Source organism: Drosophila serrata, unplaced genomic scaffold, assembly GCF_035046125.1.
Source record: "Drosophila serrata isolate PLE 108 unplaced genomic scaffold, ASM3504612v1 contig_272, whole genome shotgun sequence".
Taxonomy (NCBI): domain Eukaryota; kingdom Metazoa; phylum Arthropoda; class Insecta; order Diptera; family Drosophilidae; genus Drosophila; species Drosophila serrata.
The window spans coordinates 6,778,730-7,046,848 of record NW_028257170.1 but is presented as its reverse complement, the minus strand read 5'-3'; the positions used below and the strand labels follow the sequence as shown (position 1 = coordinate 7,046,848).

The window sequence follows — 268,119 nt, the reverse complement described above, 5'->3', positions numbered from 1 at the left end:
TGCCAAAATCTGTTCCCAGGGGTATTCCTTTGTCCTTCCTTCGACAATATTCGTCATTTCCTCATACATAGCCTTTGGAGCTGAACCAGTGACACAGCGGATCCTTTGAAGCACCTGTTGCTCCGTAAGGTTTTCCATTTTATCCGCAACTATCCAAAAATTGTTAAGAACATGAAATATGTTTATAAAAAAAGTACATTTCTCACCTGGAAGCGGAATGAATCCAGCCAACTCGCAAAATCCCACGTTGAATTCTGCCAAATCCTTGCTTACGCAGTATTTGGAACGAGCGAAAATAAAGACCTTCACGTCTCCGTACCCTTTCGAACTTCTATCCTGTGTGATGAACAAATTATGTGGCATATTGTTTTTGCACATCCACATGGCCAGCTTATAAATCTGATCAACCTTCTCTGCCACGTCATCTTCGGTGTCCTTTCCTTGGAATACCACACATATCGCTTCTGTGGGCGCTCGCCGGCTCAAGCGATAAATAGAATCTCCGGCTAGCTTTTCCAATGGGACTTTATCAATATACAGATCCTGGGCGAATAGCAGTAGATGGAAGTGGAGGTGATTGACAGAAGCCAAGGCTCCTGGACTGTTGTAGCCCATGCGTATGTTCTTGTCATCTATGCTGCGCATGAAAGTGATGCAGAAGGCCAGGACATCACGAGTTATACGCTGAACATGGTTCTTGTTCACTTCGGGACAGATCAGAGTGTGGTACTGGGTAAGCGGGCTCTTGTTAATGATCATCTGAACTTCCGGACTGCCGTGGCAGTCGTTGATGGTCATAAGCACCTCCGCAGCATTGATTTTGTTGAAGTTAAAATTCGTGGGTTTAAAGGCAGGGTTTAAACTCTCGATGGTCTGTGGGCCGCGGCGTTTTAAAGACCGATCTGCATTGAGCTGGAAGACCGAGAATGATTGAAGCAGCTGAAAATGCAAGAGTATAACCAATTCACCTCAGTGTAGAAGCCATGGGAGCCTGGTATCTTTCGTCTGTGTGGCGTCTTTTTTAGCTGATATGCAAACATGCCGGGAGTCCGATGCAACTGGTCCCAACTCTCCTTCAAGGCGTTGAGATAGCGCTGTGCCTTGCCCTGCAGGCTCGTTTCATACATGACCTTGCTCATCGTTCGCTTGCGGCACGGCCTCTTCGGCTCCTGGACATCTTTCTTGCAGTAAGCAGAGCGGATGATGACCAGCGGCAGCAGGGTAGCCACCGCTGTGAGGGAACACCTGTCGCTGAAACTAGATTCAGCAATGAATCTCCGGACGTGGAAGCTGAAAACTCGCCAGCTCTGACGATGACTTCTGAAGAATGGTTTAAAATACCGCGAAAACATCTTCGGTAAGCTCTAAGGAATGAGAAAGTCCGAAACAAGAAAGAATGAATTTGAATTTTTTGGGCTATTTGACAACCCTAGCTTAGTCAGCTGAGTCGTGTTTTCCATTGTCGTAGCAAAGGGGGTTACTACAAATATTTACATAAACAATGCTGAAAAAGGAACAGGCCTTTTTTTATTTATTAAAATTTAGAGAATAACTTAATTTGTATAGTTTCTCACCATTAAATTAATAGATTCTAATCTCCAGGAAGGAATATCCATTCTGTCATTGAATTTACGGATTTCTGCAGCCCTGGTTTGTTTGCGCGGCTCAAATCTTTAGATATTTATCAACAAATGGCTCAAGTTAGAGGCTCCTGTCAAAGTTTCTGTCCCGATGGAGAGTCGAAAATGTAAGCACCATCGTTGAATAACATTTTAAAGAATTATGTAAAATTCCTTAATCCATTCAGGCGTATTCGCGAGAAGCTCTTGCACTATTTCGAGCTGAAGAATGGGCAGAAGAATACTCCCGGTATCCTGGTCAAAGAGTTCACGCGTTCCGCCGCCGACGCAAAGATGCCCCAAGCGAAGGACATGCGTACGGAGCAATCGCTGATCAAAACAGTGGAGTATCTGCTCAAGGAGTAAGCATTCTTGAGGTAGAACCCCAGTTCCAGCTTTCACTTGCACCGCTTATTTCTCTGCAGTATAATCCTGGATAATCGGAAGCCTTACAATGTGGTCTACGACTTTATCTTCGACCGCCTGCGAGCTGTGCGCCGGGAGATTGTAATCCAAATGTTTGATGCCCGCCGGACAATTCGGCTGCTGGAGCCCATTGTCATGTTCCTGGCTTTTAGCCTCTATAAGCTAAGCATCGAGCCCATAGATAAGTTCGACCCAAAGATATGTAACCAGCACCTGCAGGAATGCCTTACCGGTGTGCTCTGCTGCTACGAGGATCTAGATAGGCAATCGTCGACGACCACTGAAGAACCAACGCTGCGGGAACTGGAACGGCGCTGCTTCATCGAAAGCCTGTACCAAATGTTCAATCTGGGTTCCCCGCAGTCGTTTATACGGGCTCTGACCTTGCCGGAACACGTGCGACAGGACGCCACCTTTCGCCTTTGTTTCGAATTGTGCTTGTCCTATCAACAAGGGAATCTCTACAGGGTGGTCATGGGCTTGCCCCAGCTGCCGCACATTCTGTGTGCCGTGGCCTCCATCAAGTTGCAGGCAATAAGGAGGTACCACCTAGTGCTGCTTCTTTCCCTTTCTATTGTTTTATATTGATTTTGATCCAATCCACCGTATTTTTTTTCAGGAGTTTGCTGCAAATTTTCACGCATGCCTACAACAACAAACAGCTCACGGTGCCGGCTCCGTACTTGTTGCGTTTGCTGCTAATCGATTCGCCGGCGGGACTCCAGGAGCAGTGCCGGCAATATAATATTGCCCTAGCACCGGATCGAAAGAGTGTCCTCTTTAATAAGACTGATTTTAGGCAATCCGCAATGACATTGGGTTGTCGGCACGAGAGCTTCGTGGAGTCCAAGTTGGCCCGTGTCTATTTGCCCGAAGTGCTGTTGATGAAGAAGCTCTAACTGGGAAATATTTCAATTCTTAAACAAATAATGTAAATATCGTGAAGATGAAAAACAAATAATTGTTAAAAATTCATTCTTTGTTATTGCGCATACATACATATGGACATATGTATGTGTGTACGCGTATAAGCAGGCTGTCAAGGCAACCCTGGCGGCAGAACAACAAGTCTATCGCTTATCGATAGTCAGAACGCCGCTAATTAAAAGCAGAAAACAGTGTCATTTACGCAATTGCAGTACAACTGGTTTAGCAATATTTTTAATAAAGCTAATTTGTGAGGCAACTGGACCTTTTACCGAGGGTTAACAGCGGCTTAGAGCCACTCAAACAATTCGCGCCCGCCGAACATATACACAAAGCGCGCACAGGGTTGCATCTGGCGCCGTCGTCACACACCAACATTAACATACACAAGTACACAAATACGCAAGAGAAAGTACTGAGCCATTTTGGAAAATACAATTCCGCCATATTTACCGGCAAAATTCAAAATATTTACACTGCCGGTGGTCACCAGAGTGGCGTCCACCGTAAAGTGCATCAATCAGGTGCCGGGCCAGCAGCGTGGCGGGGCGGAGCGAACGGAGCGCATCAGCCAGTCGCCGTCTGCCGCCACAAAGCAGCACAATAAGCGATAGGCGGAGGAGAAGAGGCAAGCAAGCTGTGAGTTGTTAGCGAAGGTGGGACAGGACAGGAAAGGCCAAAAGCGAGCACGCAGTTGCGCGGGTGAGTCTCCGCCGGACAGCCCGGACGCAGCCAGGTACTAATTTCGATACTATTTCGCTATTCCCAGCGGTGGCTACCACTCGTACACTCACACAGACACGCGCATACACCAAGCAGCGCGCCGCACACATACGCACAAGGAAAAAACACACACAGACAGGCGGATAGAAGGGAACGCGCAGAGCAGCAACAGCCAGAATCCATAACCGCGATGACAAGTCATCACCACGGCGTCGGCAGCTTCCAGCCGCAGCTGCAACACCACCAGCACCATCAGCATCAGCACCAGCTACGCGCCCCGGTTGTTAAGAACCTCTCGCTGGCTGCAGCCGCCGAGCCATTGCATTTGGGCTCTGCCTCCGCTTATTTCACGCATGTGCTGCCGCCACCAACGGCGCCCACCATTGGGACGGAGCAGGACCCGTACACTAGTGTCTTAGAGGGATCCGATCACATGGGTGCGGAGAACGAGAGCTTCTTGATCGAGGAGATAATCGATGATTATGACGACGAGGCGAACATTGTGGTAGACACCGGTGAGTTCTTTATCGCTGGTGATGTCTACGAGTACTACCCGGTGGATCGGCTGGACAGGCTCACCTCGGTGGCCACGGCGGATGCACTGCCACCGCCCATCATTATGCAGCAGACAAGCGACGACGAAGAATTTATTGAGGAGGACGGCATGCAGATGTCCTCCTCCTGTGACGGCGAAGGCGATATAGAGGATGAGGAGCCCGATACTGATGCCGTGCCAGCGATGACGAATGCGTTTGAGATCGCATCCGAGATGCTAACCACCATCGAGGCAACGAACATCAAGGAGGAACAGCTGGAGAACGAGTTCTACATGAAGGCCGGCGAGGATTCGAATAGCTCTAATAACCAGCTACAGGACTTTAAGCTGTTCGGCACCAGTCGCGTGGAATCGCGGCAAATGGGCGTCAATTCGGCCACTAAGCGATGGAAGCAAACAAAAGTTCCCATACGGATTACCCAGGACGAGTTTAATGTCACATTGTGGTCCTCTTTAAACTCTGAAGACGAAGACGAGGAGGAGGAACTGGATGAGCCCCCCGGTTCCACTGTGGGTACACGAACAACCTCTGCATCTGCATCCAACGTCGCGCGGAACGACGAAAACGGTTCCCCCGGCATGCCAAAGCTGATCATCGATGAACATATGATCAACCACGATGTGCTGAGCGACGGGATTGGTAACGAGTACGTCATCCTGCCTGATCCCTTTAGCACCTCTTCGGTAACAGACGTTGAAGAGGTGGTCAATGCATTTATGGACGATGTCAAGGGCGAGGAGGACAGCCAGCCTCTAAGCGAGCAGTTCATTTATGCGGACAACGATCTGGACGAGGTGTACGGCAACATTGAGCTCATCGAGAATATGCCGAACAACGTGGAGTTAATGCAGACACCGTCAGGTCCAGCAGCGGCTTCGGGCCACCTGTCTGCTTCCGGCGTGACCAAAATCAATGGATGTGTGGCGACTCCCCAGGCATCTCTACCAAAATTGGTGCTCCAGAACAGCAGCACCAATGTCCGACTGAAAAGCGCCGGCAGTCAGTCAAAGGTGACCAAGAGGCAACTCAGTACAGCGTTGCCGGTGCCTACGCCAACGCCACCGCCTCCCCTTGTAGCGGCCAGCATTCTAACCCGGCCGAGACCTACTAATGTGACCAAAACACCAGCAGCACAAGGAGTAACGGGGACAGCAAACCAGACAACTGCGGGAGCAGCCGGTGCCGCCGGCGAGGAGGATGAGGAGCCCAAGTTCCGTTGCTCGCATCGGGGATGCAACAAAGAGTTCCGCAACCATTCGGCCATGCGCAAGCACATGCATACGCACGGCCCTCGCGGCCATGTGTGCAACGTGTGCGGCAAAAGCTTCGTGGAGAGCTCGAAGCTGAAGCGCCACCAGCTGGTGCACACTGGCGAGAAGCCCTTCGAGTGCACTTTCGAGGGCTGTGGCAAGCGGTTCTCCCTGGACTTCAATCTGCGCACCCACGTTCGGATACACACCGGTGATCGGCCCTACCACTGTCCCATTGACGGCTGCTCCAAATGCTTTGCCCAGTCGACGAACCTTAAGTCGCACATGCTGACGCACACGAAGCCGAAACGGAAGTGGCCGAGGACGCCACAGGTCAGCAACAACAACAATAACAACAGCAACAATAAGGCACCCCTGGTGGCCAGGTATGGTCGCCTAGAATTTGGAGAGGATCCTCGCCTGGTATACGTCGATCAGAACGGGGTGATGCTTCTGGACGAGGCGTCACCCACATCCTAACTAGCAGTGCGCATCAATGTCTTGCTGGCCCTGGTCCTGGCCTGAGAGGACACTGAGATGCAGCGAGTTTCAAAGCTGATTGCGAGAAATTGTACAGTTAGTTGTAGCCAGTTTTAATCTCTATCTGTAAACCTATCGAGCGGATGATCTGCAGCGCGCGCGCATTTCTCACCTGGTGAAGACATCCGCCGCCTGTCGCCGCCACCCTCTTAAGTAACTAGTACTAAGCTCCTCTTCTCTAACAAATCGGCTTGCAGTGCAACGGAACCTAGATTATAGCCATCATAATATATGTATCCTTCGTGGATGGATAGTGGTCAACGAAAGGATAAACACCTTAGTATGTAGTGTAGGCTTAAGTAAACCTCACCCCCCCCCCATTTTAATCCCGAATCGATCAGCGTACCCGAAGAACCCAGCCAGACTGCCCCATAAAAACAATAATAACCAATAACCACAATCCAATCTGAACCGTGTGCGGTCTTCGCTCGAATAACAAAACGCGCGCACGCTCTTTTCTACGAGAAAGCAACAAACAACAAATAAGAAACTAGATTCTAACAATATTCAGTAACACACACCATAGGCTATCTATATATATATTTTTGTAATGAATTGTAACACTTAGAGAGCATTGAAGTAAAGAGTTTAAGTACGGATTTACCATAGAAGAAACATGAGCAAACAATTCACAAATGGAAGGAAGCACTTCAGTTATGTCGGAATTAAACAAGGGAATACCTCTTCAAAATTAAACGAAAATAAAACAAGGAAAAACAATGCAACTATTTGCCTTTCTAATGGAAATCTCGGCTTGTTCTGTATTGGGGACTCCCTCTCAAGTGACTTATTTTGGCCCTATTTGCGTGACTTGTGTAAGAGTTAGATTTATTTACGGACATTAACTTGTAACTACGGCTAGAGATAACTACGTTAAACAGTGCGGCAGGGCGTCGCTAGCTAGTGATGGACAGTTCCCGGCTGTTGTCCACTTCAGATTCGGATCATTCGACGATTAGATCGATCGTCTTTGAACATGTGTTGTTCGTTGCCAGTACCAGGTGCCACCTCCACCTCCCAGACCATTCATTGATTGCTTGTGTAAACGCGTGCGGATGTGGATTAGATAAAGCTTTGCCGAGAGGCGGCGTGCCAGTGCTCGGATATTTTTTTTGGATACTGGCGACCACAGCGCTTAGGTGACCTTGAGACCCGAAGCCACAGACATCTCGGGCATAATGTCCACCATGGTCGCACTGGGGGAGATCAGACCGGCCAGGGAGAGCAGGACGGAGTAGTTGAAGTACCAGAACACGCAAAACAGCACCATGAAAATGACGTCTGCGAAAGACGAGAGCAATAATAATAATAATCGAGATAAGCGTGAAAATTCGCGCAAAATGGTATGACGAATCCAGGAAAAGCCCAGGTGTTGCCTTTGGATCAAGGGAACAGCACTTACGTATTGTTACGCGCTCCCACTTCTCCACCATGTACAGCTCGGTGACCTGAGGAAGTTTAATTTATTAATTAACTCTACGAGCTGAGCTTCTAGGCCATACGCTGGTTTTTATAGATTTTATTACGTACCATGAGGTATCGGAACCACCAGTAGCTGGCGATTTCCACGAGGTTGTCGAGCATTGCTGCTAACGAACTGCTTAAAACAGTAAAATAGGGAAACAAATAGGGGCCGGGGCGGAGCGCGTTTAATTTGTAATTAATCCCACTTAGGTTTGTGCTAACTTAATGTTGACTTAGTGTGACCAGAGCTTGGTAATACTATTGTGTAGCAGGGCTACCTGTCCAATAAAATATTTATATAAGTTTAAGTAAAAAACTATAGATTGCAATTACAACAAATATGAATAATTAAAAGCGAAGTAATTTATAATTTAGTAAAAATTATGGCATAAGAAAAGTGCTGGTTTAAATATTTTTAAAAGTGAGCAGTGTTGGGTAAAAGAATAAGAAATAGGGTTACCTGCAGTATATTAATATAACGGCTATTTAGCAACACTGACAACAATCAGCCGCTATATTTATTTACAAATTGTTGTGAAACTTTATTTACTTAAATATAAAATAATTAATATACAAATATGTCCACCCATGTGGTTAAGCTTATCCAACGCACCCATCTTTCGCACAGCCAGTTAGACGTCAAGCCCTTCATATACGTTCGAAGCCACTGGCTGGAAAACGAGGCGGAGTTCGACTTCCTTTCCACAGTGGACAATAGGAGCTACCGCGGCAGCCTCAAATACGAGGAGCTGCGGAGTGCAAGCAGTGAACTGGACCAGCCCTTTGAAACCTTCTTCGAAGAGTGCAAGGGGGCGATGACCACACACATGGGACAGCAGGGATTCGACTACGAACTGTGTCTGGATAAACCCGAGCAACCTGTCTTTAAGATGTACAAGTGCATGGGCTACGAAACGTTATACTTTGAGATTACCTTGCGAACGGTGTCAAACTGCTACCAGTTGCTGGATGCAGCCATCAAAGCGGGCCAGCAAAAGCCACCTGCTCCTGCTCCAGTAACCGCTGAATCCCAGATCCAGGAAACCACATCGCTGGCTGAGTATGAGCAGTATGTAAAGGATTCCAAGCTGAAGGAAGCGGAACTCCTCAAGAAGTTCCTTGTGCTAATAAACAGCAAGAAGGCGCACATCAGAGATTTGGAGAACCAGCTAGAGGAGGAGCGCTCAAAAAAGTCCCCCAAGAGCCCCAAGATCTCCACTGATGAGGAGGAAGATGAAGCGTATGGAGCGGCCACACAGGCTATGAACGTGGAAGACGAAGACTCGTAGTAAAACATTCCCTCTTCGGTATGTGCTTCAAATGTATTTCCATTTTGTTTTATATATTTTTTTTAGTTTTAGTTTTCTCTCTTCGATCGTTTGATTTTGTAAAATAAATTAGATTTATAATGTATGTATATGTATATATGTATAAATAAACAACAAATAGACGTATGTAACGTAAATACATTAAAAATTACCATTAATATGTGTCGAGATGTGGCTTACAATTAGACCAACAAAAGATCGCTTTTTTGTTTTGTTTCGTTTTGGAATATATAGATAGAATCAATAGTTATCGTTGCAGTTATGTAAAAATTAAAAGCGTTTTACATTAAAAAAAAGGGTTAATATGTAGCCGCTATCATATAGACGTCGTTATGCATAAGTATTTTTGGGGTGTGTGTAACATTTTGAAAGAGTAAACAATTGGAGCTGATATTGCCGGAGGAGCTATAGTTGGTGGAGATCACTCAGAGGGCAAGCAGGTCCTCCTCGGCGGCCGGTTTCTTTGGTGTTTTTCGTAAGCTTTCGCTAGCTCCCCCTGCACCTGTCGCGGCACTACTGGCGGAGTTCGATGCATGGATAGTTGGAAGATTTTCAGCAGCGGCAGCACGCTCCTCAAGGAATTTGTCAAACTCCGAGCTGGTGAGCTCCTCAATGCCATCGATGTTGTGCTGTGTGGCGGAAAAAAGCTTCAGTCAGTTGCCATACATTAATATCCAATAGTAGTTATCAAAAGCAAAGGAAGAGTATGTAAATCGATTAACTAAAGCTGACTTTGAGTGTGCAATGGTTAGATGCGCTTTAAAAAAAGCAAAGGGAGTGTGCTACTCGCATGGCTACTTACTGAGTTGCCCAACCACGCCTCCATCTCGTCAATCTCATTCTCTTTCGTCGACTGTGTGGGCGCCACAGAAGAAACCAAATCGAACCAAAGCCAAAAACGAAACGAACGAAACCCAAAACGCAATTTGCATAGAACAAAAATAAAAGAAAAGCCAAAACGATATTCAATTTAAATTCAAAATGGTTAAATCAATGGCCGAAAACAAGGTCAAACAGTAAGGGAACGGAACGAAACAGATTCGAACGCCATTAGTTAGACCGGCTGTCTGGCGGCTAGCTACTCACTTTACTTACCACCGGCGGATCGCCGGTTGCGCGATGTGCCTGCTGCTGTGACTGTTGGTGCTGTTTGTAAGGCGAGGCGATGGCAGCGGCGGCGGAGGCCGGAACACTACCTGCGGCAGCGTCCACGGAGGGTATATCCCGCAGCATATCAGATTTACTGAATGAAAATATTTAAGTTGAGAAGGTTTTGATTTGGTTTAGGGCTTGGTTAATGTACGCACTGGTTGCCATCCGTTCGCGACTGTGCCAGCATATCGAACTCATCGGCAGCACCTCCTCTCTGTGGTGCCGCTGCGGCTGCTCCTCCGCCCAGACTGAGCTGGCCCATTCCCTGTGGGAGCTGTTGCGCCTCCTCGCTGCTCTCGATCAAATCAATTAGCAGCTGGTCACTTTGCGGCGTATTGCTCACGGCAGTCGTTGTGGTCGCAGGCGGTGGGACCACACCCATTGCAGCGCCCAGCACTTGCGATGGCGAGGTGACAGTGGTTCCCAGACCCTGTGAGCGATTCTTCTCGTAACGCTGGTGGCGCAAAAAGAGATTGTTCAGCTCGTCATTGATGCGCAGGAACTCGGCAGTCAGCTCGTCGTCCTGAACGCGTCCGATCAGATCCACGATGCGAGACTGCATCTCCTTGCAGGTGGAGGTCAGCTCATTGAGCAGGGCATAGTCATCGGGTGACTCCTGGCCGGGCTTGAGCACGCTCAACATTTCACTCAGAATGGACATATTGTTGCTAACGATCTCCAGCTCTGAGCGCAGCTTGGCAGCTTGATCAGGAGTCAAATGCAAGGGTCCAGCGTTCGGTGGAGCAGCAGCAGCAGCAGCCGCTGCAGCGGCGGCGGCCATGTGTTGGGGCGAGATTGTGTGCTGCTGCTGGGCGGCCACCAGCTGTGAATGCACTTCGGGAACGCTCTAAATGGAATAGTAAGTAAGATATTACAACAAGGACATAACATTTAAGGGAACTAACTCACTCTCTGTGGCGTATAGATGGGGGCCATGGCATCCAGATCATTGGCCGGAAACTCTATGCCCTTGTTTTTCAGTTCCATGTACATTTGCGTGACCCCATTGAGGTCCGGCTGGTTCTTAAACGCATCGGCCCAGATCTGGATGAGGCTCAAAACCTTCTCCTGCATGGCAGCTGGCGGATCGTTCTTGGGTCCAATTAGCTTGACCAGCTCGTTGATGAAGTCCTTTGAGGCCACCAAAACGTGGAACGCTTTACCACAGTTCTTCACGCATGTCTCCAGGACGGTCAGCGTGTACATCACCACCTGGTTGTTCTTGCCAGCGTTCTGCGTCAAACGCTTCCTAATGGCACGCATGGCATCACGGGCGGTGTCCGAGGATTCGTTGATCATGTCGCAGATCTCCATGTTGGCGGCCCAGTTCTCCGAGGCCAGATTGGCATCGGTGGCGGCCTCTAAATATGGGGGAAAGAAAATGAAAAGGTGATAAGTTAAGGTGCAGGATAAATACAGGAACAATCTAAGTAAATACTATGTTTTGGATTTGAATGATTAAACATCTTTCAATATTTAGAAATGATTTTCAAGATTTAGAGTATTTTATAGATCAGTTTACTTAAATAAACTTCTTGAAAGCATTACTTAGTTATATTTTAATATTATTCTTATTTAATCTTTGAAATTCAAATTATTTAATTGTTTATTATTTAGATCGATCATCGCTTCAATCAACACCTTGTTAGCTTGTTGTAAAAACTGACGTTAATTAGTAAATGTTGTTTGTTTTGTTTGTATTTTGATTACAAACTGAAAATGCGAATTTTTTCGAGCAGGTGGCCGAGTTATTAACCTTTACCGCTGCCCCCCTTACATACCTTTGTACATATTTAATTTTGTAGCCCAACTAAGTGCAATGACTTGCTTTAATTAAAACGCACATATGTACAAAAGGAGACAAGCAAACAACAGTGTATACTGAAAACGAAAAACAAAACAATAAAAGCAAATACAAGCGAATAGGAAAATGCATCTCTGGGATATCAAATAACGGTCGCCCAAAGCGAACAACAAAAAAATATGAGCGGACAAAAATATGAAGCAACAAATTAGTAAGGCGCACCAACACCAATGCAGGTGAATGCGCCGGTGTGCGTGTGTAGCGGCGGCAAATGGAAATGACTGCGAAAATGCGACGCAAAGGGTAACATGAAATAAATTAACACATTTTTTTTATGTAACCTAAGGCAACGATGATGACTAATTGCCATTACTTCCAGGCGATGCGAGCGTTGGAGCAGGGGGGGGCAGGGTGGCAATAAGCAATCAAACACACAACAAGAGCGCATCAATAACAATACCCCGAAATGCTTGAGTGTGTGCGTGTGTATCTGTGGTTGAGGTGAGCAATAGGCAATATCTTGTAGGGTTGAGTGGGCTGTTGTCACACCTGCCAGCATAGGGGTTAATCTTATCAGAGTTCGCCATTCGAAATCCAATCGGGTTGATGATAAGTGCACTGAGAGTGTGTTGGTGTGCGTACGAGCCGCCAGTAGGTGACGAAAACACACAAGAAGAAAGTGGTGAAAATTCAATTTTCCAGTGGCCCAGCTCGGCTCAAGGGGTTCTCCCAATCGGAAAACTTAATGGAACTTAGCCGAAAAAACACGCATATGCGTTGTGTGCATAGAAAATGGTACAATTTAATCATATACACACACCCCCACATCCGGTGGGAGCGGGGGCGGGGGTATCGGAGGGGTTATACTACTCTACACTACATTCTACAGACTCACCTATGCGCTGGCCAACGGCCGTGGAGAAAACATTGCCCAGGGCGCCAACGTTGAAGAATGAAGCCATTGTGAAGCGGTTTCTCTGTGTGTGGTGTTTTGGTGTCCGTTTCCTCTGTTCGTTTGCGATTAATTTTTCCTTTATTTACCTTCGTCACCTGGAGCACTTTTTTGTATGTTTATGCTGGCCAGTGTGACCGATCCCGACCTTATAAAAGAAACCAGCCGTTCCAGGAATATACCAGCAAGCAGTGTTGGAATGCGTAATAATATTTTATGACACTTGTTTCAATTTCCCTAAATATATTTTTGTTTACTTTTATAATTCTTATAATAAAGACAAAAGCCAATTTATCCTAAATTCTTAATTTAAGTAAATAAAAAAGTTTAAAGATTTGAAAATTTACTAAACAACCGAATAATATACCATCTACACATATTTTGGTATTATGTGAAATCGGCAAGTTACTGCTGGCCACACTGCAATCAGCCGAATTTTTGACAACCCTGTAACATCGTAAAAGATTTCGCTTTGGCTATATTTTTAATTGGACAATTCGCAACGCAAACAGCCGAAAAATGTCGCGACAAGCCGCCAGATTGGACGCCAAAAAAGTGGTGAGTTGAGCGAGACGGGGGGCAGCAGTGCAGTGGGTCCGCCATCAGGGAATCCGCCGCCTAGTTGTAAGGTTAGTTTTTGCCTAGAGCCCTAAGAACGAATCTTTGACGTGCCACCCACCCTCAAAATCGGCTTCACTTCATTCGCTTTTCCAGTAAGTGGTGTGGTGAGGGCACACGCGGGAATCAATCGCACAAATCGCGAGTGCCGCCAGCTGCGTGCGGGCTATGGAAACCCATTTCACCGCCAGCTCCCGTCCCACAACAGCCACGCCTAGAATGAGCGCCGCCTCCTCCGCTACCGCCGCAGGCAACAATAGCAACACCAGCAACAACGCCGGCAGCAACACCTTGAATGTAAACACGTCAGCGGGCACCACCAATGCCGCCGCTGCCGCCGCCCAACCAATCCAGGTAATACCTATGCCGCTGCTGAACACAGGAGGAGCCCAGATCATAATCGGACAGCAGCCTCAGGGCCAGGCGACTGGCCTACAGCCACAGCTCATACCGCTGCAGGCCAATCAGATCATGCTACAGGCGGCGGCGCAGCAGCAACCCCAGATGCAAGTGATGCAGCTGCCCGACGGCCAGACTATTTTCTACCAGACGCCCACTATTGCCCAGCTGGATCCAAATGCAGCGGCCGCCGCAGCTGCTGCCGCCGTTGCTGCCCAACCGACGCCCCACTACCTCAATATTAATGGCCAGCTGGTGCAGATAACGCCGGCGGCAAATGCAAACCAAGCGGCCACTGCCGGTGGCCAGCAGATCATCATGGTGCCGCAGACGGCAATGGCGGCGGTGAATGCAGCAGCGGCCAATGCAGGAGCCGCAGGAGTGGGTACGGTGGTCGCCCAACAACAACAACAACAGCAGCAGGTTCAATCCCAGACCCAGCAGCAGCAGCAACAACAGAGCGCAGCTGTAGCTGCTGCTGCAGCGGCCAGCGCTGCCGCGAATAATGTAAGCGCCGCAGATGTCAGCACAAGCACCACAGGGACAAATACGAACAGCGAGGATGAGAGCTCCAAGGGCGAGGCGGACGAGGAGCCTCTCTATGTCAATGCCAAGCAGTACAAACGCATCCTGATCCGGCGGCAGGCTAGGGCTAAACTGGAGTCTCGCATACCCAAGGAACGGTGCAAATATCTGCATGAATCTCGCCATCGGCACGCGATGAATAGGGCGCGAGGCGAGGGCGGGCGCTTCCATTCGGCGCAAGAAAAAGGCGATCAGTCCGGACCGGATGGCGGCGGCGGCATGCCTATGGCTCCCAGTAGCATGACCCTCAGTCGGGGAACGGCGCGGGCACCACCGAAGCTGATAGCGCCACACCAAACACCTAGCATAACCATAACGGCGATCAAGTCGGAGTAACGTAACAGCCGCTCCGCGGCGGCTTAGCTGTAGATACAAGATTAGATCATAGTTCAATAGTCCTAAGGTAGCCACCTCACCCACCCCGTTCGGACTAAAATTGTATTTATTCTCAATTAATTTTGCTTGGTTCCCAATTCCGTTTCCCCATGGGTGTTGTTAGTATCCGAATTCTTTTTTAGGTAACATCAGTGGTTATTTTTTTCAATTTCAAGCTTTTGAAATCTTTATTATTATATTTGGTTTGAATATTCATTACAAAATGTGTTTAAAAGTAAGCTAGTCCTAGTATTTATGGTGCAAATATTTTATTGCTTACTTTCTGACACATTTTTAATAGAATTTAATACCATAGCGAAATCTGTGACATCCCTGATAAAGTATAAATTAATTTTTGAACTATATTGTCTTGAAGTGCAGATAAAAATTGTGCAATTTATTAAATAGCAAGCAATTATTAAATTTTTAGATCGCCAAACTTTATACAAAATGGAATTGGGAACACAGCCCGAGTCACAACTCAAATAATATCGATTAGTAGACCAAATCAGTTCCCAAAAAGCCGCAAAATAAATTTAAAGAAAATGTTTACAAACTTTAAAAACTATTCTAGATTTGTTTAACTGGGAAGAAAACAATTTAATAATACGTTTTGATTCTGGTTCTGGATTTGATTTTTTATTAGCTACTTTGCTTTCCCCTTCTCTCTTTTTCTTTTGACCAAAAACCAACCGAAAAACACAGAACTCGGAGTTCCTGACACTCACCTACGGGGCACTGGTCACCCAGATGCTGCGCGACTTCGAGAACGTCGAGGATGTGAACAAGCAGCTGGAGAGGATCGGCTACAACATGGGCATGCGTCTGATCGAGGACTTTCTCGCCCGTACCTCGGCGCCCCGATGCCTGGAGATGCGCGAGACGGCCGATCGAGTCCAGCAGGCCTTCCGCATCTACCTGAACATCCAGCCAACCATCTCGAACTGGTCGGCGGCCTCCGATGAGTTCTCGCTGTTGTTTGACAGCAATCCGTTGACGGAGTTCGTCGAGCTGCCGCCGGACCTGACAAATCTGCGCTACAGCGCCATACTCAGCGGATGCATACGCGGAGCCCTGGAGATGGTACAGCTGGAGGTGCAGTGCTGGTTCGTGCAGGCAAGTCTTGTTGTGGAATTACTCTCACTCTGGCTTTTTTGTCTTGGCTAATTGTGTCTGGTTTGTGTGTGCTCTGCGCGTGCGTGTTTGTGTTTGCTTTTGGGTGTCCCTTTTGCAGGATCAACTGAAGGGCGACAATGTGACGGAGCTGCGCGTTAAGTTCGTGCGGCGTCTAGAGGAGGTCATACCAGCTGGCGAGGATTAAAAAACAAGTGTGGATCAGTGGATCGGAGCGCATACTATGGCTTTTATTTCTTTGGGGGTGTCAATAAAAGCACATTCTGTAGAATTTAGAATTTAAGAGTCTAGTATTCGGGTTCAAATAAACTGCGGCAGTCCCAGACACATTCCGGAGCAAAAGCGGCGGCAAAAGGAAGCAGCAGCAAGAGCAGGATCTACAGCAAACAAGTAGTAGCAGGAGCAAGAGCAGCAGCAATAAGAATCGTATCAAACACATTTTATTTTTACGTTTTATTCGACCTTTATACAAATGATTTCGTTTCTTTCGATATTATATAAGAAAAAATATATAGAAAATATGTACATCTGTTCATATTTGGCATGATTATTATAAAGCGTCATCATAAACTGTTATATATTTTATACAATTTAACAATTTGAAGAACCCCTCTCATACACATTACCTTCCTAAAGGCTTGGATGAATAATAATTGTTAGTTTAAAATAAACGCAAGTATATTTAACATGTTAAATATTAAAAAATGTAAAGTACAAAAAAAGGGAAAGCTTTCCATTGACACATTTTTTCACAGATTCCCCTGGAAATGCACAATTTGCTTTTAGTTGTTACCAAGTTAAGCAAAGTAACTGCGAAGAAAATCTCCTTTCGCACATATTTAAACTGATTTTAAGGATACATTTTTTTGTAGTATTTTAATATAAAACAATGGCTCTTCTTACATATTTTAAAAGGCTTGGTACAAATAATGTTAGAGAATGCTTACATTCAGCGGAACGTGCAAAAATGTGTCAGTGAAGTTAGACTCTAAGATTATAGGGAACTGCTGGCCCTTTATCAACTGCTTCGTTGTACATTGTGTGTGAGAATTGGTTATATGTATATACATATGCCCTGATAAGGCATGCATATCTGTCTATATGGGAATAATGGCGATGTTTCGTCTGGCACCCAACAGTTGCCTGCTCAACGGAAGCGCTCTTTGGGTTCTAATTACTTTGGGGTACATATATGTACATATGTCGTGGCATATAGTAGTTGTAGGATATAGCTTTTTTTTGTATGTTGTAGCGCGGCCAGCCTCCGCTGGGATCACATTTCGGTTGCGATGATGATGCATCATTTTACTTTTTAAATGCACTCAATTTTGATCGCTATATATTTCTGGTTCTTAATGGGGGAAATACTTTTTACAGGCACAATACTTGATTGATTGTTTGGATTACATGATTACAGGATATTCTGGCCTACATTTTGGACTTGGTCTTTGGAGGAATTTGGTTCGGTTCGGCGCGGGGCTGCTTGGGATTAGTGTACATACAGTAGTTCTTAGTTTAGTTCTGCTGTGGACAAAGCATTAGGTTCAGATTCCGGCGCGTCAGAACTTTGCGGAGCGCTTGCAGCGTTTTAATGCAGATCACCACGCAGCAGCCGTTGGCGACGCCTTCAGCCGGACTCTTGCAGGTACAGGAGTTGCCTTTGACGGCAGCAGCGGCGGCGGGTACTGCCGGAGCAGCACTCGTGCTGATGACGGGCAGCTCCTGGGCTTTGGCCTGCCCAGAGCAGCAGCCGCCTGAGACCACAGCAGGCGGAGGAGGTGGTGCTGGTTTGCAGCACCCACCTGTGGGCGGAGGAGGCGTGGCAACAGCACCACCTCCACCGCAGCAACCGCCGGCGGAGGAAGCTGGGGCCTGGGCACAGCCGCAACCGCCGGCGGAGGAAGCTGGGGCCTGGGCACAGCCGCAACCGCTCTTCACGGGCTCGGGAGCTTTTGCCCCACCGCAGCAGCCACTAGTGGAAGGCGCTGGCTTGGCGGCAGCACCACCTCCACAGCAACCGCCGCCGCCGGGAGAGCTGCCGGTGCTCATGGAAGCCAGGTTTTGCAGCAGTAAAGCAACATCCTCGATGTTCTGGTTCATTTCCGCCTGGCGTTTACTCACTTTTTTTGTGGCCGTAGCCACGCTGCCACCGTAAATACGTTTGCCTCCGCTGGAATTTTGGATGGTTGTAGTGGTGGTGTTTGCCTTGGTGGACTTTTGGGAGGCAGCCGCCGCCGATGCACCACAATCGCCGCCGTGACAGCTCTTGGTCTGATCGCACTTGCAGTTGGTGCAATTGCAGATGCCCGCATCTGCTGTGATCTGCTTCAGCGTAGGCTTGTTATCCCTGATGTCCAACTCCACCAATCCAGAGGCGTCGCTGGGCACCTGGGAGGCCTGTTGGAGGGTGGCCTCTAGCAGAGCGGTGTTGTCGATGGCATTGAGAATGTCGTTCAGCAGGGACTCCGTCTCCATGTCCTCTTCGTTTTCAAAGCTGTCCTGCTTGAGCAACTCCTCGATATTTTCCTGGTTTAGCTCCAGAGTGGGTGTAGGCAATGAAGGTGGTGGCACCGTGGAGTCCACATCCATAGTCTCCATTTGGTTATCACCCATGTTACCGCTCACCGCATTGCCGTAGGTGGGCTTCAAGTCCACGAAACTGGGCATCTCGGTGGGTAGGGCCACGCAGGCATTAGTTAACGGAGCCATGGAAATGAGGGGCTTGGAGACCAGGACCCCAGTATCGATCCAGGGACTAGGTATCTCCTCTTCGGCGGCATACGAGAGCTGGTAGGCTTGAGAGGTCTCCGGTAGGATCAGTGGCTCATCGTGATGGACAAATACATTGGACAACTGATGATCCTGCGGCGTCAGCGGGTGCAGCACAACTCCACTGTCCGTACTAGTTGTCTCCGAGCAGTGACTGCCTGGATTTAGCACCAACATCTCTGATTGCTCGTCCTTCTCAGGTTGCTGATCGTGGTGATTATCCTGTTCGTGATCCTTCTGCTGTTTGCTCTGTTGCGACTTTAGTGGCCGCTTCTTTCGCCCCTTGTTAAGCAACTGGCGCTGGTGTGTCTTCTTGTGCGACTTGAGGCTATGCGATGTACTGAACGACTTCTGGCAACTGTCCTCCTGGCAAGGATACGGCTTCTCCCCGGTGTGCGTCCGCCGGTGAGTCTTCAGATGATGCGAGGCAGTAAAGGCTTTGCCGCAGTCGTCTTCCGGACACTTGTAGGGCCGCTCCTGGGTATGGGTGCGCGTATGCTTTTTTAGATCACTCAACGTGGTGAAGCACTTCTGACACAGCTCGCAGTTGAATGTTTCGCCATTGTGGAGGCGCAGGTGAGCATGCAATCTGTTGGATCGGGCGATGAAGATAACCGATTAATACAGCCCTCCACATAGCCATTTGTTTATCAACCTATCAGTTGTCTGGAGTGGGTTTGATTGCTCACCTGTAGCGTGTGTTGAAGGCCTTATCGCAGCCGGTCACTTCGCATTCGTACGGCTTCACCTTTGTGTGGACGCGGACGTGGATCTTTAGGCTGTAGGATGTGAGGAAGGCCTTGTTACAGCCGTCTTCCGGGCATTTGAAGCTGTAGTCGCCTGGAAATTGAACAAGCGGAGTTTAAGTTACAAATGTAAACATTAGCACAGGTTGTAGAGCTGGCAATGCCTTCCAAATGGGCGTAGACTAAAAGAATTTAAGAAGGGGTCAATTTGTCAAAATAGCAGGATTTCCCATAAGTATTAACTACTTTGTAGAGCCTATAAAAAACATACATGAATCCAATTCTGTATATATTTTTATTTTTACAATATTATATTTTCTATGAAAATTACTGTATTCTTTTTGAGGCTTTCTTGCCCTAACCCCATTCACTACGCCCCTAGGAACAAAAATACAGTGTTGAAAAACACAAGCACAATCAGCTGTTAGTCAACGCGTTTTTTTCTTCCGTCGCTGCGCACAAACGCATAGTTTGACGCAAATTTTAAGCGTTTTTTAAATATTGATAATAAAATAATTATGATGACACACGATATAGATTCAATGTTAATACACAGCGTTAGTCGCCACCCGCGTTTATACGACAAATCATTTGGTTCTAACAGCATGATCAGTAGACGCGAGGCCTGGAGTGATGTGGCTGCAGAATGCAAAGTGCCGAGTAATTGCAATTTATGTCTTGAAAAATGTTTGTTTTTAATAATTTGTTGAACATCTCTTGCAGTGGATCTGTGCCAATCTCGGTGGAGAGCCTTACGCGATCGCTACGTCAGGGAAATAAACAAACCCAATCCAAAGGGCTTTCCTTTATTTGAGAAGCTCAACTTTCTCAGGGAACACGTACATTTAAAAAGGTATCATAAACTTACACATACTGGTAATCAGTCATTTTGTAGCCATTAATATAGTAAATATTTCAATATTATAGGAAATGTCCCTCAAGTACGTCGGATCAGCAAACTACATCCTATACATACTATATCGACGAAATGACTCAGGATGAAGCTCCAAGCTCAATGATCACGGAATGTCCCTTGGAACAAAACCAGGAACAAATACAGGAACAGGAACATATACAAAACCAAGGACATAACCAGCAACAGGAACAAGAGTACCTAAGCGATAATGCTGATACCTCCAGTGTGGAGTTCGTTGCGGAACAGACGGTCATTGACAATGAATCCACAGACCAAACACAGCCACTTCCACTGCCTGCTAATAACCAGACTCCTGCAATGGAGCACTTGTCATCTTTTGCTAAGGTAATTAATATGCTTGAGCAAGCTCTGAAGGAGAAATCGAAGCCAATAGAACCCCAAGATCCCTTTTACAAATATCTAGAGAGTATTTTGAGTCGCGTAGACGAAAGAACGCGTTGCGATATTCAACTCCGCTTGCTTAACTTAGCTCACGAAGAGATCAACAGGGCAGGGATAATTTAAGTAAGCTAACTATAAGAATTCCCTGTCCCTGATTGCCTGATTCTTTCAAAAATACCCATAGGTTCTGTACAAAAATTTTAGCTTCTAAAGCTACAACTATTACGAAGTCATTGGTATTATTACTTACCCGTATGGGTCTTTAAATGCGTTCGCAGATTTCCGATTGTGCTATAGCTCCGATAACAGTTCTCGTAGTTGCATCTGTAGCGACTGAGAGCCTCGTCCGAACTCTAAGATATAGAATTCCATTAGAAACATAAACAAAGAATCTCCGTGGGCTGCAGTCAATGGAATGAGATGCCATGCAGGATTATTCGGGCATGAATGAGGTCGTTGGTGAAAGAAAGAGCGGGGCCACTACGCACCGCGAGAGCTGGTTAGCAAAACTGGGTTACAACACACGCCTACAGCGGAATCGCAGGAGTCTGAATCGGAATCTCCACTAAACACTAGGATTAGGAGACGCTACAAAAAGCGTTAGGCAACAACGTTAGGCACATTAGACAACTTGGCTGCTAGCGGATGATGATGGATAGTGTGTACCTCGTAGGCCATCGCCATTAACTGATCGTTCTCGTCCTGCCTGCCGGCCTCCTCCTCATCATCCTCATCGTCCTCGTCAACATCTCGATGGAGAACGCCCGGCTGAATGCAGTGGGTCAGCTGCTCGTCCTCGTCCAGCTCATTCGGATCGTACTCATCCACATAGCTAGAAGATCGATGGCATCGAGTGAGTATAAATGGGGCGAAGACCAAAGATCCACAGTTGAAAACAACCCGAATATCGCATCGGGCGGGGCATTTAATTCCCCTCGCCCGATTTCTGTGTCAGTGGGATCTTTGTGTATATAATAAACGCAACAAGTGTATATACTATGTCTATACAAAACTGCACAGAGATTGCGATTAGTGGTGGTGTTAGAGCGTCAGCAAAAAAAAAAAAAACAAGAAAAACAATTCAAAAAACATCAACAGCAGAGCATCATCAACATGAAAAGCAAAAGGGGGGAAATACCGAACAACAGATAAAACAAAGCTCTTTGGAGGCTTTTTCGGTCCTTATTATTAATCAGATTAATTAATATTTAATGTTGTCATGGTCAAAACACACAACAAAATGCCAAAACCAAAATATAGCAGACGGCAACAGAAACTATAAGGAAAAGCCAACAGCGACTAGCAAGTGCGTGGGAGCTGCTGGCTGGGTGACTGTGATGACTGACGGGCAGCGTGCCCGGACTGCCCCCAAGTCCCTTTCCTTGGCTGCACCCTCCCTTTCCCGATCACAACCCCCCTCTGAGTGCTGAAAAATGAGAAATATGATTGAGGGAACACTACTCATGGCGATAAAAATAGCGCAAATAGGCGTCGTCGCCGAATGGTCAGCGGAAAGAGGAGGACGGAAGGAAGGCGCGGAGCAAAACACACACCAGGCACGGATGAAAAATTGAAAAATTATTGTACCGCAAAATAATGAAACAAAAGCAACCAACAGGAGCCACACAAACAAAAAGAACACAAAAAACAAAGCAGAGGGAGACTGAGTGGACGACGGACTAACCCCATCACAACACATCATTTGGACTTAGGAGACGGAGGGTAAAATTAATTTATGTCCGGTTTAATACCTTTTGAGTGGCAATAATTAATTAAGTGTTTCAATACTTTGATGAGAACAAAATTCACTAAACATATGGATAAGCAAGCCAAGTGCCCCTTATAAAGCTGCTTAAAAACATCGAATAAGACGAAATGGAACGCCTCAAGTGCCTTAGTATATACCCTTGACTTCTAATCAGTTGCTATGTTGTATTATATCTCTTGAAATTCAATAAAACATGGCATGAAAACCATTATCAAACAATCAATTTGTCAGTTTCCGTTGAACAGATTTATTATTTCCATCAAACTAAGCGTAGGTATAAGCTAGATGATCAGTTAAATAAGTTATTTAAGTTCAATATAACCCTGGTGACACACCCAGTCGAACTTTAACCTTTTGTGGGCATACGTGAAATAAATAGAAAGAGAAGAACAGACTTTTCTATAAGTGCCAAATCGAACTATTCTTGGGGGAGAATTTCACAATAGGGCAGTCAGCGGAATATATCGCCCGAATCTAGGCTCTTTTACACGAAGTGTGAATGAGTTTTTGGGAAAAATCCCCACCAGTCTACAAATATACATCTATTGTATGCATATATCCATTCTATACACTCGGGACGACGTTGCTGCGCGGGAGGAGTAGGTGGCAGCGATCTAAATGCGTTCATCGGCGCAACTATTTTTGGACCAAACAAACGATTTCGATACACAATCATCAGCATCATCATCGTCGTCGTCCGAAGAGGAGGCATCATGCAACCATTGCCGCACGGGATTATGGGGAAAGGCTGCAGCTAGCTGATGCTGCTGCTGCTGCAGGCCGAGAACACAAATCAGGCAATTAGCAACAAACATGCAAGCGATGCGGACACCGCCTTGTAATGAGTGGACATTGGAATTGGTCGAAGATTTGCCAAAAATGCTGGCAAGAAAATATGAAAATTTGATTTCTCTTTTTTGAAACAAACAAAAAAATAAAACCAAGCGGGACACGTCACGGCAGACGGACAGAGACAGAGACGCTAGGGAAATATATTTTTCTGTATTTATGTGTGGGCAGAGTGGAAAATTAGCAACAAAAGGGGCAGGCAGGCATTTTTTGGGGAACTGTCCCTGGGCGGGGGTCAGCATCCACCACTCGGAGGGCACACCTGACGGCCCACTATAATTGGCCAAAAAAAAGCTCGACAAAAACTCAACTCTAGCCGATACATGGCACTAAAAATGTGCACTAATTATAGCGGGCAACACATTCTGGCTTTCAACATATTTTCCTATATTTTTATTTGCGATTGCAGCAAATCAAAATGAAATTAAGTGATTTTCATACTAGTTCGTATCGAGTTGAAGGTCGGCTGGCGGAATATTAAATGTTTTATGGGGCGAAAAATTTGTCTTAAATATATTTCCTTAAGATTCATAGGCTCATAACTCAGTTTGTTCTCGACCAATTAAATTGTGGCCTGTATTCCTGTGCCGCGTATGTGTCGTGGTTATTATAATACAAATATTTCATATTTCCTATTTATTTTTATGATCGGAATATTTCTCACACACATATTTGAATGAATTTCTATTTCAAATCGATTTTTAAAAAACGAAAGCTTGCTTCGAAATAATGTGTAATCTCCTGGGGCAAACTTTTGGGAAGAGATCTAAACAATAAATATGTGTGTTTAATATACATATATAAGATTCTTTGTATCTATTATTAATAAAATTAGAAAGGGGAAGAGCCTTTTATGGTGAAAACTAAGAGCAGGAAAGTTCCAGAAATATAGTAGTCTAGGGATAAAATATGATCTTCTTTTCAAGCAAATTATGAAATTTAGAGCCCCAGTGATGCATTTATATTCCGCATATTAAACATTAGAAATTCGTTTTTAAAGGAATAACAAAAAAACTGACTGGACTTAAACTCTGCTTCTTGTTAAGTATTATATCAAATCAATCACAAAAAAAAATATCAAGAAATCCAAACAAAAATTACCCAATTAAAATCAATCGAAAGGCGTAATGAACAGAAATTGCAAGCAAAAATATAAATTAAAGCTCATGCAGCGCAAGGACAAGAAGGAGGGATTCGTTCGTTCCTCATGCAAAGTGGCTAATACCTCGTCTCTATAGTGAAATATGCCGGAGAAGTGACCACCGCACTGGTGCCCATCATGCTGAGCGACACCACGGTTGGCGGCTGCACCTGGACAAGCTTCTGGTTTTCGAACTGATACTCCAGTGTGAAGCAAATGTCATCCAAATTGTACACCTGGCCGTCGCTGGCGCCGGAGCCAACGCTGGCCTCACTCAAGGTGGCAATTAGAGGCACCTGGCCAATGCTGGTGCTGATGAGGGTTTCGGCAGCGCTGCTGGCGGTGTGATGATGGTATGTGATGGGTATGACTGTGATGGGCAGGGGGGTCGGATTGGCGGGCGGCAGGATGAAGATGTCATCTGTCGCCTCCGACGCCACCGCAGGCGTTACTATTGGTGGATGTGTGTGAGCAGGTGGCGATCCTGCTTCCTGCGTGAACAGGGCATTATAGGTGGTCGCCAGATTCTCCAGATTCAGCACCTGTTGCTCCGCCCCGCTGGTGGAGTTCCCATACAGGCTGTAGTTGTCGCCGTGGATGATGGCATTGTCCGATTCCAACTTAGGTGTGAGCAGCTGGGCCAGCGGCCTGCCGCCAACGAAGCCGCCCTCAAAGCCAAGCGAAACAGATGACGCGCCCGACGACGACGAGGAGGAGGCGGCACCGGCGGGCGGGGAGCCGGAGAGCGAGGTGCGCGACGAGTTCGTATCGTAATCCCGGCTGTCTGATAATGAATTTCCATGACTGTTGACCACCGCTGCCGACGTCTTCCAGCCGCCCTGGTTGTAGTAGTGTTGCTGTTGATCGTTCATTCCGCTTTAATATTTATTCGCTCGCGCCCACGCACACTAACACACACGCACACACTAGAAGAGCACGCACGAAGAACGGGCAACAATAAATAATCGAAAATTGCATATGCAGTTGCTTTCTTTTCCTTTCTTGCCGCCACCGCTTTGTCACTTTCTCACTGTGCGCCGTGCAATATATATGTTTTTATGTATGTATCGAAGTATATATGTTGCAAAAGAAATTAGAAAATTTCCAATTGGAACCGCGAGATCTCGCACACATCCGCGATCGACAAAACAACAACAAGATAAGAACTAGAGTGACCGCAGCCGGGTTATAGAAAAATATCGTCGCGTTCCTTATAAGATACTAAAAAAAGCATTAAACTAAATACCAACTACGTATACGTAATTTTTTTTACTGTCACATCCCAAAATTACTCATACGACGCTTATGACAGTCTAAATGTATACAACATTTTTCGCCTAAACTTTTAAAAAAAGAACCATTCATTGTAAACCTTTTTAAAATTTCTTACATAAATATGTTTTCAAATTTAAATTTAGAGAAGAACCTCTATGAGATTTGATTTGATGGTAATTTGAACGGAATAAGAATATAAATATATATAAATATAGTCTAAAACAGCATGTCTGGCTTGGAAATAGTCAACAATGTTTCATAGGTTCTTTAAGTACATATTTGGCCAAAGTTTTGTCCGCCAAAACCATTGTTTGCTTTTTGCTGATGTGCATAATTAATCTAAGCTGCCAAATAAACGCAATAACTTGTTATGAGAGTGTTATTATTAAACTGTTATTTTTTTCCGCCTAAAACTGTGCGAAAAGTGAAATAGATTCGAACTCTTCGCCAACTGGGCGCACGGGAATGCACAGTCTGGCAACGCTTCTGACTTTAAGTCTCGAGGTAGCCTTGCCAGACATTTGTGTGTGGAGCTCTTCGTGTTGCCAGACTTTTATCGAAGTTTCGCCAACTTGGGGGCCGCAAGCGAGTTGGCATCCCCAGCTGTGCATATATACAAAATTCATTGATTTTGTCAACGTAAAACACACAGCGGATAGCAGGGCAGCGAAGCAAAAACAGCGACCATAAGGCCAGAGTGAAGTTAACTGAATTAGAAACGCTGGAGCTGCAAGTGCACGGCTGCAATGCTAACCGATTGAGTCCAAGCGTAGGCAAGTGGCCGCCAATCAGAACGCTGCTCCCAATCAGAAGTGGCAGAAGAGGGGGGCCCAGAGCGAGCGAAAAATACGGATACACGGGGAAAGGAAAGGCGAACGCGAGGCGAAAAGAAAATAGGAGAGAAAAACGAAAAAGCGGCGGCGGGGGCAGGAGAGCGACCGGACGATGCAATAGGAGTGGTGCGCGGGGGAAAATGACCACCAGCTCTGTGCCAGCGACGACGGACTAACGGAGACGACCGCAACGGCCGTAAAATGCCCCGGAATGCCACTTGCAGGACAAGTGGAGGTTGCGTAGCGAACGGCAACGGTAATCAGGATGAGGAGGGAGAAGCAAACAATAACAACAGCAGCAGCGGTGATGCAGGAGGAGGCGGCGGCGAGGGCATCGTCAAGCAGGAACTGGAAGCGGCACCGCCGGTATGCCACCGCAAGTCGGAGCGGCGGAGAGTGGCGCGGGATATCTTTCTGGTCTTCGAGGAGCAGTCGACGCGGCGACGCGGCAAAGGAGCGCGCGGCAAGAACACGCGGGCCAAGCAAAAGTTCGGACATCTCAAGGTGGCCAATACGCCGCGGATCAGCAAGAGTGTGTTGCGCGAGATCAAGACGGAACCAAAGTGTAGCGCGGGCCCGGAGCTGCCGCCCCCTGAGCCACCAGCAGCAGTTGCTCTTCCTGCCGCACCAACTGTCACTCCCGCTCCCATTACCGCTTCCAGTCCCGCTCCTGTGAATCCCATAATGCCGCCAGTGCCGCGTACGGCTGCCGTAAAACTCGAAACCAAAACAGCCGCGACGACGGTCACTGCATCCAATGTGGTGGCGCCCCGGAGAGTCAGTCCAAAGCCCAAGGCTCCACGCGCAGTGGAGGAGGAAGAGGAGGAGAAGCAGGTGCCAGCAGCTACTGCCCCGCGGCCACTCACCACACCCATACCTACTGAAACTCCCACTAATCCCAGTTCCAAGCCCTCTCCCAGTAGTAATGGCTCTGCAGTTGCAACGCCCAGCGTCAATCCCATCTTCCTCTGGGTCAAGCAGGACGACACCCGCATCGTGGAGGTGCGCTGCGAGGACTACGACAAGCGGAACCGCATTCGTCTGACCAAGACCACAAATGGCTGGCGTTCCATGCCGCGAACCGATGCTTCCTCCACGCGGATAGTTAAATTCTTCCACGGCTCCGCCGCACCCTTGATGAAGGTCAAGCGCGAGCAACACCAGCACCAGCGCCACGGGGACGACGAACAAGAGGAGGAGGCACAGCACCTGGAGGAGGCACAGCACCTGGAGCTGGTGACCCAACAGGAGCACGAACACGAGGTGGAGCAGGAACCTGAGCACCAGCCACAGTTGCCTGTCATTGCTCAGAATCTGCTGCAGGACTGGGAGGACAGCGTCACCCAGCTGCCGGACGAGATCGAAGACGAGGAGCCGGAAGAGGAGGAGGCTGAGGAGCTGCAGCTGGATGCGGACCATGCGGATCAGGTGAATGGTCACCTGATCGAGAATGTGGTAGTGCTGCCATCTGGCCAGCAGGCCTGTCCATCAGGGACGCCCTGCTTTGACGGACTTTTGGACAGCGAGGAGACTAATGCCTCGACCAAGGCCACAAAGACCAACACGCCCACATATCAAAGCTCCACGCCCTCGCCGCTGGAACTGCAGCTATGCCCCAAGACCGGTCTGTTCCTACCCAAGGGTGATATTGCCCTGATCCAGGTCCCTGACGACGACGCCATTCCGGCTGAGCACGGGGAGGAGGAGGATAAACCGCTGCCCATAGCGATCCATGATTCCGCGGAGAGTCTCGATGCGAATACCAAGAATCTAAAGGATCTACTGGACGATGCCGATGATCTTCTGCAGAACTGCAGCAGTGATCACGGGAGCAGTGGGGCGGATTTGCTGGACTCCCTGGTGAAGCGCAGCTGCGAGGATAACCTCGTCCAGGAGACCAGCAGCGGCGGGTGCAATAATCCGCAGAACACCTCCACCTCCTCCACCGGCGACGAACTGAGCTCCTTCTGCGTGCCCGATCTCGGCAAGGATCTACCCAGCATCCTCAACATGGACAATGACGACGACGCGCCCAAGTGCCTGTCATTTAATGAGGCTGGCGAAATCGAGGGCCTGAACGGAGAGCTCTTCCTAGGAATCGAGGCATTCGAGAAACAGCAGGAGGCGGTGGCCGCCGAGCCAGAACCACAGCCACCCACTCCAGCCACTGTTGAGATGACGCAAACCCCAACGCCCATGACTCCCACGCCAGAAAAGGAAAAGGACAAAGCCAGTGGAGTGGACGAGACGCCGAAGGACCTGAGTTACAAGAAGCGCGAAGAGGTGTGTCCGCCCTCCGAGTCGCGCAGCCAGTGTGCAGTGACCTCCAGCTCGGATATACTCAAGTCCCCGGAACGGGACCTGCAGCTGCAGGCCAACTCCATCCCGGCCGAGGTGGAGACCACCTCGGAAACTATTAAAAATCTCATCCTGGAGCAGTTCCTCAAGCTGAACAATAGCAATAACAACCCGCAGCAGGCGGAGCCCATGGATCTCGGCAAAGCAGGACGCGAAGGCAAACTGGAGACAGTAGTGATTGACGACGAGGAGGAGGAAGAAGAGTCGAGTCAGCCGCTCAAGAAGCGTCCGAAAGCCAGCATCAAGATGGACAAGGATCCGGATGCCCTTACCCAACTGAAGATGCTGATTAGTAACCCGCAGTGGAAGGTCCCAGACCCGATACTCGTGCCAAAGGATCGCCTCGGTGCCGTGCTGGCCTCTCCAGCCCGTGAGATTCCCCTGCTGCTGACCACCAGGCCGGAGTTGCGTCTTCCGGAGGCCTTTGCCTATCCGGAGATCATTCAGAATCCCAACATTCTCGTGGTGACCATGGAGCAGCTAGAGGCCATACTCAAAACGGAGGCGGAGCAAGCGGCAAAGGTGACAAAGGAGCCAGATCCAGTGATTGTGGTGCCTTGCAGCAAGGCGAGGAGTCCCAGCCCGAAGCAATCTCAGGCCAAACCCGTGCCGGCTCAACCCAAGCCCACAGCAGTGGCTCCTGTGGTCCCCACTCCGCCCTCGCCAGCGGCGGATTCCAGTCTTTCCACGGATCTGAATGCCACTACGCTGGCGCTACTCCAGCAGATGCTGTGGCTGCCATACTTTGGCCAACTGTCGCAGGAGTTCTTCAAAAACATCAAGGATCCACTGGGGCTGCAAAGGAAGTTCATGAGCAATCTGCTGCCGCTGTACAACAGCCAGTTCGGATTGCAGCATCTGGACGAACTGTACAAGCAGTGCATGAAACAGAAGCCGCCAGAGGAGCAGCAGCCCAAGGTGCCCACTCCCGCTCCTCCAGCGGCGGCAGCTCATGCTCCACCTCCTTCAAGTGCAGCCAGTGGCGCCACCACTGCCTTCAACGGGTTCACCAATCCTGTGGAGCTGGCTCTCATGCAGAAGCTGTTGCAGCCGCAGTTGCCGCAGTTCCTTAATTGGGAGGCTTCCAAGGAGGCATCATCCTCATCTTCCGCTGCATCCTCGCATCATCATCAAGAGCACAAGCGTCCCAGGAGGGAGCCGGAAACGGAAACCATTAGCAACTTCACCAAATCAAAGGTGGCGTCAGGTGACACGAGTGTAGCTGCTGCTGCCGCTCCTGCGCCCGCCGCCGTGCCTGCTCCAGCACCCGCTGCCGCTCCACCGCCAGCTCCGGCAGAGCACAAACCCAGACTGACCATTAAATCCCTCTCGAATCTGCTGGAACCGGAAGCGAATGTGGTGTCCCTGCTCAACGTGCCCTTTGACGGTATGCGAGGGCGTTCCTCGATGCACAAAACGGCTCCGGATCAGGGCAAGGAAACGGTAACCGGCGGACGCACACTTCGGTCCAGCAAGGCATGCGTTACCTACAATCCCCTAGAGCAGGCCAAGCAGTTGCAGCAGCACTCGTCCGTCGGCTCCCAGCAGCAGCGAAAGCGTGGCAATATGCTCGCCCAGGATCACCAGCAGCAGCAGCAACAGCAGCATCTCGCCGAAGCGGCGGCCGCCGGTGCAGCCGGATTGGATGCCAACTCGGCGCTGTGGCATCCTCTCTTTGGAAGGTGAGTAGTTATCTCGTTTCGTGGTTGCTTTACCTGTTTTTAACACCTCTTCAAACCTTTCCAGCAATCCCAAACAGGGCTACAATAGCCCCTGGCAGTGGACCACAGTGACGGCCACTGGCGAATGACAGTCAAGCCGGGCTCATAAGGAGCCACCATCACCTGCAGCGGGATCAAGGACAACGGCCAGCTACGAGGAGCAGCAACAGCAGCAGCAGCAGCACCATGAGTATAGCAACTACCATGCCGTGGCCAAGCAGCAACAACATCAGCAACAGCAATCACAACTTCCAGCAGCCAACAATCAAAATCACAGCAACAATAGTAGCAACAAGTTTTGTTATCCCACGGCGGCGGCCATGGAGAATATGTTCCAGAGCAATCAGATGGCGGCCGCCGCCGCCGCACGCGAATCGCTTCTCAATTCGTATTTGTATCAGAAGGAGAGCGATGCCAGCAACAACTACATGTCGGCGGAGCAGGGCTACTGGCAGCAACATCAACAGCAGCACCAGCAGCAGCAACAGCAGCAGCAACAGCAGCAACATCACCATCAACAGCAGCAACAGCAGCAACAACACCAACAGCAGCAGCAGCAACAGCATAAGCAACTCCAGCAACAGCAGCAGTGGAGCGGCAGCAGCACCAACCAAAGGAGCAACAACAACTATGCCAACAATTATGCGGCGGCAGCAGCTGCCTCTATGTACATGCAACACTTCAATCCCTACATGCAACAGAAGGCGGCCCTGCTGGCAGAAAAGGCCGCCCAGGCGGCGGCAGCCGCTGCAGCGGTGCAGAACAGCAACGGGAGCAACAGTAATAAGCACGGACGCTTCGGTGGCGACTATGGCTAGGCAAGAGAAAGGATCACAGAGAGGATCGCATCCCCATCAGCAACACTTGCATATTAAACATAAACACACATATAGGCATACATATATAACACTTATGTGTAATATTAATAACTATATATATTTAGAGGCGTCGTATATAGGCCGTTTTTACCGCCAGGAATTGGTAAAGGATAAACCATGAATTTTCCTTTAATTTAATATATACACAGGAACAGCAACAGCAACAAGGTAACCCCGAAAGCAACAACAATAATTTATAAACAAAACAAAAGCGAGAAAACCGAATGAAAGAAACAAAAACTTAAATTGAATTAGTAAAAATTTGTTATTGGTAGTTTGTTAACAAAAAACAAAACAAAAAAAAGAAGAAAAACAAATAAGAAAATGAGACAAAAAAAAACTAAACAAAAAATATTGTAGAAGAGTGAATGGCAAAAAAGAAGTGGAAAAACCTAATTATTGTATTATTGTTAACCAAAATCTATTATTATTATTATCTCAAGCTGCGTTATATTATTATTATTATTAACTCGTGCGTGTCTGTATATAGCGTTTTTATCTAGATGTATTACCACTTAGTGATCCCCTTCCCCTCCCCCAGATCCATCTATCCCAAATCCCCAATCATCTCGCCAGGACAATCCTCGATCCTTGGGCCCTTACCAAAAAAGAAAACGAAAACCGCAGCGCTAAAAGGCAACAACAACCAATTTTGTATTCATTCCGAAATGTGTTTTTCTTTTTTGTTTTTACTATGTAGTTATATTACGCTGATTATATTATTTATGAACACGATGCAAGGATAACCCCTTAACATGTGCAATCTAACATTTATGTTCTCTAGATACAAAAAAAAAAAACAAAAACAAAAACAAAACCAAAACACAACAAGAATCACAAAACTTATTAACGCGAAAATGGCAAAAAGCATGAACATGAAAATGGACAAAATAAAGAGCAACCCTTTTAGAGAATTTCGCTGATAAAGGCAACAGAATAGCAAAAAGATCACGACTTTTTCTCCAGCACGGGCGGATTAGATGATTAAGGGTGAATGTTGTGCTGGATGGGCAGCACCTTTTTCGTCACTCATCTGTTAGAGCTTATTTCTATTTCAGAGGAGCTGAGCATCTTCTAAGGCGAAAAAATAACGCTCTTAATATCATATCGAAAATCGTAAGCTTTGAGATATCGAATTTGCAGATATCAAAAAACAGATCAATTAACGTAAAAATGTTGATATTATCGAAAAATATCGTAAATATGATTGACAAACACTAATAGGAAATATTTTTAGTACTTGAAACAATGCTTTCATTTCATAAATATATATAATCATATATTGGCTTTTCAATTTCCAGTGTATATGTATAATAGGCATATATAAAAGTTAATTTCTGTATAAATACGCAACTTTTGTTTCTTAACAGTTATGTTTACACATTTTGCTTAGCATTTAGTTATATCCACGCTTAAAGTAGGAGCTCCCATCTAAAGCATTTGAAATGCACGCGTGCGAATGTTTGTATCTGTGGAAGTGGTTGTGTGTGTGTGTGTGGTTCCTTTGTTGCTTTGTGCTCTCGGCTGGCTCCCGTTCCGATCCAGTAATGAGATCTACTCGATCTGACGGCTGGCCTCTTGCAGACGCGCCACCACGCCCTGATAGAACTTGATCTGCTCGGCAATGAAGTTCTTCAGCGTATGCTTCAGATGTGTATCCCGCTCGCTCTTGAAGTGACTCAGCTCTGCCAGCACCGTGTAGGAGACAATGTCGGTGCGCCGATTCACGTCCTGCATCTGGGCGTTGTTCATCTTGCCCTCAGCAGTTGATCGTTCGCAGTCCTTGCGCTTCTGAATTGCGCCCTTGTGGGTGGAGAAGATGTCCGGAAAGCAGCTGAGAACCCCCCTTTTTTATATAAAGAAAATAAAGAATTAGGTTAAGGATTGCCTTGTACATTAAGAGATCTAAATCTTACCTGTAGATATGCAGTCGATCGGAAAGTGGAATCCAATCGAACTTTGGCTGGTCACCAAAGGCTTGGCCAATACCTATGAAAATTCCACCGATGCGGCCTACGCTCTCCGACAGCGGAACAGCGTTCCTGGTGGGTGCTCGCCTCTCGTCAATGGCCAGAGCCTTGGCCAGATCGGAGAGTCCATCGCCGATGCGCTGGAATTCCTTTTTACTCTGCGTCATCGAGCGCTTGGCCATGTCGTTGGAAATGTTATTTAAATTGCGAACGGCCACGTCCATGCTGTGAATGAACTGCACACCGCTCTCCAGCTGGGCGTCCACCTTGGAGTGCAGTAGATTCTTGTCCGGAGGCGAGATGGCCAAGCAGTAGTTGACACCCATGTAGGGATCACGCTCCGCCTTGCGCTTGCCCGACTTCCAGATCTTTTCATCGCGGCAGGTGAGGAAATGATACCAGACCTCGCACTTGGAGATAACCGGATGGCGGCACACCCAGTCAACGAACTCCTGCAGCTGGACGCGCCGATGCTCCACAAATTGCTCTTCATAGCGCCCAGAGATCTGCTTATCCGGTAGCGGTGGCACTGGAATCAAACAGAACTTGTCCACCAGTCGCTCGTGCAGCCAGTCAAAGTGCTTGTAGCGACGCGACACCTAAAAACGAAAGCGAAAACCGAGATTAGATATAACCAATTAATTTTGAAATGTGACACGAAATGTGGGACGCAGCGGAGACGGGGGTTTGTTGCTGAATCATCATACCCAGCGGTGGTGGCAGAAACAGAAGCAATCATCGCACATTGGTGGCCAGAGAATAGCCCCAACAAAGAAGTCTTTAAATTATATGAGACCGATTACGAAATACTCTTTAATTGTCGTTGAACTTTTCTTTATAATCTCACATTCTGTACTTTCTAACCTCTCCTCTTTCTCTATGCAACTTCAAGTTATGTAAACTGCCACTGCATCTTCGTTAATTGCTCTTCGACTTAAGGAAAGGTCACCCATTGGGGTCTCGGACTGCAATTAAGTGCGAAAACAAAGGATTGGTCGGCGTGCCAGTTACTCAACCCAAAGTCACCCTTGGGCAGACGAAAAGGAACACCGACTGAATGACTGACTGACACACACAGAGATTTACTGAGGCGGGGGGAATTTATCGCATTGCGTTGTTAATCACGGCGGGGCGAGATAGCAAACTTACGGATATGTTGTTGAAACTAGGCGTCAGCTGGTAGGCTATGAACGTCTTCATCCCCTTGAACTTGGACTCCTTCTTGGGACTGGCAACCACAACTGAATAGGGCGAGTGGTTCTGTGTCCACTGGTAGATCGGTAGATCCTCCACCTGAGTAATGTAGGCGAGCTCACACTCGGGTATCTTCTCCTTGGTGCTGGACAGACCGAGGATATAAGAGTCGGAGCTCTTGGCGAACATGCCCTTTTTGACGGTGCCTGATGCTCCGGCTCCAGAGACGGAGGCCAGTGATTGGGCGTCGTCATTGTTGGGCGCGATAGGTAGATGCTTGTTGTCATAGTCACTAGTAGAGTGGGACATGCCACTGGCTCGTGCTGTTTGACCCGCGTTCTTTTGTCCTGGACCGATTTCCGAGTATGTTTCGTTGTCATCGCTCCAGTCGTCCTCATCGTCCCAGTTGCTACCATCATCGTCTGCGGTCTGATCGTAGCGAGGCAGTGGCGGTGAGGCAAACGGATCAGGCACTTGGGGAACCGCAGCGGCGCCACTGGCGTTCAGCTTTTGGGCCTCCGCCGCAGACATTACCTCCACGTAGGCGGCGGGGAAGAGCCCAATCTGGCCACGGGCGTTCTTTCCCTCCCACCAGCCCTCGCCCACATCGCTGCGCGTTACCGAGAGCACATCACCAGCAGCGATCGACAGCTCCGAGGAGCCCGGCTCGCCGCTGAAGTCGTACATGGCGCGCACGTACGAGGTCATCTTCCAGTTGGACTTTTTTATGCGAATTCCACGAGTTCCGTATGCACAAGGCCCATAAACAGAGGAAAAATAATGTTGCTTATTCTTTGGATCTGAATCACCAACCACCAGTGTGGGATAACGACAAAAATACTAGTACCAGTGTGAGCAGTTTCAAATTATGTAAAATGCACGGTCACACTTAACAAAAATTTCACTAAAATACTGGTTTCCTTACTTTGCTTTGTTATATTTATTATTTATTTTATTTATGACATTATTATTATCATATTATCATTTCCCTTTTTTGGTTGTTCAAAGCTAATTTTACGAGCTATGTACAATAAACAGTTAAGTTTCAATAACAAAGTTTTTTATTTTATTGATTTATCAAAGTTTTATTCGTCGTTTTTCAGAAATGCACTCTTGGTTCCCTCTCTATACCTTACTTAAATATATAAATTAAATGTTAATGGTATATTTCGGTATTTTTTAAACAAACTTGGTAGAATGTATTTTTGTCAGCCGGACGGTATAATTAATGTAAAATTCCGCGGTCACACTAAGCTCTACGTGTTATTCATTTCTTAATTGCGCGTTGCTTTAATTTGTGGTGAGCAAAACAGGAACTGTGCGACGTCGGCAGTTGTGCAATAATTGTTAATAACCGTCTGCGTGAATCTCGTTCCATCTGGCAAATCACTTTTTGCAGGCTGCCGCGGCCATAGCAGATACTCCTCTTCTTGTAGCCGTGCCCGTGCCCTTCTCCAAAATGAATCGACAGGCAAAATTGCTGGTCTTCTGCCTGTTTGTGGGCCTTTTTTCCTTGAACTTGTGCGATGATGGTAAGTAAATATTTTTCAAAATCAAAATCGTAGTCGAGCCCTCAATATGTACAAATTGTAGAAGAACAAGAAGAAATTGTTAGGTACATACGCACACATGTGCAGCCTGGCAGGCACTTGCATGTGTGTGCGAGTGTGGGGTTTTTTTATGTCAAAGAAGAATCCGATATTGAATATCAATTCCCGGCCATTTTCTCTTTTTCTCCGGCTGGGGGTAAGGTTCAAATTAACGTATGCACATTTTACAAGTTCCGGTAATAATTTGTCGGAACCCGCTTGTAATTTTCCATTACACTTGTCCATGTTTTGGTATTTGCTATTTGGTTACAAACACCACAAATTTCTCCCAATCCCCATCTTTGTTACGTGCATTTTTCCAATTTAAATGTACGATGGACACAGTGTAATTACCCATTGAAATAATGACTCATGCTCCAAGCTCCACGTACATGCATACATACATACAGACGACTTCTTTCCCCCTGATAAAGTTGTTATTAATAAATCAAATAAATGCTAATCGGTCGTGCATTTTTGTTTCCTTCGGGATCCATATTTCCTGCAAACTTCGAATGATAAGGGCTTTTTCCAAAGAATAAAATAAAATATTTCTTTGAATTTTTTAAGCATTTTTTATATACTTTATATATAAATGTGCAGCTTTTAGCTAAGGTTATTATTTCCTTTAACATTTACCAATGTATGTCGATATAATGTAAAATAAATGTAATCATCCAGAATTAAAACAAATTAGGCTTTACTCATTTTATCCGAAGTAATGATAACTCGATTTTATGATTATTCTATATTTTAGTAACCACTACAACTGTCGTACCCAAACCGACTTCCTCAGAGGCAACTACTGTTCCAGTTCCGGCTCCGGACAACACCACTACTCCATCGGTCCCAACAACCACCTCAACTAAGGCACCAGACACGACTACTCTTCCACCGACCACAACAACCACAACGGAGAAGACGACAACGGTGCCCACCACCCCATCTACGACTACTCCGACTCCTCCAGACACTACAACAACCACAAGCAGCACGACCCCAGCTACTACTACCACTACTACATCGACCACACCCACGCCGCCTTCAAACTCAACGACCACGACCCAGCCGCCCCATACATCGACAACTCCGGCTCCAAAGCCGCCGTGCGGCCGCTTTGATGGATCCTCATTCATTGGAGGCATTGTGCTCACCCTGGGCCTACTTGCCATCGGACTGGTGGCCTACAAGTTCTACAAGGCCCGCAACGAGCGTAACTACCATACCCTTTGAGCCGCCACCGCCTTCACGTCGGCCTTCAATGCGGCAGCCGGAGCGGCGGCGGCCAGCAGCAACGCCGCAGCCACAGATGCGGAGCGTGTGCGGTTTGTCCAGCCATCCATACCGCTGCGATCGCCGCCGGCGCAACCGCCTCCGCCGCCACCCAACTCAGGTGGTGGCAGCGGAGGCGGAGCGGCGGCAGCTCCGCAGAATTGCTCGCCGTCTGCCCGGGACCGGCTGCTGCACACGTAATTTAGAAGCGGGGAATACTACTACTACACATTACTACAATATTACTGCTATCCAAAGAGCCAAGCACCCAAACCAATCCAATTCAACACAACAGTAGAGTCAGGTTTTAAATTTCATGATAACCCCCAGAGCGGATTCAATGCGAGACAGATAGGAGGAATGAGGTGGCTCCTGATTCTTGATAACTTTCTTATCGGCCGACACACACAATATTTGTCCACATCCATATATGCGAGAGGTACTTTTCTTTTTGCAAAACCACCAGTTTATCAGCAACTTGAGCGGATGTTCAGGGGAGCCCGAGATCCAAGGGCGAGCGTAAAGTGAACAGATAAATGAATAAATAAAACGAAGTCATGTGAAAAAGGAGGATAAGGAGCAGGAGGAAAGAGACTTGAGGAGAGGAGAATGAACAAATAACAGCAAATATGTGAGACTGCTTGAGATAGCGAGAACAGTGGACATAACATAGAAATCCGTAGGAATGCGGCTGGCTGGCGACGGCTTTGTTTCTGGGATTCAATACATATAGAGCTACGAAGGGAATATATAAATTTTGATTATATTTACACGGATTTTGAAAAACTCGAAAAATCAATTCATTATATAGGAACTAAGAATATTTACTACCTTAACGAGCTATACAAAAAACGAAACAAACAAAAAAAGCTTAAAAAAAGAAAAAACGAGAATCGCGTTTCTAATTCCTCCCTTAATGTGCATTTTTTTTTTGTTCCCCCCTCTTTTTGCCTCGTAAAATAACGTTCTTTTCGCCCACTTATCGATTCTTCTGCTAGGGTAGGGAGGTGGCATTGCAAAAATCAATAAAGCGACCCGCCGCGATGCACAGCAACAGGATACATGGCGGGACATGCGTTTATATGCAATATATAAATACATAAGGTCGAAGGAGGAGCAAGGATACACAGAGTAGAGAACAGAAGCCCCAATGTTAATGCATATACGCAATGTTGAATATTTTGTACTAGGATTGAATCTATACATATGAATTACCATTACCTTTGCCCGCTGCTTACTGTTGGCTAAATAATACAAATATTACACCTTTGAAGCTACAAAAATCGAACACAAGAACCCGTCAATGAACTCTGTGCACATGAAAAATCTCATAAGTATATAAGCTAAAATAACCCAATCAATGAATGTATATCCAGTAAATCACTCAGCCGGCTTACTAATATATATATATATATATATATACATATATAAATATATCTATGTCTGTATATCGTGTACAATAATAAATATTTTAAACATTTAAATCGGTCTTTATTAGCCTTCATCATGCCATCAGGTTGTTATTTGGAAAAGCCGTATCTTTGATGGAATAAATTCTATTTGAGCCCAGAGTTTCAAGGTCGGAAGCTATCGTGACGATCAGTTCTGTACGTGTAAACACCAATTAATCGCTTATCCTGCCATTAAGACCCTGTCTATGTTGATTTTAAAAATTAATGTTTTTTTTTTATTAAAATTAGGGAACATTTTAACAACTACAATATATTTTATGCGCTAAGTTTCTTCAACTTTTTCGGGGTCTTCAGTTTAAGGGATTCCCCACCGCTAGGAGGTGCCTTTCTCTTTAGATTTTCTTTCGGTTTCTGCTGGGTGGCCTTCTGGATTGGTTTGTTGATTTTGGGGGCTTCCCCTTTTTCTACTTTAGGCTTCTGCTGCTTATCTTGCTGTTTGGGCATTATCGGAATCTTCTTCTCTCCTTGGTTCTTATTCTTTTCAGGAGTGGATTTGCCATTCTTGGCCTTGGGCTTGGTCTTTCGCTTCGTCTGGGTGTTGAAGCGCAGTATCAGTTCCGTGCCGGCCAGACTCAGCTTTTGTTTGATGGCCTTGCGTGCATCGTGGGTCGATGGCAGGGTTACGGTCGCCGCACTCGCGTCACGGAACTTACCCTTACCCGGCTTAATTTGAATGTCAACTGCTTCGGCGAATAGCTGGCGCACCTGAGCCACCGAGGCGGTCTTGGGCAAATTGGTGATGACCACGGACGAGGTAAAGTTGCGCTTGCCCTGCAGCGCCTTCTTGCTGGCGCGCTTCATCAGGCGCTTGGTTCGCCTGTTCTCCACAGAGGTTTGCTTGCGGGTGACGAGCTCGTTGATGAACTCCGCGGAGTCGGTCTTGGGCAAAGAGATGTAGAATCCCTTGTATTCGTCATCGGTCTTAATAGAGGTCTTGAGGTCCTCGTGAGCCTGATCGCGTTCTTTCTGGGATTTGAACTCCACCAGGCAAAAGCGAGCATGCTTCTGTCGAGGCTTCAGTGCCTTCACCACCAGCGGATGCAGCGCCTTCACCTTGGCATTAAACTCATCCACATCCAGGGGCAGTTTCTTGGGAAAGCGGACGTAAAGCCGGGTGCCCCTCAGCTGCTCGTACTTGCTGTGGATCTGCTCGTCTATGACCTCCGCCCGACTCTTGGGTGTAGGTTTTGAATTCTCCTCCTCGTCGTCATCATCATCGGATTCTGTTGAACTGGCGGCCAGGTCTAGTTCGCTGTTTTCCTCCACGCCGGATGCCTCAGAGTCGTCCTCATCACCGGATGCCTCAGAGCCTTCTGCTGACAGTTCTTCGTCATCGGATACCTCCGAGTCTTCCGCCAGTACTTCCTCCTCCTCCGATGCGCTTTCCACCTGTTTTTTCTTCATGTTTTTCCAAATAAACGTGCTTAAGTTATTAAATCGTGCAATTCGTTCGCACGTGTAGAACTAGTATGACCCTGTCACCCTGTGACTAAAATACCATCACCATACTTCATTATAACAGCTGGCAGTGCCGTTAAGTTGGCAGTCCTCTTTATTTATTTACAAATTTTTGTCTGCAGCATGGCCTCCTCGGGAAATCCTTGTTTTTGGAACGAATTTGAATTAAAAAAGCCACCGTTGGTGACACTGCAAGTGGAGAACACAGGATTCGGTGGGTAGCCAACACCAGATAGCAAGATTTTTCACTTACACTTCCTACACTCCACAGCCAAGCATGTCTATGTGGATATCAACAGGTTCCTCTTGCAACAGTGCGGAGAGCAGGAGACGAAGGAGTTCGACGAAACGGCGGCGTTAATTGGACGACTAATGGCCCGCCGGAAAAACTCGTTTCGAAATGTTCCGGGCTTCCGTACTGTCTGCAAACTAAACGCGGCTCTGTGTCGGTTGTTACGTTTGGATTTGGCCAGGGATCTGGAACAGTTCCGAGGCACTCTGCCGGATGTATGTGATGGAGATTCTGACGGGGTCTTGCCCACGCGCAGCAGCTTCCAGTTCATTCTGGTGCGGCTTCTCAGCTTCTATCATCTCCACGAACGAATCCGGGAATGCTGCATCAGCGCAGCCACGTATTTCACCCAGCTCCTGCGGAATAACTTCTTTATGGATTTTGTCACCCTGTTGCTGGCAGCCATTGCCAAGATCAATAAGCTGAGCACCCTTCAGGCGAGCCACAGTGCCGATCTCTACAACAGATTATGGCCACAAGTCCACAATTTTCCGCAAGTGGAAAAGCACCGATTTCTAATGGATAATCAGGATTTACCTGCAAAATTGAGCTCACCTGTGAGTACCAAGGAGGTAACATCACCCACCCCTGCTCCTGTTCTAATGAAACCAAAAGAAGTCGTGACCAGAGTGGAAAGAGCCAAGTCCGATGTGGGTACAGTGATAGCCCGGAAGGAACCAAGTAATACTTTAAGATCTGCGAAGCCTAAATTCAATGCAGCTGAAGTCCTGGCCACTGTTGAGGATGCCCAGCGCTTTATTGCCCGGGAAACCAAGGCCAGGAATCAGAATCCTCCGCCAGAGAACTACCTGACAATGAGGATCTCCAAGCATGAGTGGCTTGCGGCCCAGACCCTTTTTCAGCGTAAATTAGGCAAAGATCCAGCCAAGGCTTTAAGTATATTTCGCAAGTTTATTATAAGCAAAATAAAGTAGAGGCTCAAAAGTTTATGCTTACGTACAGGTCACCATGCCATCTACCAGCTGTAAACGCTTAAGACTCACAACGCGACGCTGTGGATTCGGATTGGTCGTCTGTGGAGAAATTGAAAGCCAAGTTCAAATCAACATCAAATTGAAAAACAAACACTTTACCTTGACAAACTTTTTAAAGTTTTTGCGGCCACCGTAGTTGTTGCTTGCCGATCCATTCAGAGAAGCCGCATCTACTGCGTCAGTGTTGCGAGTGGTGGTGATGTTCAGGTTGCACATGCGCACCTGAATGCCATCGTTCATGGCGGCCAGCCATTTTAAATGCTTCTTCGAGTCCTCCTCCTCTGGATCCGGATCTTCTTTAAGAGATTTTTCCAGCTTGGCTCCAGCAAGCGATGACATTTCCACGCTCACATTCGCCTCCGATTTGATGTCACTGTCGTGCAGCCTGCTGCACGATAGCCAACCACTTACATCCACTTTTCGGGGCTGCTCCTTGCGCTGTGGTACTATATACTTGGATTTTGCCTTTTCTATTTCCGTTTCCGGACAGAATGGCTCGGTCTGCACAAAGTCCTGGTTGACAGAACCGCTTTGCCGCTCTTCCGAGTTGTTAAAGTTGAAGAAGCCGTCGTTGGAGTCGTCGTTTGTCAGTTCCGTCTTTTTCTGCTTCTTTTTATTGCTATCCGCGAAGTTGAATAAATCTTCGCCGTCATCGCTATCACTTTCGTTTAGTAGCTCCAATCGGGGCCGCTTACGGGACTCGGTTTGGGACTGGGAAGGATGCTGTGATTCCGGGGAGGACTCCTGCGGCTGAGACTTCTGCAGGAAATTGATCACATTTATTCTGCCGGGAGGATTGTTGGCCTTAGCCGCTGACTTTCTCTCCACTGGCTTTTGTGGTGTTTTGGAGAATTGGAAAAGCTCTGCTGCATCGTTGTCGTCCTCAGGATCAAAAGCAACGGGTAGAACGGGACGCTTAGTTTGACCTATGGGCTTCTCTGCCTGCTTATTTGTTATATTTTTGGCCTCCGTGTTGGCTTTTAGGCGTGGTGATGTCCTGGTTACTGCCGATGGCATTGGCTTCTTTGTGGCCAACTGGGCGTTGTCTATGAGTTCCGAATCTGCCTTGTTCCTGGTTTCTGGAATGTTGACCCCACGAGCTGACGATTCTTTTGGCTTCTCGGCATCATTGTTGTTCTCCTCATCCGAGGAATCAATACAAAATACAGGAGTGACTTTCTGTTTCAAATGTTTTTTTTGCGGCACTGGTGCGGGAGGTTCATCCTCATCGGAAGAATTTACTTCTATGGCATTATTCTTTTCAATTCTCATTGGTTTTTCCTTGAGCATAGGTTTGGCTCGCTTTGAAGCGGCTTTTTCCTGCTCCTCATCCGAAGACTCCAGTATTACGGCATCAAAATGGCGCTTTTGGGCCGTACGCTTGGAGGTCACGGGCTGCTGTGGGACCTCCGATTCGGGCACAGTCAACTCTGAAATGATCTCCGCACAGGATCGACCTACACTCCGTTCGGTGTTGGGCGCCAGGATCGAGGAGTTGAAGTCCATCGAGGAGGTCACAGATTCTGTGGTAGGCAGCGAATCGTTAATGAACTTGTGCCCTGGATTGCAGAACTCCTTGATGGAGCAGTGTAGCAGCGCCATGCCAATCTCGTACTCCTGGATAACCCGCAGACCGGCCTGTTCCAGGATCTCTACAGAGGAAATGACAGATATTACTCGGCTACATGAACTTCACGCGCTTACCTTGAATACTATTCAAACTTTCAGTGGCCTGGGACTGTGTTGATGGCACGTATTGTATTACTATAACATCCTTCTTGGTCAGAAAGTTTTTGCGCACCCCGGATTTGAGATCTTTGCAGGCAGCGCCAGCTTTCTGGACAACTGCCCCGTAGATCTCCAAGTGTTTTCGATTCATGAAGACGAACGTCTTGCCGGCAAATAGGGTGGTGCGTTCCGGTCGCCATTTAACATCCATGTTAGTGGGCTGGTAATCCTTGGGCTGTGGCCAGCCCTCCTTCACGTGGGTTCGCTGTGCTACCTGCAGCAACTTTCGCCAGAAGGCGAAGGTAACAATAGGCTTGTTCTCCAGCAGAGCGTGTAGTAACTTCACCGTGACCGAGGCTTCGTTCATGGTGAGATGCGAACACTCCTCAGTCCAATTTAGGCTAACGACTCCGCCCAGGGGCTTCAGCAACTCCTCCAGTTCCTGGACCTGAGGTCGCGTCAAAGCCGAGGCCGTGGTCACCAGCTTTAGCTGTGACACCTGCCATACGCTAGTGTTTCCCCCGAAACGCAAACTAATACCCGCAGTTAGCGGGGTGCGTATCCTTGTTGCGATCTTCTTAGCATCCTTGCCATTCCGTTGGTAAATGAAGGTGCCATACCTGGAGTCCAGGTCCTCCACATGGAGGGTTTCATCATCGTTTCCGGATAAATACAATTTGACATGGGTGCGACTTACACTGAGGTCCTCCTGAATTATTAGGTCCGTGGAGAGACGACCGACGGTATATACAGACTTACAGGGCAACAAAACGAACTTTTCCTCATCTGTGGGGAAGGTAAAGATTTCAATTAAACAATGTAACGCTTATGACCTTTTTAACGTGCCTTTGGATAAAACAAACATAATACAAAAATCACGAAATTGCGATGGAAGAAAACACAACTTTATTTTGTTTTGCCTTGGTGTGACCGTGCCAAGAGCGCTTAAATATACCGCCAAGTTCAGCAGGATTCCTTCGGACTGAGTTGGCAGCACTGTTCAGAAGAAGAAAATTTTTCAGCCGGTTTGTTATTGTCGGTTAGTGGCCTTAAAAAATTAAAGAAAATCAAGTTTTTCGGAAATAAATGTAAGTGAATCCACCTGCAACCATGGCTCACCTGACCGGCACCCGTGTCAGCACCTTCAATGAGAGCTTCCTGAACGAGAATGAGCACGACTCGAATGCCGTGCTCATGGAGCTGGACAAGGGTCTGCGTAGCGCCAAGCAGGGAATCCAGTGCGAGGCGATTGTCCGCTTCCCGCGTCTTTTCGAGAAGTACCCATTCCCCATCCTGATCAACTCTTCGTTCATCAAACTGGCCGAGTTCTTCGTCAGCGGATCGAATCTCCTGCGCTTCTGGGTGCTGCGAGTCTGCCAGCAGAGCGAGAACCACCTGGACAAGATCTTAAACATTGACAACTTTGTGCGTCGCATCTTCATGGTGATGCACTCCAATGATCCGGTGGCGCGTGCCCTGCTTCTGCGCACCCTCGGCGCAGTTTCCCGTGTTATTCCCGAGAAGCAGCAGGTTCATCATGCCATCCGCAGGGCCTTGGACAGTCACGACACCGTCGAGGTGGAGGCGGCCATTTATGCCAGCAGCTGCTTTGCCGCGCAGTCTAGTTCGTTTGCCATCAGCATGTGCGCCAAGATTTCAGACATGATCGAGTCGCTGCAGGTGCCGGTACCTATGAAGCTGCTCCTAATTCCCGTGCTGCGGCACATGCATCATGACGCCACCACAGCATCCCTTGTCAGTAGGTTGTGCATGGATCTGCTGCCAAAGTATCCCGCCCAGAGCTTCGTTGTGGCCATTATAGACACGCTTACCCAGTTATCCTCACGCACACTAGTTGGTGTGCCCGGCCAGCTGGAGGTTCTGTTGGACTTCATGCAAGATCTTCGCACACCCGTACGCGTCCAGGTGCTGCGCTCATTCAACGAGCTGGCGGGTAGACAGAGCGTGGATGCCTGGCCCAAGCCAGCGATTGAAGCATTAATTGGCAGATTCGAGCTGTGTACTAATTCCCAGGAACAGTTCCTTTTCCTCTCGATTCTGCTGAAGCTCAGCGAGTGCCCGCTCACTTGCCAGCAGCTTCTAAGGGAGCACCGTGGGGCGTTGCTTCAACTTTGCATCCAGTGCATCAGCAAGCTGGACGACTTAACCACAGCAACCCAGGCCATGGCCGTGCTTGCGGTCCTCGGGGCCTTTGGACTCAAGAAGAAGCAGGAGAGCGGCGTGCAGCAGGTGGAAGATATTTTGCACATGGTTAACCTGCACATGGAGGGATTGCTCCTCTGCACGGCGAGGAGGGCGGAGTGCACCAGGGATCTTCGGCGGGTGCTGACCTACGGCATAAGGATCACGCAAGCGAATGCTGAATTCGGGACTTCATTCATCGAAATTGTGACCAACACACTGGGTGACAAGGTAACCTATCCGCCGGCCAACGCGGAGCTTATGTGTGAAGCTTTGGTTGGACTCTGTGAGCACTTTCAGCTGCGCAAGTATGCCTTCTCCACAGCGGAGGGATTGGTTGGTGAGGACGACAGCAATGCCATGGATACCGATGAGCCGCCGCCGTCAAAAGTGAACCCCATGCTGTCCCGCCTGCCGCTAATCCTGCACAAGTTAAACAGCATCATTGAGAGTCCGCAGAACTGCGAGCAGCAGGTTAAAACCGTAGAGATCCTCAGTGCTCTGGTACTGCTGACAACAATGGGATGTTATTTGCCGCAAAAGGTGACCAACATTTTCGAGAAGTGCTTGTCCAAGCTGAATTGCTGGACGCTGTACAGGATTGCACGCACTGCCAGTCGTTATGGCCATCACTATGTGGTTGCGCACATATACACGAAGATTTCTCAGATGGTGATCATCGATCACATGCACTACTTCCTCGTGGCGCTCTCGCAAATCTCGCAGGCCGAGTGCATTCTCAACTATGGACTGGATTACGCCGTCATGCGGGATAACAACGCACTGCAGGCACCACCAGAAAGTTTGATGCCGCTGATGAAGCGTTTGGAGAATGCCAGCAATCTTTACCAGCAGGCTCTGGCTAGCCTACGAGCTTGCTCCTCGCCTCAGCATCCGTGCACCTTTCAGCTGGAGTATCTAAAGATACGGGCACAGTTTCTGCAGACCTTGCTTCTCGCGGTGACTGTGAAGAATGCCCAAGTGATTGTGCCGCCGCCTGCCATCGCCGGAAGTCTGGCTCAAAACTCAAGGGACTACCTGCAGAAGTTCGGCCATGTTACAAATCAGCTGCGTAAGCTGGTCAAGGCTCTAAAGGCCTGCGAGGAATCGTATGCTAGGCTCTACAAATCCTCTTTCGATGCCGACCATGTGACACTAGAGTTTCTGCAGGTAGCTGAGTTCCAGTGTGCTCTCTTCGCCCACATCATCGAGTCTATCTGCTATGCCACACCACCGGAACCACCCGTCTTTCTTACCACTGGGGATCACCCGGAGACGCGGTACTTTGCGGCCAGTTGCCAGCGTATGGCGCAGATGCAGAAGAACCTGCCACTGGAGCCAGCAAATGCAAAGACCATCAGCAATCGCCATTTGGACGTCATTATAGCCCAAATCGAAATCATCACCAAGACGCCACTCTGCCTGCCGCGTTACTTCTTCCAGATCCTACAGTCCACACAGATCAAGCTGTCGGTAAGTCCGCAGCCTAGGAGCGCAACTGAGCCGGTGAATGTCCAGTCGGGCAGTAACCTTGTCATCAAAGTGGAGGGTGTACTGCAGCATTTTAGCAAACAGCAGAAGCACTTCCGACGGGTTGAGTCCGTCCAGTTAAGCCTCACATCTCAGCTAATTACCCCTCCGCCGAGATCGATGCAGGACCAGCTATCTAAGCCGGGAGCCAACGACACCGTAACCCTCAATCAGATTGTGAAGCCCCAGCGCGATTTTCTCTCCGGGAGCTTTTTGCTGCCCATCTCTAGTGGTGGTCACTTTCAGGTGACACTTGAGACGTTTGTTGTGGACGAGAACGGGATCACCTGGTGCACAGGTCCCAAGTCCTCGATGGTGGTCCGGGTGCTGGAGGATCCCAGCAAACCATCGGCGCCAGCGCCAAGCACCTCCCAAGCCGTGGGACAGACGAGAAGGTTTTAAAAGCTCTTAGGCTTAATTTTTAAAATTGAATATTTTTGTAATAATAATATTAAATGTTAAGTAATTATTGTACGATACAGATTTAAATTTGAACCGAAGGTTTTATTTTATCGTATTAAATTGTATACGAAAATACCTTAAGCAGAAATTAATCTTCTTTCGTCAGTCCCTTTCATATCGTATTTAATTAGATTAGATTGTATCAAATAAAATTAATTAAATTTGAATTAAAAATTATTCTCCATAGTATTTCTTTTTTGTAGAGATAAGCTTTTTTAGTGCCTTCCGCTTCCGGTGGCATTTTGGGCTCTGCGCAGCCACGGTCACACTGCGCTGATTTGTTTTCATTAATTCTTTTTGGCGAACAAAAAAATTGGAAAATGAGACAGCATTTGGGGCACTGCAACTTGTAAGCAACGGGCAGCACAGCATCGGCATGCCACACCAGCGGAGCAGCACCACCTGGCTAGCGTTGTAGCGGACTCACCGTACAGACGCCTCGCCGAGATTCATTCACACTGTGCTTACCGAACCCACCTCCGCCCGACAGCAAGTGGTTCCGATCCAATCCCGATCCGATCTCCGCCTGTCGCCCATTTCGCCCCGCGGGCGACGAATGTAAATTTTAATTGAAGCCAATTGAGTGCGCACACCCGAAAACACGCACTGCATCGCATCAATCCAAAGCCAAAAGCCTCACCGTAGGGCTCTTCCTTTGACACAAGATTCCGCGCTTAACCCTGTTCAGCGGCGGTGGCGGCGGCAATAAATGGACATAATTGCTCTAATTGGACAGAGCAGCAGCAGTGGGATCGGCAGTGGCAGCAGCAGCAGTGGAGGAGCACCGGCACAAGCAGCACCCCCCCGGACAATAGGATGGCGCAATTCACACTGTGAGTATATGGTTATCAGTGGGCACCCACGGACTCCCCCGGCAACCGCTGGCTGTCAGTAGTGAGTGGGGCTGAGCTTCTGCTTTGTTTATCTATTGACGGTGCCGCCGACGCCGCGTCGCCGTGTATTATGCAAGTGGAAACCGAAATCTAAAACCCAAACAAGACAAAACTAATACGTAGATCATGAACCATTACCATTTGCGGCTCTCCAACTCAATTATGTAGGTACAACAAACATAGCGCGCCGCCGGGCAGTGGCGATAGTACGCGCGTCGACTGCGATCACGTACCGCTGTGCTCTATTAACGATGTCCAGCTCCGGTTCCTGGTGCCCGACGACCTGACAGAGGTGAGTGGTGGTGGAATGATTCCATCTCCCTGTGATCCGGTATCCCTTGTTTTCTTCCTCCCCCTTTCTCTCTCCTTACACACAGGTGCGCCAGCTGTGCCAAGAATGGTTTCCAATCGACTATCCACTCTCATGGTATGAGGATATTACCTCAAGCACGCGCTTCTTTGCGCTGGCGGCTGTATATAATCTGGCCATAATTGGTTTAATCGTTGCCGAAATCAAACCCTATCGAAATGTCAACAAGGAGGTAATAGCCAATAAGAGTGATAGTGATGAATTGTACACCAGGCTGAGCGGTTTTCCCATGCAGGACAAGGGCATTCTGCCGGACTCGATGGGTCGCACCGCCGACGTTGGCTACATACTGTCGCTGGGCGTTCATCGCTCCCACCGCCGCAACGGGATCGGATCGCTGCTGCTGGACGCCCTCATGAACCACTTGACGACAGCCGAACGGTATTCGGTGAAGGCGATCTTCCTGCACACGCTGACCACGAATCAACCTGCCATATTTTTCTACGAGAAGAGAAGGTATTCGTATTCGTAGTCGTAGTTGTCCGGTTGTGTGCGTGTCATGGGTCTATTAACCCCGTTTTTCTGTTCCAGATTCACGCTACACTCGTTCCTGCCCTACTACTACAACATCAGAGGCAAGGGCAAGGATGGCTTCACCTATGTGAACTACATCAACGGCGGCCATCCGCCCTGGACATTATTATATCCTTTTACCAAATACCACAACTGGCTAGCTTGTTTCGCTTTCGTTTTTATGATTTCCCTATACTTTTGGTTGCCCTCTTAACTCTCTCTGCACAGATCACATCAAGCACTATGCCTCCAAGGTGCGCCATACGAGCAGCCTGTGCGCCTGGGTGGCGGGTCGCGTTCAGCAGGTGGTGCGTTGGTTCTACCACAAGCTCCTCACGCGCTTCAACTTTATCGAGTGAACTGGGGACACGTTTGCCTTTGCATCCTTCCCAGTCACGGTGACATTATGTCATTCTGTTGAGCATAAACAAAAACAAAAACATTTATATGTACACTCACCACCCTACACACAGACACACCTTCATTATAAATGTTAGGCAACAATACACACCCGCAGAGAATCATTAAGTTTTTATACGAAAAGAGAAAGAGATCTAGCAAAGAACAACTCGAGGAAAGCATAAGTTGACAGTTGTAACATATAATTCGGATAAGTGTATTATTACGTTTTAATGAAGATACCTATTTCTGTTCGTTCACTGCTGTAAATAGTCGAACCATGTTTTTTTGTTTAAATTTCCCTATTCCTATTTTTGAATGTTTAGTTTTTTACGTTTTACGTCCTAAGTTTCACGCACAAGACAGTCATTTATTTAGTTTAGCCGAAAACAAAGATGCTCATGCTTTATATTGATTAATTTATGAAATTTGCACGTAAATATATAGCTTTTGAACTGAGAGAACGAATAAATTACGATTTAAACTACCCAAAACTACCACAAAGGAAGATAAACAATTTTAAAAACCAAACTCTGTTCGCTGTTTCTATATAGTATTTTGTAAAAGTATTTTAATGATTATATTGTTTTTTTCGCAGCTAATTCTGATTACGTTTAGGCACAATTTATCTAGCAAATTGTAATATTTTTTAAAATAAATATAAAAAACTTGTAAAGTTACAAATGACGGTGTTTTCTTTTAACTTATTAATTGAAATTTATAAGGTTAAATAATGGCCAAAATTGACATTTTTAAATATAATTTTGATCATACATTTGTGGGAAAATTAAGAATTATTTGCACAACCAATTAAAAACAAAGTTAAAAAGCGTCAATACACATAAGTTTTTAATTTCCACGAAAATTATTTGAATAATAATTTATATTTTAGTTTATCTTACAAAAATAAAAAGAATTATATATATAAATATTTAATTTCTAGACATAACAAAATAAGATATTATCTATTATCTATTTGTTATGTTTACATATTATAATTAAGTTTTTGTTGTCAAAAGTTAAAAAAGGTTAATTTTATTTGGCTAATAAAATGTTGATGTAAATTTAAAATTAATTTTAGTCAGCACATAAAAATTGAAGTAAAACTTAAATATGTATTAAAGCACCGCCCACCACCTAGTATTGTAAAACAACAACTTTCGATCGATCTGGCAACCCTCGGCCAGTCTGTCATTCGCTGATTACTATTGTGAACTGTGCGATTTTTGGGGCAATTTTTAGTAGCATAAATTCGTCGCAACTGCCTGGAAAAAATGTTCTCGAGAGCCGCTCTTCTAACAGGTAAATGGCAAAAACCATGGAGTACCTGTTAAAAACACTCGACGAGCTTAGATAAAGCCACAAGCCAGCGATATTCCGCCTCAAAGTGACCGTGAAAAATGTTACGGCATTGCAAAGTTGTCGTCCGGACATCGTGGTTTATGTAATCACCGACGGTGTCAAAAAAGCATAATAATTTTTGCTAATTCGCGAGGAAGGACCAGAAATGGACGTTACTCTAAATGCAATATACTAATCTAGATTTTTATTTGCAGCCCAGCGCCCTTTGACCGTGGCCGCCACCCGGTCGGCCGCCGCTGCTGCCGCTCAGCCAGCTGCAGCTGAGCGCCGTCAGCGCCCCGAGCATCCCGGCAAGGTGCGCTTGGGCTTCCTGCCCGAGGAGTGGTTCCAGTTCTTCTACAACAAGACTGGTGTCACCGGACCCTACACCTTCGGTGTTGGTCTGATCACCTACCTCTGCTCCAAGGAGATCTATGTCATGGAGCACGAGTACTACAGCGGTCTGTCCCTTGGCATCATGGCCGTCATTGCTGTGAAGAAGCTCGGACCTCTCATCTCCAAGTGGGCTGATGGCGAGATCGATGTAAGTCTTGAGCCATAATTAAAAAGTTTCCAAATAATAAGAAACTAATTTAAAATTCCATAGAAAATCGAGTCCGAGTGGAAGGAGGGCCGTGAGGCTGAGCTGAAGGTCCTCTCCGATGCCATCGAGGCTGAGAAGAAGGAGCAATGGCGCGCCGATGGTGCTCTGCTGCTGATGGAGGCCAAGAAGGAGAACATTGCCTTGCAGTTGGAGGCCGCTTTCCGTGAGCGTGCCATGAATGTGTACTCGGAGGTGAAGCGTCGTCTGGACTACCAGGTGGAGTGCCGTCACGTCGAGCGTCGCCTCAACCAGAAGCACATGGTCAACTGGATCACCTCGAATGTGCTGTCCAGCATCTCGCCCCAGCAGGAGAAGGAGACCCTCAACAAGTGCATTGCCGATCTGAGTGCTCTCGCCCTGCGCGTCAAGTCCGCTTAAACCGACTCGAGTTTTAGTTGATAATATTGTAAATTAAAGCCCATTCGAGACGCAGGAAACATGATTATAACGCCCGCAAGATGATAAATCGATCCAATATATCTTCAAAGTATCTGTGTCAGAAAACTTTTATTTTATGTTAAATTGTTTGTGTTCTGTTTAAAAATGTTTCCATTTTAAATTGAGACAATTTGTTGAAGTTTTATCAAGTATCTTTTGGGTTAAAGCATAACCTACGGCTATTGAAGAATATAATAAGATATTTGGGTATCTTTTAGGCTGTCTGGCGAAGCAGGGACTCAGAAGTCCAAATATATCGCTTTGAAGAAATACCCGTACCTACATAATGATTTAATGAAACTTTTAAAACAATTTATTGATAAATTATAATGGCAACACCTTTAAGTATCAGTCTTGGGCTGCACTAGCGTCTTCCTCGAAGACATCTGCCTGCACCTGCTCGCCCTGGAAATCCCCTAGAATATTAAGTCTCCGCACTGTCTGCAGATTCTGGATGCAGTAATCCACTGTGGTCACGATGCAGAGGGGTCGCTCTCCCTTATAGTAGCCCGTATTCTCACGCAAATAGACAACATTCCGGGTGGCCAGCCAAAGTTGGAGCTTCACGAAGCACGGGCACTGCCATGGATTGCCTTCGATTGCCACGCGCTTCAGGTTCGGGAAGCTCACGTTCACCTTGGCCAGAAAGGTCAGGCGGTTGTTATCCACCAGGACCTCGGTCACGCTGCTCAGGCTTTCGAGCACATCGAGACCGATCTCTTCCAGCAGATTGTGTCCCAGGTGGAGTTTCTGAAGATGACGCATCGGAGCAAACATGCGCACATCCAAGGACTTCAGTTCGTTGTGTCCCAGCGAGAGGTATTCCAGGAATGGCAGCGATGAGAAAGCCAGCGGATGCAGCCTCTTCAGGTGATTAGCATTGAGGTTAAGCTTGCGCATGCGCGACAAGGTGTTGCTTCCAAAGATCTGCTCCTCGAGGAACTCCAGGCTATTGAATGATAAATCCAGCGTATCCAGATTAACCAAAGCCGAAAATGTGTCTGGCTTGATCTCCAGAATGTCGTTGTTTTGCAAATACAGCTTACGAAGCGATCCGAGACCCACAAAGTGACCCGGACTTAGGCTGGCTATGCTGTTCCTGGACACATCCAGCACTTGTAGCCTGGCCAGAACCCGGAACTGGTTGTCGAACAGCAGGCGCATGCGATTACTGGACAGATCAAGCTCCTGCAAATGGAGGACAAAGTTCTGAACAGCACCAAACACATTGGGACGCAGTGCACCGATTGAGTTCCTTGAGAGATTAAGTATACGCAGCTGATTCAGTGGCTGAAAGGTTTCCTGACCGATGGAGGTCAACTTGTTGCCACTAAGCTCCAGCTGCAGCAGACCATGGAGACCGCGAAAAGCATTGACGTCCAACTGGGAAATATATAGAAAAGTTTAAAATAATATATTGACTAGGATTAATAAGTAACTATATGGTTAATTAGGAGAAAAATGTTTACTGTTGGGTAATAAAACTAAGCTGGCAAATATTTCGATCAGCTTTAAATTTAGAATCAGTTTTGCCATTGCCATAAAAAGTATTTTAATTGAAAAGTGTTGCTCCTTAAACAAATAAACAATATTTAACTATTATTTTAGCTGCCGCAAAGATCATCACGGTCAATTAAATATCCGAAATGTATATCCAGCTAAAGGCAAACATTAAGCGTCAGAGTTGGTTCCGGTCAACTGGCAAGATCAAAGCTAAAGCTATATTGTTTGATATTATAAAAAATGTTGAAAAATGGTAGTGATGACGGTAGTTTTCCCGGAAACTGGTAATAATTAATGCCTGAATGGTTATGTTTGGAGCTGAGGAATTGAAGTCCTGCAAAACACTGAATCTCAGCCTTATTACAGGTGTGTAGTAAAAGGATATCTACCCAAGACAACAATAATTTACTTTAAGATGTTAAAATATATTTAAAATATAGAAAACCCTATACTTACTATTTAAAAAATACTTTCTTAATGGCTACATTTTATCCCAATTCCCTGTTGACTCACCTGCTCCAGCTGGTTATCATTCAGGATCAGTTCCTGCAGCTGCGGACACACACCGAAGGTGGCATTGATCAATCGGTTGTGGCCCAGTTCCAGGCGATTGAGCAGTGGCATGTGAGGCAGATCGCATTTTGTCAGAGAATTGTGCGAGAAATTTGCATAAATTAACTTCCGCAGATTACCAAAAAAGTCCCGATCGAGAATCTCCATTTGATTGTAACTAAAATCCAGCCGCTGGAGGGATGACTCAGCAGCAAAGTGGTTTCCCTGAATGTTGGTGAGACCGCAACTGCTGAGGTTTAGATACCGCAAATTGGGCAAAATGGAGAAGCCACCGCTATGAATATTGATGGGAATAGCAGCACTCAAGTCCAGTTCCACCAGGTTGCCCAGGTGATTAGCTGTGTCGCCTGAAAGTTTGTTGATTCATTTTAATACATTTTTGAATAAACTTTTCCGTTTAGATTGGTAGATCTTACCTGAACCCACCTCCAGTTCTGTTTGCTCATTCCGAATGCTGAGTTGGTGCCAGTTCTCAGCCCCCAAACCCACTAGATCCTGCAGCGAAGAGAGCTCGTTGCACTGAAAGCTGCGCCATCCCACCGGCTGGCAGAGATCGGCGGCATCCAGGAAGGGAATCCCACAGAGAATGAGCGGCAGAAGCCAGAACCCGGCAGTTGGCAACATTCCTGCTCCAGAGTTAGGCCTCGACTGCGGTAACCGCCAACGAGCGCAGAATGCGAATGCGAATGGAAATGCAAATCCAGTTTGTAAACAGGTGACATGGTTGGGGTGATAGGTAGATGACCAAGCCGGTTTTCGAAGCGTCATAAGGGGGATCTTCACCAGGGGTTGGCCACTTAACAGCTGAGCTGCCTGCATCCATTGCCTCCAAATCAAACACACAGCCTCTTGTTTATCTTTCTCTATCGATAGGTACTTTCTATAACTCTTTAATAGTGGTTTACATACAGTATAAGTTATATAATATCGGTTAATTACTTGACGATTATTGTGCTCTTGGAGAAAAAAAATATAAAATATCTTGCGTTCATTATTGTTTCCTCTTCGCTGCTATTGGTTTAGAAATACATCATAGCTCATATATATAGTACAAATTACAGGAAAATTAAACAAGGAAAAACTCTCTAAACTTAGACTAAAACTTAGGTGAAACAATTTAACAATCAAAAGATTAAGTCGATTAATTCTATTTAAGATTACACATACGCATATATTATATATTTAATATTCCACTAATCGCACATTTATAAGATTTGTGCTTGGTTTTCCATTAAGTTGGAGGCTCAGATGGGCGATATTATATATCTGGCTAGCAAAATATTATGGGAGGCCAACAAACTTGGCCAAAAGAAGAGCTAATTGTAGTTTAGATGTATATTGAAGCAATACGGATATAAATTTATGGAGATATATTTTAAGTACAATTCTTACATGCAAATATTTTACTAAGAGCTCTCGGCTAAGATGCAAATATACTTCCGTTTTTAGCTTAGGCTAGTTAAGAACTTGTACTAGGTCTATTTCACAATTAATTATATGGATTCTTGTTTTTGTTTGTTGTTGTTCAGAGCTTTCCCAGAAGAAGACTTGCTTGCTTGGATGATGTTTAAAAACTGGAGGAGAGACTGGTATATATCCAAATCAGACTATAGTTACGGTTGGGCTTGTCATCTTGTTGCTGTTGTACAACGGCTGATAATGCGCACTTGGCTTGCTCTGGCACCCATTGGGGTACCTCATCTTGACCCCGTTCTGGGCCTGCGGCGACAGCGATGATGTGGAGGAGCAGGACAGCGAGGAGAGCGATCCGGTGGAGGACTTAATATTATGCTTTAGCGGCAACGGATCCCCAATCAGCGTTATCCTCACAGGCTTGTAGGAGGCTGACGGTGTGTTCGTGGTCGTAGTGGCCTCCCAGCCAATGGAGGAGCGCCTGGGTGGCGTGTCTGGGAAAGATGCTGCCGCCAGCTGCTGGTTGTAGTTGGTCAGCGTGGTGGAGATTATGGTATGCCGGCGGGTCTGGCTTAGGGCTGGGCAATTGGATTGGGACTTGTCGCGTTCCCGCTCCCCCTGGTGGCTACTGCTACTGCTCTGGTTGCTCTGGTGGTGCCGGATTATGGTGGTGGCTGCCAGCGTGGAGTCGTGCAAGTGGAGCGTCGGAAAGTGCGTGGTATAACTGGTATATTCGGGCTTACTTCTGCGAACAGAGAAATTGGAGTTAGTGGGGTTTTGACAAAGAATTTGTGTTTAATTTTATTTTATGAAAACCATTAGCCTTCCCCACATGCCATTTAAAATATCTACATAAGGCAGAGAAGATGGGAAAATAGTCGCAGTTGTCTTGGATTTAAAGTTGATATAAGCTTTGTTTAATTAAAGTTTGTTTAGTAAAAGTTTCTTATAATAAAATTTATATTTCCTATTAAAAAAAGAACAGGAAATAATATTTTATTAATGCCTTTAATACTTGCATCTTAACTTAGTTATAGAAGCATCAGCTTTAATATAAATTTTGATTATTCTTTATGAAGTTCAGCATCCTAAGTAATGACAAAAATGTCTTATGATTCATAAACTCAACTGAATCATCGGGGTTATGTACTGCATTCGACCCCCAATCCCATCTTCTTGCCATTTTCTGGGTTAGTTTTTAGTTTGCGTTACCTTGGGACTCTATTTAATTGCCGCATGCAATTAAAACGTTTCACAAACAGTGTTAAATTTTCAGTGACAAATTAATAACGTACTTAAAACATAGTTAGAGTTATGGTTATCTTATGGATATTAAAGCTTTGGTTGGTTTCAATTTGGGTCTGGGTTATATATATAGTTAGTAAATGCTTTAGTGGAACTTGATTAGTTAGTTTCTCAGGTGCACGAGTTGCAGTTATCCATACAGTTATAGCTTAGGTGTAGTATACATATAAGATTGATGGCACAGAGCACAATGATGGCTAGGATGAAATCACAAAATAGTACCTGTTGCTCCCCAAATTGTAGTCTAAATATGCCAGAGAGATGTGGTTAAGGATAAGAAAGCAGAGTGTAAATATTTTCCATGGAAGCATTATGGCAGAGAGTGTGTGTGTGTGTGGGAAAAGAGAGAAATCCAGATGGGTTAATCAAGGGAGAAAGATCGGGGAAACAAGTATCTATTGTTAGTTGGTTCGGTTGGTTTCCGCCTCCTGTTGCTGCAAGATTTGCTGCAGATTTCAGCTAACAGCTAGCAGCTCCCAACTCTGCAGCTACTGCAGAATCGGCCCTAATTAGACTGCTCCAATTGCAATTGGCCGCCATTAGCGTCAAGAGCCGGCAAAAAGTGGCCAACTGATTTGCATGCCAGCGGAGCGTGAAGCCAGCTGAAACCGATTCCAGCGGCAAATATCAGCAGCCGCTGGCAGGCAACAGTCACTTGCAACAGAGATTGCACCAAGAGAAATAGGGTTTTCCTATGGATTTATATTTTTAGAAAAACTGTTAATATTAAATATACGTTATACTTTCCTATTTCTTAAATTTTTTTAGTCAAAATTCAGTGCATTTTTATTAAAAAATTGATTAGTTGTATATAAATATATATCGAGGACGTTTTATTTTATAAATCAGAAATAAATTTAATGTATCTAATTTTCTATCATTGAAATATTAATTATAACTGGTCCTTTTAATTGTTATTATCATAATCAGACATTTTCTTTTGATATAATTTAAGTTTTCTTGTATTTCATAAATAATTTAAGGTTGATGAGCCAAATTATTGGTATAGTATAGTATTATAGAATAAACTTGTATGAATAAATAAATAACTATGACCTTGAATTATCCTTAAAGCAGAATATAAATTATTCTATATCTATGCCACAGAGAGCTTTAATATACTATCCACTTTAGCTGGTTTACATTAAATTGAAACAATAGAGCTTTAAATAAATAACTAATTAATTGATTTAATACAACATTATTGTGATGAACCATGTTTAAAATGTATTATGGTTTATTTTCATATGCGACTTTTATGAGGCTCCGTTCTATATCCTCCAACTATAGCTGAGTTCCATTTTGAATCCCTCCAATTTGTGTACTTAGAATATTGGTTAAAACTCCCCAATTTCACAGCTTAGTTTCAAACAAATGAATAACCCATATAACATACTTTTTCTCTGTGTAACAAGCATAAACTAGCAGCAACAGGCGGCGGCATCGTTTTGTATTAGTTTTGTTAGTTTGCGGCCGCGCAACTGCGGTTGATGAAAAGCCCCCAAAAATTACAAGTATTATTACACAAATTCAAAACCAAAGCAACAAAATGCAGTGAATAAAACAAAAAATCACAAAAAATAATGCATTAAACCGTATATGAGGTAGATGGCCGAAATCGAAATCGAAATAGAAACAACATGAAAGTCTGCCTACCTGGACAAACCCTCCGCACCAATGGCAAGTGGTCGTGTCTGTGAAAGTGGAATCGAAATCGGAATTGAAATAGTCGATAGCTTTTGTTTTTCTTTTCTTTTCGGTTAGTCAATGTTGTGCAAACACATATCATTAACGGGGAATTATCGGGATTGGATCGGTGGGATATATGTATGTATATGCAGTTGGCACTTACCCGCTCCGTCTGGGTGGCCATGCTGATGAGCTCCTTGCCGGGTGGCTCGCTGGCGGTGCCATTGGCCAGCGCCTTTTGCCGCTTCTCCGCCTCCAATTGCTCGATGAGATCGCGCTGCAGGCGGATGGTGCGATCACGATCGTCCACTTGACCCTGTCGGAGGAGTAGCGGGATTGGGGATTGGGATTGGAGAGCAGAGATCAGTAAATGTCAGTTCACTCTTGTGGAGCGAGGCATGAAAGGTCACTCTAGTGGTTAAATCTAAGCCAGAGAGTGTGAAAATCATATCTCTATGTATGTATCTATGTATCTATACAGTTAACGAGTATCTAGGCTAGGCTATCTTGGCTTAGTTTTGCATATTTATTTTTTAAACAGTCATGCTTTGATTAAGTCTGATTTTTATATGTACTTAATTTTGGCTCAAAATCAAAGCAACAGTTATATATATTTGTTTTTTTGGGCTATATATAGTGTAGAGAGTTTGGATTTGTGTAGAAAAGTGCAAAATCAACACTTTAAAACAAAATTAAGACTGATTATATGTATAAACAGTGTACATGTTGTTGTTTCCATTGGTAGAATTTTACAATAAGCATAGATATAGAATATAGTTTTCGCCTCGATTGGGTATTTGTCATGCTAAATGGACATGTTTATAGAATCCATAAATAACAAACAATTAGGGAACAACAGCGAGAATTAAAATGCAATAAGAAAATCTTTTCCTGCTTTGAATATATCGATTAGATCGATTTGTGACCCAATTAATCCCGGCTTAACGAGCAAACGAAATGCAAAAAACGTGCAAATACCTGAAGGTAAACCACCTGTCTACGTAGATCCGTTAGCTCCTGGAGCGGATCCTCCGTCGTGGACGAGGTCAGGCTGGCCAGATCGATGTCATTCAGCTGCTTGCTATCCAAACCGCAGGCGGCGAACAGCTGAACGTTGTCGTTCTCGAAAGGATTGAGCGTTTCCGTCTAAGAAGAAAATATAGTAAAAGCCAATGGGTTACTTTCCATCCATCAAAGTGGCACAAAAAAACAATGATGCCTTTGGGCAGGTGAAAATAAATGAAAAAACCAAAGGCGACGTACCCGTTTCAAATCAAAATCTGGCTCCTAAGAGTTGTGCAGGTGGTGAAGAGAGTGTGTGTAAGATGGGTGTGCCATGGAAATGCAAGCAAAGAAAAGTGCATTTTGAGAGGTAAAAATAATGAAAATACTAAATAATAATTACACTATTAAAACAAATAATCAAAACTAAAAGTAATCTCTTATTTTTAATGACTAAACTCACCTCCTGGAGTATGCGACGCAATCGCAGCAACTGCTTCTTGAACTGCAGCACATCCTGGAGCATGGCATTGCGGAAGGACTTGTCATACAACATCAGGTCGTCCGACGAGCTATGCAGCTCGCCACTGCACCTTTGGCTGGAAGCTCCCGAACCTGAACCGCCTGCTCCTCCTCCTCCTCCTCCGCCGGCTCCCGACTGTCCCAGGTGCTGCTGTTGCAGGTGACGCTGCCGGGGCAGACTGGCCGTGGACGAGGCAGTGGAGGCTCGTGAGTTGGCCGTGCTCCTCTTGCGGACAGCAGCGGATGCCGAAGCCCCGCCGCTGTGTGTGGATCTCAAACTGTTGTCCGAATCGTTGCCGGTGAGCTGTTGGTCCTGGAGGCGTGACCGGTTCAGCAATCTGGTGGCACGGGCGGGCAGTTGGGCGCTGAAAAGGGTTACAAAAGATTACTTTAATTAGTTAATTATATAAATAAATAAGATCCTTAAGCTTAGGTTGTGCCTGTGATATGTTTCCCTGGCCTGTGGAGCACTGCTGGCCAGGTAGTAGTGAAGATGCCGCTGCTTGATGGTCATCGGTGAGCTGGTCCGCTGGTGTCCACCAAAGCCAGCTCCCAGGAATCGATTCTCCGAGGTCTTTAGATCCGTTCGCACCCTTCGCACTCCGCTGGGCGGGGATTTGCTGACGGAACTCGCCTCCGACATCATCCAATCTTCTGACAAATCGAATTTCTTGGGTCGCCGCAGCAATAGCTAGTGCTCCATGTTGTTGCCTTGCCGAGAATGACACAATGACACAATCGGGACATGCGCAGACCACCAAACAGCTGAGTGTCGTGGAGAGTTTTGTAGACTAAACTAGGCAGAGTGCGACCCCATTACACTTGGCAAAATTTAAGATGAATCATTCAAGGAATATTTCACTTAACAGGAATAGTTTTAGAAGAAAAATCCTTACACTCCTTTCTAATATATAATATATTTTTACCTAACTTCCTGTGTATTCAGAACTTTGTGTTGTTTTAAAGCTCTTGTTTAAAAATGAATTCTTCTCATTAAAATATGACCTTATTTAAGAGATCATATATGGAATATAGAAAAACAAAGTTGGTTATTGATTTTAAGTACATTTTGGCATAAATGACTGTAATATTGACCTTAATATTCACTTTTGATATCCTCACTTTAACTTTGAGTTGTTATCAATCTGTGGAAACAGATAAATTGTATTTCAAAGGGAAACATTTCTTTATAGAACTTGTTTACAACTTGATCTTTTAAAAATTTTCTTAACAAAATTCTTTTAAATATATTTCCTTTAAATTTTGCCAAGTGCAGACCATTTATAGGGGTGAGTTTTGCAATTATTTAGCGAGCTTCAATTAACGCGGTCGCAATGAAAGCGAAATGCCATTGATTAGGGCCGAGCCAAGGTAAGAGACGGAGCTCCTCCAGCCGGCAGTTGTCAATGAGCAATTAAGATAGCACAGGTGAGAGATGGGGGATGGTTATTCAGGTGAGAGAGGAGAGGAAAGGATTGGAGACACGAAACGAGATGCGACGGGACAGGTGGCGACTCCAACCTGCACGACATGAATGCTGGGCATAAATCCAAGTGCCTCTCAGCTGGTGAAAGTCAACTGTTGCGCGTTGCGTGTTGCAGTCACCCAAAATGGGCGAAAAAGGGGGAAAACAGCGATGGGACGGGATGCAGGGGATGGCGCTTACACATGCGCACAATGTTCAACAAAAATTTTACGGCATAATTTAAACAAACTGTTGAAAAACGTATTAAAAGCAGACAACAAAAGGAGAGAGAAGCCAAATAGTCGGATTGTTGTTAGCGCATTCGATTATTCACGGTTGTAACCGAAACCGAAACCAAAATACCAAAGGTTAATGGCTAATGGATCTGGGCCTAATGTCTGCAATTATAACGATATTTCGGTTAGTGGAACCATTACGACAGACCCGAAACATCTCACGGAACAGACTTTCCTCATTGCCGAAAACCCAATTGGCCAAGTTCAGATGGCCAAGAAAGCAAGAGTAAGTAATTGCCCCCGGGAACTGGCACAGTCTCGATTTGAATATACTGAGTAGTATTTGAATCTGCGAACTCTGATTATGATCGCGAATCGCACGAAATGGACTGTGAAGAATGCGGAGCGTGAATAATTTTTAGCTCATCTGGAGCGGCGATGAAAGTACAACAAAATATATGTTGAATCTTTTATTGTTTCCACGGGGTTCCCTTCTATTTTCACAGTTAGCTGAATTTCTCTCTGCCTCTGTCGGTATCTGTGAAGGTTCTCAGCACTTTTTCATTTTAATTATAATTAAATTTCCTGCTGAGATGGTTTTAATTGCCTTTTTGGGGGGTAAATATCAGTGGAGATCTTTAATTTTATTTGTTTTCCGAGTGCTGTGAATAATTTCGGATGGCTTAAATCGAATTTATATTACCAATTGTGGCCTAAATTCATTTTTTTGTTATTATAATAATTATATTATTATAGTTATAGTCAGAAGCTTGTAACTCTGTATATATTCTTGATCAGCATCAACAGCCCAGTCGATCTAGCCATGTCTGGTAAAAAAATAAATTTTTTCAAAATTTTATAAGAGGTTACATCGTTAAAATTGCCTAAAAATTTTGTAATATTTTAAAATGTAAAATAAAGTATGCAGATTTATTAGCCTAATAAAATCTAACACAGGAAAGCTTTCTAAATTCAAATTAATGTTGTTTTGGATTAGATATGAGATTTTAAACTTTGATTTGCTGAATAGCCATACAAAAATATCGATACAAATTGTTTTAAAAAATCCGTCTTAAAGTTTTCCTTTGTTTTTTTAATTCGATTTATTCGAAGTCTTTCTAGATTTGATAGAATAATACAGATTTATAAAGAGTTATCTGAGTTTAACTATGAATTTAAGCTGTATTTCAAGTGAAAAATCTAATATATATTAATATTCATTAACTTAATTTCGTAAATAAATCTAAATGCTGATAAACAAATTGATTTTATCATACGAAAATGTAATAATAATTAAAAACTCATATCAATTAATTAATAAACCAGGTATCAAATTAATTATACACAAAAACGTGTTCAAAAAATTAATTTTGTAGTAGCTTAATTTCTGTTACAAACCAAAAGTTCAAGCGAAGTCAACTCGACTCGGTTTCCAAAGCAAAAAGCAATTAAGTCTTACACTATGTCCAAACAATAAAACACAAAAAATACACTTTCCCAAATTTAAAAATCCCACACACAACTGCATAAAAAGCGGCTAAATTCCGCATGTTGGTGAGTTTTTCGCACGCCAACTTTATGTGTGGTTTGTTCCATGAATATGAATGCAAAAATCAGACCCCAAAAAGAGATCCACCGATCCACCGAAATCAAAACAATGCGAGTACTTTGCACAACTCTATTCAGCGAAACTCAGCAGGCGGCTTTGCCGGATATTTCGTACTTCCAGCAGAAAAAAAATTAATGAAAAACTGAAATACAAATTGTCAGACGACAAAATGCCTGTGTCATTGCAACAATTGCAGCAAATGGAATTTACACACAATACATATGAACATTAAATGCAATATTAGCAGGGGCCTAGAGAATGGGGGGAAGTTATTACTGTCAACGGATCATAATTTTATGGGGATTTGGTAATATTTTGTAACCAGGAAATATTTGATTTAAAATATAAATATTTATTTATGAAGGTTTTCGAATAACATAAAGCTTGATACGAAGATCTTTCATAAAGTTACTCTTTGTGTAGTTACCGGTAATGCAGCAACTTTTAGTATCATAAGTCATAATGTAGAAAGATTAAGGATCATATATGGGCAAATTTTCATAAGGTACCTTATTATTATTATTATTAACTTTGTGATGTTGATGATTCTACACCTATAAATCCATTATAAATATATTTCCTGAGTATAGTGTAGTATCTACTATATAATCTTTAATTCATTCATAAGTTTGTTGATTACTTTTAATTATAGTCTTAGATTTGGGGTTTGTTATGACAATTTTATCTTAAATTATTTCTCCTATTCCCATCTAGTGACTTTTCTAACAAGATTAACTTAATTTGATATTTAAAATGAGTTATTTTATGATAGTTTAAAACTCTCTAAGGCACGAGAGGTAGACATATGAGATAGCTCGCCCCATTTACCACGAAATTTTGGAAATACGATCTAGATAATAAGCAAGTCAACACTTTTCGTGTTCATTACTTTACGTGATGACCTTTTTGAGCGCATAATTGTCTCGTGCTGTAATAAGGTTTTCCATTAAATGGGGCCGTCAAGTCTCCCCCTTGGGCTACGCACCTGTTTTTGGTAGCTGCATTTAGTTGGAAATGTGTCTCATTTGTGACTGCTGTTCACTCCCCACGCGCCACTGCCAACGGCAACTGTCGCTAACTTGGCTGCAACAGTTAGCCGGCAAACTGGTAACTGGTAACAGGTAACATTCAACATTCAACAACCAACAATGACTGGCAATCGCAGTGACAATCTCAATCAGAAATGTCGAGGCGTCGACATGCACTCGAACCTCACTTCCCCAAAACGGTACTTATCAATTTGTGCGGCAAAACGCCATTTGTCACAGAGTCCGGAGACCTTTTGGAGTTTGTTGAGGAGTACTATGTGGTATGTACATAGTACCTATTCGAAGATCCACACACATAGGAAGGGGAAGTGGAAATGGAAATGGAAATGGAAAGGCAGCTTCATTAAGGGGGCACCGGGAAGATAAAGGAAAGGCCCAAGTGCTGCAAGCCACGCAAGTAATGGTAATGACCATAAAAAATAAAGAAATAAGCAACATTCTCACACGGTTGTAGCATCTCTGATGAGAATCCGGTGTGTGTATCCCGCATGCCAAGAGTTTTCAGTTTTCCACAGAGAAAAAATGTATAACTAAATAGAAGATGGTAATTTTCTAGCTTCCTTTAACTCCTTAAGTAATTATTGGGAATAAGTTCTTGTTATTATAACTGTTTTTTCAAATTTTCTGAGTTTAATTTATTTTAGCTATAAAAAGTATGAATCTAACTATGTTAAGTATATGCATGTTTAATGCCTTAATAAAGCTAACAACATTGCATTACCAAAAATGGTCAAAATGTGTCACAAGATAAAGTTTAAACACTTAAAAAATAACTTGTAAGGAATAACTATTGCTAGACTTAATAATAAAAAAGGAGATATTGATAAAGAAGTAATGCTATAACCAAAATATATTTTCTTTAAATCACTGGTAATATCTTTATATATTTGTTGCAGAAGTCTTGCTTTATTTTAAGGTTTTTTAATAGAAACTCCCAAGAACCTCCCTCCATTTATTAATATTTCAAATATTTCCTTATTTGTTTACTATTTTTTTTATATAATTTATAATATTGTATCTTTCCTATATCATAGTTTCGAATTAAATGTAAAATTATAATGCCAAAAGATCGAGTATCTTTTGTGTTCAGTGTGTGTGCGCCGAGGAGGATGATGATCAGCGATGGTTAAGATGGGATATGACTCTACCGACTGGAGATGAGGCTGGTGGCTTTGGGGGGGCAAGTCAGAGAGTTGAGAAGCGTTTTCGAGGCAGACAGGTAGATAGGAAGGTTGGTAGTTGGAAGTTGCCTGTTATATAGTAGGTAGCAGGCAGTTATCTGTATCTGTATTTGCACTCGATGGTATGTCGGTCCGTAGTTTGTGTGGCAAACATTCTGTTGAATTATGCATGGCAATGGATTGGAGATGGGAGCCCGTACCCATGCCTCAAACTTCATACCCGTACCCGAACGCGTACTCTCGTATCCGTAACCAAAACCTGAACGCGCCACAAATGCAACTGAACTTGAAGTGGCTGACAAGCCATAAAAGGGGGCACCTCTCTCTCCCCTTTTGCCCCGAAATTATACCACACACACACACTCAAACACTCGGAGTGTGTTTTTTATGTGTGCCTGATATCTGTAATTGTTACGTTTATGGCATCAAATTCCAAAAGATTTTCCAAACGCTGCTTGCATTTGCATGTGACACACTTTCCGACCATTGTGCTCAGCCCCCTGGGCCCTTTTCCCTTCTACCTTTTTTTTGTCTTAACCCCGGTTGCATATCGAATTACGCAAAAGCCAGGAGCGGAAATCATCACCCACTTTGGACTACCACTTGGCTAAGGTTTCTGGCCCTGTTTGTAACTACTGTCTGCTTCTGACAACGTTAGCTCAAGCCGGTAAATGCTGAGAATGCTTTAAATACTCAACCGCAGGCTGACTTTTATGGCTTAAACGAATTACTTTAAAGGCTTAAATACTAAGGGGGGGACATATTCTTAGACTTTGATTTATGAATATATCATTTTAATTATTTATTTTTGGGTTAATCAAGTATAATTATAGCTCATCCGGTAGGAATACTCGCTTGTCTTTAACAATTACTGTTGCTTTAATAACAACATTTAAAGTTAAAAATTTAGAGTTATAAATGTATATAATATCGCAAGTTCGCTTAGCAAAAACCTTACCTATCTTCCTCCCTTGAGTCAACGGGTCTAGGCCAAATGCGAAGTGCCTCTTGGCCAAAACGCTCGTTTCATTGACACTTGTGCCCGCGGCGTGTCTTTTGTTATGAAAGCTCTGGCTCGTTCGATGGCGTCGGCGTTGGAGCGCGTATCTGTATCTGATGCGTACGCCTTTGTATCTGTATCTGTATCTGTATCCGAGCCCTGTATCTGAATCTGCGGCATGGAAGAGGCACCGGTGCGTATCACTGGAGGCGACGACTGCGGTCACTGGCTCTCGATTTTTTGGCTTATATTTCGGGTTATTAACAACGCAATTTAATTGGAATCTACGCAACAGCAGCTCCCACGCTCTTCTTGAACGGCAACAAACGTCTCTTGCACAATTAACCAATCAACAATTGCCTTTATTGGCAGCTCTACACAGACCGATATTGCAGATGGATTGATATTGCTTTATGAATATAATTTATTACTCGTATTTTGCAGGGAGGGGGTGATGCGTTAAGCATGAACTGAGCCATGAAACCGAACCGCGCGCTTTGAGATCGTGTTTAATACTGGAGTCGGAATCGAAGTTGGAGCCACCAAGCTCAAGTGGTAATGCAGTGGTATGGATTGGTAATGGAACATGGCTACAGTGGGCCGTAATTAATTGACTTGTTTAAACATTAAGATATATATTTTGACTTGGAAAATCTTTAAGGAAATCTTGATGATCAGCCTTGATCGATTTATGTACTATTTTGGATATTTAAAAGGGAGAACAAATGTTTGATCGTTTTAATCTGTTGAATATATTTATAATTTCAAAGAAAATTTTATATTCATTTATAATATTATATATTATTTGATATATTAATATGTATTGATATATTGAGATGTATTTATATAGATATTACGGATACTATCCAAATGCTATGGAACTCTGAGTTAGCAATTGCTTATGTCTCACAATTTAAACCTGCATATAAGGGAATATTTTTAAATATAAATATTCCAATCCGGAAATTGAATTAAATATTCTTCTATCTTATAAATAACCTTGTTTATTCCCTACTTCTTTTAAATCTATATATCCATTCCCAAATCAATCAACTTAAACCCACTGTGCTTGGTTGCTGTTGTTACCAATGTTTCTCTTGCCAAACGTTCCAAAACTCAAACAACAACATGAAAGAGGCTGGCTTGGGGTAAAGAATGTTGCTGGTGGGCCGAAAGAGTTAACCATGTGGGCTTTGGGCCGCTTTTGTGCTCAGTGTGCTCAGTGTTCTTGGTGTCTGTGAGGCAGAGCCGTTAGGAGATGCTGGCCAACAACTAAGGAGCCAAAGAATGAAAGAAAGAAAGCCGGGCCAAAATATTTGTATGCAGCCGGGAATGTCGAGAGAGAGATGGAGGAATCAGAAGGCGTCTCTCTGTTGCAGCCAAGCCAATAATGGTCAAGATTGAGTGGGCTTATTCAGCATTTATTTAGGTGAGAGGTGAGCGGTTGCCGGGGGAATATATCTTGCCCATGAAGTATGACTCATGCACTGGCCAGTGATTGTCTCAAGGTTAATCCACAAGTGCGGTTTTGCATGCGACTGGTGGAGTATCTGTATCCGAGAGATACTTGCCATGGCCCAGCTGTTGTTGGCCAAAAGGAAAGCCAATGTCCCGACGCAGGCGCATCTACCTAACGGCTTGCATCCATCCACTGACAGGTTAGCCATTTTGGCCAGCGGCATTTTGCTGCTATTTGGCTCGGTGGCCGCGAAACAGGTTCACATACTGGTATCTATGGGTATTTACGAGTATTTACCACCGCCTCTCTCAGACAATTGATTTTTCCTTGCAATAAAGTTTTTCCCAACTTTTGCTTACAGCCAGAAACGACTCCATCGAGGAGTCGGTGATGTTGATGTCGTGCCGTTGCCGGTTTTTGTTGTTGTTGTTGTTGCTGGTTGCTAAGTTGCAATGTTGATAGTTGTTGCTGTTGCCATGACAAAAGAATGCGGCACTCGCCATCAAGTCTCAGGCCAAAGTCAAAATGTTATCTTAACTGCGACCACGATTTGGCCAAAAAGCCAAGACCCAGTCTCTGGAGCTCCCATAGATAGAGACAGGAATGGCACACAGAGAACAAAAACTTGGTCTTAATTTATGCATTAAGAACTTTGAGTGGTAAATAATGGTGGGAAGAAATATTTGCTGTTGGTTAAAGATATCTGTTTTTAGGAAAAGAAAAGCTTGCACTCTGAACTTTTCAAAGTTGAGTGTAAGCTATTAACTATGCGAGTTAAGCTGGAACAACTCTATATCAATTAGAAATTGTTATAATTTATAATTTTCTATTAATTAACACAATTCTTTAAGCAGTTTTTCTCATCAAAGTGGTATTAAATTATTGAAAGCAAATACCAGAAAAAATTACAATAATAAAGATAACTTATTAGTCTGGAATCAAATCATTTAATAATAAAAAGGTCAAATATAGATTGAATACAAAGTTTAAAAACTTAAATTGAACAAGTTTTATTGGTTTTAAATAATTTTCTTATTTATATATACATTTATCTATAATAAAAACCTTGAAAGTCTAAGATTTGTTGTCCAAGGTCAGTGGCTTGTCATAAATTGATCATAATAAATAGGGAAATGCCATTTATAGTCCCAAATATGAATTTGCAAAACTGCTGACTGACTTGAAACTTTACAAAATAAAGAAAATGTATTACCAATTTAAGTTTATCCACTTTTTTAAGTGCTTTTAGCCAAAGAGAGACAATGGCGTAGACAATTGGAAATGCCAAGTGCCGTTGCCTTTGGTCGCGTCTTTGGCTTTGGCTTTGGCTTCACTTGGCCAGAATGTTTTGGGCCACGAATATCCCTGTCTCTATGGAGTGTCTCCCATCTCTTTCTCCACCAGTTAAACCCCTCTCTTTCTAGTAGCCGGCGCTAAAAACTAGCAAATGGGAGCGACAAACGGGAACTGCAGTGGGAATTCCGAGTGGAGTAACCTTTGGCAACTCTGCCAAACCCTAAAACAAAACACAAACAAAAAGCCAAAAAGCCGAAAAGCCATTGCAGCTTTTAGCTCCAACCTGTCCCAATGATGTCTGTCTAATTTTGGGCTAATTTCAATTTCCATTTCCATTCCCATTTGGCCATAAAAAACCAGAGAGAGACAGAGAGGAAAGGGGCAAGAGACAGGGCGTCATGCCATTCCAAAGCCCTGAGCTGGCTGAAGTAAATTGCATCTGATTAACCCCAGAGTGCCCTTTGGCAGGCGAAAAGCAAAATAAATAAATAAGAAGCAAAACAAACAGGCAAACACGTGAGATTCACTTGCTATTTGCTTTGCCGGCTAAATCGATTGATGAGATATTCCGGGATGTGCTATGTAAATTGACATTAACACTAGGTTGAGTTAGGGGACTTTTAGGGGAATAATATTTAAAGGTAGGAAAAGGAGCTCTTCTAATAAAATGAGAATTGATTCTATTAATTTGTAACTTTTTTGCAGAATGTAAATTAATAATACAAGGAGTACATTAATTATATTATTTTAAAGATATAACAAGACTATTTTAAGTAGAAGCACTTCAAGTCTTAAACAGTATTGTTTATGATTGCAAAATTAAATATCTTTAGTGATTGTTGATGTATTCATTTCCTTCTTTTTATACATCTTGCTACTACAATTTCCTCTCAAAATTTCCCTTAGTTTTTCTAGTTTCTTGAATTTCCATAAATTTCTTATAAAAACCCCAAAGCTATCCATAAATCTAAAATAAATATTTCCAAATATTGGCTTTCTAGGGCTAAATTGTGCAATATTTCACCGGCCGGCAGGGGCAGCCAAAAAAAAAGAGAATAAATAATAATAAAAGAAGAAAGACAGGCTGCGCTGAAAACAGGGAGAGGCTGCTGATTGATTTGCAGCACCTCAAGTGGAATTGGGTTGCAAAAGAAAAGTGCGGCGGGGGAAAACTCTAGAGGAAAATGCACTTAATAATATTCCGACATTGGTTGGCCAACTGCCAAGAGCAGAGTCTATAGACTCTATATAATAAAACCAAATCAAAGGCGATTCGCCAGAGTATTTTCTGACCTCACTGCCGTCAATTCAATTAGCTTCGGGAAAAGAGAGATATCGAAATTATGAGGAACATTTTTAGATCTCTAAGAGATAGATATGAATTTCAAGATATTATATATACACTTTTCAATTAACAAAATCAATATATCTTTATCAAAACTCACCTAATTCGCTCCCTTGGACCGCCTCGCTGCCTTCGTCCTCTTAGCAGCGTGTTCAGTTCCTTCATCACATCACTGCCCTTCCTCTCCAGCTCTGAGAGCAGCTCTGCTTCCGTTTCCGCCCGAGTGACATCCATATCGTGACCACCATGACCCAATCTGTGCAAATCTGAGCCACTGCGACTGCGGCCCGAGGCATTTGCCATATGATCAATGGAATCCAGACTGCTGTTCATGTCAAAGTCCATCATTAGATCATCGGAACAGATGGACTCGCAAGGCGATAGGGTATCCAGGGATTCAGCTCGATCCATTACCGCCTTTCGCACTGCCGCCGGAGTCCTGAGACTCAATTCAATGGCCTGCTGGAGAGCGGTGCGAGCCTTCGACTGACTCTTCAGGGACCTCAAAGATCCCGTCTGGGTGTGGGTCAGGGTTTCCATCAGAGTGGGCGTATCGGTGGCCGCTTCCTGGGCCTCACTGTTGCACAGCAGAGCCGGCTGATCGGCAATCTCGTCGTCAATGAGGTTTCCACAATCCGAACCCAAGGAAAGTGAGTGCGATGCATGAGTGGGTGTGCCGGGTGAGATGGGACTGCGACTTCCTGGAGGATCCAAATCCAGTTCTAATACTGGTGAGATCTCATCTATGTCAATCTCATCGATGTCCTTCTGCTGGCGCTCCTCGTTGAGCTTGTGCTTCTGCAGCTTGCCACCGGCCGCCTCCTCGGAATCCTCGGTGCTGCTCACCAAGCTATCTGTGGGAGAGGTCTCATCATCCAGGAGCAGGCAGCTACTACTGGCCAAGGCCAACTCTGCAAACTTAGACTCGTTTAGGGCATTGTTAAAGGACCTCGGACGGTCGCCGGAAGAGCAGGTGGCAACCACCTCGCGGTTATCCACCAGATGCATGTTGAGCAGCGTCTCCACCTGACCCACTTTAGGCGGAGTATCCGTCATTGAAGCTGGAAGGGGAAGGATTATACATAGAGTCAAAAACATATCCAAAATATAACTTACAGATTGTGCTAAACTGCATGTCCGTGTTGATTAAGCTAATCTCATCCAGGCCCAGGGACATGTCTTCCTCCTTGTCATTATTGTCCCTGGCATTATCCGGTGCCTGGGTGTCACTACTGATGCTCATGGACATGCTGCTGCAATCCTGGGCAGCCAGGGATTCACCTGCCTGCAGACGCCAAGTGGAGGCCACCGAAGACTGACTATGCTGCTGTTTGGCACTCTTCTCGGAGGTGGACGAGTCCAGGTAGAGTTTCTCCTCGTCCACGCTTTCGCTCTCATCGGAGCCACCATTGCCTTGGGTCTTGGGCTTCTCCTCACTGTGATCCTGCGATCCTGGAGATCCCTCAGCCTGACGGCGTTCGTAACTCTCCCGGCTGAGCACTGTATTGGATCTTACCAAGCCCAGCAGGGGCAGGGGAATACTCTGGCTGCCATCTGTGGGCAGTTTTGGAAGTGCCAGAGGTTCCACAAAGGAGTTGGATTCACTGGAGGGCGGATCATCTGCATCCCGCACCTCGAAAGTGTGCCTGCCACTCATCACCATCTTGAGGTTCCGGGGCCGACTGCGACTTCGCTTGGAGCCCACAGAGCTTCCGGAACTACTATCCAGAGCCATGTCCATGCTGGCTATCCCAGAATCAGCACTAATCTCCCGACTTCCAGAGAATCCTCGCCGTGTGGAATTATTGGTCAGCTGCTTGACACTCTTCTGGTCGAGATGTCGCTGCTGAGCCTGCGGATGGACATGCACGGAGGTCAACGGGTGCTGTCGTGAGCTGGAGCTGGTGGAGGTGTCCTTGGCCCGGGCACCCGTCGAATGAGCCGGCACTGGTGACTGTACACTGCTGCTGGGCGTGGTAGGTGTGGTGGCCGTCAGGCTGATGGCCACCGGATACTCCGGCCGGGGAAGGCTCACCGTTTGCAGGGTGAACTTGGCATAGCTAGCAGGCGTAGGACGCGGTGTGGGCCGAACTCTGAAATTAAGGATTTCCGATTGAGTATTGATTATCCTTCGAGCATAGGATCACTACTCACATGACATTGGCATGCATGCTGGCCAGGTTGTTGTAATTATATCGCGGTTGCATCCCTCTCGATCCCGTTCCCGATCCCATGCCGGATCCCGACGTGTCGTCCGCAATCTCCCCGAAGAACTGACGCCGCTGGTACTCAATGGTTGTGTTCTGGTTCAGATTGAACGTCAGCGTCTTGGGCTGGGCTATTTTGGGCTCACCACTGCCGGACGTGCCGCCGGCATGTGCGCTCTTGGAGCGCCTTTTCACTGCACGGAATTGGGAATATAAAGTATCAATATTGGAGTAGAAGTTCGTGTTTTATATTCGTATTTAAGTATTCAATGAAGTAGATTAATTTGATAAATATTTCAGAGCATGTATAATAGAAGATTTTACTGAATAGCCCAGTAAATATTCCCATAAGTACTCCAATGATTCTCGCAAGGAATATTTCAGTGAGCACACAAGTAAATACTCGAGTGAATATTTGATCAAAACCCTAATGAATATCTTTGTGAATATTCCAGGGAAAACACCAATGAATATTCCAACACAGATCCCAATGGATATTTCAAAGAATTTTCAAGTAAGTAAAGTAATTTAGTAAACCTAATAGTGAATTTTCCAGTGAGCATTGCAATAAATATCCTTATAAATAAAACAATGAAGATCAGGAAATATTCAAATAAATATATTACTAAATGTCTAACTGAATATCTCAATAAATAACTCCAATGAATATTTCTTCTCCCTATATTGATAATCGATTTTCATACGAATTTTTTTTCTATGTACCAATATAAAAGCTAAAGAAAGTTTCTTTCGATTCCCTGTGATACTTACAATTGCTCACCAGCACTGGACCGCTTCCCGCTCCTCGATTGTTATTATTGTTGTTATTCTGGGCATTGGCCGTGGTCTCGGATTCGGATTCCTCGCTGGGCGCAGTTATTCCCGTGGAAGCGGGGCGTGGCACCGCCCCACGATATCCAAAACGGGCACCGGCCGCACCTGCCGCCAATTGGGAGGCCGTCTTCTGGGCGGCGGCGCCTACTTTCTCAAAGTGAATGGGAGCAGCTGTAAGGAGGAAGGAGGAGGAGGAAGGAATTGGCATTGTTGGCATGTCAGGTCGTTGTTAAATTGGTCAAATTGTCGCCAAATTAAAAAGCCATAATACTTGTGCCGGTTATGGCCAATTTTAGAAGGGACACAAGCCGGTTTTTGTTAGGAAACCAAGGCTAAAACTTAAAAAACAATGAACCCAAACCAGAGAGGTATTGTTTAAAGCTTATATAGTTATTTATATTTGGAATTTTCAATGGTAGTTGCTAGGAACTTAAGTGGAAAATAATCGTAATAAACAATGGCTAGCTTTTAATATATATTTGTTAAGCAAAAGATACTTTCAAATTAAAGGATAACTAATCAAAGTTAATAGATTTTAATTATCTTTGTTGCAACTTCCTTTATGTTTTGGTTCAACTCTCACCTGCATTGCCATTGTCGTCCTTTGTGTCCGTTAGCGTTGCGTTTTTATCGCCTCCTTCCAGGAGTTTCTTGAACTTCTTGGGCGTCCCGTTGAGCTTTTTGCGGAAGCCAAAGGACATGGCAGTGCCTTTGGTGTGAACCGCCTGATCCTGTGCCTCCGTCGGATTGCCGTTGCCATTTCCATTTGCATTGTGGTGGTGCCGGCGACTTGACTTGCTGCCCTGCTTCTTGCTCTCCGCCTGGCCCTAAAATGGTAACAGAAGAGGAGAGCGGGTTAAAAGCGATTACCATGAAAGCGAAAACCATTTGCAAATCGGGTCAGCTAAAGATGAGAGGCGTACACACACATAGTAGAACACAAAGGAGCCTCGAGGACTTCCCCCGAACGGCAAAGCAAACAATAGACAATAGAAAATATATATACTAACTACATGAGTCACTCGGCTCCTACTAAACAATAACTATCTACGAGATACTTTTTATGAAATCGTGATAAATACCAATGAGGGAATATATCTAATAGATACGCTTTTATGTGGAGGTGGTTCTGTCAAAGATATGTATCGATGATGTGAGTTTGTTGTAGCATAGATTGAAATTTTATATATATTTTATTTGATTAAGTTAAGCACAAATATGTGTCTCTTTAGAGCAGAAATTTTAGGTTTATTCCAAGGATGTATATCCTTAACACACGTATCTAACTTTTCACCACCAAACCATACATTTTATATGAGATGGAAACTACTGAATGGATTTAGGATAGTCACAACTTTATACTATTTATAAAGACTTTCAGAAGAAGTCAGTAGGGACTAAAAAACTTGACAAGCTGGCTAAAAGTATTATCATATTAAGACTTTTCACAACTACTTTTACACCCAATTTGCAACTAATTTAAAATCTCTATATATTTATTTTCTTAAAGAATCTTGTTAAATGCGGTACCATGATGACTGCCTCGACTTCCGCGTCAACGGCTGCGTCCTCCTCGACTGTTGCTGCTGCTGAGCTATCGTCTATCGATGTTTGGAGGTCCTCTGTGTCTAGGACTCCCCCGTTATCATCGGTCTTCGGCTCTTTGTCACAAATATCCTCGCTCGTTTCGGCGAAATCCTCGTGCGGCTTCGATGCGGATAAGATTATTGCGGAAGCGGATGCGGATGCGGATGCGAATTTCTCTAGTGTGACGACGACGGGATTGTCGCATTCATCCATGTTGCAGGTCGTCGGCAGGGGCACTCGCTCTTCCGGCGAGCCTCCTCCTCCTCCTCCTTGTTGCGCTGGGGATACGTCCTGATCCCGTTTCTGGTGATCCCGTTGATGTCCGCAAGGTCAGTTTTGGGATGCAAGGCGGCTATGTTCATGACACGGCCGACGCGCACGAAATTACGCCATTTATAATTGCACTTGAGGTACACACAACGCACACACGTACAGAGCTGGGGAGGACCTGCGAGTACATGCACACACACACGTACACCCACACACAGGAGGTCCTTGAAAATCCCTTCTGCTGCTTGCTGGAAAAATCTTTCGCAGATTGCTCACACTTTCCACCTGCGCCTCAAGTTATGCAAACGCTTCGTTCGATTGTATCTATTTTGGGTTTTTCACTCTTCCTGCTTGTGTTTTCTTTTCGATTTAGTTTGTCACTTGTATTTTTTATAGTTTTTGCTGAGTTTTTTCCTGCTGCTGCCAAGTGGCGACGATTTTTCACTTGTGAAAGCACGGCACACGGAAAATTGAATGGCGAGCTGAAAACTCTCACGGAGAATGGGTTTCTTTCCCTATGCCTTATAGTCTCTGGTCTCTAAATGTTCTCTCTCGCTTGACCACAAGCGGGGAGAATGTGAAGGAAAAGCGGAGAGAAACTGCCCAATTTCCCAGTGTTCGCTCATGCGCAGAGCAATGAAAACAAGTGTCTGCCTGTGGAAAGTGGCCTTAAAAATGGGGGTGGTTATCGGTGGTGCCATCTATCGGGCAACGCTTGCTCTGGCTCTTAGCCGGGAAATTAACCTGTTCGAAAATGTTGTGGAAAATTGGTGGAAAATGTTGGTGTAAAATGTGGGAAAATGTTGTGGAAATGTATGTATTTTACACACCTCAAGGAAATTAAGGTTAATTAAGAAAATTTTGCTTAAAAATGTTTCGTTTTCAGTTTTTAGTTTAGGTTTTACGTTTGTTTTTTTAATGCATATGCATAATAAATTTAAATTTATCTTTAATTATTAATTAGTATCAGTACCATCAATATATGTAAGATTGAAGATCGATATGGGAACAAATATACAACAAAATATATATATAGTTAAAGATTAATATTAGAAGTGAATTCAAAAATAAAGAAACTATTTTTTTTAGTATGTCTGTATATTATATTTATAATTGATCTTTAATATATTAAAGAAATAAAAAGAATATAAATAGTTTTCTTTTTTAAAATGGATATAGTATCCAGTATTCACATATGAATCCCTCAATTTATGGCAAAAACCACAAGGACCTTTAAATAAGCAGCATAAATGGATGAACCGAAAATTAACACTATCTATTGTTTCAAATTTGGCTTGAAATAAGTTAAGTTAATAAAGTTAATAAAGTTAGTAAATAAATTCCTAATAACTACAACTATACTACTTAATAATAATCCTTACACTATTCTTGACCATATAACATTATTTTTTGAGCTTAGAATAATCATCTCAAATAACAATCTTTCCTTTAGAAACTTAAATTTTAAAGTTTCAAATTTAAATATGGCAATGTATCCTTGAATACCTTAACGTCCCTACAATTACTTTGTAAAACCAAAACACACTGTATAAAATCAAGAATGCACAAAAATGAAATGAAGTGTGGGTTGTTATTTTTTGCATTTTTTATATATTTTTCTTGCTGGTTTTATCCTCATGATTCATGTAAAATTTAGATGTAATAAGAGCCCGTCGAGACCAAAAATCCAAGATAAAATAAAATTTGGTTAAGGTCAATTGCCGGGGGGGAGGAAACCAAACTGTCTAAGAAGTGTGGGGATAAGTGCTTTGGTTAAGCATGAAATATGATATGTTGGGAGGAGGGAACGTCCTTGAAGGCTCTCCTCATCATGGGTATGTGTGTGTGTGTCTGTAAAATTACCTTGTAATAAGCCTTTGGAGGATACGAAAATGAATATGTATACCTAAACTGTTAAGGGAAAATGAAGAGAGAGAGAGCGAAAGGGAGAGTATCTCAAAGGTAAGCCAAGAACCTCGTTAGTCAGCCTCAATTTTGGCACTTTTATGATTATTTTACACGCTTGTGTGATAAGAGGACTTGTGATGTTGGTAAACATTGATTAAATTTAAGGAAGAGGTTCTTCTAATAGGAGTTTTTAGAGTTTTTAAAGAACTAAGGGTGTAAGTATTATTCTTACTTTTTAAAAAGACTACAATCAATACCCAGTTGGTTGTTATTTAATTTAAAATCAATATGTATCACTCTACATTTCCGACTCCCTTTTATTCCTTTAAATTTTCCGAACAATTGGCTGTAAAGTTCCCTGACAAACAAAGAGTATTGATGTCAGATAAAGAAGAGAAGAGAAGGAGGGTTGACCCAAAATCACAGATTCCACAGACTCATCTCTTTTGCCAGTCTCAACTTCAATTTTTTTGCCGGCAAAGGATGCCACACACTTATTGACAGTTTTTCATTCGCTTTTCGCCACAATTCCCGCGTGAGTTGTAAACATTTATCAATATTACTCACCGCCGGCAGCCAGCCGTTGTTCTCCGCTTGTAATTGAGGTTCTGGCCTGATTCTGGCAGGATTCTGGTGTCTGTGCTGTTGCTCCTCCTCGGCGGTTTCGATGGCCTGCAGCAGCTCCTGCAGCAGGAACTCCTGACAAGTGGAGGAGTACTCCACCACGTCGCCGTCGGGTGATGCCAGTGGTTCCACTGGGGCATCGATGTAAAGGGATTCGATATGCCGCCGGCTTATGGTATAGTAAAAGGGTTCCTTCTCCTCCAGTTCCTCCTGATGGTGATGCTGGTGGTACTGCTCCTCCTGGTCCCGTGACGATGTGGCTGATATGTATTCATTACTCGCTGTCAACTCTTGCCAGATTTTGTGCGCCTGGGCCAAGTCTTCGCGAGACAATGCGATTGTCAATACAGATTGATGATGCTCTCCGCCATGGGAGGAGGGGATCTCCTCGAGATGGCTGAGCGGAGGCGACTGCCGGGAGACACACTTGCCCATGGCATCTTATTACCAATGGAGCTCTCTTCTTTTTTGGAACTGGAAATAAGACAAAATACGTTATTAAATAATAATACTTTATGCAAATTTCAATTAGTTTATATATTTTATGGAGCTTAAACGAATTTGATACTTAAAAATTTGCTTAAAAACGGTCATTAAAATTTGTTTCATTCAAAAACCTCCTTGAAATTGATACACAGAACCAGAAACCAAAAAACGTATTAAAATTCATACACAAACAACTCAAAACTGCCTTAAAATTTACCTCTTTAAGTTAGGCAAAATAAAGCCAGAATAATATCCTTAACACCTTCTAAAAATAAGACAAAACTGCCTCAAAAATCTTTAAAACTCATATCGAAAAAGGCTCTAAAACTACCACAAAATATTTTAATAACTGCCTTAAAAATTTGTCCAACAAATAGAAATAAATACTTCTTTCACAATAGTCTCAAAACTAATCAAAGAACCACAACAAATAATGTAAAAATGAAAATCAAACCTAAAACCCTTAAACTTAAAATTACCTTGAATTATTCTTCAATAAAATATAGGAGTAACATCACATTTTTCACTGTGTAAAAGTAAGTTTATCAGAAGAGTCAAATGGATGGACTGTTTTTTTTGTTTTGTTATTCGGAAGACGCAAATGAGTAGGTTTAGCTTTTGCTATATCCATATCAATATGCTGGGAGCTTGCGGTTGGCGTGCAGGTAATGATACACCTGTCCCCCAGAACCATCAACCCAGACACACACACACACAAACACACACAGGCAGAGAGGGTTCTAACCACAAGTCCAACCCCAATCCGCACCAGAATCCCAGACCCCTTTGGGCGAGTCCATTGCCATTGCATTATGCCGCGCTGCACGTTTTTTATTAAATTTTATTAGAGTGCCGCACATGCACAACAAGGACGGTCCCGGACCCGAACCCGGACCCGGTTCCGTCTCCGAACCCGTACCCTTACCCAGCTCCGAATCCGTATCCAAACCTCTTTCATACCTCCGATTGCAGAGGGGCAGCTAACAGAGAGAAAGGAATATATTCACGCAAATGCAAGCGCTGCCTTTGGGGAAAGCTGAAGGAAGACCTGCATCCCAGGCAGCTCCTGGACTCTCATCCTCATCCTGCATCCTGCACTTGGAATAAAATTCATCCAGGGTGTGTATGTTTAAGGAAAGTTTTATAAATACTTTCTACATATTTTATATTTGATTTTTAAAAAGGAATTATTAAAGTTGGGAAAATTTCTCACATTAAAATAAATTAATTAAAGTTTTTGCAGATAAATCTAGAGATATTCAGCTAAATGATTTATTGTAATTTAAATAATAATTTTTAATAAGAGTTAATACCACGAAATATAGAAAACTCTTTTCCTAAATTGTATACTCAACTTTTGAATCTGTAAGAGATTATTATATTGAATATTTCCATTACCTAACTACCTATACCTAAATATCAAGTAGTAATAGCAATATAATGATACAATTAAATATTTCTATAAAAAACATGATAATAATCTCATAAAATTACCAAATTGTATAAAATATATATTATCCAAAGTGTAGAGGCTACTGCTTCGTGAGCTTTATGGCGCATTTGCCGCATAACAAAATTTACACCCACCGGGAGCTGCCGACGCGTCGGTGCACTCAATGGGGATGTCCTTTGTGCCAGTGGCCCTCGCACCAGACCCGGAACCAGATCGAGGCCATATCCACTAGGTTGGCGGGTTCGCAACCGCAGCTCCACTCGATAACCGAATTGGCTTCAAAATGAATTTAAACAGGAAATGCATTTTGCAAAAAAAGAAGGAACCACCTTCATGACAGCGCTTATTTCGAGGGTAATTTAACTCAAGTGCGGATCGAGTTCAACTCGAAAAGGTATTTTTCACTGAATTATGTTATGTATTTTATTTGTGTTTTGGGTTAAATAAAGATAAAACTACACATGTGGCTAAGATAAGATTAGGAAACCAAGATATATACAGGTGTAAGGAATTTATTTAGAGTATAAAAATAAAACCAAATGTTTAGGCACATTCTTTTGTAACTTATTAATAAGTTTGTACAGCTTTAATTAATTAATGTTTTTGTTTGTAAAGCTTATGAAAATATCTAATAAATTTATGTTCCTCTTTTATGCTTTGTACATTAAAATGTTATATTATTTTGGAGTTATTAGAATATTAATAAGCACTTAAAGGCATGCCTTGGACAAAGTCTAATTAAGCTGTATTTTATATTAATTTGTATGTATATTTCCCTCCATTTTCGACAAAATTTTTATCATAAACTATTTAGATTGTTTAATTTTTAAGAACTAGATTTTTAAAGAGCTTAACATGTGAAAGAGTTAACTTGATAGAAAAACTTTTCAAGGCTATAAACCTTTTTTTTATGCTGCTTAACATTTAATTTAAATTGGTAACTTAGCAGCACAGACCACTTCCACTTCCGACTTCCCATCCGAGTTCCCCGTTTAACTGATTATATCAATGTACTCTGTGTAAAATCCAATTAAATCAGTGTTTTAGGAGCTTCTTATACACATCCCAGCAAAGGGTATTTCGACGGCTGCCATTATTGCTGGATTCAGTTGATCCGGCTGTGTTTATGCCTGCTTATGTCGTTTGGCTTACTTACATTTGCCGCGGCTTTTGTGCTGCATAAATTTTCAGTGCCACGCCCCCCGCCCACGCCGTACGCCCTGTGGAAAAGCCTGCTGCCACCATGACTCCCCCGGAAAGCAGCTGCAACTCCATACAGTGAAAGCTACGTGGCCCTTTTGTGCTAACTGCCAACTTTTATTTGCTGCCTTTTCACATAATGAGGCAATTTTGCAGTTTGTTCAGTGTTCTCTGCGAGTTTTCACTTGTTACTCTTGCATTTAATAAGCCAAAGGCAAATGCAAAGGTAAATGTAATGGTAAAGGTAACAGTAAGAGGGACACGGCTAAAGGGAGACGACTTCTAGTTTCGGTCTTAATTCAACATTTTGTATGCGCGCAGGATAAATCCCCGGCAGATCCCCGATATCGGTCGCATATGTAAATTTCCTGCAGTAGTGCAGGTAATTATGTGCATAAATAACTCCGATTGTTGGACCTCAAGTAATGCCCCAAGATTGGTTAATGGTCGGGTGGAGTTTTGGGTGCTCCCAGCTCCGAGCAGGATTTTCGGGGGGTGGCGCAAGGACACGCCAAGGATATCCAAGGGATGTCCAAGGATATCCAGGCGGTTGTTCCATCGGTTGGCGTGGCCTCATGCATAAGCATAACCATTGCCCAATTCGAATCGATGCGGCATGCAACAGCTGCGCGCTTACAACACTTCGGATTGCCATGCTTACCCATGCTCCGTGCATTTTAATTGTGCAATGCGACGCACAAAAAAATATTTCGCAAAAAAAAAGGAATGCAGTGAAATGTATAGTAAGCACACAGAAAAATATTTGTCCATAATATTAAATAGGAATATTATAAAGAGAGTTGGAAACCATTAAAACTCATTCATCATCAATGCTTTGTTGAATAACAAAACGGTAAGATAGTTAACACTACGATCTTAGAAATATTTTAGCTAACGTCTATTTTACATTTATTAACTTAGAATTATCTAACTTTACTTATTACTTCATTTTTATTTAAATAAACAATTTATATCTATTACATATTATAATACTATATGTGAGTCACTTTTATATAAATTCTAAATTCAAACCTAGGTTTCCTCTTACAGTTTTTAATACATTTTTTATCTAGTTTGCCTAAAAGCTGTCATTTATTATTATAGAATTTCGTTTTAAGTTTCATAAAAATCGAAATACTATATAATAAACCTGCCAGAAGAAACGGTTGTTAAATATAGTGGATAAGTAAGTATCTTTCAACAGAAAGTTGCTATGAACACTAAGTAACTATGATCCGTAATTAGCTATGATCAGTAATTAACTATGAGCAGTAAGTATCTATGATCAGTAAGTATCTATGACTAGTAAGAATGTATGATCAGTTACTATCGTTGAACACTAATAAACAATGACTTGCAAATTTTGTAACACAACACATTTCTGAGAGTTGGCTGGCAGCAGTCACTTCGTTTCGGGGATGTTAGAACCAGTTGGGAATCATATGCACAGATTCGTGAGATTTGTTTTGGAACAAATTGAAGAGAAAGCTTTGAATAAAACTATGGAGTTATTATTTTATATAATTTTACTAGTCTATAAGTCGGAGCATGGCGAATCGGTGGACTATACATATATATATATATATATATATATATAGTTGGTATAGGAACGATCGGGCGATATATAGAACTATGATAAGTAATTAACTATGACCAGTAATTAGCTTTGATGACTAATTAACTATGACCAGTAAGTAACTCTTAACAGTAAGTATCTCTGACAAGTAAGTAACTATGATCAGTAAGTATCTATGATCAGTAAGTATGTATGATCAATAACTAAATTTGAACACTAATAAACAATGACTTGCAACTTTTGTAAAACAACACATTTCTGAGACTTGGCCGGCAGCAGTCACTTCGTTCCAGGGATGTTAGAACAAGTTGGGAATCATATGTGCGAGATTTGTTTTGGAACAAATTGAAGGGCAAGCTATTTGAATGAAACTATGCAGTTATTCATTTATATAATTCTACTAGTATATAATTCGGATGATGGCGAATCTATGAGATGGACTAGATATATACATATATATAGCTTCCATAGGAACGATCGGAAATCGGATTGCAATCACTTAAATCTTTTACGTAAACTTCAATCCTTCAATTAAGGTTACAAATTGTTCTTAACATAATTTTTCCCCAGTGTTTTCAGCCTGGCAATAGCATTCCACCACATGTGTCAGAAATGGAGGCCAGGGGACACGAACCTTGGTCCCGCAACCGGAGTTCTATGGGTTCACCGAGTTCCGCCTGTCGGGGCAAAGTTTGTGCCATGATTAAAACGAAACCCCACCAAAAACTTGCCGCCACCGCCGCCGCTGACAATTTTAATGCAAACAAAAACTTCGCTGGCTGACAGCGCAATAGCGAAGGAATAAGGCCAAGTTATATTTTGCATGCAGCGTCGTCCTTAACCCGCCAACTTGCAACGCGTAACTTTTAGACCTCCCTCCCTCAAAAAAAATTAAAAATAAAAACAGAGAAGAGAAGAAAACAAACCCGCTCTTTCCACACCATTAATGCAAATTGACAGAGGGGATGCGGATGCGGATACAGGTTGCTGCTACAGGTGCCAGTTCCGGGTTCCGGGTTCCGGCCAGGTAGTTGTAGTTCGCAAAGTTTCGACAATTCACGCGGACGTTTGCGGCTTTTGTTGTTCCCAGGATCCAAGCCGAAAGCAATTGCATTTTTTTTTTGGTAATTGAACAAGTCAACGCTTAATTACAACTCACTACAGTATAAAACACACCATAACTGTCTGAGGGGATTGAGTGGAATTTCTGCTGGCAATTTTCATTCAGCGAATGCGAAATAATTTCCATTTGAAATGCGCAAAAATGAGCAATTTCTTTACGGGCCAGGCCAAGGGTTGTGAATCTTTTTTTTATGCCACCCCCTGTTGCTTCTCTCTGATGATGTTTTTTTGTTGTTGTTGTTGTTATTGTGCCTTTTAATTGACGGCTCATTTCGTCCTTGGGGCCAGGCATTTCAGTGGCGTAGCAATGGGGGTTCAGATAATGTCTTCTTTCCTCAAGAGTTGAAAATTGGTTGAAATATTATGTTTAAATAAAATCTAGAGGATTGAACTGTATTTAAAGATTGAAATTTATTAAAGAAATGTTTAAAATATATTTCCGTTGCTGCTTTTCGGTGTTAAGGACTTGCTAAATAAGCAACAACAATTCATACATATATTTCTCCATTTAATTGGACATAAAATGCTATTGATATTCTGTTTCTGCAATCAATCTGTATATATTCCATTCTCATCAGAAAATATGAATATTTTATTGATATAAGAAACAATTGCATGTGCATGACCACGTCTATGGGTGGCAATGTCCCAATTCAGCAATTTATCGGGTTAAAGCGCGACATATCCAATCCTCGAAAATACAATGAAAATGGCTTAAAGCAATATAGCAGTGGACCGATTTTTCGAGGGGGGGAATGGTTAAAAACTTTGGCTGTGGCGGCGGCTGTCGATGGTCGATGCCTCCTCAAAGCCTTCAGCGGGAAAAATGTATGGGCAAAACCAAAACCAAACAGAGGAGCAGCATCAGTGGTTGTGGAAGCGGAAAAAAGAGGATGGGGACAGATAGCGGCAGTAGACACTTGATAGGTTTTTTCCAAAGCCCCTGCCCCACCCCTATGCCCACTCACTATTGGCCATAAATCAATTTTTCAAAAATGACACTGGGAAATGGAAAAAGTAAGCTCAAAGCCGGGCGAATATTGAAAGCGTCCGCTTGCCTCCATGAGATATAAACCGATACTCTCACCCATGAATTCTCAAATGTACGAAACGAAATATGTGCATGCATGCATACATATCGGCAGGACATATATCTGCCATACATAATATATATATATTATATGTATTATATGTATTAATAAAAAATATATATGTTTTGCCCTAGCATTTTTTGGGGCATCCTTGGCGAGCTTCTGGCTTTGCAAATCCTTGCAGCTGGCGTTGAAAGTTTGTCATCATAAATTTAAATATTATTTTCACAGCGAGAGGAGCAACAGGAGTTGGTGGAGCTGCTTGAGTCTCGGCGGAAGCGTTTTCGATGCAAAATTTGGCAAAAAGGATTTCTCGGAATCCTTAGTTCGCCAAATGGGGAAATGAGCACGTTAATAGGAGCAGACGGCGTCCTCCTTTGGGTATTTCAAAAACTCGATGCAGCACACGCGGCGTATGCGCAATGCAGTTGCCGGCAATTTCAATTCAAGAATTTTGTGCCGAAAGAGCAGAAAAAGGCAACATCTGGATTTGGCCCCAGCATGTGTGAACCGAATGTTGATGAGTGCCATATAGTGAATGCATATGAATGAATTACAGCCCTCAGTCCCCATGATTTTCCCCTCGATTTTTCCACCCCCCTTGGGCCGGCCAGGTTTGCCTTTGCAATTTGAAAAGCGCCTGAATGGAGCGACCTGGCTTTGGCGGCATGAATTGCATGCAAAAGATTGTTTTGCATAGATGAGTGAAATCACCGGGCGCATTTATTGAAGTCCTGTCGAACCCCATATCCCTGTATCCCCCATTGCCCTGGTGCCCTGTATTCCTGATGACAGCGCCAGGATTTGAGATTGATTGCTCCCTATTCCGGGCTCCGAAGTCATCACAAGGGGCTAATGACAAGGGACAACCTGTGAGCTCAATTATTCTAGTTTTTCTGGGCATTTGACTTTCATAAGCCGATGCAATCAGGATTTTGGGAGAGCAGTTTGAAAAGCGGAGAAGGAGTTTAATTTCACAAAATAAAACTTAAATAAAGGCCTAAAATTATAATTGAAAGCAGGAAGAATTTGAATCACAAGTTTTATACTTGGTACTTGGGATAATCAACGAATTCTATAGTACAGTAAATAATCTGTATTCTGTAAACATATCCAATGCTAACCTTTATTACATTACACAAAATATCTTCAGGAGCATACAGCTGCAAGGCTTTAGATTTTAAATTAATTAAATTCTCTGGACATTGGCAATTTTAGCCTGCAACTAATTATTAGCTTGGCTCTAATATGCATGTGATTTTATGCCCACAGATTTCGGACTGATTACTGATTACTGATTACCGTCTACTGACTTGTGTGTTGTGTGTGTTGAGCTCTGATTATATTTAATATTCACCGAAAATTATTCGAGCAAATTGGGAGCAACCGCCTCCAGGCCTTCTCCTGGCAGACTTCGAAAATTACAGGATACGTGAACTGAATGAAGGATCAAAAACCAAGGCTTAACGTAAGCCTTTAAGTGAAGTGACAAGGTCAGATATTGGGTGGAGTTACACTGGGAAATGTTGATATTAAATATTAAATAATAAATAAATATTGCTTGACTGTGCTTAATATATTAAAAGGTATGAAGTAGTTTTTTTGTAATTTTATATATGTTAAAAAGATTACTGATGGAAATATTTCATTGCTAAATTTCAGCTTACAAAAATCTTCAATAAATTTATGTGTATTTAACAATACTCCTAATAAAAACATGTTGAAAATGTTGGTGTATAGAAAACAATTTAAAAAAAGATACCTGATATAAAATTTATTGGTTAGAGATTCATGTTCAGAGTATCGTTATCTATGAAGATCTTTACATTCAATTTCATAGAAATATATCTATATCATTTATAAATTTGTTTATTTATTTATTTATTTTTCAGTATATTCTCTTCCAAAACTTCATATTTATGTCGTTTTATTGTCATTAATTGTGAACCACAGGAAAAGTGATGGACGTATTGATTGTTCTGTCAGGATTATGACGTTTCGAAGGAGAAAGATTAAACCCACTCCACTTGGGTGCTCCACCAGGAAGCCCGTTTGCATGCTGTGAATAAGTTACTCGGCCAGCAGGACAGGTCATAAATGCATTCGGACTGCGATGGCCATCGTTCGGCTCAATTCGATGCCGAATCCATGGCAACCTTAATGCCTGCCACTTAATTATTACTTAGTCTTTATTAACATGGCTCACAGCTTTTGCTGTGGCCTCTCACTCTCGTTTAAAGCCATCAACGGAGCGTGCAGTTTCGCAGCTGGGAGTTTCGGGGAAGCAACTTCGGGGCCTTTGGGCCATACTCCGAGCCTTGGTAATTGCAAATTGTTGCCATCGTCATTGCCGTCGTCATCGTCGTCGCCTTCGTTGTTTTCGTCTTGGCCTGCGTTTGTTTGTCAATTTGCGTACTTAAAAAATTCTTCTTTATGTAAACATACACAACACACTGCCACAACTCTTCTTCATCAGTGTAACGAGCCATATGTGTTGTGCACATAATAATTACGCAACTGGCACGAGTTCCCTTCCTGCAGCACCTTTCCTCATTCTCAGAGACTGGCTTCGTCTTTCTCCCGGAGTCGAGTGTGTCATCAAATTAGTTTTAATTATACATTATATTCATTTCGCACACATTTCGGTCCATAGTAGAGAGCGGGGATGGGACAACGGTGCGTATGGGTGATATTTGCCATGGCAATCGATTTGTATGCCCGGCAGCACAACTCTGACTACTCTCAGTTGTTCTTGTTTAAACAATTACCCCGCTCATTGACTTTGGGCCCAGGCTTTAGGCCCTGGAGCAGCAGGTGGAATGCGGTACACGTTTTGGGTCGGTTTTAACCTGTGTACCAGATATCTAATATGCATGGCACTCCGGGGAAACGAAAGTAGATGACGAGCGTCAAGTGTATATAGTATGTGCACAGGGGAAAATAAATATCAAAATATATTTAAGATTAAATGCCTGAAAAACTAATGTAATTTTTAAGTATAAAGAATATATAAATAATAATTGAGAACGAAACAAAGTTCAAATCAGAATCAGGTTTTTTCCATACCAAAGCACTTAGCAGTCATTCTAGCTTGGAATTCCCAACGGATTCTAGTGGCAATCTATAGAAATTCGTTCTGAATGTTGAAGTCTGTCACAAAGAAATACTGATGGGAATAGGCTGAGGAAAACTCTATTTTAAAACAGCTTTATGCCTAAGTTTACTTTTTGCCTGACTATATATATTTTGGCTATATTATATATCTAGTTTTTATTTATTTTAGTAATGATTGTCTGAATTTTAAATAGTTTTCAAATGTGTTATTATTATTTATAAAATTGTTTAAAATATAAAACCATATAAATTATAAGTGTATTTAGTACAATATAATATCTCTTATTTATTTGTATATATGTATGAGTTGTATATAGATATCAAATATATATTATAATATTTTTCTTTATATATCTTTCATCTATATATTTTTATTTATTCATCCGCACTCTTCGATTTCTCTCAGTGTTCGATAGTAATGACACCATCGAGACTCTGCGGCTGTTGCTTTGGTTTCGCACTCGGTATTTTTCCCCCGTTTTTGGGTTATTGGCAGTGTCGGTGGTTTCAGTTACAGCCACAGATTTGTCTCCGCATGCAAATTCCTTTCCATTTGAATTTTTCGCCATCAAGACTCACCTTTGGCTTATCTTATCGCCGTCCAAATGTGCCTGTTTGTGCCGTAATTAAATTGAAATTCTTGAGTGCTCGTTGTATTTTTTTTCGCGACACTTCAGAACTTTGAATTTCACTTCCACCTGCTGCTCTACGTTTTCTTTTCCGCAAAAAACTACTTATTGTTACTTCACAGCGCGACCTTGAATTATGCGATCAATTTAGTTTTTTTTGCTATAACTTTCCGTCAAGAGAGTCGCGGTCGCGTCATATTTGCTGTTATTATTAATAGCCAAAAGCGCCGAAGCAACTGACTGGCGAGACTACGCATGAGACCCGAGCGGGCACCCAAGAATCCACCTGGGGCTACGGCTCTATAAAGCTACGATCAGAGCGTTAGAAAGCTCTCTCTTCTATCTAGCTTGGCTTTTTGACTTCAATTGGAATAATGTTAAGAGCACAATAAAGAGCAGGAGAGGCCCCCCGTGAGTGACTCACACAGCTGATAGTGGGCTTTGTTTATGATTCTCAATTGCGTGCATTTACAGTGACTGCAAAAAGTTGAGGAACACGCACAGAAGCTAAAATAAAAAGGGAGAAAGGGAAAGGGAAATTATATATTGGAATTCCTCAAGATTGAGACCATGAATTATTTTCAATTGTCTGAGATTGCCTAAAATATGAAATATAAAATGTGTTTATTAAATTACCATATTTTTTAAAGTTTTTCTAGGCTTAAAAAGTCTTTTAGCTTGGTAATTAATATAGACAATAAAGTTAAACAATAAAGAAAGCTTTCTTTAATATAATTTCCATAATTATAAATTTATAAATAAGCTCCGCATCATGTTTCAAAAATCATCTATATATAAATGTGTATTTTTCCTGTTCCCCCATCGTTCCATAGAAATTTAGGACAATTAAAGTCAATCTTTTCAATCCACTTGCCACCTCTGCTCCGCATTCCTAACCCGTTTTCCTTGTGTTCAAATACCATAGTGTACATATGTAGGGCTATTAAAAAGCACTTTCTTATCAATGCAGGAAAAAGGCAAACCAAACGGAGTTCCATGCAGGCGAAAGGTGCAAAGGAAGCCGAACACAATGACGGCAAAACGTTGGCAGCCAACGAAGGACACCTAGACGCCCATCTCCACGGCTTAAGGGGTGGGTGAATGGGTGGGTGGTGCCCACCCACCGAATGGCTTGGCTGGGCGTCAAGTGTCATAAAAAAATAGGAACAACACTTGCAAGCCAAAAACTAAAGTGCACGAGTTGCCCGGCCATGTGGTCCTTCACACACCGCCCACTTTTAGCCCAATCTCGTCCTGCTTTCACCACCAGAAGCATCCCATAACCCACTCCACCCCCTTTGGCAGTCACCGTTCACCACACTCTCCTATTACTACTAGATCCATTTTCGCTCATCTTTCAAAGGCGCCGTGTTGCGTTTGTATTTGCGGTGCCTTTCTGCACAGAGGGAAAACCCATAACAATATCAGTTTTCCTTCCAAGTTTTTCACTAGCAGAAAAAATAGTGAAGGCGAAAGGAACATATTTTTTTATTTGCACTTTTTGCGGAATCTGGCTTCTTACAATTTAGTTTGTTGGCAGTTTCTGTAAGGATTTTAGCATTGTCACCAATTGTGTTACTTTTATTTAGAAAACTTATTTTATAAAGCTCAAAAAAAGTGTTAAGAACATAGATTTGTATTTGAAACTAATTGAATTTAGGTTTTTTATACCTTTATAAGGAATTGAATAATTGAAATTAAAAAAATACTTTATATCACTAATTCTATGTTTATTGTTTTCCTTGTTATTATTTTATTTAAAATACTCAGAAAAATATTAAAACCTATTTAAAATAAGAGAGCTAGCTTCTAGAAATATTTCTATTACTAACTTAATAATGTATATATTTAAATTGCATATTATTTTGTTCTCAGTGCATTAAGACGGACATATGGGCATCTCTCCTGCAAAGAAATACAAAAGAAAACATTTACAAAACTTCCATTTCCGCTCTTTATGTGGACACCGTTCTCCGGCAAAAGAAGAAGCAGTAGCAGGAGCAGAAGAAGAAGAAGCGGGGAAATTGAAAAAAGATAGTTTCACATAAACCCTTAGGCATTTCGCCCCCTGCCACCGCCCCCGCCCATATTCACCTCTGCTACTACTACTACCTCTCGGGCCCGCAAAAGAGCAACTAACGGGACACCCGATGGCTGTACAAACACAAACACGCACAGCGACAGCAGGAGCCTGCAACATTCCGCCATTTTCATCTCTCTCGCTCTCTCATGGTTATCCCCCATCTTTATTTCGGTAGTGACGCGGAGTGCGAGGGGAGACGGAAGTGAGCATTGTTAAAGTTTTGCAGGTAAATCAAATGATAAAATGAAGATGTAGTCCACCAAAGTCCACTACTAACGGTAAGGGAGCAGCAGTAGCTAAAACAACAACAAATGATAGCAACAGTTTTGGGACAAAAAACATTGAGGGGAAGCTTTTCACCACGACAGCGACGCCTGCGCTCCATTTCTCACTCAATTTTCGAGTGATTTTTTGTGTTTACGTTTTTCTTCGTCTGCAAGGTTAAATGTTGTTATCGTTCAGTTAAATGTAGCTGCCTACTTTTTGGCCTTGCTCTTCATTTACCGCTATATACTAGCCAGCTTTCGGGCTGAACTTAACCCTCTGATGGTCATCGACTGCTTTTATCGCCCGCGTTTCACCTCAGTGAGTAACTCTTTGGCCGGTGCTTATCATCTAATGGACTTTTAATCGTGCGAATATGACTCCGAGTGTGTAGAAGTGTGACGTTCGGCTCACACACTTGACATTTTATTTATACGCCGTCTTAGACAAAGACCCCGCGGCTCAAGCCATAAATTTTCCTATCGCCTGGCCCGCGATCAAAATAGCTGTCAAATAGGCGGTAATTAATTTATTGAAATGACAAAAATTTCGCACCACTTCTGTCCACCTTTTTTTTGTGGTGTATAATTACCAATTATCAACTGGTTATGAATTGTAACAGTCAACAGATGGTGTCGTGGAAAAAGTGAAGCAGTTAATATATTTTCACAACCAATTCAACTCTGACGTAGGGCCATCGGAAAAGTCCTGATCATTCGCTTTCGCAGACCGTTATCAATTACCTCACACCCTCTAAACAGAAAAAAAAAAAAATGGGCAGAGAATAAATAGAAACACACCTATGTATATGCTTTGACTACGTTTAATCATTATTTGGCGCAATTGTTTGTCATAAATTTTCAAGTATAAACCCGCAATCAAAATTATTCGACATGTAGACGTTGGTAAAAATTATGACCATCCATTGAGCGTTGTGGAGAAATTCTGCGATTGCCGCACAGTTCTCAACCGATTGTCGTCTCCCAATTCAATGCGAATCAATCAATTAGAGCGTCGGAGCCCCGTTAATTTGCATTGCGTGAATTGTTGGACAAATATTGGCCTTTGCAGTCAGTGCTCTGTTTATTTTTAGATAAAAAATCAAACGCAATGTTATATTAATAGATAAGGCGACCCATACAACCCCATGGGGTCGCAGTGGGTCCCTGTGAAGAGTTAAGCTCATAGCCTGCCGGAAAGAGAGAGTTTCGGTGTCAGGGATGTTGGAAGATGAAGAGAGCGATAATGGGATAGGAAGAGAGCAAGATAAAGAGAAAGAGAGGGTGATCACCGTTTAGGGTGGCCTTGTACAGTGAGAGAAATCTGCCATAGGCTAGGAACTAGGAAAAAGCATATTAAATAAATTGAGAAATGCAAGAAATTCATAAAGATGATATTATTAATAAATATTAAAAGCATATAAAGAAAACCGTTATTCACAATTTCAAGGATATGTGACACACTGCGTATACGTAATTTTTTATTAAGTATACGCCATGTGATATTGGTAAAAATTAATTATTGCATTCCAAAGTCTTCAAAAATGAATCATATAATATGTAACAAAATCCAAAGAGTTATAGACATTCTTTTGTACAAGCTTTTAGGCTTGAAGTTAAACCGTTCATCCACCAAACTTCCCTGCATCGCCGCTGTGTGGGAGAGAGAGAGAGAGCGATCCGCTCCGCTCGCCAGCTGTTAAGCGCCCGCTCTCAGTCGTTGCGTTTGCGTTTTTCGATCGCTCCGGTTAAAAACGTGCTGCGGCAGGAACTGTAAATCATTACGCTCAGAAACGTGCTGCTGTTCGCACAGAAAAACACAAAGCACAAAAAACACGGAACGGAACGGAACAGAAAGGCGGCCGCGACCGACTGTCCACCAAGTTCAAGTTTGCACGCGTACGCGAATAGTCCAAGACGAAAGTCGTAAAAGAGTAAAAAGTATAAAACAAAGTAAAAAGCCAACAAAAATATACACAAAGGTTCTTTTCACCGCAGCAGCAGCAGTGACGTTGTTGTTGCTTTTTTTTTTTTATTTTTTTTTTTATCGACGCGTTCGTCGTTGTGTGCGTGTGCGTGTGAGTCGCGCCATCTCCCCCCTCCAGCCCGTCCCACCGCCCACAATTGTTTGTTTGTTGTCACCCCCGCGAATATTACGAAATGCGAAGAAATTAACCAAAGGGAAACTTGCACCCTGCGAGATCAATAAGAAAATAAAAGAAATATAAATCCCTTAATGCTAATCAATGAGCTGTCGCTGAGGCACAGTGGAAAATTTTCGAAATTCGCCAAGTGGCGACGTCATTAGTGGTTGCTATTCTTATTGTCGTTGTTGTTGTTGTTGGCGCCCGTGGCCGAGTAAAAGGTAAGGAAAAAAGTAATAAGTAAAAGACCACTTCAAGTACGTGTCAATTATAAAATTCATTTCTGTCTGCCTGCGTTCTGTTGTTGCGGCTGCTGCTGCTGCTGCTGTTGCTGCTGCTGAGCTGCGGCTATTTTCGGGGCGGAAAGATCTTTAAACTGTGAATATTTTCACTTTTTGTCGCATTTCGTTACACAGAAAACAAATATAGTCAGCTGAAGGGTGCACTTGAAATGTTTACACAATGCCAGGGAAATAAACTTTATTTAAATTGATGGAAAGTTTTATTTCATTTTAAATAAATCAGAAACCTTCAAAAATATATATAATACCATAAATTAAAATATAATTTAGATGAATTTCCTTTTAAACAACTTCCAAATTCTAACAAAACTAATAATAAATCCTTTGAAATAAACGGAGAACGGTTAAAACTAAGAATAAACACATTATTTTATTTTATTTGAATTTATTTTAAGGTAAACTACAATAAAATACTGAAAAACTAGATGTTTCATTATATTTTTAACACGAAGCAGTTCAATTATAATTCAAAGTCAAAATACATGTCAATAAAGTAAGTTATTTTCTAAATTTATAGTGAAAAGGTTTAATTTACAATTTTTAAAAATTAAAAACTATAACAATGTGTAATAAATTTTACTTAAACTGTCAGTAAAGTTGTTGAACTAAAGCAAGCCATAACTTTAAGATAGCTTCTAATATATATTTGTATTTAACCGGGTTTTTTTGCCAAAACTAAATCACAAAAAGTTTAAATATAGCAAAAAACATTGGAAAAATTTATAATAATATAATTTCTTTCCGTGCAAAAATAAACATTTTACTGGGCTTTTTCGCAGTTGGAAAAGTGTCAAAGAAAATGCCGAAAATTTACTCGCAGGCCAAACAATTACGGAACTAAATATTGTTAAAATACTATGCGGATTTTTGTTGCTGCTGCCGCTGTGGTTCCCTGTTTAGTTGGCTAAGAACTTTTTGGCCTCGATTTTCAATTACTGTCGGACAAATTATTAAGCAAGTGAAGGAGATAAATCAAGTCAGGTCCGAGCAACTGCAGCATGTGACTCGGGAAGCGGGAACTGGGAGCACTTGGAGCTTCTGAAACTCTGGAAACTGGTTCTATTTTGGATCTTGGGCCAGGGGCAAGTGTGTGTTTTATGTTTTTTTTTACGATTTTTTTTTTCTGTATTTTAGTTGTTATTGTTGCTTTTTTGTATATATATTTTTTTGCTTTTGTTTTTGTTGTTTGTTCGACAAGCAAAGCTAACACAGTTTCAGTTGTACCCGGCACGTCGTGCCACGTTCTCCACTCCTCCATGCTCCATACTCTGCCTCCCCCTCTCTTTCTCCAGTTCCCCCCTCTCTTTCGGCATCGCCATGTGCTCTCTCTTTCTCCACCTCCAATTCGTGTGTGTTTCTCTTTCATTCCCCGCGGCGCTTTATGCTAAGTTTGTCTGCTTTTTATGCAAATTTTTAGAAACAACAACAAAACCTCTACTTTGGGGGAATTTCAGCTATCAGCGTGCTGAGTGTGTGCTCCAAGTCCCCCTTTAGTTGGGGGACTCCCATTTGCACCCCCCTTTCAGTATTCACACCCCTTTAGGTCCCAAACCCCTTTTGATTTGGCGCAGCACGTGAATAGCTAGTTGCACTTTCTCACAAAACACTGAGAGAAATAATGCAACCTGAGTGTAATTTGTAATGTAAATTTTAAGAAAATCGTTATATAAATCATATATATTATTGATCAGCATCTGTCATCAGCAGCTGATGCTGATATTTTATAAGGGATTACATCGTTCAAAGTGCCAAAAATTGTATTGGTTTTTAATAACATAACATTAATTAGCATAAAAAAGCTTTCCGAATTGAATTTAATGTTCAAATTTCCTGAAAAAATTGTCATATAAAAATATAGATAAATATCGATCCCATAATTCAATTGCAAATTGAAATTGTAAACTGCGACATGCCAAAGTTACCTTTCTTTCTAGTTTGTCATAATTTTTTAGGCAAATTCGAATGGAAGTGGGCTAATAATAAAGGCCAAATCCGGAACAGGCTTGATATAACCTGTGTTAATAAGTTGCTCAGACGCTAGTTTGATATTAAAAGTGTCACGTTGATAAGCCACAAATAGAGGCTATCTTGATAGTCGGAAATTGATAGGAAGCCAGTGATTCGAACATTTTTATTCTCGGTGTCGCAAATATTTGGACATGGGACATGGTTGGTAGCAGTGGCATCTCTCGTCCCCTTCGACCCCCCTTTGGGGCTCCAGCTGCTGGTGAGTAATGGCTCAATAATTTGGCTTTTCTCCCCCCGCGGTACATACCCACCCCCCTTGGTTACTTGCCACAACCATGCTGCAGTCGCGACCCGCACACGATAAACACACAATGTTAACTAGAATTTGTTTATCTCGACTCTGGTGGTTCCCTTGCTTTTATTTTTTACTTTGTTGTTTTTTGTTTTTGCCTCGTTTCTCGCATTTTGTTTTGTTCTTATTGTTCTTGCCTGATATTTAACCAAAATGTATCATGACGCTTAAAGTTGCTTTTTATTGTTATTGCCGCTGCTGTAATTGTTGCTCTGCACTTTTGTTTACACAACTTGCGGTGGAGCTGCTTGCTGCTGCTGAGTTTTTGTATTTTGAGAGTAGTATTTATTGTTCCTGCGATTCATGGAATTTCGCTATAGCCGGTCAATCGAAGTGTTTAATATCACCAGGCAAGGAACAGGAAGAGGGAATGGGTGCAAAGGCATTGGCTTAGACGAAAGGGTGTAAGATTATTTTCTGTTACTTGAAATATTTACAAGAGTCAAAGTCCTCAATGTCTTACCCTTCTAGAATATTTACAGGATTGAATTTTTAATGCATAACACCATAATATGATCCTAAACCAATCAAAGTAATATGATATAATAACAAGCAAATATTTACTTGAAAACGTTGGGGAAATATGTCTGGGTCTTTGAACTTTTGGTTTGTTTATAAGCTTCTCTTGGTTTGGTTTATTATTATATTTCTGCATTACTCTAAACAGAAATAAGAAAATAAATAAATATTTAAGAGTTTAACTAATCCTAGCTTTGTGATTTTAAACGACTTTGAGTTTGAGGTACTATTGGGTTAATGTCATACTTAAAAATAATTATAAAATATGGTCTGTAGTATTTATTAAACTATTACTTTAGTTACTTAAGCGACTATTGCACATTATTTACTTATTTTATTTCTTAATAAGATAAGACCTTGTATTTCACCAAGTCTGGGGTTTCACTATGAATCATTAAAAACAGTCTAAAAGTGGTTAATCATCAAAAGCGCATCATTTGGGATACGATAAAGTTCCCCTTCTTGCAACAACCATGTCTGATATGGATATATGCATAGGCATATTTATACTTAAAAACAAAAGAAAATAAACTTGGACTCAGTTCTTATTATGGCTAAAAAATGCCTCAAAGGGGATTTCTGATGAAAACCATATTCACACGCTTTTGGGAAAAACAAGATATATTTTTAAACCAGTTGACAAACCTTGCGAGTGTTTTGTGATATGAAAATGGCTTATCGCGGGAAGGGGTGATAGAAACGATCATCAATTGGATAGGGAGTTACTTTTTCTGTTAGTCAGACCCCCTAACGTTAGTCGATCTGTCTGTCAGTTGGTCAGTTTGTCAGTCAATCAGTTTGTCACTCAGTTAGTCATTAGTACGACCAGAGCCGCAGTAGCCTAATTAGAGTTCGGTTTGCTATTTGCAGTTGGAATTGGTTTTCCGATTTTCAGGTTTTCCGTTTGTCTCTCTGTTTGTTTTTTTGTTTTTCTGTGAGCAGTGGAGCGTTGCCAAATGGTCTCATTCCATTTCAAATATCGTGTACGTTGGCTCGTTTCGAATGCAATTGATTTGAAGTGCTTTGAACCTTTGGAACAACCGAACGCTGTCGATCATAAATCCTTCATGGCCCCACAAAAATTTGTCACTCAAGTGGAAAGTGGTGGAAGTACACTGCTGACCGAAAATATATAGCAAAGGGGGAAATATTTAAATATATACATATATAAAAGGGAAAATATTTCAAGTACCTGAACGTGCAGTCACGGTGGTTTAAATATTTAACACAACTAAAAAAAAATTAAAGTATTTTGTGGTGTAGAAAATACAACAAAATATATAGGTTTCTAAAGCCAGATATTTACAATTGATTATTAAAGATTAGTATTGAAAATATATATAATCCTGTATAATATAAAAACTTAATAAACCAATACAAATATTAAACCTTTTATTACAAGTTCAATGCAATGTTGTGCAGCTCTTGTTTTAAAAATAACTCACATAATAATACAATAAAACAATGCTTTAAGCACTCGCAATTAATTAATGCTAATTGAGTCTTTTGTTGTTATTGTTTTAATTTAATATTCTAATTGTGTCAATGCAATGGCCTGTTATTATTCACTCTAAAAAACGTGAGAGATAACCGCAATTATTCGCTCATTTAGCTACTTTAAGTGCCAACACTTGGTAATATGATAATTTAAAATAGAGAACTGTAATTTACACTATTTCCATTGTCCGATTACTAACCTATTCCAATAAGTGAATCTTGTTCTCTATGAGAGTGCACTTAAAGTCAAGTTGAAATGGGTATTACAGAGTCTTAAGTATAGGGTTTAACGATTCTGTCTGGAATCAATGGGAAAAACAAATATTTATGAGCCGTCATGATTTATAGTGGCACTCAAGCAATGCGTTTCCAATTATCAAATATTTTAATAGACTCATATATTGTAAATATATGGGGACACTTGTATATAATTACTGGCGACATTTTAACTGGTAACCGGGTATGTGTATATCTCGAGTGCCATTTAAGCTGACATTTTAATGTTCGAGTACTTTTGCTACCGTTTTGCTGGTCCCTGGTCTATGATAAGGGGAATCGCAGCGCCAGGTGATCTCAACCCCTTTCCGGGCAAAGAAAGAGCTACTTCAATCTTCAAGTTCAATGTCAGCTGCAGTTGCAGTCCCCGATACAAAAACCAATTCCAGTTGCAGCTGCCTTTTTGCAGTGTGTGGCGTGTGTGTGTTATGTGTGTTGCAATTTGGCCGACCGAAAAAACCGGTTTCCAACTTGTTCGCCAATCGGCGGCAGCACGTGAATGTAAATTGTGTGGCATTTTCAGCAGAAGGTATTGTAGAATATAGAAAAACTTGGGGGATATAGTCACATTCATTTTATAGAATTTTATCAGTTTAGAAAAATGTAAATAGGAAATAGAGGGAATGCATATAAACATTACAGAAATAAGTAAACAGAATTACAGATTACAAATTCAAATAGTTAGAGAAACTATTGAAACGACTTAATCTTTGTGAGAAATCAATAGGAATCGGGTAAAAAATTCTCTTTAAAGGACTGTGGAATTCATATTTAAAGTTGAATAAAAATGGTTTAATATTAAGAAATATTATAAACATTATGTTCTCTTTATCTAAAAGGTGTTTAAAGTTTAGATAGAATAGAATACAGAAAAAAGGAAAAGAAAAATTGTAATATTTCAAATATAAAGTACTGTAAATTAAACAATTTTTGATAATATATATATACAATTTCTTTTATATTTGATATTATTTTACATGTTAGAAGATTTTCCAAGATATTGTAGATACAAGCTTTCTCGATTTCAATGCAATATTAATACCGAGTTGCAGCTGTTGCAGCTGACTGACAGCAAGCAAGTTAAATCTGGTTAGATTTCGTTAATAGGAAAACTTTGCACGAGACTTTGAAAGCTGATAAAATACTAAATTTCAAGTTCCCCTGACTGTTGCATAAGCAATTCGAGCTATTTAAAGCCCTGTAGCCCGTTTCATCATCCATCAATGGGCAGGCGGCTAATTGACGTGTCTGAAATCAATTTCGGAACTCGACACGTAATAGACAATTTGATAATTTATGAAGCAGACAGCGAGACACTGCCGCCCCAGTGTGAATCCCATACATTACTGTCAATTGTTTTAACAAATTGAAAGCGGAATCTGTATCGGAATCGGAATCAGAATCGAGAAATGAATGGCTCGCACAGGGAGGACTAGCTGATAAAGCCACCAAGTAGGTGTAGGCGGTACTTTTCTGATACCCGCTAACGTTTATCGCAACGAAAGTGTATAAGTAAACATATATATATTCATATACAAACAATAATTTAAATCAAAATTAAGCCACACCGTCGTACGATCGATCGTTTGGCGTCATTTTGCCAGCGCACGCTAATGAACCCATAAAATTGATCACCACGTTAATTTTTTTGTATCTTGGCCCCCTTCCGTCTCCGTTTCCCTTTTGATAACTTCTATTGGGTTTTAAATTGTAACACCTTTTGGGGATTTTATGGACAGTGTTTTGTTTGCCTCTAACTGTCTCGTCTTGTATTTATAAGTTTTAAGTTGCCTCTAATTTTGATAACATGCAACTGCCGCCCTGCCATCCATCCCGTCGTTTATTTCCCTTGTGAGTGCCATAAAATGTGTAAATTTATTTGTTTTCCCCCGTCTACGTGCACTTTATCGTATCGAATTTGGCCAACACGTCACGCGATCCACGATTCAAGATCGATCGTAGCCAGAAAATGGGGAAAATCAGCTGAGTTGAGATATGAAATACGAAAATAGATACAGTTTTGGATGTATGTTTATGGCTAAAATGGCTTGGTTTATTTTATTTCAAGTTAATTATAATATAGGTGATAAACTTGGAAGATTATTTGATGGAAATATCATAAGAAGTTTCCGTTAACTCGAGAGAATCATGTAAGCATTTATTATATAGTTTTTAATACCTTTAATTCGTCTTTATCAAAGCTTAAAGACCAAAGGATAAATCCTGTTTTCCTTTCTATAAATAAACATTTTGCACAGGAAGTTATAACAACAGTATTAACTAACTTAAATCGTAGAGTAAACAATAAAATTACCAAAGTTATCTAAATATATTTATATAATAAAGCAAGCAATTAAAGGATTTACAAACAAATTCTGTGGGGCGAAGCTATGTTGGGGGGTGCAAATATTTATTCAACAACCTTGAAAGTGCTTCTTCCGCCTGCCTCCCTCCCTGCCAACCTATCTGTCTATTTGTCCGTGTTCAGCCATTGATCAAAGTTGAAAATCCTTTTATTAGTTAATAGCGTTTACCGTAACATGCCACCCCCCATCAGAAAGGCAATATCAAGGTTGCCAAAAGCCAAAAGTTTTGTTTACTCAACAACTTAACTTTAATCCACGTTCAGACGGAGGAGACACATCAATTTTTTATCGAAGAACATATGGCAAACAAGACGGAATATCCAAGGCACATGGCAAACTGGAGACCCTCGAAGCCACCTTCCTTCCTCTGCCCCCGCCTGGAAATTCGTAGCCAAAGTCAAGTCACATTTTCTTACATAATCAACGCGGCCAAGTGAAAATTTGTGGCTATAGAGAAAATAAAACGAAGCGAAAGGAAATTCTGGTTTTTACTCAAGAAGAGGTTTTTATACACTTTCGATGATTTGATCGACTTCAAAACATTTTTAATTTTTATGAAATATACAGATTTTTACATACATAAAGTATCTTGGGATATATTATAATATTTTTTTTACAATAATTGATATAAAAATAAAATGCTAATTTTATATTAAAACTAATAAAAGGGATTAGTATTCGATCCACATTTTCCAAAGTCAGTATCAATGAAATATGATGTATAAATCTTATATATCTGAAATTATCATGGATTAATTGAATGTTCTTTATAAGATAGAAAATCCCCATACAAACCTTTTAACCTTTAGTATAGGGTATCAGTAAGTTAGTAAAAGGGGCTAATTTAAGTCGCTGTGTCTAAGCACGAGACTCATGTTGGATTGTCTACGCGATATACGATACGATACGATACGATACGATGCGAGACGAGGCGCTGCTCGGTGGACTCGTGAATACTTCGGGTGCGCCGGCTCACTCTACTCACTTTCGAAGAAAGAAGCTAGAAGCTCGCATAAATCAGCGCATTCGCAGCGGCAACAGGTTCACACGGCATTCGTTCGCCACGGAGCAAGCCTCGTCGGTGTCCTGTATATCGCGTATCCGCCGTGGTCGCCCATATCCGTATCCGGTCTGCGAGTACCTTTTGATTCGCGATATCGCCGACGTGTAAACGTTCAGCGGCCTTGGCCAGTGTCAATGCCTAATTGAATTTGTGCAAGTTTTGTTGCCGTTTGCCGTTTGCCTTTGTCCTACCACCCAGTCTGGTTTGGTCTGTCTCGGCCTGGTGTTTCTACCCTCAAAAAAAGGTGCTTACTGAATTATTAAGGACCTGCGGACACGAACCATTTAACAGTGAACTCCCGGCCATTGTCCTTGTTTGTGTGCTCGATTCCCGCTTGATTGCCGTTTAGGTTCAACGCTTTGCCACGCCCCAAATCGAAGGGGCAGTTACATATAACCACAAATATAGGGTTAGCAAGAGTCTATAATTAACATAAATTTCAGTTTCAATTCCTGTCAGCTGTCGCGTTACGAAGGAATTAAAAAGCGATTGAAGAGATCTGTGAATGTGCACAGGGAAAATGATAGAAATATTCTAATAGTTGGATTACGAAATTATTAAAGAGAGCTTGGGATATGTTAAAATCATTTCTTAGGTTAGGTAATGTCTTTAAAAGGGGATGTAGTTATTACAACTTAATTAAATATTAAAATGTTCAGTATTTTTCTTTGAAAAAATAGGATTTTATAGAAATAAGATCTAATTTTTCATTTTTAGATCCAAATATTTGTTAACAATTAATTTTCACTACGGAATATTTAATAATTGCAGCGTAAAATGGTTAATATTTGTTCTCTAGAATCCGAAAACTTCTATTAGCTATACAATCAAAATCAGAAAATATTTATAGATTTATTTGGTCAGTGTATCAATTAAAGTATTTGAAATGAAATAAAGATGCTGATCGTTAAGTGAGCGATCTCAGAGCCAAAGAGTACCGCCGCACTCGCCTTTATATTATTCACTTTCTTGAAGACACTCGACGCCTTTTCCTCCGAATAATAATTGAGTGTTCAAATAACGCAAATTGATCACGAGCCGTCAACGAAAGTCGCGTGCTTCATGGGTCCCCCTTCTTAGCCCCTATAAAACCCCCTCTAAGCCCCTATTTAGCCCCCTCTAGACCCCCATTCAACGCCTTCCTTGCTATGCGTGTGGCTGCCATTTGACTTTAATTGAGTCGCGTCGAATGGTTTTTATTGCTTTTGGTACTTACACTTCTATATATTATTGTGCGGCATCGCTTTCAATTGGCCGCCTTAAGCAGAGAGACAAAAAACAAAAACAAAATGAAAACAATAAAAAAACAAGCAGTCGAAATAATTTATTAATGAAATTGCGTTCCAAGCACCCGCTTGTTTTTCTTTTTCTTAATTTTCTATATATCTATATATTCATTTTTTCTGTTTCTTAAATTGCAGGGCGTTGAATTCGCTGCCCCGAATGCCGAGATTCTTAGAGCATCCACAGTGGCCGCAGCAAATCACCAAAATCACGCCGAGCACCTCAATGCCCTTGCATTGTCTGATCATCAAATAGGCATCACAAATACCCTACAAAATCTTTGGATTTGATTAAAACTAAACTAAAGTAAAGGAGAGCGAAGCCAACATTCAAAATGAGCTTCAGTTCGGCCAGCGGCAGGGAGAATAATGTCCGCAAATTATCATTTTTGGGATTTAATACCAAAAAGAAGGTGAGTTAAGAATATTAAATTTAATATACTATAGAGTTATTTTTCCAAAAGTAGAAATCTAATTTGTAGTTCTGGAATTTTAAGCAAAGAATAGGAAATTATAAAGCAAAGATCCAAATACTTGGAGTATAGTTTTTCTCCCTAAAACTATGATTAAATGCACTCATCACTTACCATATATATTACAGATAGATTAACTATAAATAAACTCAGCTAATGTATTGAGTTTTGGTTGGGAAAATTAATTAGGCAAGTGGAGGGGAATGAGCTCATGCCGGCCAACTGATGATACCGATACAACTTTTACTCACTCAAGGTTCTCCAGCGACATTAGTGTAAAGCAAAACTCAAATAATAATAACAATAAATATACCGAAATTAATATATTTTTTTGTGCCGTTATCGCTGGTAGTTTTCCATCAAATAAATCACATTTTAAAAGTATTTATTTTTTGTTTTGCTTAATTTTTGCCAATTTCTGAATAATTCATTCGCAAGCCGCAAGTAATGTCAAGTAATTGTTATTGATTTCTGTCTGTTGTTTACTTTTCTACACATTTCCGTGTGCTTTTATTTTATTTTTCATACTTTTGTTGTTGATGTTGTATTTTGGGGCACCGGCAAAATGCCCGCCAGCTACCGAGTGACACAATTTAGAAACCAGTTTCCAGTAAATCGATTTCGGTTTCAGTTTCAGTTTCAGTTTCAATTTCGATTTCAGTCTCAGTTGCTCCAGCTTCAGCTTCGATTTCAATTTCGAATTCGCGTGCGAGTACTTAGATTAGATCGCCTAATCATGCATGCATTCATTCATGCGAAAGTGCCGCCTTTGTTCGTTTTTTGTCGTATTTTGTCAGTTGTTTGCACACATTACGTATACGCAGTGTGTGTGGCGCTGTCGATGGAGGGCGACAGCATATTGTCAGCTTAAAGGCTAAATGCTAACGCATTTTAATTGTGCAACTGACACAAAAATACAGCAATAACGGTAACAGGAAGCTAGTTAGACATTCTGAATACATGTATAGAGCATTCAAATGAAGCTATCTTATACGTACACACACTCTTCGCACACACACTCTGAGGGAACAGGAAATCAATAGTCGTGGTCAAGGCTGCAAACTGTGCGGCGGCTGACATTGACAATGAAAAGTAATAGTAGCAGCGGCAATTGTAATTGTAATGGGAAATTGTAATCGAAGTCAATTCATTGACACCTGGGCCAGGTGAAAGCATCCAGTAGCCACGCGTGTGTGTGGGAGCCTCAATTAACTTAATTGCACCACAAAGTATGCCATGATTTATGCTGTAACTAAACTTAGTTTAAGGCCAAAGGAGTTATTTCAAGGCAGTATTTAAATTATAGATGTTGTTTTAATAATTTTGTATAATATAAAGAAAGAAGTGGGAACAGTCGAAATTATTTATTAATGAAATTGCATTTCAAGCACACGCTTAAATATTAAAAATAAGTGCAAAGAAAGTAAGTTAGAGTATTATTGGGTAACTATAATCACTAAATAATCTTCTAAAACTGCAAAATATTTAAAGAGAAAAAAATTAAGTGTATGCATTTATTTAGCAATTATTTAAGTCTTTACACTTTGCATAAAGCAATGAAATTAGCATTCAAGTTGCTGTTTTCTAAAAGCTTAGTAAATGCCTAGTCACACAAAGTATACTATAAACAATACTCTATACAATATTGTGTTGATATAATATAGTAAATAAATAGCATAGATACATTTAAAAAATCTCCATATATGGAATAAAGTTTAAATTCAGACAGAACTATAATTATTCCCAATAAAGTAGTTTTATTACTCAAATAGAATCATAATAATCACCTTAAATATCTTGACCTTACTCCCCTTGCCACCATATTCACTCTTTGATAGTTGTTAAATACTTATTACACAGCGAAAGCAACAATCAATCAATTACATAAACTTTAATGGTTAATGGCACTGCATAATTCAGCACCCCCCTGAGGGGTGCTATCATCTTGAGCCGCATTGTATACAGGCACATAACTCAATTAGCCGTTACAACTCGACTGTTATCGCTAATTACCCAAAATACACACACACACATGCACACACATCGTCGGTTGGCTAATGAGCCTTAATGTTTCTGGCTTAGCCGTTCAAAGTGCCATCAAGTGAATAGATTTTTGGTGCAAGGCGCACAAAAAAATAAAGCTTTATTTCGCACACACACACACACGAAGGCCTCACTTACATCCCTCTCCTCCCGCCATGGTTTTCCATACAAAACACTAAGTGTTGGCCTTGAGCGGCCTTGACCATCATTCGTCGTGTTGGTGTCCTGCGAGGATAAAGCTTTGCCATTAATTATGCACAGCCTTCCCACCGAAAAATAAAAGTAGTGCAGGAGAGCAGCAGCACAAAAGCTTTCTATTGGGCCAAAAGCTCTTGTCTTGGCCAGGACTGCATTGCAATTTACGTCAGCAGCAGGGGGTGGCATATCCTGGCGGCATCCTGGCCCTAGTGGCAGTAGTAGTAGTGGCCCTGAGAATCAGCTGAGCGTGGCCGAAACGCTGCAGCGCTGCCAGCTGAGCGCGGGAGGCCGTTGGACATGCCGTGTACCGAATGTGTGTGCTACCGTTATACGCGCGCTTTTGGCCAAACGCCTGCGCAGTGGCAATACCAGGTGGAAGCTACAGCAGCAGCAGCAGCAGCAGCAGCAGCAACTTGGCCAAGTGCCATGGTGCCCCTCATTTGCTGGGCAGCCTTTCCGCAGCAAGGAACGCGTGCTCCCTGCGAGAGTGATAATAACAAAAAACGTAAAGTCCCAAACGTGGGTCAAAGTGCAACAGGCAGAAAGTTTGACAAAAAAGCAAAGAAACAATATAAAACTAAAACTATTACGAAACAAGAGTGATTTGATATTCGGAAAATTCATTCTAAGACTTCACAAGTGCCCCAGGTAATCTTCTGCATAGCATAGTATAATTCTATCTATGTTTGATCCTTAATTTTAATAAAAAAAAACTTTTCAAGAGCACCCACAACCTTGAAAATTTTCTGTTCAAAAGCTACCCGAAAAGGCCTCTCACTCACACACACACACACAGTCTCTTACAATTTATTATATTTTTCATTTTCTTTCATAAAATTAGAAGATATTTGCTGTTGGCAGCTGGGCACAACAAGTGACTTGGCCTTTTTGTTTGTTGTGTGGCTGTGTGTGTGAGCCCGAAATATACCCAAATTTTCAAGAGGAAATTCGTTTTGGTTGTTGCATACTTTTTGGGGCAATAAAATGGCTCCTGAGGCAGTGAAAAATGCCGAAATGTTACCGTAATGTTGCCCCAAAGCGACAGGAGTCACACACACGTGTGTCTGCGGTTACAAGGATATATATATCTAAAAATATGTATATGTATATATTTATATATATAGATGTTACCAAAAGGTGTTGTGTGCCTTTTCGTGTGGCATCTTAAAAATTACGAAGAAAGTGAGGTAGCAGCTCCTCTAATAATAACCGAGCTTCATTTCGGTTTGCCGGATTGATGAATGTATAAATTGACTGAATGAATGAATGAGATTTGTGCGGTTTCGTGTTTCCAATTTGTCTGCATTATAAAAACGTTTTGAATTATTTAACAGTTCATGCATTATTGATGTCAAGACACACACACTAACACACACCTGTAAACAGACTTGTTTTCACTTTGAGTAAGTTTTCTTTCAAGGCGCCAAAGTTAGTTGGGTCTCAACTTAAGTTCAATGCAAGTTTTTGCTTATATAAGCTAAAGGTTGCTTTAGGTTTTTAGTCCTTACAAAAATCTAATAAAGAATAAAAATGTATACATTTCATTTTCTAAGAAAACTAACCTAATTGTAATTAAGATTTCATTTGAAAGTAAAGATCTCCCTTCCATTAGTATATTTTACACTATTTAAAATTCTCTTTAAATCAACCATTTAAGTTATATGATAGCTATAAAAATTTTCATTAATGTCGTCTCAGAAAATTAATATTGTAAGATTTATATGCTTATTTTTACTATCTTTTTTAATAGAAAACTTTAAACTTTTAAAGATTTTACTTTAAATACGAAATTCCGATTAAATGCCTTCAGAAGTTAATATATTAACCTGTAAAACCGCTTGCATTTCCCAGATTATTATTATCAATTTAAATATAATTATACTTTTTCTATAATCAGTAATCATATTAAGTGAGAAGATTCCTAATAAATGGATTACATTTTCCAGCAACAGCTGCGAAAGCCATTATAAAGTTCAGGTTATAAGGAAAAGCTATTAATGGCGAAATTCTCATAAAATACCCAGGAATATTTTCTATTCAGTTCCGGGCCACAGGATAATAAATAGAGCAGGCCTCAACTATTTATTGCATACCCACAAACCCCACTAAGCCCTCACACCCACACAACACACCCAAAGATATCACACACAACGCCAACCCGCTGACCTTGAAGTATGCAACACTTTTCTATTGTGAGAGCTTAGAGCCGCAAAGTGTGGATATATAGAGGCATAGATATATAGATATATAGACATATAGAGAGGCAAATGTCGGATGAGGAGCGTTGTCAGCATGATTTCCCATCACTAGATTGCGTTTACGACGCAAGTTTAACGCCTGTGCCTTTGCCTCCGCACAATGACCAGTTTAACCTTTTGCACGTGTACGTCTCACTGACCTCCTGTCTTCTCTCTTGCCCCTCCCTCCCCCTGTCGTCGCATTTTCCGCTTTTCCTTAGCTGCCCTTTTCCTCTGACACTTCCCTCCCCGCGCGTCTCCATACCGATTGTCAGTCTGCTTGTGCGAGCATTTCCGCTGCGGAATTCACATTAAATTAACACAGATACACCCGCCGCACCAACACACGAAAAGCCAGCCAAACGGCTGACAGTCGGACAAAAGCGTTATAGAAGCATCGTTAATTTGTGCAAACAAACAACAGCAAAAAATAAAGTAAAATATAAAAAAGAAGCAACAAGAAAAGCGGGGTAACTCGAAATCAACCAAATTATGCACGGGCCATGGAAAAATTCGACAACGGCAAACAAATAAAAAAGTTTTATGTATACATGCATAAATATATCCAACTCACAAGTCACAAGTTAAATGTAAAGCTAAACGGTTTCGGTGTTTTGGCTTATACAAAAAAAATATACCATTTCAAACATGGAAAACTTTGTTATGAACAGATATTGGGCACTCCTAGAAAGAGCAGCCTATAATAGAGTTCATAATTGGAGTTATCTGTAACAAACATTAAATAATATCTATATCAAGCAGAGTAACATATCCCTGTTTATATCCTTAGAAAAACATCCAAAAAATATTAATTTTGACAGGGTTTAAAAAACTTTTCAAGTACCCAGCAGCCTGTTTGAGTTTTTTATATTTTTTAAGACCCTCCGTAACTTTGGCAATCTTTCGGTTTTACCTCACTTTTTTCCACATACTCGTTCCATCAAAATCTTTTCCTTTCTCTCCTTTTTTTTTATGGCAACTCAAACAGTTTTCCAATAAATACAAAGTTACGCGATATATCCCCAAAGACAAACTTTTAATCCGCAGTGCAAAAAGAAAGTTATTCACTCCGACAGTGGCTGTGGCTGTAACTGCGTTGACAACAGCAGTTGGCAACTCGCTTGGCGCAAAATCTTAACAAGTTTCGCTTTAGCCGCAATTTGATTCAATTTGGCAAGTTGGAAACCCCCTCGGCAAAAAGTTGTTTAGGCCACGAACACCCGACTCTAACTCGCTTATGACTCGTACATAAGTCACGTGCCGCCGCTCACTTGCATTTCTTGATGTCAAATCACATCAGAAACACTCTTCAACGAACTCGTAGCGACTTATTGTTGCCTCAACTTGGAGGTGGTGGGTAGTAGTAGGAGCCAAGAAGATGGAGATGAAGCTGGCAGGAGCAGCAAGGATGGGACAAATGGTGGCCAAGAAAACTGTGAGCTGCTTACATGCACGCCCAGCTTTGTGGCCCTAGACTGTGGCGCACAACGATTGCCACTCGAATAGGTGCAGCAATCTGAAATCCTTGAGAACTTTAGGAAATAGTAAAGAAAAATATTTAATGGAATGGAAATATATTTTTGTAGAGTTAGGAATATGTTAAGCAAACTGAGTGTGGTTTCATTTTGAATGGGTAAAGTGGTAATTATTTCTGGAATTCAAATTCATTATTTCATTTTGCAAGAGTATTTTGCAAGTTTATTTATTAAACTAAATGAAATATTTAATGAATATAGTAGACAGACTTCGTATACTACTAGTTCGAACTACATATTATTATTTTCTTTATATATAGCAACTCTCCTGCTTTAAATAATTTTTAAACACTTAATTTATCGGGTTAGTAAAATAGTAAAAAATACATGGAAGTTATTATCCTTCTAACAACATACTTTTCCATCATATTAAACATATTTTCCAACTTATTTTTCCATTGTAAATTTTACTGTAGAATGATACTATATAAATGAATGAATAACATTTAATATTTTAAGATAGACTTCTTATAAATAAATGTTATTTTATATGAAGTCTTCAAGTCCAGCTTCTTAATCATTTTTAAACACTTTGCTTTTAACAATTTCGGCCTCATAAAATAATACAAAATACGTACCAATTATAAGCCTTGGAACAACATACATTTCCATTATCTATATATATAAAAATGCTCTGTTCGTGTCTACATCCTTCATAGACTCGAAAAGTTCTGAACCGTTTAAGCCCAAATTTTTACACAACATGCGTTGAGGTTCCAGCTCGGTTATTGACTACTTTTGATGTTGATAGCTTATCTGCGGTGGCGAATATATCTATTTTTTTAGCGTTTCCAAGTGCCCCTACTGCTGCGCCATCTACAGGCAGCCAGCTGAATCAAAGCATTTCCTGTCAAACATTCAAAACATATTGAAAGAAGAAACCTGAAAAGTTCTGAACCGTTTATGCCCAAATTTTTAGAGAACATGCGTTGAGGTTCCAGCTCGGTTATTGACTACTTTTGATGTTGATAGCTTATCTGCGGTTGCGAATATATCTATTTTTTTAGCGTTTCCCCGTGCCCCTACTGCTGCGCCCTCTACAAGCAAATCAAAGCATTTCCTGTCAAACATTAAAAATATATTGAAAGAAGAAATTGGAGATACAAATTTTATTTTTTGTTCAGGTTCAGTAAGAAACGAAGTCATGCCACCAAAGAAGTCGAGATTGGGTCGTCGTATTCGCAATACAGAAGCAAAAAGACGTAAGATTACGAATATGACTGACGAAGAACGGGCCTCCATCCGAGAGACGCGGCTGCGCGATGAACTTTTACTCATACAGGTTAATGGTTCGGAGGACCGATTGCAATCATATATTGAAATGTCGTCAGTTGTTTCATCAGTACATTGTCGATATGTATGCAAAAATTGAAACAACGTTTGCTGTTCCTCCGATTGAATCAGAAGAAACTTCGGTCCGAGGAATATATCCATTTGCAGGATGCTGTGATGAATGACCGTAATACAACCAACGTTGGAAAGCTCACGATTTTGCCATCCTCATACATAGGTAGTCCGAGCCACATGCATGAATATGCTCAAGATGCCCAGGCATATGTTCGTTGCTACGGCCGTCCAGACTTATTTATCACCTTCACATGCAATCCAGCTTGGGACGAGATAGTTCAGCTGTTATTTCCTAGACAATCATATAGGGATAGGCATGACATCACAGCCCGTGTTTTTAGACAAAAGCTCAAGTCACTGATGGATTTCATTGTGAAACATGGAGTTTTGGGATCTGAGCGGTGCTGGATGTATTCAGTAGAATGGCAGAAGAGAGGATTGCCGCATGCGCACATACTGATTTGGCTGTATGATAAAATTACTCCAGACGAAATTGACAATGTAATATGCGCTGAGATTCCACGGGCAGAGGTTGATACAGATTTGCATGCAGTTGTCATCAAGAACATGATCCATGGCCCATGTGGTACCCTCAACCGAAGTTCACCATGCATGGTAGACGGGAAGTGTTCCAAGCGATATCCTCGAGCATTTACAGCCAACACCGTAACAGGGGACGATGGATATCATCTGTATAGGAGACGGTCAACTGAAGATGGAGGAACTTCGGCAACTTTAAACATGAGAATTGGTGATATTGAGGTAGACAATCGTTGGGTGGTTCCATACTCAACACTATTGTCAAAATCATACAAAGCGCACATCAACGTAGAATATTGCAATTCCGTGAAATCGATTAAATATATCTGCAAGTACGTGAATAAAGGCAGCGATATGGCAGTTTTTGGTGTTCAGGCAGAAAATGGGGACAGCAATGCAGTACGAGTTGTCGATGAAATATCTCAATACCAGGCTGGAAGATACAAAAGCAGCAACGAGGTTGCATGGAGAATTTGTTCGTTCCCCATTCATGAACGCTATCCAGCTTTAGTTCACTTGGCAGTCCATTTGGAGAATGGTCAACGTATCTATTTCACAGAAAGAAATGTGCAAGAAAGAGTCCTGAATCCGCCAGCGACAACTCTGACTGCCTTCTTCACCTTATGCCAGGAAGATGATTTTGCCGGAACATTGATGTATTCAGAAGTGCCCTCTTAACTACAATATGCCACAGAGAAACGTGGCAGGGTACAGCTAGTATTTAATATATTTCAACATATTTTCCATCATAATTTTCCACCCTAAATTTCCCATCTAAAATGATATCATTTGGGCTTCTATTTTGTTGGCTAACCACTGTGTGCATTTTGGGCTGTGACCCGTGCATATTCATTTGGCTCGCTTTTGAAACGTTGAGCAAACAACAACAGCAAACGAAAATTGACAGTTCAGACAGCTTTGAGAAGGTGGGACAAAGGGAAGGGAAATGCGGAAGGGGGTGGAAAATGTAGAAAGAGTGGGCGTGGCTAAAGGGGCGTTAAGAGGACTGAACATAGCATCGATTATTTTGATAAGCGCCACTGACATGCTGCATAAAGTGCGACGCTCTTTTAGAACATTTACCTAAAGAGTGGGTGGTATTTACTTGTTTGTATTGTTTTTTATTATAGGTGGTTTTTCAGGTATTATTCCACATTATGGGAATGATGGGAATCAAGCTAATGGCCCTATGACAAAATACTTTTACTGCCATTGCTGTTGTCATATCTGTAAATCAGCAATGCCATTAACTTCATAATGATCGATCATTAATAGAAAACATCATTATGATACTACGCATAGAACTTAGTGTTTATCGATTAATTAACGTAACGTGGCGCGTTACGCTTTGGCTTATCACATGCAAAAGCCACCCCATAGCCACCGCCCACTCACCAACACCAATGCAAAGATACACAAGGGTCACACACACAGAGACACCTGGTCATTGGTCTTCCTTTCATTTTGGTTTATGTGCGGGGTATTTGTGGAGAAATTAAAGGGTATACTATAGTAGGGACAATGTAGAGATACAACAATTAAAATGTAGTAAATTATTAAGAATTTTAAGATCTGTGTGAGTTTATATTCTTCAAAAATAAATAGGTAAAATAAAGCAAAGAAATTTAATAACAAGCAACTAACAAACCCAAATTTATACTTTTTAAACAAATTCTGACAATGAAAATTCCTTTAACGATGTCCTTGAAGTATGCAACACATTTCCTAGCAGTTTACCGGGTATCTCATGGTCGGTTCATTCGATAGCAAACGCTCTTTCTTGTTTCCTGCTGGACACATTGACGTTCCCACGTGCAGGCTCTCAGCGTTATTAAATTTTTTCTATTTATAAACTCAAACTGAAACGCTCTGTATGTTTTGCCTTTTGTTTTCCCTCCCTTATCAGCCTTCGGGCTTATCAGGAAGTGAATGTAATTGTCAAGGATACTCTCTCTCCTGTATTAAAGGTGGCATTAAATATTTAACAGCTGCAGACCTGACCGGAAAGTTTGCTGTTGTCCTTCGGGGAGCCAAAGCAGAGGGAAATCGCATTTAGTTAATTCCATTTGCATTTATGTATGTCTAAGCATACGATAATTTCCATGTTGACGTAGCAAACAACTGGGGAAAACACACGTACGCACTTACACACATACACACACACACACACACACTTTTCCGAGCACCCGAAGACGTGTCGTTAAAGCTGAACATGAAAATACCTGGGAAAATATGTTGACTGACTTTGAGGTGTTCATTATGAAGGGTGTGAACGAAAACACCAGCAGGATTAGAATTTTTCAGGCAGGTGAATTCCTCTGCCATTATAATATTTATGATTTGAGTATGAAGAGAGGGAAATAAGATTATCTTTATTACAAAAAATGTTGATTGTTGAAAACATTATAGCAGAAACTGTCTTAAAGGTGATGTCAAGAACGTTGTGCATGATGTAAAAATGTAATCAAATCCTTTAAATCTCTCTGCAAATAAACTTAAATTTTCTTTGAAAAATCTCAGCCTGCCGTAAGTGAGGAAATTGAATTCCCTGTAACCTTCTCTGCGATTTTCAATAAACAAATTCATGTATTTGTAATCTGATAGCCACTCGACAATTGAAAATAATTGAGTTTACTTTGCTTCTGGTTCAGCCAGAAAGAAATAGTTTTGCCAGAAGATACCACAAATTATGATGATGATGATTGAGAGAAGTGCGCAATCAATGCCTTCGTCACTATGAAAATCAATTGAGATCGATTAAAACCAATTACGAACAACGCCCAGTGAATCCAGTTCGAGTCTCATCCACCGAAGGCTGATCAAGTTCTTTTATTTTCTGTATCTTCTTGAGGTTTCTTAATGCGTGACGTTCGCACCCGCTGGTAGATGATTAATGTTCACAGTTTTTCCCTCTTTTTTTCTTTTTTTTTGTTTGTTTGTTTTGTATTTTACTCAGAAAGACTGCGACTCGTGACGACGAACAATAATGCTGCGAGTCATGTGACTTGTCTGAATTTGTTTTTCCTATAGATTCTTAATTGAAAAGTATTTGCGCCAACTTGACTCATGCACAACGTGACCGAAAACGCATGAGAACAATTGAGTAACGACAATTTGTACAAATATTTCTCAATCTTTTGTATTTTTCTTATTTATTCTTTCCTTTAGTCCGGCAATGAGGATCCCGACGAAGTGCTGCTGGACTCGGAAATGGAAAAGGTCTTTGCCGGCAATAGTGCACGCAAGGACAAATTTGATGTAACCACCTTCCAGGATAATAGCCAGCAACCCATAGGATCTAGAAAGAAGAATAGCAGTAGGTTCATTTGATAATTAATATCTATATTTCTATATTTAATATCCGGTTCATCTATAAGTCCGCACAAACGATCTGAACATCGAGGAGGACTCGGAGTACGAGAGCCAAACGGAGCCTTTGAACAATGCCCAGAACTATGATGATATCCCCGAGGACTTTCCCCTAGTCTCCGAGAGAGCCGGACACGGTGATCATTCGGATAACTCGTTGGACGAGAAGCACGTCCAGTTTGGGGGCAAGAAGAAGATTGTTGTCACCCCGCCCAGTTTGAGTTATGATGACCAGCCAACGGATCAATCGCACGAACGCAAACGCCGAAGAAGGTAACATACAACCCAAACCAAATATATATTTTCTTCTTTATTCATTATTTAATTTTTGCATAAACAAATACGAGAGAAAAGGTACACAGTTTGCCAATAAATTATGCAATACTTTTGGCAACGCTGCGTATACGTAATATATGTTGACTGTCAGAAATATTGCGTATACGCAATGTTGTCTGAAACAAACTTAGGGAAATTTATTTTAAAAACTAATATTATTAACTAATTTTAAATTATTATCTTTACAGCCGCCACCAGTATTATAGACAGCGTAAATTCTCACATCAGGACAGCGTGGAACCCAAAAAGACCCTCGAGGAAAACGGTGATGCAGGTGCGCGTCGCATCTCTGTGCAGCCTGAGGACACGGCATTGGAGGTAGGGACCCTTAGCACACACTTGAATATATTGAATATCCTTATGCTCCCCTTAAACCCAAAGAAATCCTTGAATCCATTAACCCATCTTAACGTAGTTCATCTCTAATAAAATCCTGCTCTTGTATCTCTCCAACTCTCATTATTATTATTAATGAAAATACCGCCAACACATGGACTCTCTCTCACCTGTAGACAAATGGCCAAATGCCGGCTAAACAGGTTGACCATCTTATCCTAGGCCGTGCCCTTAGCCCAACAATTATTATTTCCATATTTAACATTTAGTATTGTTATTAATTCTTTGTTATTTTCCACCCAACCCATTATAGGAGGCTGATCTCAATGAGCTGAGATCACATCGTTCGGATGACCCAAGGGCCCTGCGTAGACACAAGATTCATCACTCATCGATCAAGCTAAGGGAGCTGCCCCAAATAACAATTTCGCCGTTTACCAACAAGAAGCCCGAGGTGGACCATAGTCCCCATGAGGTTTGTTAATGATTTATAGGTTAATTATAGTTAAGTTTAATATGATTTTTTGTTGATAGATCTTTGTGCAACTGGACGAGCTCACTGGCGTGGGCGAGGATCGGGAGTGGAAGGAAACAGCGCGTTGGATCAAGTATGAGGAGGATGTGGAGGAAGGCTCCGATCGCTGGGGCAAGCCCCATGTGGCCTCCTTGTCCTTCCATTCGCTGCTCAACTTGCGTCGCTGCCTGGAGACGGGCGTGGTCCTGCTCGACCTTAACGAGAAGGATCTGCCCGCCGTGGCCTATCGTGTTGTGGAACAGGTTAGGACTTCTTAGAATATATAACTGATACATTTAAGGAGCTTCAAGTGCTTCTTAATTTACCAAAATACATATACACCATAGAAAAACTAATATAAATCCTTTGTTTTAACCCCTTTTCAGATGGTGATCGAGGACCTGATTGACATCAATGACAAGCCTTCGGTGATGCGTTCGCTGCTACTCCGCCATCGTCATGTGAATGAGCACCAAGGTGTGTTGCCCTTCACCAAGAGGAAGTACAACAGCTACACCAGCCTTCAGGTGAGATCCTGATGCATCCTTAAGTCCATTTCTTCAGCTCTCATCAATACCATTCGCTGACACTTTTGTGCATTCTCTTCATACTAATATTCATTTATTAAACATAATTAATTATTGACAATATCGTGCCTGTTCGCTATAAATAATTGGCTTTCAGTGAAAAGTGTGACAAAAAGTTTGTTAATCCCCATGATCGTGGTCATTATTCTCTTGTCTATTTCTGCCATATATAACTTTTCATATGAACTCAAAACAATCGCACACCAACATCAACAACAATAACTACAACATCCAAATATCGTATCAACAATAACAACTTCAACAACAACAGCAACTTATTCCAAAATCGGTAAAGAACAGCCAAATTGTATATAGCCCATGATCGTTCAGTTAACTTATAAAGCGTCGCTTTGTCCAATCGTTTGTGTATCTCTTGAATTTCTTTTGATTTATTTCGCCAAAAAACAAACACACAAATACTTAATGCACAAAAAACTCTGAACTAAAGTTTCTATGGATGGGTGCGGATGGTTCCTCGCAACACCAGCAGTTCCAGCAGCAGGCACCCCGTAACCTGGCCAAGGCCAGGCGGAGCATCTGCGTCACTTCCAGTGCCCCGCCAACGGCTGCCATGCTGAATGTGGCCACTGCCACCACAGCTGCCGCAGCGGCCATCGATCACAGGCGCCACTCCACGATGTCCTACTTGGGTGTAATGAGCTTGCCAAAGAATCCTCCCAAAAACAAAGATCTCCTTCTCCTCTTAGAACTCCTTCGAAGCTCGGTGGGGATCAGGGAATGAAAGATATACAGATGTGGCTGCGAAGAAAAGGGAATAAATCCCAAGAGTAGCTATATATTAATGTTTAGTTTAAACAATTGGGTTTTAAATAATGTAAACTATTGAAGATACAAGATGCTGGTACATTGCAGCTTAAAAAAGATTCCTGCGAACATGTTTCAAGGATTTAACAAATGAGACATTGAACCTTATTGTATTTACAACTCTCTATATACAACAAACTCGAAAACTTATCAAATATTATGAAGTTGTTAAGAAATTTCTTTCTAAGTATATTATTTTTTTCATTTCACTTAAATTGAAGCTTATACATCCCTGATTTCACTCCCTGAAACCCCTACAAAAAACCGAGTCAGAAGGATTCAACAGCCGCCAAAATGCGCTTATATAGAAATCGCGATGTTTCTTTTTAGCCCCACCATGTTAGCCACGTTCCGTAGACCCTCTTCCCCCTTTAGAACCACTGTTTTTATGTGTGCTCTCTCCACCTCCACCTCCACGATTGGCAAGTTCTCAATTGTGATTGTGATTGTGTTGTTCAAGTACTCTACTCTCTATATCCCCTTAAAACTAAACCCTAATGCTGTTCTAGAAACGCACTTGTTGAAATGCATGATCTAAGATATATATAGATATTCTGTGTTCTGTGTTTGGCACCAGCTTTTGCATGTAGAGCTAGCTTGATGTTCCCCTTGGAAATTAGATAAATCCCTAAGAGCCCCCTTACTGACATTGTATTTGTGTGATTCACAGAACCTGTCCGGTGGCACCGATGACAAGAAGATCAAGATTATGCCGGCCAGCGAGATTGGAGGCAGCAAGCGCAGCAATGAGCTGAAGATCGATATGAAGGATGATCTGTACTCCTCGTCGCAGGAGGATCTCAAGAAGCTGCAAAATGACACGATCCTCAAGAGGATTCCAGCGGGAGCTGAGGCCACCACTGTCTTGGTAGGTTTCACTATTAATAATTTAATCTTCTATCCCAATTTATCTAAAATTTCTTTCTTCTTTCCTTCAGGTTGGTGCTGTGGAGTTCCTGGAGCAGCCAACGATTGCCTTTGTCCGCTTGTCAGAGGGTGTCCTAATGCCCACCCTGACAGAGGTTCCGGTTCCGGTGCGTTTCATGTTCGTGCTGCTGGGACCCCGTAACTTTGATCTGGACTACCATGAGGTGGGTCGTTCCATCTCCACGCTGATGGCCAACGAACACTTCCACGCCATTGCCTACAAGGCCGATGATCGCAAGGATCTGCTGTCGGCCATCAATGAGTTCCTGGACGACTCCATTGTGCTGCCACCCGGCAACTGGGATCGTCATGATTTGCTGCCCTTTGAGGAGCTGAAGGCCAAGAAGGATTGGATCCGTACCCGCAAGATCAAGGCCCTGCAGGTGAAGCGGGACAGTGAGATGATCAAGATTGGCAAGGATGAGGAGAAGGCGCTGCTGGAGAAGCAATCCCTGGGCGCCATTACAGGCGGACTAGGAGGAGATGGTGGCGGCGGTGGTGATGGTGGCTCTGATGATGATGATGGTAAGCGGAAGAAGCGACCCAGTCCGCTGGAGAAGACCCACCGTCTGTGGGGTGGCCTAAGGAATGACCTGAAGCGCCGCATGCCCATGTACAAGAGTGATATCCTGGATGGCCTGAACACGGAAACCCTGGCGGCCACCATTTTCATGTACTTTGCCTGCCTCTCGACCGCCATCACCTTCGGAGGTCTCGTTTCCGCCAAGACCCATGCCTGGATTGGTATTTCGGAGACGCTGATCTCTTGCTCCCTGGTGGGCATCATCTTCCACTGTCTCTCCTGCCAGCCCCTGGTGATCATTGGAACTACTGGTCCTCTCCTGCTGTTCGACGAGGCTCTCATGGTTTTCTGTACAAAGAACAACTTTGACTTTTTGTCGCTGAGAGTTTATGTGGGAATCTGGCTGATAGTCATTGCCCTGTGTGTCTCCGCCTTTGAGGGAAGCGTCTATGTGCGCCTGCTCACGAGATTCACCCAGGAGATCTTCTCGGCCTTGATTACGCTGATTTATATTGTGGAAACAATGATGAAGCTGGTCTCGATCTATGATGAGAATCCCCTGCTATCTGACTACAACCTGCCCCCGCCAACGCTGGTTGCCCATGATCATGCCGCCAATGGAAGTCTCTTCAATGTGACCCAGTCTCCAGTGATGGCCAACATCACAGAGGAAGTTCTGAACATCTCCACCACAGCGATGCCAATGGGACCGCCACCGCTGCCCAAGAATCAACCGAACACCGCCCTTTTCTGCACCATCCTCACGTTGGCCACTTTTGTGGTGGCGTACTACCTGAAGCTCTTCCGTAATTCCCACTTTCTGGGACGCAATGCACGCCGTGCCCTTGGAGACTTCGGTGTGCCCATCTCCATTGCCATCTTTGTGCTGGTCGATTACCTGGTGCCCGCTGTGTACACGGAGAAGCTGGTGGTGCCGGAGGGCCTATCGCCCAGTGATCCTTCCAAGCGTGGCTGGTACATTGGCTTTAATGCCACCTCAACGTGGATTCCATTTGCCTGCGTAGTGCCCGCCCTGCTCGTGTATATCCTCATCTTTATGGAGTCTCAGATCTCGGAACTGATTGTGGACAAGCCGGATCGAGGACTGAAGAAGGGTTCCGGTCTGCACTGGGACATTGTGCTGTTGTGCCTGCTCAATGCCGCCTGCGGTCTGTTTGGAATGCCCTGGCATTGTGCTGCCACTGTGAGATCGGTGACGCATGTCTCCTCGGTGACCATCATGTCACGGTGAGTTCACCTTGAATGTTATGAAATATATATCAGTAAACTTATTAATTATATTTATTTTATAATCCAACAGCACACATGCTCCTGGCGAGTCGCCCAGGATCGTTGATGTGAAGGAGCAGCGTTTGTCCGGCTTCTTTGTGTGCCTAATGATTGGCCTGTCGGTGCTGATGGCTCCACTCCTGCGACTTATACCCATGGCCGTGCTCTTTGGAGTCTTCCTTTATATGGGTGTGGCCTCCATGAGTGGAGTGCAGTTCTTTGAGCGGTGAGTTTAGGGGAGTCCCAAGTATGATAAATGAGTTTACTAAATTCTTGCATTTTACAGAGTCCGCTTGTACTTCATGCCGGTGAAGCACTATCCACCCACGCCATATGTGAAGCGGGTGCGTCCCTGGAAGTTGCATCTGTTCACCACCATTCAGGTGCTTTGCCTGGTGCTCCTCTGGACTGTGAAATCATCCAGATTCTCGCTGGCCTTCCCCTTCTTCCTGATCATGATGGTGCCCATACGGATGCAGTTGAGTGCACTCTACAAACCAGAGGAATTGCAAGCGGTAAATTAACTTAGCTTAAAATTATATATAAACTTAATAATATATGAAATTATATTCCAGTTGGATGGCAGCGAGGCAAAGAAGACAGAGGATGAGCCCGACTTCTATGAACAAACCAATCTACCCGCCTAGGAGGCACTGACCCACTGGATCCACAGCCTGGCGGATGGAATCCGGCGACACTTAATTAGGTTTAGATTGAAAGTATTAATGCCAAGCCACGTTTTACGCTGGCCATAGAAAAACAAAAAAGCAGAAACAAGAACACAAAACTAATGCTAAATATAAATGCAAAATACAAATGCGATACATTTGTTGCGAAATTCTGGTGTAAACGCGTTAACGAACTACCTGCAATTAGTATTTAGAGACAAGGCGCCACACACCTGAAACCAATACCACCACCAACCGTTACCATATTTGTATATCATGATATATATGTATGCTATATGCGGGTACGTCCGCACTTTTGTGATTCTAGGACGGAAGACGAAGCGTGTTCGCTGGGGAATCGTGTACCTAAATTGTAACTGAAATCAAGAGACATACATTATTAAGATTATTAACGTGAATCAGTGGGAGAGAAGAGCAGTGAACAAATCAAAGCAAAGTAAAGCATATTTTTGAGGGCAACTTTGCCCCGTGAGTTGAAGGCGTTACCTCTGGACTAATCAGGATGTTTAAGAGGATGAGCCAGTATCACAAGCACACACAAAAACTAAGAAATCCAACAAGAAGAGATAAAAGTTATTAATTTAGTTGGACTCTTTCGCATGTATTATTAGCAATAATTGCATTTGCATAAACACAAACTAATTACTATAAACTCGGATTAGTCCCTATCAAATCGAAGCAATCCACAGAAAAAACATGGAGAACTAGGAGGACCTTACGAAACTATTTAGCTTCAAAACTGGCGTAGTGATAATTAGTGTCAAACACACAAAACAAAGAACAACAAACTTAAAACTTAAAACTCCTCCCTTTAAATCTGATTGGAGAGAAATCCAACGAACGAACAATTGTTTATAACAAATCGTTGTAAGCCCTTCGCCCTCGGAGGTCTCCCTTCTAAAGGGATCGCTCCCCAGGGCCAAGTAGCCGCTGTAATTTTGCCTTCTTTGTATTTGAAAACAAACAAAACCACAAATGAATCCACACAAAAAAACAAACACACACATTGTACTTATACATGACTCTATATTATACACTGCATGTACTACATACATAATTACATATACTTATAGTACGTTTCAAGGATTATATTCGTTCGGATCGGCGGAGCGCAGCTGAGAGCCTAACCTAAACTATTTTTATGTAACTTGTATGTATGAAATTGTACTTACTTCTAAGTAGTTGTTGTCTAGTATTGTTTATTCAAATTCAAATAAAATTACAAAAAATTTAGATGTTACTTAGTTTTATTATAAATTGGGGATAAATAAAGAAATAATTGTGCCAGCTAGCTAAATTTGTATCTCAAGTAGCAAGTGATATGCCATTTTTCCCCATCTGTTGTACATTTTATTCTTTTTATTTATTCTAAAAGTTAAAAAAAAAGAGCCAAAGTTATACATAGTACTTAAAAGATTTATATATCCAAATGTAGTATTTAATTTTATGAAGAATCATTTTGGATATACTTAGCTCTATATTTATATTGTTTATGATCATAATTGGGTTTGCAGCTACATGATATAGTAGTCCGGTTTTACAGAATTCTAGATTAATAAATAATGGATATATATTAAAAATTATGAAAAACTGTTGAAAGCTGGAAAAGTTATAATTTTTTTCTTCTTAAAATTCTCCGATCGTTCCTATGGCAGCTATATAAATGTATCTACATATATAGTCCACCGATTCGCCATTCTCCGACTTAACATATATACTAGTTAAATTATATAGAAGAATAACTCCATAGTTTTATTCAAATAGCTGGCTCTTAAATTTGTTCCAAAACAAATCTCACGCATCTGTGCCAATGATTCCCAACTTGTTCTAACATCCCCGGAACGAAGTGACGGCTGCCGGCCAAGTCTCAGAAATGTGTTGTGTTACAAAAGTTGCAAGTCATAGTTTATTAGTGTTCAAAGTTAGTAACTGATCATACATACTTTCTGGTCATAGATACTTACGGATCATAGTTACTTACTTGTCAGAGATACTTACTGTTCAGAGTTACTTACTGGTCATAGTTAATTAGTGATCATAGTTAATTAATGGTGATAGTTAATTACTGATCATAGTTCTATAAATACCCCGATCGTTCCTATGGTAACTATATATATATATATATATATAGTCCACCGATTCGCCATGCTCCGACTTATAGTAAAATGATATAAAATAATAACTCCATAGCTTTATTCAAAGCTTTCTCTTAAATTTGTTCCAAAACAAATCTCACGCATCTGTGCCAATGATTCCCAACTTGTTCTAACATCCCCGGAACGAAGTGACTGCTGCCGGCCAAGTCTCAGAAATGTGTTGTGTTACAAATGTTGCAAGTCATTGTTTATTAGTGTTCAATGTTAGTAACTGATCATACATGCTTACTAATCATATACTTACGTATCATAGTTACGTACTTGTCAGAGATACTGTTCAGAGTTACTTACTGGTCAAAGTTAATTAATGATCATAGTTAATTACTGGTCATAGGTAATTACTGATCATAGTTCTATAAATACCCCGATCGTTCCTATGGTAACTATATAACTATATATATATATATATAGTCCACCGATTCGCCATGCTCCGACTTATGTATATACTGGTAAAATGATATAAAATAATAACTCCATAGCTTTATTCAAATACCTTGCTCTTAAATTTGTTCCAAAACAAATCTCACGCATCTGTGCATATGATTCCCAACTTGTTCTAACATCCCCGGAACGAAGTGACTGCTGCCGGCCAAGTCTCAGAAATGTGTTGTTACAAAAGTTGCAAGTCATTGTTTATTAGTTTCCAAAGTTAGTTACTGATCATTCATACATACTTACTGGTCATAGTTACTTACTTGTCATTGATACTTACTGATCATAGTTACTTACTGATCATAATTAACTTCATGTTCATTAATACTTACTGCTCAGAGTAACTTACTGCTCAGAGTAACTTACTGCTCATAGTTTATTACTGATCATATGTACTTATTTACTGATCATAGTTACTTAATGTTTATTGATACTTAGTATACTTAGTAAACTTAGTATTCCGATTTTCATAAAACTAAATACGAAATTCTATAAAAATAAAAGATAGCTTTGAAGTTATAATTTGTATTCTGAACGTAGATACTCAGAGCTGAAGCCTTAAATGCAAAAATATTCTTCAACGATTTTGTTGTTGTATACTTGTTGTTTTAATAATTATTGTTGTATCAAATATTGGCAAATAGTTTTAATATTGACAATTTCAGACATATCTGGATTTCATGCACCAGGCGCACAGAAAGCAGCTGATACATTTTGCTTTCATTACTTCCGATTATAGTTTTTTAGTTTAGCTTTATGAGGTCGAATAGCATCACATCGCCAACTTACCGCATCTATAATGTTTTCCAATTAAAATTGATTATTCCGGAGCAGACCGTAAAACCCGTAGCTTAAGCCCTTTAAAACCATTCCAATCGAATTAGCGACTTCAAAGCGTTGCTTGCAGCTTAGTGTAAATGGTGCCGCTTGGCAATTAAGCATACAAATTAGCCGAGTCAAACTTTTGGCCAACAAGTTGAGCAAATCTTAATTTTATTTCCAACATTCCGCCATTTGCACCTTTGCCCGACCAGCGGTCCTGACCTGCCTTCCGCACTCGTTCCTACCCCAATCCTTAACGATTTCTCCGCTCGAGGCAACCACATGCAAAGGACTCTTATTCCCGCTCAAAGCTTGGCATGGAAAAACACTCGAAAGCTGTGTACTACGGAAAAGCTGTCCCAAAACATCCAAGGACTTCGGATTCTACTCAAAGGGAAAGCCACTCAAAGCGCAGTTTGTGTGAACTCAACACAGTGGCCGCCAGTGCAGTGATAACACGAATTCGCTTGTGACAGTCCAAGACGAGAGCTTGCCAGCATCGCACGCATTCGGATTTTCCGGAAAATCTGGCTGATCTTACGTCGCGAAGTTCGTATATTTTTTGCATTAAGTTGGCGCGTTTTTATTACCCGTCGAATCAGGCAGCACAAAAAAATACGTCTCATCATTCCCGGGTGTGTGTAGAGTGAGTGTGTGTGTGAGGACAAGTGAAATGTGCGCATCGCTTCCGCTCGTCCCGTTCCGGGTTTCATCATAACGTGACGACAATTTTGATTTTCGCAGCTACCATGTTTGTGCCATAACTAAATACGGGTTTATTGTGGTGCCGCCATTTTGCCATGTCATTTGCCATTTTTTTTTGTTTTGTTTTGTTGTTGTTGGTTTGTCCCACTCCCATTCCCTCGGCTCCTGAACCAATTCATTTGCCTTAATAAATGCAAATTCGAAGAGCTTGTCACCCACAAAAGCAGACACACAAGTATAAGCAAACACGCAGGCGGCACACACACTCATGGAGCATGGAGCGTGGAAAGAAAATTGCAACAGCCAGACGAAGGCGCCTGAGGATATGCTACAGAAATGCACGACACATTACACATACGCCTTGTTGCACACAAATTATGTAATATCGCATTAGACGGCAACGGAGCGACCCCTCCCCTCCTCTCTAGCTTGAGAATAGCTTCTGGTTTTATTTGTTGAGCTGCATCCACTCTCTCTCTAAATCCTCGAAGCGATAATCGGTCTGTGAATGAGTATGGGTGCATTGATGGATAACAAACAACTTGTGAATTTGTGAATATTCCGGCTTCAATCTGAACCTAATCAAAGGACACAACAAGCTGAAGCTTTCTTAACATAAGACTGGATATATATATATTTGACAGAAAAGTCATACGTTCCATTATATTATCTCAGCAGAGATTCATTGGGTTTGAGTTGGCAAAAAATATACATATAAGAAATGGTCTCTCTGAGGTGCTTTGATAATTTAAATAAATATGGTAACGCTGCTGTGAGCAAGTGTAACTCTCCTAATATACAATCACCATTTATTTGCTTAAGACCCTTTTCAAACAATGCACAGAACGAAAATTAGGTAAAATACTTTTATAGTAAATATACATTTATAAATTTGATACAACATTTTAAGCAAGAAAGTTAGAGGGAAATTCAACTACTTTGTAATAGGGATAATAATTCATTTAAATAACTTTTATTATATAGAAAACAACAGGAATTTTATTCATATTCAACCACAATGAATCTCTGCTTAATTTGGCAACATTCTTCAGCTTTTGATTGCCGGTTAAAGAACACCTTTTGTTTCTCTGTGTGTACCAATAAGATTGGCTTGTGTTGTGGCATTCGGAGGGAGGTTCTGGTGCTGGTTCTGGCGTTTGTTCTGGTGCTGGTACTTGGTACTCATTCCGGTCCATTCCTACGATTGCAATGACTGGCGAATATCAGACTCGGCGGCCACCAGTGGGGCACGCACCTCGATGCCACGCACGGGCGCCCTGTCCAGATGCGGATTGAGATACTTGTACACCTCGCTGCGATTCAGATCGATTTTGCGCTCCGGCTTCTGGTACTTCATGAAGTTGACCCTGCCGAAGGAATGGAGAACAGAGAATGGAGATGGAATGGCGAGTGCCAGCGTTAAATTGGAATTGCAACTGCCACTGGGAGCAAACACTGGGGAATGCACCGCTCCCGGGAGACCATCGTCTCCCAATGTGTATGCATGCAATGAACCAAGGAGTTGAGTCAGAGTTAAGGAGGAGTTAAGGGAGCATGCACAGCACAGCACAGCACAAAGCACAAGAAAGCACATACATAGCCAAAGTCCAATGTGACAACTTACTTTTGCATGGTCAGGCTCTGGCCGAGGCCCTGCAGCTCCCTGGCCAAGGGAAATCCAAGTTGGAATCGCAGCGTTATACCAGTTTTTCCGCATTTTCCCCCCATTGGTTAAGTACAAGACAAGGGCGGGCAAATATACGAGCACGGACATACACACACAGAGCATAGAGCATAGAGCATAGCAAAGAGCAAAGAGAGAAGTTGTTAGCCTCATTAAAGAGTCGAGAAGTGGTGGGTCCAACCTTACCTGAAGCGCTGGCGTGTTATATGCTCGCCATTGAACAAACGATTCCAAAATGCAATCTACAATGAAAATCAGAAAGCGAAAAGCAAAAGGAGAAAAACGAGATGATCCAGGGGTTAAAGGGCAGAGAGGCAGAGAGGCGGTATCAGAGGCAAACTCAAAGGCAGCATGCATAAAGAACTCAAGCGGAACGCAGGACGAAAAGTCAAATCAACTGCAGGCCGATGACAGGATATGGAACAGCATAGACATAGATAGAGGGAATGAGTCTGCGAATTACTGTGTGGCACTGTGCACAATGGCTTCCAGTTGCACTCACAGTCGTATTCGCAGTCCCTGTCCCCTGTCTCGTAATGCCAACGATAATGCCAACGATAATCATAATGAGAGTGCTAGATGGTGATATATGCCAGGTGTGCTAGGTGTGCGGCTGGGTGCATCATCTGGGTACATGGTACATGGCCACTATGGCCACTATGGCTACTCCATCAAACACTACCTGGAATCGTAGCCCAGCAAGGGGCTCTCGTATGGACAGCTGCTAATGCGCAAATTTATGGTGCAATGGACGATGTAAAGAGTCGAGTGCGAGTGGTTCCATGGAAAAGTGAAGAAGTGAAGAAAATGAATGCCGGGCGATGAGCTAACGTTATGGGGTTTTTTGTAGGTGGAGTGTCTGCGGTTTTTTCACAGAGACAAAAAAAAAGGGGGAGACAGAGGGTTGTCAACACCACACCAAATGGTCAACCTCAAGGGGTTACGCTTTTTGTTGGTTATATTAAAATAAATCTCTGCCAGAACATGGAAAACGAATTTTAAAGTAAAGTATCTGGGAAATTATATTTCGATAGTTTGGATGTTATCCAAGAAACCTTCTAACTTTTGCCTAATTTTGTGGGGTGCTTCTTTAAACATGTTTATATATATTACTTTACTTGTAATAATTTCATTGAATTGAAAACTTATCATGTTTAGTCTCTATATATTAATATTTGAATACATCAATTAAAGCAAAACTTTGTGCTAATTACACATAAAAGATTTTAATAAGGCAGCAAGCTTGGGTTTATATTTGTCTCTGACATTGTCAGTATCACCTATGGAATATATAACTAACAATGATAGCATAAATAGATAGATAAAATCACATTAATCAACATTTAATAGTTCTGCACTATGAACATAATAAATCATAATCAAGCTTAGTAAATTTACCACCTAATATATATCCTTTAAAATATGCTTTAAATTTCTATTTCTGCTGCACAGATTTCCTTTAAGGCAAAAGGAAATAATAATATTTCTTGCAGCTGTCATTGTTCAATTTGAATTTTAGTCCTTCGCATGAAATGTTCCTTGTTTCCATTTCTTGCTTTAATATTTCAAAGGGTTTCGATTGTGCAGCAAAATCAACATTTGATTTCAAAGCAATGGCAGTCATGGTTCATGTACTTAAAAATCTGAGATATATCTGATAAAACATACTATTGTTTTTAAAAATCTAAATCTTCTCAAAAGATATCCTAGTTCTACCTTTTTTTTCTCTCTGTGCTGGTGTTTGCTCTGTAGACAGAGCGATGACATGAGATGAGATGCGATGGCCGGAGCTTGACCACGGCAAACATGGCCAAACATTGCCAACTAGCCGCAATGGGGATGAGTGTGCTTATGGGAGGTGTCCATGTGGAGGTGAAGGAGTGGAAGGAGGTACCCACCCGAGAGTGCTGCCCGTGATGAGCTCCGCCTGGGCGCTCAGGGTCTCGGCAATGAACTCATCGTTGTAGGCATCCTTGGGACGGTACCAGCGCCGGCCACCGGGCAGGACCAACGGACGCTCCGAGGACGGGACCAAGGGGCCAAAGGCGCGCTTCGACCGCCGGGGATTGTTCTTGCGCACCAGATGCTCCTCAAGCTCCTCGATGACATCGTGTCTCTGGATGCCGCAAGGGGGAAGAAGGCACACATGGAAAAGGCACACACACAGATTTTTTGGGGGGCATGTCAGAATAAAAGGTTGCTAGTCTGGGGGCGTAGGAATCAAGTGGACAGGGCAGGACAGGACAGGACAGAAAGTTGAAGTGCTTTCCACTTTCCACTTGGTGCCTACTAATTGTCTTTTGGTTTCTGCATTTTTCCCCTGCCGCTGCTGCAAGGACTTTATTCAGATATTCAGATATTATCAGAGAACTAGAAAACCAAACCGAAACGAAACGAAACGAAGCGTCTTGGACTTGCCACTGGCAATTTATCAAAATTTAAACTCGATTAAAGCTAACTAACTACGTTTGGAAGCGCACATTATGCTGCAAGTAGAAAAAGACAAAAACCAAATGGCATTTTAGTTAATTTGATTTGTGGACACGGACCCGCTGAGAAGGTCCAGCTGCCGAGCTGTCCCACAGCCTCCGCAGCTGGATAATGTGGCCCCAAAGTGGTTTGCTTGTCCCGGTATAAAAACTGACTCCGGAACTCAACCGAATAGTTGTGAGGACTTTGCGACCAAGGAAATTCCTTCTATTATTCTGCCATCTCAATCAAAATAGAGCCACTTTCCAACTGCTTTTGTTTTTATTCCTGTTCTGTTTTGTCTTTTTGTCTTGGAGTTGACCCACTTTTAAACTGAATCATTCTTACTTTGCGATGATTAATTAATTTTATGCTGCCTTAACTGCACCTTATTACTCGTACATCATCTGGCTGGGCTCAGCTCAAATTATAAAGAATTTTATTATCTCAGGGTGGCTTTTAAGGAATTTAATTTCATTTACAAAACTTCTATTAGAATTTCTAACCTAATTCCTATTCAAAAGTTAAGCCTCCATCTGTATTACTAATCCGAAGATTGAAAATTATAAATATTCCCGCGACTTGGTTTATTACTTTTACCTCAGTTTCCTGACACGGAAACCCACTAAACCAACTCTAATAAGCTACCAAATCCTTAAACAAATCAGCCTGCGTAGGTCAGAAAGGCGGACTATAAAAGGACGATGGGAATATTTTTGCAGCTCCATCGGTCAAACAATGAAACATATCCCATAAAGCAGGATGCCTAATCCTGTTGCTCTAAATAGTTTAGCACGAGTCCTGTCCAGGAGCGGAAACTGAAACGGACGGGACAGGAGTGAACAGAAAACAGACCGAGGAGGCTCTCTAATGCCATTAAAAGCTGCTAGACCCAACTCATGACAGCCTAATTACATTAACTGCCCTGCCAGGGATTTCATTTCCAAGGCTCCAAGGCCATGGACCGGCACTCACCTTCTGCTTCCTGAAGCCCTGCTCCTCGGACATGGGCTGTTCGGTCCCGTCCCCATTCCCGTCCGCATCCTTATCCTTGCTCTTGTCCTTGGCCAGGCGATTGTCGTCAGTTGAGCGCGAAATTTCCGCAACTTCCCGGTCATTGGCATCGCATCTATCCTCATTACTCTCACATGGCCCCGCTGGGCAATCCTTGTCGGGTCCAGATACGGATATGGCTTTGCCTGCGGAACGACACGAGGGGCCGTAAAGAACGAAGGGACATACGCAAAAGTGCGCCATTAGAAAAATTTAATTACTGTCGACCTGGGCATAGTTTCCAGCACCTGTACCTGCACCTGCACCATCCTCATCCGGCTCGCTGCCGGTTTTTTCATCGATTTGCGGTAGCTCCTGACCCTCCTGACTCGCCCGCCTCTCCTGCTGCTGCAGCTTGAATGTGGGCAGCAATTCGGCCAGCTGCTTGGTCACCGCATCCAGGGTTGACTGTATGGTCGAGGGCAGCGATGAGAGGGCAGCCAGTTGCCTCTGAACATCCGCCAGCTGCCGCTCAAGGGCCAGTTCCTCCTCGGTTTTGGGTGGAGTAATGGGCTCTGCCGGAGGAGATGCCGGGGCATCGGTTAGCGCGGTTACTTCACCGTTCTCGGTAGCTGCCAGTGAAGCCTCTTCCGGCGAGGCCTCCTTCTCTTCCTTCGAGGCATCGCCCTTCTCCAGCTGCTCGTCCGGCGGCAACTCGCTCTCCGGCAGCTGCTCCAGATTCGGCACCTCACTGTCCGTGGGTAGCGGTTCCTCTTCCTTCTCGGCCTCTGGCTCTGGTTCCGGCTCCGGCTCCGGCTCTGGCACCGGCACCTCCTCCTTGGGTGGCGTGGCTTCCTTTGGCGCCGGCTTAGCTTCCGGCTGTCACACATATTGAGAAAATTAACTTCTGATCCGGACAGCAAATAAACCACACAGGGAGAAAAAACTTAACTTCAGTAAATTTGAGGTGGTTTTTTTCCCCCTAGTGCGGTCAGCGGAAGCTGGACTCTGGAGGACACTCACCATGGGCGACTTGTCGCGTGGCGCGGACTTTACAATCGTCACCTTGTAGGCATTGGCCGCCCGACGTTCCGCCTCCAGCTGCTGCTTGCTCTTGGGCACCGGCCGGTTGGGCCTCTGGAGGAAGGTGGACCACTTACGATTCTCCTTGTCCTTCTCCAGCTTCGTCTTGGTCACCTCCTCGTTGAGCGAACGCAGGACGTCGCTGGACATGCAGACGCCCGGCTTGGGGAAGATCCTATAGAAATTGACGCTATCATGTGGAAGCGGTTAAAAGGACTCAGCTAAAGGGACTCTGGGGGGAACACGCAGAACTGGCTGGTGGACAGCAGCAGGAAACGGGTGAAATTGAATGCAACGCACCCGAGGACATTGTGCTCCTTGAGCACCTCCGACTCGCCGGACAGCACGGCGGCAATTTCCTCCTCCACCAGCTTAATTTCCGCCCGTTCGGACAGCGCGGAGCACGGACGATCGGGCAAATCGGGCAAGTAGAGACCAGGACCTGCTCCGAGTCCTTGCCCGGCTGCAACTCCGGCTTCGGCTTCGGTTTCTGCAGCGACTTTGGCTTCTTCCGCCTCAGCTGGCACATCCCCGCGATTGTCTTCCGAATGCACTTCCGACATGGCTGGGCGACATTCCGCCGTGACATTCACATCCACCGCTTGAACGGCAGCGAATTCCAAGGCAGGAGCTGCCGGCGCATCAGCAGCTGCAGGAGCAAGGGTCTCCGGTTCCGGAGTACGGGCATTTGTGGCTTCCGTCAGCTGGAGCAGCGTGGGAGTTGCAGGTTGAGACGGTGATGGAGTCGGCGATGGCCTTAGCAATGGCGTGGGTGACTTGGTCAACGAACCCTCGCTCAAGGGAAACTTCTGGAGGCACTCGTAGGCGTCCTCCTCGTTCTCTCTGTGAAATCACCGAAAAAAAAGAAGATGAACGGAAGGGAAGAGAAAGGAATTGCAGGTTCAGCAGGACCAGGACTCATGGTTAGTTATGCCCTTTTGCAGAGTCAGGACAGAAGCTTTTGTGACCGCAAACCTAGCCAAATTCCAACTAAATTTAGTTTTTGGGCATGCTCTTCAACGCTTTTTTATATTCATTGGTAACCTATTTTTGAGACATAAATCTGAGGGTAGGTATACCTCAAAAGAGTATGGAGAATTTATTTCTAGGCGAAAACGTGAGCTAATATAATAATATTTCTTGCATGAACTAATTATTTCTGAGGAATTATAGTTTTAAGGACACCTGAGTTTAATTATTCTAAAAATAGAACACAGAATCTTCTATGCTTCCAAACTACTACCCAGAATGAACCCATCCTCTGCAAGGGTATAATGAAAGGTCCTTGGGTTGTTAGTCCGCTCGGCCGTGATAAATGGTCCTCGGCGGATGGGACACAAAGGACCAAGACCAAAGAGCAAGGCTAGGGGACCAGGAAACACTCACCGGTAGACGCCAAAGTAAAAGACGCTGCCGCTGTTCATGATGAGCCGGTGGGCCTCATCGTGGGTTAGGGGCATGGCAGCCGTGTCATTGATGCGAACGATGATGTCCTCCACCCGCAGTCCAGCCTCCTCGGCAATGCTGCCCTCGGTCACCTATCATCCCAGAGTTCGAGAGCAGGCACATGGTTAGATTTAGATACAGATACAGATACAGATACAGACACAGACACAGCTGAAGATACAGATACGGGACAATGGACGCATTGCGATAATGGGAAAATTTCTATTAGTCGGCGACAGCGACAGCGACGCGGCGTCGCGTGCTAAGTGCATAAAAATAAAGCGCGCGCCAAATGTCAACAAAACAAAGACTAGAAGTGAAGAGAAGCGAAGACCCAGACCCCAGAACCCAGAACACTGTGCGGCACGCACGCCTCGAAAATGGGAAGACAATGTGCCCAAGAGGGGGATTCCCCCCATTTTGGGTGCCTAGCGAGGGGTGCTTGAGAAAAATGAGGAAACACATCAACAGCTCTCCAATTAAGTGCAAGGAAATTAGCCCAAGTATGTTAATATGAAGCACTCTTCGGGCAAATACTTGTCAAGTGCTAGGGAGAAGTCTCTAATGAATCCTCTAGAGATTGAATATCGCTTGTACAGCTGTCGAAAAGTATGCTAAGATTTAGTATGTTACTCTGGCTATACAAAAATATGTAATAAAACAAGATAGATATATTGAAACACTTTAAAAGTATAAAGTATACATATCTTTAACTAAAACAGATATCTAATCAAACCTCTGCAGATTGAAAATGTTTGTAGAGTATGCTATAATCTATACCTATAATACGGAGAAACTCTCTAGAACAGCTTAAGAGTTCTAAAACAAAACCTTTACAGGTTTCAAATCCCTTCAAAACCTTCTAAAAGTACACTATAATTCCGTATCCACTCATAGCTATGCAAACCCATGCAAACAACCTTTTCAAAAGTCTACGTTTAACAGAAATTAAACTCATATTCTAATAAAAAGAAAAACCCCCATTTCTAGTTTCCATTTGCCAACCAGATTATATTGCCCCCCATCCAACAATAACACAAAGGAACCTACACAGAGGACTTAATTTCAAAAAGTTGTCCGAGCACATTTATAACTAAATACGATTTAAGTTTTGCCGTTTTTCTGGGCAATAAAGTGCACACAAACGTGTGCAAATTGACCATTTAAAATGTGGGTATTCATTAAAAATCCCTCTACTTCATGGGGATTAAATTGCTTTCACATATGAATGTAGTATATCTACACACTCGCATTTGTGTGTTGCGAAACTGTTTCTAATTGTGCGCAAAAAGTTATGAATGCGAATTGAAATGTTGATGGAACTTTGATGTTAAGGCTTCCCCCTGTTTTTCAAACTCGAATGTATATATTATATAATGCAGGTGATTTTACAGGAATTTCGACAGCAAATAAAACAGTATTGTTTGTGCGTTGCAAAACCGGGAAAGTCACGACATTGGCTGCAAGAGGACTTAGAAATGCAAATACTGCAGGAAAAATACGAGGGGTTTCCCCGGAGCCTCTTGCATTTCACTTATGCGGGGAGTCAATTTCTCGACATCGACAAAGGTCGGAATATATATATATATATATATATATAACACTGACTGCCGGCTTAGCCCCGACTCTTATATATATATCTGTTTGTATATATGTGCTCAAGGATGTGCAAAAGTGCCAAGAGGCAGAGCGAAAAGTGGAAGAATAACAGAGGTTTTTCAAAAGATTACGTTGACTGCGCTTGTTTAGTGTTTGTCTAGCAAACATATGGCGCTGAATGTTGGAACATCAAATAAAATAAAATGGAATCAACTGCAAGTGTCGCGGAAAATGTGATCCCAAAGCGGGGATGTTTTCAAGTTAAATATTTTTGAACAACTTATGGGATATGTGAGTAAGCATTCCGCTGTCTAACATATATTCTATTTGAAATTGAATTTTGGGGAAATATTTCAGGAGACGGGACATTTTTTTATTAGATTCAGGGAAATCAATTGACAGAGAAGAAAAGTATTATGGTTACTATAGAAGTTCCCTTAAAAAAAAAACATTAAGAACTAAATGGTGTTTAATTAATTTACACAAACGTGCATTCTTTTCAACGCCATTTAAAGAGCTTGGAAAACGCTAGGAAAGTCTATAGTAAATGTAACTAATATATATATTTTCAAGGGACACTCAACCTAGTTGTAGTTGTAGTTAATTTATAAAAACAATGTAGCAAAGTATCTTTTGTATTTCAAATTATGTTTTTTTGCTTTGTTTGTTGATATTGGGCTTCGATTAAAATTAGCTTTCGGTGCAAGATGCAAAGGAAGCTAAAATTCCCTTTCATTAGATTTTAATAGACATTCAATTAAAACAAATACTAGCGAAATTCCTGAAATTATATAATTAAAGTACTATCTTTCTAATTAATTTATGTTAAATCCTTTAGTTATATATTCATTCAACAGAAAGCTAACAAAAACTTTATACATTAGCTTTTCTAAACATTGCGAAATTAATTATTTACTGCTTGTAGCTAAAATAACGATTTTTAATTTATTACTCTAGCAGCCTGTTTATATTATGCTCCGATTTAAATTGATTTATGGCAATGGGAACCGGAAGACCTCCCCTTGCATTCGCTGGTTGTGTTTTGCCAATTAAAAATCGCATTTGTTTCGAATTTGCGCCAATGTTTTATTGTTGCTGCCGCTGGGTGTCAACACAGTGCTACAAACTGTGAAATTCGAAATGTAAAATGCAATTTATGCACTACAAAATGCAACAAAGCGAGACGACACTGCCAGTGAAACACAATTAAAATTTGAATTTGAATTTGAATAAGTCGACGTTGGTGGCAACCTGGGCCATTATGCGGCTCATTAGCGGGAAAATGCATGGGCCTGTCGATTAGATAAACAAAGGCGAGCGCTGGGCCACGAGGAATTACTTTAATTAACTAAACTAATTTGCCAATGCAGCGCAAATCCAAATCGACACACGGACACACCGAGACACACACGCACTGCGTTACGTAATTGCCGATTGAAATAAAAAATAACAAAACACTGAATTAATGTCCGAAACATTATTCGCTTATTTGTGGGGATTTTCCCAATGCACAAGTGATAAGCCATTCAGGTGTGAGGCGACTGCTGCCAGCAGCAGCAGCAGCACCAGCAGGTGACAGGTGAGGTGAGGTGAGTAGGGCACTCTCAAAGATATATATATATAGTCCATATAGATCGGGCCTAACCTTAACCACCATCAGGGGATAGTCGTAGTCCGAGCCTCCGACGAGGCGAAAGCCCCAGGGGACATTGTCAAAGCGGCACATCTTAATGTCGAGCACCATTTTTATCCTGGATTTGTTCCCACGATTCCTAATCCGATTCCGATCTTTTACGGCCTTCTTTTGTCACAAACTTTTCCGGAGTTTTTCTTCGGCGAATACGTCTCGAGTGCAGCGCTGGCGACCAACTGTTGCCATCGCCATCCGAATCGACAATCGAACCAGCGATCGACGACCAGCGATTTCGCACACTGTCGTCGCCGTTGAGGAAAGCAGCCCAGTGAAGCATACTTTCCACCTGGCGGCAATGGCATGCAAATGAGGCTGCCACTTGCCACATGCCACCTGTTCCCGTCCAATCTAATCCCAGGGGAGCCACGGCGTTATCGTAATCGCAATCGACAGCAGTCACAGCCTCTTAGCGGCAAAGTAACAGGTTACAAAGGTGGAACGATGTGGGTGGCTCTGTGCTGTAGATTACACTGAAAGAATATGAGGGGGAAAATCTTTTGATATTTTATTAATATTATTTTATAAACTTAAGGCTTTTAGGGACTTGTGGGTTCCGAAAATTCTTATGAAGAACGAGTGTGCTTGTACTATCTTTCTGTGACATTAATTTCAATCCAATATTTAACCATGAAACAGTAAAGATTCTACAGAATTATAAGGATTACTTAATGGATAGTATTGTATAGATTCCAATACTTAAAGCCTTTTTGAATAATAATAATATATATTTAATTTACGGAGAATCAAAAGCTAAGAATAAGAAACTCAATCTATACTAATAAAATTAGCAATTGGGAAATAGAAATACAAACAAGAAATAAACCAAAAAAAGAAATTGAGAATTAAAAGCACGATTGAAAGGAGTTTTAAAATCTACTTAGATGTAAAAGAGACCATAATAGTTTTGATAGCAAATTAGGGCAATCGTTACCCCTCTTAAATCACTTTAAATGACAGTGTAAAAATATGCTTAAACAGAGTTCAAGTAGAACGATGTCTTAAAATAGAATCTAGTCTTGTTCAGAGAATCCTTTGCCTAAATTACAGCTGGCAAAAAGTCATCCCATTTTTTTTTTTGGGAGGCTGCAATGTTTGCAACTTGCATCCTGTGCCAGGACATTGAACTGCAGCGAAAATCGATGTGTTTGGTGGTATAAATACCAGCTGAAGCTGACTCCAATCTGCACACACAGTGAAGAAGATGTTTTGCCAGGACACCGGTGCACTTCATGGTCTGCGGATGCTAATCGCTATGCTGCCCATTATGGCCATCCTGGCCAGTGGTCATCAGCTGCCAACCGGCAACCACAAACTTTGTGGTTCCGCGCTCTCCGAAGCCCTGGATCTGGTGTGCGCCAATGGCTATAACACGCTGCCCCAGAAGCGTTTACCACAGTCCGGTGTGCCAGGAGCAGACTACTCCTCCTCCCCATTGGCACACCTGCTGCTGTCCAATTGGTATGCACTCGAAGATGGCGACGGAGATGTGGCCTCTGGTTTTGGGATCAAGACACGGCGCCAGAGGAGACACTTCCCCGGTGGCGTTTACGATGAGTGCTGTGTGTCCCCCTGCTCCTACGACGAGATATCCGCCTATTGCCTGTCCAATTGAAGCACTTGACCCACTCACCAGGACACACACACTCACAAGCACACACATTCCTTACATACCCATTACATACTCTCGCCCTGTTCACTCGTAATCCGATTCGTAATCGTAATCACTTATTTATGCAGCACCAACTTTGACTAATGAATAAAAGTAGACAGTGCAAAAAGAAATTCCAGTTCAAGTTTGAGTTCGAGTTCGACTTCGACTTCGAGTTTGAGCAGAAGTCAAAGCCAGAGGAGCAGGCGTCAAAGGAAAAGTTCTAAGGAGGCGCCAGAGGAATCCCCTGCCAGCCCAAGGCCCAAAGATGCTGGCACAATTGAGCTGGCTTTTGGCCTGTTTCGGCCTGGCCCAGGCGCGCATTGGTAAGTATGGTGTGTACGAGTGCGAAGGACTCTCGTCCTTGCTCATTTGGTATTCATAAATGCAGGGCTTAGCACGGCCTTACTGTTTATACATAAATTGTTTAATTGGCTGACAGCAAAACGCCCCCAGAAAACCGAAAACAGAGACAGAGACAGAGACAAAGACCCTTTCCCGTTCCCCTGGTTTGCCAATATCCATTTGCATAAGTCAGCTTTGACATTGAACGAGTTTAGCCAGGCGAAGAGTCCCGGATGCACTCATCCCGGGGCTAACGCAACCTGACATTGCCTGCCTCCGGGGTTAAAGTGTCCCAGACCCAGACCCAGATCCAGACCGAGACCCAGTTTGTATATAAGCGTGCTCCGTGCGACCCAACAGCATTAGTTACCAGCAGCAGCAAACAGCAGTTCCACAAGCGGCTCCCCAGAGTTAATCCCCAGAAGATCACAGCGACACAACCATGTGCAAGGCAGTTGTCTCCATCAGCTCGGTGCTCCTAGTGCTTCTCCTGGCCTGCAACTCCTCGCTGGCCCAGTTGCAGTACTCGGATTACAGGCTGTGCAGCGAGAAGCTCAACGACATGATGATGATGGTGTGCCAAGAGTTCAATAGCATAATGCCCCAGAAGCGAGGCATGAGTAAGTGTTCCACCGAAAGATCCCCTCCAGGTAGATAGTTTCTCTTCACCTCCCCACTTGTGAATCCCTTGCAGTTGCCAGCGAACTGGACCCGCTCGATCCCATTCAGTATGTGGAGGCCAAGGAGGAAGCGGAGCAGCTGACCAGTCCGCTCCTGCGCGGTCGCTTCTACGGAGGCGAAGTTCCAGTCCTCAACTCCTTGGCTTCCATACGGCGACGCACGCGGGAGGGCATCGTGGACAGGTGCTGCAAGCACACCTGTCCCTACCCCGTCCTCATGGAGTACTGTTCCGTGGCGGCCAGTCCGTAAATTTCCCACGGATCCCGAACACTCACTCAACTCTCAGGACTCAGGACCCATTTGTTTAACTCTGGAATTGGTTATAAACTAGAAGACACGAAGGACGATGATGATTTCATATAAAGTAGCTTGTTGCATGTTAAATAGATCTACATAGATCTATATAGATTAAATATATCCTGCTTTGAACGTTAGCAAACCATACAAGTGCAAAGTGTTCTCAAATACAGTGATATTACAAACAATTAACTGGGAATTTATTATTATAAACATTCCTTCGAAATCTGATTTTAAAAAAAGATAAAAAAGGAAAAATTTAAATTTTAAGTTGGTCTTAGCAAACTAGGATTCTCTAAGATCCCAAAATAAATGTATATAGAAAAATAAAGAAATATTAAATTTAAATATTAAAATATCATTCAAGAAAGCCTTGCTGAGAATGAAACCAAATACTATTACAAAAACATCAAATATAAAAAGAAGAATCAATTAAAATATATGTATACAGCTGAATATATTAAATAATAGGCAGCTGCTTTAATTGTTTAGTTTAAATTATAAACTAAAACAAATATGATTCTGAAACCCCAAGCCACAGTATCCGCTTTAAATGAAGTTAACTGTCAACTTCGTCTGTTGTGGTCATAAAAACTGCCATTATTTTAAATTAAAACACAGTCTGCAGAACTCATTCGAAAACCTCTTTGTTTCCTCCATCCCAAAGTTAGTTTACAAACTGGATTCCCGGACATTGGGTCTATAAATAATTAACTGCAATCAACGACAATGAAAAATCAATGTAATACCCGTTTAATTACCAATCAAGTTGCCCAATCTGCAGCAGTTTGAATACATAATTTATTTATTAATTTATACCCAGTCGATGTATTCAGGCCCTTGTCCAAACATATATTCTACCATATATACATGCATATATCGCCCCGTTTTCCGATTCATTTCGCGTGTCTGTCTCTGATTTCCGATCATAAATTATGCGCATACATCGCCCATTCAATGAATGAGTGCGTGCATTCACATCATATCCGAAGGATATTTAAGTGGGCTTTACAGGCGAACTAAGACCTAAGGGGGATTCTATTCAGATCTTTTCTGTAGTTTTTGGCAAGAGAAGGAGGCTTCATGGAACGGGCTTGTCGGCACAGTATCGCAATAGCTCCTCCATGGCGCAGGATTTGTAGCAACAGGCTTCATTTAGGCTCATGACGCCACTCCCATATCGTATCCGATCCAGGAGCGAACGTTCCTCGTAGCTCAGTTCATGGGATCTGTCTGGGATGGAGTTGAGACCTGCGGAATGCAAAAGAAATAAATTTGGGTTAATAAATAGCAACAGTTATCTAAAATATAAAATTTATATAAATATCTAAAACACTAAATAATACTTTAATAACTTAAATTGTTAAGAGAGACATAAATATATTTTTGAAGCTAATTACAACCATTATCCCTATGATATTCTTAACTAATTGAAATCTCAGAATGTTCTTTATTACATTAAATTAAATAGTTCATAAACAGTCAATGATTCATTAATTTCCAATAATAATAAGAGAAGATTAATTAATTTTATACTTTATTAAAAAAACTTAGTTAAGCTGTAAACAAGAACGAAAGCTAACCGAAATTTCTATACCCTTGCAGAGAAAATCATCATAGCTCAGTCAAAAATGCATTAATTTCCAATCGGAAAGCTTTCCTATGTTAGTTTTTATTATGCTAATAAATCTGCATCCATTTAACGTTTATAAAAATTCCAATTTTTGTCAATTTTTTTAAAATTTTAATGATGTAACCCCTTATAAAATTTGGAAATTTTTGAAAAAATTAAAATATTGTCCAGCATAGCCAGATCGACTTGGCAGTTAATTCTGATCAAGAATATATATGATTTATGGGGTCAGAAATGACACCTTCACTAAGTTACAAGCTTTTGACTGAATTTATAATACCCTTGCAAAGGGTATAAAAATCCACATAAAATGGCATTGCAGGAAGATATACATATATACATTTTCCTGAAATTTTATATATAAACATAGACACATTTAAGAAAATCTGTCATGGAAAAGCTAGTGACGAACAATTGTCAAATCTTTTCAAAAGGTGTTGATTTAAATCACACTTAATACAATTCATTAATCAGATTTGAGCCCGAAACAAAATTTTCCTACTAATGACTTTTTGCAGATGCCAAGAAAAATTAGTATATGCTTTAAATAAATGAGTTTTCTCAAGGTGAGCATTCATAAGATTTTTCACAGTAAAAAAAAGAAAACTAAAGTACAACAACTGATATATATAGACATTAGTTTGGGTCTTGACTTACCCACATTTCGCCTGTAGCCGTAGTGACATATCCTGGACAGAGTCTCGGTTAGCTCCTCACCGCACAGAATCACATTGGTTCGTACTCCAGCGATCAGCAGGATTAGCAGGAAGAGACCATGGAAAACGATCCGGCGCCGCATCTCGATGGCCATGATGCTGCTACACTCTGTCCCGGAGTGGATGTAGAGGTGTCGTCTGCCAAGTGGCCCAGCCACGACTGTGCGGGCTCCCAGCCGTGCCGCAGGGTTTTATATCAACCCGAATCCGAGGCGATCCGAGGAGCACAGAGTCCACACACTGTCAGGCCGCATTAGCCAGAGTGTCAGTTAGCGCCACAGTTGGGTTCTCTGGTCTCTGGTCTCTGGTCTCTGGTTTTTGGTATCTGGTCTCTGGCCTTTGGTGTGGGTTGTTATTTATCCCTTCGTGGCTGTGGATGCCTGAAATTCCCAGCGGGTAATGGGGCTGAGGCTGAGACCGGGGGGTCTTACGTACATCAGCTGACGTTTGTTTACTTTCTCGAACAAATAATAACGCATGGAGCGGATGGATCTGGATAGCTGGAAAACAACAAGATGACGGCCATATCGAGTACTCTGCCAGGCAGACGAGAGTCTTTAACATTTTGCGCCTGGATGTGCGCCGGAAAAAGTTTTCCCTGCTAACAAGCTCCCAGTACTTTATAAAATTCAACACGAGTTTGTGTGGCAAAGTTAGTTCATGAATTTTCATTGAAATGTTGTTACATATGCAGTTAAAGCTTTAAAATTCAGTATTCTTAACTATTCGTTTAAATAATCTATTAAAATATAGGTTCATTTTAACTAGTTCATTAAATAAATATTTCTTTATTGCATATTTTCCAAAAATATAGACTACTTTAAGATACAATGTAAAAATTCCTGTTTTCTGTCACTCTTGTTTCCCTCTGCAGATTATTTTTCCCAAGTCCTGCTTCGTCCTTTCTCACTTGAAAATGGCATAAACAAAAACAAGAGCCAACTTATTATTCAATTGCTTTACAGGGAAAACAATAAGGCCGTTTGTGTTATCTCATTATCTTTGTTAAGTGCTTCAACACTTTGGGGTTTCCCTTCCCTTTCCCTTCCGCAAGTTCCCCTTTTTGAATGCGATAAGTATGCCGCTGAGCCTTTGAGTCCGTCCGAAAGTCAGGTAGTTTTTTACCTGAAAGCCTCGTTACCTATTATCATTGCAAATCTTTTTGGACAAAAGTGACTTATCTGAGGGAAAACCGCTGACGATTGAAAGTTGTTTACTTGTTATTTTGTATATCGTATCGACCAACTCAATCGATAAGCGGGGAGGAAAGGGATGAGATTGAAACTGAAAATGAAACAGAAACTGAAACTCAGTGTATTCCCCGTTCGTTTCGGCTCCTCTTTTGTTTTGCTTATTAAAATCAGAACGTCATCTAATTAAAAATTCATAATTTTCATTATTGTTCTCGGAAAACAAGGTGCTGAATGGCAGCTGCCGTTGGGTGGCGATGGGTGGCGCCGTTTGCCTGCCTTCGTGGTTGGCTGTGGGCAATGGTTGGGGATTGAGTTTGGGGATTCCCCCCAAGCGCTGTGGCATTGAGTGCACAGCTGGAATGCCGTTAAGTTACTATGGAAGAATAACCAAAATTCTTTGGAATTTTGAAAGGTGATTTAGAGAATAGATTTAAGTGGATTTAAAAACCGAAAGTATGAGTATGGGTATTTGAATTCTATGGAATAAGAGCCACTAAGCCTTCGAAGACCCTAGATCTAATAGCTTTAAATTATTAAAATAAATTTATATAAAAATAACTTCCAGCTGTCCAGTATCCAATTGATATTTAAGATTTCAATGGCGAATTGGTATATAGAAAACCTTTGGCCTATCCTTGACTTTTTGAGCATATTTTGCCTTTCAGAGGACGTGAAATATATGCATTCTCTAAATCCATATTTAAATTTACCCAACAAACATAGCTAAATCAATTTGGCTGATGATGGTGATCACTGTTTTGAAATCTTCTAAATGAAATTATAATTTCCAGCAGAAATATAAAATATGAGCCCACTGTTTGGCGGTGAAAAGGACAGAAGTCTTTTGTTTTCTTGCTGCTGCTTGTTGGAGAGTAACTTTATTTGCTTCCACTAAGAATGTTACAATGAAATATTTGGAAATATGATTACGTTTATATTTAGGGTTAAGTGTAGGAAAATGAATTGCAGAACGCCGTGGGTTGGGTTCTCTGTGGGAATTGTTCGCATCATCGTTGGTCCTTTGCCTGTTGTTGTCCTTGCTGTTCCGCCTCCGCTCCTCCTGTTCATGCTCGTGCTCGTGGTCCTGCTCCTGCTCGGGATCTCTGCCAAGTGGGGTTCTGGTGCTCCATCTGGTCTGGTCTGCAACGGTTTGTGGACGGGATCTGGCTGTGCTGTTCAGGCACAGTAGTCCATAATGTCGTCGTAGGTGCAGCCTTCCTTGCAGCACGCGTGGGCCACGCGGCGTCGCAGGCGTCGCAATTTGCGTAAGCTTCCGGTGGCTGGACGGTCCGTTCCCGTTTCCGTTTCCATGTCCATGTCCATTTCCGGCCGATGTGGCTGGAGCTTCCGGATCAGGGCCAACCCTCTGTCCTGCACCGCTTGAGACCGAAATTAGTTTGGAATTGTTTATAAATTGGATCCTGATGTACTTACCGGTGCTCCGCTTAGCCCGACTGGCGAAGCCATTGGTACATATAAGGTCCAGGGCATCGCTCAGCGCCTCGCCGCACAGCTTCCGACGTCCCTGAACCGGGTACACCATCTGAGCAGTGGTGGCCACCAGGAGCAGCAGCGCCAGCCCGATCCTTATTAGGCTCATCCTGCTATCTTTTTACTCAGCACCGTGCGCTCTCACCGGGCATGAAAGGAATGCCTCTTTCTGTGCTTCTCGTTCGGTGTCCTTTTCCCAATCGCTGTCTTTGTCCTCTGATCCTGTCTCGCAATCTGCGCCTGTATCTTCTAGGCAACCGATCGAAGCGCATGCCAAATGAAACTGATCTCCTTTAACGCCAGCCACTCAACACGTTGGCTCGCCGATTGACTTTTTGGCTTTGTGACTTTCGGCCAGGTAGGGAAAAAAAAGGCAGCTAAGTCCAGGTCAGTCAACTAAGCAGTCAGCTGCAGGGAATTCTCTGGGGCAACCAGGTTTTTCTCCTTTCCCAGCCGGCGGGTAAATGCCCAGCGAATGGCCTTTCCCGGAGGGAATAGCCCGAGGACTTAGCCAAAGTCAATATCTAATCTAAGTCCGGTCTTTGGAAAATGAAAGGGAAACTCTCATATTTATTTGTGCTGGCTTCTCTTGTATAATACTTATGAACATATAAAATATACTTAATTATCCTTTCTTTGACAGGATATTTCTGGCACATAAGTGACCTGCACTTGGACACCTTTTACTCCACCGAGGGCGACATTTACAAAAGCTGCTGGCAGCTGGCCCGCTCTGTGCCTGGATCCAGCTCCAATTCGGTGCCAGAGGCACCTGGTCACTTTGGGAACTACAACTGCGACAGTCCATGGAGCTTGATTGAGTCGGCGGTGAAGACCATGAAGGCCAAGCAGGGTGACAATGTGGAGTTTGTTCTGTGGACAGGCGATGCTCTGTCCCACTCCGCCCAGCCGTTGTCCGAGCAGAAGCAGCATGAGATCCTGCGAAATATTACAGATCTGCTGGGTCGCAGCTTCTCCTCGCAGTTCATCTTTCCGGTTTTGGGCCACGAGGATGGGAGTGGTAGTTACCAAAGATTGGGGGAGTTGTGGCGCCACTGGTTACCCTCCGAGGCATTAGTGACCTTCGATCAGGGCGGTTACTATTCCATTGAGCAGACCAAGAGTCGGCTAAGGATAGTGGCTCTTAATACAAACTTTATGCGTCTAGATCCGGACCCAGATCCAAGGGCATCCCTGAGTCTACGCTGGCCAGCCGAGTATTTTGGAGAGCCCAAGGCCTCGGTGAGCTCCACCACGGGAGACGATGAGCTCCTGGCCGAGCAGCAGTGGTTGTGGCTGGAGGAGGTGCTCACCAAGTCCAGGGATAAACAGGAAACGGTAGGTTGAACCCCCTTAACAATTATAATAGTTGTAAAAACAATTAATGGATTTATTTTCAAATATTACATTTAATTAATGTTGCTAAAGAATTTCCCAATTAACCCAAAATATCCAGCAAATTCCTCAAATTTATACTCTTTATTTAGCTGCGGAATATTAAATTTCAGCAAACGATGTCCATGAATTTAATGTTTACAACGCGTAAAGCCAGAGCTGAAATCTTTCTGAAATTAACGAGATATTTAAAAGGCCTTTGCATGTGTAAATAAGCATATATTAAATATATTTATTTCCCTGCCTCGGCCAGAACGTGCCTGAAATGCAATCGGAGAGCCTGGCCTTTTGATTAATTATAATATTTAATTTGCAAGAATTGATTTCATTTCACACACATACGCTTTCGTGTGCGTCAAGAAAGATGTCCTTTAATCCTTGACTTTTGGACTTTATTCAGGTTTACATTGTGGGCCACATGCCGCCCGGAGTGGATGAGCGTCACCTGGGTCCCCAGCAGCACAACCAGCTGATTTTTACAGAGCGAAACAATCGAAGGTACCTGGAGATGGTTCGCAAGTTTGCCTCGGTCATACAGGGTCAGTTCTTTGGTCACCTGCACTCGGACACCTTCCGTTTGATTTACGATGCCAAGGGTAAGTTCAGCCACTAAATATCTAAAGGATCTTTAATTTAAATCACCAAAGTTAAACACAGAAATGTGTATATTTGTGGCTGTTGAATTCAAATCCCGTAAAATGCAGCAACCGTGTGTAATCTAAGCTGTCACTCACTTCCCGCTCTTTTTCCATGTTCCATCTGCCAGGCAATCCCATTTCATGGCTGATGATTGCCCCCTCGGTTGTGCCCCGCAAGGCGGGCATTGGTTCGTCGAACAATCCCGCCCTGCGGCTCTACAAGTTCGACACGGGCAGTGGCCAGGTGCTGGACTACACGCAGTTCTGGCTGGATCTGCCGCTGGCCAACCGGGCCCATGAGCCCACATGGCAGCCGGAGTACAATCTCACCCACTACTATGCCCTGCCAGAGATCTCCGCCGGAGCGCTGCACAATTTCGCCGAGCGTTTCACGGGCACCGACCTCTCCTGGTTCACCAGGTAAATGACTGCCGGGCGAACTCTGGACAAGCCGTGTTGATTGATATGACCGATAATCCCCAGAGTATACAGGATGATTTGCAGTCAGGTTTGCCATAGATAATAATGTTTGTGTTTGTGGGGGAGATATTTTTGGGCCTTAAGTACCATGTTTTGGGATTAACAACATCATTAAAAATGGCCTAAAATTAGTTGAAATCTGTGGGAGGTCCTTTAGGATTTTATGAATGCTTAAAAGTGATACGGTTTATATAAGGGAAGGAAAACCTTTAAAGTATCTCCATAGCAACGTGAATTAATTTATTCACAGTGTTATTTTTGTTCAAAATGGTATTAAGAGTAACAACTTTGTGGGTCTTATGCAGTGATTTATATGAGATTGTGTATCTGAGAGATACTCACTGCCTCCATCATTAAACCTTCCATTAAAATTATTTTTACCCTGCTCATAATTTTTATTTTACTGTTCGTTTTAAATTGAGTTTTTATTTCACAAAAATATGTCCAAAAGAGTAGAGTGAAAGTTTAACAAGCCTTTTGCAATGGAAAATATGGTTAACATAATGAAAGTTAGAAATATTTAATGGCATGATTAAATATTCACAAATGAAATTTACTTTTTTAATCTTATAAAAGCTTTAAAAATTAAAAAGATACGGACACATATTTTATACAATTAAGGTACATTTCCTGGCCATATATCTTTGTCACAATAAATGCACACCAAAAATGTTCTAAGGATTACAGAAATGCATCCTTTCAATACAATCATTTTGACGTCCCGAAAAAGCAATTTTATCCTTGCCCAAATCGTCAAGGCTTTTTATTTTCAACTTAATCCCTTCACGTAAAGCTCGGTTCTCGCTTTACAATAGTGACAGACTCCAGCAAAAAAAATATATTAAAAGTGTGTTCTACTTTTTTGTCAGCTGATTGATCGAATAATTCCGTTTGAAAATGAATCCCCCAAAAAGTGCACATGTATGTAACGTTGATATATACTTTTAACGCGTTTAACTGAGCATTTTATTGACTTCTACTTTGGGTAGTTTTTGTTTGTTTTTCAACATATTAAAGTTCAACAAAAAAATCTTCCCCAGCAAGTTTTAATTGATTGAAATTGAACAGTTTTATTCAGTTGGGAAAGCATACACTCAATTACACTAGCCAGCAAATGTTTTTGTTTTGCTTTTGGGTAAAAGTTGGAATGCAATTTTAGAGGCTTTTAATAATGGTTGTTAATTTTGGAGGACGTATAACTTATTTAGGAGTAATAAAATAGGTGCTGGGATTTCCGCTTTTATGGCTTTTAATTTTCAGAGTCTCTAGGCATATATTTCAAGAATACATATCTCAAATTTTTCCAAATAAAATCTAGTAAAGTATAAACCATTTCCCACGTAAGCCAGTGTTATCCCCCATCTATAACCACTTCAGGGAAATGCAGAGCTTAACGGGCTATGCATTTTTTTCGTCCAACTGTGGGGATAGTAACGCCTCCAATCGGACCACCATGGAGTACTCAAACCCACCCACTCCAAATCCCACTCCCGAGAGCTCCCATAGCAGTATGTAAATCAAGGTGGAACGATAGTGGCCCGGCTGAGGGCATTTATGAGAGCTGCTCCTGCTGGTACTGGTGCTTCTGCCCCAACTGTCCACCGATACAGACTAGAGCAAACAAGGACTCCCGACTCCAAATGACACCACAACTGAGAGCTATTTTTTATCCCTCACTTTTTTACGGTGTTCTCCTTCCTCCTTCCCAGATATCACCGAGCCAACGCCGTGCGGTATCAGTCCGGTGCGGCCTGCCAGGGCCTCTGCATGCTCAATCATTACTGCGCCATCACGCGCCTCGACTACGATGAGTTCCGGCTCTGCCTGGAGAAGGAGCAGCTGCCGCTGCAAGGACGAGCCCCCGGACTCGGCTACTCCGCGTTCCCTGCATCCTGGAGCTGGCTACTAGCTGTTTTTTATGGCCTGCGTGGCATATCCGGGCTACTGGTGGAATGGTGGGGCGGCGGGCGATGCAACAATTGCCACAACCAGCGAATTTAAGCGTTCCCGCTTAAGCGGAACCATATCAAAATGTGGGGCGGGTTTGAGCCCCAGGATGCGCATGCACTCGGAAAAAAGTGTTGTCCTAAATAATGGTTAATTAGGATTGTTAGAAAATTGTTTCAACAGGTTTCGAAAGAATATTTTCTTATTATAAAATTATAAAATATTTTAAATATTCCCAAAAGTTTCTTGTAAAAGTTTTAAAATCATCTGTAGCACTATTTTATTCTATATATCATTCTTCCTTTTTTAAATGAAAGGATTTTTTGAAGAATTTAAAGCAATAATATGTTGCAAACTTGATCTATTTAAGTCTAAATTCTTTTACAAACATAATTCTACCAAATATACTTCTTAAATTAAGATTTAACTATGAGTTCTTTTTATTTCCGGTGCTACAAAAGTCACTACAGTTTAGACAAATCTTTAAAATATGTAAAAAATAACCCTACAAAATTTTAGACTCCTTTTTCAAAGTTCAAAGAATTTTATTTATATTTTCTTAAACTAATGAAGCACCTTAGTAGAAATTTTTCATTTTATAAAGTAGCTAATTTCTTTTAGAAAAATGTTATGGATTTAGGACGATTTATTTTTCCGAGTGTCTCAATGCGGATATAGATAGTAATGGTAATAGGAATGGGAAGTGGGTGGAAGTGGAAGTGGAGGTGGAAGGAAGCAGCATTGGGGCAAAGGACGAGGATGACTTGCCGTTTGGGCTTCGCAATTCCTATATACAAGTATAGCGCTAATTTACTCTCAATTATGCTGCATGCGAGTCTGTGTGCGTGCCATATCGTTTGTGTGTGTGATATGATTACAAAGAATCCTCTCTGCATATGTATTCGCGGATATATACATATGTGTGTGTGCAAACCCCCCTCTCCCCGCCCCCTATGTATATGTATATGTGTATTGTATGAACTTGGATATATGTATATGTTTATCTGTATGTACTTATTGTATATGAAATAAACGCAGAAATTTTTAATGTTACTTCCCCGCTCTCGAATTTTCGTCCTGCTCCCGCTTTCGATAAATATTTAAGCAACAAATTGTGGCGTAAATAAATGTGTTAATTTGCGCAAACAAGTCAGCAGTTAAATAAAACGATTGCAGGGTAAGTGTTACGACGGTTCCGGCTCTTTTTATGGCCAAGACCATTAAATGGCAAAAACCGCATCCCAGCCGAAGTATAAAAAAGTCATTGCCAACGGCCTGAGCCCGGGACCGAGCCTGGCTTTCCTCCTTTTTCACTGGCCAAGTCAAAGGAACATTTGTCTCACTATAGTGAGACATGCATATGTATGAGGAAAACCGTTGGAGGGCTTTTCCGGATTTCCATTTCGCCGTAAATTCACGCCAGATCATTGGTTATTGATGGAGGTTTCCTTTTTACGACTTGAGCCATCTCTTTTCTATGCTTTTCGGTGGGAAGGGTTTCTTGAAGGGTTGGAATCAAGGTAAGTTTACTTAGTAATCGACTATAAACACCTTTGAATTCATTAAACTAAAAATTATATACTAAACTTGGTTTTCCAAATAATTTGTTGCATATTTATAGTTACATTTTGTATGGATTTAAATATTTTACCCACTTTATAAATCCTTTGGAAGTTTTCTAACTTATTGTCTTACTATTCATGAATTAAAATAATTTTAAATAGTATTTTTAAAAGCTAGAAAATTAATTTCCCTAAGGAAAAGAAACCCAAAATACATTCCTCGCCCAATATATTATATTGACAACTTGAATCTTATACAAATTCACTTTAATATGAAAGCATCCTGCCATGACTATTCCCCCTTTTGTTTTCCTATTTTTGTTTTACGCTGACTTAAGATGAATTTTATATTATTTTCATATTCGGCAGAACAACTGCAAAAAGCAAAAACCAAACACATACCGTCAAACATTTCCCCCGTTGGCAAAAAGTTCAGGTAAGTCACATAGTTCCCAAAAGTTCCATTAAGCTGCATGGAAAAGTCGTTAAGGAATAAAAGCAAAAATTTAAGGAGCTCTCCCCCAAGGCGATTGGCTCGCACCCGAAACCGAGTTAGTTTTCCCATTAGAGACCGAAATAGGGATCCCAGTGCAATTATATGCATAATAGATGGACATATCCATCTCGAAAGTCGATCGAAATGCAAATGACTGCCGGCCTGATTTCGATTTGAATTTGATTTCGATGTTTCCAATTTAGTATCTGAGAACATGCCGCCAATGGCAACAAGGATACCTTGTATCGGCCTCGGTCATTTCATAAGTAATGCATGAGCGGACACCCATAGACCATCCTCCCCCATGCCCCCACAGGCTTGTTGCACAGTCGGTGCCATGGTGCCACCGCCAACTATGAACCACACACTGCCAACCACCCCCTGGGGGTGGCATGCGTGACTGTGGCACGTGACGGTCAAGTAAATTATAGGCGAAATTCAAAAGGCCGCCTTCGAGCCGAGTTTCAAGTTTGACAAGTTGGCCGGAACTCTGCCAGCCAAGGAGCCTCTGAAGTACTAAAGCCAACAACTCGCAGGATAAGCCCAGACAACAGTAGGTGGCTTTGCAATTAAAGTTATATATATATATTTTCTAAAGATAAACAAATAGTTATACTTATATTTTTATAACTTTGCAGGCTACTTTAATTTCAGTCAGAAGCTTAAAACGCATCGAAAAAGGCATTTCCGACCCTATAAATCATATATATTCTTGATCAGCATCAACAGGCCAGTCGTTCTGGTCATGTCCGGTCAAGAAATAAATTTTTGACATGTTTCCGAAAATTGAAAATTTTATAATCATTAAAATTGCCAAAATTTGACAAAAAATTGAATTTTTTAATTTTGAAAACAGAGTATGTAGCTTTATTAATGTACTATAAACTAGCATAGAATAGCTTTCCGAATTAAAATTAATGAATTTTTGGCTTAGTTATGAGTTTTTAAAACTATGATTTGTGGGGAAAATTTGTCTGTTTTTATACCTTTTTGCAGGTTCTTATAATTTTAGTCAGAAACTAAAAACAGCATCAACAAACGCAGTATGCAGATTTGGTAGTGCTTTAAAAACCTGCACAGAAAAGCTTTCTGAATTAAAATTAATGCTAATTTGGCTTAATTATGATGTTCGGAAAACTCCGACTATTTAAGAAAATTGTCTGTTTTTATACCTTTTTGCAGAGTAAAGCTTCAGCCAGAAGATTAAAACACAGTGAAGGAGTCATTTCCGACCCTATAAACCATATATATTCTTGATCAGCATCAACAGGCCAGTCGTTCTAGTCATGTCCGGTCAAGAAATAAATTTTTGTAATTTTTCCGAAAATTGAAAATTTTATAAAGGGTTACATCATTAAATTTTTCAAAATTTTGAATATTTTGAATATTTTAAATTTGAAAATTAAGTATGCAGATTTGTTAATTTTGAACTTTGATTTTTTTAACAAAATTCTAATATAAAAATCGATTTAAAGTCCCTAGATTATTTTAGGTTTCTTTCTCTGGTATTTGAGTCACATAAAACGAATAATTGCCAAAAGAATGATATATTCAGCATTAAAGTTATAATTCATTAGTAAAGACAACAAAAATATACTAAAATAAAAAAATAAAAAATAATAATAATAATGATTAAAATTTTGAACTCAAATTACTGGTTTTATAAGTTAATAAAATCAGTACAGAAAATTGTAAGCCGTCTGCAGTCGCAGTTTATCTTTAAGGAAACATATTTAGTTATATTTTTCCTGTAGTAAGAAAAACAATAATCCAAATGCTTGTAGAAGTGCTAACAACAAAGTTCGCATTGCAGTCTATTTTAATGGTTATTTAAAAGCTTTTAATGCTTTTAAAAACAACTTTTTCGCTCTTTGGGTTTATAAACAGACACAAATAAAACACAATAAGTTAAATAGATTTAGCACAAAACGTCGGATAAATCGGTCGGAATAAAGAGCAAAAAGTTGAGTTAGGGGTTAAATATAATGGGGAATTTATTCAGTTCATTTGCGGGTAGAGTAATGACTTCAGCATTTATATTTATGATATATACTTTCAATTAAATGTTTAAATATAAAGCAAAATACAAGTCTTTTAGTCTTTTATTTCTTTAAGTTCAAAGTTTATATAAATTGATTCTATTTATTAATATTTAAAGATATAAATATATTGTGCGTTTAACCAGTTATTTACAGAATTTAATTAATGCAAACTTTAAGCTCTAAACGTTTAAATTTGATATATCTCAGCATTCAATATAAACTGTATATATAATATAAATTGCATTAAATAACTGCATCCATTTCAGCAATTAAATTTTTATAGACTATTGATTATCAATTTAAAAAAGCATTCAAGCGTTTCGTTGAGCGAGCAATAATTTCTTTATTTCCCGATTTCTTATTAAATCAAAATTAAATGCAAAAATAACATTAAAGATCGCAAAAAATTGTTATTTAGAATAAATGTAAACAAAACAATACATTGTCCAACCCTGTTGTAGAAAAATAAATACCACTTCAACTGCAATTAAATTATAAATTTAAATAAAGCACCCCAATAAAAAGTTCAAAGTGTTGGTAAAAAAATATTTAAATATGTTGGTATCTGGCCAATAAATCAGACAAGTGCCAAAAGTAAACAGTTTGTTGCTTCGACCTCTGGAACCAGCCAGAAATGGCAGCCAAACAGCCACAAAAGTTGGCAACAACGAACAGGTGGCCATAGAGGCAGAAGGACGAGGAGGAGCGGGAGGACCTCACAAGGCCAGCCAAGGTAACCCGAGTCCATCAAAGTTGCACTTGCACCCGGAGCCAAAGTGACAAACACAAGCCCGGCAGATGCCAGGACACCCGCACCCGCAGTCATTAAAGTTTATTAAGGAATTCTGCCAACTCTTTTCGAATGTGTGGGGAGTGGGTGTCCTTGTGTGTGTGCCTGAGCAAGGACTCTAGGATACTTTCTGCGCTTCTTGGGGGACCTTATCCTCCGGAGGCAAAAACTGGAGGGAACTTCAGCAGCAGGCGACGAAATGTTTTGGTTTTGCGGCTTTTGCAATTTGGCAAAGTTCGTTTCGGATTTTAACTTGAATTGGGGTTTGCCCCGGCATCAACTGGGGGCCGCTCCACTGCTCTCCTCTAGATACCAGCTTCCATCATAACGCATCGGTCCTTGGTCCCCCCAAGGACACACTCACAGTGCCTCAGTGCCGAACTTGGCAACCGAAATAATACACACGACTAAGCAAATACTTGGGGTTATGCCTGTATCGTATAAAATATGTAGTAATGCAGAGTTAAAAAAAAATGTTATACTAATTGAAATATAAAGGGAGAGGCGTTGATGTTTAGAGATCTTGTGGAAAATATCAATTTATGTATTTTTAGAAAGCATTAAATGAACAGCTTTTAACTAAGATCTTTACTTTTATAAATGAATAAATTGTATCTGAGGTTTCTGTTATTTCTTTAATATTTTTATTTGAAAGTGATGTCTGTAAGCTCTGTAAATTTAAAGCATTTTTATAAAAACATTATGGAAAAATTACAGTAGACTTATTTATTTCTTTGTGCTATTTATCAAATATAATATTGATTTATTGCACATTGTGCATATGATGTTAAAATATTTATGTATATATAAACTTTGGCGCCAATTAACCATACAGTATCCAGTATACAGATATATCTTTAGCATTAGTACAAGAAAGGCTTTGAAGTTGTTATGTCACAGTTTTAAAAAGATCTTCTCAAATCCCGAATCTTATTTGGATAACCAGATGTTTTTCATCAATATCCACAACGAACAAACTTAAAGATTCAGAGGGACAATGAAGATGTATTTCATGCATTAATTCAAATGTATAATAAAACATGTAGATTTATTAACAATATAATATAATATTTTATATATTCCATTATTATAATATCTTTGTTTTCCCAGTGCAATCGATCACCTGTGAGGCTTAACAATATGGCTCTGTTTTTTGCCCTGTGCATCACCAGTTGATGAATTTTTTGTGTGTTTTTTGTGTGTTCACAGCATCATACACCTCGTATATTGTGTGTGCACACACAATCTCAATGCTCACGGCTGCCCATATACCTGTGTATCTGCTGCTGGCTGCTAGCTTTTTGCCTCTTTTCCACACTTGGCCATGCATATGCGATACATTATAAACACTCACCTGTTCCACTCAGGTGGCGGCAGCCAAGAGCACATACCTACATATATAAAAATATATATATGTACAAGGGGGTAGGGAAGCTTGGGGATATGGGATATAAATATTTGCACATTATAGCAATGTACACACACGGCTCCGCTGCGCTTAGCAATGCCCACGAATCCTCCTGCGTTTCGGATTCGGATTCGGGTACGGATACGGGTTCGGACCAAAAACAATTTCGATTCTAATGTGCCATTAATCATTCACAAACATTAAACATATTATTTTTTTGCTGGCTTTCTAGCGTGAAATACACAGGCAGCTTAGTTCCCTGTCAGGTGCTCTTCTGCAGCAGAGCTTTATGTGCATGGCCGTGCGCTAGGGTTATCAGGGGGAGGACAGGTGAGCGATGTTGAAAAACACATTGAATGCACTAATTGTTGTGCTTGAGCGCACTGAAAGCTCGTGAACTTGTGAAACTGCAAAATGTTCTCGGGAAAACTACCTCACACACCCGCTCACCCGCACACACCCACCGAATACAAACTAACAGCATTAAGTTGTTGACGCTCTCCTGCTTCTGCTCTTGATGGCAAAACAAATTTCCAAAAATATAAGCAGATGAAAACTAAATATACCACAGAACAATGAACAGAAAACCGAACAAATATCGAAACGTGTGCCAATGGACGACGACGACCGCTTCATTCCAATCACTCTAAAAAATTATTATTTCCTGGCTTAGATTTCATTACCCATTAAGTTTTATGATTATTATCTCAAATAAATATATTAAACTAATTAATTTTGATAGAAAATTTTTGGACATTTAGAACTAATCTGAAATGATACTATATTATAAAAAAGGGGACTAGTAATTATAGTATAAATAAAAAAGACAAAATGAGATTTATGATCTTAATCTTTTTTATGACTAATTTTTTATCTTTTAATGATCAAATATAAACTATAATCAAAACTTCATAAAATAGACAAATATTTACAAAATAAATTAATAAATATATATAAAAATCTATCTATCTATCTATCTTACAATTTAAAATTGATATTTTACTATCATTTTAAGTTTAGATTAAAAAATCATTTTTTATTGTGCACTATTTGCATTGGTTTTTGTGGTTTCGCTTCAATCAACTGCAAAATAAGAATTTCCTAACATAAGAAAAATACAAGCCTAAATAGAAACACAAAAAAAGGGAGTTAGTTAGTACAAACAAAATTTTCGTAAGGTTCAGAAACGGGTTGAAGGAGGCTTTAAGGAACATAAAAAAAATAAATCTTTAAGAAACGAATATCAATGTTTAAAATTTGTGTAATTTAAGGAAAAGGCTTGAATTAACTTAACTAAACGTAAAATGAAAATACAATATTAAACCATTAACACATCTAGGAATGAGTTTAAATGATAATAAATAACAGAAACTACTTAAAAATAAAAACTAGAAGATCAAAATAAGAATTTGATTGATAGCGATTTTAACTTTAAGGTTTCATTTTTTCATTTGACTTATATTATCACTTTAAACTAAATGTTTCTTTATGTTAATATTCATTCAAAAAGACAACCCAAGCTCAGCTTGTGCCTCAAAAAGTATGCTACAAAATAATTGCAGAAACCCTAAATAACAAAATATTTCATCTTTTCATCAAACCCCCCGCGTTTGTTAGGGCATTGAAAACTGCTTTCAAATGGCTTTCCAAAAATCCAAAAATAAATGTTCAATATTTAGAAAAGCATGCATATAAAAATATACTTATATCTGTGTGTTTGGTGCTGGCATAGGTGGAGAAATATCTAGTACATATATCGAATCGTTGTTTTCTTGTTAATTAGGTGGTTTAGCAGCGAACAGGCAGCACCATTCGGTGTGGTGTGCTGAATGTTTTTGTGCTGAATATTTATCGCTTCTTGGCTTGAAGTGTTTGCTAGCAGAGGCAGAGGGTACGGAAGCAGTATAGAATATAGCCAAGGAATACGTGATTAGCCCAATGGCCGAGGCTAATTTATAATCGGGTGTGTGTGTGAGTGTGGGCGTAGGGAGGCTTTTGCAACGCACACACACACATATGGCAGTGGTGGAGCGACGGGGTGTCGTCAACATCATCATGATGTTGCTGATCATCGTCATCTCCGATGATTTTCCATGAACAACAAAAAAATATACATTTATATATATGTATGTATAAAAAAGCAACTAAAGCAAGAGGCAACTTTTCGCTGCTTTTGCGAACTTTTTCCCGTCGGCAGCAGCAGCGGCGGCGACTTGCGTCGAGTAACAATAATAATTCGCACCGTGGTCGCGAACGTGGTCACCACATCACCCATCCGAGTTCCGAGTCCGAGTTCGAGTCCCCCGGTACGTCCGGTACGTCAGGTGTATCTGAGTATCTTTGTATCTCGACAGCTGCAGCTGCTGCATCTAGCTACCTACCTCTGTGTGTGCTCGCTCTCTGTGTAATTTCGTGGATAGCGGAGGCGCCACCGTGATAAAAAAAAAAACAAGAATATAAATAAAATAACCCAAAAAATAAATGCCAGAAAAATATGTGTCACTCGCAAACATCGAGACAACAAAGAGCAATATACTCGCATATGAAAAAAATACAACAGCAGCACGAAAATATGAAAAACTCCACAATCCGCACGGAGCGTCATCAAAAAATAATTAAATAAAATGCATTAAAGGAAACCGCACCGATATATGTGCGCTTTTTCATCCAGCACACAAGCTAATTAGCATTTAAAGCACAATTAAAAAGTGAAGCCGAAAAGGCTGGCTGGCTGGCTGAAATCAACTTCAACCGCGAGGAAGCCAAAAACCAAAAAGCCCAAAAACCAAAAACCAGCGAAAATTAAAAAATAAAAAAACTTTAAGCGAAAGCCATATAAAACGCAGCCTGCTAGTGAAACAATTAAATGACATTTTAAGCGCATTTCTTTCCATTTTCCCCTTGATTTTTTCTCTATGGACTCTTTTGCTATTTTCGTGAAAACAAGAAAATCGCTCCTCAACAACAAGTACAACAATAACGTGAAAAGCGAGGAGAAAACGCAGAAAATACCGTTGAGCTGCGAGGACGTGGAAAGCCAGAAAGAAAATGAAATACAAAAAATAAAGAAAAACACAAAAACTACACTCAAAAATAGAATATTAGAGACGTGCTCGGGCGCGGCAGTAAAAATTCTGTAATGTCGTACCATAAGAACTGCATATAGATCCTATAGATACAAATGTATCTATCCATCTTTCGCCGCCGCCGCCGTTGCCGTCGCGGTCGCCGCTGTCGGTGTCTCCATCTCGTCGCTCATCGACGGCGACCGAATATTTTTTTAATTTCCATTTTTTTCCGCTGCTCCTTCTCTGTCGAAACTACTTTGACTATTTGCTGTTATTGCTGGCGGTCTGATTGTATTGGTATTGAGAATTGGTCTAAATATCTGGCCAACTAACAGTGCCGGACGGCAAAAGGTGTCCATCCCCGCCATCGACTGAGTCGCCTGAAAAATGAATCACCTTTAAAAGCGAATTAATCATTGGGAAAACTAGTGGGCAGCATTTTCATCTCTTGTTTGAACTTTCCCTCAGCTTAGCTAATCCCTCGCTGTCTTTAATTTGCATTCAAGTCAGTGTCTAGCCATTGCCTTTGGATATATCTTTTTGAAAACCTGCCAAATGTGCTTCAATGTTTGTTAATTTAATGCCATCGCTCTTATTAATTAGGTAATAAAAGTCACTCGTCCATATGAGCAAGTGCGTAAGCGCCGCCGTTTTATGCCCATGAATTATTTTAATTTATTCAACATTCCAATTTCGGCTTTACAATTTATTTATTTTTTATTATTATGACTTTTTATTTATTACATTTTGGCATATGTTTAGGGGGTCTATTATTTGAAAGGTTGCGAATTTCGGCTAATTAAAATGCAAATTATTGACATTTGGAAAATTGATTGAAAATTATTGAAATGCCTAAAATTCCCTAATTGACTATACATATATGTTTTTTTTTATAAATGTATTCAAACGCATAAAACAAACCCCCTTAGCATATATTACCCCTAAAAAAAGAGAAACATTTTTCATTATAGCAAATGTATTTATTTAATAATTTATTGCAACATTTTTTTAGTTAGAAGTATATTGCCAAAATAATTATTTATTCCGCCAATTGATAAATTCTTCTTAAAACCTTAACTCAAATTAAATTCTTAATAGAGTTTCATTACAAAGAAAATATAATTCACATTAGGATGAAAACTTTGTATACACAACTTTAATCTTAGAATAGGAATGGAATTTAATACTTAATAATTACGTTGTTTTCATACTAAAGAGTATTATAATTGTAACTAAATGCTTGTTACGATGTGAAGGAGGCATTTCCGACCCTATAAATCATATATATTCCTGATCAGCATCAACAGCCGAGTCGATCTAGCTATATCTGACAAAATTTTAATTTTTGAAAAAATTTGAAAATTTTATAAGGGGTTACATCGTTTAAATATTCAAAAATTGACAAAATTGTAAATTTTTTTAGATTTAAAATAAAATTTGCAGGTTAATTAACCTAAGAAATAATAACTTTAGAATGCTTTCCGAATTGAAATTAATGCTTTTTTGTTGTAGAAGTTATGAGATATTTTAACTTTGATTTGCCCAACAAATTGTGATATAAACATATTGAAAAATATCGAATGATTTCCGATGCCATCCTATAATTCAATAGCAAACTGCAAAGGTTTATAAAACTAGGCTTCCCGAAGTTAGTTTCCATTCCTGTTATCATACTTCTTTTCATACTATTTTTTTAAACAAACATAGAGAGTAGAGCCTCTTAAATGCTTTAAACTATCGATCGCTTTTTCGGCCCGAACATTGCACTCTTTTGCGGACGCCAGTGTAACGCATCGAATCTGTATCTGTATCTGAAGACACGCACTCGCTCGCACCCGCAGAGACATTCCTGTGCCTGGCCTCTTCCTCTTGTTCGACGGTGCCAAAGATGTGAAAATGTAGACTGATGATGAAAAAATAACAAAAACAAAAGGCGCCGCCTTCGATCATTGCGTAAAGCCAAGCGTTTCTCCTGCTCCCCAACTGCTGCTGCTGCTGCTGCTGCTGATGATTCCGATGTTTCGAATGTTTTCTGCGTCCAATTCTGTTTCTGTTGCTGTTTCGTTTTCAGTTTCAGTTTCAAATTCAGTTGGCCGATGGTGCGCTTACAAAACGCCGGTTTTCGGCGGACGCGGACGCGTACTCGCTTCTCCCCCAGCTAGCTCGCACAAAACGTGCCCCTCGCCGCTTGCCACCTTCCACTTGCAGCTTGCCACACAGCAAAAAAGTGCACAAAGTGCATAGCTGCAAAGTGCAAACAATTTGGGCAGTGGCGGGTGCGGGGGCGGTTGCGTGAGGAGGAGGGGGGGCGCCCAAAGGGGCGGAAGCTGAGATGTCGTGGGCGGGGTCAAGGCAAAGCAACAGCCACAGCAAACAGCAAGCACTCCGGAGGCAAACTTTCGCAATTGGCTGGCGTTATTTTTGGATTAAGCAGCTAAACAGCGCCAAATTGTAACAGACGGTAAGTAAGCATTCACATTTAAAAGCAAATAAATACGTATTTTGGTTCAGTGCATGTGTGTGTTTACACTTAAGCAGGCTCTTGGGCGTATGTTTATTCGTTGAATATTAGTGTACTTTTGGTGCAACGCCCGCACACCCATCACACTCCACACACCACCCACCACCACCTCATCCGCACCATCCGCACTTCAAAAGCACAAAACAAGTGGGTTACACCCAGGAAAAAATAAATATTTGGCTTCATTTAATTAGATTTACCAACAGTATGAAACTTTACAGCTTAGAAAAGGGGAATAATATTAAATAATAAAGGATTAAATTTATTGAAAAGTACGTTGGGTTAATATATATTTATGTTCTAAAACTTTGTTCAGGAACTTTGAATGTATTAAAGAATTAGGAAAAGTCATATTAATTGGGTTCTTGAAATTAGCTTGGAAACTATACAAGAAAGAAATATATTACTTAAATTAACTTTCGTAATTTATTATTAAAATTTTTATAAATATAATGGTGTATCATCTAATTCTTTTTAGTTTAATCTTACAAAAACACAGAGTTTAGTACTTAATATTTAATAAAAAGCCAAAAAAAAACAAAAGAATTCAGATGGAAATAAAATATTAGGAGCTTTATAAAAAGAGTTATTTTTAAATTTGAATAATTTAATATCAATAAAATTTGTTGTATAGATTTTTTAATGAGCCACATATTGACCTATCTTGGCAAGTCCTTTCTAAATGTATTAAAGTATAAATATAATAAGCTTCATAATTATTGAAAAAAACTCATGTTCCTATTGAAAAAATTATATAAAATATGAAAATCTATCCATTTTTTAATGTAACTTACTCCTTGATTATTAATCAAATTAATTTATACATTTATCCTTGTCAATAATTCAAATCCCTGTGAGCTTCTAAAACTTTCTCTTTCTGTGTAGAAACTAAATATTCAAGCGATTGAACTAAAACAAATTCCGTGGCACAATGCATTCGATTAATAATTAAATCGGCAAAAAACATGGCTGGCTAAATCAACAGCTCACTCTCATCCTGGATTCTATACAGGATTTTCGGATGCGCAATCCGCAGATCCACAGATGCGTTGGCACACAGATTTTAGTGAAATGCCTCGACTCTCGTCTCGACGCAAATCTAACAATATTTGCACCTGATTTCAATGCATATGTGTGTGTGTACACCCCCACACACACACTCACACATTTAGCCACGATTATAGTTTATATACAGGAGAGCCCTCACACAAAGACACATGGCCATGGAGCCAGTCCGATGGGACGACGATGATAATGATGATGTCGATGCCAAAATAAAGACACTGAAAAATGAACGAGAATGCGAACGAGAGTGAGAACGGGAACGAGAACGAGAACGAGAGAGATGTTAATTAGGTTTTCGGGGAAGTTCTCATACTCTCACCTGTATATTCCGTCAAAAGTTAGAAATTGAATTTTGCATATAATATTTCCATTTGCTTTGGGGGAAAAGCCAAAACTCAATACTCAAGCAATTATGAGGGGAATCTCTTAAAGTTGTATTTAACCTGGTGGGAAGCACGCAGAAATATTATTAATTTAGCTAAAAATAATAAGAAACCACACAAAATTCTGAATAATTTAAAAGCACCTCAGAGAGTGCTCAAAAGTATGCTACAAAAACAACTGTACAACTATCATTTCTTGAGAATTTTTAAATTAAATGAACAAATCTTTTCAAATCAAAGTTTAAGTGATATATCTTGAGGCAAATCACTAGGAAATGTATAGACATATTTCTTGATATTTTAACTAATTGTTTTCAATTAAAAAATAATATATACAGCCTGCAAGCTAAATATTATTCGACAAAATATGTACACTTCAATTTAAAAACTATTGAGATTATTATTCCGGCTGATTGAATATCATCGCTCCTCGGGCAATTTTAATTTTAAAAACAAACTCTGCTTGTATTTCTTTTTGTGGCCAAAAAGTAACTGCCATTTTTAAAGAGAGAGAGAGAGAATTGGTTAATATAATTGTGGCGGAGAGGACTCTTGGCTTTGCAACTCGATTCCAAATGTACACACATGTCCCGAGGCTCGTAATTTATTTCGTTGGCCAACCGCACACATTGCCGAATTGAAATATTTTGGCCCCGAAAAAGAGTATTGAAATGACTGCTGCAATTGTGTGTGTGCGTGTGTGCGTAGAGAGGCTGCCATATGGCTGAGGGTTATACATATATGTACACACAAACACACATCTACACTCCTATTTTACTTTTTTTTTAAAACATTATATTTGCGAGAATTTTTTATGCAAATTTCTCTTACAATTCGTGTGCTAAGTACACAGAGTGCAGCACGCACCTGTTTGTGTTCGAGTATCTGTGTGAGCGGGGGTGTGCCCCAGTATGAGTGTGTGTGCCAGTGTATGAGTTGTGTGTTAAACTTTAATTGGGACATCAAGTGGCAAGCTCTTGTTGCTGCTGGCGCTCTCTTTATGTTGCCGCTGCTGCTGCTTTCCTGCCTTTTGTGTGTAATTTGCATAATATTTTATTAAATGTTGATTAATTTGTGCGATTCTTGGTCCGCTTCCGTTGCTTGGCCCGGCCAGAATATTGCGTGCTTACGGGGGCAGCAGCTGTGGCAGCTGCAACACAGCAGCAGCAGCAACAACAGCACAATTGCTCAATTAAAACGTATAAAATGTGAGCAAACACAAAAATACTTCATTACGATTATTTCAAGTATCTTTTATTGCAATTTCCATTGCTTCTTGTGTTCTTCATACACTGGACAAAAATGTTTTAAGATGTAGATCAAGTTCAAATGTCAAGATTAATAAACACAAAGGAGTACTTAAGGAAAGGAAAGGACTTAAAATGAAATACAACCTTTTTTAAGTTCGATTAATAACAATAAATCATGTTTAAGTATTAGCCATTTCTCTCTATATTTCTTCATTAAATTTCCCTTTAATTTCAATTCCTTATATATATGGTACATATACGCGGGTTCCTTCAACAATTTTCCCTAAGTGTACCACTCGAAATGACGCAAATCTAAATAATAATAATAATATCTTTTCCTCACAGCTGCTAATTTTATTTGAGGTGACACACAAGGCGGGAATTTCAAAATAGAGCAGACTATATGTGAGAAAATGAGAGATCTTGTGTATGCCTGTCTGTCTGTGTGTGTGTGTGTGTGGAAAATATGAGTGTAGCAAAAATAAAAAATAAAAATTGAGCACATTTCAATATTTTTGCCGTTGTCTTTGGTGCTATTTTTAAGCCAAAAAAAAACACATATAGCAAATACAACAAATGGCCCGAACACACACCCAAAATATTGTTTTGCCCAGCAGAGCAGTGCTCAAATTAGTTTAAGATACATTTCTCAATGTGACAGTAGTGAGTGAGTGTCCCAGGAAATTGGAAAAATAAATACTAAGCGCGCGCACTTTGCATATTTTCCCATTTTGTAATTTGTTGGCAACAGCTGTAAAATTGACAAGGAATTTTATATATCCACAAAGTGGCATGCAAATTCGTTGATTCCAGTGCATAATTGAAAGACCTGAATTATACAAATTCTATATATACACATGGCATTTCATCGCCATATCGTGTTGTATATATAAAGTATATATCTATATATATACATACACATGTGTATATAGCGTTGACATTGAAGTGTTTGTTGCCGAAGACTGGAAATTATATTTGTGAAATTATTTTTCGCTCTCGCTAGAAAAGTTTCACGAGTTGCCCAGTTTTTGTTTTGTGTTTATAATTAATTTTGAAAATATTCATAAATAAAGAGAGAGTTGTGTGTTATACAAGCTTCATAGAAATAACATTGGAAGGCATTTAAAATGGCATTAATTAAAAGGAAATATTTTTAAAGGCAAAACATCATATAGTTTCAAGGTTTTTCAACATCATTTCAATGGTTTTAAAATAGTACTTAATGCAAATTTTATATTTAAAATATACCCTTTGGAATTTAAATAATTATTATGGTGCTAAAAAGGAAAAGAGCTTAAGCATTAATTGAATCTTTAACTTCTTGAAATTCGAATTAATTAAAATTTTCTCATTCTGTTTCGCGTTCCGTGTTCAATTACAAAAATCAATAAATGTCTGCATCTAACAATCAAGTTACACATTAAATTTGGAAAGGATTATTAAAGGCATTAAAGAAATGCAAGAATAAATAGCTCACAGAGAAGTTGTGCCGAAATTAATAGTAAAATTTCATTGAAACTTAATGCTACCATTATTTTCTCCTCCTTTTATTTAACTAGATTTCTTGTTTGACAATGGTATTTGCAATTAAAGATCACTTGACTGCACATATTTTAGGTTTTAATTAAGAAAATGGGTTTAATATTGGTAGAATAACAGCAAGGAATTACTAACAAATAGTAAATATCGAGAGATTAAACTTAATATATGTTAATAGCAAGAGTGGTAATCTAATGAGAAATATATTCTTATACATATGAAAAATAAATAAAAGTTCCTTAAAGAAATAATTACAAAGCTCTCCTTGAAACAGCATAATTTAGAGAACTGATACAAATTAAGAACTCTCTTATTACGACCAATAATGAAGTCTTTACTCTCCTCTTATAGAAACACACCCACAATCACTATACAATTGCTCGCTTTACCCCTTTCAATTAACTTCTGTTCGAATTAAATTTCATTCAACCATTTTTGCATTTGCATTTCCAATTACAGAACGAACAACGACCGACAATTAACGATTAACATTAAGTCCAACTGAAGTAGGGGAAAGTGCTTAGGATTCTTTTGCCGTCCACTTACCGCCAGCAAACAGCAAACAGAGAACAGCAAAGATCAAACAGCAGCAGCGGCTGAGAACTTAGAACCGAGAACGATAAGCGGATACAAGCAGTCTTGTAGAACATTTTTTTCAAAATATTTCTTATCAACAATATTTTTCGAAAAACTTTTGAAGACATCCGAAGGAGAGAAGAGCTTCAGCTTCAGCTGCCAGGCAAACAAAAGTCAGCCGAGGAGGAACCAAGAATAGAACCGAGCTAAACTCAAACAGCAAACGGAGCCCAAGGATTCCGCAGGAGCAAGCAGTCCAAGGAAGACACATACAAATACAACAAAAACAAAAAAAGGAGCAAGAAAAAACAACAAAATGGCACAACGGAAGCTGGTGCACAAGCAGTTCAACTCGCCCATGGGCCTCTATTCCCAGGAGAACGTGAAGGCCACGTTGAACCGCGAGCTGAAGGCCTTCGGCGCCGAGGGGTGAGTACTCGTAATAATAAAAAAAACCTCCGAGAAAAAAAATATAGAAAAGAATTAATAAAAAAAAGAGCAAGCGGGAAAAAGAAAACGCTCTCCACCGAAGCGAAATGATTATCATACATTTAAATGCATAATTTCATAAAATAGATGAAAGCGGAGGAAGGCAGAGTGCTTTCCCGGCTGGCGGTTTGCCTTCCGCTTAGTCAACGCAATTCCTATTACATGGCCAGCCAGTAGTAACCCTGGGGTATTATAATTTTATAATAATCTTCCTTATAAATTTGCTTTTCCCCACAAAAAGCCAAATACTGCTAATTAGTCGACTTGACCGGAGCCCAGGACTTGTCAAATAATGAGTTAAGGGGAGTTTTATTCAGGGTCAAAAGTGGGGAAATTTGGAAAATGGGTCAAAATTGGAAAGTTTATGTTAATAAATTAGTCAAAAATAAGTATAAAATAATTATAAATTATGATAATCAAATAATTAGTTCTTTTTCTTATTCTTTATATTTATTCAATTATTTTGGGAATTAATTGCTTTAAGTAATGTATTTAATAACCTTTAAAAGGTTCAACTTGAACTTCATGATTTTGTATATTAAAAAGCTAAGCAGATGCTTAAATATTTAGTTCAATTTGATTTGACAGAGAGCTTAAAAATTCTATTTACGTTAGGAGAACTTAGTACACTCAAAACTGAGCTATAAGGACATTATTTTGAGTATTTCCTTAGTTATTATTTCTCTTGAAATATTTTATATGCAAACTACAGAAAAATTACTCTAGATTCATTAGAAAAAAACTCCAATGTTCAGGAAATTAACAAAATATAGTATTTAAGTAGGATAATATTAAATATCAAAGGCACCGGTTATGTTATTATTAATATGTTTTATAGGTAAATTATATCCCCCATCAAAAGCCACCAAGTTTTGCTTTTATTCTACTTTGACAGACACCAAAGCTAGTGCCACAAAACAGGTGCACAAAACACATTAATTAGTGAGGATTACAGCGGGGGCAGACCCCACCTTTATTTTTGTGCAGTGCAGCGCAACGTTGACAGAGGCTGCAACTGCAACGGCGACTGCAACTGCAGCGGCTGCTGCTGCTGCAACGCTGCCAATTTGTTGCCTTTTGTCGCAGACACAGACACACAGTCACAGAAACAAAAACAAGCTCTACAATTAAATGCTTTGACGTTTAATTGTAATTACCAAAAAGCTTTATAAGCAGCGCCAGCGATGCGCGTATCTGAAAGATACTTTAGACTTGAATTTATTTGTAGCTGCTGCTGCTGCTGTTGCTTTTGCTGTTGTTGCTGCTGCTGCTGCTGCTTGTGTTGTTGCGATGTCGCCGCAACAACATTATCGCAGGCATTGTTGTTTGCAATTGTTGTTTAAATAAAAACCGGCCACCGCACACACCTCGCCACTCACCTTGCCGATCGGCGACAACTAAACATATATAGTATATAGATTCAGATAGAGCCATCTCTGCTCTGGTGAGCAAAAACTTTAAGTGCCTTTCAGTTATTCGGTGACTATGCGTGCGACAAAACGTGTGCAACAGCAGCATCGGCCCAAGACTCTTCAAATTTAATTACTAAAGCGGCAAAACCTGAGCACTGAAAAACGAGAAACCAAAACTGATAGCTGAAAACTGAAAACTGAAAACTGCGAAACCCAAAAACTTTCAAACGCATTTTCGCGCGCGCGTCTCCTGTGTGTGAGTGTGTGCGTAACGTGTTTTCCCGTATTAGGGTGCAAGTTTTCCCCCCAAAAAACAGCAGCAGCTGAGCCAAGGCTTCGCCCAACTAACTACAAACTTCCATACAAAATGTACGTGAAAGATGCTTTTTATATAACGCCACTCAAGCGTGCAACAGAAATAAGGAAAAAGCTTCAATATGCAAACAAAAAAAATGAAAACTTATTATGTTTATATGCAGCTTTTGATATTAATATCGATGGTCATCTAGGTTTCCATGAATATATAGTGTGGTCATGAACTGTTTCAGTTAAATTTAAGCCTATTAAAAAATGACAAAAGAGGCCAATCACTGATATTTTCAATATTAAATTCAAGTTTCATAATAAATTTATCATTAATTTATTAATATTTTAATATATATATTGGGAATAAACCAGATCAGATCGTATAATTATAAATAGAATATTAATATTTTATATTTAGATGAGTTTAATTATTGATCTGACAGAAGAGTAAAGTCAAAGTATAAAGCATAAAACTTCTCAAATATTAAGGCTCATAATTCGTATCTTTTTTTAATAAATTATTATAATGCTTAAATTTTCTGATAAACAAATTATTTAATATTTTATTCCTTAATTTAGATCTCTTTTGGGGCAATTCTTTTTCTGTACTTCAAACTTAACCATGTTCATGTACTCTTTATTATCTATGTTATCTTATCAGTCTAGAAAAACTTTCCCCTCTTTTTTGGGGTGTAAAAGCAAGTCAAATGCGAAATTTAAAATAAATGAAAACGTCAGCGGGTCGAATGAGTCAGTGCGCTTAATTTAATGCAACAGAAACAGAATTAGTGGCAACAACTAAAACAATGTCAACAAACATGCGGCAGGCGTCTAGCCAAAATGTGTGATGCATCTCTTGACTTTCTGCCCAGCACATGACTCACAAGGAAATCGACGATTAACCCATAATAAACCTCTGAAAAATAATTAGAAAATTGCCCCACTAAATTAATCAAAATCCAATACAGCCATTACGTACTTATTTCTGCAAATATTTGGCAAGCCTTAATCATCAGAATTCAACGAATTCAATTGAATTTCTATTTATTTTCGGACAAATATTTGCTTGCGGCAAATGAGAGATTTTCAGGATGTTTGCGATTAGTCGAAATGAATCAACTAATTAAAGTTGATGCCTAGTCATTACATTTATGTAGTTTAGTTTGTTTTGCCTTTCGTTTAGCATACATATTAAAGTGCCTTGATTATCTCCCGGCTACGTTATTAAAGGCCTTATCTAAGAGTTTGTCACAAACTGGCACATTCTCTTGTCTTAAATATTTCTGTTTGTTATCTCTGAAAGCTAAAGGAGAGCAGGCATTTCAGGCGGATTAAGGCGAGCAAAACATTTCAAGCAAATTATAATTAAAGTTGAAAACCCTCCCGCATGCAACACTCGTTTAGCAGCTTTAAGAAAATTCTCATGCACAATTTTCCTTGAGCGAGTTTTCCACCCAACTTGCTGCGCTTCAAATCAAAATCAAAATTTCGTTTCTCCTGGCAACGAATCCTCTTACAAATGTCTAATAATGTACAAATATTTATTTTTGAACAAACCAATTTAAGTGAAGTAGGAAAGAATGCTAGAAATATAAATGTTTTTAATATTAAATATTTGCTTCGAAAAAATGTATTGCTTGGTTTACAATATATATACAACTGTATGTAAAACAAGTAAAAGATAAATTATAATTTAAAAAGCGCTCGATGACCATCTCGCTGATGGTTCACCTGTAGATGGGGAAGCCTCATCATCAGTGTTCATCAGAATCACTGCAAAAGAGGTAAATTCACACGTAAATTCATGATTTGTGAAAATGAAAAACCCCAAAACCAGTGACGATTTTGAAATAATGACCATAAAATGCACGGCATTCAGCTCGTAAATGTGTTTTATTTGTCGCTGTGGGTTAGCATTGACTATGCCTTCTTGTTGTTTGAAATCTTTATCAACTTTGTAAAAAATAAATCAGAGTAATATTATATTTTTAAAACTTCTTTGAGCAGGTAAAATAATGTTCAGAAAAGTTTAATCGTTACAAAGAAACTACTCAGATAATTTTGAATATGAAGCTGGACATCTCAGTTGGTGAATGCTTTTCGCCAAGATCCTGGTTAGGATATGATGAACTGGCTGCTGCTTACATCCCTTTTTATACCTGTCAGAACAGCCAACGGTGACTTCTCCAAAGGAATTAGTCCTTTTGGAGTCGATGGGTGTCCTTTCAATGGCAGTACATCGACAGTCTTTGACAGTCGGTCTAATTTACGCTCTTAACGTCCCTATTATTGTTTGCATCCAAAAATTGTAAATGCAAAATCATTATTTGTTGAGGATGTAATTCTAAAAATACTAAGTTTATATAGCTTGGAGTTATTTCATTTATAGAACTTAGAGAAGCATTAAAAATATTTTGAGATATTTTGTTTTCGTTTTTGAGGATTAAAAACCTCAAATACATTGCAACATTTATAGGATCCTATTATGATACTATGACTATGACTTTCTTCTTAAAAATTCTATCGTATCGATTATTTCAAAGGAATACTTCTATTTCAGTTCTTTTTTGAGGCATCTTATGCCCAAAATGGGAATGATTGAAGAAGTAATATATACTACAATTTGCAACTAAAATCTGAATTTTGTTATAATAAACAAGAAAGAAATTCTAATTTGGAAAGATCTTCTGTGCTAATTTTTAATAGGTTAACAATAGGATTAATAGGTTAATTGAACTTATAACTAACACAAAAAACTACATTTATGTATTTATAAATGTTAAAAAAAGTTGATAATTTTATCAAATATGTAATTAAATATGATGTATATTACAAATCTTTGTATAACATAGGAAGTTGTTTTGTACAAGAGCAGAAAAATACACAAGTTTTCGAATAGCTTAGTGGCAACAGGTGTGGTGAACATTTGAAATAAAATTATTGAGCTTGAAAATAATTTAACGAAATAATGAACATCTGTTCTTGAAATTTTCCCAATTTGTATAGTGTCATGATTTCATATACTTGTGTGAATTGAAACACTTTTATTAATTTTTAAATGCAGCACGCTTGGGCAAATATGAATACATATCTTAGTGTATAGAGTATATATATGTACATATAAATATAAATGCAATAAACTGGTATATTTGATTATAATAACAAATGATTTAGTGGCAATAGGCCATAATTTCGCTGAGAGTACACTTCTTGGTGCAGCATTCGTCCGCAATTAGCCGGGAAAGACGACGAGTGGCCATCAGAGAGTTTAGCCGGGGATGATGGGGTCTGATGACAGCCACCTCCTCGCTCCTAGAATCCACCATGTTGTCCACATAATCGAATAGATTCAGATCAGTCACTGGATATGCAAGATGTTAGTAAAATATTTATTTATAATATATACTTCGTTACTTACTAGGGGAGGTGCGCTTGTGACTAAAGTGCGTATGAAATCCATTGATGCACAATTCAATCATTAAATTGGACAGTCCCTCGCCGCATTTGTTGAACGTTATACTCTCGTTGCTGTACACCGTCTCCAGGTGGCCCAGGATCGGCAGGAGCAGCACTAGCAGGTGGATCAAAGAACGGGACATGCTTTCTGGGAAGATGCTGGTCGGGTTGTGATGCACTGGCGGCCACCGGCAGTCACTTTTATATCCGCCAACGCAGCGGCAACTTGTCGGAATGGATTAGTCCTTTTGGGGTCAGAGTGCTTTTCAATGCCAGGACATCGCAGGATGCTAGGATTAATTTATGCGCCCCAGTATTGCGTATTGAGAGCTCTCTCAGCTCGCCTTATATTTACGTCGCATCCAAAAATAATAACAAAGACGGGTTTTGTTTGCAAACAAGTCTCAGCCATCAGCTGTAAATATTGTAAATAGTAAACAATGGAAGAAACCCCAAAATCCTTTCAACTTTGTATAAAAATAGATATTTCCACTTGGAAAGCTTGTTTTAACGTATCTTTACTTGGATTTATTAATAAATTGAAGGGGATACCAAATCAAAAATAATTTTAAGGGATTGCCCATTTCTAAATGAGTTCGAAATTAGTTTTCAGTTTTATAAAGAAATGTATAAGCAAAAATACATGAAAAAAAGATATATTCATATTTTTAACGCACGTTTTGACTTTATATAAATATAACTTTACATGAAAAAATCCTCAAAAAATCGTATTTAGCCTTTAAAAATTTGAAATCAAAAATAGTTTTCCAAATCCACCTGTTTTTAAAGCAGTTTAAGCAGTGCTGTGTATACACTGCTTTAACATTCTCGGCAAGGCAGTGAAACAAGCAGCAAAACCCGCAAAATTCAAATTGTATTTCAATATTTTCAAATATTTTCTAGCAATTTACTAATTCTTCTTCAATTTTTACAACATTTTCAGGATTGAAGTCGACGAACAAATCACGAAGCCCCTGAACTTGGCCAACTCGGCCGTTCTGCGCGCCGTCGAAGAGGAAGAACAACAAGCCAAATGTGGTAAGATTTAAATATTATTACAGCCATGTTTTGTGTGCGTGCATTTTTATGTTTCACACAGAACCTAAAAAAAACAATGTAGAACATTCAACAAAAAATATAACAGAGCCACTTTGCGTCCCAGTTTCCGTTCCTGTCCAGAAATCTGTGTGTGTGTTATTTTGCAGATGATTATTTTACATGAAAAATATGGGTTTTGTTGGCCCACAAAAAAGATTTTTATCCTGCCGAAAGACAGAGCCGTCAGCGGCACCGAGGCGAGGGGGATGCTGCCTCTTTGCATCATGCCCTGCACCAGCAATTGTTGGACCAAATCAAAACGGACTTCCTTAGCCATCAGCAGGACATCACCATCGATCGGGACACGGTGCTAAAGATCAATCGTCTGGCCACCAAGCGGCATCTCCTCAAGCGCGATCACAGCTGGCCGCCAACGGAGCAGGATGTGGTCTCTAATCCCGACCAGAGTCACATTACCTCCTCCTCCGCCTATCCCTCGCACAGTATTGAGGCTCTGAGGGAGAAGTTCCAGAATCCCACAATGATTATAGAGCCCACGGCCAAGCAGGTGAGGGAGCAGCGGCAAAGGGAGGGACGCTCCAAAGAGAGATCCAAGACGCCGCAAATTGCATCAGGTGGAGATCGTGAGTTGTCCGACATATTCCCTCCTTCCACGCCCGTCTCCAAGGGGTTTTCCGCTCCGGAAACCAAAGCAGCAGACGTGGACTTGGGTCTAGTGGCTCCGCGATGTGAATACTACGAGCAGCTAGCCCAAAAGCGACCCACAACTCCCATCCTGCCCATACCAGCGACACCCTATCGCCCCCGACCCAAGCGGCAGGCCTACTCCCTGGACCGCTGGCGTTCACGCAAGCGGGCAGTAGGCACAGCTCCAGAACTGCCACCTCCAAAGCCTAGGAATGCCAAGCCAAAGGTACAGCGTCGATGCATCAAGCTGGCCACCGAGGTTAAGATCTCCTACGGACACGAAGCCGACAGCGAGGAGGAGGCGGCTATCGCCGCCGGACATGAGGTGGACTTGGAGGCCGTGCCACTGCCACCGATCCCAGCTGGCGCGAATCTCACTCAGGCGAAGACAGCGGGTCGAGCGGTAATTGACAACCTGGCAATTAAGCAGCAGCAGCAGATGGCTCTGGCACTAGCCACCAATGGGGCCATCTCGCGTCCCAGTGCTGGCCCAGAGCTGGCCACTCGCATTGTGCCCGTTCGGGTGGAAGCGTCGCGCGATCCGGTTCCCAAGTGTCCAAGTGCCCAGCAGATCTACGACGAGGCCTGCTCGTATTTGCAGGATCACCAGGAGATGGAGGAGCGCCAGCCCTCGCCGGCGCCCACCTATGTGAGTGCCACCAGTGGGATCAAGCTGCTCCAGCGTCAGCCCAGCACTCCCACTCCTTCCACTCCTACTCCACCGCCACCGCCGCCACCACCACCAGTTATGCGTCCAAAATCTGGACAAGAAGCTGAGCTTAAGGTCAAGCAATCACGCCGACAGGGTGGCATCTTCAGGCTGGAAACGGAAACGGAGAAGCAGCACGAGGCTCATGTGGAGATTGCCCAACTGGAGGCCAAGTATGCTCACATTCAGCAGTCTATAGCGGAGCATCTGCTCCAGATTGATGCCTACATGGAGAATGCTAAGCAGGCGCTGCAGAGGAGTGTCCAAAACACTCCTACACCAACTCCTCCACCACCCACTCCACCACCTCCTCCTCCGCCTCCAGCTCAACCTCTGAGACCCATCAGTTCAGGGAGTAATGATTCCTGGGACATCTTCGCCCACCGACAATCACCAATTTTGGCCGTGGAGAGTCCTCTGCAGGCCATTCTCCGCCAGATTTACACCCGGGCAGCTGGACTTCCCTCTAGTCTGCCCAAGGAGGTCAAGGAGGAAGCACAGAAGGAAGAGGAGGAGGAGTCCCTCACCGAGAACGTACCCATTGTGGAGCGGGCCCTGGAGGATCTGCACAAAATTGCAGTGGCTTTGGAGCGCAAGGAGGAACCTAAGGCGGAGCAGGAGCACATGCACGTAGAGCTCCGTACAACGCCAGCTGCCGTTGAAGCCCAACACGTAGTCATCGAGGACGAGGACACGGAATATCGACACGTATCCGATGTAATTGCCAACTATGAGCAGTTGGCCAAAAAGGAGTTCGAGGAATGGCAGGATGAGCAGGTGGCCAAAAAGGAGAAGGAAGCCTGCGAGGTGACACGAAAGACGGAGCTAAGGAAAGCCATTGAAGAGCAGCTGGTGAAAAAGGGTTTAAGAGAAGCTAACAAGGTAGTATTAGGAGAGGGAACTAAGAAGGAACTGCTGCCAATAGTGGTGAAAAAGGATGTCAAAGAGGAAGAACCGGCCGAAAGTGAGTTCCGAGAAAGAAATAAAGAAGCACATGACAAAGGCGAGAGTCAAGAAGGAAAAAAGGATTTAACATCTATAACGGAGCTAGGTGAAAGTAAAGAGGAGCTAACCAAAAGCAAATCCAACCTAGATCTATCAAAAGATAAGGAGCAAGAGCTCCCAGCCTGTGCCCATGAAGCCTTCTCCTCTATGTACTGTCCCTGCTGCGATGAGATGCGATGTTCGCCCAACAATTGGGCCAAACTCAACAAGGCGGATCAGTGGCGCATTGCCAATCTGCAGAACGAACCTCTGGAGAACTACAAGGCCACCTATGAGATCCGCAGTCCTTACATCTCTAGACAAATCTCCTGGGAGGATACCCAATCGGCAGCAGAGAAAACTCCAGCCCCCAGCGAAAAATTGCAGCGTCAGCGCAGTTTTGTGGAAATTGTAACCACTCCAGCTCCGGACTCTCCGCCGCCATCGCCACCGCCACCGCCTCCTCCACCACCACTGCCCCAAGCCAGCCTCCGAGAAAAGGAAATCACCTGGGAGAGAAGTCGTTCGCCCAGTCCTTTGCCCTCTCGCAAGTATCCTGCACCCCTCATAGAAGCACCACAGCGAGCCAGCTCACCTTTTGGCTTAAATCCTGTTTCGGGAAAAGCTTCTCCATCACCAGTGAATCTTACTCCAAAATTCTCGCATGTGCCACAGCTGGATGGACACAACATTGGACTGCTGGTGAAGACCGCCACGGAGCCACTGCAGCAGAGCATGACGGCATCCTCCTCTATGCTAGCAGCCACTCCACCGGCCACGCCTCGTCTAGCGGCCCAGCCCTCGCCCTTCGAATTCCCCAGTCAGGATTCGTCAGTGGAGCAGCACAAGTTCAAGTCGCTGGCTTCTTTCGACGAGGTGCAGCGGGATTTCAATGTGAATCGTTCCTTCGACAATGTATCGCCACGTCCATATCTGGGCATTGAAGGTTCGTGGGATTTCCCGCTGACAAATGTTCTGTCTTTCCCAGTGTCTCTTGATCCGATGTGGATTCATCCAAATGTTGTATCTATATGTTACTGTCAGTGGGTGTTGTTGAATCAGAATCATTTGAGGAACATATTCATACCAGAAATGATCGTTTTTAAGCAAAGATAGGGAAGAAAAGGGATTTCTGAAACCTCCAACAGTTTGTTGTAAAGCTAACTTGGCTAAAACGATTTTAGCCAAACTTTCTCATTCGTTTTCCTTTTCAGTAGACCTTAATATACAAGATATACATATATGTTTATATACAAGTTCCATTCCACGCTCATTCATCTTATTCATTTTATATTGGTAGATCATATGTTTCTATTTTAAAATTATATTGCTCACTTTTAGAGCAGTCTTATGTCACACACAGACGACTGTTCGATATATAAATATTTGCAGACCAGACTTTTAAAGATTTAGAGCCCCAAAGCAAATATAATAATTGCTACATACATATTTCAATAATAATTCCAACTAATACCGAATTTATGAAGCACTTTCAATACTTTGTAGAATAATTTTCTTCAAAATGTAGACAAGATCTTTTCGTTGCTATATTTTTATGCAAAGATCAATATCGGCTAAGCATGTGCAAAATGTATGACTGGCCCCAAAAATACGATAATGTATGCAAAGAACCCAAAATGTCTTTTGTACTATTTATCTGTGACGTTTGGCTGCCCTCAAAGCGATTTTGTTGCGTGGCTAACGAGCAGGGCAGAAAAGTGTACCTATTATACCAGATAATTGTACGGCTATGAGTTACAATTTTGCTAATAATTTTAATGAGCCAACTTTTGTCGTACACCTGTGTGAATACGTTTAAAAACAGATTTGTTTTAGTTCGCCCCAAGATGACAGCCGTTTAAATTTAGCCACCGCCACTCCTTGAGTCACGTACTAAATCCGCCACAGCCACAAGATGGATGATAGATAGTTAGTTCTTAGTGGGATCCCACGAGGAGGCAAGTGGATCCACAAGATAAATGGGAAGCGGGGGCCAGGCCAGGCCAGTCAGAAAGCCAGAACAATAAACACCAGCAGCACGTTATATAGATCTGGGCAGAGATCCGCAAATATGCAAAACCTATATCTATGTATATATATATAGATAGCTGAGGTGGCAAACACCTTGAGATCGACTGCTGCCGCGAGTAAGTGAGTGGGCACCATTGTTGGGTTGATGGTATTTCAAGGTGCGGCCCACAAATCAAGAAAATCGAAGGTGTAAACAATGCGGAAAAGTGGGCCAGGATCCCGCTCTCGGGATGATGATGATGATGATAATGATGAAGGCCCCAAAGACCAAGATCAGCCTCGTTAGCGGACGAACCTTCGGCAGCCTTAGACTTTTCCTCGAACTTTTTCCCACACTCTCTCTTTCTCGATCTCTCAGTGCTTCTTTTTTGAGGTTTTTAAGATCGCCAAGATCTCTTAGCTCATCGACGAAGATCGACGAAAATCGCTCGCCCGCCCGCCGAGTGTGTGGGTTGTGTGTATATTTTCTGTATCTTGGCCATCTCGAACCCGAATAATTTCACTTAGTAGCATACATCGAAGGCAAACATATCGCAGCGCGAACGATCAACGAATTAGCAAATAGAAAATAGAAATAGAAATTCAAATTGGGCGAAAACGAACGCGAATTAAATCGAATCCAATCAAAGCAAATCAAATCGAATCGAATCAACAAATTTAAAAAAATCAATACGCCGCGTTACCGAAAAGCCGAAAACAATTTTGAATTCCCCATTTTTCAACGATTATCGATCCATACAAAACCCCCCGAAAGATCAACGAAAAGCGCGCCGATTTGCAAAAAAAAAAGAAATCATAATACTGTGGTGTTCCCCGACAGTCTCCTATTTCGAATCTCAGAAATCGATTAATTGCACCTTGAGGGTTATATAACGCTCTCGACTTTCCCAATTTCTGCGTTTGCGTTGCGAGCAAGTCAAAAAATAGCCGCAAAATAAAGAAAAATAGCAACATATACATCGCGTTTATATACGTGTATTTGTTATTTTTGATATCTATACGAGAATATTTTTATTCTTACGCAAAGCCCCCAATCGGGACAGCGAGAGATATAGCGATATATAACCATGGTCGCACAGTGGAAGATCATCAACGAGAACTACAAGAATCTGGAGGGTAAAGACCACACTACAAACGTATCCCATTAACCACTAGCTGTTGCTGTTGTTGGTGTTGGTGTTGCTGTTGGTGATGTTGGTGTTGGTGATGTTGCCAATGCAGCGAAGGCAAGGCAACATGTTGCCAGAGTGCGCTGATTGGGAGCAACCAACCTCATCATCATCATGAGTAATGTCAAATTCTTGGCTTTCGACTCGTTCGCACCATCTAAATTTAGACATATGATTTGCAGAAAGTGCCCACTGTGTGGTGGCTATAATTTTAATTGGCTTAAATCATTTTCAAATTGTTTGCGCTAGCTGTGTCCAAGGTTGCCCCGTGACGCCCACATTTTGGCCGCATTTTGTTGAATGTTAAATTTTGTTGTTGTTGCACGGCAGCTGCATTTTGCAGTTGTTCAAGAATTCCGAGTATTTATCGTTACCTTTTGTGCGGCTCATTTCTTTGTACACAGGCTACAAGCGCGTGGCCTGGCCCCCGGCCTCCGAGGAGCGGATCATCCGGGAGTTCACCCCCCAGCCGCAGACGCAGAGTCCGGCTCCGGGCTCCGGCGGTTACTATCCCCAGGCCGGTGCCACCGTCGCGCCGCAACCAGCTGCTGCCCCAGCTCAGGTAATTAAACCTTTTCCACACCGCGAATTTTCCACAAATGACCTGTATATAGTAAATAGTAAATACATATATATAATAAGGTTTGTGTGAGTCCCCCGGAGGTGTGTAAATATAATTGTGTCCGAAATTTGCGTCGTCTCAATCGGTGAGGCGTGCACCTGTACATAGCAATAGCATTCCAGCCACGAAAGCCACATCCAAACACCATCCCCCCCTAACCACACCGCACTGACAACTTGCAGGGTCCCATTTATAACAACGTCCAGCCACGCCCCACCACCTCCACGAACAACTACTATCAGCCGCAAAATGCCCACGTTCCCGATAGCTATCCCAGCCAGGAGCAACCGCATCATCAGCCCGTGCAGTATACCCAGGCACAGTTCAATCGGCAGCGCTCGAGGGAGCCCGTAGCCGCACCCGTGTCGGTGCCGGTACAGGCTCCAGCTCCAGCTCCTGCCTCCGATTCGAATGGCTATGGTCATTATCCGCAGGACAGCTATCCCCAGGAGCCGTCGCACCAGGCGGTTAACAACGGTGGCGGCTGGAAGCATATTGGTGCTCCACAGGCCAAGTCGCACAGCGACTATAACATTGGAGGAGCAGCTGCCCCAACGGGTGGAGCCTATCCCCCGTTCCAGCAGCAGCAGCAGCACCAGCCGAACTATCAGCAGGTACCGTCTTGGCCGGAATGGAACCGCTCTTGAACTTGGCTTTTGGCAACGCGATCAGTGGCTAGATATTGCACGGCCCATCTCTGTCTCCAGTTGAACTTCCTTTCCCTCTTCCTTTCTTTTTAGACACTTACTAACCTCCTTTCCCTTTGCTTTCTCTAAATTTTCACTTAGTTAGGCATTAACTAATTTCCTACACCCTTTTCTTCCACATTTACTAATTATTTTATATTAGATTAATATTAACTACATTTAATACTTTATTTATGGAAACTTATGAGAGATTTCTATAAGGTTTTGATATTTTGGTTTTACTTTTGATTAGAAAGAAGAATATAACATATATTTATTTTAAAGACTTTTAAATCGTATATGAATTTTTAAATCAGGTGAAATTCTTTATCAGCTCAACTAAAATTATTTACAAGAAACCTGATCTACAAAAATATATAAAAACTTCTTTAATAAATATTTTGATTGTAAAGAAATTTAAAGAGGAAAGTTTTCAAAATGTCAATTTTATTAATCAATTATTTGTGATAGTAAAAACAACTCAATGAAAACAATCCAATGATCCTCTTGACCTAATAGTTCAAGAAGGTAAACTTAGTATCATTGTAATAATATATATTTATCTTATATCTAATATTTCAAGAAAGTAAACTTAGTAACTCTGTACTAACTAACATAATGCACGCATAGAGCTTTATTAATCGCTGTTTATATATGCATAGATCTTAATTAACCCATTGGCTTAACCCACTGCTTTCGCTTCTTTCTCTTGCCACTTTCAGCTGTAAACTGCGCAATAAAAAACGAACTTATCCAAACACTAATCAACACTTAAATCGAAACTAAACCACCCAACCTCTAACTAAGATCTTCTGTCTATCTATTCTCGATTTCCAACATACTCTATCTGTCCGTCTACATCCAATGTGTATGCACCCACCCAACGCACCATAAATCTATGTATTCAAACCATAACCTGTGATCGAAAACCATGACACCACCATGCACTTGCACCACTTGAAACACCTGAACCACTGCACCTTCGATCGACCAGCAGCAGCAGCAGCAGTACGGTGCTCCGTCTTACGATGGCTACCAGCAACAGCCACCGCAGCAGCAGCAGCAACATCCTGTTCCACAGTGGCAGCAGCAGCAACCTGCTCCTCAATGGCAGCAGCAGCAGCAACCTGCTCCACAGTGGCAGCAGCCTCAGTCGCAGGCTCAGCCTCAGACTCAGGCTCCCTACCATCAGCAGCAGCAGCAGCAGCCACAGTGGAACCAGCAACAGCAGCCATCGTATCAGACTTCACCGTACCAACAGCAGCAGCAACAACAGCAGCCATCCTTTTACCCACAGCAAAACGGTGGCTCGACCTATGCTCAACCTCAATACAATTCTTATTCGCAGCCACAGCAGCAGCTTGGCCAGCTGCCCTACTCGCAGGATCAGACCGATCAGCAGCAGCAGCAGCAGCCGGGTGCCTACCGAGGCGCCAGTCCTGGTATCATTACCCTGCGCAAGGAGGCACCCGTTAGCCAGCAGCCAGCGCCAGTCTACACTTCGCAGCCTGCCGCCGTCAGCTATCAGGGTGAGTTCAGTTAACATATTTACTATAACTATTTTAAATTATTTGTTATTTGATTGTTGTTCTAGGAGGCAGCAAATTGCGCGGAGATTTGAAATGGCCCCCACCGGAATACAAGGAGGCTGCGGCTCGCGAGAACGAGGAGCGTCGCCAGTTGGCATTGGGCCCCGTCTGCCGTCCCAGGAGAGTTAACCGGGTAGGATTAGATCTCCTCCTCATGAAAGGCTTTCCTAACTGAAATGTATGTGATATTTCTTTCCAGGACTACACCACCTTCTTTGCCAAGCATCAGTTGAACAATGGCTATCCCAGCTACAAGGTGCCACCTGGCACTCAGCACATGTGGGCCTAAGATGGGCGGCAAGTTGGAGGAAAAACAATATTTATAACAGCAAACAATTCAATGGAACCCACTTCATCATAATAATACTGAAAACGATCATGTATATGTTACTAAAACGAATCACTAACGAACCAATTTATATATACATATATAGGATATATGCAATTGTTATACTAATCCTAAAAGAACCACTAACGACGCCATATATATACATATATTACGAAACGAACCCATGTTAGGTGAATGCAATACTACAAAGCAGGGGTGATTCCATCCCATGAATCATCTTTCGCATTTGTCATCATCCGAATCGGTGAGGGATTCCGGATCTATTGAACTAAGCCCTCCCATTTGGCAATGATGATGCAATGCAGGCGATGACTCGTGGGCATGGTGGCCACCACAAACGATATTCTCTATGTACCCATACTATATACACATATTTGGAGCATGTGCATATAGTATGGCTAAGATAGCAGAGCGGAAAACAAAGCTATATACTAAACCATATATAGACTAGATTCTAAGATGATTGTTAAACTGTTAAACTAGCAAATGAAATGGATACGACGATGCGACCCAAGACGGAAACTGATAATGAGATTGAACCTTGTTCTAGACTTAAGCCGCACTACTAATCTAATCTATTTATTATCAGCATATTCTACTTACCGCAGATCCTGGCGAGGCGATTGTTGATAGCTCAAGGTCGGCGGGAAGCGGAAGACGTCCCAAGGCTAATTGTAAATTGTTAATCGATCGACCTTTGGAGCTGCCCGCTCAGGATTCTCAATGTTTTTATTGTTTGAGTTTGCATGCTTTTTGCTTATATCTATTCTATATGCACATGTATATATATATTTTCACATATATATATATACTACGATATTGTTAAAACGAGCAAATTATAAAAAATCTGTCAATGAACCCGTAATTAAGTTAGTTATACAACAGATCTGACCGAGATCTGTAAGTTCCAATTGCCAATCACAAGCAAGGATAGGAAAAAACAAAGGGCCGCCCCCAAAAATTGTTCCCCATCCAACCCCTCAAGGTCGGCTTCTCAGTCCGCTAGCTACGCTGGCTTGCCAGTGCCCCTCTTAGTACAAGTGCCCTCCCTTTAAGATCCACGGATGATGCACTTGGGGCCAGAGCAAGCCACCACTGGCAATAATATGAGGATGCCTTTGCCTGCTGTACGCGGAGCCGCGGACTTAGTGCCTGCCTTGGAGGCTGGACGACGGGAATGTGTGTTAGGCGGCCACAAAACTCCCAGACTTTACCAATTCACTATGACCAGCAATGTCTAAAAGAACAACCCCCTAACTTACACACTACGATGTATAACTAATATGAAAAGAGGAATCTAAATAAACGGCAAGTTTTGAATACTCGCGACGAGAAGAACTACGCCCGAGACGACTTTTCAATGGGGTTGGGGGGTTCGCTTTATTGAAACGTTCGCATTCGATGGCTAAAACTTAATAGTAATCATAATATTAGTATATCGTATTAATAAATAACTAAAGGTAAGGCCAAAAATTAACTTCCAACGCTCCCCTTTTTGTGGCACTTACACATCCATCCATCCATTCATTCCGAAATTAAATGCAAACGGAAGGGAGACTTGGACTAAAATAGGCGTGTGTGTGAGTTTGTATCCATATATAAAACACTTGGTTAACTACATTTTGCAACAGTCAGCTACGGCCGATACGCATACGATTATGTATATTTGATGTCGTACATTAGATCCACCGCCCACCGTCCACGTAAAACAATTTGCAACAAGTAATTTCATGCGCACACTTCCCGACGATGAGCAACTCCTTTGCGACGGTTTAATTTTGTGTGTTAGTTCGGACTAAATTCAATTAAACACGAGTATTTCCTCCATCTCACTCTGTGAACTTGATATCATCGTTATTTTGGAAGAGCTGCCCTCGTAAACATTGGTGATTGATTGATTGATGGGTCGGTGTGTAACGCGTTGCTTCTAGTTGATCGACGGCTCTAGATCCATATTCAGGCTGGCACTGGCTGACGGGGAGGTGGCAGGTGACTTTTTCGCCAAACTGCTCATAAGGTGCCCGGAGGTAGATGCCGAGCCCGAGGGCCGACTATCCGAGGTCCTTGCATCCTCGTCGATGTCGTCGTCGTCATCGTCCTCCTCCTGAATCAGCTTCCGGGCGAGCGTGACGGCCTCGAACTCGCGATAGTGGGCCTTGCGACGCTGCTCAAATTCGTTCCGTCGTTCTGCAATTCAAGTGTTTAGTATTTCAGTAATCAATAGAATTTAAGTGGCACTTACGCCGTTCCGCCTCGCTCAGTGGCTGTTCGTCACCCGAGGAGCCGTCGTCTTCGATGCTTTCCGTAGACGGTGGTATATTGGCTGCGATCCGAAGTCTATAAATAGTTGTATATTTTAGAAATCTGTCTATTGTATCGGCTGAAAACCGCACAAGGCTGTCATATTTCATAGAACATTGTTAATTACTTTAGTAATTCAAACTGACCAAATATTACGCATTAATTGGAGCAAATAATCGTACTTGAATCTAACATGCTTCATTAGAAAGAATATCTCGGGAATACTTTGAATTTAGAATCCTAGTTGTTTGGAGAACTATAGGAATCATTTTCTGAAATCCCTCTCTTGGGTAACTATAAGCCACTACAATCCCTTCTCTTCGAGCTATGACAACCTGGTTGCGGTACTCCTCTCATACTTCTCCACGAGTAGATCCGTGTCCAGCTCGTCCCTGTTGTCTTCGTAGGCCTCCGTGTAGTTGTATGGCGTTTTGGGCTCATCGATTTTCATATGTCCATAGTCCTTGTCGGCCGGATGGAACGTCTGAAGCACGTTTAGCTCATCGAACTTGGCACTTTTGCGAAAACTTTTGATCGAAGAGGAAAATGCGATTGATTTAAGACTGTTTGTCGTGGGTTTATAGTAGTGTAGAGTCCTCTTACCTCGCTCCGGACTTGTCGAAGCTTCGAGATGTCTTCAAAATGCCCTTGCAGGGCAACTGTGGACTGGGCTGGTTCTGCATCCTAGCGATGATCAGCGGTGGCCTGTGTACCTGTGAAGCCGCAGAACGGATTTTGATGTAGTTGCGGTCAGAGCACGCGCATAATTACGTCAGGTGGTTGGGAGCAGCTTGTGTGTTTGTTATTATTGTCTTTGCTGCTGGACACTCGTGGGTGAATCACGGCGGCAGTAACCGTAACCGAACAGGCAGAGACACTGTTTACGCGTCGCTTGCCAGATTAGAAGGGCACAGGTAGCTGCGCCGAGACTTACGCCACCATCGTTTCGGGACCGTGCCCTTGGGAGGGGGGAGTCGCCCTCACCTCCTGCAGTGCCACCCACAGGGCGGTGTCAGTAGCCAGCGCAGCCGTTGCCGTGGCCGCCCCCGCAACCAACCACCATCCCCCTCGTCTTGCTGGCCATCTCCCTGACCCCACTACTTACTTGCACTTATCCTCCTCCCGTTAACTGCAGTTGCAGCAATTGCAATTGTCGCCTCAATCCCTGCAAGCGTCCAGCGGGCGCATCGAAAGCAGCAGCCAAGCGGTGGTTAATCTCCTACGTTACGTGGAATTTAGCGTACCCGTGTAACTAACCACTGGGTTTAATTTTGACTTATTGACGTTTTCAACGGCAAACAAATGGAATTCCGGTATTAATTTTAACAATTTTGAGAACTAGATCTGACCACTGTGGCCAGATTAGCTTGTTTCCCGTCAAATCTGGCGTTTTTTAAGGCCATGTGTCATCTTGCAGTATTTCGGGCTAGAACACAGTCGGGTCACACTGGCGCCAATAAAAGCTATAGTTTTTTATTTCAACAGTGAATTTAGAAGCTAATTAGACGGGCAATTGTGCGATAAGAAAACCAAGAAGCAGAGCAGTAAAATGTTCAATGGTCAGCTGAAAGAAGTGTTTACCAAGCAATCCACAAGTTGTCAGTTGGCAGTATTTTCTTTTTTTGTTGTTTTACTTCGCCGAATTGCGCCTCACATTCTGTACATTTCGAAAAGGAAAATTGAGTAACCTGAACGCAATAGAAAACACACTCGTCTCGTCGTCACTCTCAAAAGACAGTCATCGTTCATTGATTACAGCGGGAAAACGGGAAAGTACGGAAAATGGGGGGAAAATGCTTCGTGGACAATGGCGCATAATCAGAATCAGATGTAGCGCTGGGGTTAGCTGTCCGCTCCCGATTGGCCAATGAGCAAAGCGATGCTATGTACCGCTCATCCGACGTGTGATGTGTACTATTGATTTCTTGGCAACCGCCAGCTCACGCCACCCACATCCACCCCGTGTCAACCTAATTGCCTCTTATTTCCCTGTCATCAGGTTCACCGCATCCACAAAGCCAGTAATCTCAGCAAGCATCTCATCCGTACAAAAAGGGTGCAAAGTTCAAGCAGCATCCGTTGGCAGCAATCATGGCTTGGCTGGCCTTTGGAACTTTGGCCTCCGGCTTCGGTACTAGCAATGTAGATCCACTTCCATCTTCGTGTTTTGTGTTGTTTAGTAGTCTAGTCTCCCAAAAGTCTTGTCGTCTAATCTCCCGCTTGATCTCTTTTTACCCAATGACTCAATGTTTTTCTCAATTTGCAGTTCTTCAGCGTTTGCTGGGCGGCGATCAGCCGGCCAACAAGGTGTTGGAGATCAAGAGTGAGTCGCTGGGAACGTTGCAAGTCCTCGCCCGAGATGATGCCATGGTCCTGTTTGCACCGCCCTTCAACAGCAGCGATAACAAGCGGGCGGTGTACGAGATTATACTGCAGCGACCCACCTCGGACTCAAATACCACATCCTTTAGCCTGTACCGCTCACCAGTGCAGTCGGAGGCCGAGGAACGCTTCAACGCCTTCCTCCAGAGGCTACCCGTGTTCGTCAGCATTGTCAAAGAGGTACCTGTGCTTGATTTACCCAAGATTTACCTTCTCATAACACTATTATCCGTAGTATTACAACGTGAATGGCTTACAAAAGACCTGCGATACGCTGGCAGAGAACCCCTCCTGGTCGCTGGCCCACTTGATAGCCTACTTCAACCTGGTGGACTACATCAGCAATCCGAAGGTCCTGCAGTGCGTGGAAAGTGCCGATCCCACCACCCTGATGCCGCCCTTTCAGCTGGCCATCAAGCAGGGACATATAGAGATGGTGAAGGTTCTGCTGCCACTGAGCAAGCTGGAGCACCTTGACATCAACAGCAATTCCGTGTACCACTACGCCGCCAGCACCACCAAGGAGATTATTAATGTAAGCAGGGAAATCTAATCACTTTCAGCACCAAATCAAACTTTATTTTCTCCCTGAAGCTAATCATTGATAAAAGCACCGTGAACCTGAACCACCTCAACTCGGATGGCTATACGCCACTGCATGTGGCATGTGTCACCGATAAGCCTGAGTGCGTGAAGGCGCTTCTTTTGGCCGGCGCTGATGTCAACCTCAATGCCAAGAATATCACCAAGCTGTACAAGACATCGGCCCCCACCTCGGTGGCTTCGTTTCTGCGCACCAATGTCAGCAAGCTCTACACTCAGGACATGAAGTATGGCGGCACACCGCTGCACTGGTGCTCCTCCCGCGAGACGCTTCACGCACTCATAATGGAGGGATGTGACGTCAACTCGACCAACTTTGATGGACGCACAGCCCTGCACGTGATGGTGGCGAGGAATCGATTCGAATGCGTCGTCACACTGCTGGCCCACGATGCGGAAATTGATGTTCTAGATAAGGAGGGAAATTCGGCGCTGCACATCGCCATTGAGAAGAAGCTGGTACCGATTGTCCAGTGCCTGGTGGTGTTCGGATGTGACATCAATCTGAAGAACAAGGATGGCAAGAGCCCGCGCCATATGGTGGGCAACGATGCCAGCGGCAACAAGGAAGATGAGATCCTCTACATCCTGCACTCGGTGGGGGCCAAACGGTGCACTGATACGGGCTCCAAATGTCCACCAGGATGCAATGCCAAGGGCAACTACAATGGCATTCCGCCCGAGGCCCCAGAATCCGTGGAGCAGCGTGAGCACATCGAGACAATGCTGGCCACCACAAGTCGCCAGGTGCTGGGCGGTTTCCTGGGCGCAGCGGCCAACGGAGTGCTGGAAAAGCCACCGCCGCCACAGTGAGTTTTTGAAATATTATTTATAAGACATCATCTTTAAATGCATCTTTCAGAATGCCCGTTGTGGTCGACACGGAGAAGGAATTGAAGGGACAGAGCATCATGGACGCCCTGTTGGGCATGTTCACGACCAAGGTGAATGCCGACGAGCTGAAGAAGGATACCTCGTCTGGCAGTCTGGCCAGCGGTAGTGCCGCAGCCACGCCGCCTTCAGCACAAGCAAGTCCAGAGCACTTGGCCTCACCCACCTCACCAATTGGCATGGAAATCGGCGATAAGCCCTATGGACGTGGACGCTTGCTTTGTCTTGACGGCGGTGGCATTCGCGGACTGGTCTTGGTTCAAATGCTTCTCGAAATCGAGAAGCTATCGCGCACGCCCATTATCCACATGTTTGATTGGATTGCCGGTACAAGTACTGGCGGAATTCTCGCCTTGGCGTTGGGCTGCGGCAAAACGATGCGCCAGTGCATGGGCTTGTATCTGCGCATGAAGGAGCAGTGCTTCGTGGGCTCGAGGCCCTACAACAGCGAATTCTTCGAGTCCATTCTGAAAGACAATCTGGGCGAGTTCAATGTCATGACGGACATCAAGCATCCAAAGATAATGGTCACAGGTGTGATGGCGGACAGAAAGCCCGTTGATCTCCATCTATTCAGAAACTACACGAGCGCCAGCGACATTTTGGGAATTGTGACTTCCATAAGTGAGTAGAGATTGAGTACTTGGGGTCATTTAAAAGGGTAATTACCTGGAGTGCCAAGTTTATTAGTCTATAAACCACAAATGAGTCATGATGGCGTGACTATGAACTAATTCACTGCTTCAATTTAAGTCAGCTTAGGTCATAAAGCCAAAACAAGATTGAAGCTTTTAATTAACTTACTTACAGTCTAAGAACGTTCTAATATATTCACTTATTTTCCAGATAACCGACGCGTTCCTCCTCCCTCACCGCAAGAGCAACTGGTGTGGCGTGCGGCCCGTGCCACCGGAGCAGCTCCCTCGTATTTCCGCGCCTTTGGACGCTTCCTGGACGGTGGGTTAATAGCCAATAACCCCACGCTGGACGCCATGACCGAGATACACGAGTATAATATGGCACTACGTAGCGCTGGACGCGAGGCAGAGGCCATACCCGTGTCTGTCGTGATGTCCCTGGGCACAGGCCACATACCAGTGACAGAGCTGAAGGATATCGATGTCTTCCGGCCGGAGAGCATATGGGATACTGCCAAGCTGGCCTACGGAATATCTACCATTGGTGAGTTAGTTTAATTATTTATGCAATATATTCTGTAATATGGATTATCGTATAGGAAACCTGCTGGTGGATCAAGCCACCTGCTCCGATGGCCGTGTGGTAGACCGGGCTCGCGCCTGGTGCAGCACAATTGGCGTACCCTACTTCCGGTTCAATCCCCAGCTGAGCGAGGACATCGCCATGGACGAGAAGAACGACCAGAAGCTAATCAATATGCTGTGGCACACCAAGGCCTACATGCACGCAAATCGCAACAAGATCATCGAGATGATCAACTTTCTGAAATAGCATGCAAGACGGATTTAGACCATATTTTTGATGTGGATCCCTTTCCGGAGAGAGGGATCGCCTTTCGTCTATTGTCTGTGTGAATTTTTTAGCTAGATTTCACTATTATTCATTATTTTTCGTTAAGAGCACCTTTTCTGCGGTCTAAATCCAGTTACCCCATCCACAAAAGATCACTATTCCCAGGAACTTCCTTCGATAACACAAAACACCGCCTCCCACCATTCTGAACCTAAACTAATCTTCGAATTTTCCCCCTCCCGAGGCTTTATCTCCAGGATTACCAGAACGAATTACGCTTTGCATTGTTGTGTTATTGGTTTTAAGAAGGAATCTTACTTAAATTATTTTCGATGTTTGTATTATTATTAACGCCATCCCATGTATTGAATGTGTGTAGACCTCTCGTTGAATTGTGAGTTGAGAACAAAACATTCCGTGCCGCTTTGATAGGAAATGCTTATATGTGTAGTCGAGCACGAATTTTTTGAATAAAACTTTTTAAGTGTGTAGAAACCCGTTTTTGATTGTTTTAAGCCCACAAAAATGTGTGTTCGAATGGAGATCGAAGGTTACTTGGCTAATTGATATAATTATTAAACTATTTTTGAGAATTTAATCAGGTTTCACTGGTTTTTGAAAATAAAATGAGATTCGGATGATATTTAGGAAAATAATAATTATATTAATAATAAAATGAAACATAACCACTTATTGTCAACATGTAAAAAAAACTAAATACAAATTTAAAAACCAAAATAGAAATTTTGACATTTGTAATTAACAATTCAGTTGTTAAAGAACTGGAATGTTTTATAGGTATATATGTTTTAAAGTATATTAACAGATTAAAAAAAAGTTAATATAAATAAGTTATATTAACAAATAAAAGACCTTGGCTTTTACAAAAATGTTTGTTTAAATATATTAAAATTAAAATCTTAATATTTTAAATTTATAATTATTTTAGTACTTTTCATAGCTTTTACCTAATTTCTTATATGTGTTATAGAAAAAGGTAGTGTAAAAGCAAAAAACACAATTTGACTTATATAAAAATCATTTTAAAACGACAAACAACAATTGCTAAATAGATGAAAATAAATATAAACCCTTTTAAAAGTCGAGAGTTATTAAAGTTCAAACTAATTAATTCTTCTTTGTATTTATTTTTTATTCATGCAACCAGGGCTGCAAAGCCTTTCTGCTATCGCCCGAGGTCAATCGATAGTTAGCACATATGGTCTATCGATAGGGGGCAAAATGTAAACAGGAAAAAAATAGAGAAAAATACAAACAATACAGACAGGAAAATAAGCAGCGCGTGCCTGGCAGAGATTTTTCATCGCCATACAGGATCGAAAAAGCGAAAACTGTGAACGGAGAATAGAATAAGCAAGAGCTACGCACAAAAGCGAGACGAGAGACGCGAGACGAGTTGATACGGAACAAATGGCTGCGGCCACCAACAACGATTCCTCCACCTCCGGCGTGGAGGCGGCCAAGGAGGAGGTGGAGATGTCGCCCGTGTCCATGGCCCTCACACGCTCCATGCCAATGCCCATGCCCGCGTCCAAGGGCATCATGATCACGCCGCCGCCGCCGGTGATGCCGCCCACGCCCACCTCGTCACCCAACACGCACGGCGAGTGGCCGCACATGAACTTCAACCTGAACCTAAACCTCAATCTGAACATGAATGTGAACGTGAACCCCAGTGCGAGCGCCGGCAATCCGAACACGAATGCATTCCAGCTGACCAGAGACCGGGGCGAGCACTTTGCGCTGCCGCACCTGCCGCCGCTGCCGCTGAACCCCAACGCCCCCAATGCCGAGTATCTGCCCAGCCTGATCCATCCGAGCACTTTGCCCTCGGGCAGCAAGAGCTTCAAGATGCGTCCGCGAATGCAGCGTCTAAAGCAATACTGCAGCTACAGCAACATCCTCACCCAGTCGAACGGCCGCAAGCTGCGCACCGCCGCCTCCACCTGCAACATTGAGCTGCTCAACCGCATCTTGGAGGCGGGCGCCAATCCCAATGCCGCCGACGAGTACAATCGCAGTCCCCTGCATTTGGCCGCCTGTCGCGGCTACATACCCATCGTCCAGCAGCTGCTCAAGTACGGCGCCAATCCCAATGTGGTCGACTCGCTGGGCAACACACCGCTGCATTTGGCCGTCATCTCGGCCAGCTCCAACAACTTCAACATCGTGGTCGGCGTGCTGCTCCAGGGCGGCGCCAGTGTCCACATGTACGATCGCAGCAATAAATCACCGTTGGAGCTGGCCGAAGCCAAGCTGAGATTGCTGCGCAATCGCTATGATCATCCCACGCCGGAGACGGCCAAGATCCTGGAGGACATGTGCATGCTCACCACGCTGATCTTGCGCTACATGGTGAAGCAGCAGCGCGAGCTGGAGGATCTCTCGGCGCTGGAGAAGCGTCTGCAGAACCTAAGCACCAGCGATGATCAGGAGCAGGTCGTATCCCAGACCGCCGATGAGCTGCTAGCCAGCGTCGAGCGGTTGTCCATCAATAACAAGTAGGCGGGGCGGAATGGTTCGGAACGGAAAGGACGCTGGACGCCAAGAGGTCCATTATCCGGAGGCGGGCTCAAATTTCGTTCGATGAGTTGAGAAAAAAGTAAGTTCAATGATTTGATTTTGATTTGATTTTTTCATTTTCCAAAGGTTAAAGGTTCCATTTTCAAGTAGTTCAAGGGGTAAACTCGATTCCTTCAATATTTTCAATCTAGTGTCTTTTGATAATAAAAATATAACAAAAGAGATTACGAGGAATGATATCATTGACAGATAACAACACTATTTAAACATTTTACCTTCACTTCTCGTAATGAAAGATGATGCCAATCGTAAACGGAATATTTTCCGGAAACAGACCCCCTGATAGCCATGACATCGGTTTATTTGTGTTTTGTATTTGCATATGCGATAGAGTACCTAATCGTTCGGAAAAATATTGAAGCCGATAGAAGAAACTTTGGCCGCGTGCGGTGCGTCATAAGACTTTGGGTAAACAGACTCGGATTTCTGTGACTCACCAGTTTATTTCGTTAAAAAACGCAAAGTTTCGTTAAGTCTTGGGTTTTATTGAAATTTAAATGTAATTTGCACCGCTTAACTATGCATCCTAATTTAGTTATGTTTCTTTATATAAAATTATGATATTTTTCATATATATTTAACTTAAGTTTTTGTATTTCATTTGGGATTATAAAAAACCTTTTCAATCTATAAAATATAATTTAAAATTGACTTTCAGGATACATTTATATATATTTTATAAATAAAGTTTTCTGTAATATTCCGAACCATCAAATCTAATGCAGATCCTTCTCTCCTTGCAGTTTGTTTATCGTTTCCTAATTTGGCTGCCGTTGAGCTGGAGTTGGCATCGTTGGAAGCGGCTCGGAGGTGATCCTGGATAACATCCCGATCCCATCTAGCTGCCACAAATCCCGACCAACGGTCTCACACACACACACAAGCACACACCCATAAAACATAAAACACAAAACACACCTACACATTGTTTCATGCGATCTTTTTTATTAAGTATTTCATATAAGTTTCATTGTTTACGCTAAAAACAAACCACAAAACATGATTACATTTTAAGCTTTACGTTTAGCGCGCCAAAAACAAATTCAAAATATGTAATTTAGATGCAATCGCAACTCAAGTGAACACCTAACAAGAGAAAAACAAAAAACAAAATGCTACTTTACATTTAATTAAATGACTACAATAAATGAAATTGTTAAGTGTCTATTGTATACTACAAAACAAAAACATATGCGTGTAAACATCCTCTGAACAATAAACGAAAACCCAAACGGCCATTTGACTTAATTCGCAGATCAAGCCGAAATCTATAACTATATAACAACTGAGAGGATTTTATAAGAAATTGGAATCTGGTTTCACCTGGGAAAATGTTTTATTTTTAAGGCACTTCTTAGGGTTTTTTATTAATTATCAATATTGCAAAAATTCGCTTATTTAATACTTCGAACTCGTCTTTACTATTTAATATTTCTACTTTTAATTATTCGTTTTGTTTAAAATACACTATACTATTCTTGATTTAAACAAAAATTATATGATTTGATATCTCAGTTATGTTAATATCAAGGGAATCCCATAAATAATTTTGTTCCCAAATATAGCCACTATGTTTTCACTAATTGCCTTCATTAGTATAACTTTAAAAATCAATAAATTCAATCAAAAATCGAAACCTAAAGCCAAGCCACAAATGTGTTAAACAGCGTTTTCCTCTTAGCGGGAAAACGTATTAGGAAACAGATTAAGGAAACCCACGTTAGGAGCTATTTTATGTGTATTTATGTGTAAACTCCCCATTAAAGAGCGGTAGATAAACCAAAATATTGGACCCTTTACAGAAAGAAGCCCACGAACGAGCATAGTGCACCAAGTTTATGAACCCATATTATGGTTGTTAAAAACAAGTCAATACAAAATAAATGTTATAAATTAGATAGATCAAGAGCCGGGTGGGGAAATGGGTATAAATTTTCATTCACAGGTGGAAATAATAACGGAAGCTAGACAAATGGCCAAAACACTTCCCCGGCCGTAAATAAACAATACTGCAAGTGGTATGAGGAATTAAATAGCAACACAAAAAACCCTAAATCGAAACCGAAACCCCGTAAACTCATTCAAACGAATGCAACCGTCACAAAATACTATTTTTATCACAAAGGCACCTTGCACTGAAATTCGTGGGAGGCGGAGATGGAGGAGAGCGGGGAAAAGTGGACAGATGGACAAATGGAGTTGGAAAAATAGAAGAAATATAAGTGCCTCCTATTCTTCCCACGTCTGTCGGTTACATTTCGTTGAGCGAAATAATCAACATATTCAAATTGTCGTTACTAAGCACAGACAAAAAAAAAGTAATAGATTTATTAAATAATTAAATGTAATTAATGATTATTAATTTATATACAATATTTATTTATTCAATTTAAAACAAAATAAAGATATAGAATTATTGAAAGGAAAACGAACCAAACAAGATCAAGATCAAACAAGATTTAAATATTCTTAACAGGCCGTATTTCAGCAAAACCTGGAAACTTAACTAAAAATAAAAGATTATAAGAAAAATAAAAAATTTAAATCATAGTTTATATAATATAATAAAATAATGTGATTATTTTTCATAGTTTATATCCCCATTTCAAATACCTATTAAATTATACTTCATTTGTATGTATACTCTTATTTTTGGGCTATGCAAGTAATTTTGAAGATCATATCATATATTATAAATATTTAATTTAAAGAAAATAGCACAAAAGATGGCACAACAAAATGTGTTGAAAATATTAAGTTTAGCATTACAATATATCTATATCTTAAGAACTACTCTCTTCGATTTTTTCAGTGCATTTGAAGTTTGGAAAATGTTGGCCAGATCAGATGTACGGCATACGGAAGCAATGAAAGCGAGGAGGCAGGACCTACAGAAACGCACAGTACAACTGTTGACCCAACAACAACAACCACTTCCACTTATTGGCGGCAGTTGTTGGTGTTGTGATAAGATGCACCGTCTCAATTGTTGTTGTTGTTGTTGTTGTGATGCATGTGGTTTCCAGAAGAAGATGAAAAAAAGGAAGCGCATATGCGATAAACAAACAACAAAGTCGCTGTCTCTGCCTCTGCCTCTGCCGCTGTCGACTTCGTGTTGAATTTCACATTTTACTTGATTTTTTCGGAATTTGTAATATATGTATGTGTGTATGTGTAATTTGGGCGCTTCCTCTGTCTGTGAGCCAAAACGCCCACGTAATATGCCCTACACTTAAATTAGTAAGGTATATTGGTACGCTCAGGGCTGTATACGTTAATATATTTCGTAGCGTACTCTATGTGCCGCATATGCTTAGAACTTTCTCTGTCGCCGCTTTTCGGATTGCTGCTTCCGCTGCTGCTGCTGCTGGCGCCGGTGCAACATGTGTCTGTCTGCGTGTAGGTGATCGCCTGCAGCTGTGTGTGTTTTCATTCACAATTTTTGGAGGCGCGTACACTTGCCGCTGGGAAAATTTAATTCATATTCATTTCGGCGGCGGCACTTGCAAGATCTTACGGTGTGTGTTTTAACGAGTTTAAATTTAAAGCTTGTGAAGTGAAACTATTAAAATTAATAAAAAACCAAAATAAAACATTAAAGATATATAACAAGCCATCAAATTTTAATATCAATTTTTACAAATTAAAAAATTGTTGTCTTATACTACCTTATACAAGCATAGTTTTCGACCTCTTTATCAAAGTTTCAAACCTCGCCTTTCGTGGTCGATCTGCTGTCAAATTAGCGATTTTCTTTTAAACAAACCTGCAATATTTTCTGTGTATGTTAATTGCTAAAAGTTGCTTTTAATAATACGTATTTCCGATACGTTGATATTTGCGAAGTTCTTTTAATAAGATTAAGAAATTATATATCGATGTATCGAATTGCTTCGAAAATAATATCGATAGCTCGATGATTTCGCACCCCTTCATTTGTTCTGTAACCCAAAACGGCCACTCTAATTTGAAATTTTGCTTTGAAAGGTTGTTCCGCGGACGCGTCGATTTTCGCCGACTTGAAAATTAATTTAACGATCGTTAAAAAATAATACAACATAAAATACTAATTTTCGTAAATCATACGTGTTTCAGTGTGTGACGAGAACCACTTTTTGTGTGCGAAATTTCCTTCTCCCGAAACATAAGCAACAAGAAAAGTGCATTCCGTGAGCGGCAAGCCGAGTCATTTTCTCGCCCCATGCAAACCTCCTGTTCGGATTACTTAATAAATTATTACAACAAAAGCGAGAATTAGCAACCAACAAGTGAATTTAATTCCGTGAATTCCGTAAAAACTGACCAACCAAAACATATTTTCCAATCGCGAGTTGCACGTATCACCGAGAGTCCCAGAAATAAGCTGCCTGCTATGAAAGCGAGCACACAATGCTGCTGAAGAAGAAGCGCTATATGAACGACGAGCGGGACGGCAATACTGACTCGCTCGTCGCTGCCGTCGAGCCAAGCAGCAACAACAACAAAATGGCCGATACACGCGAAGTGCGCATTGAAGAGCAATTAAAAGTGAAAATTGGTATGTAAATTAGTGCGAAATCGAATAAAAACACTACCAAAATGTAGAAGAACATGTCGGACATGAGCGGGTTGTGGAAGTACGGGCGCAACAGTCGTTTTTCGTGGTGCAGAGTGTGCTGGAATGTTGACAGCGTCGCCGTCGCCCCGCGGGGTCTCCCTTGTGGAGAAAACATAATTAAAATACAGCAAAACGCCTGAGAACAGTGTGCTAAACAGTGACATGGCTTTGTTTGTGTGGTCTGAGAACCAGAAATGCCAAAAGTGGTTCAAAAAACAATGTTTTTAGTACTAAAAAATGCATTTTGAGTGCGAGTGTATCAACGTGCTGTCCCGCTCCCACTCGCGTGTGGTTGCCTGTGTGTGTGTGTGCATGTGTTTCTCTTACTTTTTTTGTCGCCTAATGTTTTTTCGTGCAGCAGCAGTGCAATTGCATTTGTTGTTATTGTTGCTGCTGCTGCTGCTGCTTCTGGAAAGGCAGCGATGGCAACTTGCCACCCGACTAAAAAGCAAGCTGAATGTTACGGCATCCACCTCGCCCCCGCCATTCCCCACCGTTTGCATGTGCCCCTCTTTTTGTGAATGAATCGAGATTCAGCCATGTGTTTGTGTGTGTGTGTGCGACGCTCCAGCGCATGCTCATACACACATACTGGCACCCGCCGCGAGAGATCCAGCAACAATGTGTGGGTTTTTTCATGAATGGAATTTTCGAATTCGGTGTACTTTTCTCTATACGAACACATTGGCAAAAGTGTCTGTTTTATGAATGATTATCAGGGCAGCAACAAGCGAAAAGAGCAGCATCGATTAATGGCTTATATATTGGTAAAAGGTCAAACTCATGAATGACACTCTCTCGCCTACTTAGCAAGCTCCCCACGGGCGAGAGGTTAAAAGAGAAAGAGCGCGAACGAGTACAAAACTTGCGGTTGTTTTTCTTTTTTTTTGTTTTTCGTGGTTTACATTTCCTGTTTTGTCTTTTTTGTCGCCTTGTTTTTCGTTAACTTGTGAACGTGAAAAACAGCAACAGAAGCGGAGAATTATGAATAACCACAAGCTACAGAAAAAATAACAAAAAAAAAACACGAAAAGAACAGAAAAAAGGGTTGGTTGTACTTCCATCCGCCGTGATCTCGATTTCACACCTGCACACGCACACACGTTCAGTGCTGCTGCTGCCTCGCTTTGAATCTCATTTTCCACCTAAACAACAATTTCAATCTCGCAACTCATAAGCCGCTTTTGCTACGCTCGCCCATAAATTATATGCAAAGCTGCAACAACATTGTTTCGCCGCTTTTGATTTCCGTTTCCCATCGCCAGAGTTTCCCTTCTTCGCTTTTTTTTCGCTCTCTGTCTCTGTGCGGTTTTCGGTTCTTTTTCTTGGGCCATAAAACTCTTGCTTTTGCCCGTGCCTTTTCTTCCCTGTTTTTTTCTCCTCCCTTTTTGCACGCTTCAATTGTTTTCGCATGCGCATGTGTCTTTGTCGGGGCCTCCACTTCTCCCCTCCATTGCTGTTCCTCCTTTGCACTTCCTTTGTGCAGCGATCTTCACCCCATTTGGGGAAGGGGAATCAAATATGTTGGTTAAAAATGAATTAAAACACGTTTCTGAAAATGATTGAAGAATGAAAGTTATTCACTTCCTTTGATTATCGGTCAATTATTACAAATTATGACTTGTAACTAGATTTTAGCCATCCGCTTTGTATCTTTAGTTAGCTTGGTATGTTCTAGGGAAGGCATTTTTGGGGGAACCCCTTTCAAAGAAAAATAAATTCAAGATTTAGGATACAATAAGGTTTTGCTGTTTAATTATACATAAAAATCCCTATTACATTATTTCTCCCTTTAGCTTTATATACTTTTAATGAACTTCCTATGATTATTGCATAATTAAAGCCCTTTACTTCCAGCCAATAATTGGCTTCATTTCCATTCTCTCTTAGGATTCTCTATGCTTCACAGTTTCCCTTTTGGTTTCTCCTCTTCCGAAGATGACAGAATATAGCTTTGAAAATCCATAAGAAACCCCATGTCCGTCTAGTGATGATTGGAGAATGAAAGCTATACGTTTCCTATAATCATCTTTGATTATCGCATCATTATAGCACATTAGCTGTGTCACCTTTTTACAACCTCCTGGCCCGCTGCATTCTTCTCTCCCTCTGGGGTCTGGTTTCATATTTCTACTTCATTATATATGCTTTGCATGCTTAATAATAATACTTCCACATCGTCATCGTGTTCAGTTTCAATTACACTCACAGAGTTTCGCTTTTGTTGTTGGTGCTGCTTCTTGGGAGCTTTCCATTTTGTTGGTCGTTGCGATTTCTACACGAATGAACCTCCCGGAACCACCTTTTTCCACTTAATTAAAATGTTTAGCGCATAACCTAAATTTCGTTTTCTACGACACACAAGACGGTAAATCGATCATACTCCAGAGAGATGACTCACTCCCGATATACCCTCGGAATATGGGGGTATATATATGTATATCAATGACACTTTCAGACAGAGGGGGAATTACTCACAGGCCAAGACCACACGCAATTGAGATTTCGTTGAACTTGAGGAACCGAACCGAACAGAGCGAGATCTAGTTAACATGGATTCAGCTTGGTTCTGTAACACAACAATAAATAGTTTTGGCCAAAAAAGGTAATTAATTAAAAGCCGGTTGTGCGCCGTGTTGTTGTCTTGTTCTTGTTCTCCACTTTTGTGGCCAGGTTTCCACCGAACTCCCCCTTTAGGCCAGTCCAAAACTGGTTGCAATTGAACAAGCCAAAGATCGCTCGCAAGTTGGAACTTTTCTAGCTGGTTCTCTGCTGGCAAAGCCAACGCTATGTTGACAATTAGTTGGCGGCAGCGGCACCGGCAGCTCGTCGTGTCTTGAAATCATTTTTCTAATACATATATTCGAGCCGGAGAGCCGCTGAGCCACAATTAAAGTGGAATATTTTTCATTTGAAAATATATGGCGAGGAACAATGTTAATTAGCCCAAAGGCTAGGCCCGAAGGCATATTGTACCGACAACTTTGTTTGCCACTTTCAAGGAACCAACGATTTTATGTAATTAGCGCATTCTAAAATACTTTTTATTCAGGTCGAAAGCCTTCTTGTTCTTGCTATGCACAGAAAGAAATTAAGTGGATGTACGTATGTTGAATTGAAGTTTTCTTGTTCTTAATCTTCAGCTTAATGTTGGTATAATATAAAATATTCACCTAAGAAAACGAGATATAAGATAAATAGTTGATAGATTATTATTTCCGTATAGTTTCCATATTATTTCCAATCGATAGTTCAATTTAAACCCAAATGGTATCAATTCTTTCGGTGTAAGAGTAGGGAAAAGGGGGAAACCGCAATTGCAATGACAACGATGACGTTGATGACTCTGCCTCCGATGATTAACATTTATCTCTGTCGGCTTTCCACGATGAGGCAGCAGCATCAGCATCAACAGCAGCAAGTTGTGATGTTATACATACTCGCATTTCCCCATTTTCTCCCCTTTCCTCCCATCACATACATATATCTATATATTTTTTTTGTTTTAGGGGGCCCTTTTTTATGACTTAACGCTTGACCTCCTCGCATTTACTTTGATGTTGATGTTGTTGACTTCGGCCGGGGTCAGAGGCATCTGTGGAACCTCCCGGTCGTTGTCGGTCAGTTGTCATCCGGATGGATGATGTCTCCACCACCTCCCAAGGCTTTGAACCTCACGCTGAGTGTCGTCTCTTGGTTGTCGGTTTTTATTGTGGCGCTTCTTCTGGGGCTCAGTTCCATCTCTTGTAATTTGTAATTAAAATGAATTCTGTTTTTATTTCACTTTCGGGGGGGCTGACTCGACAGCCTTTATTAATTTTGAGCTTCGCTGGCTCGTTTCAAGTGTCGTTTATATTGTGTAGGTTCGTTGTTGTGGTTTCCCAAAAGGTATTACAAACAGCGGAAATGTCAGGGGCCAAGAATTGTGTCTAAGGCTGGGGACAAGTTTTTAATGGGAACAGGAGGGGAGCCATATCGTTAGATGCGCCTAAACTTGAGCCATTCGAGTTGTGGAGTTTCTAGGGAGCGTTCGGTCTCATAGCCAAGTGAAATAATGATGGTTAAGTGCTGGGTATATCATTTTCTTATAAATGTAACCTGACATTTACTTGTGTAATGGTTCTTTTGTTGTCTCAAGCGGATGCTTGGTTTATATTATTTGAGAAATAAAACTACTTGCTACCCTTATTTTTGATTAAATCCCCCAAAGTAGCTTGGTTTACTTGGCTTAAAATGAAAACCAGATATCATTTCCTAATGTTTGTAACCTTCTCTCTGTAATTGCATAATGTTCGAAGTGCCCACAATAAACGTTGTCAAACGAGCTGATCCTTGGCTCGTATACATATATTCCACATATCACCTCATAGAAAACCACTTTGGCCAAGGCCAGAGCTCGTTGCTGTGTGTGCAACCGCCTGCCAAATTGTGTGGGCGCCTTACAAAGTTTATTTATCATTATTATTAAATTTTTATGGCACATAGTCAGGCGAGTTTTTGTGTCGTCGTTGCCAGTTGACTTGCCTCTGCCTCTAATGAGCGGCTTTTTTTAGTTTTCTTCTTTTTTTTTTTTGTAGTAATAGGCGTCTGCCCAATTTGGCCATTTGGAAATTGAAGTCGTGCACATTGAGTGATGTGTGCAATTGAAGGTTAACAGTGCCAAAAAGGTAAATTGGCAACACGAACGAAGAAAGCCAATGACTTGAATTGAAATTTGGCCTGGCAACATGGGGAATGACAAGGCGACTGGGAGGTTACTCATCTTGGACGACCGATATGGACAATAGAGATATATTGAGTGTATATAGTACACTTGTGATGTGCACTGTTCATAAACAAAGTCCAGATCGATGATGACGTTGATGAAAAGCCAGCTATAAACAGGCAACAGGCAGAAGCCAAACAAAAGTTGGCCACAAAAGCAGGAGAGGAGATCGTGCGATGATCATGAGAAGCAAGCGTAATCAGACCGGAAATCGATCAGCACGTACAAAGAAAAGAGATGTGGAAAAAGGGAGGCCAGAAACCGGTTTTCTATGGCATCATCTTCCCTCTAAATAGGTTTTTATTTCATAAATATAGAAGGAAAATCAAAGATTTATATGGGAAGGTTGATATATCTTTGTTATGATGTATTTGTTAATTTTATTAACTTGTAGCTTTGTTAAATGCAACCCCCCAACAAACCCAGTTAATACCCTTTTAACATAAGAACCAAATAGAGTCAACTGACTAACCTGTTTTCCTTAACAACCTGGTTAATATGGCATCGACACGTTAGGCGGGCCCTTTCTGGTTTTATGGCCAAAAGGAAGTGGCAGCGGAAAAGGAAGTGCACTTAAAGGGATATCATCTGTTCTTAGGGCTATAGAGAATCGTGTGCAAGGGCTTTTCCATAACATTTTCCATATTCCCACCTTTACGCCAAAAGTGCAAACAATCGTTTTGGCCACAGGAAGCTGCCGTTTAAACAAAACTGCCTGGAGATATATGTACATATATAGATATGGCGCGAGAGCTGTCTGTGTAAATCTCCCTTCCGCTGGCGAGGCAGCTGGAAAAAGAAAAAAAGAAGAGAAATACAAGAATTTATCTCTATTTCCGTTCCTTTGCATAAATGTCTGCTGCTGTCTGGTTTTTGTTTCATTTGCTTTTTTAGAATTTATTACAGAGCTGTCTGGTTGTCTGCTGGTCTGCTTCCTTCTTTACGTGTTTTCCCCCTTTTATTTTTTTTCTTCTGTGTCTTGGAGTAATCGCCTCATTAATTCGCGCGCGTTTCATGCTGCACTGAATCAATTTGCATGTTGTGCAGAAAAGCAAAAGAGAGAGAGGGGGAGAAAACAAAATAAAAAAGAAATCTACTTACAAAGTCTTTAAATTTAATTTTCCGTCTGCAAAGGAAATCATGGAGATTTCAGACCTTTAATGAGACCCTGCCCGACTCGATGCCACTCGATGGGTGTGGAAATGAGATCGTGTTGTAATTTTCCAACCCCACTCAACTCGATGAAATCCCCAAGGCAAATGTCAATGTTGTGTGGGTTGGGGGGAGGGGAAAAAAAAAGGGAAAATAAGCATTTTCCACAAGCAGATTGCGGCGCCGACTTTAGAAGTTTTTGGTTTTCCAATATTATTAGGGCCACAACCCATGTGGCATATGGAATATGGAAGAAGAAGGATGATGCTATTTTTGTGATCCCCTGGCAACGTTGAAAGAAACATGCCGCATGTGTAGCACGCTGTCTGATCAGGGATATATATGTAGATATAGATCTCAGTGATCTGGTTTATTGCTGCACCATCTATGCATTAGTCCAAGTAAACAAATAACTGACTAATCAGTCTGGTAATCATTAAAAGTAGGAGCTAAACTAGGGAGGAGTTAGGATAGATTGTATATTATTGTTATTTAAATGTAATTTTTATTAATTGTTAATCTGAATTGTACTTTTTAACTTCAAGAATTCAAAACCCGAATCTTTTCAGGGCTTCATCAGGTTCTGTTTGTAATATATGTTTAATATATAATGTTCGTTCCTATCATGTATAAATTATACCAGAATTTGCAGAATTTCTTTTCATAATTTTCTGAGTAAACATTTTTTGAATACCAATTAATCGTTTTATATAAATAATTTAGTTTCAAGAATGCGTTTCACTTCCGTTCTCATCGAATTGCAAAAATGTTCTTTTGTCGTAATATTTTCTACCCAAAAAAAAGCCACTTCCGCTTTTATTTTACAACCATAAACCTTCTGTTTTCTGTCTTTTTGTATTGTATTTAAAGAATTCCCACAACTTCCGTTGTTTTTGTTCTTAAATATTTATTACCTTTAAAACAGATGATTTTAAAAATTAAATTTGTGAAATGTTACAATTATTAGTAATATTTTGATAAGGAACTAATAGAACTCGGTAATTTGATTTATTATGAGAGGAAATATTTGTATGAATAGTGATTTAATCCATGATTATAATAAATAGTAAATCTTACACCTTAATGTTCCACAGAACTTACAATAGTTTTCAATAATTTCCTATAAATTTCCGGCTCTTGTATTTAAATAATACTTGCACTTAAAAAATTCCCTTATATGACGATGATGAGCCAACTTCCGGTTGACTTTAGGCATGCATGAACCTTGTGGAATTCCCCTTCCTTCCGATTTCCTTCCTCCTTCTCCTGATCTGTGCTCTCCGGTTCCGTTTATCGTGTTTGGCATATGTAAGATGATATATGCGAGTTGGAGTCCATCGCTGAATTGCTCTGCCTCTGCTTCCAATGGTGGTGTTGCTCAATGCATCTGAAGGTCGGATATCGGACGGTTTATGACCGATGGCTTCAGTTCACAGAACAAACAAACTCTACATATCGAAGTCCATGGATTAGCATTTTGCAATTTTCCCGTTCCCTTGTTCGGTTGGGGGCTCGTTCGATTCGATGGAATCGTTTTGCAATTTCTTTATCATCAGTTTATTTTTTCTATATTTCTTTGCGTGGATGAGTAAGCGAAATCTTTAGAAATTCCCATCGATTATGTCATTAAATTCAGAAAACTTTGATTGTCTGACTGAATTTGCATGGCGTTTGAGAAAAAAAAAAAAGAAATAATAATAAAACGTTCAGTGGGGCGGCCGGCGGCCAATGACAAGGCAAAGCAATAAAAAACACACATAAATAAATTTATAAACGTCACAGAAACGCAAAAATTCCAACAGTTTTTGTGCCGGGTTTTTGTTTTTCTCTTTCCCCTTCTCTCTCTACTACTACCCCTCCTCCTCCTCCTCGTCCGGTCTTTCTCCTTTATTTACTACCACGATTTCATGAATGAAATTTACTGTTTTGCTTTTTTCACTTTGAATTTGTGTCATTTGATGGCGTTTTGTGTTTGTTTTGTGGCTTTGCGTTTGCTTTTGCATATATAAAATGTGCTTCTGATTCTCCTTGTGTTGTTTTTGTTGCTGCTTCGTGGGTTTTTCATTCATGAAAGGAAAAATGGGAGGCAAAATAATAAAAGAAAACGAACGCCTTTGTTATCAGGCGTTGTTTCTTTTCTTTCTCTCCTCTCCCCTTTTTCTACGACAAAAAACGTAGAGTGAGAGTGTGAGAGCTTGCGATTGTGATTGTGAAAAACTGCCGTTGTTTTGCCAAGACACACAGAGGAGACACTCTCCAAAAAGTCTCTCCATACACTAGTCTCCATACAGTTACGATTTTGCTAACACACGGCGTTCCATTGATAAGTCGCTAGATGATAGCGTAGCGAATCCAAATCTATATGTATGTACATATGTATATAGCTCACACCTAGCTCATCCACAATCTATTCGGAACCGATTCAACCCATCCGAACCAAAACCAACCTAGTCAGCCCACCGCTCCAGCTGTGTCAACAGAGGGGTCTCATTGAAAAGCAATCTGTTTTGATACAGTCAAACTTGCCTAAATTGAATTTTTCAAATTTCAATATTATTTATTCCATATTTCAATCGCTAAATTTACCTCTGCTTTGGTTACTCATCTTTAGAACTTTTAAGCAAATTAGTTTGCAATCAATAAAATTGAGTATTTGCATTAACAACTTATTAAAGTTTGGCCAATTTAAGAAAAAATATGTACATTTTCTAGCCATAATAGTTTTGATTCCTTATTTTAAGCCTCTCAAATCATAGTCTTTCATCTCGATCATTATAAAACAAAATATATGAAATTATTATGTGTCTCCTAAGAGGTTTCACTGTAAAAAGCAGGGCAACACAAATATAGCAAAATATACATAGAAACCACATACAACACAAGTACCGGTAGTTGTGTGTGTTTGCACTTATTATATTTCCGCTCGACTGCCGCTAATTTCTTTCATTGAGCAAGTTTTATAGTACTTATAGTACTTGCCTTTTTGTAGGCCGCATAGGCGCCTTCACCCTTTGCGCGCGCTTATCAAGGCTGCCACTGCCATTCCCATTCCCATTCCGAATCCAATTCCGATTCCGATTCCGTTTATTGTTAACGTTACCAGTCTAGCCAAGCGCCAGCCATTGCTGTCCTCAGTCCCCCAGGTGGCGGAGCATCAATAATAGATATTGCGGTGCGATGCACACACATTCGCAAAACCAATATATCGACGCACTCGCACAGGAAGTCACGTCCGCTGACCGTTTTCGGAACTCAAAAGAGCCCGCTGAAATATATAGTATGTTGTAATGGATACAGAGTGTGTGTATGTCTGTCTGTCTTTACAGCAGCAGTTAGCAGGTGTCAAGGCCAGGCGATAATGCGTATAAATGGATACCTTTAATGGGAGGGGATAATACTATATAAAACGTGTTAATCAAAGAGCTAACAATCCATTCTGTGGAGAGAGAAAGCATTACTAATTAGAAGAAAGTATTTCCACCTCAAGCTATTGGGTGTCAAGGCCAGTTGATAATGCCCAAGCGGTTGTTCATATCAAAATTCAAGTTAAAAAACTGAGCGATAATGGTTAACAGTCCATCCGGTTGGGTGAAAGTGTGTAGCCATTCTTAGAAAACGAGATTGGTCTAGACCGGGCTGGTTGCTTAGTTTAACTTTTGCGGGAATATTATTGAATTAAATGAGATTGAATTGCATTAGTTTATCATTCTTTGAGAAACCAAACGACATGCTTGCTGGTTCAGGCTTTATAATCAAGCAGATTTCAAAATAAATCTCACTTGACAGCCACTTGGTTTGATTATTACTTAATCTCAAGTTGATACTCCTCCTCCTGATCCTATAAATGTCTATAATTTTAATGCTAAGCTTAATAAATCAAAATTAATTGGCGACAAATTGTAATATTAATTAACTTTTACGTTACTGATTTTTCTTTGCAGGCGAAGCAAAGAATCTGAGCAGTCGCAATGCGGCCAACACAAGCTGCAGCACACAGGGCACCCGCGATGTCTATTGCACGATTGCCCTCGACCAGGAGGAGATCTGCCGCACATCCACCATCGAACGCACACTGTCGCCATTCTTTGGCGAAGAGCACCATTTCAAGATCCCGCGTCGCTTCCGCTACCTGTCCATTTACGTGTACGATCGGGACATGAAGCAGGACAAGCCCATTGGCAAGATAGCCATCAAGCGGGAGAATCTTCACATGTACAATCACAAGGATCATTGGTTTTCGCTGCGACCGGTGGACTCAGACTCCGAAGTTCAGGGCATGATCAATGTGGAAGTGTCGTTCGAGGAGGCACCACAGTCCCAGTCGCTATCGGAGAGCATTGAAAGCATCGAACACAGACCACATCATCATACACACCACCACCATCAGCCGAGGGCGCATCTGAACGATTACAAGGAGAACGGCGGCGAGTTCAATAACGTTGAGTGGTTGTGGGCAGGTCAGGTGCACAAATGGAAGCCACCGAATGCGAGAAATGTGGGAGTGACCATCAAGGTGCCCGCCTGCGTGGATCTGGCCAAGAAGCAGGGCACCTGCGATCCCTTCGTCGTATGCACAGCTCACTACAGCAACAAGCAGCAGGTGACGCGGCGGACCAAGCAGCGCAAGAAGACCGTCGATCCAGAGTTCGACGAGGCCATGTACTTTGATCTCCACATCGATGCGGAAGCGGGCAGCACGAACACCACCGGCAGCAACAAGAGTGCTGCTTCCCTGGATTCATCCGCCAACAAGGGCTATGCCATCTATCCACTGGGCGGAGCAGATCTGGTGGAGATTGTGGTGAGCATATGGCACGACGCACATGGCGCCATGGCCGATAAGGTGTTTCTCGGTGAGGTGCGACTTCCCATGCTCAACAAGCAGGAGCAGCAAGCGGTTCCGCCATCGGCTTGGTATTACCTCCAGCCCCGATCCATGGCGCACAGCTGTCGCTCGCTGAACGCCACTCCCCGCTCCTGCGCCACGCCACCGGGAACGAGATTGAGCGTAGACTCCACCATTGGATCACTGCGCCTGAACCTAAACTACACCGCCGATCATGTCTTCCCGCTGGCCACCTACGACGACCTGTTGAATCTGCTCCTGGAGTCTGTCGATCAGCGGCCCATTACTGTGTCGGCTGTATCCATCCTGGGGGAGCTGGTATCGGGCAAAACTGAAGTCGCCCAGCCGCTGGTGCGCCTCTTCACACACACGGAGCGCATTGCGCCGATCATTGCAGCTCTGGCGGATCAGGAGATCTCTCATTTGACCGATCCCACCACTATATTCCGCGGCAACACTCTGGTGTCCAAGATGATGGACGAGGCGATGCGGCTATCCGGTCTCCACTACCTTCACCAGACACTGCGTCCCGTCCTCGCCCAGATTGTGTCCGAAAAGAAGCCCTGCGAGATTGATCCCAGCAAGTGTAAGGATCGCTCGGCGGTGGACACGAATCTGCAAAACCTTAAGGAATATGTGGAGCGAGTGTTTGAGGCAATCACCAAGAGTGCTGATCGCTGTCCGAAGGTGCTCTGCCAGATCTTCCATGACTTGCGTGAGTGTGCGGGAAAGCATTTCCCAAGCAATCGCGAGGTGCGCTACTCTGTGGTGTCTGGTTTCATCTTCCTGCGCTTCTTTGCACCGGCCATCCTGGGGCCCAAGCTTTTCGATCTAACCACCGAACGACTGGTAAGTGTGACGTCCCTAGTACCTTATCTTTGTAAGATATTGATATGCCTTTAGTAATGAAGTATATCTGCATTATTTGTAATCAAAGAAACTTGACATAAATCAAGGGGTCTTACTGATAATCTTGGTACTTTACAGGACGCCCAGACAAGTCGCACGCTGACCCTGATCTCCAAGACGATCCAATCGCTGGGCAACTTGGTCAGCTCGCGCTCATCACAGCAGCCATGCAAGGAGGAGTTCACCGCCGAGCTATATAAGAAATTCTGCACGGAGCAGCATGTGGGGGCCGTCAAACATTTCCTGGAGGTAATATCGACGCCCAGCCCGGCGGCCAACAGCAGCGTTCATCCGGCGGCGGCGGCAACGCCATTGGAACCAGTATTACTTAAGGAGGGGTAAGTTGAACCCTTACGAGATCGAGGGGCAAGTCTCTTTCTCTCTCTCTCTCTGTCTCCTTCCCTGTACTGAACGCGTAGTCTCTAGAGAATATCAATTGGTGGACTGTGCAATGCTCCCTCTTCCTCCCTCTATAAATATAACCTATTCTATAGATTTGGCATAAATATATACCCCCAACCCAAATACATTTCGTTGATTACGCTTCGTTTTTATTCTAATACCGAAACTTTCTTTATCTTTCTCTTCTTTTCCGCGCGCTGCTTTTACCAAAAAATCAAATAATAAATCAAAAAACCATCACGCCCACGCCAATCACCATCACCACCACCACCACATCACAATCCCATCACACACACAAAAAACAAAAAACACACACCTATTCATCACATTTACTACTCATCACACACTAAATCTGTACTAACGTCTAGCGAGGGGTAAGAATAATGCTTGTATTTTGTTCTCTGCTCTTGTCACGGCGGCGCTTCAAAGGGCCAAAGTTCTGTGGCAAGAGCAGAGATCCAAAAAACATATGTAAATCCAACTATTGAGTTGATCTCGAAGTGCAGTGTTGCTAAGACCTCGCTTTTGTTTGCTTTAATCCTCCTCTCGGCAGCATGATGACCAAGTATCCAACGTCCCGGAAGCGCTTCGGCCGTCAGTTCAAGCTGCGCTACTTCCGCCTAACCACCCACTCGCTCAGCTACGCCAAATCGAAGGGCAAACAACCTATCTGTGATATACCGCTCCAGGAGATCGCCAGCGTGGAGCAGCTGAAGGAGAAGAGTTTCAAGATGCAGAACTGCTTTAAGGTGAGCATTGAGTTTGATTTTATTGGGATTTGCATGTTGCTGCAATGCACACGAGCAGCAGCTGAGTGCCGGAAACGTGCGATCCACGCCACATCTATAAATAGGCAGCCCAAGCCCACACACCTCCGTGGTGATGGGTATGGTAGTCTGGCAGTTTCTACATGTGACAATATATAGCTAAGAAAGTGGTTAAAGTTATAAATTAGTAATCGGATTTTGTTGTATTTAAATATTAAGTTTACAAGTGTGTTCTTTATTCATTTGAGGATGAACTTTCAATAAGTTCTGTAGCTATAGCTTAGTCTCAAAGATCGGTGCATCCCTTACATCTCATCGCTGAGATCTCGACGACATGTGGTTGCTGTGTTGTGTGGGCGGATGGATGACAGTCAGTGGCTGCTAATCGATGGAGGAGCAGCCACATCCATCGGCCACAGCTGGAGTCAGCGTCATCCGCTCGGCGATAGTGAAAACTGAACCGTGAGTGGAAAGAGAGAAACTTTCACTAATCACTCACACACAGTTTTTGTGTGGCGGCAAATGACAAGTTGCGTCAATTAAAAATAATTAGCATTATTATGCAGATGAGAACTGCTTGCTGAGCTCCGTTTTGCGTACGTTTCGCTATTGTTATTGCAGACAAGCAAATACAAAAAAGAAGAGGGAAATTTCAAAACCTAGAAAAACTAAATCTGCAGTCGAGAATCGTCATTGTGGGTGCGATATCTTGGCGTAACTCTTTTTTTTCTCTTTATCTCGAAACTTTAAAATGTGGGAATTGTCTCAGCCAGCGCGATTTCACTCGACGTGCGATTGTTTTGCAATTGGCGTCGCCGGCGCACACAGAATTTATGTTAATTACTGCAAGAGATGAGGCACTGAGACTTACTTTCCTTTATTTCATTCTCTGCTCCCACAGATTGTGCACAACGACCGATCGCTGATCGTACAGACGACAAACTGCGTGGAGGAGCGGGAGTGGTTCGACTTACTGCACAAGATCTGTCTGATGAATTCGATACGAATGCAGTTCTTCCATCCCTCGGCCTTTGTCAGTGGCTTCTACAGCTGTTGCGGGCGCTCCGACGAGAACTCGCCAGGCTGCAAGAACGTCTCGGACAAGGAGATGGACTACTTCCAGATGGACCTGGTAACTGCATTGGATCCACCGCTCGATCTGCAGCGCATCCACACGCTGATCATGTCATACATGAGTGTGCTTGAGTCTCTGCTGGATCCTCTCGCCTACCACCAACACCTGTCGGCGGCGCAGCACCAGCAACACAATCCTCTGGTGCCGCTGGCCACCGAACTTCAGAAGCACTCGCCCCAGGCCTTTGCCGAGTTCAAGCGCACCATCGAGAAGCTGCGGGAGAAGGCGTACGCCATCGACCGGGATCATCGGGACTACAAGCAGGGCATCACGCGCCAGCTCAAGTATGGCAGCAGAGAAGCACCCATCGGCGATGACAATTACTGGCACATGATGCGTGCCGCCGGCCAGCTGAATCAGCAGCACCACCAGCAGCAGCAGCACCAACAACAGCAGCTGCAACTGCAGCAGCAGCAGTTCCAGCAACAGCCTGCGCTTCCCCAAATGCAGAATGTCCGGGCCTCGCCCTATCAGCCAGCTACGAGCAATATGAACGCCTACTACCTGCACAATCTGCAGCATCAGCAACAGCGTTTCCAGCATCAACACCAGCAGCACCAGCAGCAACAGCAACATCAGCCGCTGATACAGCAACAGCAGCCGTCGCAGTACCAGCCACTTCGTAGCCATCAGCTGCAGCGCCACAATAACAGCATTAATAACAATAACAACTGTGGCAACGCCTCGTCCTCCAGTCCATCTTCGACGGCGTCGAGTGTGGTGGCGGCACCGCCGAGCACCACCTCATCGTCGCAACCGGCGCAGCCGATTTATTAGCGTTCAAGGCTCTGCGTATTCGCCTTGCCGCGGGCAATCGTCACGATCAGGTGAAGGAATACGCACCACAAATGGCAGCTTGAACAGAGCGAGCAGAGGAACGGCCCCGCACCAGAAGATGCTGCTGTACAAAACAGTTTAATGTGCTAATTTCTAGGATCCTTTTTTTTTCCTTTGTATAATTTTTACGAGTTTAACGTTGTAAAGAAAGGACTAGACTTAAGTTTTTTAATTAACCGATTTTTATACACGACTATTTTTACCGGAAACCGCAGACACCAGCAACAGCAACAAAAAACAAACAAGAAAGCGAAATCTAAATATTTATAAGCCTATTTATTTTTTGTATGTGCTAACACACATTATTTATACACACAACACACACGAAATGGGGCATTTCTACTCCTGAATAGGGAGGAGGATGAGCAGCAAACTGATAACTACATAAGGCCTACAAAACTACTACTGAGAACTCCAACATTTGCTAAGATTTTTAAAGCCTAGCGAAATGGAACAAGCGTATATGTAAATCTTAATATATATCTCTCTATACATGTAAATGTGTAACTAGCAACTACATTATACACCAGTTATCTTAGGCGTAGCAGAAATTTCTAAAGAACTAACTAAGCTAAGGACTAACAAAAGCAAATAATTCTAGAAAGGAGAAACCCTACATATAGGAAACGTACATCTACACATGTATATTTTCCACTTTATATAACTGTCATACAGCTAATGTTAAAAACACAACAAACAAGAAACAATATGTATTCGGCAAATTGTAGAATACAAACAAAAAGCATTGTTAAGGATAAAATTACTTCCATTACTTCCACCACACCCACCCACATACACATTTATATATTTATTAAATGCATTTAATTTCATGTTAAATTTAAAGAAAAAACAAAACAAGTAACTTGTTAAAGCGACATTTTGGTTAGCTTCGACACTTACTTCCACCGATTTGTTTCCAAAGCTCTTCCAATATTAATTACACATTTATAGAACTTATGTTAAATAATCTTATTTTTGCCATACTTAGTTCATTGTTCGTTCATCGTTCATCGCATTGAAAAGAAGTGTCTTCCTCCGCCGCGTTTATTCTTATTGCCTTTTGTTTATGCATTCCAATTAATTGTGCATTTCTTTAATTCTAATATCTGCATAATGTACATAGAGATACGAAGAGGGAGAAGCGTATTTGATGTTGCTATGAATTTAATTTGTTTGCAGTTTACCAATTCGGTTCATTTACAATTTCAGTTGCATTTTAAGCGCCTAATTTTAGTTTAATCTTATTTACCTAGCCTTGTAAGTTGTTGGGACAAAGAATCGAAAATATATACATTTAGATATATTTTCTAGCGACAAAATAAAGCGTATCGCCAATGGATTTACCTTTTGTTTTTATTTTAGTTTATTATCACTACTCCCCCTCCCATATAGTACCTAACTCTCGTGCTTTAGGAATATCTGGCATACTGTTGTGATATCTTACGATTTGGTAATCGAATTAGTCGTCTTTTGAGCGTGTATGGTAGTTGATTGATCCGTATTTACAATACATTTATATAGTACGTTAAAGCTGTTGAGTATTTTTATTCGTATTGTGACAATTAACGAAAAGCAATTTTTTCAAAACCAAAAACCATTCTATTATGTTTTTAAATTTCTGCGAAAATCCAATGGATACAAAAACGGAGTCCCGAGAGTTGTTGGTTTCAAAACAGAATGGAGAAATACAATGGATCCCCTATTTTTTGTAAACAGATCTTTTGAAATCGACTTTTATGTAAGAATAAATAAATAGTTGTGTATTTTAAATTGAATTTTTTTTGTGTGGGATACGGAAAATGGGTAATAACAACCAATTCAAAATAATTTTTTTACGAGGTTTGATTTAAAATTATGTATATGCCATATATTATATATATATATATAACTCTATAAAATTAAAAAAAATAATCGAAATTTTTATTTTGTAAATTTAATTTTATATATATTGCCAATATATTAACATATATAAAATACAAATTTCGACAAAATTTCGATACAAAATTTCTGGAAAATTTTCTGGAATTTCGGTTTTAATTTATGAAAGTGAATCTAAAACTATAAATGTAATAAGTATGGATGTGTGTAATGAAAATAGGAATTATTTCGTTGTTTTTTTTTTTAGCACAAACATATATAATTAATATTGTATTAATTATGAATGATCGAGTTGCGACCTGCAAGGTTATTCAAACTTTACTGCTTTATCAAATTAAAATTTAAAAGGAATTTAAATAAGGCAGTTATTTTTACTATTTCCTGCGACCTGGTCTCATTAAAGCAAAGGAAATAGAGGTACAAAAACATCGATGTATGGAGACATCGATGTTTTTCACACAAAACATCGATTAAACATACTCTTTTTAATTTAAATAATATTATTTAAATTATTGAAAGTCACACCTTGGGTTTTATTAAGAACAAAAAAAAAAAAAAATAAATAAATAAAATATTATTCCCTTGTAAAACAAACTTAGAAAACTGATTATTGAAAACATGTCTTCTAAAGGTCTTAAGCGTTATAAAAAAAAATTGTATTATTTTTTAACCATGCCAGGCATGATACGTCCTGCGTTCAGATAAAATTTGACAAGATTTATTATTACATATAAGAATAATAATAAAAAAATAAAAAAAAATTGGCTCTTTTAGGGGAGGCACAGAAACAGCGATGGTCGACAAAAGCATCGATGATTCAGAAAATTAGAAAGTATCGATACATTGATGTCGATGTTCTTGCACCTCTCGTCACATCCCTAAGCATTTTGACATCTCTAGTAATCACATCGTTCGCCATTGCCAGAAAATTTTTTTCGACAAAAAAAGTGGTTCGGAAATTGTGTGAAAAAAGCAAGGAAACGTGCAATTTTATTTGAGGAAGAGAATTTTAGTGAGTAGCTTAGTGTAGCTATAAGAACTGAAGGTAAGTGGTGCCGTGGGCAGTGCAAATAATCCTCGAAATTGCGGGGCCGGCAGTATTGATTTTTTTTCCTGAACGAGCCGACGCCACCGGCAGACCGTTTTCCATCCGTGTAGTGCAGGGGTGCTGCGCTGGACGGATGTGTTTTTTGCGCACATATACATATGTACATATATGCACACACACACAGAAAGTGCATCGGCAGAAGCAGTCACGGTTGGCCGGTGCATGGTGATTTAATACACTTCTAATCTTTTTTTGCTGACTGCGCTCTTTCACTTTCTGACAGAAAACTATATACATATACTAAGACAGAAAGAGATAAAGATGCGTGGACGCGGCGGATTCATTCCACGTGGTGGTGGTACCACTCGCGGCGGTTACTACAACAATCGTAACTCGAGCAACTACGTTAATACCCGTACCCAGGGAAATTACCGGCCAAATGGCGGCCGCTACGAGAATAACTACCACAACAATAACAATCGTTACAACAGCGGCGGTGGCGGAGGAGGAGGCAACAACAGCCACTATGACAACCGGAGTCGCGACAAGTTCACGCACCACAATTCGAGCAGCGGCGGGCGCTACGATTCCAGCTCCAGCCACAAGCGCAGCTATGTGAGTTTTTCTTAACATTTTTGAAATATATATCACTCTGCTGCTAGCGATAAGCAAAAAGTCTAGACATATTCGCTACAATCCTTACAAAAATTGGTTAATATAGCCTAGATCCAACATTATCTACATTTTTTAATCCATCAAATAGAAACATGTTAAATATCCTGGGTTATTTATAGTTTTTATTTTACTAGTAAACTTCCTCTCCTTAAACACAAAACAAATGAATTCTTATCTTCTCAGGGGTAGTTAGTGTGTAAACACAAGATATTTTGCAGATTTTCAGCAGGTAATGCCTCGATATCAACAGGAAACAATGAGATAACTAAAATCCCTTCAAGAAAATCAAGAAAAAACTAAATTATACTCAGGCTGATTTACTCAAAGAGCTCTGTATCTAATTTTAGACTTTGTTTCGGTTATTGGTCAATATGTTTCACTCAACGCTAACAAATTGCACTATAATTTGGAAAGTACGTAGTATTTAATGTCTATATTCTATTTGTATTTTGGCTTGGCTTAATGGCCAATATTTTTGGAACAAACTTTTCTATTTCTTTGCTTGGGCGAAAGCACACTTATTTTCGTGTCTGTGGAAAAAGTTTATATATATATTTGATATATATTTATATTCATTGTTAGAATACACACGGGTGTGGTAAAAATAATATCACACCAGATGCAACTCTTCAGAATAAAAGCAAATTAATTTTCAAGAGTTTTAACAATAGTATGAATTCAATTTTCCCGAAATTTCTGTGTGAAAAATTACCCTATTGAGTAGATTTTCGGGAGTCGGCAATTGTCAATAATAACAAAAGAGTCTTTATAAGCTAAAGATACCGCAATTCAAGACAAATAAGTATAGAGAAGAAATGAACTCAAGGAGACTAAAAAAGAATATATATTGCTGACACATTTGTCACGCCATTTTGAGCTCTGCCCGTCGACTTGCAGCAGATGAGTGATGTGGTTTCAAAGATATATACGTAGATATTAGATATATACAAAAATCATAATGCTAATGTAATCTATTTTCATCCCAAATGCGTTTGTCTAGGACTCATCTCGCGATCGCAGCAGCGATGACCGCAAGCGGCCCCGCCAAGACGTAAGTTATACTTTGCCCCTGTCCCATTGTCAAATCACCCGCCATTTCACAGGTCTTTATATACATATATTAATGAATTATGCATTAAGCTAAAATACGACATGTACCTTGTAATGTTAATGACTTTCCAAATATTTATAGCACTGTTTTTTATGAAGCTTAAACGCGGAATCGAGCGATTGAGCCTATCGAGCGTTATAAAGCGTTAACATATGTCTTAAAACAGCAAACAGCGCCGACTCAAAGTTGCCAGATAAGCATACTTTGCAGCGCCCTCGTATATGACCATAAATATCATATATATTTGCAAATCGGAAAACGTATATAGAACAGAACATGATTTTGCCAGCCAGCGCCCGATCGATTTATCTGACCCGTTCCGAAACGTAGAAACGTTGAAACAATTGAAGCGATTTTGATCCGTTTGATCTCTTGTATCTCTGTGTACCAGCTGTTAAATTTGTCCCCAAACGAACCGAAAGTCGGTTGTCACAGATACTATATATATATATATGTCTATCACTGTGCACATCTGCAAATCTAAATCTAAATAGCGATATATGTCGTATAAGCGTATATGAGGTTTCTCCATCATGCTACCTACCACACATAAAACACGCTGCAGGAAATAACAGCCTTGCGATATGCGATAACCCACAAACCAAACCAAATCAAATCAATCCGATCAGATCAGATTCAGCATCAGCAATAAGAATCAGAAATAAGAATCAGATATCAGCAATCAGGATCAGATACCGAATATATAGTCTGTAACTACTACTTATATAGCAATTCTTTTCATACAACAAGTCTATCTGTGTTTTATAAATGTAAAAATCAATCTACCACCTATATTCGATAACAAATCAATCAATCAATCAATGAACCGAGCTCCTACACACCTTCCTACTCATCAATCGTCATTAGGATTACCGTCGCACATCCTCGTCGAACGATCGAAGCGATCGACCCTCGTCCTCATCGCAGAACGTTGGCTCTTCGTCCTCCAACTATCATCAGCGCAGCAGCACCGGTGGCGGTAATAACAACAGCGGAGGCAACGGCGGCAGCTCGAGCAGCTACCGCCAGCGCGATGATTCAGCCAGCGGCGGCAACAACCGGCATCAGCGTGATGGATCGATGGGCCCGCCCAAGCGGATGATGCGCAGCGTGGCCGGCACCAACTATATATCCCGACCCCGCGGCACAATGTCCATGCGCGGCGGAATGATGCGTAGCGGGATGCGGGTGGGTGCCATGCGAGTTGTGCGTACCCGCAACGTCAACGAATCGAATGATCTGCGCACTATGCGCCGCCAGCTGCTCTATGCTCAGCAGAAAGACCGGGCCCGCCTGCTCAAGATTCAGCAGTTGAAAAGGTAAATAGACCAAACCAAATACAAAATAGGAAACAAATTTAAACCATAAAAAAATGTATTAAGACTGAAATACCGAAAATGTGAGTTAATCTCTGTGAACGGCGAACGAACATCCTCGTCGTCGTCACATTGTGTGCCAATTTGCATCGTTAATGATAACAGATATACAGCGAACTATTATTCTCAGAGAACTAAGAATGTGAACTGTGTGAGATTACGATAGAAGAAGAATCAAGGAGAGAAGGAGAACAAGAGAGAGCACTCGGTGAAAGATAAACCGAGCTGCCTGCCTCCACAGAGCCTCCCATCTCCGTTGTAGAAAGTATAATGTTGTGTAAAACTAGTAGAACGATAAATGTGAAACGACCCTATGACACACTTTATATATAAATATTATGAAAAGAACGTAATTTGTTAGCTTATCACCTTTACCAGCTTCTTCTTATGTACTAAAAAAACACAAAAAAAAAGATCAATTACCATTTGAATTTGAATTTAAATTTGTTATTGTCTCTGCGGTCATTGCGCAAGAGACAAGAGCTTCCAAACCAAACAAAAACAAACAAACATCCTGCCACCTAGACCATGACTTCTTCACATTCGAATTTCTCGAATTCATTCCACCCAAAAATGTAGCTCGTTGCGACGCCAACGCCAGGGCGGGAATAGCAGCGACAATTCCAGCGACAATGAGAAGACCGACGATGATGATGCTGAGAAAAGCAAGAAGAAGAAGAGCAAGGACAAGGACGCTGATGGCGGCGACGACGATGACGACGACGATGATGATGATGATGACGACGATGACGACGATGATGAGAAGGCCGACAAGGACGGAAAGAGCAAGAAAAAGCGTCGCAGCAAATCGGCCACCGAGGACAAGAGCGATGACGATGACGATGCCGATGGTGGGGATGACGATGATCAGGATCACGAGAAGGACCTGAATGAGTCCGATCCAAAGAGCTCCAAGGGCGGTGATGCCACCGATGACGATGAGGATGTCAAAGTAAAGGTCAAGACCGAGGGTGGCGAGGCCGCTGACGGTGACAAGGCTGACGAAAAGGTCACCAAGTCGTCGAGTGCAGGTAAGAAGAAGGACGGTGACTCTAAGTCCAAAAAGGCCTCGTCGTCCACCAAGAAGGAGCGCTCCTCGCGCAAGGACAAGGACGATTCGGATGATGAGCGCACCAAGGAGCGTCGCAACTCGCGTCATCGTGACGATGATCACAACAACCGCAAGCGTAGCTTCATCAAGCTGATTTGTGTCCACTGCCGCGTCAAGTGTGTGACCTTCAAGGTGAGTTTGATTGGCTTTTGGACCTTTTTTTATTTGCTCACTTACCTTTTATCCTTTGTGATTCGCAGGAGTACAACTACCATCTGAACTCACGCACCCACAAGAACTCTATGCGCCAGGTGGCTCTTAATCAGCGCGCTGATCTTCAGCGTATGCGCGCCCGCCAGCGCACAACTCAGCGCGAGATCGAGGAGAATGCAAAGGAGGAGCACGAGTCGCGCTATTGCCGCCTATGCCGCTTGGCCTACCGCCAGCCCAAGAATCTTCACCAGGCCTCTGAGCACCACAAGACCATTAAGAAGTTCTTGATGCCCTACTGCGGCTCTTGCCACTTGGCGTTCAAGAACGCCATGCTGTACGAGAACCATCGGTGCTCGCTGGAGCACATTAGGGTGAGTCTTACTATATGTATAATATAATGTTAATGAATGCACTTGCATTTCGATTTAGTCTGCAATCTTCATTAGATCTCAGGAAGCTATAAATTAATTATTCGGTTTCTTATTCGTTTTTAGAACAAGGCCCGTAACGATGAGTCTGGTTCGGATGATAGCGTGGATGAGCGCGAGATCGATTTGAATAAATTCCTTACCGTCGACTCGGTGGGCGAGATCGATGTTGATGTGATCGATGCGGATGTAGATGCCATGCTTATTGAGGCCGAAACTGCTCTTAAGAGCACGGATGAGGAGGTCCGCAAACGTGCTTTGATTGGGCCAGACTTTATCAAGACCATTGAGGCCTTTTACTGTGAACTGTGTAACCATTATTCCGCCACGACTGACGATATTTCCTTGGAGGAATATACCAAGAAGCATTGCCTGCAGCATTCCCACGTGAAGGCTTTCCTCCGCAACAAGGAGGAGACCGAGAAGAAGGCCAAGGCGGATGGCGGTGAGGAGGATGGGCCGGAGGAGGAAGATAAGAAGGGTGGCGATGACGAGGCGGAGGAGGCCGATGAGGACATGGACGGCAAGGCCGATGAGGATGAGGATGAAGACTACGGTGATGGAGAAGGCGGCGATGATACCCACGACGAGAAGCTGTGGGAGGAAGTAGACAAGGATCTGGGCGACCTGCTGGCCGAAGTGGGCCAGGAAGAAGATGAGGAAGAGGATGAGTCAGTGCTTAACATTGACATTGAAAGGTATGTCTTAAATACAGAGATTATGAAGTAATCAATCGGGTTTTATAATAATATTTGTCGGTTTGCAGCGAGAAAATCAATCCTAAAGATGCCAAAGAGGAAGCGAATGGCAATGCCGAGGTGGAGGAAGCTCCTAAAGAGACCACAACGCCTGTGGCCAAGCCGGTGGAGAAAAAGCCAGCTGCCACAGCTGCTGCTTCCCCGTCTACACCGGTCAAGACTAGCGCCGCCACCGCTGCGGCCAAACAGCCCGTGAAGAAGGCAACACCCAAGCCGGCACCCAAAGCCGCCAAACCAGGTCCGGCTTCCACGAAGCGCAATGTCTTGGTCAGTGTGAAACGCACCTCCGCGGCCGCCATCAAAGCTGCCACCAAGTCCAACAGTGCGGCAGCCGAGTCGAAGTGAGCGCAGCGCGACTCCACCAGCTGTGTACCATCAATAACAGCGAACAACCAAACCCAGTGATTTGGTTGCAACAAAAACATATTTCAAATATAATTCAAAAAAATTATAACATAATGTGCTCAAATAGTAAGTGCACACCAATATGCCCAACAAGAGCTGCTATGTCATCGTGCCACCGACGAGCCCAGCCTGTTTAATAAATGTCTAGACCTAACTAAACCAACCTGCACTCGTGTCTCTCTATATGGTGATCGTAGATGTGGATGTGGATGTGACTGTGGCTGTGGAGTGGAGTGGTGAGTACCTTTCTTGTACCTTTCGCCGACTTGCCACTCCGATTTGGGCCTTTCTAAAATGTCCAAGGCTCGCCGAAACCACCTGGCACCGAACGAATGAACAATGGCAGAGAAATGCCTGTCGGTCGCCAATTTGCTGGCCGCTTCATGGTGCTTACATGCAATTGTCAGCTTTGCGATATAATGTACACAAACGAGTAATGCCGCCCGCTAAACGAGATTATGTCGTTGAATGGCCGGACAGACCTTGCTTGAAGCCCTTGGTATCATAAAGTTATAATTATCAAAACGATTCAAGTACACAAATTATATATACATTCCAGGTTTTATCTTAACTAAACTAGGCGCTTACATTGTTTTTAAGTTATATACATTTTTTCTGGGAATTTGTATTCATTTAAATTTAATTTATTAGTTATTCATTTATATTTTGGAACGTCGGGAAGAAATATTTGTATTTCTAACACAGAAAGGTTAATTGAGATAGGGCAAGGGCAGTAACACTGATAAGCTATAATTTTATTATTTATGTCTCTCCTTTCCTTTTTTGAGTTGTAATCTGAAATGATTTAACCCGACATTGGGAAAGTGGTTCCAAGTCAATTAATTTATTCAAAAAATATTTGGTATAGGGAACCTTTTAAATATTGTTTAAGTTTTCTTTCTCCACAGTCCACATTATCTGGAAATTTCTTAGTTTTCCTGCTTCCATTAACACAAATTCAACTGCGAATGGAAACTACTGTACAGACTTGTTTGTAAACAATTGCCTGATAATGAAACTACAATACATACTACGGTGATACAGAATAACCCCGCTTATCGGCTTGTGACAATGGACAACGTGATGCTGGCATCTCTTCTTCCTGCTTCCATTCGGAATGTATTTATTAACCTATTGGGTGAAACAAGTGGCTGCAGAGTGTGGCACAGGCAACGTTTTTTGTATTTTTTGCCGTTTCCGCCTGATACTCTTGCCACAAGACAATGCGGTGGCAACCGAAAGGAAAACACATTTCATAATTTTTCTACATATTTCTGCCAAATTAACTTTCACCACACGTCAGTGAGGATGGCGGCGTCTTCGTCGGCCGTCGGATTCGACTATATTATGCAACATCTGTCACTTGATATGCGTGTCTCAATGGGTAATCTCGTCGGGTAGGCATTTCTCACCTTCCATTCGATCCGATCCGATCCAGCTTCCTTTCTGCAATCGCATTAAGTGGGCCTCGCCGTTCAGTCACAATGTCAAGTTTTGATTTGATCAGCAGCAGCAGTAGCTCCAGCAGGTTTTTTCGGGTACGTCTCTTGGCTGGAGCCCAGGTTAATCCCTGGCAATCGCTCATTCAGCTTGGGTAAATTGCATTTATGTTTTGACGCTAGATTTATGCACACATTGTTCTGTCTGTGGCTGCCACAAATCCGGTTTTTATCCCAAGCGCCGCTCCACTCCATTGTGGCCGGGTATTACCATTAACATTTAATTTGTGATTCCGCCGAGTCGATGCCAAAGCGGCTGCTGCTTTTTACTTACGTTTTTTATATTTTGTTTGTTTGTTGTTAGTTTGTTTTTTTGTGGTTTCGGTACTTCTATTAAGAAATTTCAGCGGTGTCAGAGCACAGAGAATAATTTTTGTAATCGATAAATGAGGTTTTGGCATGATTTATGTAGTAATAGTAATAAAGACATAGTAATATATTAAGGCAAGATTAAATAATAGCTTTTATGGCTCATTTCCTTAATAAATATTAGTATATTAAAGATATTCCAATTTGATATGCTCATCTTTTATATATTATATTGTTCATATTTTGTACAACATCCTCACATTTTACAGGATCACCCAGTGGTATGGTTGTTTTAAATTATTAGTAATAATTATTGTTGAAAGAACATTGATAGATATCTTATTTTTCAAGCTATTTCTACTGATTTATCGCAACTTTAAATACACATTTTTTCCTGTGCTCCGACGGCTGCCATCTTCCTGTTGCTCTGCCACTTTTTGCACATGCTACGATCTAAATGCCAAGGTGGTGGTGATGGTGAATCCAGTTATCAGCGGGGACCCACAATTCGGTTAATGCCAGCACTTGGACATACTTATTCTCCACGGACCCCAAAAGAATCAGAAGCCGAATCGCCACTCATAAATTGTGTTAAATGGAATCGTTTGACGCGCATATTGAAATGTCAGTTGGAGGGGATCTCTGTGGATCTCTTGGATTGTTCAAGATGTGGATGGAGTGCATGGAGGCTGCCCAGGGCCATGTCTCGTTCAGATGGCCAAAGTGCGGGTGCGTGGCTAATTGCCAGCTGCCAAATGCTTTGTTAGTCAGTTACTTTTCACATCGTTAACAATATATGGTAGGTTTTGTTTGTTTGCTTGTCTTTCGCCAAGGGATTATAATTTTTTCTCTTTTTGTTTTTCTTGTAAAAAACCTTGGCACTCAAAGCCCCTGGAATTTGCATACATTTACAAAATATCCACAAAGATTAGGGTAGAAAAATGTTGTTGGTAATGATTTGATTGTGGGCATGTGTAATCTCTTCTCCAATCTGTCATTGTTTAGCATTTTGTGGAAAAATTAGCGAGTCAAAGAGTTACAACATTGTCAACTGAGCTCTTTGGCTTTTGCAAAACATTAAAAGTTCGATTGCATTTAATTTCATTATTTATGAGGTCTAAACTTCAGTGTATATCTTCCATTTTAATTAACATTTATAAGTGAACGTGCTGGAGAATATATTAAGAATCCAAAGTGTGATAGCACTTAAAATATTTAGTGGTTTTAATGGCTGATTAAATAGCTCATCAACATATTTCCTTAGGCCATAAACTTAGAATTCTTTGGTTTATTTGATAATAAACCATCATTAGTTAACATCTTTAAAATCACTATACGATTTTTTCTAGATATATAAATTGAATTTCTATTTACTCTACCTGTAAATGTTTAATTTGATGAAAATCAAGCCTTGAAGTGTTCGTATATTATACCGCATTTACTCAACGTAATCAATTTAACAATTAATTCTTGCAATGCCTAAGCTTAGCCTAAACTTTTTGAAATTATTTTCCCAGGCCGGCGGCATTCAGTGAACTTATCCAAGCAGAATTTCTGGGATTTTTTCCAAAAAACACTCGATACGAACCGAGCAATGTGTGAACATTTCGCACAGTTAGTTACCATAGTTCTTTTGGCGCAACCGCAAGGGCTTTGCGAGACAAGTTAATTGCGTGCGGCTTGTGGCCGGAGTTAGCCATGGCCAAGTGGCTAATTGGGACAAATGCAAATGCAGTTTATTGGCCGATGCAAGTGTGGAAGATATGGATGATGGACCCCCTCCCCCCAGTTCCAGTTCCGCCACGCCCCGCTTATGCAATGCCCCGGCATGGGCTGGCTGTGGCATGCAATTGTAGATTGGCGCAGCCAGGAGATGGCTGGGAGCAGATACCACTGAGATTCCATCCACATTATCCATGGTACGTGGAACTGCTGGTTATAATCTAATTAGGCCCAATGCAGCCGATCTGCAGTATTTGAATTTTGTAGATACATATATCTCTGCTTGTTTTTTTTTGCATCTGCATTCTTCTCACGCCCAAAATGTAAATGAAGCCATCCGGGATCGCAGATCGGGGCCCGGGGGCCCTCTTAGCTAATGCCGACGAGTTTACACGGCTGGCTGAGTCGGCTTGTAGTGTGAAAAATCTCGGCGCTTCTTATTTTTTCCTATTTTATGAATATTTTTCAACACTCATTCATTCATTCATTCGTACGGTTCGTACGGTTGGGTGTCATTGTGCTCATTGTTCGCGACTGACTATTTTGCTGAACTGAGCCGGCGATTGCAACGCTTTCCCGATTTCATCCATTAAAGTCAGCGATTTATGGTGCAATCGGAATGGGGCGGAGGAGAAACAATAACCCAATAGCATCTGATTAGTGCGTAATCGCCTTTTCACCCCTTTTTCTCTAAACAGATATTAATCTATGAATAACCGCAAGCAAGGTCGACTGAGTCCATTATATGATGCTAGGCTATATCTGTAGTATCAATTGTCTGGGCCCAAGATCCAACAACTCATTATCGGATCTGTCTTGGCGTGAATGGAAGGCATTAAATTACTGCATAGCCGGGGGAATCGGGCATTATCGTTGATGCATGGTCTTAGTTCGGACCACAGTCCATATACTTTTGGTCCAAATTAACACTCAAGTGGCGGAGAAAATCAACATGGAGGGTGCTTAGGCCCGTCATTAAACGCTGCCCAGGTAGTGTATTTTGCGGCCTGCGATTATACATACAAAGCACTTGTGGCCGCCGCAATCCGTAAATTAAAAACAAAAAAGAAAAAACCAGGAAACCCAGACCCAGGCCTAGCAGAAATCATATAACAATGCGAGTCAAAAGTCAGCTGGAAAACCAAAAGATTCCAGATCCCCTCAGCATGTAATCCACGGATGGCTGCTCCTTTCGGCCAGGCTCATTAGCAAATTATTTTGGTAGTCGGTTATGTGCAGAGAAAGAAATGTAAATATAAATAGGGACTTTTTATATAAAAGATAAGTCATTTCGTTATGCTTTCAGGGATTTATTGACATTTGAAATCAGTTTAAAAAGTGGTTTAAATAATATAGACTAGATGTAATACCCTCTAAAGAATATATACTTTATAATTCAGTAGAATTTGTTGAAGGTATATATGTTGCTTTTATCGATCTATAAACCCTACAAAATGTATATTTTTAGAAAGTGACTATGAAAATGTCACTGATACAAGGCTTAAGATAAATATCTCCAAGTGCCAGATAAAACATTTAAAAGGACTATAAAGATTTAATAAGCCATAATATTTGCCTGTACTCCTATTAAAGTTTTTACAACTTTATTTTTTTCTCGTGTGGGCCATGCTTCAATGGAGTTGGGCTACCACCAATCCCGGACATTTGAATTTAAGCCAGAAGACAGACAAGGATTTTCCTATCGGGTTAAATCACGAAATATGTGCCTTCACCTGACTAAGTAACTCCTTAAGCGTATTTTTCTGCCATTCCGCGGTGCTTGAGAGCATTTTAATTGTATTTAAATGAATTAGAATGGACATTTGCTCTCAGTTTTATGATTCATAAATTATCTGCCGCGACGTTTATACTTACAGAGGTCTGTAAACATAATTGAGTACTGCAGATGGAGATCTCTGATGGAGACCCACTCGCGGATGGATGGATAGACGGCTATCTCAGCTGGAGATTATGCATGTAGATGTGAGTCGAGTTGGGCTTTAAGCCAGGTATACTGAGGTTTAGATTATTCACTCATTACCGAGTGGAATGCAAATTAATGGTAACCAGCAAAACCTGATTTATGCGGTTATAGAAGCTATATCAATTAATTATGGTTTATAGATAATAATAAAAATGTAGGAATCTTAAGTAACTTTTAAGGTTTTAATAGCTCTGCAAAATCAAAGGAACTTAAACAATGAATTGTTACTAAAAGAACATTACATTGCCCGATAATTAAGCTTTACGAACCATACATCTTACAAGTAGCATTTTTGACACCTCAATTACCAAAAAACACTAGATAATTAAAGCCATGTTAAACTAAGAACATATATATTAACTGTAAATTGTGCTTTACGGCCGGTTGATTTACCAACTTGATGTGTTTTAATATTGCTACAATAAATAAAGTTACAGGTACCCCCCCTTTGGATTGTGTCAAGCGTGTGTGTTACATCTGTCTTAGCATTCCGATGCCTCAATGGATCAAAGAACACCCCTTGCCATTGGCCAGAAATTTATTGACCAACTCCAATTAAGTTGTACATATGCTGTACATATTATTGGTAATCCCATCCATCGGTTCCGTTCCAGCAGAGATCTCCGAAAATGGGAAGCATTCGTCTCGTCGCATAACAGTTGCTGCCAGTGGTAGCTGTAGTTCGCGGAATGGCATTTTAATTGTCACTTGCTGGATGGTAAATTACACATTATTTATTCGCAGTACTGCCATTAACATTTACCCTGTCATATGGTGCTCTTCGCTGGATTGCGGTTACAGCTTTGATGGCGATACATTTTCCGAGTATCTTCGCCGGGTCACCTCCGGAGTCCACAGGAGATTGTGCAATTTCATTGTCCAACGACAACTTTTCATTAACAACAACTGGTACTGGTACTAGCACTGGTAAAAACGTCAAAATACCGCCACAGAGTTGCCAATTAAGAGCTCTGCGTCCGCACTACACGAGTATATCAAAAGTATAAACTAAATGTTAAGGTTGACTCCGTCCGACTGTCTAATAAATTGATACACATAAAATTTGGAGCATAAAAATGTCGCTTTACAAAAAGAAAAAAAAACAAAATAATATATAAACCGAGAGGAGATCCAAAGCCTCGACTCGAATATGTGAGTTTGGTTAAAAAAATGCAAATGCCAAAATGTGAACTGCCATCATCATCGTCATCCTCGTCGTCATGATCACCATTGATTTAAGTGGAGTTTGTTGGCCAGAAACTGTTGCATTTCTGGCAGCAGCAAAAAGCACTTGAAATTAAAAGCTGAAAAAGAAAAACAAAATATACAAGACCGTAGAAAAAAAGCAACTGCAGTTACGGCCATCAGATACTAATACAATAATAAATAGTGGTAGAAGAAAAGAAGATGTTGCCACTGCGCAGATCGCATCGGCAGCCGCTGTTGCACTCGTTGCTGCATCGATGTTGCTGCTGCTGCTGCGGCTGTGCATGCAATGCAACAATTTCACAAGCCAGCAGCACGCAGACAACTAAATGACAATGTGAATAAAATAACAACAACAGCGGAGAATTTATAATAAGTAGCAGCAACTCCGATCAAAAGTTGCGCAAAAACAAAAAACAAGAAAAAACCCAAGAGGCAAAATCTTCAACTTAATTATAAACTTATTTATTTGGTTAGCTTAAGTTTTGCCGCCAAACTATCCTAATCAATTTGGCTAAGGATGAGGAAATGGCAGCTTGCGTCAGTCGGCAATTTCCACGGATTTCCTCAGCGCCAAATTTCACAGCTACCGTGTTAACTTTGACACCACCGACGCAAGCCCCCCCAAAAAAAGCAAATCCGAACCGATCCGTTCCGACCCGATCCTAGCCTGGCATTAGATTAGCATTAGGTAAGCGGGCTCAATTAACCCGCACGGCAATTGGCCAAATTGGCCACCGACTTGACTCCGTCCGTCAGCCAAAATCCGCGATTGGAGCTGCCGCCAGCAGCAGGGGTTAACGCCGAACTCCAAAACACCAAGCACCAAATTCAAATCCAAATCCAACTCTAACTGTAGCTGCCCACGCATGCGCTGAAATGTTAATGCCCGAATCAGCCAACAGAAGGGCACAGTTGGCCAAGTGAGATTTGGGTATAAGATTTGGGGAATTATTGCCAATAAACAGGGAAAACCAAGGGATTAGAAAATTAATTAAGGAGAGGCACAACGAGGATAAAAGGAAACTCTGGCGATGACTCATATGTTTACTGGTACTTTACCAAGTAATCTGCTGTAAATATTCATCGCGATTTATAATAAGGTAAACAAAATAATAATTTAATTAAAATATTTATTAATAAATTACTCCTTAACTATGAAATTTTATATAGAGCCTTTGTCTACAAATAAAAATAGCTTGGACAGGAAGATGTGCTTAAATTTTAACTATATATTAAAAATAAATGAAAATATTATTATTAAAGTATGAAATTATTATTATTAAATTATTATAAAATTGGGTTTCACATTGAATTTTAAACTTTCTTATCTTTAGATACTGAAAAGAAAGAAGCGAATCCTTTCTAAAGCAACTAATATTTAATATATCTGCCTTTTGTATCTGTTTTGTGTGTATTTGGAGCAAAAGACTATAATTATTGAAAGTTTTCTTAATGAAAAACATTTCTTCCTTTCATTAGTCCCACTCCCATCACATTTTAGCACACTAAAACCCATCTCTGACCCACTGTCCCTCCGGCAATTGCAAATGTCAAACGAAAGACTTAGGCAGCGAACTTGCTGGTAGGGGTGGAGCACTGGTGTTGGCACTCGTACTCGTACTTTGGCTTGGTCTTGGGCTTGGGCTTCGGCATATTAAATATGCATTGGTAATGCAAATGAAAATGGAAACGCAAATGGGTAGCCCGCATCCAAATCGTAAACGCTTGTTAAAAGTAATGCGCCCAATTTGCAGTTGGAGAGACAAAAACAAAAGTGCCCTTTAGCCTCAACCAGCCCATGGCCGGCAGCTAGTGCAGCGCTCTCCAGCCGCTCTCCACCGGAGACCCCGGAGCCTGCACCGATCCTCCAATCCATTCCTCCAGCCTCGGTGAGGGCGGACGGGCAATTTAGTGTCACGTTAGCATTTTCGGGGCGCTTCCAGGCGGCAGGCAAATGCCCGACGTACCATTAGGCGAGCGCTTAACTAGCGGTTAGCCACCGACAGGGCCGTCAACGTTCAATTGCCCCCCTTTGGATACGTTGTGGGTGCAGGCGGAGAAATATATTTTCACTTTACTTGGCTTTAAATTAAATATAAAATAGTTTAAACTCTTTCAGAACTTGAGAACTGCAAATAAGTTACAATGATGGTTTTGTTTCGGAAGTTTAATCTTCAAAATTGAGTTTATTCTGCCATTTAATTTACGATTTCATGGATATCATAATCTCTTTATTTATATTTATACATGTTTTTTGTTTGTGTTGTGTCTCGCTGGCTTTGGAGAATCGAAGCGGAGAAGCGGCACCGCAGACAGACCTTTCTCTTTGTGTTGGTGATGGCTGGCCTGGCACGACGAGCCTCAAAGGTCGGCTTTGGCTCGGAACTCGGCTCTCGGATCTTGGATCTCGGCGGCGACTACGACTAAGACTGAGACTACCCCGACTGCGACTCCGACTCCAGCCGAGTCTCGTCTCTCGGCCACGGGATTTATAAATACAAGTGTTGGCCGCACAATGCCAAAGATTCGTTGGCTGAACGTGCAGCGCGCGCGATCTATTATACATATTCGAACCCAGTCCCAAGTCCACACCAAGGCAGCGAGGCTGTGACTCCTGGCCCAGGCAGGAAAAGACGGTAACTCCTCTTGCATCCATCTGTCCATCAGCAGACATCGCCGCATCCAATTTGAAACGCTACGAATTTCGCGCCAAAACACAATCCAAGGATTACGGGATACCAGCTCCAATTGCTCGACTTGGATTCAGTTACAGTTTCGGTTTCGCAATATGCAATTCGGTTTCAATGTTGGATTGTGTCGAATCTTCAATTCAATTATATAACTGAAGTAATAATCGCTTCGTGTGCTGTGTTCAGTTCAGTTGCAGTTCGCAGTTGGCAGCCGGCAATGCTCAATGCAGATGCAGCAGATGCGGCCATCGTAATCCCCACCGTCTGACAAGGAAAACGAACAGCTTGGCATCCCAGAGACTGGGAAAAACAAAAAACCAAGAAAACCAAGAAAAAATCAACCAAGTGACTGTGAAAGTAACGAACGGAAAGATACAGATTCAGATATTCAATTACTAGTCTCTTGGCGTTGCGTGTGCAGTGCCGCAACACGATGAGAATCCAAATCCTGCTCCTGACACTCTTCCTGGGTGAGTAAAGACAAGGGATATTTCAGGGAAGTGTTGTGTGTTACTTAAAATCAATTATTTTAAAACAATCTTTATATTATATTGTTGAAATGATTTGTTTTCTATTTTTTATATTTTGAGCCTACAATTATAATAATACATTTACAATTATAAGCTTTACAGTTATCATTATCGTGCAATGACTGTGAATTCATTATATATTTTAATAAATTAACCACTTTTATTTATTTCGTTACTCAAAATATTCTTTGAAAGTTTAAAAACATCATAAGGTATTCAAAACAAATAACCAACTTTTGAATTAATAACTATAAATTACAAATATTTATTGTAAATCTTTGTATAATATTTAAAAGCGAGGTTAAGAAACATAAATTATTTGATTGAAAAATTGTTGATTTCTTTCTGAAGCCCTAGAAATTGTATAAATTTAATAAGCTATTTACTAGATGAGTAAACAAGTATTTATTAACAAAGTAGCTCAAAATTTCATCAAAACGATTGTTTTAATACCCTGCATTATAATTTTAGTCTAAAGTCACACCCCATATTCTATATCAGGATAATGAATCCGGATTAATAAGGTTTACTTCTAAAATTTTAAATTCAATATTTGTGTATGTTAACCTTCTAAGAGCCAATGCATAAAAGCTTTACGATTTAAAATTAATTTATTTTTGGCTAAGTTTTGGTTGATTTCAAATCGATTCCATAGCAAACTCCAAGGTTAAACCAACTTTCCGTTTCCGAAGTAAGCTTTCTTTCTTATTTGAAATTATATATGACAGACTTATGAACTAAAAATTTCTAATAATTTTAACCCAAACCTTAAAAATGAATAAGGATCTATCGAGATAACAAGTATTACTAATTAAAAAAAAAAGAATAATGAGAATAATTTAAAGATTAATCAAATTAATCCTAATTTTAAAACAATAAAAAATCCAACAATTTGAATATACACACCCAAAATCTATAAATCTTGAATTTATTTTGCATTGTATTGACACCAACATCCCCATGTGGAATCTCCCACACAGGCCTCATCTGCGCCCAGGCCGTGAGTGCGGAGGCCAAGACCGACAGCAGCAGCGGAAGTCGGACGGTGGCTGCGGAGGACAGCAAGAGCTCCGCCTCCACACCACTGGAGACGGAGGCGACCAAGGACAAGCGACAGGTGAGCGCTAAAGAGACGCCTCTGTATCCGAACCACCGCAGCTCGGAGGCAGCTCCCACCGCCGGCGATGATCCCGAGGACGGACAGGAGACAATTTACGGGTCCAAGCCCAATCAGTTCATCATCCGCCCCATAGCCCCGCATCAGCATCAGCAGCACGAGTCGCACCAGGAGCCGCAGCTGCGCAACTTCGCGGCGGCCAATTCCCGGCCACACGCTGCCCAGCTGCTCGAGCAGAGCCAGGAGGTGAGTTGCGGGAGAAATAATGAAGGGGTTATTTGGGTTATAAAATGCTGGAAAAATATATCTAATAATGGTAATATCCTTTAATTTATAAATATTAAAATTAGCTTCGATCTAAATTAAGTTACACCCAAAAGACCGCTTAATTGTAGGAAGCTTGAAACTTAATTTTGGTCTTTGACAAAGCCTCGCCCTGGATCCTCCACCTCTGGGGGGGAATGGGTGAGCCCATTGATCGACTGTCCAACTGACGGATTGCCTTTCGCCTTTTGGAGGGATTGCAGCGTCTGTTTGTTTTGTGCCAATCTCGGGGCGTTCCATCGACATCGCGACTGTTGTTCGCTGTCTTGGGTCTTGTCTTGGCCCCGCGGCCATCAGACAACGGCCTTTCGGACGGACCTAACCGAGATCGGACGACCCGGGATCGTGACTTGGCATCGGCGGCAGCCACACGATTCTTTGCAAAATGCCGGATGTAAACATCTCGAAGCCAGGCCAGACAAAAGCCAAAGGCCCCTCAATCCCAATCCCAAAACCGAATCCGAAATCCCAAGTTAAATTTTTGACAAATTCTCCCTTTCGCCGAGGCCGGGAAACCTTGACCAATATCTTTTCGGAACGAATTGCAATTTTGCAAACAAAGGCAATTGCAATTAGCCAAAGACAATGTTTATATTACAAAATAAATACATATTTATGTATATAAAGGAAAACAAATTAAAAGCGCCGGCGAATATAATAATGATAATACTTTTATTATAAATGCAATTGGCAAAACTAAGTCACGACATGACAGCGACGACAGCAACAAATGCATAATTGCAAAATGATTATTTGTCTTATTACGCGTCAAATGACAACAACAACAACAACAAAAACATTTTCCACCGCCTCCCTTTTCCACTCGATTTTCCATGGATCTTTCGGGGTCTCTCCTTCAAAATGCAAAGACATCGCGATGGAAAACAATGGTCGGTGTCGGGTTGTCGTGGGAAGAAAGTTGACATAATGTTATAATCACCCCACTTTTGGTCTGTCAGCTTTGTGTCTGTCTGTCGCTCGATGGCGCCTTGACTTGCTGGCGGCTTTATTTGCCATAATAATGGGAACCCATAGATGCCACACACTGGCCAACAGGTTTTGTGAAATATGCACATTTTGCAAGGCAAGGCAAGGTAGGTTAAGGGACCTTCAAACTTGGATTTTATTGGTTATTTTAAGACTTTAAAAATGGATGTATGTTTATTGAAATTTAAGATAAATTCTACAGGAAGGTGTTCATCTAACACAACCATATATCCACATATCCTTTGTTTAAGTTCCTATTCTTGAATAATTTCAATACGTAATCATTTCGTGGAAACCCCCTAAGTAATCAATAGATCAAGCTTCAATAAAATGTATTATATTAATAATAGAAAATATCTAGCCCACCCAAAAGATGCTCTATTTCTTTCGAATATATTATATCGGCATTTCAATTGATCTCTTTATAAGGCCCACACACAAGGAGATTCCCTTTTATGGCTAACCCTTGTTGCACAGTGTAGTGTTTTTTTTATGTCTTGCAACATCGAAGAGCCAAAGACTTGGTAGTTGGTTTGTTGTTGGCGTTGCCAAAGTTTGCCACAAGTGTTATATAAACTCATTTTTTAGATGCCACGCCATTCTCACAGCGTCGCTGCTGCTGCTGCTGCTTTGAAGCACCTGCAACAAGTTACCGCCGTTGTGGTTGCTGCCAGTGGCTCTAGGCAGGGGTGGCAGAGGGCAGTGGCGGTGGCGGTGGTCATGGAGTGACTCCACATTAAACAGCTGCTGACATTGGCCGACGGCGGCTGAGTTCCCACACCCAACGTCACCGTCACCCCCGCCCACAGAAACCATTATTAAGTCGCCCCCTCTCACTTTTCGCATTCGTATCCGTATCTGCTAGGTGCAGCACTATGTTTATCTGCAAGATATCATGCGCCATCACCAGCCCAAGGCCCTTGTGGCCTCAGGTCAAGGCAAGGGTGCGGCCAGTGCGCCCAAGAAGTCGTCCACTCCCGTTGCCGAAGAGGATCAGGAACAGGAGCAGGAGGCGGAGCAACGCTATACGGTGTCCATTCAGCCGCAGCCTCAGCATCACCAGCCACGCCCCCGTCAGTATCAGGGAGTGGGAGGTCCTTACCAATTGCCATTGCCGTTGCCAGCTCCGCAGCATCAGTCGGTGAATCCCCAACAGCAGCAGCAGCAGCAAACACAGCAGGTATTTAATATCTCATAAAGTTCCTGATTAAGTTAATTAAAATCCATACAATTTAAGCCCTATCAGGTTATTCCCGAGGAGCAGTTTCTAAAGCTCCTAGAGGAGGAACTACAGGCGAGAGCCTACCATGAGCAACTACGACAGCAGCAGCAGCAGCATCACCATCAACAGCAGCAGCAACAGCACGTGCAGCAACCTCAACCCAAGTCTCTCCCTATTCATAGCACAGCTGCCACTCACAAGGTCCTGCAGCAGGCAGATCCTGTCCTGGGATTGGGTGGTTATCGGGAGCGATTAGTGGCCGAACAGGAGTTGGTCTCTCCCGCTTACTCCCATCCCAGAGGTGGACCCAAGTACCTGCCTCTGCCTCAGGCCCAACAGATCCAGGAGGACGATGAACCACAACAGCAGCCACAGCGCGTGCAGCTCCACAAGCCAGTGCCGCATCCGGGACAGCAGCAGTACCACGGCCTGCCGCCACAGATTGCCTACTACCAGCCACAAATAAGCTACAAGACCCTGCCTAATCATCCGCTGGCCAAGTCCTCGCTGGAAAGCGAAATTGAGAAACTTTTGGCTGCTAATAAGCCGGGACCAGGCCTGGCCTACGTCGACAGCAGCAATGAGCAGGTATCAATCCGTCAGCCACCGCCCCAGCACCCACCACCGCCCACCTCGCATCCGGCTTTGAGGCAGCCCAAGGCCTATCTGGCCAGCACTCCCAACTCCCTTCTGGATGCGAATAACCAACCGTTTGTGCCGTCTCTCTTCAAGTTCAGCAGCTTCCAGCAGCCGACTCCCATTTATCCCACTGCGGAGCCCAAGCGATTGGGACCTGTGGTCTATCCCACACAGCATCAGGCCAATCTGCCGCAGCCATCGCAGTATTACTACCAGGAGGCAGCGCCCACGGCAGCTCCCAAGCCGAGTCCCATACCCAAGCAATATCATCGGTCCAAGCACTACAAGTTGCCTTCGCCCACGAAGGCTCTGCTCTATGCCGATTACGAGCGTCAGGGACCATCTCCCGCGCCGCCATCCAACTTCTATCCCAGTCCCCCGGATCCATTGAAGCATGCCCAGAGAAATCTGGCAGTCACACCCACAGCTCTGCCGCTCCACGCTGAATATCCCTCGCCGTCGCCTTCGCAATCTAGCATTTATGTGTCCCAGGGTACGGGTATTGCCACGCCGTCCAGAGCCACGCCCACAACGGCTCCGGTACAAAAGCTGCGTACCTTGGATGAGGTCAAGCAGCTGAATCTGCCGCCTCCCAATGGGAAGCCACTAACCCAGGCGGAGTTCCAGGCTCTTGTGGATGCTGGCTATCCGGTAAAGGCTGTGCCCGTGCCCGTACCCGTCCCATACGAGCAGTACGTGAAGGATCATCCGGAGTATCGTAATCATCCGCCAGTCGACTATGCCCACATCATGCGCTTGGCCACTCGCCAACTGTCCGCCCATCAACAGCACAGATCGCTGGCCGCTCCCTCGGAGCCGTCGGTTAAGATTCTGTCCACTCCCTCCGCCGGCGAGCTGCAGCAGCAGCATACGGCTACGGGCATTGGCGGCGGCAGTGTCACTTATTTGCAGCCCATCGAGGGTCAGTCGCATCCTCATGCCCATGTCCATGCGTTGCAGAAGCGGAGACCACGCGATGAGCAGGATACAGCAGTGGCGGGAAGCGCGCCCAAAGCGGCGGCTCCAGAGGCCAACGAGCAGTCCGCGAAGGAGAAGGTGCAGTGAGTGAGACCGGGTCCTGTTTTAGTTAAAATGTCCTTGCCTAGGTTCTAAGTATTGTAAAAATGTTTCAGCACTTGCGTATAATGTTAAATTATAAACAAACAAAATAAAAATATGAAAAACTAACAAAAGAAATGGGAGAATTGCAAAGCGATGAAAAGTATCCTTTGGAGAGGTTTTGAATCCAATGAAGTTTAAAGATACAATCCTAGTTATCATCAAGTAGATAAATACCTTTAAAACAATCCACAATTAAAACTTAGTTCAGCTTTATTATTTGCCACTATTCTCCCTCCTTCATCCATCGAAACCCTCACTTAGTTCAGGCCGAAGGGCGAATTGCTGTGGCTATTGCTGCTGTCCGCCGAGCTGAGCGTATCCGGAGTGGCTGCCTCGCGTGCCTGTATTCGCGAGATCTGCGGATCCCGCTTTTCCTTATCCTTGCGATCCCGCTCCTTGTCCTTATCCTTGTTGTGCTTGTGCTTGTGTTTATGCTTGTGCTTCTTCTTGTCCTTCTTTTTCTTCTTCTTAAGCAATCCGTCGCCGGACTTGAACTTGCTCTCGTCGTAGCTGCTCTCGTATCGCGTGGAGTCGGCCACGTCAAGCATCATTGAGGAGTTATCGTCCTCAGCGTAGATTTCGGTCTTCATCCGCTTCGTGAGCTGATGGGTCTCGGGAGCTTCGTCATCTGCAGGATGGATCTTCACTTTGGTCTCGCTATCGTAGGTCTCAACATTGACTGGATCATCCAGGACGGTGATTTCCTCACTGCGCTCCAGCTTGATGATTTCATCACCCACCTCGAAGGCCTCGGTGGCCGTGCGCTTGATGGTGACCATGCCGGGCTTATGTCGCTCTTGCGGCTCATTGTCTAGGCTTTCGCCTAGTGGGGGAGGCGGTTTCGAATCGAGGCTTTTCTTGTAACCACTGGTGCTATTATCTTTCATCAGATCCTTGTAGAAATTGGTATTCTCGCTGGCCTGCAGGCAATTCGGACGCTTGTTACCGTACAAGGCATAGTACAGATCAACGATGTCGCAGCGCAACTTGGTGTCGTTGCCCAGAGTGTTAATGCTCAGCCACAGACGATCCACAAGGTTTGGCTTGTCCAATCGACTTCGCGACTCACGTGTGAAGGGCGGGTTGTCGATCAGCAGCTGGGCCAAAGCATGACGGGCAGCCGGATCGGGATCCGTCTCCAGTAGCGTGATCAAGTGATCCAGGTCTTCACTGCGCCCGTCCACCTTTACAAAATCGACAAGACATTCCATAGCTGCGATGCGGAGATCCAAAAAAATTCCATATTGCGAATAGCTGCGGTAAATATGCGGAAGCGAAGGCAGGTGACCGAACTTCTGCAGCTTACGAATAACCTTCAGGCAGGACACGGAAACCATGTACTTGTACGAGGGGAGATGCTTCTCCAAATTCAGCAGACGAGTCACTTCATCCAGCACCAGTCTGTGGAGGGGTAAGAAAACGTATCAATCAGGGATCTTTGATATCTCCCCTTTGCATTACTCACTTGGCATCTGTGGAAAGACTGTCTGTGGTAATTTGAGTACCATGCATCGCCACAGACACCACTGGGGTCAGAGTTTCACCCAAGGCTTCTATCAAAGCGGCTCTGTAGTAGGCATCCGTGTAGTGGTTGCGCGAGTTCTCGTTATACTTGAAGAGATCAAAGAGGAAGCGCATTACTTCCGGTGGGCAAATGCCGTGCGATGTCCGCAGACCTAAAAAAAGGCAAAGTAATCCTTTAGATAAAAGTTTTCTTAATTTAAATACTGATTAACCCTCACCTGCCATGGCCACGGGTATCGCCTTTTGCAGGAAATACAGCTGGAAGTTGGAAAAATTGTTCAGCTTGATTATGTGCGGCGCACTGAAGGATCCGAAAAATTTTCGGAATATATTCAGCATAGCTGGTGGACCGCTCCAGGAGGCCACCATCTGGTTGGCGACCTTGGTTAGGCTATGGGCTGCCTCACAGCGCACCTTGAAGAAGCAGCGCTCGCTCTCGATGGTGTCGGTCAGAGCGAGTCTAGTCGCATTTGTGGGGTACTTTTGTAGAGCCTGAATGGCCTGAAACTGGGCAGTAACATCACGCTCGTGACGGAGTTGGTATTGCCACTGGAAATCCGGTTGCTCAATGATCAAGTCACGCAGCAGAATCATCTCCGGATCGAGACGTATCCAAAGCACGGGTGAGTCGCTAAAATAGGGGTATTTTAGACCTTAATCCGTAAAGAATTTGATAATAAACTCACTCCATTGCTGATAAATCCATGTCCACCTCCTCGCCAGTGCACAGCGGGATCTTTTTCTTCTTGTTACGCCTGCTCTTCGAGTGACAGGTAATGTCCGCCTTCACCAATGTATTCTCAATCTGCAGAGTGTGCTTAAAGGTGCCATCCAACTCCTGAAGCTGCACCAGCAACGGACCATTATACTTCCTTACGCCCCGCTGATTCACAAAGTCCTGTCGAATCTCCAGCTCTATGGTGTTCCTCTTGCGGTTGAACACCGAGGTCAGGGAGAACTTGGCGTGACCGCCAGTGCGCACCCACTGGTCCATGAACACCGACATATCCTTGCCGGTGACTGTGAATATAGCCTTGATGAAAATGTTCGTAGAGATGAGCAGCTGCGACCAGAGTCCGGCGCCTATCTTCGTAGACGCCGCATTGGTGGCCAGGGCCAGTTGCTTGTTAAACACCTGGATGAGCAGTTCCTGGCCGATTCGGTGCTCCAACATACGAATTACCAAATGAGCCTTCCGTCGCATTGCTTCCACATACTTAGGCGACACTGTGTGCAAGCTCTTAATGGGGAAATAGTGGAAAATCTCCTGCTGCTTGCTAGCAGCCGCTGCTGGATTGGTACTGGAGACGGGCAGGGGGGCAGGCGGCTGACTGCAATCGAGAATAATGCCGCCGTACTGCTCCTCGTACCGAACTACCCGGGCCAGTTCCGATTGAACCCACTCACGGTACTCGTTGTTGCCGAAGCACTTCCTGGAATACAGGCCGCACAGATACTCTGCAATTCCCTTGGCCAGCCAGGTGTCTGACCAGTGGTGCGACGTGATGAAGCAGCCGAAAAACTGCTCGGCCACAGCCCGCGACATAAAGGTTCGCGACACGTACGTCTGATCGATAATGGCGATGGAGTGCAGGAGGTTTACCGAAACAATGCTCATCGTCGCATAGGCACTGATGTCCGTGTCCAGCTCGTCTACAAACACCTGTTTGTAGCAGGAGAAGGGGTAGCGCGTGGAAAGGGTCTCCTCGAAAAATTCGAAAGCTTCATGCAAATAGCGCACTGTGTTCTTTAGCAGGGGAAGCATGCCCGGCAGACAGAAGTGGGTCACCTCGTGCATGTGCGGATCCACATAGATCTCGAACTGGCCCACTGCAAGGGCGATGTTGGGTGCGCACACGGGAGTGGTGACCGTGTAGTGAAAGGTCTTCCTTCGCAGATCGGGCGTCATTATAACTTCCACTAGTTCTCCGCAGGAGACTGCAGTCAGATTTTTGTCCACCGTGAACTCCAGCCGCCAAGTACAAGGATCTGCGAAGCTGTCCACGCAAGGGAACCACAAACGTGTGGAGTTCTCATAGCAATTGGTGAACATGTGTGAACAGTTAATCTGCGAATCTTCATCTGACGAAGCCGGCGGTATAACGAAATGAACACCGCTTTTGGGGTCCTCCAGTGAAAACTCGATGCGGATGCGCAGACCCTGGCCCTCCTGGATCATCGAATACCCCTCCGGCGGCACAGTGATAAACAGCTCGCCGTTGTTCGCATCCGGATCGGTCACCTGGGCGGCCTTTAAGTGATGTTTAGAGTAAACTTCCAGGGAGCGGCTCTTTGGCTCCTTGTGTGTAATATCCTGGAAGGGATCGAAGTACACGAACGCTGCCTGGCAGACGTCATTCAGAAGGACGCTGTAGATCCGCATCTGCTTGGCATTCAGGCGGATGAGGCGCAGGTTCTCGCTGTTCGGCACAATGGTTAGCTCCACAACGCCCTAAAACAGATGATAATGGGTAAATTTCACATCCTTTCATATATATTCGACCTGTTCTTACAATTATACTCTTTCTCTCGAAACTGATGCCCGTGAGACTCACAACCTGATGCGCCGTGCTGGTGGAAATGAAAAAATCGTTAATTTGGTGTTTCCACGAGTGCCAGTGGAATACTTATAATTTAAACGGGCGCAGCGGCACCTCCGGCACCTCAGGTAGCGTCTCCATCGTTTATTTGTTCCAACTTCTCGGGGATTTTACAATAATTTCAGTTTGTTATCAAAAATTAGGAGCATTGTTTGACTCTTTCTTCTTCTTTTCATGAATGCCGACGGGCTAAAAAATACCAAACGCCTTAACACAACAATGGCAACTCTGGCGTGATAGTGCAGCCCTGCATACGTAGCTTAACCTTTATGTAGTTATACGTGCTTAGTGCTAACTTGTAAGTTTAATACTAAAAACGATTTAATTATTTCTCTATTGAACATATTTAAATTTAGAGAATTATTGAACATTTACATTTTTAATTTTATTTACTTACTTGAATTATAAAATGAAACGAAATATAAATTTAATATATAAAACTACTATTGGTCAACATCAAGCTTAGCCATATAACTTTTGGTATTGTTTACATCTTCATTCAATTATAAAACTAATTTATAAACTAAATAATTATCTCTGTTTTTAGTTAACGTCCCTTTGTAATTATAATAATTTGTTTGATTTATATTGCCGCACAAGGGTTAAAGATTATGAATCATTTACCGAGAAAGTTAAATTTGGATACTTCTCCCATTTAAAGCGTTCAATTCCCAACGAGTCAGCAGTTTTAGCACGGCAGCGAATTGTTCAACATCTGGATCCACCTAGATTGTAGTTTTTTCCCCATCTGCAGCGCCATTTAACCGAGGAAGTGGGAAAAACCTGAGGAATTCCAGGCAAGAGCGGACAAAAACCCAGTGAAAATGTACGGCATTGATAATTACCCCAAGAATTATCATGCGAGTGGCATTGGCCTTGTCAATTTAGCGGCCTTGGGATACAGCAAGAATGAAGTAAGCGGCGGAGCAGCCAGCGATGGAGGCGCCAAGCCAAAGGCGGGGCTCTACCCCTCACTCCCATACCCATCGTCCGAGTCCGTGGGTGGCATGCCGTATGTGGTGAAGCAGACGAGTCACGCACAGAACACCTCGTACCCGGGCCCTGGAATGGGCATGGGCATGGGAATGCCACAACCGGGAGCAGCGCCATCGGCGCCCTATCCAAGTGCCACACCATTTCCCGGCGCTGGTCTCTATCCCAATCTGCCATCTGCCCAGTCGTTTTTGCCGTATCCCTCGGCTCCGCTGGCGCCTTATCCAACGGGTCTGCCCTATCCTGGTGGAATGCCGCAGCCGAATCTGCCATATCCAGCTGCTCCACTGGCTCCGTATCCGAACGCCATGCCCGGCTTTCCCAGCATGCCGATGCCGTACGCCCCGATGCCCACCAGTCCGGCTCCGCAGCAGCAGGGAGGAGGATTTCCGGCTCTGCCTTATCCATCGGCTCCGCCACCGGCCAGTGCACCCACGGCGGAGGAGGAGCCTTCCGTGGGCGTAGCCGAGTTGAGCTTTACGAGCGTTAAGGTGCCCGAGAACCAGAACATGTTCTGGATGGGCCGAAAGGCCAATAGCAACCGACAGACAAGCGTTCACGGAACCGACTTTGCCACCCTGCGCGAATCTTGCGTAGCCAATGGAACCATGTTCGAGGATCCCGACTTCCCGGCGAACGATGCTTCGCTGATGTACTCGCGGCGACCAGATCGCTACTACGAGTGGCTGCGTCCCGGCGACATCGTAGATGATCCTCAGTTCTTCGTTGAGGGCTACTCCCGATTCGATGTCCAGCAAGGCGAGCTGGGGGATTGCTGGCTCCTGGCGGCAGCCGCAAATCTTACGCAGGACTCGAAGCTGTTCTTCCGCGTGATTCCGCCGGATCAGGATTTCCAAGAGAACTATGCCGGCATCTTCCACTTCAAGTTCTGGCAGTACGGCAAGTGGGTGGAGGTGGTAATCGATGACCGCCTACCCACTTATAATGGTGAGCTGATCTACATGCACTCCACCGAAAAGAACGAGTTCTGGAGCGCCCTGCTGGAGAAAGCCTACGCCAAGTTGCATGGATCCTATGAAGCTCTTAAGGGTAAGGAATCATTATATTGTGTCTCTACCTATTTGGGTTGAGTTTTCCGTGTTGAACTCTTATGGTTACGTTCTTTTAACAACAAATGATCATTTTTAGGCGGCACCACGTGCGAGGCCATGGAAGACTTCACTGGCGGCGTTACCGAGTGGTATGACATCAAGGAGGCTCCTCCAAATCTATTTAGCATCATGATGAAGGCCGCTGAGCGTGGCTCAATGATGGGCTGCTCTCTGGAGCCGGATCCACATGTGCTGGAGGCGGAGACGCCTCAGGGTTTGATCCGTGGCCATGCCTACTCCATTACCAAGGTGTGCCTTATGGACATTTCGACACCGAATCGGCAGGGCAAGCTGCCCATGATCCGGATGCGAAATCCCTGGGGCAACGACGCCGAATGGAGTGGTCCGTGGAGCGACAGTTCGCCCGAATGGCGGTTCATTCCGGAGCACACGAAGGAAGAGATCGGTCTGAATTTCGATCGGGATGGAGAGTTCTGGATGTCTTTCCAGGACTTCCTTAATCACTTCGATCGCGTGGAGATTTGTAACTTATCGCCGGATTCACTGACTGAGGACCAGCAGCAGAGTTCACGCCGCAAGTGGGAGATGTCCATGTTCGAGGGAGAGTGGACTTCCGGTGTAACGGCTGGCGGTTGTCGTAATTTCCTGGAGACCTTCTGGCACAACCCACAGTATATTATCTCACTGGAAGACCCAGACGACGAGGATGATGATGGCAAGTGTACTGCCATTGTGGCTCTGATGCAGAAGAACCGGAGAAGCAAGCGCAACGTTGGCATCGACTGTCTGACCATTGGCTTTGCCATATATCACCTTACGGACAGGGACATGCAGGTGAAGCCGCAGGGACTTAACTTCTTCAAATATCGAGCCTCTGTAGCTCGCTCTCCGCATTTCATCAACACGCGAGAGGTGTGCGCTCGGTTCAAGTTGCCGCCTGGCCATTATCTCATCGTTCCTTCGACTTTCGATCCCAACGAGGAGGGTGAATTCATCATTCGTGTCTTCTCGGAGACAATGAACAACATGGAAGAGAACGACGACGAAGTAGGCTTCGGCGAGACAGACGACCGCATTGCTCCGGCCCTGCCGCCGCCGACTCCGAAGGAGGAAGACGATCCGCAGCGCATTGCCCTGCGTCGCTTGTTCGACAGTGTGGCCGGAAGCGACGAGGAGGTTGACTGGCAGGAGCTGAAACGAATTCTGGACCACTCCATGCGCGACGTCATGGTGGGCAACGAGGGCTTCTCCAAGGACGCCGTACGTTCGATGGTAGCCATGTTGGACAAGGATCGCTCCGGCCGCCTGGGCTTCGAGGAATTCGAGGCCTTGCTTACCGATATTGCCAAGTGGCGGGCGGTGTTCAAGTTGTATGACACTCGTCGCTCAGGCAGCATCGATGGCTTCCATCTGCGCGGAGCCCTCAACTCGGCTGGCTACCATCTGAACAACCGGCTGCTGAATGCCCTGGCCCATCGCTATGGCTCGCGAGAGGGCCAGATTCCCTTCGACGACTTCCTGATGTGTGCCATCAAGGTGAGGACATTCATCGAGATGTTCCGCGAAAGGGACACAGACAACTCGGACACAGCCTTCTTCAACCTGGACGACTGGCTGGAGCGGACCATTTACTCGTAAATCACAGTCAATTGATACTAATCTAATCCTAAGTGCCACGCATACTTAAATTTACGATATGCATTAATCATGGAAGAGCAGAGCATCACGCCGTACCATGACCATATAGCCTGAAGATCAGGAAAGAAAAATACACTCACTAAGCCAACAAGAGAATCTTATCGTATAACGAAAGCCGGAAATACACAGAATCACCGAGTGGCGAAATTGAAGTGGCCTTGGCATGAGGCACGAGGTGGCGATACAGAATAAACACGATATAAAACCCGTATACACAACACACTAAGATATACACATTATATATGCGGCGTTTGCTGGAGGGATGACTAAGAGAGCATCCATAATGTGAGTTCTATGAGCACCTCGCCAAGAGTCTGAGATTGCCAGTACAAACTAAAAAGTGCATTATTCTACCTTACATTTTCTACGCGAAACTCAAAGCAGCCATCAATTACGCATTAACGTTTATCACTAAAGATATAGAATTGAATGTGCATATATATTTTTGTAATACCGCAGTATATCGTATGTGTTTGCCCAGGTGCTTGCACTAATGCCAATCAAAAGCGCAGCTTTGTCCAACAAATGTTGTTAATGTTGTCAGGGAAAAAAATCAACGCAAACAGATCCAATCCACTTATCGAATAATTGTATAAAAAAAGATACATTTATCAATTTAAATCCCCTCCTTTTGTATTTATAAAGTAATCTCAAGAAAGTATCAATTGCAACCTAAAGATCAAAACTAACTAAAAGTAATCTATATTGGTAAGAGGCTTTTTCTTTCAGATATATGTATGTATGTACCTTTGTTTTAAACTAATCAAAATTATTTAAATTTATTTGTAATTGTTACTGTCTAAAATTTAATTGTTTTACGGATACATTTTTTATGTAAATAAATAAACTGCAGTTCTGCACGATAATTTCAACTATTTGACTAAGACCACTACGGTATCGCCAGATGGAACACCAGCATCGATCATAATCTGCTTCATTTCATCCAGGTAAATGTCGTTATCGAAGGCCAATTGCTGCAAGACCTCCAGAAAGTCTTCGTACTCCAAGCGCCATTTCCTTTAATGGGAATTAATTGATATACGGAGGAATCGGTTGATATATGTACTTTCTTACTTGTATCGCATGTAGATGAGACCCGTTTGGGTGCGTGATATGGGAGTCGGCATTAGCTTGGCCTGCTCCAGCCAGGCATCTAGTTGCGAGAGCAGAATGCTATCGAACGTCTCGTTCTCGATTTCCGTGGGTATTACCTGAGGCAATATGATTACAAATGTTTCTATATTTCCCATTTGAGCGATGCGTCATACCTGGTGATTGGCATACACCGTAAAAAGAGTGTCCAAGGTGTGCTTCTTTGGTTTATCTTCATCATCGGCCATGACTCCTCTCAAGAAGATCTCTACGATTTGCACTCAATAAAGCTAATTTTTCAAAAATAACAGGAGCGTTTGCTAGGCAGATAAAGAAAAGTATTCGTTGTACATATATATTTCAATTTGTTTTGTTGATAAACAAAGACCCAGTTGAATGCTATATACTCTATGCTACTATATAGACGACTGTTGCTATGGCACAGGCGGGTTTTTATTCTTGTTTATTATGGAAGCTCTCGACAACGCTACGGACATACATCAGCGATTTTTTCGTCGTCCCCTCGACGTCCTCCACGGCGTAAGGTGGTTTAATGATCACATCATGTATCACTCTTATAGCCACTTTGTCGCCTTGCTCTTGCCACATTACCAGATTGTTGCCAAACTGTTTAACCAGCATTCGATACAGTGCTTGGCCAAAAGGTGAGACGTTGAGGTGGTAACTCCGGCAGTAAGCAGACCGCTGATCGGTCGCGTGGCGCAATCGCTCTTGAAGCTGCAAAGGAAAACATTTAAGAACCTTCTTCCAATTGTCATAAAGGAAACATACCATCTGCAGATCAAGCCGTTCGGGTGTGGCGGGAACATCGTTCAAGGGCAGCAGCACCTCCTTTACAATCTCAATGTCTCTGCACATGGAGAGATTCACAATGATCAGCTTGCTCCTGGTCTGCTCATCGCCACCGCCTTTGCTGGCCGGGCAGCGCATCATTAGCATTTTGACGCCCAAATCGAAGGCCAGAACCTGGGGGATTAAATGGATTAATTTATTAATTAATTATTAGCGAGGGATCCCCCTTACCTCTCCCGAAAAGATCTCATTAAAACAGGTCTTGCAACGCACTATTGAACCCAAGGTAAAACAAGGAATCATGGACATCTTGGTTTCTGCACGGACTGTCGGAAATACATTTGTATGCACTAAATTGGTTTGACAGTTGATAGAAATGAATGCAGATGTCAATTTCAAAGCACTCTTTGACAGAACGGAATTTGGCTCCAAAAGCTTTAAAGACTTCGACGTGTGTGTTAGCCGATGCTCCTTCTATTATTTTATTGTTGCCCAGTGCTGCTTTTAAGGTCTTGAGCCAAACATAAAAGAGCAATTATGGGCGCTCATTTAGCTGCAAACAAAAGGCCGGTGTGGCTGTGGTTTTATTTCATTTTATTTACAGTGTATGTATGCTAATTTATAATGTACTAAATATAAATGTTGTATATATATATATATTTCAAAAGTAAACCGTTCCTTTTAATCATACATATATATATATATATTGAATTTCGCATTTTAGCAGTTGCTGTCTTAATTGTTGTTTCTGCATGAGCGTTGCTTGTTGTTGTTGTTCTTTGTTCTTCAAGAAGTGTATGTTGCTTTGTTTTTATTTTCATTATAATTATGTATGTATATGGTATATATGCGCGTATGTATGTATGTACCTTCATTAGCACGTTTAGCATATGTATACCCTTTCGAAAATCATCGCTAGACGCCTTAAACAAAACTAAAACCGCTTGCTTGCCTATGAGAAGAGAGTGCATTTTGGATAAATTCTTAGCAGAAAGGTAGCAAACACAAAATAGAATACACGTTTGGTGAATAAATACGAAAATATGATGTAGTTGCAGGACAGGCACAAACGGAAAACGAACATCGTCGGCGGACACTTAAACACAACACAACTGTACAATCCTTAAAATGGAACAGCCGATCCTGGTCCTGATTCTATGTTCCTATGGTTCTTTGATGTGGGGGCGCAAGTGCAATTGGGTTGATCGGTCGCTGGTCTAATAACTAATGACTACAGCTCTCTGTTTTCTCTCTTTTAGCACTTTACTCTTTTACATGGTTGGTGTTGCAGCGACTCTCGAAATGTGTATTGGCTTTTGTTTTCAGTATTTGTGTTTAGTTAGTTACGACCTTAACATTCTAATTATGCTTTTCAAAATCACTTTAAATGGGGGTTGCATCCTATTCATAATTTAGCTAGGTTTTCGGAAAGTAATATTTAGCTTTTCGCACTTTGCCTTTGCATGGTTTTCGCGGAAAAGTCGAGTTCAGTGTTCCGTCTGCTATTGGCTGCTTGTGTTTAGTTTTACGGGTTACATTTAATATCAAAAGGAATGATATATATGCATAATATATATATATAAAAATAAAACAATGCACTTCCTTTGCTGCTGGCCCCATGCTCTCTCTAGCTTTACATGGGCCCATCGATGGCGCTCACTTTAAGGCGGAAATAGTAGGCGGATCGGGCCAACATGCAGCCAGCAATCACAAACAGTGCCACATAGAGGAAGTACATGCCACCGTGTTCCTAAATTATGAAAGTATAAAAACAGTTAGCAAAAGAGCAAGATAACCATTTAAGCCATCACTTACAGAGGCATACGAGATTGTCCCGATGGTAACCCCGATGCCCGTAATGAGGAACACCAAAGCCACTATGGCGAACATCACGGCGCGGCTATTTGCAAATCGCGAGCCCACCGACGAGACTTTCCTGCAGTGTGGACAGCGGGCCAGGGCGTTGTGATAGGTGTTGAACTACAAGGACAAGCTTGAGAACACCTTTTTAAGATTACGAAAGAAAGGGAGCTCACCAAAAATGTATCCGAACAGTGGCCGCAGGTGACGCGGCACATGCCCGGCATGGTAGGCACGGGCGGGGTGACGGGACTCGGGGCCAGGTTAATGATCCGCTTGCAATTGGGCCTTGGGCAAGCAATGCGCTGCGACGAGCTTTTGCAGATTAGCAAACAGTTGCAAGGGCAGCGTACGTATTTCTTGCCCGGCGGAGCGTTCCGAATGGGCTGTGGATATTCAAGAATAATCAGTTAAGGAAAATTGCTCTCTAGTAGTTAATAGTTTATTACTTACAGTAGCCTCATTGCAGTGGGTGCACTTAACCACGTGCTGCTCCCGCTTCGTGGTTATGTCAATCATGTGCTGACACACCCGACAGGTGACCATTGGCACGCCTCCGGTATTGGTGCTCTGCTGATACGGCGGTGGCAGCTCATCGGGTCCAATGCAAGGCACAGCCGTTGGTGCTCCATTGCCTGAAATGTCCATGGAGAAACCCGAAACAGATATCAGTTTAATGAAAGGCTTATCTAAACGATTTCCCTGCAGAGCCTAGACCTTTAGTGTAAAATAAATACATCCCACCAGCAGAGGGCCCTCAGCCACACTACTCTGTCCGGTTTCTCGATGAGATTGTCTCGCTGAGAGAGAGTGAGAACTGTGCATCTTCTGATACGAGTGTGTTGGGTCGCCCGGAGCAGCGATAAAACCAAATGGGTCAATGTTTTGACTCTATGAATGCAGGGCTCCTGTCTTCTTTGCTGCAAACTAGTTCAAGCTGCTAGACCGCAGCTGTGGTTCTTGGTTGATCAACAAGTTCGAACTTTGTGCAAAAAGAATATAAACATAAACAAGTCAAAAGGAGGAGGAGTAGGAGGAAACAAAGAAAGGCGTCGGTAAGCAATACTCTTTCTGGGAAGTTTGTGTGTATTTTTAGAATCACTTGGCAAAATGATATCAAGTTAAAAAAACTTCTAAGTCAAATCAAGGCGATATAGCATACAAATATATTCGAAAAATAAAAGATCATTTTACGAAATGTATCGATTAATATATAATAAATTATTTCAGTTTTTATGTTTTGTGATTACTCATAAACCATTTTCAAAAGTGTCAAGTTGTCACGATACATCATTTATGAGACACAGCATTTTAGACGACTAGCAATTTTCGACTCGAAAATAAAGAGTTCATTTTAATCTGTGCTTTTTTTTCCTGTCCTCTACATGAGACCAACCAGCGGTTGGTAAGCCTTGAACCCCGTTTTAAAACCGAACTCCAACAAAGTAGGAGGTATCTTGATGATATGAAGCTTTCCCTGAGCCAAGATCAGGTTCCTCGGCAAACAATGGATCCATCGGTCGTTGAGCGCCCTGTGTCTCTGCTTTCATCGCGCCCTGCGCAGTGATAAGGCCAGCGAATCACCCAACTGATGGTGACTCATTAAGCCCCCTGCTACTCCGCCTCCGCCAACAAATCGAAGCTGATTAAACAGCTGCTGGAGGGGAACGCTAACAGCGCAACGCTGATTACGGCTGCGTACCATAAACAATAACAAAAGTAGTGCGAATATTTTGGTCGACACCGGCATCGAGTTTCTGCACTTAGAGAAACATGTGTGTGATATGTTTTAAGCCATCACTACTGACAGGGAATAAGATAAACTCATTAAGTGGTTATCATGCATTATTCGCCCATCGATATAAAAAACTGCAGATATTGATTTAACATTCAATATTCGATTTGTTGGCTAAAAACTTGGTTTTCTCTGCAGTCCAGTGGTGGCTAATGCCACCCTGCCCTTCGTCCCCCGTGACTCAGTTGCGTGAAGTGTGAAAATGCGGTGGAACACACAACTTCCAATCACGGCGTCGGCGGCGGCGGATAAGTAGAGCGCCGCACCAGCACACACTTGTTGGGTTTCCACACCCGCATAGAGTTCGGCAGCCGGCCCGGAGGCAGCTCAAGCTGCGGATGCGGGTTGAATGAACCAAACCCAACCAAAACCAAAGGCAAAGGCCAATTCAATAATCGGCCATACAATAGCGATACGCACCGTCCTCATTGTTGGCCACCGATGCACTGCTGCCGGGATTGTCGGCGCCCTCGTCCACAGCGTCCACGGAACTGTAGCCGCCGCCCTCGTCCTTGGTGATCAGGCTCTGCCTCTCGGGGTCCGCCATGCTGGATTATCGCCGGATTCTTCCGATTCTTCGATTTGCTCTCTGGATTCGCTGGCTGACACTCCCGTTATGGTTTGCTGCCCAGCAAAAGGTTTCAACTGCAAGATTTACGAAATGGAAAAGCACAATTTAGGTGCTGTTGCACATATTTTTCAGCGACCTGCACTTTTGGTTCTTTGTTCCCGTCCGAACGAGCCGCTGCTGCTGCAGTTCGTCGGTTTTCTTTTCACTCTCGTTCTACAACGCATCCTCCCTTTTCGACATGCGCCGCAATTAATCAATTCTCTGGAAGCGGCGAACTTGAAGCCCACGCAGGCTGCATCTACCTCTTGCACTTTGAAACGGCCTGCGTAGTACTCCTAATTGCCTTAATTGTTTAACATTTTTTGCAATTTGTGTGCTATATTTTACCTTATTTTTGTTGAAAACAGTGTGACCGCGGCTAGACCGTTGGAAAATACCAGAGATCTAGGCAGCCCAGACTGGGTTCGCAGTAGACAACTTTAAAAATACCAAAAATGGCATATTACTTCTAGTTGGTTCATCAAGTTGTATTTTCTTGCAGCCCTCGTCGGAGCTACCACGTAGGGGTATTTTAGGAACTGAGAAGTAAATAAAATAAAATAAACACGATAATATACAAGTGCACTTAAATGCTAAATTAATAAAGTGATATTATTTATTTATATTCTGTTATTTTTTCCCAAGGGCTTCGAAAGTTTTTGTGTACCTCTGATTGGTTGAACCAGTTCCAAAGTTTAGTTGAAGACAGACTCATTTTGGAACCAAAACAATTCTGCCACAGTTGATAAAAGCAATGTCAAAAAACATTAAACAAACGAAAATAATTACTAATCCAGATAACGAAAATCAAAGCAATTCCGTGTCTATCAGCAATAACGAGTCGGATAGTTCGAGCGATTTCGAAACAAGCAGAAAGCACAAATTACGCCGCAAATCTGGCCGAAATGTTTCTTTTCATTATCAACCGCTGCCCATATGCGTTGTTGGTGATAACTCAGTTATAATTCCCGACACGCCGAGTTCCAGCAGAGACATTACGCTAAGTTCCGCGCAAATAATTGATGATAGTTCCGATTCAGAGTTCCATATTTCGAATGATACCAGCAATGATGAACCGGCCAATAAGTCTATAACATTCGCAGCTCGTGCCCTGGAAAAAACCGATTTGGAATTCATTAGAAAAGAGCGCAAGCGAAAAAAGCGACCAAGTAAAAGCATATACAAGGAATAATTCAAAACGCACAATTTTAAAAAGACTCTGCAGACCAGGGCCGATGCAGCCCTATGGACCTACCGCAACTTGGTCACACTACTAAATAACCAGGGTTGGCTAGTTTGGAGTGGTAAATTTTTACGGAAAAAGAACTATTTACACTGATTTTATGTAAATAAAACAAATAAAACGTAGGAAAATTAAGTGCAAAGTGTAAGTAGGACACGTGGGACGTTGGTAAGCATGAAGCATAATCGATATTTGGCCGAATTCCGGGAGAAAATCTGCGATGATTTCATTTTCACACAGCGCGTTGTTGTATGGGAAACTTCGTCGTAGCTTTGCTTTTGTTGTTGTTGCTGTTCCTGTACCCCTTTGTTGTTAGTGTTGTTGCAGCTGCTGCGTCGACAGCGACGCACAGAAAATGTTTTATTTAGTTTAGTTTTGTGTGAAGATAAACCGCTTGCTATTTAAGGGGGTCGCGGCAGCAAACACCTGTTCCTAATTGATTTTTCACCGTTTCCGCAGACCATTCACCCGAAAATTACATACTTCAACTCCAACAACTGTGTTTTGGCCTTTTTAATCAATTAAAAAAGAAACAGCTAAAAAACACAGAAACTCACTAGTACCTAAATAGTTGGAATACAGAGAAGTTTAAATAATTCGAACGAACGAAGTTTTCAAACACAAATTGACCACCGATTAGTACAGAAAAAAAGAAAAAAAAACAGGAAACAGCGGAGATGGACACGCCACCAATGTTCAACAGCGTCGAAGATGAGTGCAGATACTGGAAGGAGCGATCCAAGCAGTACCACAAAGAGTGAGTGCCTCCAAGAACCTTTCGTGACATAAAACCTCTAAACACACTTACATTTCAGGTGGACAGACGTGAAACAGGATTACGACGAGTTCGTGGAGCAGTCGCGGGAGATGGAAGTTGAAATGGACGCCACTCTGGAACAGAAACAGAGCATAATCAAAGATCTCACATCCAAGCTCACCATGTTTGAGCGCGAGAACGAGTCCCTGAAGGTGGCTAACCTTTTAATTCTACCCAAATCTATATTTATGCATCTCCTTACTTTTTAGCTAAAGCTGGACTCGCATGCCATTGAAACGTCAAACATGGAAAAGCAACTGGAGGCAGTAAAGAAGGAGCGAGACACCATGAAGGTGTATCTGAGGCAGCTAGAGCAGAAGAACGATGACTTGGAGCGGGCACACCGCATCCTGAACGAAAGCATAGAGAACTTCGAGAAAATGCTAGACCAGGCCTACGAGAAGAACGCTCTGCTGGAGCTCGAAGTGGATGAAAAGGGGCTGCTGCAGGAGAAGCTGCAGCGGCTAATGGATGAGACGAGAGGTGAGTTTAAACTGACAATCTGTCTACTTTAATGTGTATACTTATCCTTGCCACCCTTGCAGATCTCAAGCAAGAGCTGAACGTCAAGACACGCTATGTCACGCCGACGGTGAATGGAACAGGGGCCACGAACTCCATGAACAGCTCCATGAACTCGTCCACCTCGCTGCCGAACGGCATCGTGGCCAATGGGGAGCTGGCGAATCACGATAACACGGTCGCCACCAATGCCACCAGCGTCAGCGTGAGCGCCCTCAATGGCAGTTTAGTTAATAGAAACGAATATAACCAGCAGCACTCGCTTAAAAGTAAGATACTCAGCTCCTTTAAGAAAACCAGGCACGTCCTAAAACTCACCAAATCGAATCGCCAGTTCAAGCCATGCATTTAGTTTAGTTTTGTTTTTTATTTAATTTTGCGTTCCATTTCCCTTTTTATTTATGTTTTTAATTTATTAGTTTTCTTTGTCAGAGCGTCAGCCAGCAGGTTTAAGTTCCTTATTATTTGTAATGTTATTGTAAATTATTAAAACTAAGAGCCCCAATCAAAGAGACGAAAGTTTGCGACATTTTTAGTAGGCAAATTGTTCGTGTTTTGTGTTCGTTGCGTCCGTGTGTAGCTAGTAATTCCGACCAACTAACCTTTCGACTAACCAGCTGTGTATGTGTGCTTCCTCTTGCAGATCCCGAGAACCAAATCAATGGCAATTCCCTGAAACCCAGCTGTCGCACATCGGCGCTCAACACTGTGGCCGACATGTTGAGAAAACTAAACGTAAGTCCCTCCAAGCGAAAGTCAAAAACTTTTCATACCCAGCATGCCAAAGTCTTTCCTCCCTGTGTTATGTTTTAACCCAGTCCACCCAAATCCACCCACCCATCGCCAGCTTATGTGTTTTTCCGTATGTGTTTTTTAGTGGGATAAGGCCCTGTTATGTCCCGAATGCGAAAAGTTTCGCTGCATTTGCGAGCGTCCCGAGGTGCTGCAGCCGCCGCCAACGGCCAGCGAATCGAGTTCGAGCCTCTTTCGTCGCGCCTTTGGCGGCAGCAGCAGCTCAGTGGCCACCAGCAGCACCCAGTCTACGCCCGTTAGCGATTGCAGCTCCGGCACGGCATCAAGCAGCCTCTCTGCGGGCACGAACATTTTCAAACGCTTTGCCGAACGCATGCGCAACTCGCCGGATGCAGCCGGCCTGCCATTCTGACGTTGCGCTATTATACGCCGGCTTATTTTAATTGCCCTCCGCTTGCATTTATTAATTGCATTGGTTAATAAATTCAAACATTATTTGTACCTTATTTGTGCGGTATTTGTTTTGTTTTCTTGTGTTTTTGTTGTTTAATTCCAAATGATTTTCATTTGTATTATCATCATTGCAATATTTTGTAAAGGCTTCAGATGCAGTGCTTATTTTTTAAGACTTTTTTTTACCAGTGGTACTAGATGGATATGTATTCATAGTAAATGTCGATTAGCTGCATTTACTTATATTGTTCTTAAAAATTCGATATATTACTAGATTGTTTCACTCTAGTCTAATCCCAGACACATTTCTGTATTTTGATTGCAGGCCATGGAGACGAAACTGAAGACTTACCGGGAGAACAGACCAATGCCGCAGCGGCACCGCTCCTCCAAGGAGTAAGCCCATACGGCGCTGAGAGGCCGATTAAATGGGATCACCTCATCATCGACGCAATCCCCATCACCTCCCTGGGGCGGGATTACTGTTCAGTTAGTTCGGCGTTAGCGATACGTTTCTTTAATGTTACTTTTTAGCGTTAATTTAACTTTCGCTGCCTCTTTATTTATTTTTGACTTAACTTGACTTTGTATAAACCGTTTTGCGATATTATAAATAACACACAGGAGTTGGTGTTGCCGTTTTCGAAACCAACAAGTTACACATGCCTTAGTACGAATTAAGAGTAAAATCCTAAGCTAAGTCCCCACACTCGGTTCAACCCTTTGGATTCGATACGAATAGCGACGATTAACTGACATAAGAAATGTGTTTAGAGAGTAAGATCAAAGAGCCCCGCAACCGAAGATGCTGTGTCCAAGTATTATACTTCAATCGGACAAACAATACTCGTAGCGTTTAGGAAAAAGACAAGCAAGCTATCTAACCCGAAAGCACCACCCGATCACCTAGTTATATCGATAGCGATTTTCTGTTTATATTTACGACCGAATATAAATTTGTAAAAATGCTAAATTGTTAACTGCAAATCTGTGTATAAAGCATAACAAATCATAAAACAAAACAAAAACTCCAACGAACAGGCAAAAATATCTATATATATATGAATAAAGAGAAACATAATTAGTTTAATAGAAACTCAACGCAGCGCACTTTCAATGTCAAAGCTGCGTATGTTGAAACTAATTAGTTTTGAAAATATTTGAGTTCATTACAGAAGGTGAATGCTGCGTCAGTTCCTATGCCAAGGCCAAATCCAAATCCCCGCCAGCAACAGGAACTAGGAGGAGGAGGAGCTTCAACGAAGCTTTTTGTAGGGGAAAGTGGTTTCCCCTCTTTTTCCCTGGGTTTTCTGGAGCTTTCCCGTTGAGTTTCCCCAGTCTGTTTATTTTTTTTCCTGGAGTACTGATTCTGGACCCGACCTTGCTGCCGGAAAGGTCCGCTGGCGGTAAGCTAATGAAAGTACTCTGGTTTTTATAAGCACGGGTTAGCGCCGAGTGCTGGCATTAAAAGAGCAGCAGTATGGATGATGGCAAACATCTCCTCAGATGGAAAATGAAGGAAAATGCAAATACAACAAGTCCAACAAAAAAGGAGAAGAAAAAAAGAAACGAAAAGCAGAAAAATTAAAATATGACACAAGCTTTTATCATACGCAGAGCACTTACCAGGGACAGACTTTGTAGTGTTGTTGTGTTCCATCTCCTCCTGTTTGCTGCTGAGTGCATTGTTTACCAAAGGGAGGCGGCCCAGTTGGAGTTTTGGGGCAAGGGACTGGGGCCATGTGGCAGCAACCATAAGCGGATTGGGAATGGCACAATGCAATTGCCGTTTGAAATAAAAGTGAAGCGGACACAAAGGCAGCCCACACTGCATGTGTGCACGGAAAGCAATTTTGGATATCCTCCAGGATTCCCCGTACCTTCTACGGAAGTCCTTTTTAGAGGCAGACTGTGTGCAGGCAGTGGCACTGTTCAGCGTTTTCTGGGGCTAAGCTTTATGTACCTTATTTGTTTTCTGAAAATCATAAAGATATTCCTCGTTAAATAAATATTAAACTAATAACGAATCATTATATTAATTTTAATCCAGAGCCAACACTTAGTTTTCAGTGTGCTAGATAGGAAGTTGGAGTGACCAGTAAAGGTTTTTTGTTCAGTTTTTATTTTTGTTTTTCAAAAGTAATTTGAAGAATCTGCCTCGTTTTTTCCGGAGTCGCTGTCGTTTGATGAAGTCCCTCGAGAGGGACGATCCCTGGCAGCTAATTAACTGGCCGCGAATACAATTTCCCGGCGCACACACAAAGGGCAGCAATCAGGAGCCTGCCCTTCCGACATCACTATAAGCGGGTCAAGCGCCACAATGAACCCAAACGGACGAATCCCTCTCAGCAAACATACACCCAATTGTTTTGGCATAAAAAAGCGAGTGAACAGCTCGTAAAAAACTGTATCAAAACACTGGCTTAAAGTGGGAAGCTCTCCAAATGCCACACAAAACAGGGTGTTCGTCGAGGGTTCGGCTTTTGGGCCAAATTATCGCAGTCGTTAAACGAATGGCTTAAAGCCTTGGCCATAACTCGGTGTGCAATTAAAGCGTGTAAAGTAAGAGGCTTGGAATAACTTTATACTCACTTTTAGATTGGGTTAAGTTTGTTTTAATTTAATAAGGGTAATTCGGGATTATATTTTGGTATAAAATCATTGGGCTTGAGTACATTATATCCGTTTGGAAGTATATACGCTCCGTCCCCGTTTAAAAAGAGCAAATTTTGAAATTTTTTCATCTCAGATTATGAGATCTGTATATAACAAGATGTATGGTATATCCAGATTCAGTTTATGAAATTTCAGTTATATATAGAATATAATCGAATATATAACTTACCGTAGTAGGACACATAGTAAGGCTTCTTATAGATGGCAAATGCTTTGAAGTTCAGAAGTTTACGCTTGCAGATCCTTAATTAGGAGTTTCCTCATAGTTCCAATGAAACGGATTAAGATAGTTGAGTCATCATTTTAAGATCGTAAAGCACTATCACTACCTCTATCACTATCACTATAGGTCCAAACAAGAGGGATGCCAGCGACAGACTGAGGCAGGTGCGACGATTGCGCCGCTATTTATAGTCTCTGAGAGTAGGACAGAACAGCGAGAGTGAGAGGGAGATTCTCTAGAGAGATTTGGTAAAATGAGATACAGGAAGAGAGAGTAAGAGAGAGTAAGTGAGATTGTGAGATAACGAGGCACAGAGCAACAAAGTTAGAAGAGGAGTGAGAGAGAGACTGGTAGGGAGAAAGTGAGATACATAAAGTAATCCTGGCGTAAATAAACAGGATACAGAGTTCGGATAGCTTCCTTCCCTTATCGCCTTTCTGATTTTTATTTTTTGGCTGCCGGCTAATTCCACTTCCGGCGGCACCCTGTAAATTGGAATGTTCACAAACTTTACGGCATTTATGCTCTTTAAATATTTAAAATACGCGGCGCGACGTCGTAATGTAAGCACGGTGCACAAACGGAAATAATGATGAGGTGTACTACCAGGTTCTGGGTGTGTGTGTGTGTGTATTGCTTTGTTTTTGGCGCTTCGGTTGTGGGTGCCCGAGGGCCGAGGCCAGGACTATCCAAAGTATAACCATATAGCCGCATAGTCGGGTATCCTGGGCCCTGGCTAAACATCAAACAAAATCGATATGTGGGCGGTGTATATGATTTTTGGCATAAACAAGCAACAGGCACACATACTTTTACACCCCACACACATAAACTCTGCCGGGGGGGCCGTTTACAGGTTGGTTCCTTGCTTTGTTTGAGCGCCGCAGGACGCTCATTTTTCGTAATGAGTTTGTCTATGTGCGCAGGATGCTTGGTTGGGAGTATGGGCAAATACTAACAGTAACAGGAGCACACAGCTACCTGGCATGGCCAGCTACTGCAACAGGCATATCCTTGAAATATGTTTCCCTTTTTGGCTTTTTATGGGCCAAAGATGGGGTAACAGAGAGTTAAGGGGTTATCCTAACCAAAGGCTTTCATATTTTTTCCTTGAAGTGCTGCAGCTGATAGGGAGGTTTTTTTTTATATAAAAAATATTTTCAGCTTAATTGGTATCCTTGAATGTGGGTCACACAAAGTTTAATGAAATGTTTAAAAAGTCTTCTATAAGATTAATGACAACAAAAACTAAAATGAAGTAATCTTAATGTTTTTAAAATATGTTTACATAATTACTAAATGGATTGGCATATTATAACAAAAGAAGGACCAATCTTCCAGATTTCTATGATTTATAAAATAATTAAATACTGTGTATTACATTTTAACTTATAGGCAAATCTATAGGTTCAAATTTTATAAATTTCAAATACATAAAAGTGTAATTTGTGGTCCTTGTTCCCCACCATCAGACGTCTTATTTATTATCGTGAAACTTTTAGCAATTCTTAGAACATAATTTGTGTTTAGCTTATCCTGTAAAGTGTTCTTCCTAGAGTAATAAAGTATATTTTATTTATGCGCTGCGATGGGCCAGTAAAAAAGCTCTTTGCTCCCTCTTCCCGAGAACCTAAAACGCGAGTCAACATTCTGATGGCTGTCCCACAAAAAAAAACTTTTTTGGCGAGGGTATAAGTACATATGAAGCGCAACGATTCGCTTTAATACGGAAAATCTTTAAGCATACACATATGCACGCAGGCGAGCGGAAAGGGAAGCGCACACACACTAACATACAGAGGGAAATCGTCCTGGGGGGTCCTGTGAGTTCTGCCTGTGTGTGTTTGAGGGGAGGCAGTGTGAGCTTGTTAGGAGTTGCGCTGTCGTCTGCCATCTTCCTTTCCTGTTGCCATCTTCCGGTTGCCATTACACTGAGCATTCGCTATAAATAATTTGGTCTCGATTTGAAGTGCGAGAGCTGTGATAATGAAATCCCCTTGATTAGCCCACCGATTGGAGGCCAACGAGGAGGAACTGCAGCTCCAGAGATGATCAATCAGGCAGACTGCGCTTTTAATTAGCACTCACTATCCACATGCCACATCCTTCCTCCTGCTGGACCGCAATGCTCAAGTGGACCTCATTAGTTCACAGTTAGAGATTTAATTTAATTGCATCGCCAGGGATTCGATTGACCTTTCGTCCTTGCTGTCTTCGCGTGTGTGTCAGTGTGTGTGAGTGCAAGCGTGAGCAAGTGTCCTGCAATTAGATTAATTGACTTTAAGCCGCACTACCAGCAGCACCTTTATGTTATGTGGATTTTATGCTTCGCTCAATGAATTGCCGTCAGTGGCCTTATAAAAATGGACAGCGAAATGGGCCAGAACCCATGTGTAAACTGCTTTTTATGACACCGTCGAGAACCTCTCTCTCACCTTTGTCCTGTTTAGTGAATGCCAAATGGCTCCGGGCCATTGTCTGCCTCTCCCATTCTGATTTATAACCCAAGCTGACACACACATATACCACCACATTTGCAGGACGAAAAGGACACGGCCGAATATGACATTCGCATGTGCTTTACAAATCCTTGTGGACCATTTTTACAACCCCAGCCGGCTGCGACCTGTGTCCTAATGGCCACCATCGCCACCGTCTCCTCCCTTAGTCTGCCCGGTAAATCATGCAAATATATATCACATCGGCTGTGCGCACAATGGAGCCTGACAATCGATGAGGCATCTCCGCCGAAAGTATTCAAGGGAGGCACATTAATCAGCTTAGGAACTACAAGTTCATCCACAGCCGTACTTCAGCGAACCGCAAATCGATCGAAAAATAATATAATTCATTGAAAATAAAGCTGCACTCCAAGTATTCTAATTATGAAACAGAAAAAGTTAACGTTAAGCTTAATTTAAAGTTGAGTTGAGTAAGAAGATTCCTAGAATTATGAAAATTCGTACATAAAAATTATAATGTAATATAGAAAGTTTCCAAATTCTAATGAATTTTAATATAATACATATTCACATTCATGACAATTTAATGCAAATTTTGTCTGTGAATTTTTTAGGTTGCAGAATATAAACCGAATTTTACTTTTATACTTCTGAGAATCGTTAGGAGATACTAAAATAATCGCTTACTCTAAAAATGATATATTACATGTATAAAATATAAAACTTAAGCCGAATAAAAACAGGAAAGATTCAGCTAAGTTTGATGATAAGTTAATTTCACTTTAATAATCTAATATTCCATAAAATGTACGCACTTTCTGATGTATATGCATATTACATATATTTTTTAATATATATTTACGTTCATGCTCGTATAGAGGGAAATACCAAGTGAGTTTTACCACTAAAAAGTCCCTTTGGAGTTTAATAAAAACTTTCTGTAATTCGAGTTGCAGAATTTTAACTGTATTTTCGGTTTTTTCCCCTGGTTTCTGCAGTGACAAAAGCGTAGCACACATTTCGGGGCTGCCAGTCAGCGAGTCAATTTCCAAACAATGCGAAACTTTGTGCCGCCTCCACAGGGGGACGGTGCTCTGCTGACTGGTTGGCTGGTCCTGGTCCTGGTCCTGTGTCCCTGATCCGATGTAAGCGTAGACCAATTAAGCGTAAACAAATTTGTTACTGTGGAAATATGAGAACCACTAGTTGCTACCACCCACCGCCCCACAACAATGGCCATGGAATGTCCCCATTTCCATATCCATCCTTATCCCATCCCCCAACCCCCCCTGTTCACGGTGCGCTTTTGACATTGACAAAGTGGCGGAGGCGGTGCTTTCCGTTCCGTTCAGTTCGGTGGTTCCAAAGCGGCGGCGTATGTAAATATTTTTGGGCTATTGATACGCGAGTGGCTGAAGGATGACCCTGGTGGCCAACAAACTGTTGCTCGGGCTTTAGAACACACCAGGGAATTTTTTTCCCCAGCTAATGGCATTTCCCCTACGCGCGCAACAGAGTCTTTTCCTTTTCTGGTTAACAAACACCCCGCGGCTCTCCTGTGTCTCCTGCTCCTCCTTTTTAGCCAACTTCGTGCTGTCGCCGAACTCCGCCGCCGCTGGCCAAGTGAGTTTTTGAGCTCCAGCTCCAGCTACAGCTCCGGCGGAGTGCTCCAGTCTTCTTGGGGACTTGGCAGCGTGTGCACGTGTCTAACGCAAGGTGTTATCGGTTTAGAATTCGCAATTATAGTATCTCAGAGATACATCGCATACATAGCACAGTTTTGGCGAAGTTTTGCGGGGCCTTAAAGTAAAAGTTGTAAGTACAAAATAAAGGGAAGATGTGTCCTTCCCTTGCTCGATTTAGATTAATTTATTCAGAGTTCGGTTTAAAAATGTATAGTTAAGACACTTTTAATAACTTAATATTTGCTACAAGTAAAAAATGTAATATTAGTGAGCGTCCTAAGTGCGTTTCTCTTGTATTAAATATTAAAAGATTATGATTTATTAATTGCTCATTAGAAAGGAAAGAAAATTGCTTGAAAGATAAGACAACATTTTAATGCAAATTTAATCATAAATTTAAATCCCAGTCAAATTAGGAAAATGAAAAATGTATTTCATGTTTAACTAAAAGAGCGGAAATGTGGTATGAAAGTGTGACAATCTATCATGGCGGCATAAACATAAATGCTTTGCTTTAACGTGTAAATCTCGGCGTTAAGAGGATTACAATGTTTCGAGTAATTATTATCGGGTGTGCGTGTGTGTTATGTGTGTTTTTGCTTGCCATAAACCTGCTGCAGGGAATTAACTTTGTTTCGATCTAACCACGTTTGACAACTAGAAACGCCAGCGGAAACGGAAACGGAAGTGGGTGTGGGTGTGTGCATGGGTGTCGGGGGGTGGCAAATAAACTGTTTTCGCCATTTAGTTTTTAGTGTTCGGTGCCTTTTCCTTTGCCATATTTATTTATGCGCCAGCACACACACACACACACCTTACACTCACACTGCTACGTGTGAGTGTGTGTGTTCTTGTGATACACTTAATCCGACATTTACAATTTTTGCTTAAGGATTTATTTATGGATTCAATATGTGTACGACGCTTACATATCCGTATGAGTGCGTGTGTATACACCGAGGAAAAGGGCACAACTTGAGGTTTAAAAATAGAATTTCTATAACTGCTTATAAATTTCTTTTAAATATAAAATTAAATACCATTAGAGATAGGAAATCTCTTTAAAATGCGGTATAAACTAAACTACAAATTGATTTATTAAATATTTATTTCTTATATGTTTGGTTATCATGTAAAATTTTTTAATTGATAATTTCTTTAGCAAAGTTTTTATATACCACAAATTTTTCATTGTTTAAGTTGCATATTAATAACGCTTCCAGATGAATTTAAAAAACAGAACTTTTTTTATTTGTGTATACTTCAGAGTAAGCTTATATATAAATGTCCGTACCTTTTAGAATTCTTTCAGGACCAATCCCGACCCTAGTCCCCAGAACACATTTGCATGCGCAAAAGATGCTCCTCAGCATACACTTATTTTCATTTTTTTAAAATCATTTTGCGCTGCATGAATTCTATATGGTGCATCCATTTTATATAATATATAGTACTCAGTGCATTACTGCCATGTTGATCCAGTAAAAGGCCAGCAATACAAAGGCAGTAAGAAGAAGTTGGTTGTTGGAGGCAGAAGTTTCAATGGAATCTTCTAATGCATTGCAGTCGACGCAATCAAAAAGTCTACAAAATGCAATAATTCTTTTTTTTTTTTAATAAAGTTATTTTCAATCCCAAATAAAGGGAGATCTATGAAGGTGTGCTTTGAAACAAAAGGAGATTCTCAAAATAATTACAAATAGCCAAGCTACAAATCTAGATGAGGCATCGCTGGCATTCTTAATCGCTTTTTTTCCTGGTTCGTTTCATGCTTTAAATATTTTAAACTAGTGAAATAGCATTTAAATTGCATTGCATAAACAATGGAGCAAAGGTAAAAAAGTGAAAGAGAGCTTAATGGCTTTTGACTTAATTAATTTGCTGGTGTATACCTTGCATCCGTATAAAAACCGAGTAGAAATCCCTTTGAAGCTGTTTTGTGTAGCAAATAGTGAGTTAAATAAAATCTGAAAGCATATACCATAAATTTAGCTTTAATATATTACTTGAATTTATTAGAGGTTTTTATATTTTCGCGTAGGAAAAATGCATAAATAATTTAATTGGTAGAAAGAAATAAAGAATTCAGGAGGAATACAGGAAACGGAATTCGGAATGGGATATATTGAAAAATGTAAATACTTGATATATAGAGTATTAAAGAGGCTTTAACATTAAATATCTAAAAAAAAACATTTTAAACATTATTATATATTGATTTCTATTATAAATAAATAAATTAAATTATTCTACAGAGTTGTATGTTGAATGTTTCTTTTAAGATAAAGTTATATTAGGATTTGAAGTTTAGTTGCCTGTATACAAAAAATACATAGCATTATGTTCTAGACTTTATTCCTTTGAATTACTCTAAATATTTTGTGTAAGCATAACTTTAATTAATTCCTTATAGTTTAATTCAGATTGTCTATAATTTACTTATTTGCTTGAAAATGTTGACTACAATTAAAGTGGGTAAAAGTTAACGAGCGTCAAACAAAGCCTGTGGAAAGTGAATATTTAGATTGATTTGGGCAATTATTGATTTCCCCTAATTGACATATATTTTTCTTGATTACCTAACCGCATCGCAGGCTACATTTATTAATGGTACGCAAATTCCAAATGTCAATGGGCTGTGGCTTTAAAGAGACAGATGAGCCGAAATGGCAGCGAATTATGTCAATATTTCTGAGTTGGACAAAATGGTATTCATTTCAGATTTGAGACAGTCTGGGATGGGTTGCAGCTGTGACGAAAATTGAGGTAAAATATCTGTTTACACAGTTCGAAGGGGGAGAGTATTGGCCACATGCCAACCATTTATCATGACATTCTAATGGCAAATAAATAGAATTTATTTGTTTTATTTCTTCTCTTCGCCTTGCCCGGCAAATGTTGACTTGTGTAAACCGTGGAACAATAACAATAAATTGTTTGTGCACCATTGTATAATTGACACTTGCCTAGGGCTCGGAGATATATATATATACTTTTCTATATAACCTTTTGCTTCAACAAGTTCTTAGGGCACAATTTATTGTTTTTCACAATTCGATTTATTTTGAAATGGTTTCTATTGAATTCATTATCGGTGACCAGCTGCAGCTTTCAGCTGGAAGCAAATCCCGCCTATATCCTGGCTATAAATAGAAGCAGGACGACACCCACATCCGCATCCAAGTGAGATCCTACGTACTAGCATTCGCTTTTTTGGTTTCTGCAGTCATGGTTTCTGCAAACATGGTGACAGGCGAATACTTTGCCAGCACTTCTGCTAACGCCCCTCTTGGCTTTGCCACGCCTCCGCCCTTTGTTTTGCGATTCGAGTGGAGCGCAAACATGGCCAACAAGTGTGTGTGGGTGCACTGCTAAAAAGCTATGAAAAACTGAGAATTTAATATTACAAAGAGTATTATGGGTTAATCCTTGGTAGCAGCTGGTTCTTTTCCTGTAAATTTTGATGACTTTCCACAGTTTTGTATATGGAAAATAGTTATTAGTTTCTGAGTAGAAAAATACTCTCTTTTAAAAGAAAAATGATGACCGGGATTTGGAGTGCTCTATTAAAAAACTTTAGTTTACTATGAAATAGTATTATTATAAAAATATTAGCATAAAATTTAAAAATAATTCATACCTTTTAAATAAGAATAAAGGATTCAAGAGACTAATACCCCTTTTTTCGGGCTGTGTGAAAAATAACTAAAAATGTGGCAACAGGATGGTGGGCAAAATCGATATGGAAACTCTACATGATGTATAAAGTTGTTGCTACATAAATATCAAATATGCAAATATTTGCCAGGCTGCCACCTGAAATTCGCTCGCCGCCCTCTGTGAAAATGCTTAACTGAAGCGTTGGAAAATTTTGACGGGGGCGGGATTGAGGTGGAAAATCGAGGTGGAAATTGACGGAGTACGGGTGCGGATGCCCGATTTGACTGCCGCTGCTACCGTTGCCAGTCAGGCAGCCTGGGGAATAGCTGTCACCTTGGAATCCACCAAGGACCCAAAATATATACATACATATATATAAGACCTCTATATGGCGGCGGCGTTATTAACGCAGTCAGCAAGTGAGGAAGGAACGAAAAGATCAAAAGCTTTAACGCGCCACCGTAAGCATGTGCAAATATTTCAGTTGATTTTATTCTTTTTATTTTTATCTTATTTCGCTGCCATACCGTTCGGGGGCCCCGAATAATAACAAAAAAACATAATATTGTATTCGATGGAGATGAGCCTAAAAAGTCCCTTAATGCCAAAAACACAGACAGACAAAAGGGAGTGTGTTTTTTTGTTTTTTGGCAAAGTTTTCACGGGGGGTTTGGTCCGAAAACTGGAGAGCCGGGATCTCCAGAAGGGACAGGCGGCCAACCGTGCTGTCTTTTTTTCTTTTTGTTTTTTTCGGTGCTGTATGGCTGCCTTTCCTGTTGCTCCTGTTGCTTTCGAAAGGACCTTCGCTTTTGGGTCGTTTTCGTTTAACGGCCTTATACCTGCAGCTGTTTATCATAATTTTGTTGATTTGCTGTCTGCTAACAGTAACAATAATAATCATAACAGCAACAAAAACAACGGCCATGGCGGCAAAATCAAAATGAAATAAAAGGGAAGAAAAGGAATTGCGAACGCCTGAAAGTATGCAACAAAAAGTTTCACTCACCAGGACGCGCCCAAAAAAAAGGGAAAAAAGGAGACAACAGTAAGAAAAAAAGAGGGAGGAGAAAAACTTTGCCAAGTAAATTTGAATGTCGAAAACTTGTATTAGTCAACAGCTTCAACAGAAAAGAAAAAAAGGAGCAAAGCGAAAACTCAGTTTCACTTCTTTCCTTTAGGTCCTTAAAGAGGGAAATTACAATAATCAATTTTTCGATTTTTATCCCAGATAACTTTGCTAAATAAAATAGGAATAAATGTATCATAAGTTCGTTTGAACAAAGCTAATAAATTTAATATGAAATGTAATTGTTTAGACTTCATAAATCCGTTTAAATATATAATATTAAAAGCAAAAATAGTCATAAAAAAAGAAAAACATAGCTTAACAAATTAAATACTTATTACTTTCCCTACACTTTCAAACTTTCATCAAAAGAAATACTAAATTATAATCAGGTATTTATGAAATAAATTAAATAAAAGGTGACAAAATTTATAGTTGTAAGTCCTACTAATCCTATAATACCTTTAAAACTCAGAGTATCTAAATATATAAGCAGATATTTATATATACAAATGTGTATAAAGCAACGGGCGGCAAAACTTTGTTTGACGGCCAATGCGGCGTATGCGTCATGTCAAATGGGTCGCAACGCTTTTCATAACTTTTTCGGCAATGGCCCTTCATGTCCTTGGCGCCATTTTATAATGAATTGTTGTCACAATATAATGTGGCCATTGTTGTTGCTCCTGCTATAGGTGATTGTGTGTGTGTGTGTGAGTGTCTGTGTTGGGGCAATTTAATACAATATTCAATTGCCTTTTGGCCAGCGTTATTCGTGCGTCGCATAGCATCGGTGGTATACCCTTGGGAGGCAAATGACCAGACTTGGTCTGCCAATTAAAAACATGGCGTCATGGCAACATCAACTGCCAACTGCCAACTGCCAACTGCTAACGGCTAACGGCCAGCACGCAAATGTTTATTAGCCGCAAAACGTTGCTCATTAAAAAAGTTCGTCACGGCCCTCTCGCCCAAGGCTTTCGGTCTTAACCTGGCTGACAGACTGCTACGGACTGCCCTCTGCCTGATTAAAACTTTATCTTACAAACACTGGAAAATAAATATACTTACTTATATTTTATGTATTGATATGTTAAAAAAAACTATCAAAGAAAACATTCTATTAATTTACTTATTTATCAGTAAGAATTAATAATATGTATATTACTATTTGTTGCTTAAAATGTAATCTTACTTGTTTAATATCGAATTTTTTTCGGTGCCATGTCTGCCTTTTTTTCGAGGAATTCCCAAGTTGGCTTTAAAGTTACGTTAGTTGCCGGTTTCGTCTGCGTCTTGGCTTAAACTCGTTTGCCGACAGGCGAGAGCCTAATTACGGCAGCCCGTCATCAACATCATCATGAGCATTATCGTTACCATCGCTTACATCGTTATGAATGTCGCCTGATTTTAATATATACATATATATAAATATATATATACTTTATTTTTTTTTGTTTGTGCGACCAGATGTTTAAGGCTCGCCCGCCGGCATTGGCTTTGATCTTTCCGTCCTGATTATATGGCAACGATTGGAGTCCTTTTTTATTTGTCTTCGGTGTGAGAGTGTGTACGGATTGGATCCTTTTGCACAGGCCAATGGCTTTTATGGCTTCATTCATCTTCCTGCTGGAGCAGCAGGGAATGTGTCCTGGCAAGTGTCCAATGGAGTACTCTATCGCCTGACACACTATCGCTATGGCCATGTGCATGCGGAAGCTTTAGGACACTAGGACAGCGTCGACTAAATTGAGCGAATGTCCTCCAGGTCACTGCTCATCACTTGACACTCCTCCACCCTAATCAAAGGGGAGTTTCCCAGCTATATCCCTGACACTTGTCGTATCCGTGCGGAAATGTCCAATGGAATACATTATCATAATCCACATACTTGTTGAATGTCAAAGTTGGTTGCGAGAGAGTCTTGAATTTTATTTATAAGACTATGTATTCCTTAAGATAATATGTATATATAATTAAGGAAAATATATCTAAGTTCGGAATTCCAAATATATGTACAAGATATTATATATATTCGGGGAAAGAAAGCTTAAATATAACTTGAGTAAACTGAATGATTAATAATTCTTGCTTTTTAAAAGTAAAAAAAAATTATTAATCAATTCTGTATTTATCTCAGACTTTACAAAAACTCATCTTTTATAATTTCCCACAAAAAAAATATATTCAAATTTAATAGCAACATCTACGAACTGCCAAAAATAAACAAAATTCGCTTATTCCCCTGGGGCATTCGTTCGTTAAAATCATTTAAAGGGCAAACACAACCATTCCCAGGATGTTCAAGTATAGCTGGAACAAAAACAACGTCAACGGCGATGTTAACCTCCAGATAAGCAACTCAGCACGGCACGGAAAAAAAGGATAATAAATAAAAGATACAATAGAAAATAAATAACAAAAAAATCTGTTTAAAGAAAAAATGTAGACCATAGTTAACTTCGTTAATGATGAAATTATTTAAGTTTAGATAGGTTTTAGGATAGAAAATTCAACCCTCTTATACCCAAAATTTCTCTCTCAATATTATACCCGATATTTTCTCTCAGTGCACGGCAGACACACGCCAACTGAGCCGGAATACGAAGGCTATGTCCTTAGTCTGTGCCTGTTGCAATGTTCCATTTAAATAATGCGTTCGTATTATGTATGTGTATACGAGTAACTGCGAGCAAGTGAGTGTGCAGAGTGCACGGGGGGAAGGAGGAGGAGGGAGTGGGTGTGTGTGTTAAATGGGGTTTCCGCATGGGACTGGAAAATATGCGGAACAGTGCGGATGGTGGTGGGGGCCACGATTCCTTGGCTGCGAAAGTTAAGCATGCTGTCACACGTTTCATTTATTATAAAATATGCAAACGTGCTGCCTTATAAATGATCAACATCTTCAATTTAATAATGTCATCGTCATCGTCATCGTTGGCTGCATTGCCAGTCAATGTCATTGGCGTCATTCAGGGCCGGCAGCTCATGGAATGGGCCATCAATTGCAATTATCAGCCAACTGGCGAACGAAATCATAGCCATCAGCCATCATCGGCCATCAGCGGCTTAAAGTTTCCGCGTTGCCCATAATTAAGGCAAATAAGATTGCAGTAAATACTCTTAATTGGCATCGTTGGCATGCATAAATAGGCCACATTGTTTTTATGCAGCAGGAGTTGGCCCATTACGTTTGCCTTTTTAAACGGCTTCTGAATGTTATCGATAATTAAAAAGTTTGTAATTGTTCGATTTGTAGGAAATTGTTTTAAAGGCATTTATTTATAGAGAATTGTATAAAATGTATATATAGCGAAGAATAATAATGACTTTATGACTAATAGGGATTATAATAAAAATAAAATATATAAATCAATAGTTATATTAAATATGTGCTACTTCTTTTATGTAGTATCTTTTGAGAGACAGACTTTCAATTAATTAACGGAAATATATTTTATTAAAACCTTCGAGGTTTAAGTGTAATTTTCCTGTGAACAAATACAAATATATTAAATAAACCAGAAGCCAACACACTTCATTTCTGGCAACTTGATAAGTTTTGTAATCACTTGTTTTCTATTTTTTTATTTCGAAAAATAGAGTTTCAATTTATATTCCCATATCTTAAAAATGTGTCCGAGCCCTACGCATGTTTTGTTTCACTTCACAAAGCGTTGACAGACAGTGGACTTTCGGACAGAGGGACAGCTTTGCACAGAGCTCAGCGTTGACAAATCATTTTAGTTGCACTGCCGACAGTTGGAGTGTGACAAAGATACAACCTGACAGGCGGACGGACAGGCGGACTGGCAACCGGATCTGGCGGGGAACTACATACAACATATACAGCATGGCCGCGTG

General features: G+C 42.1%; 44 protein-coding genes and 1 long non-coding RNA gene across 145 annotated transcripts in view; 27 read left to right on the top strand and 18 right to left on the bottom strand.

Annotated features, from left to right (window-relative positions):
- The window catches only part of LOC110190689 (GDP-D-glucose phosphorylase 1), a 2,260-nt gene extending 53 nt beyond the window's left edge, over positions 1-2,207 (bottom strand). The window contains exons 1-4 of one of the 2 annotated variants that reach the window (XM_086833294.1): positions 1,575-2,207; positions 969-1,521; positions 207-912; positions 1-149 (exon numbers count right to left, since the gene is read on the bottom strand). The exon at positions 1-149 is cut by the window's left edge and continues 53 nt beyond it. In XM_086833294.1, coding sequence (XP_086689420.1) covers positions 1-149; positions 207-912; positions 969-1,352 — 1,239 coding nt within the window. In that variant the 5' untranslated portion in view covers positions 1,353-1,521; positions 1,575-2,207. The remainder of the gene's footprint in view (positions 150-206; positions 913-968; positions 1,522-1,574) is intronic. The other variant, XM_020961300.2, reaches the window with a different exon arrangement.
- Positions 1,613-3,016, top strand: LOC110190690 (SAC3 domain-containing protein 1). The gene is made up of 4 exons (XM_020961302.2): positions 1,613-1,747; positions 1,808-1,981; positions 2,045-2,587; positions 2,665-3,016. The coding sequence occupies exons 1-4, from the start codon at positions 1,692-1,694 to the stop codon at positions 2,942-2,944; spliced, it is 1,053 nt and encodes a 350-aa protein (XP_020816961.2). The 5' UTR covers positions 1,613-1,691; the 3' UTR covers positions 2,945-3,016.
- An 81-nt stretch (positions 3,017-3,097) lies between these two features.
- On the top strand, positions 3,098-6,767 carry phol (pleiohomeotic like). Its single transcript, XM_020961296.2, has 2 exons — positions 3,098-3,674; positions 3,742-6,767. Exon 2 carries the CDS (start codon positions 3,886-3,888, stop codon positions 5,980-5,982), a length of 2,097 nt encoding a protein of 698 aa, XP_020816955.2. The 5' UTR covers positions 3,098-3,674; positions 3,742-3,885; the 3' UTR covers positions 5,983-6,767.
- Positions 6,768-6,849: 82 nt separating this feature from the next.
- ghi (ghiberti) lies at positions 6,850-7,730 on the bottom strand. The gene is made up of 3 exons (XM_020961304.2): positions 7,573-7,730; positions 7,445-7,490; positions 6,850-7,323 (listed from the first exon to the last, which is right to left on the bottom strand). Exons 1-3 carry the CDS (start codon positions 7,624-7,626, stop codon positions 7,178-7,180), a joined length of 246 nt encoding a protein of 81 aa, XP_020816963.1. The 5' UTR covers positions 7,627-7,730; the 3' UTR covers positions 6,850-7,177.
- A 246-nt stretch (positions 7,731-7,976) lies between these two features.
- LOC110190691 (uncharacterized) lies at positions 7,977-11,789 on the top strand. Its single transcript, XM_020961303.2, has 2 exons — positions 7,977-8,813; positions 11,726-11,789. Exon 1 carries the CDS (start codon positions 8,085-8,087, stop codon positions 8,793-8,795), a length of 711 nt encoding a protein of 236 aa, XP_020816962.2. The 5' UTR covers positions 7,977-8,084; the 3' UTR covers positions 8,796-8,813; positions 11,726-11,789.
- LOC110190687 (TOM1-like protein 2) lies at positions 8,810-12,945 on the bottom strand. 3 transcript variants are annotated; one of them, XM_020961297.2, is made up of 6 exons: positions 12,686-12,945; positions 10,896-11,347; positions 10,142-10,833; positions 9,921-10,077; positions 9,637-9,687; positions 8,810-9,463 (listed from the first exon to the last, which is right to left on the bottom strand). In XM_020961297.2, the coding sequence occupies exons 1-6, from the start codon at positions 12,750-12,752 to the stop codon at positions 9,260-9,262; spliced, it is 1,623 nt and encodes a 540-aa protein (XP_020816956.2). In that variant the 5' UTR covers positions 12,753-12,945; the 3' UTR covers positions 8,810-9,259. The 3 variants fall into 3 exon arrangements, with proteins under 3 accessions (XP_020816956.2, XP_020816957.2, XP_086689419.1); XM_020961298.2 differs by having other exon boundaries at positions 9,930-10,077; positions 12,686-12,932; XM_086833293.1 differs by lacking the exon at positions 9,637-9,687 and having other exon boundaries at positions 12,686-12,905.
- Positions 12,946-13,159: 214 nt separating this feature from the next.
- Nf-YA (nuclear factor Y-box A) lies at positions 13,160-15,284 on the top strand. 2 transcript variants are annotated; one of them, XM_020961433.2, is made up of 2 exons: positions 13,160-13,300; positions 13,457-15,284. In XM_020961433.2, exon 2 carries the CDS (start codon positions 13,529-13,531, stop codon positions 14,678-14,680), a length of 1,152 nt encoding a protein of 383 aa, XP_020817092.1. In that variant the 5' UTR covers positions 13,160-13,300; positions 13,457-13,528; the 3' UTR covers positions 14,681-15,284. The 2 variants fall into 2 exon arrangements, with proteins under 2 accessions (XP_020817092.1, XP_020817093.1); XM_020961434.2 differs by having other exon boundaries at positions 13,162-13,371.
- Bet3 (blocked early in transport 3) lies at positions 13,163-16,575 on the top strand. Its single transcript, XM_020961437.2, has 3 exons — positions 13,163-13,300; positions 15,425-15,835; positions 15,954-16,575. Exons 1-3 carry the CDS (start codon positions 13,262-13,264, stop codon positions 16,038-16,040), a joined length of 537 nt encoding a protein of 178 aa, XP_020817096.1. The 5' UTR covers positions 13,163-13,261; the 3' UTR covers positions 16,041-16,575.
- On the bottom strand, positions 16,292-25,641 carry MTF-1 (Metal response element-binding Transcription Factor-1). 2 transcript variants are annotated; one of them, XM_020961429.2, is made up of 5 exons: positions 24,529-25,618; positions 21,353-21,518; positions 20,937-21,039; positions 19,312-19,462; positions 16,292-19,211 (listed from the first exon to the last, which is right to left on the bottom strand). In XM_020961429.2, exons 1-5 carry the CDS (start codon positions 25,314-25,316, stop codon positions 17,369-17,371), a joined length of 3,051 nt encoding a protein of 1,016 aa, XP_020817088.2. In that variant the 5' UTR covers positions 25,317-25,618; the 3' UTR covers positions 16,292-17,368. The 2 variants fall into 2 exon arrangements, with proteins under 2 accessions (XP_020817088.2, XP_020817089.2); XM_020961430.2 differs by lacking the exon at positions 21,353-21,518 and having other exon boundaries at positions 24,987-25,641.
- Positions 19,462-22,677, top strand: LOC110190794 (uncharacterized). The gene is made up of 3 exons (XM_020961436.2): positions 19,462-20,028; positions 20,092-20,221; positions 20,296-22,677. The coding sequence occupies exons 1-3, from the start codon at positions 19,887-19,889 to the stop codon at positions 20,807-20,809; spliced, it is 786 nt and encodes a 261-aa protein (XP_020817095.2). The 5' UTR covers positions 19,462-19,886; the 3' UTR covers positions 20,810-22,677.
- A 616-nt stretch (positions 25,642-26,257) lies between the features above and the next one.
- LOC110190578 (uncharacterized) lies at positions 26,258-32,455 on the top strand. The gene is made up of 2 exons (XM_020961166.2): positions 26,258-30,592; positions 30,657-32,455. The coding sequence occupies exons 1-2, from the start codon at positions 26,754-26,756 to the stop codon at positions 30,718-30,720; spliced, it is 3,903 nt and encodes a 1,300-aa protein (XP_020816825.2). The 5' UTR covers positions 26,258-26,753; the 3' UTR covers positions 30,721-32,455.
- LOC147643523 (uncharacterized) lies at positions 30,952-32,455 on the top strand. Its single transcript, XM_086833284.1, has one exon. It carries the CDS (start codon positions 30,952-30,954, stop codon positions 31,447-31,449), a length of 498 nt encoding a protein of 165 aa, XP_086689410.1. The 3' UTR covers positions 31,450-32,455.
- A 306-nt stretch (positions 32,456-32,761) lies between these two features.
- SH3PX1 (sorting nexin 33-like protein SH3PX1) lies at positions 32,762-35,966 on the bottom strand. The gene is made up of 3 exons (XM_020961109.2): positions 34,629-35,966; positions 33,426-34,078; positions 32,762-33,355 (listed from the first exon to the last, which is right to left on the bottom strand). Exons 1-3 carry the CDS (start codon positions 35,379-35,381, stop codon positions 33,064-33,066), a joined length of 1,698 nt encoding a protein of 565 aa, XP_020816768.2. The 5' UTR covers positions 35,382-35,966; the 3' UTR covers positions 32,762-33,063.
- On the top strand, positions 35,777-39,018 carry vsg (visgun). Its single transcript, XM_086833283.1, has 3 exons — positions 35,777-35,973; positions 36,073-36,205; positions 37,020-39,018. Exons 2-3 carry the CDS (start codon positions 36,133-36,135, stop codon positions 37,493-37,495), a joined length of 549 nt encoding a protein of 182 aa, XP_086689409.1. The 5' UTR covers positions 35,777-35,973; positions 36,073-36,132; the 3' UTR covers positions 37,496-39,018.
- Positions 38,527-40,410, bottom strand: LOC110190598 (uncharacterized). The gene has a single exon (XM_020961192.2). It carries the CDS (start codon positions 40,408-40,410, stop codon positions 39,262-39,264), a length of 1,149 nt encoding a protein of 382 aa, XP_020816851.2. The 3' UTR covers positions 38,527-39,261.
- A 125-nt stretch (positions 40,411-40,535) lies between these two features.
- Positions 40,536-41,704, top strand: LOC110190518 (uncharacterized). The gene is made up of 2 exons (XM_020961051.2): positions 40,536-40,678; positions 40,736-41,704. The coding sequence occupies exons 1-2, from the start codon at positions 40,588-40,590 to the stop codon at positions 41,689-41,691; spliced, it is 1,047 nt and encodes a 348-aa protein (XP_020816710.2). The 5' UTR covers positions 40,536-40,587; the 3' UTR covers positions 41,692-41,704.
- nbs (nibrin) lies at positions 41,169-44,464 on the bottom strand. Its single transcript, XM_020961050.2, has 5 exons — positions 44,326-44,464; positions 43,456-44,265; positions 41,851-43,403; positions 41,718-41,790; positions 41,169-41,647 (listed from the first exon to the last, which is right to left on the bottom strand). The coding sequence occupies exons 1-5, from the start codon at positions 44,342-44,344 to the stop codon at positions 41,616-41,618; spliced, it is 2,487 nt and encodes an 828-aa protein (XP_020816709.2). The 5' UTR covers positions 44,345-44,464; the 3' UTR covers positions 41,169-41,615.
- defl (Integrator complex subunit 7) lies at positions 44,464-47,847 on the top strand. Its single transcript, XM_020961048.2, has one exon. The coding sequence runs from the start codon at positions 44,590-44,592 to the stop codon at positions 47,611-47,613; it is 3,024 nt and encodes a 1,007-aa protein (XP_020816707.2). The 5' UTR covers positions 44,464-44,589; the 3' UTR covers positions 47,614-47,847.
- On the top strand, positions 47,800-50,532 carry Naa60 (N-alpha-acetyltransferase 60). 2 transcript variants are annotated; one of them, XM_086833282.1, is made up of 6 exons: positions 47,800-48,506; positions 48,735-48,858; positions 48,944-49,108; positions 49,172-49,392; positions 49,468-49,579; positions 49,677-50,532. In XM_086833282.1, exons 1-6 carry the CDS (start codon positions 48,490-48,492, stop codon positions 49,806-49,808), a joined length of 771 nt encoding a protein of 256 aa, XP_086689408.1. In that variant the 5' UTR covers positions 47,800-48,489; the 3' UTR covers positions 49,809-50,532. The 2 variants fall into 2 exon arrangements, with proteins under 2 accessions (XP_086689408.1, XP_086689407.1); XM_086833281.1 differs by having other exon boundaries at positions 48,944-49,392.
- A 546-nt stretch (positions 50,533-51,078) lies between these two features.
- Positions 51,079-52,297, top strand: ATPsynB (ATP synthase subunit b, mitochondrial). Its single transcript, XM_020961315.2, has 3 exons — positions 51,079-51,150; positions 51,405-51,733; positions 51,797-52,297. Exons 1-3 carry the CDS (start codon positions 51,123-51,125, stop codon positions 52,169-52,171), a joined length of 732 nt encoding a protein of 243 aa, XP_020816974.1. The 5' UTR covers positions 51,079-51,122; the 3' UTR covers positions 52,172-52,297.
- Positions 52,298-52,521: 224 nt separating this feature from the next.
- On the bottom strand, positions 52,522-55,018 carry LOC110190702 (uncharacterized). Of its 2 annotated transcripts, none has more exons than XM_020961314.2 (3): positions 54,724-55,018; positions 54,248-54,654; positions 52,522-53,614 (listed from the first exon to the last, which is right to left on the bottom strand). In XM_020961314.2, the coding sequence occupies exons 1-3, from the start codon at positions 54,929-54,931 to the stop codon at positions 52,580-52,582; spliced, it is 1,650 nt and encodes a 549-aa protein (XP_020816973.2). In that variant the 5' UTR covers positions 54,932-55,018; the 3' UTR covers positions 52,522-52,579. The 2 variants fall into 2 exon arrangements, with proteins under 2 accessions (XP_020816973.2, XP_086689405.1); XM_086833279.1 differs by having other exon boundaries at positions 54,734-54,853.
- A 138-nt stretch (positions 55,019-55,156) lies between these two features.
- LOC110190440 (uncharacterized) lies at positions 55,157-89,486 on the bottom strand. Of its 23 annotated transcripts, none has more exons than XM_020960931.2 (13): positions 88,930-89,486; positions 78,252-78,782; positions 74,503-74,746; positions 73,857-74,090; positions 73,033-73,279; positions 71,995-72,971; positions 70,979-71,939; positions 60,180-60,603; positions 59,693-59,860; positions 58,878-59,030; positions 58,682-58,719; positions 57,248-57,269; positions 55,157-56,465 (listed from the first exon to the last, which is right to left on the bottom strand). In XM_020960931.2, the coding sequence occupies exons 2-13, from the start codon at positions 78,741-78,743 to the stop codon at positions 56,460-56,462; spliced, it is 3,966 nt and encodes a 1,321-aa protein (XP_020816590.2). In that variant the 5' UTR covers positions 78,744-78,782; positions 88,930-89,486; the 3' UTR covers positions 55,157-56,459. The 23 variants fall into 23 exon arrangements, 22 of the variants coding, with proteins under 22 accessions (XP_020816590.2, XP_086689395.1, XP_086689396.1 ...); XM_086833269.1 differs by having other exon boundaries at positions 55,157-56,462; XM_086833270.1 differs by having other exon boundaries at positions 59,708-59,860.
- Positions 89,487-93,100: 3,614 nt separating this feature from the next.
- Positions 93,101-122,097, top strand: Ae2 (anion exchange protein Ae2). 21 transcript variants are annotated; one of them, XM_086833249.1, is made up of 16 exons: positions 93,101-93,690; positions 94,551-94,853; positions 103,234-103,508; positions 114,637-114,784; positions 114,846-115,110; positions 115,362-115,491; positions 115,686-115,712; positions 115,823-115,984; positions 116,044-116,286; positions 116,410-116,550; positions 117,059-117,262; positions 118,106-118,303; positions 118,374-120,133; positions 120,207-120,401; positions 120,462-120,690; positions 120,751-122,097. In XM_086833249.1, the coding sequence occupies exons 3-16, from the start codon at positions 103,431-103,433 to the stop codon at positions 120,820-120,822; spliced, it is 3,852 nt and encodes a 1,283-aa protein (XP_086689375.1). In that variant the 5' UTR covers positions 93,101-93,690; positions 94,551-94,853; positions 103,234-103,430; the 3' UTR covers positions 120,823-122,097. The 21 variants fall into 21 exon arrangements, with proteins under 21 accessions (XP_086689375.1, XP_086689374.1, XP_020816597.2 ...); XM_086833248.1 differs by having other exon boundaries at positions 94,551-94,857; XM_020960938.2 differs by lacking the exon at positions 94,551-94,853.
- Positions 122,098-124,692: 2,595 nt separating this feature from the next.
- On the top strand, positions 124,693-149,463 carry LOC110190612 (acid sphingomyelinase-like phosphodiesterase 3b). 5 transcript variants are annotated; one of them, XM_020961206.2, is made up of 6 exons: positions 124,693-125,025; positions 137,684-137,920; positions 144,594-145,288; positions 145,746-145,941; positions 146,112-146,403; positions 148,173-149,463. In XM_020961206.2, exons 2-6 carry the CDS (start codon positions 137,863-137,865, stop codon positions 148,462-148,464), a joined length of 1,533 nt encoding a protein of 510 aa, XP_020816865.2. In that variant the 5' UTR covers positions 124,693-125,025; positions 137,684-137,862; the 3' UTR covers positions 148,465-149,463. The 5 variants fall into 5 exon arrangements, with proteins under 5 accessions (XP_020816865.2, XP_086689372.1, XP_020816864.2 ...); XM_086833246.1 differs by having other exon boundaries at positions 124,721-124,823; XM_020961205.2 differs by having other exon boundaries at positions 124,723-124,920.
- On the bottom strand, positions 125,832-136,124 carry Zasp67 (Z band alternatively spliced PDZ-motif protein 67). Of its 5 annotated transcripts, XM_086833244.1 has the most exons (9): positions 135,899-136,028; positions 132,595-132,746; positions 131,509-132,051; positions 131,149-131,398; positions 130,486-131,004; positions 130,440-130,455; positions 130,108-130,331; positions 128,562-128,779; positions 125,832-126,346 (listed from the first exon to the last, which is right to left on the bottom strand). In XM_086833244.1, the coding sequence occupies exons 1-9, from the start codon at positions 135,995-135,997 to the stop codon at positions 126,178-126,180; spliced, it is 2,190 nt and encodes a 729-aa protein (XP_086689370.1). In that variant the 5' UTR covers positions 135,998-136,028; the 3' UTR covers positions 125,832-126,177. The 5 variants fall into 5 exon arrangements, 4 of the variants coding, with proteins under 4 accessions (XP_086689370.1, XP_020816863.1, XP_086689369.1 ...); XM_020961204.2 differs by having other exon boundaries at positions 130,440-131,004; positions 131,149-131,383; positions 135,899-136,124; XM_086833243.1 differs by having other exon boundaries at positions 130,440-131,004.
- Ilp1 (Insulin-like peptide 1) lies at positions 137,148-137,728 on the top strand. Its single transcript, XM_020961347.2, has one exon. It carries the CDS (start codon positions 137,148-137,150, stop codon positions 137,556-137,558), a length of 411 nt encoding a protein of 136 aa, XP_020817006.2. The 3' UTR covers positions 137,559-137,728.
- Ilp2 (Insulin-like peptide 2) lies at positions 138,200-139,105 on the top strand. The gene is made up of 2 exons (XM_020961209.2): positions 138,200-138,559; positions 138,634-139,105. Exons 1-2 carry the CDS (start codon positions 138,382-138,384, stop codon positions 138,867-138,869), a joined length of 414 nt encoding a protein of 137 aa, XP_020816868.2. The 5' UTR covers positions 138,200-138,381; the 3' UTR covers positions 138,870-139,105.
- On the bottom strand, positions 139,705-141,597 carry Ilp3 (Insulin-like peptide 3). The gene is made up of 2 exons (XM_020961211.2): positions 141,208-141,597; positions 139,705-140,168 (listed from the first exon to the last, which is right to left on the bottom strand). Exons 1-2 carry the CDS (start codon positions 141,359-141,361, stop codon positions 139,999-140,001), a joined length of 324 nt encoding a protein of 107 aa, XP_020816870.1. The 5' UTR covers positions 141,362-141,597; the 3' UTR covers positions 139,705-139,998.
- Positions 143,636-144,059, bottom strand: Ilp4 (Insulin-like peptide 4). Its single transcript, XM_020961210.2, has 2 exons — positions 143,894-144,059; positions 143,636-143,838 (listed from the first exon to the last, which is right to left on the bottom strand). Exons 1-2 carry the CDS (start codon positions 144,057-144,059, stop codon positions 143,636-143,638), a joined length of 369 nt encoding a protein of 122 aa, XP_020816869.1.
- Positions 149,464-159,058: 9,595 nt separating the features above from the next.
- On the top strand, positions 159,059-181,999 carry LOC110190563 (uncharacterized). Of its 29 annotated transcripts, none has more exons than XM_086833212.1 (9): positions 159,059-160,237; positions 164,994-165,539; positions 171,717-171,811; positions 172,027-175,158; positions 177,817-177,974; positions 178,217-178,648; positions 179,718-180,249; positions 180,315-180,442; positions 180,509-181,999. In XM_086833212.1, the coding sequence occupies exons 2-9, from the start codon at positions 165,427-165,429 to the stop codon at positions 180,596-180,598; spliced, it is 4,680 nt and encodes a 1,559-aa protein (XP_086689338.1). In that variant the 5' UTR covers positions 159,059-160,237; positions 164,994-165,426; the 3' UTR covers positions 180,599-181,999. The 29 variants fall into 29 exon arrangements, 28 of the variants coding, with proteins under 28 accessions (XP_086689338.1, XP_086689353.1, XP_086689347.1 ...); XM_086833214.1 differs by lacking the exon at positions 159,059-160,237 and adding an exon at positions 163,467-163,662 and having other exon boundaries at positions 179,721-180,249; XM_086833211.1 differs by lacking the exon at positions 159,059-160,237 and adding an exon at positions 163,467-163,662.
- Positions 170,332-172,027, bottom strand: Ilp5 (Insulin-like peptide 5). Its single transcript, XM_020961138.2, has 2 exons — positions 170,736-172,027; positions 170,332-170,678 (listed from the first exon to the last, which is right to left on the bottom strand). Exons 1-2 carry the CDS (start codon positions 170,914-170,916, stop codon positions 170,488-170,490), a joined length of 372 nt encoding a protein of 123 aa, XP_020816797.1. The 5' UTR covers positions 170,917-172,027; the 3' UTR covers positions 170,332-170,487.
- Positions 182,000-182,012: 13 nt separating the features above from the next.
- Positions 182,013-183,648, bottom strand: I-2 (protein phosphatase inhibitor-2). 2 transcript variants are annotated; one of them, XM_020961143.2, is made up of 4 exons: positions 183,563-183,648; positions 183,319-183,486; positions 182,901-182,995; positions 182,013-182,845 (listed from the first exon to the last, which is right to left on the bottom strand). In XM_020961143.2, exons 1-4 carry the CDS (start codon positions 183,640-183,642, stop codon positions 182,586-182,588), a joined length of 603 nt encoding a protein of 200 aa, XP_020816802.2. In that variant the 5' UTR covers positions 183,643-183,648; the 3' UTR covers positions 182,013-182,585. The 2 variants fall into 2 exon arrangements, with proteins under 2 accessions (XP_020816802.2, XP_086689368.1); XM_086833242.1 differs by lacking the exons at positions 183,319-183,486; positions 183,563-183,648 and adding an exon at positions 183,142-183,257.
- A 716-nt stretch (positions 183,649-184,364) lies between these two features.
- Positions 184,365-188,821, top strand: iPLA2-VIA (calcium-independent phospholipase A2 VIA). Of its 6 annotated transcripts, none has more exons than XM_020961140.2 (8): positions 184,375-184,518; positions 184,959-185,090; positions 185,226-185,521; positions 185,577-185,876; positions 185,936-186,753; positions 186,807-187,459; positions 187,682-188,017; positions 188,073-188,821. In XM_020961140.2, the coding sequence occupies exons 2-8, from the start codon at positions 185,051-185,053 to the stop codon at positions 188,303-188,305; spliced, it is 2,676 nt and encodes an 891-aa protein (XP_020816799.2). In that variant the 5' UTR covers positions 184,375-184,518; positions 184,959-185,050; the 3' UTR covers positions 188,306-188,821. The 6 variants fall into 6 exon arrangements, with proteins under 6 accessions (XP_020816801.2, XP_020816798.2, XP_020816799.2 ...); XM_020961141.2 differs by having other exon boundaries at positions 184,429-184,557; XM_020961142.2 differs by lacking the exon at positions 184,959-185,090 and having other exon boundaries at positions 184,365-184,518.
- A 331-nt stretch (positions 188,822-189,152) lies between these two features.
- On the top strand, positions 189,153-192,209 carry LOC110190553 (uncharacterized). The gene is made up of 2 exons (XM_020961108.2): positions 189,153-190,949; positions 191,674-192,209. The coding sequence occupies exon 1, from the start codon at positions 189,758-189,760 to the stop codon at positions 190,850-190,852; it is 1,095 nt and encodes a 364-aa protein (XP_020816767.1). The 5' UTR covers positions 189,153-189,757; the 3' UTR covers positions 190,853-190,949; positions 191,674-192,209.
- A 2,679-nt stretch (positions 192,210-194,888) lies between these two features.
- On the top strand, positions 194,889-212,110 carry RasGAP1 (Ras GTPase activating protein 1). Its single transcript, XM_020961085.2, has 5 exons — positions 194,889-195,467; positions 205,386-207,139; positions 207,278-207,537; positions 208,155-208,350; positions 209,270-212,110. The coding sequence occupies exons 1-5, from the start codon at positions 195,320-195,322 to the stop codon at positions 210,278-210,280; spliced, it is 3,369 nt and encodes a 1,122-aa protein (XP_020816744.2). The 5' UTR covers positions 194,889-195,319; the 3' UTR covers positions 210,281-212,110.
- A 937-nt stretch (positions 212,111-213,047) lies between these two features.
- On the top strand, positions 213,048-219,446 carry Ciz1 (Ciz1 zinc finger protein). 2 transcript variants are annotated; one of them, XM_020961017.2, is made up of 8 exons: positions 213,048-213,263; positions 213,550-213,881; positions 214,942-214,992; positions 215,920-216,371; positions 217,008-217,671; positions 217,740-218,063; positions 218,187-218,818; positions 218,887-219,446. In XM_020961017.2, the coding sequence occupies exons 2-8, from the start codon at positions 213,588-213,590 to the stop codon at positions 219,221-219,223; spliced, it is 2,754 nt and encodes a 917-aa protein (XP_020816676.2). In that variant the 5' UTR covers positions 213,048-213,263; positions 213,550-213,587; the 3' UTR covers positions 219,224-219,446. The 2 variants fall into 2 exon arrangements, with proteins under 2 accessions (XP_020816676.2, XP_020816677.2); XM_020961018.2 differs by having other exon boundaries at positions 213,059-213,230.
- Positions 219,447-225,234: 5,788 nt separating this feature from the next.
- Positions 225,235-225,909, top strand: LOC147643522 (uncharacterized). The gene is made up of 2 exons (XR_015271822.1): positions 225,235-225,515; positions 225,599-225,909. It is a non-coding gene; the product is annotated as an uncharacterized LOC147643522 (long non-coding RNA).
- Positions 225,910-228,334: 2,425 nt separating this feature from the next.
- Positions 228,335-234,712, top strand: LOC110190640 (uncharacterized). The gene is made up of 4 exons (XM_020961237.2): positions 228,335-229,166; positions 230,207-230,589; positions 232,520-232,834; positions 232,892-234,712. Exons 1-4 carry the CDS (start codon positions 229,130-229,132, stop codon positions 234,578-234,580), a joined length of 2,424 nt encoding a protein of 807 aa, XP_020816896.2. The 5' UTR covers positions 228,335-229,129; the 3' UTR covers positions 234,581-234,712.
- Positions 234,713-234,829: 117 nt separating this feature from the next.
- Positions 234,830-238,953, bottom strand: Taf2 (TATA-box binding protein associated factor 2). The gene is made up of 6 exons (XM_020960986.2): positions 238,793-238,953; positions 238,675-238,729; positions 236,848-238,613; positions 236,380-236,792; positions 236,103-236,313; positions 234,830-236,038 (listed from the first exon to the last, which is right to left on the bottom strand). The coding sequence occupies exons 1-6, from the start codon at positions 238,840-238,842 to the stop codon at positions 234,895-234,897; spliced, it is 3,639 nt and encodes a 1,212-aa protein (XP_020816645.2). The 5' UTR covers positions 238,843-238,953; the 3' UTR covers positions 234,830-234,894.
- Positions 238,954-239,360: 407 nt separating this feature from the next.
- CalpB (Calpain-B) lies at positions 239,361-243,397 on the top strand. Its single transcript, XM_020960977.2, has 2 exons — positions 239,361-240,804; positions 240,904-243,397. The coding sequence occupies exons 1-2, from the start codon at positions 239,586-239,588 to the stop codon at positions 242,463-242,465; spliced, it is 2,781 nt and encodes a 926-aa protein (XP_020816636.2). The 5' UTR covers positions 239,361-239,585; the 3' UTR covers positions 242,466-243,397.
- LOC110190638 (tubulin polymerization-promoting protein homolog) lies at positions 243,274-244,355 on the bottom strand. Its single transcript, XM_020961234.2, has 3 exons — positions 243,794-244,355; positions 243,600-243,736; positions 243,274-243,542 (listed from the first exon to the last, which is right to left on the bottom strand). Exons 1-3 carry the CDS (start codon positions 243,863-243,865, stop codon positions 243,398-243,400), a joined length of 354 nt encoding a protein of 117 aa, XP_020816893.1. The 5' UTR covers positions 243,866-244,355; the 3' UTR covers positions 243,274-243,397.
- On the bottom strand, positions 243,959-244,794 carry Hez (Hezron). The gene is made up of 3 exons (XM_020961233.2): positions 244,662-244,794; positions 244,410-244,604; positions 243,959-244,355 (listed from the first exon to the last, which is right to left on the bottom strand). The coding sequence occupies exons 1-3, from the start codon at positions 244,737-244,739 to the stop codon at positions 244,071-244,073; spliced, it is 558 nt and encodes a 185-aa protein (XP_020816892.1). The 5' UTR covers positions 244,740-244,794; the 3' UTR covers positions 243,959-244,070.
- A 213-nt stretch (positions 244,795-245,007) lies between these two features.
- LOC110190635 (type 1 phosphatidylinositol 4,5-bisphosphate 4-phosphatase) lies at positions 245,008-249,722 on the bottom strand. 2 transcript variants are annotated; one of them, XM_020961231.2, is made up of 7 exons: positions 249,485-249,722; positions 249,044-249,234; positions 248,506-248,730; positions 246,744-246,925; positions 246,467-246,676; positions 246,246-246,410; positions 245,008-246,180 (listed from the first exon to the last, which is right to left on the bottom strand). In XM_020961231.2, the coding sequence occupies exons 3-7, from the start codon at positions 248,630-248,632 to the stop codon at positions 246,064-246,066; spliced, it is 801 nt and encodes a 266-aa protein (XP_020816890.1). In that variant the 5' UTR covers positions 248,633-248,730; positions 249,044-249,234; positions 249,485-249,722; the 3' UTR covers positions 245,008-246,063. The 2 variants fall into 2 exon arrangements, with proteins under 2 accessions (XP_020816890.1, XP_020816891.1); XM_020961232.2 differs by lacking the exon at positions 249,485-249,722 and having other exon boundaries at positions 248,959-249,055.
- LOC147643521 (uncharacterized) lies at positions 249,450-250,563 on the top strand. 3 transcript variants are annotated; one of them, XM_086833210.1, is made up of 2 exons: positions 249,450-249,999; positions 250,398-250,563. In XM_086833210.1, the coding sequence occupies exon 1, from the start codon at positions 249,450-249,452 to the stop codon at positions 249,885-249,887; it is 438 nt and encodes a 145-aa protein (XP_086689336.1). In that variant the 3' UTR covers positions 249,888-249,999; positions 250,398-250,563. The 3 variants fall into 3 exon arrangements, with proteins under 3 accessions (XP_086689336.1, XP_086689334.1, XP_086689335.1); XM_086833208.1 differs by having other exon boundaries at positions 249,450-250,082; XM_086833209.1 differs by having other exon boundaries at positions 249,450-250,106.
- Positions 249,963-253,584, top strand: nudE (Nuclear distribution protein nudE). Of its 6 annotated transcripts, none has more exons than XM_020961288.2 (7): positions 249,963-250,082; positions 250,398-250,695; positions 250,754-250,907; positions 250,965-251,238; positions 251,301-251,546; positions 251,921-252,012; positions 252,809-253,584. In XM_020961288.2, exons 2-7 carry the CDS (start codon positions 250,616-250,618, stop codon positions 252,881-252,883), a joined length of 921 nt encoding a protein of 306 aa, XP_020816947.1. In that variant the 5' UTR covers positions 249,963-250,082; positions 250,398-250,615; the 3' UTR covers positions 252,884-253,584. The 6 variants fall into 6 exon arrangements, with proteins under 6 accessions (XP_020816947.1, XP_020816944.1, XP_086689333.1 ...); XM_020961285.2 differs by having other exon boundaries at positions 252,155-253,584; XM_086833207.1 differs by having other exon boundaries at positions 249,963-250,106.
- The last annotated feature ends 14,535 nt before the right edge of the window (positions 253,585-268,119 follow it).

What these genes read in the sequence shown, in the direction of transcription:
- LOC110190690 (XM_020961302.2), top strand. Translation starts at nt 1,692, where the DNA reads ATGGCTCAAGTTAGAGGCTCCTGTCAAAGTTTCTGTCCCGATGGAGAG. An exon ending in CCCGATGGAGAGTCGAAAAT is followed by an intron (nt 1,748 to 1,807) that starts GTAAGCACCATC and finishes TAATCCATTCAG; the next exon opens with GCGTATTCGCGAGAAGCTCT. An exon ending in GTGGAGTATCTGCTCAAGGA is followed by an intron (nt 1,982 to 2,044) that starts GTAAGCATTCTT and finishes ATTTCTCTGCAG; the next exon opens with TATAATCCTGGATAATCGGA.
- phol (XM_020961296.2), top strand. Translation starts at nt 3,886, where the DNA reads ATGACAAGTCATCACCACGGCGTCGGCAGCTTCCAGCCGCAGCTGCAA.
- ghi (XM_020961304.2), bottom strand. Translation starts at nt 7,626, where the DNA reads ATGCTCGACAACCTCGTGGAAATCGCCAGCTACTGGTGGTTCCGATAC. An exon ending in GGTGGTTCCGATACCTCATG is followed by an intron (nt 7,491 to 7,572) that starts GTACGTAATAAA and finishes AAACTTCCTCAG; the next exon opens with GTCACCGAGCTGTACATGGT. An exon ending in GTGGGAGCGCGTAACAATAC is followed by an intron (nt 7,324 to 7,444) that starts GTAAGTGCTGTT and finishes CGTCTTTCGCAG; the next exon opens with ACGTCATTTTCATGGTGCTG.
- LOC110190691 (XM_020961303.2), top strand. Translation starts at nt 8,085, where the DNA reads ATGTCCACCCATGTGGTTAAGCTTATCCAACGCACCCATCTTTCGCAC.
- LOC110190687 (XM_020961297.2), bottom strand. Translation starts at nt 12,752, where the DNA reads ATGGCTTCATTCTTCAACGTTGGCGCCCTGGGCAATGTTTTCTCCACG. An exon ending in TCGCGAACGGATGGCAACCA is followed by an intron (nt 10,078 to 10,141) that starts GTGCGTACATTA and finishes ATTTTCATTCAG; the next exon opens with TAAATCTGATATGCTGCGGG. An exon ending in ATCCGCCGGTGGTAAGTAAA is followed by an intron (nt 9,688 to 9,920) that starts GTGAGTAGCTAG and finishes GCGCCCACACAG; the next exon opens with TCGACGAAAGAGAATGAGAT.
- Bet3 (XM_020961437.2), top strand. Translation starts at nt 13,262, where the DNA reads ATGTCGCGACAAGCCGCCAGATTGGACGCCAAAAAAGTG. An exon ending in GATTGGACGCCAAAAAAGTG is followed by an intron (nt 13,301 to 15,424) that starts GTGAGTTGAGCG and finishes CGAAAAACACAG; the next exon opens with AACTCGGAGTTCCTGACACT. An exon ending in TGCAGTGCTGGTTCGTGCAG is followed by an intron (nt 15,836 to 15,953) that starts GCAAGTCTTGTT and finishes TCCCTTTTGCAG; the next exon opens with GATCAACTGAAGGGCGACAA.
- Nf-YA (XM_020961433.2), top strand. Translation starts at nt 13,529, where the DNA reads ATGGAAACCCATTTCACCGCCAGCTCCCGTCCCACAACAGCCACGCCT.
- LOC110190794 (XM_020961436.2), top strand. Translation starts at nt 19,887, where the DNA reads ATGATGACACACGATATAGATTCAATGTTAATACACAGCGTTAGTCGC. An exon ending in TGCAGAATGCAAAGTGCCGA is followed by an intron (nt 20,029 to 20,091) that starts GTAATTGCAATT and finishes CATCTCTTGCAG; the next exon opens with TGGATCTGTGCCAATCTCGG. An exon ending in GAACACGTACATTTAAAAAG is followed by an intron (nt 20,222 to 20,295) that starts GTATCATAAACT and finishes TCAATATTATAG; the next exon opens with GAAATGTCCCTCAAGTACGT.
- MTF-1 (XM_020961429.2), bottom strand. Translation starts at nt 25,316, where the DNA reads ATGAACGATCAACAGCAACACTACTACAACCAGGGCGGCTGGAAGACG. An exon ending in TATTTCACTATAGAGACGAG is followed by an intron (nt 21,519 to 24,528) that starts GTATTAGCCACT and finishes TCGATCTTCTAG; the next exon opens with CTATGTGGATGAGTACGATC. An exon ending in TAATGGCGATGGCCTACGAG is followed by an intron (nt 21,040 to 21,352) that starts GTACACACTATC and finishes TCTATATCTTAG; the next exon opens with AGTTCGGACGAGGCTCTCAG.
- LOC110190578 (XM_020961166.2), top strand. Translation starts at nt 26,754, where the DNA reads ATGCCCCGGAATGCCACTTGCAGGACAAGTGGAGGTTGCGTAGCGAAC. An exon ending in TGGCATCCTCTCTTTGGAAG is followed by an intron (nt 30,593 to 30,656) that starts GTGAGTAGTTAT and finishes AAACCTTTCCAG; the next exon opens with CAATCCCAAACAGGGCTACA.
- LOC147643523 (XM_086833284.1), top strand. Translation starts at nt 30,952, where the DNA reads ATGGAGAATATGTTCCAGAGCAATCAGATGGCGGCCGCCGCCGCCGCA.
- SH3PX1 (XM_020961109.2), bottom strand. Translation starts at nt 35,381, where the DNA reads ATGACCTCGTACGTGCGCGCCATGTACGACTTCAGCGGCGAGCCGGGC. An exon ending in CTAGTTTCAACAACATATCC is followed by an intron (nt 34,079 to 34,628) that starts GTAAGTTTGCTA and finishes TTTCGTTTTTAG; the next exon opens with GTGTCGCGTCGCTACAAGCA. An exon ending in GATCGACTGCATATCTACAG is followed by an intron (nt 33,356 to 33,425) that starts GTAAGATTTAGA and finishes TATATAAAAAAG; the next exon opens with GGGGGTTCTCAGCTGCTTTC.
- vsg (XM_086833283.1), top strand. Translation starts at nt 36,133, where the DNA reads ATGAATCGACAGGCAAAATTGCTGGTCTTCTGCCTGTTTGTGGGCCTT. An exon ending in CTTGAACTTGTGCGATGATG is followed by an intron (nt 36,206 to 37,019) that starts GTAAGTAAATAT and finishes TCTATATTTTAG; the next exon opens with TAACCACTACAACTGTCGTA.
- LOC110190598 (XM_020961192.2), bottom strand. Translation starts at nt 40,410, where the DNA reads ATGAAGAAAAAACAGGTGGAAAGCGCATCGGAGGAGGAGGAAGTACTG.
- LOC110190518 (XM_020961051.2), top strand. Translation starts at nt 40,588, where the DNA reads ATGGCCTCCTCGGGAAATCCTTGTTTTTGGAACGAATTTGAATTAAAA. An exon ending in AGTGGAGAACACAGGATTCG is followed by an intron (nt 40,679 to 40,735) that starts GTGGGTAGCCAA and finishes TACACTCCACAG; the next exon opens with CCAAGCATGTCTATGTGGAT.
- nbs (XM_020961050.2), bottom strand. An exon ending in AAGTTTGAATAGTATTCAAG is followed by an intron (nt 43,404 to 43,455) that starts GTAAGCGCGTGA and finishes TTTCCTCTGTAG; the next exon opens with AGATCCTGGAACAGGCCGGT. An exon ending in GGTAGATGGCATGGTGACCT is followed by an intron (nt 41,648 to 41,717) that starts GTACGTAAGCAT and finishes ATATACTTAAAG; the next exon opens with CCTTGGCTGGATCTTTGCCT.
- defl (XM_020961048.2), top strand. Translation starts at nt 44,590, where the DNA reads ATGGCTCACCTGACCGGCACCCGTGTCAGCACCTTCAATGAGAGCTTC.
- Naa60 (XM_086833281.1), top strand. An exon ending in TGCCCGACGACCTGACAGAG is followed by an intron (nt 48,859 to 48,943) that starts GTGAGTGGTGGT and finishes CCTTACACACAG; the next exon opens with GTGCGCCAGCTGTGCCAAGA. An exon ending in TTTTTCTACGAGAAGAGAAG is followed by an intron (nt 49,393 to 49,467) that starts GTATTCGTATTC and finishes TTTCTGTTCCAG; the next exon opens with ATTCACGCTACACTCGTTCC.
- ATPsynB (XM_020961315.2), top strand. Translation starts at nt 51,123, where the DNA reads ATGTTCTCGAGAGCCGCTCTTCTAACAG. An exon ending in GAGAGCCGCTCTTCTAACAG is followed by an intron (nt 51,151 to 51,404) that starts GTAAATGGCAAA and finishes TTTTATTTGCAG; the next exon opens with CCCAGCGCCCTTTGACCGTG. An exon ending in GGGCTGATGGCGAGATCGAT is followed by an intron (nt 51,734 to 51,796) that starts GTAAGTCTTGAG and finishes AAAATTCCATAG; the next exon opens with AAAATCGAGTCCGAGTGGAA.
- LOC110190702 (XM_020961314.2), bottom strand. Translation starts at nt 54,931, where the DNA reads ATGTTGCCAACTGCCGGGTTCTGGCTTCTGCCGCTCATTCTCTGTGGG. An exon ending in AGAACTGGAGGTGGGTTCAG is followed by an intron (nt 54,655 to 54,723) that starts GTAAGATCTACC and finishes ACAAACTTTCAG; the next exon opens with GCGACACAGCTAATCACCTG. An exon ending in ATGATAACCAGCTGGAGCAG is followed by an intron (nt 53,615 to 54,247) that starts GTGAGTCAACAG and finishes TATATTTCCCAG; the next exon opens with TTGGACGTCAATGCTTTTCG.
- LOC110190440 (XM_020960926.2), bottom strand. Translation starts at nt 78,743, where the DNA reads ATGGGCAAGTGTGTCTCCCGGCAGTCGCCTCCGCTCAGCCATCTCGAG. An exon ending in TCCAGTGCTGGTGAGCAATT is followed by an intron (nt 73,280 to 73,856) that starts GTAAGTATCACA and finishes AATTCCGTGCAG; the next exon opens with TGAAAAGGCGCTCCAAGAGC. An exon ending in GGTGCGGAGGGTTTGTCCAG is followed by an intron (nt 56,466 to 58,681) that starts GTAGGCAGACTT and finishes CTCTGTTCGCAG; the next exon opens with AAGTAAGCCCGAATATACCA.
- Ae2 (XM_020960938.2), top strand. Translation starts at nt 103,431, where the DNA reads ATGAGCTTCAGTTCGGCCAGCGGCAGGGAGAATAATGTCCGCAAATTA. An exon ending in TGGACCATAGTCCCCATGAG is followed by an intron (nt 115,985 to 116,043) that starts GTTTGTTAATGA and finishes TTTTGTTGATAG; the next exon opens with ATCTTTGTGCAACTGGACGA. An exon ending in CCACGATGTCCTACTTGGGT is followed by an intron (nt 117,263 to 118,105) that starts GTAATGAGCTTG and finishes TGTGATTCACAG; the next exon opens with AACCTGTCCGGTGGCACCGA.
- Zasp67 (XM_086833243.1), bottom strand. Translation starts at nt 135,997, where the DNA reads ATGGTGCTCGACATTAAGATGTGCCGCTTTGACAATGTCCCCTGGGGC. An exon ending in TTTTACTTTGGCGTCTACCG is followed by an intron (nt 132,052 to 132,594) that starts GTGAGTGTTTCC and finishes GTGATTTCACAG; the next exon opens with AGAGAACGAGGAGGACGCCT. An exon ending in ATCACGGGCAGCACTCTCGG is followed by an intron (nt 126,347 to 128,561) that starts GTGGGTACCTCC and finishes TTCCTTCGGCAG; the next exon opens with GGTCAACTTCATGAAGTACC.
- Ilp1 (XM_020961347.2), top strand. Translation starts at nt 137,148, where the DNA reads ATGTTTTGCCAGGACACCGGTGCACTTCATGGTCTGCGGATGCTAATC.
- LOC110190612 (XM_020961206.2), top strand. Translation starts at nt 137,863, where the DNA reads ATGCTGGCACAATTGAGCTGGCTTTTGGCCTGTTTCGGCCTGGCCCAG. An exon ending in CCAGGGATAAACAGGAAACG is followed by an intron (nt 145,289 to 145,745) that starts GTAGGTTGAACC and finishes GACTTTATTCAG; the next exon opens with GTTTACATTGTGGGCCACAT. An exon ending in GACCTCTCCTGGTTCACCAG is followed by an intron (nt 146,404 to 148,172) that starts GTAAATGACTGC and finishes CCTCCTTCCCAG; the next exon opens with ATATCACCGAGCCAACGCCG.
- Ilp2 (XM_020961209.2), top strand. Translation starts at nt 138,382, where the DNA reads ATGTGCAAGGCAGTTGTCTCCATCAGCTCGGTGCTCCTAGTGCTTCTC. An exon ending in GCCCCAGAAGCGAGGCATGA is followed by an intron (nt 138,560 to 138,633) that starts GTAAGTGTTCCA and finishes AATCCCTTGCAG; the next exon opens with TTGCCAGCGAACTGGACCCG.
- Ilp3 (XM_020961211.2), bottom strand. Translation starts at nt 141,361, where the DNA reads ATGGCCATCGAGATGCGGCGCCGGATCGTTTTCCATGGTCTCTTCCTG. An exon ending in CGGCTACAGGCGAAATGTGG is followed by an intron (nt 140,169 to 141,207) that starts GTAAGTCAAGAC and finishes TGCATTCCGCAG; the next exon opens with GTCTCAACTCCATCCCAGAC.
- Ilp4 (XM_020961210.2), bottom strand. Translation starts at nt 144,059, where the DNA reads ATGAGCCTAATAAGGATCGGGCTGGCGCTGCTGCTCCTGGTGGCCACC. An exon ending in TCGGGCTAAGCGGAGCACCG is followed by an intron (nt 143,839 to 143,893) that starts GTAAGTACATCA and finishes TTCGGTCTCAAG; the next exon opens with CGGTGCAGGACAGAGGGTTG.
- LOC110190563 (XM_086833212.1), top strand. Translation starts at nt 165,427, where the DNA reads ATGGCACAACGGAAGCTGGTGCACAAGCAGTTCAACTCGCCCATGGGC. An exon ending in AGAACAACAAGCCAAATGTG is followed by an intron (nt 171,812 to 172,026) that starts GTAAGATTTAAA and finishes CCCACAAAAAAG; the next exon opens with ATTTTTATCCTGCCGAAAGA. An exon ending in ACCAGCCGAACTATCAGCAG is followed by an intron (nt 178,649 to 179,717) that starts GTACCGTCTTGG and finishes ATCGACCAGCAG; the next exon opens with CAGCAGCAGCAGTACGGTGC.
- Ilp5 (XM_020961138.2), bottom strand. Translation starts at nt 170,916, where the DNA reads ATGTCCCGTTCTTTGATCCACCTGCTAGTGCTGCTCCTGCCGATCCTG. An exon ending in TCACAAGCGCACCTCCCCTA is followed by an intron (nt 170,679 to 170,735) that starts GTAAGTAACGAA and finishes TTGCATATCCAG; the next exon opens with TGACTGATCTGAATCTATTC.
- I-2 (XM_020961143.2), bottom strand. Translation starts at nt 183,642, where the DNA reads ATGCAGAACCAGCCCAGTCCACAGTTGCCCTGCAAGGGCATTTTGAAG. An exon ending in ACGGATCTACTCGTGGAGAA is followed by an intron (nt 182,996 to 183,318) that starts GTATGAGAGGAG and finishes AACTATTTATAG; the next exon opens with ACTTCGGATCGCAGCCAATA. An exon ending in ACTGAGCGAGGCGGAACGGC is followed by an intron (nt 182,846 to 182,900) that starts GTAAGTGCCACT and finishes CTTGAATTGCAG; the next exon opens with AACGACGGAACGAATTTGAG.
- iPLA2-VIA (XM_020961139.2), top strand. Translation starts at nt 184,509, where the DNA reads ATGTTCAATGGTCAGCTGAAAGAAGTGTTTACCAAGCAATCCACAAGT. An exon ending in CCACCAAGGAGATTATTAAT is followed by an intron (nt 185,877 to 185,935) that starts GTAAGCAGGGAA and finishes TTCTCCCTGAAG; the next exon opens with CTAATCATTGATAAAAGCAC. An exon ending in GGGAATTGTGACTTCCATAA is followed by an intron (nt 187,460 to 187,681) that starts GTGAGTAGAGAT and finishes CTTATTTTCCAG; the next exon opens with ATAACCGACGCGTTCCTCCT.
- LOC110190553 (XM_020961108.2), top strand. Translation starts at nt 189,758, where the DNA reads ATGGCTGCGGCCACCAACAACGATTCCTCCACCTCCGGCGTGGAGGCG.
- RasGAP1 (XM_020961085.2), top strand. Translation starts at nt 195,320, where the DNA reads ATGCTGCTGAAGAAGAAGCGCTATATGAACGACGAGCGGGACGGCAAT. An exon ending in ATCTAACCACCGAACGACTG is followed by an intron (nt 207,140 to 207,277) that starts GTAAGTGTGACG and finishes GGTACTTTACAG; the next exon opens with GACGCCCAGACAAGTCGCAC. An exon ending in CCAGTATTACTTAAGGAGGG is followed by an intron (nt 207,538 to 208,154) that starts GTAAGTTGAACC and finishes TCCTCTCGGCAG; the next exon opens with CATGATGACCAAGTATCCAA.
- Ciz1 (XM_020961017.2), top strand. Translation starts at nt 213,588, where the DNA reads ATGCGTGGACGCGGCGGATTCATTCCACGTGGTGGTGGTACCACTCGC. An exon ending in TCAAGTGTGTGACCTTCAAG is followed by an intron (nt 217,672 to 217,739) that starts GTGAGTTTGATT and finishes TGTGATTCGCAG; the next exon opens with GAGTACAACTACCATCTGAA. An exon ending in CTTAACATTGACATTGAAAG is followed by an intron (nt 218,819 to 218,886) that starts GTATGTCTTAAA and finishes GTCGGTTTGCAG; the next exon opens with CGAGAAAATCAATCCTAAAG.
- LOC110190640 (XM_020961237.2), top strand. Translation starts at nt 229,130, where the DNA reads ATGAGAATCCAAATCCTGCTCCTGACACTCTTCCTGG. An exon ending in GCTCCTGACACTCTTCCTGG is followed by an intron (nt 229,167 to 230,206) that starts GTGAGTAAAGAC and finishes TCTCCCACACAG; the next exon opens with GCCTCATCTGCGCCCAGGCC. An exon ending in AGCAGCAGCAAACACAGCAG is followed by an intron (nt 232,835 to 232,891) that starts GTATTTAATATC and finishes ATACAATTTAAG; the next exon opens with CCCTATCAGGTTATTCCCGA.
- Taf2 (XM_020960986.2), bottom strand. Translation starts at nt 238,842, where the DNA reads ATGGAGACGCTACCTGAGGTGCCGGAGGTGCCGCTGCGCCCGTTTAAA. An exon ending in ATGGATTTATCAGCAATGGA is followed by an intron (nt 236,793 to 236,847) that starts GTGAGTTTATTA and finishes CCCCTATTTTAG; the next exon opens with CGACTCACCCGTGCTTTGGA. An exon ending in GATACCCGTGGCCATGGCAG is followed by an intron (nt 236,314 to 236,379) that starts GTGAGGGTTAAT and finishes GCCTTTTTTTAG; the next exon opens with GTCTGCGGACATCGCACGGC.
- CalpB (XM_020960977.2), top strand. Translation starts at nt 239,586, where the DNA reads ATGTACGGCATTGATAATTACCCCAAGAATTATCATGCGAGTGGCATT. An exon ending in ATCCTATGAAGCTCTTAAGG is followed by an intron (nt 240,805 to 240,903) that starts GTAAGGAATCAT and finishes GATCATTTTTAG; the next exon opens with GCGGCACCACGTGCGAGGCC.
- LOC110190638 (XM_020961234.2), bottom strand. Translation starts at nt 243,865, where the DNA reads ATGGCCGATGATGAAGATAAACCAAAGAAGCACACCTTGGACACTCTT. An exon ending in CGGTGTATGCCAATCACCAG is followed by an intron (nt 243,737 to 243,793) that starts GTATGACGCATC and finishes ATATTGCCTCAG; the next exon opens with GTAATACCCACGGAAATCGA. An exon ending in CTCATCTACATGCGATACAA is followed by an intron (nt 243,543 to 243,599) that starts GTAAGAAAGTAC and finishes TTCCCATTAAAG; the next exon opens with GAAATGGCGCTTGGAGTACG.
- Hez (XM_020961233.2), bottom strand. Translation starts at nt 244,739, where the DNA reads ATGTCCATGATTCCTTGTTTTACCTTGGGTTCAATAGTGCGTTGCAAG. An exon ending in ATGAGATCTTTTCGGGAGAG is followed by an intron (nt 244,605 to 244,661) that starts GTAAGGGGGATC and finishes TTAATCCCCCAG; the next exon opens with GTTCTGGCCTTCGATTTGGG. An exon ending in AACGGCTTGATCTGCAGATG is followed by an intron (nt 244,356 to 244,409) that starts GTATGTTTCCTT and finishes TTTCCTTTGCAG; the next exon opens with CTTCAAGAGCGATTGCGCCA.
- LOC110190635 (XM_020961231.2), bottom strand. Translation starts at nt 248,632, where the DNA reads ATGGCGGACCCCGAGAGGCAGAGCCTGATCACCAAGGACGAGGGCGGC. An exon ending in GGTGGCCAACAATGAGGACG is followed by an intron (nt 246,926 to 248,505) that starts GTGCGTATCGCT and finishes TGGACATTTCAG; the next exon opens with GCAATGGAGCACCAACGGCT. An exon ending in GGACAATCTCGTATGCCTCT is followed by an intron (nt 246,181 to 246,245) that starts GTAAGTGATGGC and finishes TTCATAATTTAG; the next exon opens with GAACACGGTGGCATGTACTT.
- LOC147643521 (XM_086833210.1), top strand. Translation starts at nt 249,450, where the DNA reads ATGTCAAAAAACATTAAACAAACGAAAATAATTACTAATCCAGATAAC.
- nudE (XM_020961285.2), top strand. Translation starts at nt 250,616, where the DNA reads ATGGACACGCCACCAATGTTCAACAGCGTCGAAGATGAGTGCAGATAC. An exon ending in TCCAAGCAGTACCACAAAGA is followed by an intron (nt 250,696 to 250,753) that starts GTGAGTGCCTCC and finishes CTTACATTTCAG; the next exon opens with GTGGACAGACGTGAAACAGG. An exon ending in ACATGTTGAGAAAACTAAAC is followed by an intron (nt 252,013 to 252,154) that starts GTAAGTCCCTCC and finishes TGTGTTTTTTAG; the next exon opens with TGGGATAAGGCCCTGTTATG.